The 280,002-nt window shown below is 43.3% G+C and overlaps 7 protein-coding genes across 11 annotated transcripts; 4 read left to right on the forward strand and 3 right to left on the reverse strand.

Moving 5' to 3' along the window:
* Positions 1-20,572: 20,572 nt before the first annotated feature.
* On the forward strand, positions 20,573-145,113 carry slit2 (slit homolog 2 (Drosophila)). 2 transcript variants are annotated; one of them, XM_066718089.1, is made up of 37 exons: positions 20,573-21,978; positions 23,314-23,385; positions 24,794-24,865; positions 28,422-28,493; positions 92,822-92,893; positions 96,759-96,830; positions 98,157-98,228; positions 99,550-99,713; positions 100,495-100,627; positions 106,005-106,076; positions 106,739-106,810; positions 107,868-107,939; positions 110,185-110,328; positions 111,379-111,542; positions 112,295-112,318; positions 115,639-115,789; positions 116,694-116,768; positions 118,047-118,190; positions 118,825-118,968; positions 120,275-120,441; positions 120,759-120,891; positions 122,981-123,049; positions 123,721-123,792; positions 123,999-124,070; positions 124,291-124,362; positions 125,478-125,641; positions 126,527-126,651; positions 126,914-127,011; positions 129,741-129,880; positions 134,483-134,576; positions 135,395-135,532; positions 135,728-135,968; positions 137,921-138,051; positions 140,044-140,198; positions 141,086-141,377; positions 141,477-141,688; positions 143,153-145,113. In XM_066718089.1, exons 1-37 carry the CDS (start codon positions 21,803-21,805, stop codon positions 143,392-143,394), a joined length of 4,584 nt encoding a protein of 1,527 aa, XP_066574186.1. In that variant the 5' UTR covers positions 20,573-21,802; the 3' UTR covers positions 143,395-145,113. The 2 variants fall into 2 exon arrangements, with proteins under 2 accessions (XP_066574186.1, XP_066574187.1); XM_066718090.1 differs by lacking the exon at positions 112,295-112,318.
* Positions 145,114-155,777: 10,664 nt separating this feature from the next.
* LOC136764230 (PACRG-like protein) lies at positions 155,778-161,533 on the forward strand. Its single transcript, XM_066718091.1, has 8 exons — positions 155,778-155,941; positions 157,518-157,676; positions 158,015-158,082; positions 158,360-158,450; positions 160,312-160,446; positions 160,563-160,670; positions 161,096-161,176; positions 161,305-161,533. Exons 2-8 carry the CDS (start codon positions 157,539-157,541, stop codon positions 161,356-161,358), a joined length of 675 nt encoding a protein of 224 aa, XP_066574188.1. The 5' UTR covers positions 155,778-155,941; positions 157,518-157,538; the 3' UTR covers positions 161,359-161,533.
* Positions 161,534-166,688: 5,155 nt separating this feature from the next.
* On the reverse strand, positions 166,689-181,927 carry LOC136764231 (probable E3 ubiquitin-protein ligase HERC6). Its single transcript, XM_066718092.1, has 23 exons — positions 181,655-181,927; positions 179,778-179,968; positions 178,273-178,349; positions 177,646-177,873; positions 177,367-177,458; positions 176,882-177,009; positions 176,485-176,642; positions 176,212-176,285; positions 175,887-175,987; positions 175,496-175,555; positions 174,365-174,470; positions 173,703-173,892; positions 172,418-172,572; positions 171,831-171,947; positions 170,645-170,749; positions 170,305-170,478; positions 169,845-169,988; positions 169,555-169,721; positions 168,912-168,978; positions 168,755-168,825; positions 168,210-168,393; positions 167,666-167,768; positions 166,689-167,458 (listed from the first exon to the last, which is right to left on the reverse strand). The coding sequence occupies exons 1-23, from the start codon at positions 181,880-181,882 to the stop codon at positions 167,247-167,249; spliced, it is 3,132 nt and encodes a 1,043-aa protein (XP_066574189.1). The 5' UTR covers positions 181,883-181,927; the 3' UTR covers positions 166,689-167,246.
* Positions 181,928-188,929: 7,002 nt separating this feature from the next.
* Positions 188,930-207,189, reverse strand: LOC136764233 (trichohyalin). Of its 3 annotated transcripts, none has more exons than XM_066718095.1 (6): positions 207,096-207,189; positions 206,610-206,808; positions 204,357-204,511; positions 201,567-201,684; positions 190,518-197,328; positions 188,930-189,937 (listed from the first exon to the last, which is right to left on the reverse strand). In XM_066718095.1, the coding sequence occupies exons 3-5, from the start codon at positions 204,467-204,469 to the stop codon at positions 190,591-190,593; spliced, it is 6,969 nt and encodes a 2,322-aa protein (XP_066574192.1). In that variant the 5' UTR covers positions 204,470-204,511; positions 206,610-206,808; positions 207,096-207,189; the 3' UTR covers positions 188,930-189,937; positions 190,518-190,590. The 3 variants fall into 3 exon arrangements, with proteins under 3 accessions (XP_066574192.1, XP_066574190.1, XP_066574191.1); XM_066718093.1 differs by having other exon boundaries at positions 190,518-197,349; XM_066718094.1 differs by having other exon boundaries at positions 190,518-197,349; positions 204,357-204,514.
* Positions 207,190-209,981: 2,792 nt separating this feature from the next.
* Positions 209,982-228,253, forward strand: ppm1kb (protein phosphatase, Mg2+/Mn2+ dependent 1Kb). Of its 2 annotated transcripts, XM_066718097.1 has the most exons (7): positions 209,982-210,094; positions 212,017-212,552; positions 213,371-213,471; positions 219,448-219,613; positions 220,029-220,173; positions 224,477-224,611; positions 225,038-228,253. In XM_066718097.1, exons 2-7 carry the CDS (start codon positions 212,116-212,118, stop codon positions 225,167-225,169), a joined length of 1,116 nt encoding a protein of 371 aa, XP_066574194.1. In that variant the 5' UTR covers positions 209,982-210,094; positions 212,017-212,115; the 3' UTR covers positions 225,170-228,253. The 2 variants fall into 2 exon arrangements, with proteins under 2 accessions (XP_066574194.1, XP_066574195.1); XM_066718098.1 differs by lacking the exon at positions 209,982-210,094 and having other exon boundaries at positions 212,291-212,379.
* Positions 228,254-235,728: 7,475 nt separating this feature from the next.
* On the forward strand, positions 235,729-254,791 carry abcg2a (ATP-binding cassette, sub-family G (WHITE), member 2a). Its single transcript, XM_066718100.1, has 16 exons — positions 235,729-235,818; positions 237,782-238,005; positions 243,102-243,161; positions 243,479-243,593; positions 243,967-244,119; positions 245,095-245,252; positions 245,873-246,024; positions 246,769-246,870; positions 247,135-247,385; positions 250,073-250,155; positions 250,546-250,635; positions 250,940-251,064; positions 251,257-251,411; positions 251,765-251,854; positions 252,074-252,183; positions 254,389-254,791. Exons 2-16 carry the CDS (start codon positions 237,797-237,799, stop codon positions 254,534-254,536), a joined length of 2,001 nt encoding a protein of 666 aa, XP_066574197.1. The 5' UTR covers positions 235,729-235,818; positions 237,782-237,796; the 3' UTR covers positions 254,537-254,791.
* A 438-nt stretch (positions 254,792-255,229) lies between these two features.
* pkd2 (polycystic kidney disease 2) lies at positions 255,230-269,586 on the reverse strand. Its single transcript, XM_066718099.1, has 15 exons — positions 268,718-269,586; positions 267,819-267,932; positions 265,646-265,779; positions 264,991-265,241; positions 264,605-264,829; positions 264,149-264,377; positions 263,858-264,028; positions 263,429-263,610; positions 262,034-262,154; positions 261,469-261,567; positions 261,065-261,186; positions 260,647-260,764; positions 259,950-260,113; positions 259,647-259,794; positions 255,230-259,528 (listed from the first exon to the last, which is right to left on the reverse strand). The coding sequence occupies exons 1-15, from the start codon at positions 269,181-269,183 to the stop codon at positions 259,301-259,303; spliced, it is 2,772 nt and encodes a 923-aa protein (XP_066574196.1). The 5' UTR covers positions 269,184-269,586; the 3' UTR covers positions 255,230-259,300.
* Between the last annotated feature and the right edge of the window lie 10,416 nt (positions 269,587-280,002).

Genomic DNA, 280,002 nt, shown 5'->3' on the forward strand with positions numbered 1-280,002 from the left:
TTTTAAACCCTTTTTGCAGAGCCGAAGACCTCATTGTTTGTTGCAGGAGCGGCGTCCCACTCGATTGTCTTCCATCTCCAAGCGAGACTTTGAAAGGTGAAGAACAATCCACTTAGTTCTCATTTGATGTTCTAATACATTCTTCGATGCAAATGAGGGCCGTCTCTGTGGAGGGAAAAGCCCTTTAAGATGTTAATGAGCGGAACTATTATGCCTCTTCTAGAAGACCACATTCAATACCAATATATAAAAGTGTGATGTACAGCAGTGGCTATAAATGAGCAAACTGTCTTTATATTCACGTCACGGGACCGATGTTTGTGGCGGAGGAGAGAGCTCTGTCATGTGTCAGCCATTTGTCTGTGATGGCCCTAACAAAGCTGAAGGACACTCATGACAACGACAAGCAAACCAAACCAAACCAAAACCTGAAGCACTTTATTTTATTCTCCCTCAGTCATTTCTGCACACATTGTGTGAAATGGAAACATGTCAATAAACACTAGCATTGTCTGTATGTCACGATTTGAGTCTCCCTTGAATGGACATCTTTTTTGGACATCTTAATCCATATCAGAACAAAGACTGGTTTTATACTGTTCATACATATAACAAAACACATATCACTGCCACAGGGAGACACGTTATCATCTGTTTAGCAGCTCTTAACATAAGAACATAAGAAGGTGTCCAATCGAGAGGAGCCCATTCGCCCCATCGTGCTCGTTTGGTGTCCATTAATAACTAAGTGATCAAGGATCCTATCCAGTCTGTTTTTGAATGTTCCCAAATTGTCTCTTCAGCCACATCGCTGGGGAGTTTGTTCAGATTGTGACGCCTCTCTGTGTGAAGAAGTGTCTCCTGTTTTCTGTCTTGAATGCCTTGAAGCCCAATTTCCATTTGTGTCCCAGGTGCGTGTGTCCCTGCTGATCTGGAAAAGCTCCTCTTGATTGGATGATGTAGCTAAAAACTGACCCAAGGAATATGCAAATTCAGAGTTCAGGCCCGGCATCATTATTTATTCATAATTATCTTTGACTCATCTAGCCTTCTGTTGCTAACGCACTATTTCAAACCTCTGGAAACCTAAGTCACACCTACTTAACATAAAATACTGCGTGGCACAGCAGCCCCTTCTGCCTGCCCACCCAATTAGAGACATAAAAACACAACTTACTTCACTGAGAAACCTGAGCTTGTCCCAATGTTTCACGTAGGATTTATCTCTTTAATATTTTATGTTTCTCAGGTGGGTCTTTTCCAGGATTTAGTGGCACTTCCGAAACGATGACGATGGTACGTTTTAATTGGGTTACAGTCCCTGGTGATCTTACGGACTTCATTGAATCGGAGATGTGTATGGTCCTAGCTTGACATTTTAGTGAGGTGAGGCTGAGACTTGGCCTTAAAAGGAGCCAGATTGGGCAGAAAAACAAGAATGCTCATCATTGTGCCACTCAGACTCTTGACTTAGACTCACCAGTATGTTAAAATCCATGCAGTCTGCCTTGTGTCCTCTCTCTTGCAACCCTTTTTGCTGAGCTGTGTAATCAGATAACCCATGATTAATCAAGCAGCACTCCTTTAATGTCACGACCTCGAATCACTGACCTTGATGTTCGATACTGGAATGTTAATGGGGCTTATCTGATCTGAGATCTGTTGAACGTGCAATTCATGTCCGAGGCAATCCGCATTTCAGTGACCGCACAGAACTACAAGACAATCACAAGTGTGGTGTTGTGAAAACATTTGAAAGATTATATAACACATTCAATCGCTCAGGCCAAGAAACCTGTCATGGGAGTATTTTGTTTATCTCAAAATTGTTTATCATATTTTTCCTGATTATGTTGTGAGAAACATTCCAAGTTTTTCTGAAATCCCATACGGAACAAATAAATGTTTTTAATATGGTAAAAATTTGTGATCCTTATGTTATGTTATGTGTCATATGCCAAAATTGCCTCCTTCTTGTATATTTAAAATAAATTAGACAGTTACATATATATTGTGTTGTGTAATACATATATTTATTTTATATGTTGTAAATGTAGAAATTAACCGCATCATATAATTTCAATTTATATAATAAATATATGGATTACAGGCTAAACTATAGTTAAAATACATCCCATATACTTAAAATGTCCAAAAAAGGTGCCAATCGTGACATATGAATAAGGATCCCAAATTTCTACTACATATATATACACTCACCTAAAGGATTATTAGGAACACCTGTTCAATTTCTCATTAATGCAATTTTCTAATCAACCAATCACATGGCAGTTGCTTCAATGCATTTAGGGGTGTGGTCCTGGTCAAGACAATCTCCTGAACTCCAAACTGAATGTCTGAATGGGAAAGAAAGGTGATTTAAGCAATTTTGAGCGTGGCATGGTTGTTGGTGCCAGACGGGCCGGTCTGAGTATTTCACAATCTGCTCAGTTACTGGGATTTTCACGCACAACCATTTCTAGGGTTTACAAAGAATGGTGTGAAAAGGAAAAAACATCCAGTATGCAGCAGTCCTGTGGGCGAAAATGCCTTGTTGATGCTAGAGGTCAGAGGAGAATGGGCCGACTGATTCAAGCTGATAGAAGAGCAACTTTGACTGAAATAACCACTCGTTACAACCGAGGTATGCAGCAAAGCATTTGTGAAGCCACAACACGTACAACCTTGAGGCGGATGGGCTACAACAGCAGAAGACCCCACTGGGTACCACTCATCTCCACTACAAATAGGAAAAAGAGGCTACAATTTGCACAAGCTCACCAAAATTGGACAGTTGAAGACTGGAAAAATGTTGCCTGGTCTGATGAGTCTCGATTTCTGTTGAGACATTCAGATGGTAGAGTCAGAATTTGGCGTAAACAGAATGAGAACATGGATCCATCATGCCTTGTTACCACTGTGCAGGCTGGTGGTGGTGGTGTAATGGTGTGGGGGATGTTTTCTTGGCACACTTTAGGCCCCTTAGTGCCAACTGGGCATCGTTTAAATGCCACGGCCTACCTCAGCATTGTTTCTGACCATGTCCATCCCTTTATGACCACCATGTACCCATCCTCTGATGGCTACTTCCAGCAGGATAATGCACCATGTCATAAAGGTCGAATCATTTCAAATTGGTTTCTTGAACATGACAATGAGTTCACTGTACTAAACTGGCCCCCACAATCACCAGATCTCAACCCAATAGAGCATCTTTGGGATGTGGTGGAACGGGAGCTTCGTGCCCTGGATGTGCATCCCACAAATCTCCATCAACTGCAAGATGCTATCCTATCAATATGGGCCAACATTTCTAAAGAATGCTTTCAGCACCTTGTTGAATCAATGCCACGTAGAATTAAGGCAGTTCTGAAGGCGAAAGGGGGTCAAACACAATATTAGTATGGTGTTCCTAATAATCCTTTAGGTGAGTGTATATATATATATATATATATATATATATATTTTCTATATATATATAGTTTCCTTCCATGAACACGTTTTCTGGTGGTTGAGTCATGAGATGAGTGACTTCCTGGTTGATTTGGCCGTTTGTTCTTGGAGAGATTTTGATGGTGGTCTCCATTTGTAGATGATAAGTCTGTCTGTGGGTTTACGAGCATCAATAACTGCTTTTCTGAGGTCGCCAGGGATTTATTTTGATCGTATCATGCCGTGTCTCTACACACCTGCGTGACGAAGATCAAACTCACAAGGTTTCTTTATATAGGGTGGGGCGTCCCACTCACCCCTGAAGATCTACCTAATTATTTAAACACCTGATTCTAATTATCCCCTTTAATTGAGTTGATAAAACCAGGGTTCACTTATTTTTCCACATACCCTGACTTGTGTTTTTCTAATTCATACATAATTTTGTTTCTACAGATATGGAATTGGTTAATAAAAACCCTATTCAATATTTTAGAAAAGACTGGTGTTGATTCAAGATGGCTATGATGGTAAAACGATCTAGTTTCTGTCATTATCATGACTTTAACAACACGTTAAAGGGGTAGGGAACAGGGAGATGCAGCCACTGGCACTCCATCCCACCAGTAGGTGGCGTTACAGTATATATAGTTCAACTAAACTGAGTGGCCCCTTTATTAGGTAAACCGACCTCCCCCTTTTGCCCTCAGAACCGCCTGAATTCTTCGAACAAGAATGCTGGCCCATAGTTTTTCAAATGGTCTGGCGGTGGATCTCTACTCCGAATATCTCATCATCTCATCCCACAGATTCTCGAGTGCATTGAGATGTGGAGACTGGGCCACTGCAGTGAGCTGAATTCACTGACCTGTTCCCAGAACCATTCCTGGACATCTCTAGTCTCATGGCACGAGGTATTATCTTTGTGAAAACATCCATTAGCAGATGGACACGCTGCTGCCATGAAAAGATGCACCTGATTGGCATCGATGTTCAGATATCCTGTGGCACTCAAACGTTGCTCCACTTGCATCAAGGGGCCCAATGTGAGCCACGAAAAACACACCACCCGCCTGCAGTGTTGGCACCCGGCATATCCGAGTCTTTAATATCTTTTGTCTTGCCCCTTCTCCCCTGGAATTGCACACACACACATACAATCCCTACCTGCTTTAAATCGCATAGCCTGATAAAGTGTCCTGAAATTTAATAGCTTTCTGATGCGCATGCAGAGAGGTACTAGGCGAGGCTGAGAGAGTGAGGGAGGGAGGGAGAGAGAGATGCTGTGTGTGTGTGTGTGTTGGGGAGGGGGTTGGAATGGTTGAAATTCCTTACAAACAAGCTTTTCAGCATTTAGCGAGTTGCTGCTGCTATCCTTGTGAACCGAGGAATTGGGTGGGAGTCTCTGCTGAACTGTCCAGGGCTTTTGATGTGGTTCATCACAGTGTGACGCAGCTCCAGGGCGGGGCTTGAATTCCACTTGCCTGGCAGATGTTTGTTGTATTTACAAATAAAATACATTTTCATCCGTCTCTCTTCCAAGACATCCGTTGTAGATTACCAAGCTCTCATTGAGAGGTCTATCATAATATCAGAATAGATCATTTTACCTAGAAGACAAACCTGTCTTTGAGCGAGAGTTGTTCTCCTCTGGTTTGTGAAGTAAGAAAGCTCAGCTGTTAAAGTTATTTAGTCCGTCAACTGTATTTCCCTTTTTTAAGATTAACAAAGCAAATAACAGAGTAAATCAACTGCAAAGTTCTGGGAGACATATTCTATCAGTCCTTCATCTACCATGTTATTACATTCAAATGTGGTATTTTTAACTGTAATATATGTTGTGACCTTGTGATGGTCTGACATTTTTAACATCTGGAATAAAGCAATATATATATTTTTAATTTATGATAATACTATGTCCACTGGTAGCTTATATACATTACTTATCTTTATCTTTACATTATTTATCTTTGTCATTTGTAGACTGGTGGGAGGAAACAGTAATGTTTAGTTCGATAAAATGTTGCTTTCTTTCTTTTTCTGTCTAATTAAAATACCAGGTTATATTAAGGTTTGCAAGTTTTAAAATAATACACACTCATGTATTCTCTACCCACTTACAAAAAACATTAAAATATATCTGTTTTTTCTTTTCTTTAAATAAACCCTGGCAGAAATCTGGGAGGCCATGTGACCGGGCGTTTATACTAAATTGATTAATTACTGAATTTATGAATATCCAAATCCCCTTTGTTTTTGGCTTTTTATTCATGCAAGAAACATGGTGGCGTTTTCCCTCTGTGCTGCATTAATGCACACGGAGAACAGTGGGATAAGTGTCCGAGCTTTCCTGACAAGATCATCTCCTGAGACTGGACTGACAGTGAAGGGACTGCAGCCGGGTGCCGTATTGCGTATTAAGCACTGATCTCTCACAACAGGACATCTCTGTGCATTTAAATTAATTTCTGAGGGAATTTGGCTGATGTTGCAAAAGATGGATGGATGTGTGGCTTTGTAATGACAAGCCTTTCAGACATCTCTTACAGATATTATTAGTCATCACAGATATAATGTTTGTGTTTAATCCCTTCACATCTCTGTTTCTTGGTATTTACTGATCTATTGATCTACTTACTGTACTTTCCTATCTGTAATATATGTATGTATGCATGTGTGTGTTAAGGAAAGTACTGATGCTAGCTGTTTTCATTAATGTATTTATTTTTTAAGACAACAAATGGACAACAAAAGTATTACTATTTAATTTAGACTTCCAACTACAAACTCTACCAGCATTAAGACGGCAATTAACTCTCATGCGTTACTGTTTCACCAAAAATATGAGTTCTTAAAATGAAACTGTTTAGCGTTTGTGTTTTTTCTAACAGAAGTCTTAGCGGTGTAATTGAAACCTCATTTATTACACAGCCTTCCATTATTCTCCTCATTTATTAACGTATGTTTTGATTTATTTGGGCCTTTCAAAACAATGTGCCCGAAGTTGCACAAGTGAGATCAGCTTCATGAATTGTAAACACGCCTTTGTCCTCTAGACATTCATGTGAAACCGCTTTGAAAAGGAAAATCATGCAGAGCTTTTCGAGGCAATGCTTCTATGACACACGGAGGCATGAAGCATCTTTGCCTCGCTTTATAAAGTCGCTTTAGGATTCTGTAGGTTGCTGTCCTTTCAGCAGCGCACGAGGAAGTGCAGCATCACTGAGCATTGTGTTCATATAGATATTGCAAGCAGATTGCCATGTGATATTAAACTGTATCTCTCTTCCCTCCATGTCAGCTACAGTCACTTGGATCCTGCCTGCCATCTGCCCCAACATACCACTGCATATTGTTCTGGGCTCTGTTTCCAAGCCAAGCTCCCAGATCCATGGTTACTGGCCTCCACGGTGTGCCATCTGTTTCACTACCAACACGCTTCACATTTTAATATCACCGCATTATTTTAGACTGCATTTCAGATTTCAGTTCCCCCCAAACTTGGTATTTAGTTTCGCGTGGTTGTATTGCTTCCAGTGACCCCAAAATACAAGTTTTCCAGGGTTGCAGACCCCCAAGGGTTTACTGTGTGGTGCCCCGTTGCATAAGACGACTTCAGCGACCCTTTCAGTGCTTCTGGAGTTTGAGGGAGTATCACGCAGTGCCCTGACCTGCTGATGTCACTCTCCGTGCAGAGTGGAAAGCTCAGATACCCACTAATTAAGTTATTCACAAGTTAAGTGCTTTTATGCAGCCGGTAACCGGACACCGCTGGGATCAACCCGAGCGATGATTCAATGGAGGCATCTAATTATGGGGTGAATACGGATTTAGATGTAGCTGTGTTTCCCCCTGACTTCTGGTTAGAGTGAGAGTCCACACTATACTCTGAAAATAAGGCCAGGGTCGTGTTTCTGTTGCAGTCACTCGGACACGTGCAATAAACCCGATTTCGTAGTCTCATTCAGAAGCTTTTCAGATCGCTTAAGCCCTGGTGTCACACCACCTATCAGAGGGGATGACACTGCACTCATTAAACAGTGTAATTAGTAATATTTAAATGATTCCTTCCTCGCTCATTATTTCCTTATTCCTCATTCTGATGTTGTATCGCAGCTCTCCACAAGATTCGAGGCCGTGTGCCTCTCAGGTATGAAGTGAGAACGGCCATTTCTCAGCGCACTCACAGACACAGGGGGTTAAAAAGCAGACACATGTTTCTCGTTGGGTTTTCTCGGGATGCCAGGCCATTTTAGGAGCGGCTCAAGTGCAGACCACTTCAGAAATAATGCCCATTCACATTTCACACTGGGGGACGCTGTGTGAATGATGAAAAAGGATGTGCTCTGAATGCCTGTCACAACTACCGTTTATTTTTTTTCTTCTGGTGGGAAAAAGGGGATAACCTGAACTTTTAACACTCTCCCGAGAGGAGCGAGCACAGAAAGCATTTGAATTCTCCTCTAATGTAATTAAAAACGTCCAGATGCTCGAAAAAACTCTCTCCTCTCACAATCACATTCTGTCTCCCGTGTTTATATTGGATTGCGAAATTGATTTCTTTAATTTGCGCCAGGATACATATTCAGCCAGGGCTTTCTTTTGAGACGGTGGTTCTGCATAGATGCAGACCGAAGCCAATAGCACCATTTCTGATCATGCTAACATCATCCCGGCCTGGACCTCCGTGAATCGGTGAGCCCACTTAGACGAAGCTTGGCGGACCAGCTGCCTCGGCCCGGTATGCTACAAATCCATTGCACAAAAAAAAACAACAACGTTCATTTAACAACCTCCACTTCCTCCGTTTTCGCTTTCTTTTCTTCCAGCCTTTTCCTCCTCGGAGTTAAGATGACAGAACATGTTGGCCGTGAGCGTTTTCTTGTGCCGATAATGGTTTTGTGTGGGGATGCCTAAATCCTTTTGTAAGAGGGCTGGGACCCCTTAGGAGACCTCAATTAACCTTTTGGCACCGGACAGCCATCACAGGCACACCGCCGGGCCCTCGGACGTGGAGGGAATCAGCACTCCAAGCGGAATGTGTAATTTATTTTCTGTATATACAAAAAAAACACAACTCGCATCTTATTTTTTTCTTCTTTCCTTCCTTTTTTTTTACTGTACGGTGGTTTCTAAAGAGAAAAGTCAGAAATAGCATTCCATAAAGGGGAAAGAGAAAAAAATTACGACACAATAATGCGCAAAGCCTCTTTTTCAAGTGCAGCGCTGATTGGAAGCTTATTTCTCAATTCGCTGCAGGGCTCACAAACAATTAGGAATACCATTCATTCCTTTTCATACATCTAACTGGACAAAACCCTCCTTTTTTCATAATAATAATAATAAAAAAAACCTATTAAAGAAACCACTAGACCCAGGAAAAAAAAGGGCTTTTTAAAATCAGAAGTGCACACTGAAGGGATGGAAAGTTTTCTTTTAACCCAAATAATGCCCCAGGCCAATTTAATTGGGCCTATCCTTGCCTGTGAAGTGCCTGAACTGATTTAATTGAGCAATGTTTCCACAGGCTCTGGGACTTGCCTGCTGAATGGCGCGTACCGGGCGCTCTGAGTGGCTCGCTCAGTGGGGGCTTGGTTTTGGACGTCCTACGGTGAGCTTTACTGTTGGGGATTTGCCTTACCATTCAGTTGATCATGAAGAAAAGCACAAAGCGCTGTGTGGCGACTCGGCTAATGTGCACATGTTGGCCTAGATTAAATCAAACTTTGCCCGCAGATCAATAATTGCAGACTCGTACCCGGTCGTGGTTTTATTCACCGTCCAAAAACACCTTCTGTTGCTTAGGTATAAAAAAATACAGGTCAAAGTTTGGATTTGGACTCTAGGCAAAGCCAACAAAAACTTCTCAAAATGGACCAGATAAGAAGTCGGTTAGAGAAGAAATTTTTATAAGCCTGGTTTATGAAACTGAATCACTCCAGGTCTGAAGGGAATGTCCTACTGAGAGACTGAGGAACTGAACCTTTTCACCCTGGAACAGGGGAGACTATGTGGGGACTTGATCCAAGTCTTCAAAATCATCAAGACATAAAACAGGAGACACTTCTTCACACAGAGAGGCGTCACAATCTGAACAAACTCCCCAGCGATGTGGCTGAAGAGACAATTTGGGAACTTTCAAAAACAGACTGGATAGGATCCTTGATCACTTAGTTATTAATGGACACCAAACGAGCACGATGGGGCGAATGGCCTCCTCTCGTTTGGACACTCTTATTCCTTTTGATATTTTTAAAAGTGTAGAAAGTTTGATTGATGATACATTTCGTATAAACCCGTTAAAGCAGTCAACTAGGCGACCGGTTGAGGATTTAGAAACTCTGTTCAGTCCCACACATCGCTGTATGGTTTGCCGTCATATCGATTTGCAAATTATTAGCCATGAACGCTTCCTTAATTTATTATGGAAATCTTTTCCAATGTGTCCCTCTTGGCCACCTCACTCAATCACAATCGATTTAGCACAGTATTGCATCTTAGAGAATGACTAAATGAAGAACTATAATGAATTCAGTGGAAACTTGTCAAAATTTTATTTAGGCGCACGCCAATACATCAGCCTGGATTGATATTACTATTATTCCAGTTTCTGTATAATTCTGCTGTGGGGTAAACATACAAATGAAGGGAAATGAACACATTGGGTTATGGATTTAAGTATATTAGCGCTGCTTTGACCCACCGTTGTAAGATGAAACCATTGGTGGGTCTGCTCTTGTGGACTCGTGTTGGAGAAGACCATCGTGTGTAATGTGTTGTGTAGGAAATTAGTGAAGCAACTGTGACCTGGAGCCTTTTACTGCTTCTCTAAGATCGATACAATGAGTGAGAGCATTATTGATTATTATCACATGGCTCTCTGTCTTATTACACTTCAACATTTCCTCACACTTCAGTGCCTCACTTAAAAGCACTTTAAAGATCTAAATACTCTTCTTTCTTTGGTTAATGGTTTCGAGTTGGCTTCCAAATTGTTTGAAAGCTGGAGAACTGTAGCCGATGTGATGAATCACCTTCCGCTCTGTACCGTTGTGAGTTTTACACTGATCTTCACCGGAGCACAATCTGTGTCCCGGGAAAAGAGGAAGGGAAATTAGGACCCAGTGAGACCGAGGCCTACAAATCGTTTGGAAGCTCGATTTGTTGTTCCCAAGGCAGAGGTATATTTATAAATAATGGGAAAATGCACTCCAGCACAGGGTATGTTACAAAAGTGACGTGGAATATGAAAACAAATTAGGAGAATCAGACAAAAAGTAATTGTATGTGTATTCGTATTTTTCCTTTTGTTTATATTTTTGGTAGTTTTCCTATTCATTCATTTGCGTGTCTGTGTGTGTGTTGGTCTTGCACAACACATTCAGCCTTGTATAAATGGCATCCTTCAGAAGTATTTGAAGTGAAATGGCTGTTCCCCAGGCTGATGACATTGTGTTCCTTTGTATTGTTGAAAGCATTTTCCAGTTTTACAATTGTTGGAGCAAAATATAAATCTTGCATCTTTCAAAGATCTGAATGTATTAATATATATGGCACAGATCTAAAACGTTAACAACAATATCCCCTCTTTGCTATAGTGGTCTATTATCTGTGACTCCCAGCATGCATTGCAATTCTAATTCTCACATTTCCACCATATCCACCAGAGCATATTTTTTGAATATATTTCAGAACCAGTGGAGATGTTATAGTAGTTTTACACCTCGCATGAGACCGTTGTAACAGGTAAACAACAAGATTGGACGCTTATTTGAAATGGGGAACCTGACAAACTGTAGAGTGGGAGATAAATGAGTTACCATATATTTAATATAATTATGGTGCAGATCTATAATACTCAGCAAACATGATAGAGATTTTTGAGAAAAGTCAATAATGTGTGCCGTTGTTGTTGAGCCGACATAGAAATAATGGTAGCTATGCAAACAAAAGTGCCCATGGTGGGAAACAGCAAACATCTGCAAGAGAAGACTGATTACTTCAGAGGCTTATAAATTCTTGACCAATATTCATTCTGCTACTGATTACAGTTCCATATCACACATACCACCACCATTTCTAAAGAGAAGAAAAGCTGATGTAAAGGGGGGAAATGTGAAAGTTTTTAATCAACCTTTTCTCAGCAGAGAATTCCTTACAAAAGGAAAAAGTATTGTTCCCTTCTTCTGTATCTCATCTGATCCACAGGGAGGTGGCTTGTGGATGTGAGATGAGCTTCTTCCAACATTATCATGACCCCAAACACACAGCCAGAGAAAATGTTAACTACTTGAGGGAAATGAACCTTTTCACCCTGGAACAGAGGAGACTACGTGGGGACTTGATCCAAATCTTCAACATCATGAAAGGCATTGACCACATCAAACCAGAGGAGCTTTTCCAGATCAGCAGGGACACACGCACCCGGGGACACAAATGGAAATTGGGCTTCAAGGCATTCAAGACAGAAAACAGGAGACACTTCTTCACACAGAGAGGCGTCACAATCTGAACAAACTCCCCAGCGATGTGGCTGAAGAGACAATTTGGGAACATTCAAAAATCAATCAATCAATCAATTTGAATTTGTATAGCGCCCTTCGCAGGGTAGCCACAGAGCGCTTTACAGATTGGTAAACATACAACAAACGTACAGCAAAATAAAATACATAAATATAATAAAATAAAATATAGACCTGTAAACATTTTACATGATCTACAATAAAGTGAGTGAACATTTAAGTAAATAAACCATTTAGGCACGGAGGAGAGAAAAACAACTCCTATGGGTGGCATGTAGGAGAAAATGAATCTCTGGGGGTCCACGGCTTAGGGCCTAAGAATAGACTGGATAGGATCCTTGGATCACTTAGTTATTAATGGACACCAAACGAGCAAATGGGGCGAATGGCCTCCTCTCGATTGGACACTTTCTTATGTTCTTATGTATTAATTGAGGCAGAAGAGCAAGAAGTTTGGAAATCGATACCCCGCCTCACCTTCGCCCCACTGCTGTGTTACGTGACAAGGACAGTGAAACAGGAGATATCAAAGAGCAAACAAGCTCTTTGAGATGATTAGGCCTCAATGGGCAACAAAGACGGAGATAATCAATCGTGTGACAGAATCCCCACAATGTACCTCCTAATCTATTAGTGTCGTACTGCAAAAATGAAAAACCCCGGTCGTCTCTGTCCTCTTCACAATAAGCAGACAGAGGTATCAGTTTTGACCAGAGACGAATGCTATCCTGGTGCACGAAGAACACAGATGGACACAGAAACTTCAAGCTGAGTTCCCGTTTCCAAAGCTCAACAGGTCTTTTATTTACAGTGAGGGAAAAAAGTATTTGATCCCCTGCTGATTTTGTACGTTTGCCCACTGACAAAGAAATGATCAGTCTATAATTTTAATGGTAGGTGTATTTTAACAGTGAGAGACAGAATAACAAAAAAAAAAATCCAGAAAAACACATTTCAAAAAAGATATAAATTGATTTGCATGTTAATGAGGGAAATAAGTATTTGACCCCTTCGACTTAGTACTTGGTGGCAAAACCCTTGTTGGCAATCACAGAGGTCAGACGTTTCTTGTAGTTGGCCACCAGGTTTGCACACATCTCAGGAGGGATTTTGTCCCACTCCTCTTTGCAGATCCTCTCCAAGTCATTAAGGTTTCGAGGCTGACGTTTGGCAACTCGAACCTTCAGCTCCCTCCACAGATTTTCTATGGGATTAAGGTCTGGAGACTGGCTAGGCCACTCCAGGACCTTAATGTGCTTCTTCTTGAGCCACTCCTTTGTTGCCTTGGCTGTGTGTTTTGGGTCATTGTCATGCTGGAATACCCATCCACGACCCATTTTCAATGCCCTGGCTGAGGGAAGGAGGTTCTCACCCAAGATTTGACGGTACATGGCCCCGTCCATCGTCCCTTTGATGCGGTGCAGTTGTCCTGTCCCCTTAGCAGAAAAACACCCCCAAAGCATAATGTTTCCACCTCCATGTTTGACGGTGGGGATGCTGTTCTTGGGGTCATTTCTCCTCCTCCAAACACGGCGAGTTGAGTTGATGCCAAAGAGCTCAATTTTGGTCTCATCTGACCACAACACTTTCACCCAGTTCTCCTCTGAATCATTCAGATGTTCATTGGCAAACTTCAGACGGGCCTGTACATGTGCTTTCTTGAGCAGGGGGACCTTGCGGGCGCTGCAGGATTTCAGTCCTTCATGGCGTTGTGTGTTACCAATTGTTTTCTTGGTGACTATGGTCCCAGCTGCCTTGAGATCATTAACAAGATCCTCCCGTGTAGTTCTGGGCTGATTCCTCACCGTTCTCACGATCATTGAAACTCCACGAGGTGAGATCTTGCATGGAGCCCCAGACCGAGGGAGACTGACAGTTATTTTGTGTTTCTTCCATTTGTGAATAATCGCACCAACTGTTGTCACCTTCTCACCAAGCTGCTTGGCGATGGTCTTGTAGCCCATTCCAGCCTTGTGTAGGTCTACAATCTTGTCCCTGACATCCTTGGACAGCTCTTTGGTCTTGGCCATGGTGGAGAGTTTGGAATCTGATTGATTGATTGCTTCTGTGGACAGGTGTCTTTTATACAGGTAACGAGCTGAGATTAGGAGCAGTCCCTTTAAGAGAGTGCTCCTAATCTCAGCTCGTTACCTGTATAAAAGACACCTGGGAGCCAGAAATCTTGCTGATTGATAGGGGATCAAATACTTATTTCACTCATTAACATGCAAATCAATGTATAACTTTTTTGAAATGCGTTTTTCAGGATTTTTTTGTTGTTATTCTGTCTCTCACTGTTAAAATACACCTACCATTAAAATTATAGACTGATCATTTCTTTGTCAGAGGGCAAACGTACAAAATCAGCAGGGGATCAAATACTTTTTTCCCTCACTGTACATTCGATAGTGAGATTACGGGCAAAATTCCTCCTAAATAAAAACACATTGGTTCCCATGTGGTCACTTGGGGAGCGATGGAGTGCCAAGATAAGCTTCAAAACTCTAGTTTTCCCCGGGACTTGAAAGTACAATATGGATTCCAGTCCTGCAGAGTAACTCCACAAAGGGCACACACACAAACACTGTTCTCTATCTAGGGCATCTCGGCTGGTCACGCTTTAATCTGCCAGAGATGTGTATTTATTTATTTGTTTATTTACTCAAATGTGTGTATGCCATTTGTATGACTTTGGTATATAATGTTATCCACCCTCAGCAGTAGTAGAGACACATGAAAACAGTGATAGATACCAGATTGTAAATGTTTTGTGGCCCTGGGGCAAGCTTTCCGTCCAAGTGGATGTAGGTATAGACAAGAATAAATGTTGTGTGTGTTTTATTTTATTTGAATGCGCTTAATCATTATTTTGGAGAACTAGCAAGTTTATTTAGGGTTATTTACACTCCCCCACCCCTGTCCACACACACACAAGCTCCCACACAAAACACAACGAGACGTGGTGATTACAACACAAGGCTCTGTGAAAAACAACAACAAACACAACATCGTTAAATATGTCTCAAGAACAAGTATGTTCAGGTTTTTAGTTGGAAGTTGCCGTTCCTGTTAAGTGCCCTGTTTACACACACAGCAGTGGGTGGTAGGCCACTCCACAACACACATGCTACATAGGAAATTAGTCTTTTATATCGGACATCTTGATTAAATCCTACACACTTTTTATTAGCATCTCCGAGATGATCTTCGGTATTAAGAATCTATTTTTAGGCAGTTAATGAGTCGCAATCCAGTTTTTAAGAGACATAAACTTTTATTTTAGTACTGCAAGTCGGTGTTGAAAATGTGTGACGGTATAGATTTAGACGGCAGTATTTTATCGAGTAATGAGTTAGTGGCTTGGCTATACCCTACACATCATCTAACCAAGGGAAGATTGTGTGGCAGTATGTATGTCTAAGCTGTTATGGCAATGCTATGCAGTTTTCTCAGTGGCTATCCTTGCCACGTTGTATTCGGGATATCCATTCTGAGCTTCTTTACTTTGCAAACCAAAACGAAGTCAGCAACGACAACGACAACAGCCACAACAACAAAAACAGATTTATTTTAGCGTCAGGTCTGTAGAACTTGATATGCAACACTTCTCCTTGACTGTTTTAGGGATGTAAGGTGCTTTTCTATTCATCCTGCCGGAGCTTAAACCTTAAAGACACAATTATGTGCCAAGTTGTCCTTCTCGGAGACCAGATCCTCGCTGCCAGTCTGGTGTAATTGTTTAGCTCATGAGGAGCTATGAGGAGATCACGTCTAATATTTAATATTCAAAACACCCCGTGGGCACTAAAATCGCAGACACCTCAAGCCACACTGTCTCGGTTCCAAAAATAATAGCCCATTTGATGATGATGCTAAACCATATGAACATCAAACATGTTTTAACAGACGCAACGCGTTGTTTGTGAGACACCATTAATTGCGTGTAATTGCTGTATTTCCTCAGCATCGCCTTGGCAGTGTGTTACACGCTTGAAACAAAACCAGGCAAGTATGACACATTTATTTACAACAAGGAGATAGTGGTTAATCAGAGCTGAAAAACAACACAAGGCCAAAATGCTGTGAAGCTTTGGCAACTGTGTGGATCGAAAGTTTGGGAATTCAGCTTTAATCAGCGGAAGATCGAGATTCAACTCGTCTTAATTGTGTTTTGTTTTGTTTTAATGTTTCTCTGTATCCAAAATCAGAATCCCAGCCTCCAATGCTGGACACAAGCATGGTCTTCAAAAGGAGTCAGGATTTAAAATGCATCATGGTTTGTCCTTAAACATGCTCAACATCATTCACAGCCTTGGACAGGAGTTTACGAAAAGATTTACATGAGATTTTAGACATGACTTTGATTTACGAAACAGATTCCCGCGTTTCCATGTATTCATTATTCCTCTTGTCTGTGACATTGTGTGTGTCTGTCAGATTGGGACGGCAGACTCCTTCAGGCTGGGAAACCTCCCTAGAGTTTCTGTCAAGAGGATCTTTTTTCTCACGGAGTCTGCGGTGGGTTTAATAAATGTGAATTGATAAATACCTCGCAGGAATGCGCAGGGAGGGGTACAACAGACCCTGATTAAAGTTTTATAGGTAAGATACATAATGTGGCTGAGAATATGAAAAATATCCACCGGATCACGATTTTAATCTCCCCAAATGTGGAAAATCCAACCCACACAATACCGCACTGACAAACACAATGGGATAGAAAATAATAGTGTAGGAGGGATTACTTTATGAAGTGGCAAACATTACTCCACCTGTGTAGCATTGGATTATGTGTGTTTTCTGTTGAATACACTTTTTTTCCATCCCCAGTGAAGAAAAACAGTCATGCCCGATACTGGACTCTCCAACAGACACACCCCGAACAAAACAACACAACATCACCCCCGACACAGCTTTGCAGTTGCTTGGAAATACGTGGTGGAAATATTACTCATTTGGAAAACAAAACAAAACAACGAAACGGTCTCATTTTCCATGTTTATGTGGAGGATGGGACACTACATCTTGTGAGAAAAAAAACTGCAAATACAGTAACACAAAAAGTGCAGAATTGAGAACAAGGGCAGTAATGTTCAGACTGTACAATGCACTAGTTAGAGCTCATCTGGATACTGTGGACAGTTCTGGGCTCCACACTTCAAGAAAGATATCGCTGCTCTAGAGGCAGTTCAGAGGAGAGCAACCAGACTTATTCCAGGTCTGAAGGGAAAGTCCTACTGGGAGACTGAGGGAACTGAACCTTTTCACCCTGGAACAGAGGAGACTACGTGGGGACTTGATCCAAGTCTTCAAAATCATGAAAGGCATCGACCACATCAAACCAGAGGAGCTTTTCCAGATCAGCAGGGACACACGCACCCGGGGACACAAATGGAAATTGGGCTTCAAGGCATTCAAGACAGAAAACAGGAGACACTTCTTCACACAGAGAGGCGTCACAATCTGAACAAACTCCCCAGCGATGTGGCTGAAGAGACAATTTGGGAACATTCACAAACAGACTGGATAGGATCCTTGATCACTTAGTTATTAATGGACACCAAACGAGCACGATGGGGCGAATGGCCTCCTCTCGATTGGACACTTTCTTATGTTCTTATGTTCTTAAAAGAGACGTGCTTTCCTTCTCAAAGGGATGCAGATATCTCTTAATCGCAGTGAGACACCAGGTCTTCATGTAGACGGACATCATTCAAGAAAGGTCTCGAGGATGTGACTCTCCGCGTCATCTGGTTCTCGTTCCAACAGAAGCTCTCAATGACTCAACCTGTTTAATGATCTCCTCAGGCGCAGCTGATAACTGAAAATACAGATGCTTAGTCAGGAGATTTTCCAATCTGGGGAGAGGTGTTACATTCATCCAGCTAATTGGTTAATTAAACCAGTTAAGGAGCTGGGAACTGGACTGGAACGAGAACCAGCAGACCCTCCAGGACTAGAGTCTGACTACGAGGTTTAGACAGCAAGAAAGAGAGTTGTATGGGAAATAAATAGTGTGTTGAGTGTTGAGCCATAACTAAGACACCTAAAAAGGATATTTAATATGCAACATTTTCTGTCTAATCATGCTATTGTTAAAGCCGCTGCTAATAAAGATAACACTAGAGTCCTATTCTCTTTTGAGGACAAGTGTAATCATTTTCAAAACGGATTGCAGCAAATGAGTTCAAGGAAATGGTACAGCGCCCCCACCCCCTGCGAAATGCTGCTCTTCTGTTATTATAACTTCTTTCCAACGCGCCGAAGATGGAGACTCTGACTGTGGCTTGCGGTTTGCCATTAACCTATCTCTCCTTTTTAATATGCTCCTCCTGGCTGGTGTCCCTTTCCAATTCCAAGCACTGCTGCTTCTTCTGTTGATTTAGGATTAAACATTTACACCAAATATGAAACATCTCCAGGCAGCCTCTTAATGCAATATTGATTCGTAGCTTACAGTGAATTCAGAAATGTATGAAAGCCCAAACCTTATTTTATCTCGGGTCATTACCAGACGTATTGCCGAGAAGACTGGAGGACGAAGCCCACACCTCGCTCTCCTGCTGTGGAAGCGTCCGAGCTGAGAAGACAACCCAAGGCCGGGGAATAGGGGTTTGGTGTTTAATGGCACGATGAGGATTTTCTAGTCCTATCTACTCAGCGACAGGAGGAGCTCCGCCAGGGCAGTGGTACTCCTGGGGCTGAGTGAAAGGATAAGGGATGTGGCGACGCACGCACTTATTTTTCTACGCGTCCCTCTGCAGCCCACGTTCGTGACTCCTTCATTTCCATCTTCGGGTCAGACCGTTACCCTGGCCAGTCGAGTCATTAGTACAGTGATGTTCAGCCCTGCTTATCGGGAGCCCAGTCCTCCAGGGTCTCCAAGCAGCGTCTGCAGATCACATTAACCTCGGCTAAACCACCGAGTAGGGGGTACGACTTGTTTCCGTTGAGTGAATAATGATTAACACATTAAGAGCTCAGGCACAGAAACCCTAAAAAGGTCATCAGCCTCGAAGGACCAGAGTGTTCACACTTATTCTAAGAGCGTGGCAGCATCTGTAGGTGACCAGCTTCAGTAATAAACCAGGACATCTTGTGTCCAATATTTGCTTTTTAAGAAAAGAAAAGGACGTCTGTTGAAATTGCAATATTGTTTCAATATTTTCCCCCTAAAAAAAAAGCAATCATTTTCTGTAGGGAAAGAAAAAAAGCACCACTAAAAACAACAGGAAATGTAGGAATATCAGATCAATCCTTTTTTAATTGCAGCTGATGTCGATCTAGAATTAAGAAAACAAAGCTCTGATCGCAGCCCAGATTTTCATGGAATGTTAATTTTAATTGTCAAACATGTTTCTCTCTGATGAAAAAGTATTTTTTGTGTTTGTTAACATTATTTGTGAATTCACTAAAGTGTGCCAATATATTCAAGTGATTGATTTTTACTGCATAGCTCTTCTCTCTCCACATTGCTACGTCATGTTCTGGCGGAGAGCTTTAGCCCTGCCCTGGAGAGCCGTACTGAGTTATTCGTCCCCTCTCTCTCTTTCTCTCTCTCTCTCTATCTCGCTGTATCATTCTTTGGACTCGCTGCAACTCTAACGCATAACGGGGGTCATTAGTGCAAGATGTATCTGTGCCTCAGGACGTTTAACTCTTTTTGTAATAAGCTATGAACAAAGAGCTGCTATGAGGACAATTGAGCGCATATTACACAAACAAGTCACTGTGCAGAAATAACTCCCCCTACACTTACGAAATCCCCCCAAACATTTTAGTCTGTCTGTTTTACATAACAAAACAATTAGAAAAATACAGATTACAATCCGGGGGCATTGTATTACTTTAATTGGAAACAACAACAAAAACAATAAAATGTAATTTAAAATGTATGGATTTTTGTTTCTTCTGATAGAAAACAAAAACAATGAATGCTATCATTTAATGTGAGTTCACGGTTTTTGAAAAGTTACTAAGATAGAGTACAGAAACAATTTCAATATTTACAATAATATAAAATACCAAAACAATAATATATTGCAGTGTATCAAACGCATGCTTTCATTCCAGATAATAGGACGAAATGCAGTCGAGTGGTGGTCGATGCACTTTCCTGTGTCGTCTTTACTTCAGACAGTTTGTGTGTGTGACAGTGTGTCTGTATGCGAGTGTGTGTGTTAGTTTGTGTGTGTGTGTGTGTATGTGAGAGAGTGTGTTACAGTTTGTGTGTGTGTGTGTGTGTTAGAGAGTGTGTGTGTGAGAGAGTGTGTGTTACAGTTTGTGTATTCAGTCGTGAACTACACATTGTATTTGTTTGATTTGTTTTTTTAATAAATACCTGCATGTCTAACGCTTGCCATTGCAGAACTGATTAGCTTCCATAAAAGAAGTACATCGGGATATGAAAGAATGAAGGGAGCTCAAAGGGATGTGCGTAATCCCGTCATATAACCATGCACCTCTGTGAGTGTCTGTGCAAGTAAGTTTAAAGCCCATATCCAGCAGCAGAGCCCGGGCAGGCAGTAGGCAGGGCCTCGGCTGGGATTTGGGGGGGTTGGTAGGCGGGGACAGCGGCTGCTATAAAGCGCAAAAGCACGTTGCTCTCGGGTTGGTTTAGTGAGTTGGTGCGTCTCCTGCGCCAGTGCCAAACAGCCTCAATCCACCCATGTGGGAAACGGGAATCGGATGCATTGCAAACCACGTTCATTTCTGCACCTGATCCACGCGTGAGAAGCGCACACACAGACACACACACTGCCGCCAGTACAGAAGAGGAATTACAAATACATACATTGATCTACATGCATAGGTAACACAGTTCACACTCCCACCGTGTGCTTGGCTTACCTGGATTCCGTCTCCATGCACGGATTGGTTCTGGATGCGTGCGTGTGTGTTTTTTCCCATCTCCAAACAGAAATCGGGATTGGATTAATGCAATATATCGATATTGACATTTGAAGGGGTTCGTTGGTGGGAGAATAAGGGGCATCTGCAGCTGTGCCCTGTTGCCATCAGGTGTCGGTGCTGGAGAGGAGTGACCGGAGCACAGGCAGCATTGCGCCCTGGCCGGGAGAGCTGGGACCCGGTCTCTGTCCACACCGCCCTCGGGGGGCACCGCTGGAGGACACGGACGGCGTTTGGGGCTCCTGGGAGTGGCGAATGACACGTCCTGCACTGCCGACTCGCCAGTGACCCGGTGATGGATGTGTGAAGTGGAATCAATACCGTACTTTTTTTTCTTTCTCCCCCCCCATCCCCACCCCCTGTCCTGTATGCATTGCGCGCAGATCCGTCTCGGACCGTTTGGGAAACCCATGCACTTTACAAATATTAAACACTTAACACTTTGACCCGGACAGCGCAGGCCACGGGAGGGCAGGACGACTGTTTTCCTTCACATCTAGTGGGGTTAACTTTTCATTCTCTCTTTCTGTTTTTTTGGTCTTTTGTGGTGACCTAACTGCTGCAGAATCAGAGATCCGATCCATCAGAGACCTGCGCCTCAGCTGTCTGGAGAGAGAGTTTCTTTCAAGGGAGCTGCCATCGGTGCGCATTCAGAAAGCGACTTCACATCTCTACAGCAAGCAAAGCAGTACTTCATAATAATACTACTACTACTCATTCATATCATTATAACATTCTCTTCTTCACATTTGCGATCAGGATCACGGGTGGATTTGCACAGATTTGATGTCCGTCTCTGTGCATCTCTTCGCGGCGCATTTCTGACATTGGACGTTTACTGGGGTGCGCGTCGTGCATGTGTGGGGAGAAGACGCCGCACAGTTGCAGACCTCAGCAGTGTCCTCGCTTGAGCTCTTCCCATCGCTGCCCCGGTGAAGATGCGCGTTTTTCGGACCCTGCTCTTGGCGTCGGGGCTCTTGCTGCTGCTCGTCCTCCGGGCGGCGGAGCCCCAGCCCTGCCCGGCTCCGTGCTCCTGCTCCGGGACCACGGTGGACTGCCACGGGCAGGGGCTGCGCAGCGTGCCGCGGAACATCCCCAGGAGCGCCGAGAGACTGTGAGTAGCGGCGGCATGCCTGCATCTCGACACATACAGCATGCGTACATACATATCTATACACCCAGCGTGCGTGCGTACATATACATACATGGGTACACGCAGCATTCTGGAATACACAGCAATATACATCCGTACATACAGCCTGTGTGAGCGAAGCGATGCGAACAGACGCCGCAAAGTTCCCGCACTGCGTGGCCGGGTTTGCAACTTGTGCGCCGCGCACTCGCAGCAGATGCGCAGGGACTGACTGACCTGCGCTGTCCGCACCGCCGCAGCGGCCGTGCCGGGCCTGGACAATAGAAATGCGCGGAAAGTGCCCCCTTTCAATCACTGTATTGCGCAATTGGAGGATAAATCATGTGCAAAACACTTCAAATCGCATAGTAAGCGGTGCTGACATCCCGATAATAATAATAATAATAATAATAATAATAATAATAATAATAATAATATGATTGGTAGTACAACTAACATATTCAAATAATTTAATTGCTGAATGGAAATAATACAGATATAACCCATTATACACAATTCGCCCAAAAAAGCACCGATTAACTCATGTTATATATGAATACAAACATAATTTAGCTTTTAATTGGCATATTTACCTATATGTGGTTCATATAAATCCACAAGTAGAACTGGGCAATTTGTCATTTTGTTTCCATCTGTTGTGTAGTTTAGTCAAAGCAACAATGGATATAATAATAAGTATGTAGCACTATACCACACAGATATTATTATTGTGTTAGTGTGTCATTGTGCTCATGGATGAGTAACGTGCATGTGGCGCCTATTCTTGTGAGAAAGTCACAGCACACTCTTACAATCCCACTAAACGTTTTCAAAGTCACTCACTCCTGCCTGCATCAACCCCCTGTGAAATCACATCGCCAGTGTCTGACAGATCTGGTAGTGGAATTGAAATGATTCAAATTCAGGTTGTGATTTTGCAGTAACAGTGAGCATCCTGAACTTGTCAAAGCCCTCAGCATACTGCAGATCTGTTTCTACGGTACATGCACTGACTATAGCCAGGCCATGAGAGAATTATACACAATAACTGATGATTTCTGCCCTACTATTCGTATTTTTTTAATGGTTATTAAGTTTCTCTAAATGCTTAGTGTTACTGCTCTGGTTCAAGTTGTGATTGAAGTGGAAAAAAATGTTAGATATGAACTGTTGTTTGTGTTCTTCTTGCTATTATCATTTATAGACATGTACTCTTGCCATGAAAACACACATTTGAATCATTTGGTTATGATCAGTATGATATTCTCTCTCTCTCTCTCTCTCTCTCTCTCTCTCTCTCTCTTTCTTATTTTTCAGGGACTTGAATGCAAATAATCTCACAAAAATTACAAAGTCTGACTTCGCCGGGTTGAGGCATCTCAGAGTCCTGTAAGTTTCCTGCGTTTTTACTTTTCTTGGCCAATAACCTGAGAGCGGTGGATGAAAAGTGTAAATTGTTTACCCAAGCCTCCCATGCGACACGGCGATCGATGCTTGCACCCCGGTGTCTGTTTAGTATCACAGTCAAGGTGTCTGGGAATATGTGCGCAGTGCCACAGCGGCAGGAAGAGACCAGGAGAGAGAGAAAGAACAGAAAATGTGGTTTCCCACACAAACTGGGGGAAAGGGTGAACTCGGCAGTATAGTCTGTTGAGGCTAGATGAATCCTGAGCTGACTTCTATATTGAAAAGGTAAAATAAATCATATAAAGCAATGAAAATGAAGATGAGGCTTTTATAGAGAGAGAGAAGGAGTCTTGGAAGAAGGAGGAACGTGAATTACATAAGAACAGGTTTCTGTTTGTGAGTAATAGATTTGATTCTAATATAACCACTGCTGGAATAAATATTGATTATAACACTCAAAACATATATTGGCCTATGACACACGACACAGACATGGTTATTACATAGAACGGGCAGGCGATACAGGTTCAATACATTCTTCTTCTTGATATTTGTATTCCTGAGAATATTACTAGCTGAGCAGGGCAGGTGCCATACATTTGCAGAACATCAGGTGCTTTTATTACTGAGTAAAGTTACAGGGGGAATAGGTAGTTGTGTAGTGCAGGACTGAACCCCAGGAATCAGGACAGGTTACTGGACTGCGTGGGCCTCAATTAATGCGTTTCAAACTAAGGACAAGCGTAAAGCGTTTTCCTTATTCTGTAGTATAAAGCTGAAGTGTTGTTTACTCAGGGAAAACGTCTGTACTGATGAACTGGTGGAGGAAAGATAAAAATGGTAGAATTACTGTGTTCGATCTATTGTTATTATTATGGTGTAAAGCTGAATGTTATAGCAAAATAAATGTGATGAGGGCTGCCGACAATGCAAATATTCACATTAAACATTAATCACAAACATTTAAATCATGGTACTAATGTAATCATATACCAAAAGAGCAGAAACGAGTGAAGTGACTTTCATGCTTGAACACAGCAGTGGAATAGAGTGCCATCCTGGCCCCTGGATTGCTCCCCAGTGCCGCTGGGGCCACAGGTTTCTGAAGATTTACCAGTGTTTTCTTGGGTGGGGAGGAGAGGAGAGGCTGCTTATTTAATTCCTCTCTGCCTTTTGTGGGGGTTGTATGAGTAGAGTGTAGGCAATTGAAAATATAATATCAGACCAGGTCAGACACTGTCATGCTCATTCAGTTATTTGATAAAATGTGTGTGTGTGTGTGTGTGTGTGTGTGAGGGGGTTCTCAGCATTTCAAACATGCCGTAATACGAGGTGTTCAGAAGAATCCAGTTCTGCTGTTTTGACCGACCTGCATTTCCTGCTTTTCCAGACAACTCATGGAAAATAAGATTAGCACCATCGAGAGGGGAGCGTTCCAGGACTTAAAGGAGCTGGAGAGACTGTGAGTACGGTGGGGGGGTCGTTCTCTTGTTTGTTTTAAATGCCTCTCAGCCCTCTGCGAGCGTTACACACACCTCTGCTGCTACTGCTGCTGCCAGGACTGCGGCCATGAGAAGAATCAATAAAGCTCGGCTATCACTTAAAGCCGCTACAGCAGTAAAACTGATGGCACTTCTCTAATGAACCATAAAGTCTGACTTTCACCAGGAAGCGTCAGAAGTTGACAGGGTTTTTTTTTGTCAGGCTGTTAAAGTGTCGTTTGCTGTCACTGGGTTTACCAGTTTGTCATTTATTGAAAGACATAAATATAACCGGGGCTTTTCTTAATTTCGTAATTTGATGGCCAATTACAGTGATGTATATATTTCCACTACCACCCCAAAAAAAGAAAGTTTTAATTTCAATTGAAGTCCAAATAAACCTTTTATTTTTCATCTGCAGAGCCTGCGATTATGGTTACAGAAAGGCATTCTTATTATAAAGATTACTGTTGCTCATGTTTAGTCTACCGAGATTAGGAGACTCACAGTTCACGTGTATCTGTGTTTGTTGGTTTGTTGTTTTGTTCCTTTGTCTTGCACAATTTAGTTTTGTTTTTTTCCACCAAGGAGCAGTTTTTGTCGGGGGGGGGGACCTCAGCTGTTGTCCCAGAGCAAACATTTCATATTTCCTCGCAAATAAGCTGTGAAAATTCTTTTTGTTTGCAATTGTCAAGTCCATTTGATGTCGAGACATTGTTGCCTGACAGCCAATTCATCTCCAGGGAACAAGGAGTTCTAGCAGAATTTCTTTGGAGGGGGGGAACTTGAGCTAAACTTTCTTTCAAGTGTCTTTCTGTGCCCCTGCTTTTCTGAAATGCGCTTTTTAAATATAAGAGAAGGCACACAGAAAAGAGAGTGCATTCATTTCACCCTTTTAAACATCCACTCCGAGGGGTAGATGTGACAAGCAGTGCAGCCTTTTTCTTTGCTTAAATAATTTATTATAATGACGTGTAAGCAGCAACTTACTTACTCCGTCTTAGCAGCTGTTTCTTTTTGTTACGCCGGTGTCCAACAACACACCGCAAGCAAATCCCTTTTACTTTCAGAGGAGGGGAACAATCAAACCGTGACATGCAGTCATTTCACAACGAGCCGTAATTAAAAGATTATATTCTTTTTCATGTATACATTTTGAAAGCTTTTTCTTCCTAAGCTCTTTCACAGGCATATAACCCGACCTCTCTCGGTTGCTGTGTGAGTCGCACAAGCGCCGGCTCGTTTGCACGCTGTCCTGCACAAACCGGGCCGGCGTTGTGGGGAGGGGGCGCACAAAAGACCCAGCTGGGGGACTCGTATATTATTACACACAATTGCAAGCTTAAGAGAAGTGTGATCGATTTGGTACGCCTGGATCTGCGCTATTTCCCCTCTCTTTCTAATTGCACGATCAAACCCCAATGTGAGATGCCCTGCGATGGTCCCGTGTCTTGAAAGCACCCGGTTGCTTTCTGAAGGCCGTGTCTAATGCGGTCAGGTGTGGGCCCGGCCAGCCAGGGCTGGACGGGGAATAACATGCTCTTCACTTTTAATTAAGTCGGGCCCCCGGCTAATCCAGCTTTGCTCTGGAAAATTCTCTGTACCCCCCAAAGAAAGGCCGGGAAAATAAGCAAACAACACTAATTACACAGACTGGAAAATAGGCAATATACCGTTCATATATATACTCAAAACTTCCAGGGAGATGTTTTTCGTCAGACCCCTGGGTTTCTATTGCCGTCTTATGCAAATCCCGTTTCCTTTTAATTAAAATACGTTCCCCAAACGTCTTGATCATTTGGCGTTTGATGTGGGCGAAGCATGAGTCTGATGGAAAGCAGGGTTTTGTGGTGCATGTTATATATGCGCTCGGAGAGACTCTGTTGACAGGATATATATATATATATATATATATATATATATATATATATATGTATATATATATATATATATATATGTATATATATATATATATATATATGTATATGTATATATATATATATATACGTGTTTATGAGTTGTTTGAGGCTGGGTCTTCTATAGACGTCCTTCATGGAATAATGTTTTGAATGCAAACGTATAATATTAAGAATGTATTTTAAATAATACATTTAAATAATATTCTAGATTTGCAGTATTCACACTTTAATAATAATCCAGTGATCATACGTGGGTTTGGTGCAAAACAGAAAACAGATTAAGCCTATTTGCTCTTAATGAAAGAGTCCCACTGTGCCCTGCTAAATGACTTATGACCTAATGAAAGCCTTTGCCAGCCCAGAGCTAGATTCTTATTCTGGCCCCTTGCACATTTGTTTGTTTGTTATTGTCCTATTATTCATGTCAAGGTGTCTCTATTTTATGAGTCATGTCAGTTTCCATTAGGCTTCTGGTGCAAAAGAGGAATTGGATTGGAAAACAGATCAGTGTGTTATAATTCAATAGGTCGCACACAGTACAGATTGACTTCAGTTGGCTTTTTCCTGGCCATTTTTGCCGTTGCTGTTTTGCTGCCCAGCTGGTCTGAGATAAGGCTGCTGTTCGGAGCAAAGAGAGAGACCGAGGGGTAGAGAGAGAGAGAGAGGAAAATAAAGGCTTTGATAAGGTTAAGGATCCTCAACATGTGGCCCGGCTTGTTCCCCTGCATTACTCCATCACCGCAAGAACCTTAATTATTGAATCGGCGGTTTCTCAGACGAATTAAATATTGAAGCGGCCTGAAGTAACAGGGTCTGACAGCAGGCTGAAGTGGAAGAGCCTCTCGGTGTGTGTGGGGCTGGTAATATGTTAATATGTACGAGTTTACAGAGAGCTGAGCACCTAATCAAGAATAAGTCATTTAACAAAGATACTGTAGCCTGTTATTGCCCACAAGCTTGTTTCTTCTTTTCAGTGTGTTTCTTTGTAATCGCACAAGCAAAATAAACACGCTGAGAGATAACAGGTCTTTTGTAGAGAGTGCTGTGATTGCATCTTTCTCAACTGCAATTATCCTGTTCTGTTTTTTTCCCCCCCTCTTTTTATCTTTTTTTTAACTTTTGTTTCTACCACGTTTATCTCCAACAGAATGTGCTTTTATCAAGTGAGAAAAGACAAGGCTTTGACTCTTATCCCTCCGGGTTGTAAATTGTGTTCTGACCTAAACATTTAATCTTTTTTTTCTTCTTTTCTTTTAATGACTTTTAAAGTAAATTGCAAAGCAGAGGTCTGTTTGCACTGTAAAGACCTTTTTACAATTGCTGTCACTAGATTGCTGTTTGTTTTTCCCACATCTGTTTTTTTTTCTCCACCCATCCTTTGTGACAGTGTTTGCTAGATGCTGGCTTCTCACTTTCACGCTGAGAAGAACTTTACATTGCCCTGATGGACTGTCCAAAGTCACACGATCTTGCCCCACATTATAATTGCAATATTTAAATATGATATTAAAGAGAAAGAATGAAATCCCTTCTCGACTGTATTTCCTTGTATCGATTGTCTTGTTTGAATAGTGAGTGTTGTTTAATTGTTGTTTTCTCCCCTCTCTTTCATTCCCAGGCGCCTGAATAGGAATAATCTGCAAGTGTTGCCAGAGTTACTTTTCCTGGGAACGCTGAAGCTTTACAGACTGTGAGTTCACACACCTTCTGTTGTTTAATGCTGCTGGTGTAACTGCTCGACTGTTTCAGGAGATAGGTTTCTACGCATTGTGTTTTGGTGGGGCGACACCAAGCAGGCAGGTATATAATTATACATTTTTAGCTCGTCTTAGAAGAGCCCATATTTGAGTCTAATTGCTTCCTTCGCAAATATCCCCGGCAGGTATGATTTCCATTCCTGCGAACCAGGAGGATACAGCCGTAATCCGCTTTGGGTCTTTCTTGTGTGTGTGGTGAGGACCATAAATCAAACATATTAATTGCATTACGTCGAGATGTCCTGAAGCGGTCTTGAAGATTGAGGCTGAATAGTGAAAGTGGATTTCTGTCTGGGTTCACTCGCAGTGTTGAGAAAAGACCCGAAAGAATGCAGCGAGTTCGGCGGCGTTTCTGGGTTTTCGAATCGAGCATTTTTCTCAGGCGCCGTCACAGCTTGGCCCGAGGACAGGCTTTTGGGAACAAGAAGAGAAAATAATCTCTGTAAATAAAGAAAAAAGGTTTGAAGCCTTATTAGGGTAACACAGAGCCTTTTTATTTTTATTTTGCCGAGTGTGGTTGAACAGTATTTGAAGATGTCTCCCAAAACACATGGTTAGGTTTGCATAAATCAAAAACTGGGAGAGTGTGTGGGATGTTAACAGACAAACAACAACAAAAAACATCTCTGGTTTCAAGCCATCTTCAAAAGTTAGTGCTGTAGCAGATATAAGACTGTGGTGGCAAATCTGCAGCACTTGATATAATTTTTCTTGCTTGATACCGTGTTTTCTCTGCTGTTGACTAAGAGTAAACAAATATGGAAATGATGTCCAAGGCCTTCAGAAAACACAATGTTGATCTGCAAGCTTTGATTCATTACAATTGAGTGTGTATTTTAAATGCTTTTAAAATACACCCAGACGTCAGCGTTCTGATGAATTTATGCTGAGGCAGAAAAATGATATCATCTTTGTTAAATGGTGTATATTAATAGATTTAATTACTGTTTGAAGTGTTTTGTTGTGTGGCAAAACAAGTCCTTCTGCTGTCCGTTGACTGTGATACAGTTAGAATCTGACTGCTGGTGTTTGGCCCGTGTGCCGGTGGTTTAAGGTGAAAGAAAAGTCCAAATGAAACCACATCTGATAAGTTAACAGCGGTCGAGGAAAACAGATGCTTGATTGACGGAGCGGAGCTTTTCAAACCGGGAGCCTTGAACGTGGGCGGACTGTTTCTGAGACAGAAATCTTTATTTAGCTTGACACGAGCGTTCATCTGCAAACCCAGTGCATCCTGATGTGTTTTCTCCTTGCGATGATAACCGTCTGAATATGTTACCTGAATGTCACCGGCGAAGCAGCGGAGAAATCAAAAGAGGAGAGACTGTGTTGCTTTCAGCTCCCGCTGTGCAGCTTCTTCTCAAAGGCATTATTAGAGAAGTTTATTTCGACATCATCAGTGTCATAAATTAACATTCTCCTTTAACACCCTTCATATTAATATGTGTGTAAACAGCTGGATTTCCTGCTTGGTGCCAAAAAAGTTGACCAAGTACTCACAGATATTAGACATGTTGTTTTGATGAATATACACTGAATACAATCCTCTGTTTGTTTGAATAAATAAGGTGTTGCCTAAGCAATTTAAATGGACTGTGGAGCACAATTTTAGATTTTTCTTTCTGTAAATGCAGTGTTTACTCAATGTCAGTAGATGGCAGGATTATTTGATAACACTACTAGTCATTTTCTCAGTTTTATTTTGGTACTTGTAGATGTGAGTAGCCTCTTTGAAGCAGGCAAGTGTCGTTCGGTTAAAGCAAATATTTCCAACATCTAATTTGTTTTGACTTCTAACGTTGTTGAACTTTTCTGATACAGATTAATTTAATGAATGTGGATTTTCATCTGCCCGAATTCAAATTCACTTAACAGACTGTTTTCTTTATTTTATAAATAATACGCTTATTAAACTTCATTATAAGGGATATTTACAGTGTGCAGTTCACAGTACGTCCCTGTTCCGGTTTCGTTCACAGGGCACAGGTTTTATCCAGTGTTCAAATGGCCCCCATTTTGGTTACTTTGTGTGAGTATTTATAGACTTACTGCACTGAATTCGGACGCTTTGGAGTTTGTGATTTGTTTCTGTCGATGTGACACTGAAAATGGAAACCACACACAAACTATAGAAAAATATTGTTATTATTATTATGGGACTGTTTTATTTCAGTTTTTTGTGACTTTATTAAGTGGGAGCAACACTGTTTTGAGCTGTAAAAAATTGCCACCACCTTAAGCAGTAGCTGTTCCTCCGTCGGTCAGGGATGTGATAACAGAGTAGTCACATGAGGTGCCATGACCCTGATATCGAGCCGAGCTCAACGCTCTCGCTAATTTGATTGCGGCGCTGACAGCAGGTGTGTCAGCCTCGCTCTGAACGGCAGGCCGGTGTTCGAGTGATGCACCATATCGGCCAAATTGCACTGAATTCACTTATTGGCCGGTCAGCTTAATGGGTTTTGATGAGATTATTTCTTTTTTGCTTCAGGGGTGTTGTTTATCTAATTATAAAAGTACACATCTGTATGAGAGCAGCATATGCTTCAGCCGTGGATGTTTATATATAAATATATAATTTACATAATGGGGAACTCGTATAACATGAGATCATCTATAACATTATAAGTCTCCTAACGTGTAAATTTAAGTGTCTGGTAATACAAGGACAATTATTTGCATCTGATCTTCTCAAAGATCTTCTGATTGGATGTGACTGGTCGAACGCCCTCTCCCCTCGGCCGACTGCTCCAGTTTCTTTTCGGAGCGGCTGGCAGATTGTGGCACGCCACACAGGTCAGAAATAGGAGTCTGTCCACAGCTGTGCCTGTTGGAGACGGAGTGGAGTTTAAATAGCGTCGCTATAGTCGGTCCATTAATGGAACAACACATACATAAATAAAACGCAACGACTCTTTATAAAGGATTGGGAGGAGTTGAGAAAATGATCGGCTCTTGTTGAGGAAGGACGAGCCATTAGTACCGTCTGGAGCTGTGCCGGACAGTTGTTTTTGTCGTTTTTTGTGCGACCTGTATGTATAGAAGTCATCTTGCTTTGAGTTCATTTTCTATCTTGTGATTCAAATAAAATATCATAAAATGCATTGTATACACTTAAGCATGTTGTCCCTGATTCCTGTAAAATGTGTGTGAAGGCCTTAAAACAGGACTTCAAAACCGCACTCAACACCTCTTGTCACGATTGTGTCACGACTCTCAACCCCTGCAAGTGCTTTTGCCTGCAGGCCTTCTCTGATGATGTTTTGATCATTCTTTCACCCAGTGGTAAAGAGTACAGTGCATTTAACACGGACCAGTATCCAAGTTAGCACAATAAACACGCCACACCGTACACAAGTGCAGGGGGCCGACAACGCGCATCACACACGACACGCGGGGGAACAAAGATACGGCAGCAAAAGGCCCAAAAGAAGCACTAAAGCGCCACCTGTGAATGGTGTGGGGGATTTCCCGCGCTGACCCGGATGCTGGTGCGTGTGAACCTGCCCTGGTCCTGCCACACTGGCCGGACCCCCGGACAGAGAGAAAGAAAGGGAAGAGAGCACAGCGGACAGCCTGCCGTGTGCCTGTCTGACGGCAGTGGATTTTGACTGCTTCATTTGGGCGTGGGGGTCACCGGTCTGCCGGTCTGTGGCCGGAGACACTCGTGGACAGGGCGGGACAAAGGCTGAGTGTCTGGTTATGCACGTCCCCACGTAGAAAGAATGAGAGCCAAACCAAACTGATGCAAAATAAAGAAATAAACAGAATACAAAAGTTAAGCGAGCGGGGAACGGGGAGGGGGGAGGAGCAGGAGAGACATCCAACCTCACTTTTTTTTTTTTTTATAAATCTGACGGCAAATCCGTGGGTAAAACTCTATTTGGCGGTTGACAGCAGACGTCTGGCGCGAGTCCCTTGGAGTCGGAGCCGAAACAAGAACGCTACACGGGGAGTCTCCGGCAGACATTCCTCCTGAATTAATTTCTGCCAGCCAGGACTAAAGTGGGGGGCACCGAATGTGTCAGATGCCATAGTTCTCTTCTTCAGTGTGCTCTTGGCCCCCGTGGCCCCTGCCACATTAAACCCAACAATGGCTACACAGGAATTGCAGGTTGCGGTTGCTACGGTTACCGGTGTCTTGTCACTTTGGCATCATTACTCATCCTGTGAGCGTCCCTGACGGCTGCCGATGCTTTTCGGGGGACTGGGAACAGAGGCTTTTTTTTGTATTTATTTTTTATTCCAAGGCACAACCGGGCGTGAAAGCAATTCTAAATGACTGTCATACGTGTGTGTGCGTGTGCGTGTGTGTGTGTGTGTATGTGTGCATGTGCGTGTGTTATTTATTGACTCCTAGTGCCCGGGGACGGGTCCTTACCGTAGTGCGAGTGAACGCAGCCTGCTTTCTGAATTCCCCGCTTTAATTAAAGTTTGGCTTCTTGCTGATCTCATCCTCTCCCTGACGATAATAAGAGCGCTCCTCCAGTGAGACGGGGAGACCCGTGAACTCGGGGGTGAGTTTGCTTTGCCGCTTTGACATTTACGATATCTCTAAATCTCCCCCTGCCCTGACTCGCAGATAATGACTCAAGGTTTTTTTTTTTAAGTCGGCCTCGTCGCAGCGTATGTCGAGCTTAATCTCTTCAATAAATTACCTCAACTTTAACTACTGTTGATTCTGGCGGAAAGTGAAATGTGTACTTTTATTCAGAGGACTGAGGACAAGTCTATGGTTGGGGATAATCTGTGTGGTAGGACACCGGAGAGGGGAACGACAGGCCTTCTGTAAATAACATCACAGAAGACCTTTCTGCGTCGGGTGAACCAACTGAAGCGGAAGGTGCAAAGTTTCAGCTGAATATTGTTCATGGGGGCAACTGCGACGTGGATGAATCGGCATAAAGTGTGGATTTTTAGGATGGAAGCATTGGTCTGAATTAGTCAGGTTCCCGATTCCAGTGCCATCTGTCGTTCCCATTTCAAATTAGATATGTTTTCGTTTTAGTCTGGCTGTGTGTTTAGGGTCAGTAACTCCACCTGACCTTCCTGATGATAAACAAGACCACGAGGAAGGGAATTAGATCCTTCTTTTTAAAAATACGCCTTTTATTTTAATCACATGCCCTGTGTATGTCCAGCTCTTGTGTTACAGTAAGCGCTACAAAACGTTCTGACAATCTCCCCCTCTTGTTTTTCTCGTCTTTCTGTTGATTGAGCTGTGTACAGAACCGCCGCCCCTTTGCGCTCTTTCGATCGGTCTAGTTTACTGCCCACTCCAGGCATTATTGACGCTCTTCTCAGTTGAACAAAGGTTTTCGAGTTGTAACTCTCCCCGTCTCGTCAGCCCTTTGAAGTGGCAGCGTTTCCTTTGGCACGGTCAGATGCACTGTGGAATCAAAACAAGCAGCCGGTTGAATGCTGCTCGGGCAAAGAATCAGCCTTGAACTTTCCAACAGTCGAGCTGGTCCATCTGTCTCTCACGCGGTGCCTTATTCCAGCGGCCTTGGCCGTGTTTGCACAGCTACCAGTCTTTTGGTGTTTGTTGACTGCACGTCACCCTCCTTGGTGCACAACGTTGATGTGGTTTTATTTGTTATTCCTTCTGTCATCCGCTCAGCCTTCCCCGTGAAGGGTAATTTGCGAAAGTTATTATCTTCTCTGCTGATCTCTATCCCCGGGACCACAGTGACTGCCTTTATTGGCTCGTCGCACAATCCCTGGTTTAAATGAACTGGGGTCTCGGCGTCTGACTCGTTCCACATGTTTCTGCCGTGTCAGGAAGTTGAGGTTCAGCTGCAGTATTCTGCCTGGGAAGGGAATAGCGGCGAAACTTAAAAACTGCTATATTTCTCATTTTAAAGTGCATAGCAAGCTTTCCGATAAGCTAACAGCAAATGTGTGGTTTTCCCAGCTTAGTGGGATTTCCGTAGGCATTACAAGGGTCCCCGTAATCTGACCACCAGTGAATGCTCTGTCTGGGCTGTGCTTCAGTCTCTCTCTAAATCGCCACACTGTGCGTTCACTTGGTGTTTGCTTTCAAATTGTGCAGATCTGTAGAAAACATAAGCATTAGTAGGAAAAAAGTGATGTATGTGGGAAACATTTAATTCATTTCAATTCAATTAAGCACTAATTGTGGTATCTTTCAACACATACAGCAGAGGCGTACCAGAAGCCAGCTTTGCCTTATCTGTTGTGCATTTTTTTTTGGATGCTGTTTCCCACATTCCTGCATTCCTGAGGCCGGGCAGCTTTTCTTTGCCAGCCCTGTCAGAGTCCCGTTCCCCCCCCCCCCACGGCTCTTGAATCGCTCAGATTGCGGCAACGCGGCCGTCGTCAACAGGAAGTGGTAAACACGGGGACTGTCGGCCGCTGGGGCTCGGAGCTGACAGCTGGCTGACAGTCGGCACAGCTCCGGCAGCAACAGTAGGAGCTGCCCCTAATCCAGGTGGTTTTCATTAGGTCTTTTAGGCTTCAATAAAGGAACGGAGAGAGAGAAGGGGATGGTGATAGGAGGAGAGAGTGAGGGAGAGTTGGAGAAGGGGGAGAATGGGGGAGAGAGAGAGAGAGAGAGAGAGAGAGGACGTGCATTTAAGGTCTGCTTAGTCTCTCTGCACACATGGAAAACAAAACCTTAATTTCCTGTTAAACCGCAGGAAGTGAGATTCATTTGGTTCCGTTTTCCATTAAAATACAATATGATGCCGTTCCTACGACAGTCGATTCAGCTACTGTTCAATTTATTGTATTTATCTTCTGACCACATGCGTACAAGAAAAGTCCCTTCTGCGCGTTTGCAGGTTGTCACTCGCACCCACCCCCTTCAGCTCCGTTACTGAACGCACGTGTTGAAACCACGGCCTCAATACAAATTCCCCAAGAGTGAATAATGCGTCGGCTGTAAACGGATCCCATGTTTATTGTAGTCATCTGACAGGCGGGAATGCGATGTGAAACGTGAAGCTCCTCAGACGCGTTCGGGGCTTTCGCTCGGTTGCCCCAGGCGGACGTGGGTTCGCCTCGCACCCTTTGTGTGCAGTCTGCCAGGTGAATCACCGCAAGCTCGGTGGCATCTGTTCTGTGTTGTGTGTTTGTTTTTGTTTCTGTGCGTGTTGGTTTTGGATGATACTTGACATTGCACTTAAGAGACAATCCCCACCGATAGATCTGAAACAGAAACTGCTTGACCGTGTGTTTTTGGCGTACCCGGATCCGATCCCATCCCGTACCCAGATGGTCTACTATAGACAGAGTTATTGATACTTGGAGGGATTCCCATTTGGCCCAGAGTGGCTCTTTAGTCTTGGCTCTGTGTTTTCATTTGCTGCGGCATTTCATTGCTAATCTCGTTCGCACGGACCGTGTGCATGATATTTGGTTAGAGACGAAATCGCATCTCCGCAAAATTTACCGTCACAATCCTCTTCCAGTCAAATTATGTACTTCTCCGCAAAGGACTGTCACTTCAGATTGGATGATTCGTGCCTGTCTATTCCCAGGGAGACAAAAAAGGTGTAATTAGATTGACTTGTCGATACAGAAACATAGACACACGCCGCAAAATCACTGTCGTCGTCCTTGAAAAGCACAAACTCGCGCACACAACAGTGACATCTCTTAATTGAATTCGTCGCTGGTTTGAATCCACTCATTATTTCAAAAATGTAATGTATCCCTACTAACCATATCAAATATCGACAAAAACTACCAATAAGCAAAACAGTTTCATTAGTTAGTTCAGCTGTAAATAGACATCAGATGGATTTTGCTTTACATTTTTTAATTGGGTGAAGTGTGATTTTTGTGGTTTTGCGTGTTTGTGGACGAAATCAGCGAGCTGCGGTGTAAACCAGTCGTTGAGTGTTGAGTTGTGTAAGCAGAGGGCACGGTAACAATCGTGTTCCTGCGTGCGTCTCTTCTTGTCCGTGTCCTTTAAGGTCACCTGGAATGAATGAAAGGTTTCTGTGAGGCAGTTGGCTGATGATTGATAGCATGCCACTGCAGGCTATTTCTGAGCAGGGACAATTTTGAGACCGGCTCTTGTATCTGGGACTTGATTAACTGCCCTATTGTTGTCAGCTCTCTACAAAATTAGAGAATGGATTTTGGTTTTGTCTTAATTGCATCCACCACCCCCCCGACACACACACACACACACATCTGTGGCGTGAGTTATTGATCTGACAGTGTCACAGCTGATTTTTCTTCTCAGCATCATATGTACTCTTAATAAGACCGAGGCACAAGGGCAGTCTGTGAGTGCTGCCGTTTCGTCTCGGTTATTTTTGACCCCAGAGGAGCAGATGAGTGTCAGGGCTGAAGCCTGGGTTTAATCACTGCTGGAAGAGAAAATGCATAAAAATAGGCCCCCAGTGGGATGTATGGATCGAGGGGTTGTGCGTCTCAACGAGTGTGAAAACATGAAAAGGGATATTTCCTCTGAACCGCGGCTCTGCGTCTGGTTTATTTCAAGTGTGACCCGACTGGACGATGCAAGGTTTTTAAATACGGACGTCCGCCTGCGTTTTCTCTGACAGGTTGTCCTGTGGGAAACCTAAACTCTTATACACACATTCTCATTCTTTATCTCTCTCTCACTCTTTCATGCTCTTTCACAATTGCATGCTTTCACACTCATGCTTTCACACTGTTTCACACTCTCACTCTTTCACACTTTCTCACTCTCACACTCATGCTTTCATGCTCTTTCACATTCTCTCTCATATTCTCTTTCACTCTCAGGCTTTCACACTGTTTCACTCTCACGATTTCACACTCTCACTCTTTCACACTTACGATTTTATACTCTTTCAGTCTTTCACACTTTCTCTCTAATTGTTTTTCTCACTCTCTCACGCCTCCACACTTTCACTCTTTCACACTTTATCACTCTAATTCTTTCTCACTCTTTCACACTCATGCTTTCTCACTTTCACAACTTTCTCTCATTCTCTTTGTCACTCTCACTTTTATTCTCACACTCACAATTTCACACTCTTTTTCACTTTCTCTCTCTCTCATGGAGATATTGTCAATCATTTGTAAGGAAAAGGTCCAGGAACTATCACCTTACAGAACATTTCAGGAGTAAAACGTCTGCATGGGTGTGTTAATGGATGTCACCCATCTTAATTAGAAGACAAAGAGAAGGAGGGAATACATTAAAACAATTAAATAAAAGCAAATACCTAAACCACACAATGAAGGAAATTTTTCTCTTCCTGGTAAAAGATTAAAAACCTGGAGGATTTAAAGAGAAGACAGACAGCAGAAACGTTGATTGCTTCCTCTCCTGCGGTTCCAATTGATTGAGGAGAGGCGAAAAAAAAAAAAAGCGCCTTAATTCAAGTTGTTTGTCCTGAGTCTTAAAGCATCACATTTTTCTCCTCTCAGAGCTGGAATTCACTGTAAGGGGGTGGGAACAGGCGCGGGGGGAAGTCATGGCAGGACGACAATTGTTTCTAATCCCCCACAAAGTGCTGCCGAAATTTCGTTTGCTCTTTATTGGCCTGAGTGTTACCTAGGTCACTGGGCGATGGGAAAATGGGACGAGGAGTGGAGTAGGCCCTGATCTTTGTTTTCTGTCTAGATGCTTAACCTTGGTCATGACAAGCGGCCTTACAGAGCGTTGTGGGAACTGCACTGGAGATTTTAGTAATGGGGAACCCCCCTTCCCGTTCCCCCAACATTTACAATACTGTCTATTATTAAACGAGCGAGACGAGAGCCTTGCAGTCTTATTGCAGAAATAATCATTTAATTAACACAGAGAGGAAACACACACGAGCTAATAAGAGTGTTTATTGTTTGTTTCCCAGCAGCCACTGCGACGCACACTTTTTTTTTTGGTGTTGCTTTTAAACGAAGTCTTACTCACACACTGGAGACGTTGTTGTACTTTCTGTAGTGATTATAGTAGCAGAAGCAGAAGCAGAGCTGGAATATTTGGGCATAGGGAAAGGAAATGAAGTCAATATCTGTGTATTTATGTAAATGTTTTATTAAACTGACATTAAGGATCATGTTTACACTGGAGGATTATAGATTGTGTCCCCCTGATGCTCAGCTAGTTGGTAAAATGTGTGTGTGTCTGTGTGTGTGTGATTGCGTTTAACTCCTCTCCTGGTGTAGAAAGGTCTTCAAAGGTATGCATGGGAACTTTAAATTGAAGTGGCAGCTGAGGTGAGAGCAGTTTCTAAAAGTCTCGGAAAAGCAGCGGAGAAGGTTAGATAGAGCGATAACCGCTTTTAAACGAGATTTGCACCTCCATTTGAACATTGGCTCCGTAGCTCTTGGTTGTGTTTATCACAGAATTAAACATTTATTTGAATATTAAAAATATATTAAAAATAAAGGAATCCAAAGAGACAGACTGATCAAGTGAGAAACAAGCCATAAACCTTGAAATAGATATTTGAGTCATTGAGTTTCAGAAATTGCCTCTTTAATAACCGCTATTAAGCGTGTTTTTCTTTTCTCCCCTCCAGCGTAAGTGTCGCTTTCTGTTGTGTGAGCCAGCGGTTTACTCAGACATTGGAATGCTTGGGTCTGGATGAGATTTAACATATCCATATATAACCTTTGCAACTATTTTGGCAGTCATTTGTTATAGATATAAATTAAATATTTCCCATTGCCTTTCTTAAACAAACAAACTACAGTTGCTGATTATACTAGAAACCGGTTGCTTTATTCATTTGTATACATTTTATTGCTGTTCTGCACATGTTCAAGCGCACAACAGTCTGTCTTTGCCTCTTACAAACCTTTTAAACTTTGCGTTGAGTTGTTGCCCCAACAGACAAGGGCAACGGAAGAGGGAAGAGTCATTTTAGTGACCCACTGGAGTCGTCGTGTATCAAGAAAGGAATCAAGGCAACCGTTTCCCCCGCTGTGTTGGCATTATCCTGTTTCTGTTGTTCACCTGATACACGACAAGATATTCTGCGGACACTGAGCTGGCTTTCGCTCCATATAGTATCTCAGTAGCTTAATATCACTTAATACGAACGACCACAACCACAAACTATCGAGGTGTCTGTTCTGGGAGGAGAAATACGAGGAGGGAGCTACGTTTCGTTGTGGGGGGATCTCACCGTTTGTAACCCCCCTGCCCTGACGCGACGAATGTTTTTGAAGCGGGCATGTCAGATTGCATCAGGCGTGGGGGTGTTACGGGCTGCCCTGAACTCCAGGAGCCGAACGCTGGGGTCCCTTAACCCCACAAGGTGCCCCGCTGACTGCTAATGCCAAGAGACAAGGGCTTCCTCTTGAAGTGGATGGCCCAGTGCGGCAGGGGAGGAATCTGGCAGCATTGATGTGTGTGTCCACCCGGCCGGGGCGGGTTCATTTCGTGAATCCTTTACTCTGAGGCAGAGGAGAAGTAAATTGCTTATATATATATATATATGAAACAAAAGACACATAATTCAACTGACTGAGTCGGCTCTTCCACAAAAGAAGACAATGCCTGGCGCTGATGCAAAACACGTGGGAAGATCCTATTAGCTCTTCAAATGAAGGTGAGCAGCTGGACATATACATAGAAAACTCAACTTTGAATTGCTTTTATTGATTTTAATTAGTGTATTGATTTGAATAGATCCGCGTTGTGGAAGGAAGGGTCCTCGTTGTATCGTTTCTTTTTTAGGACGTGTTACCTGACTGGCTCGCATTATGTTTATTTTATGCTTCTTCTGCTTTGTAATAGAGAGAGAGAAAGAGAGAGAGAGAGAGAGAGAGAGATCTATATTTGACAAGTTCTAGTTCCCTTTGTTTCATTTTTAATACTGTGAAACTCTAGAAAACAAAAAAAACACAACGTGATCTTTATTTCAATGTCTCCTCTTTAAAACAAAACAAACTGAAAACCAAAATACCCAACAAGAAAACAAAACCCTTAATGAATTACAGGGCGCTCTATTAATACAATTTATACAATCCTTACGTGCAATAAAGTCTGTTCTTTTTCCAGTGCGGCATCTTGTCTGGTGCCGTTGTGTGCTTTCAGAACGTGTAAAACCCCAACGCCGAAGACGTTGCGATTCATGGCAATGTGCCGGCTTGGGCCTCTTTTAACCGCCGGCCAGAGGCAGCCAGGCCTGGTCTAAATCAAGGGCTGCCAAACAGGCTGACAAGGGGTGACAGTAGCATCAGACAAATAAGCTGCGCTATAATTAAGAACACGTTAAAAAGCACCAAATGGGGAAATTCTCCGTGCGACTGTTGTTTTTCAAGCTGGACGCGATGCTGCCAAACACGGCAAATACTTCCAACGCCTTGGCACAGCTGCGTCTAACAGCACAACCTGTGAATTCAAATCGACACCCAGCAGAGCAAGAACTGCCCCACAGAAGTCACCAACTTGAACCAGATAGACCTTTTACAATATTACAGTTTTGCATTTGCGGTTTGTTTTCTGGCCTCGGCCTGGATTTTAGAGGTTGTTCCAGACATTTTTGGAAACTTGCGAGGAGTGGGGGAGTGGGGATCAATACAGTCTCATCACAGAAGTCTCGAGCTAGGTGTTAAGACCTGTGATTGCAGACGGCGGGGCGGGTGAGATCCAAACACAGGCGCTGTTTGTAGAGATGCTGTGTGCAGTGACTTCTGATTGACGGTGCAAACAGGCCAGTGGCCCCACGCTGGGATCAACAAAGACATAGCCTATCATGCACACCTCAGGAAGTGGCGAAAATCCATTTTTTATTAAAAGCTTGTTTAAGTCGGGGCTTTAGAACATGCTTTTTAATTAGTGGATGAAAAGTGTCACTGTCTGGGCTGTTTTTTCCTTCACTATGTATTGCTGACTTCCTGCCTTCCCCGAGCTCGGTCAATTTGTAGAGGCAGAGGAAATACAAAAATCTTTCATTTATTTGTCTGCTTGTTTTCCCCAAGGAGGATAGCTTCATTCAGGGTTTTTTTTCCCTTATTTTCTCTCTCCACAGCTTTGTCAATTTCCTGCTGGTGTTCGCAGAGGTTTTAAAATGAAATCATTAATGCGCTTTTAAAACTGGCTGTTTTTTTAGATCGTGCTGGCACTGGCTATAGGTAATGTACACTTAAAAATCTTTTAAAACCTGGACGCATTTTGACAGCTGTTTGGGGGATTATGTCCATGATGCGCTACACCGTTTTAAATCTTAAAATGATCCTTTGAAAGCGTAGAAATCCTTTTAAAACAATTACAGGCTCTGTGTTAAGTCCTTCCAAACAATACGTCAACCTAAACGCTACATGAATTAAACACACTGTAATGCAAAGGCCTAAATGCTTTATTACACAAACAAACAAAAACACTCTGGCCCCGACCGCTCGCGAATTGAAAACCCCTCAATCTCTTTGAATTCATCATTCGACAGAAAGCAAGAGGTCTGTGGAGAATTGTTTCATATGATAGATTACCTTTAATAAAAATACAGAATTTCTGTGTCCCCAACATGGGCCACAACCTTGCGTTTAAGAGTATGTTTGCCTGATTTTATTGGCCAGTCTTTTATACCCTGGGAAATGCCATTTTAAAGTCAGGTGTTCATTAGAATTGAGTTCAACGAATACAAGAGTTGATCAGAAACGCCCTGTGGATAAGACAGTTAACTGATTTAAGTAGAAAACGAGTCCAGATGAAAAACATCTCCTGGTCTAAGTTGTTGAATTCAAAGCTACTTATATAATTTTTTTTAAATAGTCACTATGAACGTATTTTGATAGTTATTGTTCATTTAATCGGATAGGTCCTTTATTTTAAGTGTTTTATTTGTATGGCTTCCCACCATTTTGTGAATTGTAAAGCTTCTCATAAGACTGTGCTTTAAGACGCGAGGAGGGAGAGATAGAAAGCCTAAACTCTCTGACAGTCCCTCCGATCCATCCAGTTCGGCCTCCACGCTGCGAGCATTGATCATATCGTGAATGCAAATCTAATCAACTTCTTGTGGAATTGCATATTCACCCTCGAAGCGGCGATCCAGATAGCCATGGGACATGCGCGGCGATATTTTGATTGTTAAGCAGATCGGGAGGTGCTCCTGCTGCGAGTGGGAGGAAGGCGAGTTCGACCGAGGTGAGGAAGTCGAGCGGTCTTCTCCAGCTGAGAGAAGTTCTCTACGTAGAGAGAAGTTATAAAGCTGCTCATCGGAGTGCGCTTCGAGTGCCAGCACATCAAAGCATCTCGCTCACATTGCCTCATAAATAATAGACTGTTTGTGGCGTTTGATGTCGGGTGATCTTTCTTTGTAGAGAGGAAGCATCTGATATGTGTATAGTTAGGTGGAACAATGAAATTGATCTCTGATGGGTGTCTCTTTTGTTCCGCCGTCTGCAAATCCGGGATATTTTTTTTCATTTTTTATGTTTTTCTCCTTGACTGTGTCCCCTTGAGACCAGGGTCGGAGGTCAGGAGCAACGTGTCGGGGAATCTATAGATCTGGATGATGAAAATGTCAGGCGTAAGAGGGTAGATGATGGGGAAGGGAGACGAATACAGCCCTGACCTTTTCTCTGTGTTAGTCGTAACGTATCGCAACACACCGCTGCGGTGTAACTCTTCCAGACACCGTGTTCAGCATCACTGACTAATTTGGAGAGATTTTCCATTGCTTGCTGGGGTGGTCTTCACAATCCGAGTCACTAACATTCCTGCTCGAGGAACTGAAATGTTAACTGAGGAATTTGAAGAATGGGAACAATATGTTTTGGCAATATGATGTGGTACTTTATATTTAGACCAAACAACAACCACCACCAAAAAGCTAAATTTAAGCTTTATTAGTATTGAAGGATCAGCCGTTGATCTGACTATAGATGTTTGTTTTGCTTTATAAACAATGGCTTGTCAATGAATGTGAATACTTTATTTTTGGACATTTCGGTAGCGCTGACACCCACGAGCTGAAAGAGCACGTGGACACGAGATCGAGGGATGTTTTTGTAGCCTGAACAGTGGTGGCTCTGGTCAGCGGTGTTTGTTTGAAAAGCTGCAGCACCTTGGGCAAATCTGGGAGAAGATCCGATGGGCTCTGGGCTTAATCCTTTGTGTGTGCAGGGAGCGTCTGTAGTCTGCAGGGGATCAGCCGTATGCAGATCTGTCCAAACACGGCAACGCTCGAGCAAGAGACGCAGCCGGAGCACCGGGCCCAAAAAACAGGAGTTCACTGACGTTTCTGTATCTGATAAGATAACCGAAGGTTGGGGAGAAGAGAAGAAATCCAGAGGAAGTGTAGTGCAGTGCGAAGCTTAGAAGCCACATTTAAACTGATTGTGGCGCACCACAAATTTACATTGTGGGCCGTGAATTGTTGAAACAAACTACATATTGAGTTCTTGGCACAGTAACCTGACCATTAGTGTTAACACCATTTTTCCTTTTTCTTTAAAAAAAAAAAAAGGTTGTTGTACTTGTATCTGAATCATTACTTATATTTACGTAAAGGGTTCTCAGCGGGATCTGAGGGGCGAAGAGGGGATTAAAAGATCGAAATCCTTGCTTGTTTCGGGGAATGGGTCTGAGCTTTTCCGATCGTTCCCAGAGCGTCCGGGAACGTGCAAGATTGAACTGATCTCTAGAGGAGGTGGGTCGTCACATTCAAAGCACAAATGAGGCCCCCCCCCAGGCGAGCTACAGATGGCACTCAGCCCTCGCTCGGAGACAGTCTGTCTGTATGTCAGAAAATGTCTTGCAAAGATACCTCAGGTGATTTAAAACAGGTTCTCTGGCAGAGACAAGTGTGATTATGCAGCCGTGAAATATAACCCAAACGGGTCTGCTGCTCGGTTTAGTTGGGGCTCTGGTGAGGAGGAGAGCGGTGTATGGAATACAGATGAAAAACCGGAGGGAGACGACGTCTGAGAGCAGATTTGGGGTCTCTATCCAGATAGTGGGGTGACCTCAGCACTGATGTTCATCAGGAGAGTGAGACTTGGGCGGATCCAACGCCTGAAGATCACGGGTCTCTGTGGAACGTCACCTCGGGCACATTCTTTAAGGAGCATGTTTAGTTGCTGCTGCACAGTATTTGTTGCTCTGTATCCTTTGCCTGGGAATCCCCAGCGACCCAAGAATGTTTAGCTAGAATTACAGAAAACTACATGTTACAATAATAATAAAGAAAACTAATTTCGAAGCTATTTCAATCCGTGACAATATTTCCAGTGCAGTTAAGACAGTGGTTTGGCCCACATGCCGAAAACAACAAATACACTTGCCAGAAAGAATTTCCCTCAAGAAAGGATAACATACAAGAGTGCGATGTTTTCTTCCAGAATTGAAAAACAAAACACAAGCCTGTAACTACGAACAGATTCCCTGCACAGATGCCCTCTCCGTTGGGCAGAGATGTGTCTGTATCCCATGAGTGGAAAGAATAAACGCACAACGTACAGACGAGATATGGCACAAGTCTGTCGAGAATCGGTCATTTCACTGCCGAATCAAATGACCGGCTTCTTTGCTAATGGGAAAAATGGTATTTCCACGCTGAATTTATAGACCAAAGCCAAAACGGTTAACTGAAGCGGTAAGGAAATCAAATGGAGCGAGGGATTGTTGTGTTCCAGTTTACACATTTCTGATGAGACCAGAAGACGAAATAAATAAAGCGAGCGCTGAAGCTTTTACACTGCCGCTACACATCTCCTTTCTTCTTGGTAAACCCACTCGCCGACGGCTTTGAAAGCGATTGTCTTGTGTCTGTTAATTTACCGCCCACTTCGTGGGCACAATAGACAGGCCGCTGTGGCATTGTGCATCGCGTAGTCAACAGGTAATTAGCGTCAACAATCTTTTGTGCGTTCAGTTCAGCATTCCTTCTGCCGTTAATGTTCCTCACACCGACTCCCAGCCCAAGTTCAACGAGGTGTTAGACTGGCCAGCAATCGTCACATTTATCGATCCATCATCTAAAATCAATTCTGAGATCTTAATGCATTTTTATGATGTTTGTCTTCCTTCCATGGTGGCTAGTTCGGCCCTAAAGGCTTATTACAGCCATGAAATACTTATTTTCACACGCACGACAGGTGTTACCAATATAGATCTGTATTTTTCGAGGGGTTTGGGTTTCGAGGCCATTTCCTGTTTCCTCCGATGGAAGCCGACGCTGGAAGAGAGAGGCCACACTGTTTACAATGTGCTGCTGGAGTAATAAAACCTGTCAACTCTGACAAGACGTTTAGTTAATTTGGGAACTAAAGCCCCTGCCTCTTTGTACTCGATTATGCAGATTTGGATTACAGATCGTAGGGCCTGTTTTTTGGGGGGGACGCGCTGAGAAGAGGTTGACCTTAGTTTAGGAACACAGATTTGTGGATCAGCAAACAGTCCATCTCGCCTGCTGGAGACTTTCAGACACGGGGGGGAATGCGGTTGAAAGACATTTAATGTGTGCGTTTCTGTACTGGTGTGTTTATTTCCTTTTTAATATAGTGATCGTTTCATTTCAGCGGCAACCCCCCCGGCACTTGTAATTAACTAATTGTCAGTTCTCTTGAAGTAGCTCATCAGTGTGAATTTCTTGTGTGAAAGGGTGGGATTTTGTGTGTGTTTTAAGTCTAGACACATTAATGTATCTTTCACACACTTGTTCGGAAACGCACTACTTCTCCTTATCTGAAGTGTTGGAGGCAGACAAAGGTCCATAGCTTTGTGCGGTTGCCTTATATTATATGATATATCTGTCCTGTTTTGGCCAGCCTCTGGGGACTCACTCTCGGTCCCGGTCTAATAATCCGAGCAGCAACTGCATCGGCGCCGCTCCTCCTAAAAATGACGCGGTAGTTGTTTCTGGCGATAGCCCGGCTGACATATTTATTAACATTTCACTGATAAATTGCTAATAGCTATGTCTGCTTAGCGGGGCTGTCACCTCGATAGGTGATGATTAATGTACTTGTCAAGCCGGCGCAGACCATTCATTTAGAGGATTTGGGATTCTTAGGTGACGATGGCTATTTTTGTCAGCTGTAAAGCCACCTAGATTCGGTCTCTGCGTCTCGGCTGCGGTGCCGGGCGGCAGACTTCGGAAATGACAGGTACAGATTGCATCGGCTCTGGTTATAATTGTTGTGTAGGGTGGGGTGGGTGAGGAGCTAGGGGGCTGGGGAGTGAATCCATCTGCAGGTAATAAGGATTGCCGGTTTTCAGAATCATCAACCGCATCAAGTCATTTTTCGCATCCCCCTCTGAGTTAAGCCGAACAGATACTGGTGAATCGAGGTCCAGCCAACAACATTAGGAGATATGATTTCCCCCCGACGGCCGAAGAGTTTGAAACACCTCAGGACTATTAAACAACAAACAAACACAACAACAAAGGAAGGACCATCCTTTAACCATTAAGCAATGTTTTAATTTGCCCGTATCCATCCCATCCGAGCAGTGACCTCAGCCGACTGGCTCCCAGGAGAGTGATATTTATGAATTTATGCTTTGGCGCAGGAGCCGACCTTCAGAAGTTCACTTGTGTTTTGTTTTCCGATGCGATGATCTTCATAATCGGGGAGGCTCTGGCAACACTGACTGTAACCACATGATGGGAGAGAAGGGCCTCCGGCACATAGAGAGACCGTAGACGACTATTTATGACCTGTTTGGTGATGCTCTCCAGGCCGCCGCTGTGCGAGACAGGCATCGCAAGTATTTCAGTAGGGAAGGGAACTATACATCTTCGCCAATCTGCCTGGAGGTCTCGTTGTTGCTGATGAGGATCGAAACATCTGGATCGGCGGGGCGTTTTAGATTCCACTCCGGGTGAATGCGTGGACATGTTAAACCAGACCAGAACACAACTGTGCTCACAATATGTGGACATTTTGATCCAAACAAGAGGGGAAGTATGTTCGGTCACTCTATTTTGAGCGTGCTCTGTGTGAAAGAGACCACGACCAAAACAAACTTGAAACACACACACGCTGGTAGGGAACGCAGAGGAGTCCGATCCCAGATGCCACACAGACTGTTGTGGCTTCTCCCCCCCCCACCCCTTGTGTTTTCTCTGTTTCAAAATCATTCTCCGCAGATCATATTCCCTGGCGTCGGGGTCGGAGCTTGTGGGAACCGGTTGCATGCGATGACATTTCACTGCGTATGAATCACAGCTTACATGGGAGTCAGCAGCAAAGTCATGTATATTTAAATTATATTATGTATTATTGTGACTGCATTTCTCATACTAGGACTGTTGTGGATTTGTGATTTAATCTTGGGTTATTAATACATCCAAAACCGTCTTTTCACACAACAGTGCTTTTAAAGCGTAGTTCATATGTCCTGCGTGATCCTAATAGCTATTACAGTAATCCGAGGCTTTGTTAAATTAATCTGTGGTGTAAGATAAACACTGTTTGGCATTATGCTTCAATGTCTCCAAGGTTAAACACGCCGAGGTCTGGTGGCTTTGTCGATCCGTTCCTGCTTTAGAAGTCACTGGGTATTGTGCAACGGCGATGAGGTCATAGGGAAATTAGCGTACTTCTCAGAAAGGCCACAAATGCTAATCTATAGTGTGCACGACGATATTAAACAACTGCAGAGAGCCCCAAAGCCTCCGAGTTTAATTCGTGCTACTCCTGCCCGGGCTTAGACACTTCATTTTGAAGGGAGAGCAATTTGTGGGAGACTCTGTGTGTGTCGGAGGCAAAGCTCTGTCCTCGGAGCTTAGCTGGAAAATGAAATCTCACAGTAATTAAAGAGAACACAACACACAGTGAAGAAAGAGAATGCAACACACACACACACACACACAATGTCCCCATGAACTCAAGTAACTCGAGGTTATGTGCTGGTGCTGTCTGTGTGTCCTGCCCGTCTCGTGATGAGCTCTTGGGGAAGAATGTTTGTCCATTTTGAAGAGAGAGAGTATTTATTTTTTTTGTCTCGTTTTGCTGATTGGCGGCGCAAATTAGACACAGCCCGTATGAAAAGCCGGCAGTGTTTGCCTTGTTCTCACATCAGAAGAATTTTTCCTTTTGTGCATTTTATTCCTTCTTTCAAAAGGCTTAAAATGAAATCTTTGTTTCTGCAATAAAGCCCCAGTGTAGGCTTACATTGTTGAGCCCCTCAGTAGATGCAATGTAATCCGCTTTCGGTAATGTGAATTTTTAAACAATCTTCGGTCTTTGCCTTTAACTCTTCTTTGCCGAGGCGAGCCAGCCGAGGGGGAGCTCTCCTGAGCAGCCCGGTCTCGAGGAATATCACAGTTACCAAAAAAGAGGTTATTAAACCCAAAGCGGAGTGCACTGCGGTGTCGTCAGGTACGAGTCGGCATTGCAAGGCCGCGGCTCTTTCCCTTCACTCCACCGTTTCATCCGGGATGTTTCTCACTAAGACTAGAGCTCGGGTGACACTCTGAGACAGGGCAGGGTTAAAAGGTGCTCATGAACGGAAATAAATGAACCTGCCCATGAGAGTGCTGGTTCTCAATTACTGTGCGCTGCAAACCAGTCATGCTGTTTGCTATTCCTTTTGATCAATACTTCTGATCTGATTGGGTGCAGACTTTGCCAGCCAGCATTTACATGGGATCTGTTATTAATGACTATTGAAAACGACAAACCCAGCCAAATAAATAAGAAAGATTTAATCCCTATTTGAGAAGTGTCCCGATGAACATGGAGCTATATGGTCATAATTAAGAAACATAAGACAGTGTACAATCGAGAAGAGGCCATTTGCCCCATCATGCTCGTTTGGTGTCCATTAATTACTAAGTGATCAAGGATCCTATCCAGTCTGTTTTTGAATGTTCCCAAATTGTCTCTTCAGCCACATCGCTGGGGAGTTTGTTCAGATTGTGACGCCTCTCTGTGTGAAGAAGTGTCTCCTGTTTTCTGTCTTGAATGCCTTGAAGCCCAATTTCCATTTGTGTCCCCGGATGCGTGTATCCCTGCTGATCTGGAAAAGCTCCTCTGGTTTGATGTGGTCGATGCCTTTCATGATTTTGAAGATTTGGATCAAGTCCCCACGTAGTCTCCTCTGTTCCAGGTGAAAAGGTTCAGGTCCCTCAGTCTCTCAGTAGGACTTTCCCTTCAGACCTGGAATAAGTCTGGTTGCTCTCCTCTGAACTGCCTCTAGAGCAGCGATGTCTTTCTTGAAGTGTGGAGCCCAGAGCTGTCCACAGTATCCAGATGAGCTCTAACTAGTGCATTGTACAGTCTTAATTTTTGATTAATTAATTGGACAGCAAAAACAGAGCTAAAGAGCTGTTGGTTTCCCCCTCTAAGCAGGAAGGTGATTTTTTTATGTTATGTACCGACCATAATTTCTGGTGCAATGCAATCATTTATCTGCTGATTCGTGATCTGTTTATTGAACAGTCTTGCAAAGCTTGATCTAAATGTAGCTATTAGTTTAGCACCTGCCTAAAACTGTCCACCCACCAGACAGACGGACACAGAAGCTCGACTAAACTATGATTGTCTTCCTCTATCCAGGGATATGCAGGTCCCCAGAGTTGCAGGCCCCCAAAGGTACCGCGGCACCTTTTTAACACGGTTAAAATTAGCGTATGTCAATGCACATCCGAACATTGAACAGCACATAACAACACAGGTGCATGTGAAATTACACATTATTTCCTTCGCCTTCAGCGCACACATTTGTTGACAACATATTTCACATTTTTCCAGATTGCTTCCCTGATTCAGCGGGAATTATCCGAGCACAGCCACTCCTGAGAAAGGGCAACCCCACTTTCCTTTAAAACAAGTATTTGGTCTGTATTTTGTCATGTAATCATGATTGTGAGTAAAGCTGAACTGAAGCAGAAGTTCACCACAGATTCCTCCGCTAACTGGGCGAGATTTTTCATCTTGATAACATCTCTCCCAGCCAGGGAGCCGTTCCTCGGGATTTATATTGCTGCTGTGGGAGGCCCGACCTCACTTAATTAAAGCTTTGTTCTCCGTGCGGCTTCCTTTTTCTTTTCTTTAAGGTATTCCATATAATGTTAACACTTCAGAGCTAATTTACAGTATGAAATTACATGTTTGGAATCATCCGTACAGCGGTGGAGAGTTTTCTTGGGGGGTGTAGGCAGTGTTTAGACAACAAGATGGCCCTGGGGAGTAAAAGTTCAGTTTCCTCACAAAGAGAGAGAGAAGTAGGGCTGCATTCCTGTCACATGAGGAGGGATGCTCCAGGCAGTGGGGTAGCCGTGCTTTTTTTCATACCTACCCTTCGTAATTATCTCATCGGTTTCTCCTGGAGTCCTCTCTGACAGCTACGTGGTGAAGGACCTCGGCGTACGACTCGGTGGTCCTCTTTCTGTCTGAAAATGGGATCGATAGTGCTCATTGTTTGGGAAATGCCTTGGTGCCGAGTTTAGTTATTGTAGATGGTCCAGGGCTTAAAAAAGAAAGCAAAACCTTAAAAGTGAATCTGCAATGTATATATAAGCTGTTGCTGTTCTCCGTCTTCATTACTTTCTTGGACGGCTTAAACAAGTCAAACCATAAGAGACAAGAGGTTTTAATTGTTAGGTTTGGAGAACAGTTATTGCTTTCCTATGGGGGTGGGGGGTAAACTCGCAAGGCGGCGGCAGCAGGAATGCCGAATATTTCATCACATCGGCACCTGGAGAGAAAGCCGGGATCGTAACCACAAAACATTACCCTCTCGACACGCCTGCCTGTTGAAACAAAACCGCAGAGTTAATGTGTGTGCGCTTCTTAGTTTGTTTTAGCGAGGGTCAGGGGGTTAATAGTAAGGCAGGTAGGGGATTGTCCCTTTAAGAATGAACTACTGTGAGTACGGGCCTGCTTTCTCAAAGAACAAAGACACTATTGCTTTTTGTTTTGTTTCTGAGAGGCTACCTTACTCTTACTTTTTTTCTGTCCGCCCCTTCGGCCCCCTTAACTAATGACTGGTGCCGAACGTGGCGAGGAATAATCCTACAGAGCATTCATAAATTACGGTACGCTGTACACCACCGTGCTTTTCCAGAGAGCAGAGAGCCAGTGCGCCACATGTGAGGACAGCTAGTTGTGCTGAACGAGCAATTCTCCGTCCGCTGGTGAAAGTCCTGTGTGTGGCGCTGCTCCCATATCCAGACACACTCGACTTGAAAAGCAGGGGGAGTCTTATTTGTTTGACATACTAATAGCAATAAAGGAAATTACTGCAGCAAGGTCTGTCCACTAAATGAACAGGGTTAATATAGTCCCCTGTCATGGCAGCAATTAAGATATTAGGTTTAAGGTCTGGGTTAATTAGCATACAGAGATAAAGAGGAAAAGGAGGCGCTGGGTCTCTCTTCGCACGGTGTGGCCTGTAACTTCTCAGGATGGTGTCTGCGTTCAGATTGTCAGCCTTTTAAAGTGCTTCACAGGCCCTGCCCTTTCTCTTCTTCCTCCCAAGTTAACATCTGTAACAGTCACTTCTTTTCCACCCACAAAACAACTAAACCAAAAGGAAAGCCCAACAACAATGAAGACTGCTTTTGAAACCCGTAATTGGGTCCCTCCCTAATGACACGTTTGAAGGCGGTGCCGTTAAGTGGTGCCCCTCCAGAGCACATTCTTGAGAGAGAGAGTAGATCGAGGCGACGAGACACAGTAAGAATGAAACCAAGTTATTTAGGCAGGGATTAAATACAATTCAAGATAAGTAAATAAATAGATGAAAACAAAACTAAAGAAACCTGGCTACTGAGTTTTGCAGTTGTTTGTGAAGTCCAGTGTTTGCTAATGTTAATTTTATTTCCGTTTGTAACTCCTGCTCTCCGGTTACCTACTAGTGAAAGCTTGGGATCTTTTGGCTTGTCCATATCTGCCTCTCTGTGTGTCGCCCTGCGTGTCCCTCTCTGCATGTCCCTCTGTGTGCCTCTGTCTCCCTCTGCGTGTCCCTCTGTGTTTTCCTCTGTGTGCCCCTCTCTCTCTCACGTGTCCTTCTGTGTGCCTCTCTCTTGCGTGTCCCTCTGTGTGCCTCTTTCTTGCGTGTCCCTCTGTGTGTCCCTCTGTGTGCCTCTCTCTTGCGTGTCCCTCTGTGTGCCTCTTTCTTGCGTGTCCCTCTGTGTGTCCCTCTGTGTGCCCCTCTCTCTCGCGTGTCCCTCCTGCACCCACATACTGTGTCCGCGTTCGTAACAGACGGACCCGGGCAGCTGCTGCCACGAGTTTGCTCGGCCGCATCTGCTTTCGACGCCGTCTCTGCTGCTGCCTTCGTCCTGCCATCTGCGTGACATTTGACATCTTCGACAAAAATAATGGGCTCCTGTAAGTGGCTCACCAGATATCAAGACCCATTAACCAATCAGCATTCATCTCCTTTCCCCCCTGCCGTTGATCGAAAGGAAAAACCACAATCGCCCTAATGAGCGAATTAAGATGGGAGAACACAGTCCGTTAGGGACAGAATAATACATCTGTCATTGTTGTTGCTGTTCGCCAGACATTTTTTCGGCTCTTGTTAATAAAAGTAGTAAAAGGAGTTAATGCTCCACCTCCCTTGAGATCCAAAGTCCCAAGAGTGACATGACTGAATTATTAAATAAATAAACGTTGTGCTAAACATCTATTATTCTTTCAAATCAATTTCGTTCATTTTTCTTTCTCTACTTTTAAAATTCTGAACCATGTTGTGCATTACATGAGAATGTCATTGATTTTAGTTTTTAATAAGAGCTTTACTTACGGAGTGTGTGGGGGGGGGCTTCTGATATACGAGAGCATTAGATCAAAGTAAGAATGTGCTGCCTTAACCGTATTTTATAATGCGTCTGATGTTGTGTACGGTTTGATTTAAAGTCCCTCTGGAGAGGCACGTCAAACCCTGCAGAACTGCAGAGGAAGCAAAACGGCTCTTGGAAAAATCTGTTCCCTCCATGTGGAGGGCGATGCCGAACAGCCACCCAGCGTGCGCCCGCCGTCGCCGAAGACTGATGCAGTGTCTCATGCTGTTGATCTTCAGTCGGAGTTGCACGACAAGTCGGCTTCTCTCAATCGTAACATCGCTTGAGACGCCTGCGCTAAACGACTTCATAAAGGATAGTGGCGCTCTCCCCAGCTGTCATCCAAGCAATTCACATCTTTCAGGGCTCGAAAACACATACTTTTGTCATCTGTTAACAGGCGTTTTCATAATATCCCGACAGAATATCCCCCTTTAACGATTATTTCATAGCCTGCCGAATTTAGCACTTATCCTAATCCCTAAAAACACATGACGTTGGGCAATTGGAAACGCGGTAAGTCCTTTTTCTAAACAGCTGACGATGAAAGAGACGGTTGAATCATGGACTTATGGTTCGATGCCACAGTGTGACACTGTAGGAAAAGAGGGGAAAACAACAAAAGTCATGTTACACGACTTTTTTTAAACATAAGTTGCTGCACCACAGTTTATCAGTCTTTGAAATGCCTTGAAACAAACAAGTCTGCATAAAAGATACACAAGCCCCTGTCTTGTGCATCAAAGCAGCATCAAAGCTCTGTGTTCCTGTCCTCAGCCTTTGACCCCCAAAGATTCTGTGTTTAGATTTAGTGTGTCGGGGAGGAGACCACAACCGAAGATCTGCACCTGTGTGAAATCAGGCAAAAGCTGTTGCAGGTGTCCGTTTGAAGCCCTGTGGAAGGGTGTTAAAATCCGACACCCTTCACCCCGTCGCCGACGTTGCATTGACTTACAGCCCGTGATGTCGGAGCTTATGTGCTTTTCGGCTTATCGCTCGGTCTACAACACCCTCGCTGACCTGAACTGCGTAGGTATGCTCTCTCCCTCTCTCTTTCCTTCTCCTCCTCTGGCTCGGGGGGGAAGTTAATGAGGTTCTCCGCCCCCTTTATCTCCTGGTCGTCCATACTGAAGTGGTTCACAGCTGGTCCACAAACACATCTCCGCAGGTGCGCCGGCTTGGCAAATTCCACGGCTGCGAGAATCAGGCTTGCAATCCTGCTGCAGCTGAGGATGATAAATGGGAAGAATGCGTTTTTGTGTTGTATTAGACGCACACACACACACACACACACACCCTGGGAATGCCAGTAACTCAGAGATCACTGAGTCATAGATAAGTGCAGATCTGATTGTAAGTTTTAAAAACTAAACAAAAATGGATAAAGCTTAATCTCTTTTATGAAATGTAATGAGCTTATTTAAAGCTGCTGTCTCGATGCAGCCAGGTCTGTAGTGCATAAAATCCCTGCTCTGTTTTGTGTCGATTGCTCCCTATACATTACAGCCGCTGTTAGTGCGACAGATTTTGGTGAATTTTTTTGGTGATCTTATGCCAACTCGTGTTCCACATTTCTTAATCAAAGGCTTAAAACACACACACACACACACACAGAAACAGGCAGTATTGCTATTTCCCACTGCCGTTGTCTAAGTGCATCGGTGGAAGTGTTACAGACAGAGCTGCTCCGCTAATTGCCCCTGACAAATTGAGTCACGACATCTAACACACACACACACACACTTCACTGGGTAAGAATGATCTCCCGGGCCAGGACTGCGGTTTCCCTCCGGTTCTCACACAACACGAGGGGTCCGGGGACCGCCGGCAGCAGGTGTGAAGTTTATTCCCTTCCCTCTGGCCTTATCGCCTCGGCCATTAGGGTCTGGCTTTGACGCCCAGCTGTTGTGTGTTTTATTAGTCCGCTTTGAACGCGGCTTCTGTGCAGCGTTGCCTCGTGAGGTCATCTTGAAGTAAGGCACTTAAAAGCTGGCTCTTTTTACTATTTTCGCACCCAGAATAATAGGCTAATGACTGTGTTCGCCACAACACGGGCCTTTCCGCTGCGTAAACGATCCGCTAATAGGAGCCGGCGCTGTGAAGTGTCAGGACTAACGAGCCCACTGGAAAGAGGGGGCAATGTGCTTCTAATGGACACACTGTCTTTTACCCTTGTTAAGTTGGCGCTGCTGCTGTAGCTCAGCCTCGTTTCTTCACTGTCTGATACAAGACCAACTGACTTTTCCACCATTTTGGTTCTCGGCATGCGTTGTCAAGTCCCGTTTGTTTCAAGAGCAATGTTATCGCAGATTAAAAAGCTAATCGCTGCTCTCATGACACCCCAGAGTCCCCTTCTCGCCCCGTTATGTGGGAGTTTAATGTTCTCCCTTCCTGCAATGCCGTTAATTAAAAGTCATCTAATTCACTTTATAAAAAAGTGTGGAGGGGGGTTGGGGTTAGAAAAATGTCAAAGAGTGTAATTAAATCATTCATCATATTTTGAATCGCAATGCGCTCCTGCCACCGATTCTTCACACCCGTCGGTCTCCGCAGTGCGTGACGAGGGACTCCCAGGGAAAGCGCACTTCACCGTCTGCGGAAAAAATGAAGTGAAGGCCCTTTTCGCCCTCAGCTGTGTGTTCAAAGCAGAGCCACTAAAACTGGAGCGATTATGTCATGGTTTCTGTGCAGAACAAGTGTCTGGAGAAGTGCATGCTGGGAGGGTAGGCATCACTTCCGTTGTCTAGGAACCGGGCACATGAGTGAAAAGTGGACTCAAGAGAAGACACACACACACACGCACAAGCACGCGCACACACACACATACACACGATGATGAAATTCATTCAGCGCAACCACATCACAGTCTGTTTCTACCAATGGTTAAGTGGAAAGAAGGAAAAAGGTGATCTCTTTCTCTCTAGGGCCTTCTGCAGGACTGTCTATTAAATTAAACTGCCATGCAAGCAGACTGTCGACCTAGTAATCTGAAAATGCACTCCGTCTCCGGCGAAAGCAAGCTGTTGGAAATGTAACACTGCTCCCTAGCATGGCTGTCAGTAAACGAACGAAAGAGCCAGGCTGTCATCAAACCTTGTGCTCCACAATATTCTGACTGTTGAGCTGCGGCACCCTAGAAATGACACGCAACTGAACAAGATGTCCGATTGTCCACTCTCACCCGCATTTCGAAAGCACGGGATGCGTTCAGTTTGAGCTGAGTGGGGGATTCTAACTGTTCCTGAAATTATAAATGGAATTGTAACGTTACGATATATTCTTTCTCTCTTCTTCTCCTCCCACTGATCAGTGATTGATGAATGTGTTGCTGCATGACGGTGGATAATGTTTACCCATCTGGATGGTTTAATTTTAGCTCATAGTCATGTATCTCCTGGCCAGCCCGCTGCATTGGCGCTCGTCCTCATTTCCTGAAATGAAAACCCCCGAGGAATCCGGCACCCTTCGCGCAGATCCGATCGGACACCCCGCATCTTTCCCCAGACTGAGTTCTTGGGAGGGTTTCTGCATTTGTCGTTGTTTTCGTTGCACACTTCATCTTACGTGTCTTTATCATTGTGAGTAAAGCACCGCACTGTTGCTGTCGCTGAGATTCGTTTAGTGTTGAGATTAGTTAAACTCAAGGAACACATAAGGGAAATACTAAGGGGAAATTTAACTTAAGGCTACCTTTGCAACCGATCCTAGTATTTGGAATATAAATAGAATATCATTATTTTCTGTAAGGGAGTAAATCAAACAAAGTGGCACAATCCAGGCTCGGGTTCACTGAAATAAGTCACTGAAAGGTCAAAGGATGACAGCTTAAGTACCTGGCGTGTGTGTTTGTGTGTTTATACATATCTATATACACTCACCTAAAGGATTATTAGGAACACCTGTTCAATTTCTCATTAATGCAATTATCTAACTAACCAATCACATGGCAGTTGCTTCAATGCATTTAGGGGTGTGGTCCTGGTCAAGACAATCTCCTGAACTCCAAACTGAATGTCTGAATGGGAAAGAAAGGTGATTTAAGCAATTTTGAGCGTGGCATGGTTGTTGGTGCCAGACGGGCCGGTCTGAGTATTTCACAATCTGCTCAGTTACTGGGATTTTCACGCACAACCATTTCTAGGGTTTACAAAGAATGGTGTGAAAAGGGAAAAACATCCAGTATGCGGCAGTCCTGTGGGCGAAAATGCCTTGTTGATGCTAGAGGTCAGAGGAGAATGGGCCGACTGATTCAAGCTGATAGAAGAGCAACTTTGACTGAAATAACCACTCGTTACAACCGAGGTATGCAGCAAAGCATTTGTGAAGCCACAACACGTACAACCTTGAGGCGGATGGGCTACAACAGCAGAAGACCACACCGGGTACCACTCATCTCCACTACAAATAGGAAAAAGAGGCTACAATTTGCACAAGCTCACCAAAATTGGACAGCTGAAGACTGGAAAAATGTTGCCTGGTCTGATGAGTCTCGATTTCTGTTGAGACATTCAGATGGTAGAGTCAGAATTTGGTGTAAACAGAATGAGAACATGGATCCATCATGCCTTGTTACCACTGTGCAGGCTGGTGGTGGAGGTGTAATGGTGTGGGGGATGTTTTCTTGGCACACTTTAGGCCCCTTAGTGCCAATTGGGCATCGTTTAAATGCCACGGCCTACCTGAGCATTGTTTCTGACCATGTCCATCCCTTTATGACCACCATGTACCCATCCTCTGATGGCTACTTCCAGCAGGATAATGCACCATGTCACAAAGGTCGAATCATTTCAAATTGGTTTCTTGAACATGACAATGAGTTCACTGTACTAAACTGGCCCCCACAGTCACCAGATCTCAACCCAATAGAGCATCTTTGGGATGTGGTGGAACAGGAACTTCGTGCCCTGGATGTGCATCCCACAAATCTCCATCAACTACAAGATGCTATCCTATCAATATGGGCCAACATTTCTAAAGAATGCTTTCAGCACCTTGTTGAATCAATGCCACGTAGAATTAAGGCAGTTCTGAAGGCGAAAGGGGGTCAAACACAGTATTAGTATGGTGTTCCTAATAATCCTTTAGGTGAGTGTATATCTGTCTCTCTGCATATCTATCTATATACATACATATATACGTCTATATACTTCCTTCTTACCTCACTACCAGATTTGTGGAGTGCTTGGGATATTGTTGCTGTGATTTTTTGGGAGCGTTCTTTCTTATTCCTGCAGATCCGTCCATAGAGAAACCCTGGCAGCACCCTGCTGTATTTTCGGATGGCGGCGGTCGATATCTCCCACATGTGTCCAGACCCCCTCGTGTGCGCGTTATCTCGGATGATTCAAAGCGGGGTTGGTAAAACGATAACACAAAGAACATCCTTATTAGTGCCGAACTGGAGTTAAATTTAGTGATGCAATACTGTGGCATTAGCAGCCTAATAATAATAACAATACTAAAAAGAGGCTTGTGTTTGCGTGTGTGTGTGCGTGTGTGTGTGTGTGTGCGCAGTTGACAAAGCGACTGTGTGTGAAAACAGTTGGATCAATGTCCTTCCTGCTGTTTCACCAGGGGTCTCAGGCAAATGAGTTTATTTGTAATAATTATGCCTGTCAGCAGACGTGAAGCAGAGGTTAAACCAACATGTTTTCCCTCAAGAAATGTTTTATTTAACGTGTCACTCAGAGATCCGACTGTTTTTTTTTCACCTCGATGTGAAGAATGTAACGTTGCACAAAGCACTGACGTACGCAGTGTGTCTTGGTGTGGAGAGACAGTGGGAGATTTATACATCCAGCACTGCGTCTGAAAAGGGACCATATGTGTCCTGTGACTGCTTGAGATGATTCCTGGCCCACCAATGTCATCCCACCTGTACATAGAAAGCACCTGCTGTGTGGAGATTCTGTGATTTAAGGTTTGAGCTGCAAAATCAGTAACAATATACAACCATATATAAGAACATAAGACAGTGTCCAATCGAGAGGAGCCCATCCGCCTCATCGTGCTCGTTTGGTGTCCATTAATAACTAAGTGATCAAGGATCCTATCCAGTCTGTTTTTGAATGTTCCCAAATTGTCTCTTCAGCCACATCGCTGGGGAGTTTGTTCAGATTGTGACGCCTCTCTGTGTGAAGAAGTGTCTCCTGTTTTCTGTCTTGAATGCCTTGAAGCCCAATTTCCATTTGTGTCCCCGGGTGCATGTGTCCCTGCTGATCTGGAAAAGCTCCTCTGGTTTGATGTGCTCGACGCCTTTCATGATTTTGAAGACTTGGATCAAGTCCCCACGTAGTCTCCTCTGTTCCAGGGTGAAAAGGTTCAGGTCCCTCAGTCTCTCAGTAGGACTTTCCCTTCAGACCTGGAATAAGTCTGGTTGCTCTCCTCTGAACTGCCTCTAGAGCAGCGATATCTTTCTTGAAGTGTGGAGCCCAGAAATGTCCACAGTATCCAGATGAGCTCTAACTAGTGCATTGTACAGTCTGAACATCACTGCCCTTGTTCTCAATTCTACACTTTTGACAATATACCCTAACATCCTGTTTGCCTTTTTAATTGCTTCCCCACATTGTTTGGATGGGGAGAGTCCATATAGACTCCTAGGTCTTTCTCATGCGTTAATTCCTCCTGGCTCAATGGGTTCTCACCCTCCTGTGTCCTTAGCGATATTTTAAGCACGTTTGGTGAAAATCTCACAGTCGTGTGGGTGTGAGAGCTGTTATGGCTGTTTTCGTAGGCAGGTTTCTCGCAGAGGATGATCGAGCTGTTTGTTGTGTCTGTAAACCTCCGCCTGCCAGACAGTATTTTTAGTCCCGACTTTGGCGTGTGAATTGTTTACATGTTGGAATTGTTTTCCCGTCTTGCACAAGGCTAGTGAGTGACGTTTCTCTCTTCCCAATGCGTGTTTCGTGGGCACTTATATCAACCGCTACCTCGCCAGTAGTCCGCCTCTCTGGTTGTCCCACTGTATTGTGCATTTAATAAAGGCCAAGATAAACAACCATTGGATCGGAGGTGCTTAACCGGTAAAATCTTTGGCACACTGCTTTAAACACGATGATGGATGTTGTTTAGGGTGTCTTGCAGTGACATTAAACTTCTTCCCTATTAAAGGCTTATTCCTGGAACATTCTGTGTCCTGGTAATCCTTCAAGATTAATGTTTCCTTTTGTAAATTGTTACATTTATTTACATCAAAAAATCTAACTGGAAAAAAAACAGTAACACAGCAATGTAACTGCACTTGTTTTGTGTCTCAAGTTGTGTCTTTGCACAAGCCTATTTTGGATTATATTATATTGCGCGTTCCATTTATTAAATATGTATTTGGCCGAGTTCTTACTCAGCAGAATTTCAGAAATATCGACCGTAAGATACACTGACTAAGCAAAGCAATAAAGACAAATGCGTTCATCATTCTGCCAAATTACAGAGAGATTATAAAGTGGATATTTAAGCACAACACGTGAACTAAAAGGTGTTACAAATGAGGGCTTCCTTCATAATAGTCCCTCGTGTATTCAGTCTTAATGGTGTCACAGACAAGTGCGGTGTATCTGCTTTGTAAGACACTTGTGCACGCTTCCCCTCATTGTATTGGTGTCTTAAACCATGGAGAAGCTCATAAGACCTCAATGGCAGGCAGAAATGTGAGGAATGCGGTGCATGTAAATGTGTGGGAGCCTTTTGTCTGACGGGAGGACGCTTTCTCTCGCTGGAGGACTGTGCGTCTTCCGAGTCCACATTGGGGACGTGCGCGTTGGCAGAGAAAGTGTCTTTAAAAGCATTGGTCTGCTGGAAAACCTCACTGCTGGAGAGCCGGCATTTCCAAATACTCGAGCTGCTGTATTTCTAAGATGTAGGGGATAAGAGGGGTGGGGGAGAAAGTCACAGCTATTTGAATAATTGTTGATTTCAAATCCGTGTGTTGATGCAGTCCAGTGCGTCGGGAGAATTACTCCCAATGTGGGTAAAGAGTTCTCCAAATGCACCATCCCAAGACCCCATATGTTTATAATTGCCCAACCATGCAGCTACTGGGCACGTTCACAAAGTGCCTGCTTACATAAGATCCTCCACAGCATGCTTTCTTTGTGTCCCGTCCCCCCCACTTTAACATCCATGCCCAGCGGGTAAAAAAAAAGAGAGAGAGAGTCCAGACAAATATTTGTCTTCTGTGTTAGCCATTGTCCTTCCTTTCCTTCTAAGTAATTTGTGGTCGGTGGGACCCAGCAGGAAGTCCCAGCCCCCCCGAGACAGTTGTGACATTTGAGCAAACCTTGCCGGGTTAACGGCGCTGTGGTGATCACTCAGTGGAAGCCCCTGACACAACCTGACAGTGCTGATCTGGGACTGAGGGCCCGGGGCGCCGAGAGAGCATGTGTGGAAGCAACAACCTCCCTTCTGAGTGACGACGGGGTTAACTTTAATCCTATCTTCTTTGATCGGGTTTTTCATTTGCATATTTCTTTATTTCATGTCTATTTACATTGGTGGAGGTTCTCTGAAAGAAAGGAGAGGTTGCGCTACATGTGTGCTTCATGCGATTGTTTCATGTGCTTTTGTGTGTCGGTGCTCTGCACATGAGCACACTGTTTGATGAATGCTAATGGACCCTTTTTTTAAGTAGTGGGTGACCTTTCTGCTCGGATAGTCACAGCTTGATGTCCGCAGGCTGCCTGTATTTATTAAATAACGTTTACAAACAACGTAAATGGTGAAAGTCTGGAAGCGTGCGTGTATCGATTTACACCTGTTTATTTTTGTGTTAATAACAAAGCTGTTTTCAATGACAGCACACCCTATGTAATTTCTCATTAAAAAAGCTGCTGGTTCTCTTCATTCTTTTAAATTAATTTGTCCCTTCCATCAGAATCCAATACTGTCTCATGTTTCTGTGCCTCTGTGATTTAATTTCCAAAATTTTTCCTGTAGCGCCTTGCTATAGAAAGTGACAAGAGAAAATGGGATTACGGGACATTGCACTTTCACTGCAGATGCCACAGACCGCTTCTGTTGCGTCAGGACTGCGCTTCTCTCCGGTCATCAACTCACTCGTGCTCGAACGCTTGATTAACCTCCTCCTTAACCACCTGCCCAATTTACTGAACTGAAAGGGAGGCCGAGTATCGTAAATTGATCTGGGTGCGGCCGATCTGCTTTCACTGTGGAGCGAACGCGTGGGCAGTAGTTGTGTAGTGTGTAGCTGCTTTCCTGCACGTTTTATTTGCCTATTGACAGTATTTCAGGCGGTCCAGAGGTTAAATTGCAGCCCTGACTCTAAAGATGCACTGTGCATAAAAAATTACTTATTGTACATCCAGTGTTGATTGTTTTGTGAGTGATTCTGCAGGTCAGATGCTTCTTTAAGTGGATTAATCCCCCAGGGCTTCTGGGAAAGGCAGTGCCCTTGAAAGTGGCCATTTTGTGCCCCACACACCCTATTGCATTGCGTAGGTCAGAGCATTAATACGCACGGACAATAACGAGAGAATGAGAACCTGTCTTCAGTGTGATTCAGCAGAAGCAGGAGACTCCTTCACTCTGCACACGTACACTTCTGACCCCCAGAAAACCTTTACTTGTCAGCTCCTCTCTGCAGCTATTAATGTCGTTGTCTCTTTCTGTCGTTCGGGTCTTCAGGCTATAGCCAAGTGTTATAGAGGGCCGTCTAAAGTATGGATTTGTGTTTTTCTGCCGCCTTCACCTCCTGCAAAATCCATAGACCTCTCGAATGAACACCCTCATTCTCAAGTCATCATCTTTTGCATGTCTCTGGCTTGCGATGGGTCTGTTGAAAGCTGCGATCTTTCATCTCTTTTTTCATTCTTGTGCAAAGGCAGTCAGCTTGCCGATTCCACAGTCATTTTTCTATGAAGAAGGCTGGTATCTCATTGCGTCCATGTTGAAGGTGTTTGTCAGTGTGGGAACAACTGTCGTGAGGCCGGGTGTCTTTCAGAAAGACTCCAGATTTTCCTCGGACTTTAACAACCAAGCACACGAAAACAAAATACAAATGACGACAAAGTTTTAGAGAGTGGAAACTGAAAGTCTCCCGGCAGGCTAGTTTCACCTAGTTTCGACTTCAACACTTGTGCTTCCTTCAGAAACAAATGCATTTTATTTCCAGCCATGTTTGCATGATTGTCTTGAGTGGGTTTTGTGATTCTCCGAACTTCTGAGATTCTTAGTGACCGTCCGAGTGGAGCGCGGCTTGTTTGACAGGTGCAGAGAGAGGATTGATGTTTGTTTTGGAGACTGAAGCGGTCTTCTTGGCTGCCTGTGTTGACTTCCAGAACATTGGGAAAAAAAAAAAAACGTCTACAGCAGCATTCGATCCTGGCAGATCCAGATATTGAGTAAAAGTCACTGCCTTGGCAGTTCTGGACTAAATCATTGCTTCCAGGACGTAGCTGGGTGGAATAAAAGGCGACGGACAGCAAAGTCTCAGGGTTTGCCTGCATAGATGAATATATTAGCTGGAAAGCGAGAGACAATAAAATCGATGTGGTTCATTTTCCCCATTCCAGCGTTTTTGCTCTTGTATAGATTTATTAAAAACACACTTCGTTCATTCATTTATTCACCCGCTCCCTCACTCCAAAGAGTCGAGAGGTAGGAGTTTTAACTGTGCTAAAGCGACTTCTGTGTATTTAAAAAGCCTCCTGGAAACTGCACATCTTTGTTTCTCTGTGCGACGATTAGTATTGATACATAGTATGGAACAAAGAGGCTCACACACCGAGAAGATGTTTTGATACGGCTGCTTCCAAACAAAGCCGATCCCCCGGCGAACCCGCGCTCGACCGCCTCCGCTGCATATCTGTTTGACATCTTCATTTCTCTGCCGATGCGCTTCATTTTCATGCATTTTTCAACGGATTCCTCTCTCATCTCCAGGGTAAAATATCCAGTTTTTTGTAACAGCAATTTAATCCGTGACTCTTAAACTGACAGAGAGCAGGCGTGCACTGATCGGCAGCTCGGCGAAAGTGCCAAAGAAACTGCCAAATCTGTTGGCTAAATTCTTGAGGTTTGGGGTAACGCAGCACTTGAGTTTCTCTGTCAATGACACTGGCAGCTTTTTCAACATCTTCCATCACCACAAGTTGCTCACATGCTGGTGGCTTGCACATTGTTATAAATCCTAGTCTGCAGGTCCTGCATCACCCATCTTTAAATAACCTGAGTGGAATGCTGGATTACTTCCCAATTTAAAGGTAAAGCGACACAAAACAAACTACTACAGTGGGATGGAGTGCAAGGCTTGAACGTCAGATAAAAAACACAAATGAAAATGCAAAGAACTCCTCAGAGAGCCCTCGTGCACAGGGCTGTTTCCTCAGAAAGCGTGCATTTACTCAGTACAGTCTTCCAGTCCTGAAGATTTTCCCTTTCTCTACCATTGGCAATATCCCTACCATGTCAAAACCCTGAAGGCGGTTCACTAGGTAATGAATTCTCTCCATTGAACAATTCGCCCCAGTCTAAGACGGACTGAAAACCCTTGTTGAGTCCTGTGTGTGTGTGTGTGTGAGTGTTAAGTATTGTATAGATATATGTTTTTAAGATAATGTTTCTATGTGAATGTCAGATTCTTGGCTGTAGAAAGTATTTCACTCACTGTTAAGAATTTTCTTCTGCTATATAAGTAACATTTAATTTATTATAACTGATGTATGTCCATCTTGAACAGATTACAAAAAACACAAACACCAAAGCTATTTCCAACATGAGAGGCTCAGGGATGATGAATTGGTATCCGTCGACAAGACGTTTAGTGGTGAAGGGGCACAACATTTATTTCATGGGATTGCGAGCCAGCAAGGCTTTCAATACGCGCTTCCTTCCTTTGAAATCAGAGTGATTTAGGATAAATATTGTGCTTTGTACTGTAGCGAATGTCTTTCAGGCCCTTAGAATAAAATGACCGCAGAACCAAGAAGGCCCAGTTCAGGCAATGAGGGGTCTTTTTGTATATTAAGAGCACCAAACAACAAATCTTGTGTTCTAACCGGCATTTGGTCGTGTGTTTATCCAAGAAACCATAAGGAAAGTTGTCCCCAAATATCAGCTCTGTGAATAGAGTCCATGTTCTGGGTCTCTTCACACTCTGGAGCCGGTTTGGTATTCATTGCTTTTTAAAATATGTAATGATTTTCTCCATCCCCTTGAAGAGGATGCGTTTGATGCGGTTTTATTATTTGTAGGCAGCCCCTTCCTTACCTTGGTAAGTACTGTGTATTCCTGGCTTGGCACTAATCAGATTGATTGATTAATTGATTTTGTAGTCATGCACGTTTGACTGGAGTGCAGTCTGTGTCTTTGCTCTCATTGTGTTTGTTGCGTTTGTGTTGTGGCCGTTCCAATGAAGAAAAGTTCATACTGCAGACTTTGTGATTCTAGATATATGTTTTTTTCTGCTATGCCAACTGCATACATCCATTCCAGATTCACGTAAACAATGGCAAACTTATTGCGTAGAGATCATCACAGGTTCAATTGCCACACTTCAAAAGCACCCCAGAGCTTTGAATGGTCATGTCTGATAAGGACAGAGTGTGGTGAGATGGACAGAGTCAAGAGTTTGTCCTGGTAAGGTCAAGAGTGTTAACATCTCATTTAATGTGTCACCGTATTGGCGAGCTGAATGGAATCAAACTGGCAAAGAGACCAAAGGAAGAGAGAGCGGGAGAGAGTCGGTGTGGGGGGAGGCCGGGCAGTAGCCAGTATCTCGTGTCAGGCGAGAGTGGAAAGCACTTCACACGTAGTCCGAAGGGCCAAGAAAATCCATCAGCTCAATAACAGGATATTAAACTATTTGACACGGCGCTTTTAATAGACTAATTAAAATAGATACGGGTTTCCACCCACTGAGAGTATCGCTGGAATATGATCCGGCTAGAGCAGGCCTTTAACTCTACAATTGATAGATATGGATGGAGGAAAGACTTGTATTGCGTAGTTGTGTGTGTTTATACATGTATATAGACACACACATGCAGACACACACACACAGCATCAGGCTTTCCTCACTTTGTAGACGAAATAATAAGACCCAGAGACGTGTGCTTTGTCCCTGGGAGCCGCGGTACAGTGTTGGCCTTGTTTTCCCCTCAGCGTGACCCCGTTTGAGGGAAGAGGATAAAAAAACAGCGGCTCCCCCTTCATCTGATGCAAACTGACAATTATGCCGATATGACAGGGAAAACGCAGAGATGTGGAGAATGCCATGGGAGGGGGGGCACGTCTCTCATTGTGGTGCACTGCGAATGCACAATTGACCCAGGGGCCACCAGGGGCCCACCGAGAGGCTACCACTTGAGCCAATTTCGCATAATCCTGGTCCGATTCCTCTCAGTCCGTCTCTGGGTGCCAAACACTGCAGAGATTCCCCCCAAATCCACACAAGCTTTTTCAACTGCCGGTTTTAGCCGTGGCTGATGTCCAGGACTCGTATTAATAGCATGAGACGGAGGGAGGAGGAGGAGAGCAGAAAGAAAGAAAGATGTTTGACATTCATTCCGTCAAACGGGAAAATGATGAAAACGTTATTGTGACTGGAAGAAAGTGTTTGCTTCTGCTGTCTGAGGATATACACGGTAGAGAAGCAATATTTACACTGATGGCACAAGAAGATAAATGTTTTGCGGTTGTTTCTCTCCTGACAGAAGCAGGTGCTGAGAGAGGAATCCCAGCACGGATGGCTTTTGGAGATGCAACAGGGCGGTTTTATGGTGGAAGCGGTTTGGCAGCGGATTGAATGCAGAAGGAATGTGTGATTCAGAAGCCGCGTGCATTGAATAATACCCACGTTTGTTATAAATCACGCCAGCCATCGATGCATGGTCCAGGAATGACGCGGAGATGAATGGCACCTTTGGGTGGGCTGTCCACCCTGAATAACGGATGTCTGAGATCCGCGGCGTCTGTAGTGATTTTGATGGCTTGGCACAGTTGTAGGGACAGCGTGTTTCCGTCTGCGAGACAGTTCAAAAACATTAAATATTACCTTGGCTCTGGGTGTAATTTATTGCTATGTGAATTATTTATTGTATTAAAATATTACTTCCTGACTGGAGGGGATTCATTTGGCGGGGTGGGGGGTCCCGGAGACCTAGTTTCAGCATGTGAGGTTGGAGAGGAAGGGTGGCAACTGTTAAAACTAGCTGCTTCCAAAATCCCTGATGGGCAACTGGTGATTGGGGGAGCCTTTGTATTATTTCTATTAAATCACCAGTAACCAGCTATTATCCATACTGGTTTGGGAGAAATCAATGGTGGCCAACACACTAAACCCTTGTGTTTTTGGTATTCTGGACTTGCAGAGCGAAATAGTTTAACCCCTTGTGCATGTCTGCATATGTTTGAAGACTGGAGTGGTGTAAGGAAACCTCCAGTTTCTCAGATCCTGCTTCGGGAATACGATCTCCAGCAGACGACCAACCTCGGCGCTGGTACCTCGTGCTGGTAGCTGAAGTGCAGTGTTTTGTAAGGTGTGTGTCACGCAGGAATTTCCCGGTTGACATTTTGATTTAAATAAGTGTTGACACGGTTGGCACAGTGTCTGCACCTATCCGAGACACACAATCACAATTAAATGACTCATCTCGGTTTTGGTCTCCGTGCCCTCGATCCTCAGAGGAACAATAGGCGCAGTGTCTGAGGTGGAGTTGTGTAAGTCAGGAAAACCCGCAGATTCAGGACCACCAAGAACACTCAGAGACGGGCAACTTCCTGGGTCCCATTACAAACACACGGATATGGAATTCAGTTACCTTGGCTTTATTTCTTACCCCCCGAAGCTATCTTTCTGAACATGATTGTAAAGATGACCCAAAAAGGTACAGATCGCTCTGTATACTGGTGGGGACAGTGAAATGACAGAGAGATTTGTGTAGTCTTTAACGTAAGACTTTAGAGGAAGATTACCAAACCTTGCTGCAAATCTTGAAGGGCACTTGACGATGAAATGAGGCATTTATAATATCGCATGGCCTCTGAGAAATGACTTCATGGGAATCAATAGAGCTGAACTGAATATTGTCCAACAGTACCTGAAGTGTGTGTGTGCGGTGGGGGGAGTTAACAATGCTGTAGCTAATTATCAGAGTCGTAGAACTATTGATCACTTACGATGTTGCGCAATTGCGTTTGCAGTGATTGATACGCGATTCCTGTGTCCCGAAGCCCTGAAGCGCCGCATTCGCACAACAGGGAAGCTCGGGCCCCTGCGTTCCTGTGACGCATCCACAGAAACCTCCAGTCTGGACGTCTCCCACTGAGATCGCAGTGTAGATCTTTTCAATGCGTCTCGCCTTTCAGAAACCGTATAAGTATGTCGTTGGTATATATTCATAATTGGTTCGGCTCTGTGAAGTACCTGTTTCCCCCAGGGCCCTGTGCTAGGTGGCAGAAGAGCTTGGGGCGATTCCTCCCCTCGGTGGCTCAATAGATCATCCTCATCTGCAGACATTTGCACCGTCAGTGCCGATCTGCAGGTGAATCGGAAAACATATTGCAATTGCTTTATGCCCCCTATTGTTTGAGAGAGAACTACTCTGACAAGATGATTGCTCTGGGACAAAGGCATATTAGGATCCTGATCTCCCATCCTGGGCAGCATATATTTCTCGTTAGGATCAAATGTAAGCAATAAGAAAGGAAATAAGTTTGGGTTCTTACAATAACTGGGATTTTGTGGTTTTAAATATGTGGTTTATTGGTTTTTATTCTACTGGTGCTGTTCTATGGAGCGTCAATAAAACCCTTACCAATTTCCTGGAAAATATATAAACTATTTAAGTGTCGCTGGGATTAACAGTTCCCCCCCAAATAAATAAATAAGCAATACAATTGATTAAAATGGAAGAGTTCAGTGCAACCCAGGAGTTCACAAACGCAACAGCGAACACCTTCTCCTCCGACACACCAATTCCCACCGGAGCCGGTGATGTCAGCATAATGCATTTCTATTAACCGGGCATGTTACAAGCAATTAATGTCTGCTGGTGGTTTTAATGCAGCCGCGGTTGAGCCGAACTGAGTTCAGCATATGATCTGTCACTCGGCTTATCTCATCTCCTTCAGGGAATACTGTTTTTTTTTTTTAAATGCACACAAAAGCAAGCAGCCTTGAATCCCGGGGTTGAAAGTAATGTTTTGTACTGCTTATGGACTCTTAGGAATCCATCTGCGTGGCTTAGGATGGGCCCTACAGAGCGAGAGATGGAGAAAGGGATGGAGGGAGGCGGGGGGGAGGATATTTAACAGTAGGGGGGCACAGTTTTTTTTCTTCGCACGCCGCCCTGCTATTGCGTCTGTCGGCCGGCTTGTGCAGGGCTGCTTCTCAGATGTTGTGCGGCCCATTATCCATCAAAGCCCATTATCTGTGCGTAAACTGAGCTGGCTGGTGGATTTCTTATTCCCCATAAGCGTGTTATTTGTAAACCGTGCCGACGTCATGCTGACAGAGTTACAGTTTATGGGGGTGTTTGTCTCTTTTCTTTTCCTCTTTTTGTGGTCCAGAGACTGGTGAAAGCCGGGCGTTCGTAAACAAGCCCCGCATTCATTGATTTCACCAACAATACAACTGCACTGGAATTAGTAAACCGTCCCCCTCGAGACGCTTTCCATCACATCCGGCTTGGCGACATCCGCGAAGCAGCGGGCGTCTTTTGTCTTGGCGCAGCACCCCTCCCTATTCCTCTCGATCGCATTGATCTGGGGGTGGGGGGGGCAGAGTGTGCCACTGTGCGTGTGGACTTGTTGTCGTCCTCTTCCTTGTTTTTGTGTCCGCTGTTGAAAAGCCTTTTTCTAGCTCCTCTGTTTTGCACACGACTGCCATGACAATCTAATAATGCTCTGCTTTTTCTTCCTTCAGAAATGATTCCATTAGGAGCCAAACAAAGCATTTCTATTGTCTCTCCTGACTCTCAACATACACTCAACATTTTGCAGCCAGAAGACATGTTACGAAACTGCTTTTAAGGCCTGGGTTTGTGCACCCATTTCCCAGGCCTGCCTATTGTCTGATTCATCCCTGTGACCTGGTGGTTCGGGGCCCAGGGATAAAGCAGCGAGGCATTGTGGCTGATCGGCCCCCAGGAGCACCTTTCACTTTGATCATCTGAGTGCCATTAAAAAGCAACAATCATTTTTTTCCGTCTCTTACACTCCTGCTTCAAGCAGATGCGGAGACCTGCCTCAGACCGATAGAGGCCGGTGAGGATGAGATCTGAGAGGTGGGCACGTGCCTTTCATTGGTTTGCCCTACTCCCACAGGTTCCCACATAATATATAGTTGCATACCCGTCGAGTGCAGGTTTTCTGAAGACCCCCATCTTGCGTTTCGTAGACGGGAACATGCAGGAAGTGGCCGATACGGGAACTGGTCTGGTCTCTTGCAGTCATCCTGTTCCGGGTGGGTTTCAGGTGTGAAGGTGTCCTAGTCTGATGGGTTCATAGTGGAAGATGGGCTAATTGCGCATCATCCAGAAAAAACTATGATCTGTCTCTGTGTCTCTCTGCCTGCCATCTGTCTGTCCAAGTATATGAGAGATACAGATAGACCCATCAACTCAGGTGGAGCAGCTGGTTATTTGAATTTCATAGTAGAGGATCCTTAGTTGATGTCAAATTGGATCTGGTGAAGTCCTGCAGTGCGAACCCACAGACGCTGCTCTCTGTGGCATCTCTCATACCTCCTGCTGTGTAATCTACACTCCTCTGAATCTGCACCATCCTTCCCTGTCTGATCTTACGGGCATCAGAGCAATAGGAATAGCCTTTGCTTACTATCAGAACTCAAAATGGGGGGCGTGGATGTAAAGTAAAAAGCTGCAATTTTTACCCTTTTACTGGGGGTTACTAGCTGAAGAGAAGCGAGGTCAGACAGATCTTTTTACTCGGCAGGGCGGCCCTTCCTGGACTTTGTCCCTGTGAGCCCTTCGCATTGTTCCCAGGCTGCCCTGTACGTCACAATCCGCTTCCCTCTGCTGCTGCTCCACTCCTGCAGCTCTCGATGTTGACACCGTGAAGCCCAATGTGCCGGGCCAGGGATTCATTTTGTGCGTCTGTGTTTAATCCGCGGAAGAGGACTCTCTCTTTGGGTACACAGCTGTCCACCCGGCCGTAGCCTTGAGACAAGCAGGGCCTTGTTCACCTGCGTCCACAGGCCCTGCGCTCTCCCTCCGGACAGGTGCGGCTTTCACGATGATCTCCAGAGAGGCTGCGCTTCAAGGCACATCCTTTTCATCAGCAAGACTGGGACCCGCGGCTGAAAGGATCCACTCTCAATGGTCGCCCACTCTTTGGCACCGCTTGAAATCGGTGCCTGTTGTTCCCCTCAAGTCCACTGAACTCGGCAAACCCACGTCCGCGTCCCCACAGGAGCGCCTATGTGTGCCTACCATCAGGATTACGAATCTGCTGCCGCATTGTGCCAACGCTGCAATTATCTTAACTAGCTTACCATAATTACCCTTCAGCTGCACTCGCCGAGACTCTTCATCAGAGCCCTTTCGAGAATTAAAGTGCGGCGTAATGCGATAGTGTTCCTCATCGTTAGTGTACTGTAAATTGACTCTTGCCCCGGTGCTGAACCGCTGAACGTTAACCCCCTGAGCTGCCGTGGGTGAATTCAACGTCTCTCAGAAGCACTCTGTCCTTCACTGTTTCAACTTTACTGAAAGAGAAGGAGAAGAAATGGGTTCGCTGCTGGACTGATGAAACCAAAATGTGATGGTTTTTTTTATTAGGTGCAAGAGAAATCAGTAAAAGCGTTCGGAAGCGTTTGGTCACTACGGTTTGATCGGACGCAGATGTGTTGCAAGTTAAATATTGCGTATCTGAGGAAGATAAAAAAAACAAAGTAATGAAAAAAGAAAGGTCGGGGATCTCTGCTCGGCAGGGATTTTTTACTTCTTGACAGTTGACTGTGGTATCTCAGGAGAATAGCAATAAACGTCACCTGTGTGAACTGAAAAAATGTTTATAACGAGAAACCGGTCATGTTCTTGCGCAAACAGGGATCCCGCAGAAAAACAATAATAAAGTAAAGGTTGTGTGTTTGATCTTTATAATCTCTTCCTGCTGGATTGTGTCTCTGTAAACATAACTACTGGAACTGAGTGGAAATGAAATCCAGAGTGCGTCGCTCGAAGCTAATGGTGGTTTACTGTACAAATCATTCCTCTTTTTATGGGAAGTCTTGAACCAATCCATATAACTCGGACCTGGGGTGCGTGTTACTCACAGTAATGTGCCTTAAAGTATTTAAAGAGCTTACAGTTTGGCATCCTTTATTTCACGTATTTATTGCCCTGGCCACAAGAGGCTTGACAACCAGAATAAACAGTTATTGTTTTGAGTGTTTATATGGCTGTGCAGCTAAGTGAAAACATGGGCTGTTGTGTGTTCTCGGTCTATACAGGCCTCGTTGCGTTGATCTTTTTTGATCTTCGGAGCTCATTTATGGTTTTCCGATCACAGTGCGTCTTTCTGCAGTGTATTGCGAGCGAAGCCGAGCGTGATCCGCCGCCAGGAGAATGGCAGCTCTTGTCGTCCGAGCAGCGTGACCGTCCGCGTGAAGTTGCATTCATCATCAGATGGGCTGTGTAATTAAGACGCCCTGTCCCACTGCAGTTCAGACCTGGAGCACAACAATCGCCTTGTACTGTCGGTTCTGTTTCTTTTCATCGCTTTCTCTCCCTTTCTGTGTCTTTCATTTTATTGACGTTTGTCTTTGTGTGTCAATTAATTAAGTATTGTGGGTATTCTTTTTCTTGTATTTATTTGAATTAATTTGTGTACATATTCACTACTTTGCTTATTCTCTTGGGAACGTATCTGTGCCCCCTGTATGTGTTTCCCCTTTGTCTGACCAGTGCAAATGAGCACTGTGCTGAGAAGATGTGTCAGCTCTGTCTTCGAGCTGTTTACCGTACTTTACCGTACAGCATTGCCAATTGTCCTACAGTTAGTTTGGTTGATTGTGGGGAGCAGATTGTGCATTAGCCTCTCGCCAGCTTTCCTGACAAACTCTTGTTCCACGACCGCAAAAACCTGTATGAAGCTCTCCACTTGAGACCCATTGTTGCCTTGCATGTGAATTATCCGTGACTGAGCTTCAGGATGTGGAAAATATACAGAAGGACATATAACCTCAAACCTCTTTTGAAACCCAAGGCAGTGACATCACAGGCAATACGAAAGTCCTACAAACTTGAAATACACCATCGTTTGAACGCTTGATCTATTCTTGGGGGGGAAGACGACAACACTTGTGCGTGTCTTGTTTTATTGCCCCTCCACTTGTTCCGCCACCTTGTAATTTCACTGCGACGATCCGGTGCGAAATTCGGTTTATTTTCAGATGATAGAAATAGATGCACGTGTCTGCGGAAGGGGCTGCGTTCTGTCTCTGTGTTTACATTGGCCCAGGCGCCATTCCCTCTCCCCAACCCCACGCTGGCGTTGTTATCTACTGGCAGGAATGTGTCCCGTGTCCGTCAGGGAGGAGAAAATTGGATCTGGGTCATTCCTCCCATGATTTATTTAAATTCTGCTTTTTTCGCTTTGCTGCTGAAATTATATGATATGGAAATGGGTCCAATGCAGGGGGAATGGGAATGAAAACATTTAATCTAAAAAAAAAAAAACTGTTATAGTTGAAATTGGGTGGGGGGAGCAATTATTATCGTGTGTTTGGTTTTTTTGTGCTCCTATCAGTGTCACATTATGAATGCAGTTGCAGGTACAGAGTCAGTGACACGATGTGAAAGACGCTTCAAATGCTCGAAGAATAGTCCTTTTGTAAATCAGCTCTCCTGCTGTCACTGCGCTACAGTTCGCAGTTGGCAACCCCGATCGTCAAAATAATATTTTCCTTTTAGTGTTGCTTCTACTCTTTACCTTCTGGCAAGCTGGCTGGGTATAATTAACGTGCCGAGGGAGGGGAAAGTGGAAAGTGACTGTCAGTGTCAGGAATGAGATTTGGTTTATTTATTTATTTTCTTTGGCAGACGCAAATAGGCCGTCATTGTTCCTCGAGTGGGGAAGACAGCGCGATGCGAGGGTGGGGCCGCGACTCACAGCGTGCAAAAAGTCAGAACGGCAAGAATGCAGGAGGAAAGAGGAGACACTTTAAAAAACAAAGGGTGGCCTTAATCGTTTTTAATCCCCCCGCATGCCACTGCAAGTCCGCGAACGCCCGCGGTCGAACAGTTCCCAGCGCGTCCCGGTTCAGGCCGCTGCAATGCTGAGTTTCGGGCCGAGGTGATGTCAGTTAAACCCGTTCTCTTCAACAGACTCTTCTCTCGATGCTGTGGTGTCTCTGAAGTTGCCTCATCGGTGAAAAAAAAACATTTAAAGGAAACTAAAACACCCCCTGGAGTTCAAGTAGGTTTAACAAAACACAGATGAAATGCAGAACATGTGTGATCATAGGTAAGGCAGTTTAATCGCAACGATTGTAATCCAGACAATAAAACCGCTCTGTACTGCATTTAATAAGTGCTTACTGGTACAAGGGTCTTGAAGGCCAATAAATTATATAAGGAAATCCATGTCTGGAGCATGAAATTTCAACTGGCAGCTTGTCTGTAACTCTTCACACAATCCATTAACCAGAAACTGCACTCGCCCGGCTTCCAAGCAGCAGAATGAGGTTTAGTCAGTGTTATACTTCTTCCTTTTTGTATGGGGTGGGGGGGTCTTTGAATCTTCTCAGATATTAATGGACGTCTGGCATTTCCTACAGATTAGTTTAATTAGTTTTGCACCTCCTAAATTGTCCCTATCGAATTCTTGGCGATTACTAACATTGTAACCCCAGACTCGGTCCTGATATATATATTTTTTTACGTTCTTTTTTTCTGTTGTGAAACCATCTGACGCTCTTTCATTCGCTTCGTTTAGTTGCGCAGCGATGGCGACAGGTGACAACTCGGGGGTGCATACCTCAGCATTGAAGTCACTGCAGTGACCCGCAACAACAAGAAGGGAAGTCAAGAAATGGTGAACAATCGTGTGCCTTTCAGGGGCTTTGCGCGGCAGTTGTGCCAACACTTGCCCCAGAGCATTAATGTGTGCGTCTCAATCTGTCTAATAAGTATGTACTTCATCACCCAGCGTTGTTTTATTGCCTCGCCTCATGGCCACGAATTACCCAAAGCATGTGCACACTCTGTGGTATTTATCCCACGACGTAAGCGGCTACGGCTCTTGTTTTGTGTACCCCCCCTTTAGCACATGCAAGGTTGTGAGTGGCTTTACAAAGTACAATTTGAGAGAGAGAGAGAGAGGGGGGAAACACAGAGCAGTATTTCTCAATCATCGCGGGCCTAATGCCGTGGCTGTGGCTGCTTATTACATCCTCCTTCAATCAGTTCCCCAATTAGTTCCAGTCTGTTTTAAATTTCTCGGCCCTTCAGTCTGCTGGATTCTCAGTCACGGAGCCGGCGCGGCCACTGACAGGTTTCTGCCCCCCCGCCCCAGTTCATATAAGTGCACAGAAGCTGGATGTGTGGAGTGGGGGGGGGTGGAGGTGTCGGCTCCTTTTAAATGCCTGCAAGGAGCTCCTTTAACCCTTTCATTTGGAATTCCTCGTTTAGTTTTTTTTGGTTTGTTTGCGTTTGAGTTCTCGGGGCGAGATGCGGTGCCCGAACCCGACTAGTCTCTCCTGCTACACCGTGTACCTTGAGTGTGCTGAACCGCAGGCAGCGGAGCACCCCCCGCCAACAGCCCCACCTCTCCTGACTCACCGCCCCCATCCAGTGTCAGTCAACCTCTGAGAGGGTCACGGCCACCTAATCAAGAGGCCTCATCTCCTACCTGTCCTAGATTTCAAGCTCCAGTGGCCCGGCTGTGCCGGGCGTCACAGGAAGCCTGGCTTTGCCATTTAGCCCCGACTGCCACACCTCCCTGCTCTTTGATCTCCTCTACAGATGATTGATAGAGATGGGGATCCAAGATGTGGAGAGTCCAGATCAGACCCTTATAGCCCTGGCTTCCCTCCATTTATAACTCCAGCTAGGAACACGTTCACTGTCAAACAGCAGGGTTTTCCAGTATTAGAACATAAGAAAGTGTCCAAGCGAGAGGAGGCCATTCACCCCATCGTGCTCGTTTGGTGTCCATTAATAACTAAGTGATCAAGGATCCTATCCAGTCTGTTTCTGAATGTTCCCAAATTGTCTCTTCAGCCACATCGCTGGGGAGTTTGTTCAGATTGTGACGCCTCTCTGTGTGAAGAAGTGTCTCCTGTTTTCTGTCTTGAATGCCTTGAAGCCCAATTTCCATTTGTGTCCCCGGGTCCGTGTGTCCCTGCTGATCTGGAAAAGCTCCTCTGGTTTGATGTGGTTGATGCCTTTCATGATTTTGAAGACTTGAATCAAGTCCCCACGTAGTCTCCTCTGTTCCAGGTGAAAAGGTTCAGTCCCTCAGTCTCTCAGTAGGACATTCCGATATTAATATGTATTGTTTTTCTTTTCTTTCACCCATCTTGGACTTTTAATAGATTTTTCACATTTAAACCAGCTGATTTAAAGTATTTATTAAAGTGCTTACTTCCCTGATGCCTGTGACACACAACTTGGCTCAAACAGCACTGTAAACTACACTGTAAAAGATGATAACAGTAGCGTGGCTCAGTGTGGTTCAACAGACAGGCAGCACAATGACACTACAGTGCCCAGATGCCGGCAAAAGTAGGTGAACTATTTAAACGGCGCAAACCGAGTAAAACCAAGAGTTTTTTTCCTTTTTTTTTGGGACGCAATTAAAATTATCTGAATTTTCTGCCACAGCTTTGGAGGAAGACCATGAATGCTGCCCATGTGGAAGAGCGCACCATTGAAGCCACGAACACAACAGCGCAGTGTCCTCGTCTGAGATGCCCTTGTTTTCCGCGGCTGCGCTGACAGCAGGGGCCGGCGACGGGCTGTGGCCCAGATTAGAGACGCCATTACGAGTTCCCCGTCAGGTCCCCTCTGCCCATCGCTCGGTGGAAACCAGCTGCAGGAGAACAAGAGCTCCGGATACACACAGTTTGCATCTGAAGTGAAAAGCAATACCTCTTGCAGAGCATCAATCAAGCATTTAACAGTGGATACGAAATGATTGACTGTTGTTCTCTTTTCCAAGGCTTTTAAAAGGTCCAAACTCAGGAGCTGGAATGTTGTGGAGATATCTTATCAGAGAAATGTATTTGACCAGCGATTTCGGGCAATAGCTCTCGCCCGTTTCGTGTTTAAAACTCTCACGGTAGAAAAGAATGTGTGGGCCGCTTTGGTTTGTTTAGTTTTAGTGAAGAGCCAGTGTTTTAGAGGCAGACTGTGACCTTCACTGAAGTCCTGTTTTCACATCCGTGTTTCTCCTAAGCTTCGACCGGGAGTTTATCTCACGAACACGTCTGTGTCACCCGTCACCGCGAGTTTTCAACATTGCGTCTCCGCCGGGTAATTAAAATGCTGTATGTTTGACTGGCTGCTGCCCAAGTAACTGTAGTTGCAAAACATTGTATGCTTTCATGTCATTACTTTCCACTTCAGCGCTCTCAGGAATGCCGTGCAGCGCTGGCACTTATCTCGGCACTTCATTTTCCTTTCTTCTCTCATATTGTCTGGCCCTATTAACTAAGTATGCGATTTCTTTTCGGTTTGCGGTTTTTTAAAAAGCGCCCGAAAACAAACAAACAGCCGCCGCGGAACATGGGCAACACAAAATGACGGCACACAAAGACGTCTGTCATCCTTCATTTGCGATACTGTTGCTCCGTAACTTGCTGGGACCCTGGCTGCGTGGCCGCGGGGCGGGGTTGATTTAGTGGCGTGGCAGGTGTTTTCTTTCCGACGGGCATGCGGCAGATTGGAAAACAAGGGGGCAGACATGTTTTTTTGTTTTTTTCCCCCTTCCCCATTTAATAAAAATGAATAGGGCGAGGATATTTCAGACCACCGTGGTTACAGTGCTGGCTACAACACAAACACATTGTGTGTCACTGCCTGTGTTATACAGATATGTGTGGGAGAAGCATGACCTTAAAGCCTGTTTCTCAAACGGGTTCCCTCAGGAAAATACCAGTCATTTTTTATTCATGTAGTCACTGTCAAATAACTTTTTTCCAGTTTCTTTCCCCTATGTATCTCTGTAAGAGGTATAGGTATGCAGAGTATATATGTTCCTCAATGTAAAGAGATTACTTTGCTGTGGTTGGGGGGCGGGGGGTTAGTGTGGTCAAACGTATATTGAATGGAACTGACAGATGGCTACAGACAGCTGGGAAGTCCACAAGTGCCTGTGACTCGAGTCTTAGCAATAGTGAAAGAAAACATTCACAAGCTTTCAACTATTTGAAAAGGAATATTTAAGTTTGCCTCCGACTGGCAGGAGGAATTCGGAGCTGGCAAACAGAGAGGAGGAGAGACTTCAAACATCTTGAAGGGCTTTTGAGAGAGAGAGAGCCATCCTGTTCCACTCTTGGTATATTTGCTCCTTTGTTACAATGCGCCATGTGTGACACTTTCAATATGCTTTGGGGATGTTTGGGTGCGAGGCCGGGGAAATGCCGTAACCTAGCACTGGGCCCTGGAGTTTTTTTTTTCCTCTAACACTTTACAATTGTTGTGACCCTGGTTAAGCCATTGAAACAACGTCTTCCCGTGGAAAGGTTATCTAAATGGATGTTGAAACTCAGAGCGGTTTGTCATGTTAATGGTCTTCGGCACTTCGATACATGTGTGCCTCTTTTCAACGCCGTCTTGTGGCCATTACTCCCCCCCCACCTTTTCTCTATCTGCTCTCATCCTACAGAGGGGCTTATGTGCCTGATTTCAAAGGGAGAGGACACTCCGAGGGGGAAGTAGGGATATAGGAAGTGTTTGGCATGTACATGATAAAACTGACACACACACACACTGCGGAAAGCAAACGGGGCATTTCACGTCGCAAGAAAACTTAAACCTGCAGGGCATATCTGTAATCCAATATCCCAAAGCTGCCGAAACTGTTTTTGGAGGGCTAATTGAATAATGTTCGAGCCTAACAGGTTTAATTGAGTTATGTGCTCTGTTTATTGTCTGGGATAACTTCCATTTGGTGATGTTTGGACCAGAGAGCTGAGCTGGCGTGGCTGAAATGGCCAACTTTCACTCTGTCGCTCCAGTTCACACAGGTCCGTCGAAGTCACTGAAGAGGCTGGCTCGTGGTTTCAATTGTACAGAATTTTAGGTTAGATTGGTATAAGAACCGGAATTAATGAGTTACATGAAAGCAGAACTATTTAAAAGTCCAGTACGGTTTAACCCCATGTGGAAAAAGGGACTTGCTTTGAACGTGGAACTCTCCCCTGCAACGTGGATTTAAATACACACCTCATGAATACAAATGTTTAATGCACTTTATCACTCTCTTTATTATTATTATTTTAATTATAATTATAGTCTTGATCTTTGGGAACGCCGATGGCCAAAAGCAATGTGAACCATCCCTCTCTCCACTCAGTGAAGCTCGTCGTGCGTTCCGGTCTATGTCAGGGTTTTTGCAATACCTGTTTCGCACACCGTCACTCAGCAAGCGTCGAGTTGCTCGGGAAGCTTGCAGTCCTGGCCTGCCTGGCATTTAGAGACGTGGCCCCAGCGAGTGTTTATAGACGTGCGATAAAAAACAATGACACATTTCTGAAGCATGAAAATTACCAGGGGAAAAAAACGGTGGCTGTGTAAACCTCTTCTGACATAAATACTTCATAAGGATTGTGATGGTTTCTTGTTAGAGGTAATGTCTTTTTTTTTTTCCAGTTCAGTCTAACTCAGTCCATAAATTCGTTGTAATTAGCCACAAAAGAGCCGTTTTAAAGGACTTTTGGGGGGAATGAAGTATCCATTAGAGGAGGCAAAGTGTTGTTGTAAACTACTTGAGCTGTAAAGCATCCCCGCCCCCCTACATAAATCTCGCACGTCTGTTTCTTCACTGACAGCCGAGCCAAGCCCACTCGCGCTCTCTCCAGCTGACGTGCCAGTGTGTCCGTCAAACTGTAAAAGGTTCGACTGCAGGATCAAGGCGAGGACTCGGCCCTACGGTGAGTGGGGAAGGATCCAGCGGCGTTTAATAGGACTAACAGATGGCAAATTTATTGCACAGATTTAGGCTATCAAAATAATACAGGTTGCCGGTCCGCAGGGGGTGGGATGGTGGGTTCTCTCTCAGGAGGGTCTTTGGAGAGACTTTTCAGTGGACGTGTGCAATGTGAGATATACTCTGTGTTCATAAGCGGCCAGAAAGTCCTGTCATGAGTAGGCAGGTAAAAAATCTAATAAATAAGATGGTTTCGGTATAGAATCTACTTGATCTCAGTGGCTGTGTTTTTGGGGAATTATTTTAATTCTAAGAAATGGACTCATCAGTTCATTTATTGTTCGGAATAAGTGTGTGTCTTGTTCTGTGTGTTTTTGTTTTTTTCTCCATTGTATACAATGCCAAAGACACTTAATGTCACAAACATTAAATGAAATCCATGCTTCTTCGAAACAAAGAGGGCATTGTCTCCAGTAAAACGTGACACCCATAACAAACAACAGGGCACCGTTGGTTCCTCCTCGCTTATCAGGTTGCTAGTCGCTTATTGATCCAAAGTTTTAATTAAGTTGGGTCTTGAAGGATCCTTTCAGTCTGCGTTGTGAGGTGGAATGGGCTTGTCTGACTGATTATAGGACTCCCATTGTGAGGATCGTTTTAGGAACGGAAATAAAATGTCAGACGTGTCTTCTGTTTGGCTGTTCTGTTTGTTGTTGGTTTTTAAATACAAAAGCAGTGAAATGTCCAAAAGACTTGACAGCCCAAAGACAAAACCAACACACTTGTCACTTGTTTTGCATCCCCTGATAAAACGCTTGCTTTAATAAAATGATCACCCTTCCTTCTTTTCTCTCTCTGAAAAGTGCAGCCCCCTCAAACACGACTGACCCCCAGCATGCTCTTCCCCGGCCGTTTTGTCCACGTCAGTTTCGATCACAGAGGAACGCAGAAGTAAGAAACATAAGAAAGTGTCCAATCGAGAGGAGGCCATTCGCCCATCGTGCTCGTTTCGTGTCCATTAATAACTAAGTGATCAAGGATCCTATCCAGTCTGTTGTTGAATGTTCCCAAATTGTCTCTTCAGACACATCGCTGGGGAGTTTGTTCAGATTGTGACGCCTCTGTGTGTGAAGAAGTGTCTCCTGTTTTCTGTCTTGAATGCCTTGAAGCCCAATTTCCATTTGTGTCCCGGGTGCGTGTGTCCCTGCTGATCTGGAAAAGCTCCTCTGGTTTGATGCGGTCGATGCCTTTCATGATTTTGAAAACCTGAATCAGGTTCATTACAGCGTTATTGGAAATGTAAAGTGCGAAAGAGCTGTTACTCAGCCTCTTCACACTTTACATTTCTAGTTCCAGTTTAACGTTTAGCCCAACAGACGAAACCACGTTGACAGCAGTGTGTGCTCTTAATAGAGGCCTCGTACCTCCCTCCTGGATTAGAGAGAATAAAATGCATCCAGTTTGTAAAATGATCCGTTCGACTCGCAGTGTGTAATCCAGTGTCCAGTAGATCCCAGACTTACCTATATACTCCAAAAATGTCTTTGTCAAAAGTAGACACATATCAGCATCTACTAAAGATTCTCCCAAAATGCTCTCTGTTCTAATGCAGGATAAAGGACTGACACTCTGGTCAAAACGCTACTCACTGCCCATTTAGTAAGTTCAAGGAATATATTGTTAATTAAACCGTGCTTAGTTCATTTTGGACTTGGCTGAACTTGGTTTAACGCCATGGATGATATACAGACTGTAAAGTTTCAACCTGATTGACACGTGTCGAGATGGGATGTGTTGTGTTGACACCATTGATTGTGAAGGAGTGGAACGATTACACACAGACACACACTCGGCTCTTATCTTTACACGCTGGGCAGCTTTCCCCACACGACACACCGTTTCCAGTGAAGGGTGTGAATATTTTGAGTCCGCCGCTCTGTCAAGACTGCGCTCCGGGGGATCTGCGAACTGAAGCGCCGGTCTGCGCCGCTGCGTTTCCTGTCTCTGTGCCTGAGCTTTGTGGGAGAGGATTTGAGCGCAATGCAGGCGATGAGAACCAAAGCCTCCTCTGGGTTTCCCTCTGCCGCGTCGTAGTGTTAATGGATTGATACGCCGTTCACCTCGCGGAGAAGCGTCTGTAGCCTGGAGTCTCGTTCTGTGTCACGGCCTAACATTCTCCTTTTCTTTGCACATTCCTAGGTCCCACTACTAGTTGGCATTTGTAGCCCTCTGTATTCAGTTATGTTTGTCTATTTATCTATGCATTAATAGTATTAGACATTGACAGGTAATAAGTAAACAAACCAGAAAGAATAATTAACTGGCCAAAGCAATTAAAATATATTTGCTTTGTTTTTTGTTTATGGTGATTTCCAGACGCCCTGCATGGTGCAAACACAACGTATTGCTAATTACCTTTAAGATGTTTGATGCAGAGCAGGCTTGTATTAATCACAGTAGAACAGAAATTAGTTTCCTGTGTTTTTATCCTCCAGTAGTATCTTACAGATAGAAACGTATTTGAACCAGTGATGTCAGCAAAGGGCAGAGAGGCGGGGTTCACCAGAGGATCGCAGACAAACAGAGACAGAGGAAAGAAAGAGATAGAGGCTTCAAATCTGTGTAATCTTTTTCTTTTTATTCCATTAAATCCTGTATTCCCTTAAGTCTGTCTCTGTTCTGTGAGGTTTTTCCTGTGATGAAATGCACGGGACACAGTGCACTGATAGTATTGTTTCTACTTTGTGTGAGGAAATCATGATGGGATTAGGACTACAGCTCAAATTTGTATCTGTTTCTCTTTCCATGGCATGACACATTTAATGATGCTTCAATTTCATTATTTCACTTTCTTTTTGCACGTATATGCGAAAAAACAAGTACCTGTGCTCTAGTGTGTGTATTTGCATATAAAGTATCCAAACTAGACATAAAACCTTATGTTAAGGGGGCTGAAAAATCTGTTCTTTTTAGGAATAGAAATACAATTTCTCCTGTAAATTGTGCACAGAAAAAGCTGCTTGGATTTAGTTTTTTGTTTGTCTGTTTTGTTTTATTCCTAAAAGGACATTGCAAGGATCAAAGCGCTTTTAAAATCCTGGATGTCTTCTGTAATGTTATGAATGAAACTCCATCCTGTATCGGGGAGAGGTCTTGTTTATGTATCATTTAAACTAGTTAAAAACATATCCCTGTTAAAGTCACCTGTGTCAACATGTCAGATCAGGGGGTTGTGGAGAATGGCGAATGAGTGATTATACTCTTTTTATTCACATTTCTGCCAAGTGCAGGTGAGCTTGAATCTGACGATTCCTTGAAGCACATCTGATGCACTTGTTGATTGGTCTCCGATTGGGCACGAGGCAGGGAGCAGGATGGGGTGAAGAATTTGAAACCAAATCACTGTGGGCAGTTTTGTGTTTGCTGGGCCACGCCATACAGTAAACCCAGCTCTTTTCTCGGCTGCCGGGTCCCGCCAGTTCTCCACAATCCTATCTGTGCAAGCGGTGCTGGTCATAGGCAGACGCAGGTGGACTCAATTTCCAAGTCGTCTTCTCAGTGGCCGTCAAATCGCTGTAGTGGTTTGAAAAATGCATTCAGATCTGCAGGTGGACCAGAGAGAATCGTCACAATGTGCCGGAAATAAATATCCCCGATGCGAGCAATGGGAGTCGGAGGGAGGGTTATTTTTTGGTTGTTTTTTATTAAAATGTTAATTGTGAGCTACAGCAGAAAGCCACAGATTTCTGTAATGAGGAATTAAATCCCGCACAGCTGTTTGGCATTTCACTGAACACAGACTAACTGTTTGAGCAGAAATTAGATAATTAAGTGGCAAAAGCACATCTGCTGTCTCCGGTCGCCCCAAAACGGTGAAAAATCGCAAAAACATCTCGGAACTAATAGTACCCAAGTAGTTTATGCAGTTTATGTCTTGTGGAAAGAGGATTATGTGAAAGAAACTCTTTCTGTCCATTTGTATATCTATATATCAGTTACACAGGTCCGTCTGTCTGTGCCACATTTTGTTGTTTACATACATCTTCAGACAAACTATGTCTGCTTTCTGGGATTTGTTTTCCATGCCAACACCCCCCACACATCAGATAGGTGTGTCCGATCCCTCTGTAGTGTTAAAACGGATGAAAAGTGCCCGTCTGCCACTGCACAGCCAGGGAATCGGAGCAGCAGCACCTACGCAGATCTGGGGACACATCTTGATGGGATCCCAGCTCTTGTGAGGCTCTTGACTGCCCCTGAGTGGCCAGACCGGGGAGCTGGGGAATTTCACACAGCTGGCAGACGTGCATCCTGTAATGAGCCGTCTAACCCTGGGTTGTGAGCGATTACTGTACATTATACTATATGTGTAGGATGTGGGGTTAATAAGAAATAACAAATCAGGAATACAAGACTTAATTTTCCTTTTGTGTTATGTCAGTGCATGTTGTTTGGGGTCTTGGCGCTGAATGAAAGCTCCTCTGGCACATGGTTGTGGAAGGAAACCAGTCAAAGGCTCAAACAAACCCTTGGATATGACCCCACTATAATTGTGTGTTGTGTTGCGTCTTGGGTGGCTCCGGTCCTCAGGTTGGCCGGGAGTAACACCACACCGTGATGCGGTTGTCGACAGCATGTTGTCAATACGTTATGTTCCTGTGCATGCGTTTGATAAAGGAAGATCTAGTCTCCGACACAGACGAGGGGAATCGACTGCTGGAGTCAAGGAGAAAACACAGAGATGTTTTGAGTCGTTCTGTTTGTGGGCAGTACAGTCCAGACACGGTGTGTGTGTGTGTACATATAATGTGAATGTTGACATGTATATTATCACATACACCCACAGATGTGAATGTGTGTGTTTCTGTATGTGTGTGTATCTATATATATATAGAGAGAGAGACAGTGAGAGATTTATTTTTCACTTGAATCGTGAATTCTGCAGGGTTTTCGGACATGATAAGTCTACTGAAAGGGATGTGAAGGAAACCTGTGTATTGTCTGCTAAGAGTTTGAGGGAATTAGTTTCCATGGAAACCAATTAGGTGGCATTTAAACTGAAGTGAAAGAGTGTCCGTATGCACAGCAAAAAGCATTCAGTCATAAAATACTGTGCATTAACATTGAAGTCAGGTCTCTTTTTCCTTTTTGTCCTGCACAAAAGCCCGGACTGCCAGTTGGAAAAAACGATGACAGAAAAGAAACTCAAGGGAGAAAAAAAACATGCGTATAAAGAAAGATGCTCCAGGGAAGCATCGGCCATCCAAGACCAGAGCAAATATTTGTTTTGGGAAGGCAGGCTGCCCCTCCCCCCCGTGGAGGGACGGAGGGGCCGGGCTGCCCTTTCAAGGAAGTCAGATGGATTTCATGCCCTGGCCGTCCACTGCGGTTGTGGGCTTCTTTCACGGCAGCTCTTGGCTCCCTCCCCGGTGCGAGCCGAATGGGAAATGCGATTGAAGTTGAGGCGGCTCGGGACAGCGGGAGGCGGGCCTGCTCTCTGCACTGCTGAGATCCAGCTCTCTTCTCCTTCTTTTCTTATCTTCTGATGTAGGGCTGAAATCTAAAAAGACAGTGTGTGTGTGTAGCGTTTATTCTCCTCCGTCACAGTTTGTTTTTCTTCTGACTGGAGTATAGTGTAGCCTCCCTGCCTCTTTTTGTGTTTAGTTTTTCTGTATGAAAGTGCTGGTCCAGGCAGGGCTATGAAAGTCGAAGTGAAGGGCCTGTGTTACACTGTAGCCGGAGGTAGGCAAGTGGGGGGGAATCAACAGGGTAGGTCAGGGGAAGCGAGAGTCCAGTGTCTGTCTTGGTAATTGCTCGTGTAGCACTTGACTAGTCATGTGAAGCATGGTGGAGACGGTCACCAAGATACTCATCATTATCGCAGTACCCCTACCTCCCCTTTTCTCTCTTTTCTTTTCTGTTCTGTCCATTTGTGATTCTTTTTCCTCCCAATTGCACAAAGAAGTGCAACCTCGAGCGTCCCCCGGAGCCTCCTCTCTCCCGTGAATGGACTCGAGGGTCCTCCCGCCGGATCGTGCCACTCTGCGTCTCTCCGGGCCGCACAGACCGCCATTCACACATTCTTCCAACTAATAGGATTAGGGGGCGTTACAAAGGGATTTGAACAAGATAATTAGTTTACTTCTTAGCCCCTCGATGGAACAGGGCGAAATCTTTCTGAGAAAAAGAAGAGACAAAGGAGGTCAGAAAATGTGTGGGAAATGAAGCGAGGGCTTTCAGCCGCCGGCTTCATCAACACCAAACTTGTGAAAAGCCCCCGGGGGCATTAGTGCTATACCTCTGACAGCTTGACTCCCTAACACAGGCCACCAGAGGTGCGAGGAAGAGGAAGAGGAAGAGAGAGTCAGGTGGATTTCACAGTTCAGAGCCTCTGGTTCAGAGCAGGGAAAATTTTCAATCATCAGGAAGGTGGAGGGAAATAAATTAGGCACTTAAAAGTAGAAAATACATACATCATTCCATCTGAAAGGAATATTTCTTTAGACACAAATGGTGGGCAAAGATACCCCTCTCTTGTGTGATTTACACATTTTAGAGGGTCATTGTAGCAATGGTGTCATATTAAGTAACAGAAACGCACATAATAGTTTGGTGCTGCGTAAAAGTACATTGTATTTAAGGCATTCGGGTGCATCGAACACATTGTGATACACAACAACCACGATAACGATTCTACAATTCCGATAAATCCTTTCTAGGTAACTATGAATAACCCTCCTGTGCTTGCTGATCGATTATAGGCAATAACAGTGTTGAGTTGTGTTGCAGAGTTTGAATATATATAGATTTCTTGTATAATACATTCCATCGTTTACCACATTGCCTCAAAGTTACCTCAAGCTGTGATTCAGACACACGTGCAATAAGTGAAGCCTGATTGAGCCATTACCCCCATCCACCCCCGTCAGCATTCTTCAAAAATGACTCCCTTTACTTCTGGCCGAGTCATGATGAGATATTGTCCATGTGCTAGGTTTGTTGTGTAATTAGTTTTCCAGCCAATTATGTAAGAAACAGTAAGAAACCTGTAAAACACCTTTTTTTAAAGCACCATGATTTGATGTTTAATATCTGATGGGGTAATTGCTCTGCTTTGGAGAGCTCTTAGTCATTTGTAAATATACAACTACAGACTGTCCTTAGAGGGAGCTGTGTCACACTTCTGAGCATCGTGTTACAGGTTTGGAGATGTCTTTGATTAAGAGCCAAGAGTGACTGAGCTCTGTCCGAGCTGCCAGCCACGTCGCTCAAGTTCAAATATCACTTCTCTCTCTGGGTCCGGCTGAAGGAGAGAGCAGAAAGCTCTTTGTCTCTGCAGACAGTGTTGCATTGTGCGTGTGTGTGTGTGGCGCAGCTCTCACTCTGGCAGTGCAGCAGCAGGACGCACTGGGCAGTTCCTGACTAGATCTCACAGTCCTCAGACACTCCTGCGAGCCGCTGGCCTGATCAAAGCCGGCTACGGCGATTAGGAAGCACACCGTTCTGGGCCGGGCAGAATGGAGACTGTTTCCTTCGAGTTTAGTAGGAAGGAACAGCAGGAGTCGCTCTTAATGAACTGCTGGGCGTTTCACTCTGAAACAGCTTCTTCATTGAAGGGGAGGCATGGAGGTGTGGAGGTCAGGCTACAGGGGACACCTAGAGCAAGACTGAAAAGCCCAAAACGGCGGAAATTGAGTTTCTATAAAGCAGTTACAAAAAATTTAAAGAAAGCATTGCCTTTAAATGAACACGGTGTGTTTTGTCTTCTTTTTTTATGAAATATGTTCCCAATTCCAATCTTGTTTTAAATGTAAAAGCAATAAGGAATCGTCTCCTGTTCAAAATCAGTCAACATCAGTTTGGCATTTGACCATTTATCAGAAAACATGCACATGTGTTTCACTTTAGCCCATAAGCTTTTATTGAACATTGCAAATTGGAAGAAAAAAAAAACAAATGCTGCATTACAATAAAAAGGTTTCTCTTTAAAAAATAAGCATACATTGGAGCCAAAATAAGAAACAGACACAAAGTTATTGACGGTCAGTTCCTGTTTGCAATTAATCTCAATTTATTCTTGGAAACTTGCATCTGTTCTTACATTTCCAGTGTAAAAGCATCCACTATCTGTGAAGCAAGATTTTAAAAAGCTTTTAAGGTTTAAAAATACATTCTAAATGATTATTAATTGTAACAGTCTGATTCTACGGTTTGCCCATGTTTTGATTTCCTCCCACGAGAGATGGCAGCGTTATCGACGGGCCATGTGGGGACCATGTGTCAGTCTCTCCAATGAAGATCTATAACCCCGAGTATGAGTAAAATGGACCCTCTGATTAATATACATCAGCCCCGCTCGTGCTGCACTCTTTAAATCAATTCCTGGCCTATTTCTGCAGATGGTAGTTATTTTTCATGTGGAATAATGTCCTATAATACGAAATACAAACGGGTCACCAAGACAAAGTAAAATATAGCCACATGCTACAGCACAGCTGGTCTCTATTGCAGGGCATGTCGATATGTAGTGAAATGATTGCATCGGCCTCAGGAGGTGATTAATAATCAGTATTACCTTCTATTAGAAATCAAATACGCAAAGAAAAAAACATAAAGACGTCTGAAACTAAAAACTGAAACTGAAACGCAAATTTGTACGCTATATTTCGGCGTATTCCGAAAGTGTGGTTGGATGTTTAAACGCAATCAATTCTGCTCACCCTGCTCTGATGTCAAGTCACTTTCTCTTGAGGCCGTTGTCAGCTGCTGAGTTGAGAAATTCAGATTGAAAGCTGTGCTGCTTCATTGGCAGGAAAGGAAACGCAGATTTCCCTGTATTAATGCTTTGTCTTGTTAAAAACGACAGGATGAGATGATAACCGCTAATGAAAGCACTTTGGCGACGGGAGAAAATAACAACAATTGACATTTAGCCATTTGCCTCATATAAATACTCCATCTTTATTAAACCGAACAGTTCAAACTACTTGCTTTCTCAATGCACATTTATACATATATATCGTAATATATCTATATTATAACATATGGTATTCTGTAGTCATTGATATGCATTTACACTCGGACAAATGTTCATGTATCTTTTATGTGATCTGTCTGGGCAGAAAATTAAATTTGGCAGAGTAAAGTGAATCAGAGCCAGAGAAGGAAGATGCATTTTATCTATTTTTATCTATCTATTAAAATTGGAACAAAAAGCACGGAGATGTCTCAACAGCAATGCCTCTGCGTGTGCGTGTGCGTGTGCGTGCGTTGCAATTTTTTTTTTAATGAAATGCAGAATACTGGCCACATGTATCCAAATCTCTTTTAAACAGCACAGTTATTAGGGAAGGCTGAGAAATTACACATTTGTCATCGTTCTCCCTATACTGAGGCTTAATGGCTGAGCAGCCCCTATAGAGGCAGCTTATTTGACTCTGCAAGAGGATTGTTTCCCTAAAACTGACTGCGGTTCACAGGTTAAGAGCGCAGACCCCCACAGCTGTGCCCCCCGCCTCCTGTCGAGGGTCTCAGCCTTTAAAAGTGTGGCCACCTGCCTTCACTACAACTCCATTATGAGCTGAGGAACCTGGACTTTCCTTCAGAGACAATAGGAATAAAGTCACCTTTATGCCTGGTTTTATGTTGTGGATTTTTTTCCCCTGTTACCTCGTTTCCCTCTCTTTCTTTCTTTCTTTCTTTCTCCTTTCTTCTCTGGCATGTGCAGGTGGTGCCAGGGTGGTCTCGGCCATCCCAAATTGCATCTGTAGTGGCCACTTCCTTGTCTGTCAGCTCATTGTATAGAGCAGTCTCTTTTTTCGCCTTTTTTAAATGTCAGCCATGGCCCAAATTAAGCAAATGGACAAATCTTTTTCACCAACAATGGATGCAGGAGCCCAATTTGTATTTCATACAGAAATGGGAAGTTAATGGGAAGCTGTGTCGATGCATTCTGCGCTCCCATGGTCATAAGAGTGAACAAATCCCAGACGCAAAGAAAGGACACGATACGTTTGTGTGATTTTTAATATGACGATTATTACTTTAGTACTTGACAGGTAAGTATCTTATTGATTGGAAGCCAAGACTTGCATTTTACAGAGACTGCGTTGAAGATAATCAAAGCAATGGTCAATAGATTAGCTGTGATGGAGTCTGGGGGGATTGAGTTGAATATATACATATACATATTGTAAAGGACATATAATTTCACTGAAGTGCTAATGGTATAGGAAGCTATACATGACAAATCATACAGGTGACACAGGGAGAAAGACTAATATGAATTGCAGTCATTTGGAAAAGATAGTGGCTGAGATTTTCTGTTCAAAAATACTTCTAAAGGAACACCCAGTAATGGAGAATTATGGCCTAATGCGTCCGAGTTCACGGTGAGCCTGAGAGCATTGCTATCAGGGGCTAATTGAGGAGCACTTCCCCAGTTCTGGGATCAATAGGGAAATATTTCTGCTAATAAACCCCAGATGATATTGTAAACTGGGCTGTACAGGTCTGAAGCGTCTTTGATCAGAGAGGGGAATATAGATCAGATTACTATTAGGGTAATGACTCTGCGCTGGTTCAGTGTTCATATACTGGGAGGGGTCATATCTCAAAGTACAGATACCAAAAAAAAAGATAATTACACTTATTTGAAATTATTCAGTTGGATTTAAGTTTATATTTTGCCATTTTTAAATCTTTAATGCTTTCAGTTTAAAACTAAATCCTATCATTAATCTGTGGATTCTGCATATGGTCATAGTGTCATAACTTGTGTGTGTGTTGTATGTATATATTAAATTAGTGACAGGCATGCTGTACCATTTTTGTTTCTGTTTTATTTTCTATTCACTTTACTATTTTGAGAAATTAGACTTTTAATTAGAAATTTAAGGGAATACACAAGGTTCTATAGAAGGATAATGATTGCAGCCATCTTGATGATCATTGTATTGTGGTTTTAAAGAAAGCATCAAGGGAAACTGCATCTGTGTACCTTAAAACGATTTTAACAAATGCTGACTGCAGATGTCTGGCGACTGGCAAATCAAAAATAATTGGACAGATTTGGAATATCTTTAAATGCATGTAAATCGTAGTGTTCAGACAGTAAAGAGTCAATTAATTGGATGTTTCTAATGGAAATACAAAGGTATTTGAAATGGTTTGAACCCTGATCAAAGCAGTGCATTAATCAGGTATAATGTCTCATAGTAGCAAGCGTTTGTGGTTTAAATATATTTTTTTAACAAAACACACACAACTATGAATTGTCAAGAAGCACGGATTACAGAGAATGGCTTTAAATCAATCGGTATGAGTAAATTCAATTAGACAGTTCCATTTTTTTGCTTCCATCCCAGGTCTAATTGTGCTTTATATGCTTTGTCATTTCAAGTGTTTGAATTTCCTGTACTATACCAAATATCTTAAGATGACGGACAGGAAACTCTCCTGTGGATGATGGTTGTATGAATGTGAATGAGAAGTTCAAGAGCTAAATGGGGAAACATCAGACTCAATCCACATGTACATTAAAATAATATGTGTATATATGGCCGGTCGCTTTGAGCAGATTCCTCATTTTTTGATTAACAAAGAGATCCTGTCAGTGCCAATTGCATGGGCGTATATTTGCACCATGGTGAGCATAGTATTTTTTATATTAATACACCCTGAATCAGCTGTAGGGCTGGAAAAGACATTTTCAGGTTCAAGGACAGTAGTCATTGATGTTCTGCCCATTCACAGACAATGTCAAGATGAATTATAGATATATTCCCACAGTACGATCAATTCCTACTTCACATCTTCTGTGCTTTGCAGCCGGGAACGTCGCGGATCCGTACCGATCAACGTCTCTGATCAAAGCGGACAAGGTCACCAGTTGGAACCAAAACAGTCGGAAAAGAAACAATGAAAATTGCTTTCGGCAACTGTCAGAACTCTTACACTTCAAATGTTCAGCTCCTCGAATAAAATAAAACACGAGGATACTTCCTTTAAAAAAATAATTCACACAATAGAGTAATACATACATAATACAAGTGAAATGTTAATGAGGTATTCAGACTCCTGTATATATTGCCAAGTTATTCCTCCAAAATGAATAGTCCTAATGATTGCTAATGGTTCCGAGTTTTGGCAGTTCTTTACACTGATTTCCTAAGCCTATTTTTCACGGTATTCATTGGAGGTTATTGCCGTATACTGTAGCTTGTGAAACTGACAACCTAATTTTCCACTCCAGCTAATTTACTTCCTACACACTCGCTGCAGAGTTGGGACAGCTAGGACAAACACAAGTTACTGTTTAGCTATCTTCCTTTATTTTCCTGTATTAAAATATGTTGTAAACACGGAAACACTGCGTACGTTGCGTCCTTTTCATAATCATGATACAAATAAGGGAATAAGGAGTTTTATTTTACGGTCTGTCATGCAGCCATGGTACTTTACGTAATATATAGTTATTTTAAACGTTTTTATTGATGGATTTTGTCTTGTCTTGTCTTTTGCAGAGACCTGAGTGAAAACCAGATCCAGGGCATCCCAAGAAAAGCATTCAGAGGCGCGGTTGACATCAAGAATCTGTAAGTATTATTGGCGGCCTTGTTCTATTGGTCCGTTTTGTGAGAGTGATGGCTGAAACCAGACCAAACTGCAGGAAAAGCTCTTTACTATAAAGCGGTTTGAAGTCTCTCAGTTTAGTGCAGGGAAACCAAACATTGGTGTGTTAGAAATTGGCATTTTCTGTGTACTTATGTGTAACAAAATTACAAGCATTTCTGTCTTTGTGTAAAAGAACGGATTTTGGTGTATGATGTACATTATTATCTTACAGTACTTGAATGAGTGTCAGTGACTCAACTTATCTCAGAGCTCAAAAACCTCATGTCTTCAGTTGTTCCAAGATATCGTTGGCTACGGTGGTTGAGTTTGAGAATTTGGGATTATTTTGCCGCAATAAATCCGTTGACATAAGATCTTATCTGTCCCATTTTACAACATGATTATTTTCTCTTCCCTCACTCCTAACCAGTGAAGAATTGTCTGATAATAGAGAGATGATGTCAAGGTTTCAGCCTATGGATTATGCTTACATAAGATTATAAATATGTCGCATGGGAATTTGAAGAGCCCCAGTAGATTTGTGATAATGCTGGGTTTTACTGGTCTCTGTAATCTGTGAAATCTCACCTGCTGCAAAATACAAGGCAATCGATCATGTTAAGCAAGGGAATCTCCAAGAGCTCATTTGTTTTTGTAGTTTTAAGAGAAGACAAGTGAAAGCAGAATTAATGCATCTGAGAGAGGAGGGGAAACTAAATTGTGTGTGAATAAGCATGGGGCCTTTAAGAGCCGAAGCTTTGGTCTCATTCCGTTTTGCACAATTTCTCTTTATGTATCTCGTTCTCACGCTGAGGCACACAGTATTTTAAAATGTGTGTCGCTTCAAATAAAAGTGAGAGGGTAGATAAAACCAGCAGAAGGTGAGCCATCTCTCTATTTCAAGATGCAGTGAGGAGATATTTTATGGCTTGCGCATCGTTTTGCAGACCTCCGATGTATGTTACGATGGCATGGTGGGGAGAGATAAGAACTTGAACTTGCTCTGAGAGAATGGCTGTAGATTGGCCATTAAAGAGAAAAGGTGCAGCTTTTGACATAGTTTCACCGTGTTCATCAGTCCCCCTGCACTTAAAGATGGCACCGTAAAGCGATGAATAACCGATCATTTGTGTTCACTGAATTGATTCAGACAATCCAATCCAATTTTGATGATGCTAACACAAATGCACCTATAGGTAGATCCCCTCTTATATGCTTGTGTAAATATTGGTCAATCAAGGTTCCTGAGCATCAACTTTCCTCATACATTTAGACCTCGACCAAACCAACACTTTGACCCACCTACCAATCTGAAATTTGCAAAAATCAATTGAGTTTTATTTTCCTGTCAGAGACCACTTTCTGCTACTGACAAATATTTTTTATTTATTTAATACAACTCTGTAGCTTGGGTAGGTCACAGTTCAAATTTGGTCCAAGCCTTCATTGAATGCAACTGACCATTCAGACACAGAGGCTGAAAGATGTGGTTTTATTTGTTAGTTTAACAAAAGGGTAATACAGCTATGCAAAACCTGAGATCATCTTATACTCTTGTGAAGAAGTGTGGATCAGCGATGGTTTGTTGGAGTAGATAAAGCAACACCGACAGCACCGAGTAATGAGATCTGGGTGTAAAACGTGTCTCAGTGCTTCTCCCGAATTAACTCTCAGGCTGCATTAGGCAAAGTGCACCGTATCTATTTATTTATTGGTAAATGTGTCAGAGAAACCATACCTCTCTTGTATCGAGTCAGGGGAGTGGTTTCTGCCATCCCAGCCTCGCTGATGGATGGAGCGGAGGGCCAAGGAAAGTCAGAGCTGGACATATCTTGTGACAGCGCTAATAAAGAGGCCATTAACTAAATTGTTTGTGGAGTTAATCTTTCGGAGAGGCCCGTTAAGTGTGGGGTGTAACGCAAGACATGTTCAGTCGTTGCCGAAATACAGCTGCATCGAACGACCATCCTTCCGTCGGCCTCTCCCCCACCTTTTACCGGCTTCCCAGCCAATCCCACCCTTAACGAGCATCTCCCAGCCGAATGTGTACTATATATAACTCAATCTGACCTTAAACGCGGGGAGACGGAGCCGCTGGTGTCGTCTGTGGTGAATAAAGTATTAAAGCCAACACGGCTCCACACGCAAGGCGCATAGATCATTTCTAATCCGTGTAATTAAAATGTAAACTCGCTTAACCTGTGCATCTGAGGAGCATTTAACTGCGCGGAATTAAAGGCTGTGTAAGTGTGAAAATTGCATTGGCATCCCGGTGTGCTGGGCGAACCGAAACCCACTCAGCGCGGGTCCTGCACGAGGTTCAGGAGAAGAAAGAAAGATAACATTAATTAGCAGCACGGCTCGGTGTTTAGTGGTAGATGTTGCATGTTGTCATTATGCTAACGAGACGCCTTCGCTTTAATTAACGCGGGGGTCTGGGATTTAGATATAAAAAATGCCAGCTACCCTTCGTGGTTATTGCCTTAAACGAGCGCACAAATAAAAGGCAACAACTTTAATCAGGATTTAAATAAAACAGAGAGAATGAAATCTGAATCTAAAGAGATGTTTATGATAGACACAACTCTGCATGTTGTACAATTTTCCAGATGTCTCTGTTTTATATAAGGAGCTGAAATATATAAGCCAGGCCTCCGTGCACTTCTGAAAAAGGAGGATGATGGCTCATAACAAGAAGAATGGGTCATTATCAGAGCCGTAGCCGTTCACAGAGCAAATATCATGTTGGCAATAAGAGAGCTAAAGAGAAGAGATGAGTTTAGATGCGAACAAGAAGAGGGAGCGTCTCTCGAACACTCGCAGGCAGCCGGTTCCCAAGTGTGTGTGTGTCCACATATTGCAGCTCTCGGAGGTAATTATTTACACCCTCTGTGTTGGATTAAGCCGTATATGAATGAAAGAAGGGAACGCAACGCTTACAACATAATCTGAGAAGGAAAATGGCAAATATTTCACTTAATGAAAATGTCAGCAGCACACCAATTTCACAACGAAGCCTCTTGTATTATATCAATCCAGCAGAGCCGAGCTTGCGGTCTCACAGGGCACATTCTTGTCCTGTTTTTTTTCTTCTTCTCTCCTAAAAACCTGTTTTGATCCTCCCATGTTCTCTCCACTCTGTCCCAAAGTACCTGCCCCCCGTCCTGTGGCCCGGCTCGTGCCGCACACCTCTGGAATGACTGCGGTAAAAGACGATCGAGTGTAGAGATGTAAAGACACTTTGGAGCGTCTCTGCGTCTCATGCTTCTTGCAGAGGATGGCAGAATTAACATGCAGCTGCTTGCCTATGATAAATGGCTTTCGCTAGGTCACCAAGGGGATGCATGTGACATTAAGTGATTTACAGTCCTTTACCTTAATGAAATTGTTTCAGCGAGATGATGCCGAGAGCTTTTAATGGATAGCTTTTTCTTGATGTAATGAAATTGCGTTCCTGTGGCATTTAATATAAGGTGCAGTTATTATTTACTGGGGCCTCTCTCTCTCTCTCTCTCTCTCTCTCTCTCTCTCTCTCTCTCTCTCTCTCTCTCTCTCTCTCTCTCTCTCTCTCTCTCTCTGCGTCTGCTGCCGTGGTGGGCTCAGCTCAGGCACTTTGGAGGACAGAGACAGATCTCTGTGGCAGCAGTCAGGGCCAGGATGGTGTGTGACAGGGACAGGCAGCTTGAGTTTCTCTATTTATTTCCTCATATCTCTACATCTCCCAGGGAATGGCTGCCCGGCTCGGCGGGGCTGGCACAGTCCTTCGCTGCGGGGAGCTTCTGTAGCGCGTAGTGCTGCCCGGCGCCCGTCTCTCCTTCTCATTTATCCACCTAATCTGTTTAACAGGCAACTGGATTACAACCAGATCAGCTGTATCGAGGATGGAGCTTTCCGAGCCCTGCGTGACCTGGAAGTGCTGTGAGTACTGCCCCCCCCCACCTCTCTCTCCATCTCTTTCTCGGCTAAAACGACAATTCAGACTCCCCTCCAAATTCTGTGTATATTGTTCTCCACCGTCTGTTTTGTTTATATTGTAATCCCCTCAGAAGAGTGGGACTGTTATCCAGAAAGTCCTTTTGCAGTCCATTTGTATTCTGGTTCTGTTTTGTTTGGTTTAGATCTTTTCCCCCTGGAAAATATTTGAAAGGAATCAAAAATGTCGGTCTAAACAACTTTTTGTTCTTTATTTTTATTATTATTTATAGATATTAGTATAATTTCCTTCTTCCTGATCCTTTTCAAGACAGAAACAAGGAAACATTAGTCCCTGGATCTGTCAAATAAAACAATGATCGTGAACTCTGAGCTGATGTGTTGCAGTAGCTTGTGCAGCAGTTATAATTGTGACCAGCAAATACATCTCTCTGCCCTCTCTTTCTGATGCCTAGATTTGTAACCTATATCAGAGCCATGCCTACAAGTAAAAGTAGTTTCCGGCTTTACCGTGAATAGTGCAGAGGCTTAATTGGGGCTTTTTGTTCTCTTTTTATGGTTTGTTTAATCCTTTCATTCTGGATAAACTTTTTTGTGGAGGGATGAGAATATTCTATTAGCGGTGAACCCGTGCCGTTTTATTTCCTTTGTGCGAGAGAGAAGGAAGACGACTTCAGACTCTCAGCAGATTGTAATTGCCCTTTTTAAGAAAAGACTCCAACAGACTGATTTATAACAAAGAGCTAATTACCCTTAGAGCTCCTCCAGCTCGTAAAGCCGCTCCGCAGCACTGCAGCACTTACTGAATCGGGGGCGCGGGGATTGTGCCGGAGCAGCCCGGACCATGTGTTTCAAAATGAATGAACAGCAGCGTGAATTGTATAGATTAAAGTTAGCAATGGCATAATCATGCAGTACAAATGTTTCAACGCCGCAAGACTCTAGTAGCTCATTTGGCAACATTGTTGTGCTTTGTTTCTTCAATATGTAACCTCCACGAAATGCTCTCTACAACAGTTGCAATCAAATGCTAATGCTCAGCGACTTCTGTGTCCATAAACTTTGCTATCCGTGTCACTCGGCCGGTGTTGCCCTTGAAATCGACTCGTTCTTCTAAAAGGGGATCCAGACTTGATTTATTTGTCATTTGTTCAAAACCAAATCAGACAGTAGGAGACAGTGAGTGAAGGATGGGTGTTAAGGTGTGCATTTCTAGGTGCTAGATCACCTGCGCTTTGATGACCCTCTGAGGATGGCAAGAGCTCGGGACCGGGATGCAATAAAACTCTCCTGTTTCTTGTCACCCCACAGCACCCTCAACAACAACAACCTCACCCGTCTGTCCGTGGCCAGCTTCAACCACATGCCCAAACTGCGCACCTTGTGAGTATTGTTGGACAGAGTAGGAGTTCACTTTAAAATGGTCAGTTAAGAAATTTATAAAACAAAAAATAGAAATGTGTATGTGAAACTATATATATATGTATGTGTAATACAGTGATTTAACATAAGAAATGCAAGTGTGTATTGTGTGCACAATTTGAATACTACAACAATACTGCAACATCCTATGTTTTACAAATGGCACATTTTTAAAATAACACTATATATATGTGTGTGTGTGTATATATATGATATGGATATATAGATATTTAGATGGATAGATTTGTGTGTGTGTGTGTAATTAATGATATTTAAATGAAAGAATGGATTAACCGTCTCCGAATCTCAGACAATCTTGCTAATGTAGAATTAGCATTCTGAGCGAAACCCTGCGATTTAATATCCATTATGGTTATTGAGTTAAGATTGAGTGCATCAGCTGAAAGCTTCTGCAATGACATTACTCTGTCACGGAGAGTGCGGCGAGCGGAGCGTGTTATTTATAGTATTGTGCGGCCCTTTACTCTGAAAGAAAAAAGAAAAAGGAAAGAAAGAAAACCTAAAAGCCGTTCTAAAGTAATTTACCTAATTTAGTGAATAGGCTGGTCCGATATTTTATTAATAGCAGAAAGTGCTTTGGGCTTCCTTGGAAGGGAGCCATGATGTTGTAAAGGTCCCTGGCTACACAAAGACACCTTCCCGAGAGCCGGCTACTGCAGGGGCTTATTCTTTTAATCGCAGGAATTGTCCCAGCTATCGGTCCCCAGGGACGACAAACCTAATCCCTTCACTTCCCTGTGATCGCAGCAGACGTCATGGCACAATGTGAAGCGGCTGTTTTATATACTTTATATCTGGTACAGTTCAGCTGCAAATTAAAGTGGCCTTTTAAGTGGATATATAGGTGATTTCTAAAGAACCAAAAGATGTACAGACTTTGAGGAACTGATAAATTGGGGGCTTGTGGTCTCTATTGCCGACGTCCTATAGACAAAATGGAACCATTTACTCTAAAAAAGAGAAATCAAATCTCTATGTGTGTATTGTATGTATTGTATTGTATTGTATTAGCCCGAGTCATTTCTGCCAAGTTTGCAGTACCACAGAATCAACCAAGCGCGGAGAAGCGATGATGTCATTGCAGCATCACATTGTATACCTTTAGACTTTAACCAAACGTTCGGCGTTTGCGCTGCTGTTAACTAAAACACAACACGGACTCGACAAGCCAATTAAAACGCACCGACAAAATGAAAAGAGGCAAGGGGTCATAATCCCCATCTTTCGCAGCTCTGTGAGTCTTATTTATTTGCCCATGTAGCCGCCTGCACTCCAACAGCCTGTACTGCGACTGCAACGTGGCCTGGCTCTCGGATTGGCTGCGCCAGAGGCCGCGCGTGGGGCTCTACACGCAGTGCATGGCACCCTCCCACCTGAGGGGCCACAACGTAGCCGAGGTGCAGAAGAAGGAATTTGTGTGCTCAGGTAAGGAAACGCTAAGGTTGGTAATTCAGTCCAATGTGTATCCATCGGGTAGTGTTCAATCTGTGCAGGTCTGGGCTTCTCAAGAGCTTTTGTGTACCTGAGTCCATTGCTTCAGTTGAACAACTGGTTCTTGAAGGGGGTGGTAGAAGTGTGTTGCTATACGGTGTGTCTTTCCAGGTATCAGAGCCTTTGAGAAGATATTGGATCGGTGCAGGAGTTTTAGTCGGCCCTCAGGTCCAACAAAATTGTCCCTCAATAAAATGTTATGCGCTGTCATTTCAGTAGCCTCTCTCTTTTCCTTTCCTTTTAAAGTATAAAATGTGAAATATGTGTCTTGCCTTGAATGTATCAAATGCTTTCCCATCTTATTTGATACTGTCTGCTTGGATACATATCCGGAAAACCTGATTTGAAGATGTGCATTCATTCATACGTGATTTTCTTTCTCTTTCCCCCCAATTCCTGCTTTCAAGATGAGGAAGAAGGCAAGTTGACGTTGGAGTGTGTTGTTTGTGTATCTTCTATAGAAAATGGCATCCTTTTGCGTCTAGGATGTCAAAACTCGCCTCATACGTCCATCTGTGTTCCACTGTAAGAAGCAGTGCCCGACACAGTCACTTCCTAAACTCGGGGCACTGCTTCTGGATGCTTATATCGATCCTTAGAGATGAGTTAGGGTTTCATTCGACTATAACTCTGCTTCAAGGTCTGTCCGCCCGTCGAGCATTCCTCTTCGGCGGCGACTGTCTGTCTCATCGTGGTTTTCCCTCGTCCCTCGCAGGTCATCACTCCCCGCAGTCCTGCAGCGTCCTGCAGTGTCCGGACTCCTGCACCTGCAGCAACAACATCGTGGACTGTCGCGGAAAAGGCCTGACCGATATCCCGACCAACCTGCCGGAAACCATCACGGAAATGTAAGATCTTGGTGCTTCCTTTACTTCTGTTCATCTGTCCATATAACGTCCCGTTTGAACATAGGCTTGAATGGCGACGTGCCAATGAGAAAAAGCGTCTCTGGTGGAGTAGCCACTCTGGGGTGAGAGCGTATTTGCCCTGTTGGTGTGACACAATGGTGCATACTGGGAAGTATTTTGATTTGGCTTTGCGATGCTGGATCACCGTTCAGGACAAAGGTTTGGATCAGGTCAGCTAGATCAGTGACTCATTCTTTTGTGTTGTTTCTTTCTCTCAAGGATATTGAGAGAGGCTGGGCAGTTCCTGTGTCTGAAGCAGTGCCCTTTGGGAAGGTTTTTCCACTGGTGTTTGTGTGAATTTATTTACCCTCATTCATTGAACGCTTCCCAACATTAATCTACCATGGAATTGCCTCCTGGACCTGGATCTTTTCAGCTGGAGATCTGTTTTCCAAAATCCCTCTATTCAGTAGACGCGCAGTTCCATTACGGCTCAATTTAAGCGGCAAACAAGCTTATTAATTTCCTCGTTGTGTTTGTTTGCTTGCCATCATTACTGTTGCAGAGAGTTGTAATTTATGGGGATTGTCAGCTACACAGGCTTTAATTAAGGTTTTATAGAGGAAGAGGGGCAAACAAACATTTATTTCTGTCTCTTAAGATAAAATTAAACAAACGAGAGACAATTATTATAATGAGATTAGTCTCTAGTACGTTGTGGGAGCCCTGCGTTTCAATCTAACAACACAAAATAGTGCATAACTCTCACTCGGCTTCTTGATTTATTCGTTTTGAGTATTTACATGCAACCCCCACAAGAAAACGTTAATGACCAAAAAAAGTATCTTTATCTTGACATCATATGACTTGTCCTGTCAATTTTCTGGTTGGTTTCTGCAGATTTGCGCAAACCTCCAGTGACATTTATCATTATGTTCCCTGGCAGAAAGGCGCCAATCATTTCTGTCTTCAATCCAAATTGATATGTTAACGTATAGCCACAGAAAACTGGCCCTAAGTCTTTGGGAGGATATATTGTGTGATTTCAGCTCTACAATTTTATTACCGGAGGATTTTTCTGTTTTTTATTTCCAGGAAAACTTGATTTGACAGATGGGTGAAATTACCTAATTTGGCTGTGAGCAGGACAGCTTTTATATAATTCATTATCTGTCTGATTTACGTCCTCGGTGACTCTCGGGATTGTTTTGTCAGTCAGACCTCGGGATTTACAGCTACACTTGTCAAGGGGAGATGTCATCCGCAGTTCACGCATGGTAGTAATCAGAAATCAACTCTGAGCGGGGACATCTGATACGGCAGCTGTTTTAGGGCTTAGGAAGCGCGGAGAGGTGGTGAGAGGACGGGGCAGCGCAGAGTATTTCTAGAGAAGTGCAACATGTGCAGGATTAGACCTCCCCCCCAAACTCACAACCACCAGTCAATGAAGGAATGTCTTTTTTCGTAGATGGCACATAGTCTCTCTCTGTCCCTGTCTCTCTCTCTCTTTCTCTCTCTGTGTCTCTGTGTCTCGTTCTCTCTCTGTGTGTCTCTCGCCCTCTGTGTCTCTGTGTCTCTCTCTCTGTGACTCATTCTCTCTGTCTCTCTCTGTCAAATTCAAATTCAGATTCAAGGTGCTTTATTGGCATGGTCAGAAATAAGTATTGCCAAAGCAATGGTGACATAACAAACAGTTTTAAAACATATACATGTACATTTCCATACATAAATACACATATGTATGGTAAACAATTAACTGATTAATTGAAATTAATAGAATTAAACAATAATTCAGAGAAACATGAAATGAATATTGATAATAATACTTGGGTGTAGCATAGGTGTCATTGCCTGTGTCCAGGGGTGTCCCCTGTGTATGTGGACTGAGTGTCCACTGTGTCCCTCAGGCTGTGGCCGGCAGCTGAATACTGGGCTGCCAGTAATATGCAGCTGGTCTCCTCTCCCAGAAGGACTGGCACTTTCTCTGAGTCTGGCAGGTCTGGAAATCTCTTATAGAGATTTGCTATTTTGGGGAAAAATTGTGCTCGTAAATGTTCATATTTTTCACATTGTAGAATAAAGTGCAGCTCTGTTTCGACCTCTCGACGCTGGCTGTCTCTCTCTCTGTGTCTCTGTCTCTCTCTGTGTCTGTGTCTCTCTCTGTCTGTGTGTGTCTGTGTCTCTCTCTGTTTCTCCATTTGTCCTTTTCTCTCTTTCTGTCGGTCTCTTTCGCTCTCGCTGTCGGTCTCTCTGTCTCTCTCTTTCCTCACTCAGACAGCCGTTAGACAAGTAATTGTAAAGAAGTGTCAACTATCATGATGCAGGAACTGCTGCTGGCCTCTCACACTCCTCTCAGACTGTGTATGTGCCGAAACATTAACAAACAAACAAACTAATAGCTTTGGGGCCCGGGAGTTCCTTCAGTCGGATTACAATTCATTTTTCAACACCCCCCCTTCGTAATTGAAACTCGGTTGCATTCCTGTAAGCAATCGCGTTCTTGTCAAAATCCCCCTCGCCCTTTCCAGCACATTTAGGAGCACCAACTTTTGTCCTTGTTTTCTTTTTCCCCCCTGAAACACAGAGTAGTGTAATCTTGACATTTAAGACTTGATCTGAATTTACGGAGCATGTGCCGGCAGATGTCTGCAAAATTAGATCTGAAAAGCTCCCTCCGACGTGCTTGAGGAAGGACAACCTTGATACGCTTGTCAAAGGCGTTGTCTTCGGCAGGCGCATGGGGCGATAACCTGCAGTAATGAGGAGAGAGGGCTGACACTTAAAGAAAGGGAATGAAAAAAACAGCTGTTCTCCGACCTGTACTCCCGTAAGAGTGAAGGCAGCAGGGATGTCAAGGTGTCGATCATACATACAGCTACTGTGAGGGTCGGTGTTTGAAATGTCAGTCCAGAAACTGGTCAAAGGGTTGAGCACCTCAGATTTGACTGCAGTCCTGCAGTTATGAAACACAGCCAGTTGTGTTTCGAATCCCTCGGACATTACTTAAGACAAACCTTTAGCAGTATCAACCCATGCCTGACGGAGGCGAAGGGTTAAAAACATGTCTTTCTAACGGCAATGGTGATGAATTCTGCTGACAGTCAACTAGTAAGCGGCTTCAAATTGTCAATATAGATCGTTTCTGTCAAGGATGGGACACAACAATGCGGAGCAAGTGTTCGGCTTTCGTTTACCAGAGGATGTTGCAGAAATGACACAGAGACTCATCTTTCGTGCAGATATTTAAGTGTTGCAGTTCTGGAATTAGATTCTTAGTAGAACAATGTAGATAGATAGATAGAACTGAGATCTTCAACGAGAAACTGATTGGCAGAGAAACAATATCGGCAAATCTGTCTCTGACTCATTGCAATTGGCCTGGTCTTACAGCTCAACGTGTATATTGGCCATTTCCTTCTGAAAAAAGTCATAAAGACTATTTTATTTAAAAAAAAATGTCCACATTGACCGCAGCCCAGAGACGATAAGGCCGACATGACAAGATAGAGAATCCGTCAGCTTTCAATGGCCGCCCACGGCAGACTGTAGTGATAGATATTGCTGAATAGCCACTCACAGTAATGGTTGTTATTAATAAAACTCGTCCTGAATAAGAACTTGTCGTAATTCACCTCTGAGAGTCCTTGCTCTGTCCTCTTCTCCTACAAATGTACCAGATCTCCGGTCACATGATCAGCCTGGTGCATTTTCTCCTGGTACTCCTGGTGCTTTGCGTATGTTTAGTAACGTGTGCACTAAAGCCAGAGCGTTGGTGTTTATATGTTCTTAACAGTTTGTGCCAAATTTGCAAATCATGCACGGCAGTCACTTCAGTCAGTTTGCTGACTGTATAAGAACATAAGAAAGTTTACAATCGAGAGGAGCCCATCCGCCCCATCGTGCTCGTTTGGTGTCCATTAATAACTAAGTGATCCAAGGATCCTATCCAGTCTGTTTTTGAATGTTCCCAAATTGTCTCTTCAGCCACATCGCTGGGGAGTTTGTTCAGATTGTGACGCCTCTCTGTGTGAAGAAGTGTCTCCTGTTTTCTGTCTTGAATGCCTTGAAGCCCAATTTCCATTTGTGTCCCCGGGTGCGTGTGTCCCTGCTGATCTGGAAAAGCTCCTCTGGTTTGATGTGGTCGATGCCTTTCATGATTTTGAAGACTTGGATCAAGTCCCCACGTAGTCTCCTCTGTTCCAGGGTGAAAAGGTTCAGTTCCTCAGTCTCTCAGTAGGACTTTCCCTTCAGACCTGGAATAAGTCTGGTTGCTCTCCTCTGAACTGCCTCTAGAGCAGCGATATCTTTCTTGAAGTGTGGAGCCCAGAACTGCCCACAGTATCCAGATGAGCTCTAACTAGTGCGTTATAAAACCTGTCCAGTACAGTTCGTACATTTGGAAAGCCTACCAAAACTATATCTGAGACATATGCAAAAGAAGGAAGGAAGTGTTGATTAATTTGCATTTTAATTTCTTCTGCTTTGGTCTCAATGATCTCAGTTGCTTTGACTTTACCTTTCTGTTGTGTAGTTGTGGTAGTGTAATTTGTTTTTCATGAATTATATTGCTAGTACTTTGGGTTTTTTAGTTATTCACCAAGACCATATTATTATGAAGTCAAGACATTTCCTTAGAACTGCAGAATCATTTTGCGAATCACGTCAGGGTGTGGGAGACTCGACTGCCTTGACTGCTCTTTAGTATGCATTAAAAAAGCAACAACGCCACTGCACTAACAAAACAATCCTTTTGCGATTCTCAGGATTCTTCTAATATCGGGGGAAATGACGGCGCGTTTCAGGTGATAAATCCCTGTTCTAGAAAATCCTCATTAAGACCCCGCAGTCTTCCCTCTCAGGCCTTGTGGAAAAGCAGCAGTGTGGCCGAGCGTTTGAAACGATAAAGGGTTTCTGATCCTAACAATATGTTGCCATGGAACCAACTCGCAGACTTCTGTAGCCATTAAACTCCACATGAGCAGAAATCAAAGAGTCGGGTTGCTTTAATCACTGTCTCAATACACCGGTACGAACAGACACAATTAGCCAAGATTATGAGCAATAAATGTAGATATCATGCTTCTTTGTAAAATTAAAGTGAGTATTAATATAATGCAAGAGTTAATTACATCACCAGAGTTTGTAAAAGTGTGTGATCTCTGAAATTATACTCGTTTATTTATTTAACCATCAGGGGCATCTGTAGAGACTCAATTGCATGTGTTTATGGTTTACATAACAGGATTTGTCCTGTTTGGGAGACAGCTTAAAGAGTTCTATTATTTTCCAGTGTTAAAAAAAAAGATGATGTATGTTGCATGAATCGGTTCTTCAACCCAAGATGTTTGTCTCACAATCTACAACCGTCTCTCTGCAGCCGTTTGGAGCAGAACGCCATCAAAGCCATCCCCCCTGGCGCTTTCTCCTCCTACAAGAAGCTGAGACGCATGTGAGTAAGCGAAGTGCGTTTGAAACCACTCTGCGCGTTGACACCGCAGTCGGCGCAGGCCCTGCACAAGTGTGGCACAAGCTGTAGCCTGGGAGGGGTTATTTTTCATCGAATGCATGAGAATTAATCTTATTTAGAGAAAACAAAGTATAACTTGTGGTTTCCAGGCTTGAAACGGCTCCCTTTTTAAGCTGTAATGTAATATTACTGTAAAATCAATGTAGGAAAAAGGCAAAATGTGTTCTCCTTGAAATCCATATGGCATATCACTTGCTTGAAACTAGTAAGAGTGTGTGTGTGTTTTATATATCATCATCTTCAGCCTGTGTTGGATGAAGGCCTCCTTGTGATGTTTCCACTTGTTTCAATGTCTCTTTCACACCAGCCAAGCTTCAGATTTCTTAAATATAAACACCTGTTGAGCTCGTCTCTGTGTACGAACTCTGTGATTCACCCGCTGCCGTCAAATCTGTGTTTCGTAGTTTGTTATAACGATGAAACGAGGATGGTTGAGGGTTCGTGACAGGCTGTGGAGAACATGTTAGAAGAGAGGAAATTGCTTTGCGTTCCTGTCAAACTATTCAGTGTCCTGAGTTCTTGATTTGCCAGCAGGGAGGGAACGGTGCATCGAAGTATTTAATGACATCTTCCTTTTTATCTAGAGACCTGAGTAATAACCAGATTTCAGAAGTGGCTCCAGACGCTTTCCAGGGCCTTCGCTCCCTCAACTCCCTGTAAGTAGCTTTTTGAGCAAACAATTTGCATTTAGTGATATGTTTGTAGTATAATAATGTCATACATTTGTTTGCCAATTTGTTTATTTTGAGACCTAATTTTCTGTGACTTAAATAGTCGTTTATTTCGTCTTTGCTTGCTCAAACTCTAGAGGCACCTTTCCCAGGGATGTGTGTTTCACCAGAGGTCTGCTTGAAGAGCAGACAGGCGTCCCGGCGTAAATCACCCCCCACGTTTGTCAAGCGCGTGATTTGCAACGCTGGGCGATCGTGAAACAGGGCCGATCTTGTGCGCTCTTCCTCCGTGAACTACACACTCTGTCTGACAACATGACAACTTCACAGAAACACTCAGGACCCCAGAGAACCGTAACTCGCCACGCCAACCCGGATCAAACTCCGCGGCCCACTGGCTCAGCCGCCCCTCCCATGGAGAGCGGCAGGCCGCTGTCCGTCACTCAGGCACGAGTCAGGGTTATCACAACACCAGCGGTGGCGTTCCTAGTATCGTGCCAAGCTTCTGCACAATCACGGCTCTCTGACCCCCCGAGTACTCCTGTCTCCCACACGTGGGGACACCTGTTTTTTATATTTTCTCCGGCGTGTTTATTTAGCGTGTTTTCGGAGTGCCGTTCCACTTGCTGTCACTTACCAGTTATTTTCACAGTGCACCTCCGCTGAGTAGATCCTAATGAAGCGAGGGTCTGGGGGGATGGGGTTCCTCCGCTGGTATTTCCCCAGAACAGTCTCTCGGGAACACCTTTCAAAAACGGGCTTCTCTAAATATGAATACAACTGTTTATATACGCCGAGGAGCTCTTTCTGCGAGACACTGGCTATGAAATACAGCCTGTGCTGAAAGAAGGACCCCGCGTAGGAGAAATAAAAACATAATTACTAGGTTAAAAAAGAGCGAGAGAATGAAACCTTTTAAATATGAAATAAATTATTATTGCCGCCGCGTTCCGTAACTCGCAGTGAGGAATAAGTGTGCTCCTCCGCCGTGGTTTTGCTCCCCTCTCTGATAACGCATGCTTCTTCTCTGTCTCTCTTTCAGGGTGCTGTATGGGAACAAGATCACGGAGCTGCCCAAGGGCCTCTTCGAGGGACTCTTCGCCCTGCAGTTACTGTGAGCCCCCGCCGAGCACATACTGTGACGAGAGATGTTGTTTTTAAACCTCACCTAAAGCTAACGTTTCTGTTTTGGGAAATGACCGTATTGAGGGAAAAGTCCACATTTTATACCTTTGAACATCCTATACCGATAGAATATGTTACGGGTAGGTAATTAAAACCAAATCCCACTTTTTGGGTGCTTTGGTACATACCCTGCATGTCCATGCCACCATTTTTGCCACATTGGCCTATTGTAGCCATTTTGTGATGTCACTGGTTCAGTGTGATTTACACTAACAACAGATTGAGCGATCGACACAAACCGATATAGACAAAGCACCCTCTGAGAGCGGATTTTTATTTTATTTATTTTTTACTTCCAGTCCTGCTGTCGATGAGCCGAGGGCACAGTGACACCACAGGCCTGTTAATGAATTGCATTTAGAGGGATTATTGTCTATAATGACACTTACTGTTTACTGTCAACACAGGAATAGCTATAATAACATGTTGCATTAAAAACAGCTTATCTACTGTATTTTGTATAATGACAATTATCGTAATAGTCTTTATTTCATACAGCGCCGTTCATAACCAGATATCACAAAGCACTTAAAATATCAGGAAAACAGATATAAAGCAGTCGATCAATCACAGCATCGGAGCCGTCTGCTATAGAAATATACTTCAACTGTAAAAACACTAAAACATTTAACGGTTAATTAAAAGCCCATTTATTATTGAGCTAAACTATGAAAGCCACAAGGGCTATTAAAAATAATAATAATAATAAAATGATTTAGAAAGGTTTATGTTTTCTTCCTTCCCCCCGTTATTCGAAGCATGTTAATATCGCTTATGTATCACTTTACCGTTATGTACGCATGTGAGTGTTTCCTGGGCGCAAGGCGTCGAAATGTTGGCTCTTGCCCACTCCTCCCCAGGCCAGATGAAGCTGTCATATCAACCGGCCCCATCTCTGGCAGCGCGAGGGAGCGCCGCTGGATTAATATGTGTATCGGGCCGTGGCAGGAGACACGGCGGGGGCGATAATGCTGCAGAAGAGCCGCACGTGACTGAAATATAAAAGGCGTCCAGCGACGCAGCAGCCTGGCTTTGTTCGCAAGTTCGTCGTTGATCTCCGGCGAGAGTTTCTGTGGAAGTCGTTGGCTTCCGACTCGAGCCAGATGACTTGATTATGGAGGAGGAGGGAGAGAAGACGACGGGCAGCGTTTGGCGGCTGTTGGGGGGAGGTGATTCAGTCATCTTGTGGTCGGTTTTACGGCACTGGGGAGTGGGGGGATATCCTCTGTGAAATGGGTGGCGTGGGGGAGGAAGTCAATACCCCTAGCCTCCAGGATCGTTAGTTCCCCTCATTTCTTGCACGTCCCGGGCAAATCAAAATACCAGTGGCTGAGACATTAATGCCGTCTTTGTGCGAAGCCTCTGCAGGGCTTTAAATCTTTCACGAGGAGGAAGGAGCCATTGTGGCGAATCTGACTAATGACCGGAAAGGATGGTTTGCCTTTTAATCCCCCTGGCGCACAGGTGTCCCTCTACTATCCCGAGCGAATGTTCACGCCTCTCATGAGAGGGAATGTAGATGGAAATGGAATAAAACGCACCCAAATCGCCCCACAGTCATTCTTTAGCGTTGCGTCAGTGCGTCTTAGAGGTTTTGTTGGAGGTGCTCGACGGTATGGAAAGAGCGGTGTGGCAAACAGTGTTGCAGGAATGCTGTAGTAACGGCCGCAGGGGATGTAGGGTATTATTACTACAAGCACAAGTGTCATCCGTCCACGGTAATCCTGCATTCCTGAGAGAGTGTCTGATCACTAGAATCATCGCTCAACACGTAGCTGGGGCTCATCCACAGAATATCAAGATACAGCACTTATTGAACATATCATGAGAGAGGGAATCTGTTTGATTGATGTATTTGATATCATAATTATCTCTCTCTCTATTAAGTATACACCTAATGTGTTTTAATATCCACCTTTTGTATTGTTAGTTTTTGTTTTCTGTTTCTAGCTCTCTAGTAACTAAATGCGCTCTGTATTTCCCAAAGTTTGAAGTATATTTGCGATAGAAGGCTGATTTGTTAAATGTTTTCCCCCCCAGCCCGACGGCAGTGTCTAATAGACCTTGTAAGTTGCTCGGCGCTAACAGATGAGCAGTGCGCCTGGGTGTCGGCCCGGCTTTTGCTCGCACGGGCCGATTGTGTAATTCCTCACGTTTCCTTCCTTCCCTGACAGGCTCCTTAACGCGAACAAGATTAACTGCCTGCGTGTCGATGCCTTTCAAGACCTGCACAACCTCAACCTGCTCTCTCTCTACGACAACAAACTCCAGACTATCGCCAAGGGGACGTTCGCGTCTCTCCGGGCCATCCAGACCCTGTGAGTCACGCGTGTTTCCTGTCACGTGTAATCTTCCACTTTATTGTTTTAAGTGGAGAGTGTATGAGAGCAGCTTGGTGATAGGAAGGACGATCCTGTCACATCTCTTCACAGTAACAGTGTTAGGATCGGCCTCGGGTTACGCTCACAGAGATCGGATCTTAACCTACCCTCGCTGAATCAACCAGCTCAGTTTCAAATCACATCTCTTCTAGTATTTCATAATCTCAGGGTTTTATTATAATTATTTTAAGTTTACTTGGTTCAAATTGAAAAGAAAAGGTCTACCATATGCCAGTTCCTATGTGAAATCAATTTTATTGTACTTCTCTTGGGGGAAAATAAATTAAATTAACTAAATAACTAAATAAAAAGTTTGGCAAGAACTGCTCTTCCTTCATGAATTAAGCATCAGATGGTGGTCTCTCTAGTCCAGGGGAGCCCTGATGTCTCCGGGGTTTTGTTCCAACCCAGATTTTGCCTCCTTAATTGGCTAATTAATTGACTGGATTAATTGAACACTTCTCTTCAGACTCTGCAATGTTCTGTGGGTGTAATATTTTGAATCATCAAATAAAACTAAAACGTGAAAGTAAGAACATAAGAAATCGAGAGGAGCCCATTCACCCCATCGTGCTTGTTTGATGTCCATTAATGTCTGTTTTTGAATGTTCCCAAATTGTCTCTTCAGCCACATCGCTGGGGAGTTTGTTCAGATTGTGACGCCTCTCTGTGTGAAGAAGTGTCTCCTGTTTTCTGTCTTGAATGCCTTGAAGCCCAATTTCCATTTGTGTCCCCGGGTGCGTGTGTCCCTGCTGATCTGGAAAAGCTCCTCTGGTTTGATGTGGTCGATGTCTTTCATGATTTTGAAGACTTGAATCAAGTCCCCACGTAGTCTCCTCTGTTCCAGGGTGAAAAGGTTCAGGTCCCTCAGTCTCGCAGTAGGACATTCCCTTCAGACTTGGAATAAGTTGCTTGCCGGTGAACTGCCTCTATAGACGCAGACACTTCCTGCGTGTGACCATGTCTGACCCGTCTTCCTCCCTCAAGGCACTTGGCCCAGAACCCGTTTATCTGCGACTGCCATCTGAAGTGGTTGGCCGACTATCTGCACGAGAATCCCATCGAGACCAGCGGCGCTCGATGCACCAGCCCCCGCCGGCTGGCCAACAAGAGGATCGGCCAAATTAAGAGCAAGAAGTTCAGATGCTCAGGTAAAGATGGTCCTCTTTCACAGTCCCCCCCATATAATGTTCAAAATGAGAGATGTACGACAGACATGTAGATCTTTGTTTTCGCCGTGCAGGAATACTCGGTTGTTAGTCATATTTTAGACGTATGTAGAGAGTTATGAATATGTGATCAAATATAGTGTCTGCTTTCTGGGATTGTGTGTCTGCTTTCTTGCTTGCTCTTTCACTCATATTTATGTACGCCGTTACTTGATTACACACAGACAACAATAACTTAACCCTGCTTTCTTCTCTTCCGACGTCCCAAGCCCAAAGATTGAACCAAAGCAGATTTAGCGCTCGACCTTGATTAAGTCAGTCATTGGGCTGTTGTTTAAATTTCACTCTTCCTCTGTTCTTCTCTGTGTTTTGGATTGTGTAGTATTGTTGTTTTTTGTTTTCTCTTCTCATACATGCTTCAATTTCTCCCCACGTAAATCTGTAAGTGATATGACAATTGCTCTTCCTGCCACTTGTTACTGTTATTATGAGTAGTAGCTATTGTACTGTTATCATGATTATTATCATAATTGTTTTTATGTTAAGAGACTTTCATTTAGATCATGACTCATTTAGGTCTGAATTGTTATCCACTTAAAGGATTTGACTGCGCTGTAGAGTACCAGTCAGCCTGAACGTCCGTCTCTGTCCTCTGCTTTGCCAAAACTCAGCCGCCTCTTTTTTGTTTTGTTGTGTTTGTGTGTTTCCCTCTCCCTGTCTTCTCTCTCGTTTAGCCAAAGAACAATATTTCATTCCAGGTAGGTGTGCCTCTGGTACAGGCCTGCCCAGCTGCAGTTGCCCACCCTGCTCACTCCCCCACCTCACACACTGCCCCCCCACCCCGTACCCAATCTCAGTGTGTTTGTAGGTTTTAGGAATTTAATGCATGTTGTGTTTTATTTTGGGTTTTTTCAATCGCCTACTAGAGCAATTTTCATTCATGTCCTCCTGACCAGTAGACTCAATTCACCACGGTCTCGAGGGGCTCCGCATGTAGCTCTGCTTCCTCCCTGTCTTGGTGTGTGTTGACGATCTTCACCGTGTTTTTACTCACAGCAGCGTTCATGCAGATGCCAGTGAACAGTCGTATCGACCCGGGCGCTTTTGTCAGTCAGCATTAGTTGCTGTTGTCATTGCAGAGTTATGCCACACAACGTTATATTACTTTAGGCCAGTGGTTCTCAAAGTGTGGTCCCGGACCACCAGTGTTTCCAGGCCGGACCTCCAGGCGGTCCACGGGCTTATGCCAATGCAAGTTGATCCTAAAATAATGACAGAGTTGAATAATTGTGTATTACTGGTATTGAGAGATAAGCGAATGTGTTTTGTCTCCAGCAGCGGGAGGTTGGGAGCGTTGTGGAAAAGTTTGCCTTGGCTGAGTGGTCCGTGGGCCAAAACAGACTGAGAAACACTGCTTTAGATTAAAGAGAAATATGTTTTTTTCCCCTTATGCCTTAAAATTTCAAAGGAAAGAGTTTTGATGCAGTCAGTTATAAAGTTTCTTCCCATTTCCCAGTCAAAGGGTTACAGTGCACCCCCGTGGTGTCAGATAGAAAGCCTGTATGCACCGATGTGTGGCACTGATGTCTCTGCGACATTACAGCGCAAAGATAAGTGTTGAAGAAAGTGGATGCTTTCAGACTGAGGAGAGACCGCTAGGCCCATTCGGATCATTCGTTTGTAGTGCTGATAACTAGGTGATGCCCTAGAATTTCATCCAGCTGTTTCCTGAAAGATCCCAGAGAGTCCTTCCTGGTTCGTGGCTGGTTAGCCCGTTGCACACCCCCACAACCCTCGGTGTAAAGATGTAATGTGGGTAGCTGAAACACACAACAGCATAGCAGCAGATTAGTGCGACTTTTCTATGATGGTTGCCAAGTGTCAGCAGAATGTATCGGCCGTTGAACATCGCTGTTTGCGGTTCCCGATTTGATTTATGGAAGTGAAAAATCCAAACAATCGTAATTATGTGAAACATGATATCTTGGGAACATGTACCTCAGGGTGGGTAGGAATGGCGGACCGTGTTTGTGCTCAGCTCAGTCTCGTGATCTGTTGGCCTTTTTATATGCTCTGGCATCTGTATAGCTAAGCTGCTTTAGAGAAATTAGAGCGATTTTATGGACGATAAACTATTCTTGGACTCGGTGATTCTTGACTTCTACGTTTGGGGTCATATCTTGTTTGATTTTATTATTATTATTATTATTATTAATAGTATTATTACTTAATCTAAAAGTTAACCCACTGTTTCTTCAGTGTTCATCTCCAATATCCAATATCATCTTCCTTCAGACCAGAGACATTGCAACCTAAAGTAAAATACAATCACTCATTTGAGTTTTTCATTTTTTCCCCTCCATCCAAAATGTTGCTCTTTAAGATGTAGATAAGTCATGAAAGTGTTGTCAGATCCGCAGAGAAAGCTGTCTAACCTTATTGTATGTTCTGCACACTTAAGAAGGGACACTCCTGTTTAAAGAATCGTTCTGCCGAATAACGACCCCGTATTAACCCGCACTGAGTGTAAACTATTCACACGTTTGTCGTTTTTAAATGAATGTTGTGTTGTTTGCTGTGTGCTTGCTGTGTTCGGTGCTTTGCAGAGTCACTGCTAGCAGACCGCGTCTAATTTGTGTCTCATTAAACACGTCCTGAGGGAGTTTACATTGAGGGCACTGGATAATGAGACGCAAAAACCGATACCATAAAATATTCAGGGTTTCCCCCCCCGAGCCGGATCGAGGCATGTTTATCTTGGCGGGGCGAGGCGTGTCGAATAGCCTCGCCTTCGTTCAGATTCAAGAACACAAATCACTTAGAAAACCTGCTGGAACATTATGGACGCTGTTTGGATGTGCTGTGCGAGTGTCTTTATTCTCCAAACACAAAGGCATGGATTTCTCAAACAAAGCATCACAACAAACTACACTCTGGGGATGAGAATCAGTTTTCTGTTGTTGTTTTTAATTTGCTTTTTCTGGGGCTGAAACGCTCTGTCTTTCTTCCTTTTCTTTGGCTCTCTTTACTGTTTCAGGAGTTCATCATTTTGGCTGTAAGTAACACCCCCCCCACAGTAAAACCAGCTATCCCTGATTTGGTCCCTGTGATCCCACTGTTCTGTCCCTGATCTGTCACCTGACCAGTAAAAAACCTCAGTGGGGCAGGTTTTGACAAGCGCACACCGAAGCTTTTCTTATTTGGGGGTCGTCTTAAAAAGCCAACGTTTGTACCTTTAATAACAGTCATATAAAAACCTCCCAAGTCCTAACTCTGGCTTCTCTTGACCACAAACAACTGCTGCAATTTTCGGGCCACTCACTGCTTAACCCGCCTACCTTGTCCGAATGGCTGCCGCCTCCCTTGTTGTCTGTCTGTCCTGCTCCTTCTCCCGCCTCCCCCACCACCCCACGCATTCTTTGGCCTAGTGGAGGAAATTCAGCAGGGTTTTCCTTTGTGCTTGATCTAACCATGTGGTTGCGAGGTATGAGTAAAACATGGTTCTTTCAAGCACCATGGAGCGTCTTGCACTCTTCTTCAGCATGGCGAGCCGCAAGAGACAGCCTCTCTGTGTCCAGGCCCTCTATAGACGGGCCTAGATGAGCCCGAGCATCATTTTGCACCTTCTATAATGTAGAACAATATAGCCTTATTTCTCAATGTCAAAGGCAAACCCACGATGCAAGTTAAATATTTCAAATCGAAGGTGGCTCAAATTACAGGGTACGGGGGTAGAGAGAACTAAACCACCAAGATTTTAACCAGGAAAAGGCTTCTCGCTAATGCTGCCGACTCATTGAAACTGCAAACTGTCCTGTTTATTCCACTTCCTCTGTCCTCTGACCCAGCTCAAGGCCTGTGCAAACTGTCACAGGTCTTCAAAACGCGTCTTCCTCTGTCTTGTATTGACATCTGAACACCGAATGCCCTGTCCTCTCTCCCGCCCTGTCGCTCCCACCCCCCGGTCTCATGATCTCCCAGCCTCCTCTTCCTCCCCACTGCCGAGCGCCTGCCCCAGTCGCTTTTTGCTGGTTTTCTCGCGGGGTTGTGGGTAACGTCTGCGTCTGATCTTCTGCAGGCACGGAGGACTACCGGTCCAAGCTGGGTGGCGATTGCTTTGCGGACCTGGCCTGTCCCGAGAAGTGCCGCTGCGAGGGGACCACGGTGGACTGCTCCAATCAGAAGCTCACCAAGATCCCAGATCACATCCCCCAGTACACAGCCGAGCTGTAAGTGCGCGCAGACGGGAGATTGGATTTCACACACATACACAAACACACACACATGTTGCTGCATTTGTTAGCAGGCCAGCTGTGCAGAAGCATGGGTATTCAGGTGTATATAAAGGACAGGCATGGGTGATCTTCATAGCATCGGAGTGCGCTGAATAACGCACCAGGGGCTGAGCATTGCATAAACAATGTCAGGTTAACCTTAATTGAAAGCCAATTGGAGGGAAGGCACATCCGATTCATTTGTTGGGAGGCCCTGCTCTCTTGCCAATGCTGTTTTAACCTTGAGTTTGTAGTGTGAACCGAGTCAGAGCTGTGCAAGACCCGGCGTTTGTGTTTAAATTACGAGGCATGATAATGTGGTGAAAACGCAGGGAAAGTGACCTTGTTCTATTTTTATTCCCCCACTTCAGATTCCTCTTTTGAAAGGTTTGTCGCTAGTGAAAAAATGCTTTTCCCTTTTAGTGCATTCTGTAAGATGTATTTGCTTTAAACAAATTGATTCCCTCTCCTATTAGGGAAAATAATTCTTATCGTATAGAGGTAATTGAATAACTGTACAGCCGGGCGCAGCTTCGCAACCTAAAAATCGACATTGAATTCATTTCAAAACCAAACTTTCTTCTCCCCCAAGGTTTTCCCAAACAGATTGGATAAGGCAGCCCGTGAAAAATGTTGCCATGGAAATAACCTTCAGGTTACAAGCATGTTTATTGTTAAAAACCTGAAATTTCTCTAAAATTGCTGAAATGTTTGTCACTACAGGCATTTTCTATTTGTTGGGTTCGGACCTATAGACGCATCAATTTCATATGAATGCGCAAGAGCAGACTTCCTTGAAAGGCAGGTGGAATGAATTTGTGATTGATTGAACTTCTCCTCTCTCTCTTTCCCCTTCCAGGCGGCTCAACAACAACGAGTTCACGGTCCTCGAAGCGACGGGGATATTCAAAAAACTGCCCCAGCTCCGCAAAATGTAAGCCTCCTCTCAGGAAGAGTCTTCCATAAGTGTTTGCTGTTTTGTCCCTTTCCAACACACACGCACGCACACACACACGGACGCTGGTCTAAGTGTTCTCCTTTCTCTCTCCTCCTGTCCTGCCGTTTTGTTACTTTATTAGTCGGACAGTATGCGAGCGCCATGCTGTACCGTGTAATCAATTCAGCGCTCTGTGACAGAGCGCCGGGCCGAGGCGGTGAGGCAGAGCGAAACTGGCAGCTCTCTCCACAGTGAGTTCTCCCTCAGCCCGGGCGGACAGCTCCAGCGTCGAGACCGCTGTGGTATTGTGCCGGCACAGCAGGGCATCCACTGAGTCAGACATTTCAAAAGCAGTTTTTTTGGTAATCTCCTGTAACTTCTCTTTTCCCCCAAAACCCAGACTCCTCCAGTAGCCAATACCCACAAAAACAACCGCAAACGCCAACAGTACGGTCCTCAACATGGGCAGTTTAGAGAGAGATGTCCTCCATGTGTCCAATCCCAGAGTCTCAGACGTTCACCTCTCAGTGTTATAATAAGAACATAACCCCATCGTGCTCGTTTGGTGTCCATTAATAACTAAGTGATCAAGGATCCTATCCAGTCTGTTTCTGAATGTTCCCAAATTGTCTCTTCAGCCACATCGCTGGGGAGTTTGTTCAGATTGTGACGCCTCTCTGTGTGAAGAAGTGTCTCCTGTTTTCTGTCTCGAATGCCTTGAAGCCCAATTTCCATTTGTGTCCCCGGGTGCATGTGTCCCTGCTGATCTGGAAAAGCTCCTCTGGTTTGATGTGGTCGATGCCTTTCATAATTTTGAAGACTTGAATCAAGTCCCCATGTAGTCTCCTCTGTTCCAGGGCGAAAAGGTTCAGGTCCCTCAGTCTCTCAGTAGGACTTTCCCTTCAGACCTGGAATAAGTCTGGTTGCTCTCCTCTGAACTGCCTCTAGAGCAGCGATATCTTTCTTGAAGTGTGGAGCCCAGAACTGTACACGGGAGCCGGTCAAAAGGCCTTCATGTCCTCATTATGTCTGTGGGCTGGTCAGCAGATGAGGGAGTAACATGGTCACCTTAACTAGTAATGAAAACACATCAGAAGTGGCCCCTTTGGAACTAGAAGCTTGTATCAGGATGTCTCTGTCACGGTACACAATTTTTTACTGTACGACTCACTTGAATGGTTTAGATCTACTGTAAAATCTAGGCCAGGCCATCCACACATTGTTGTTGCTGTTGTTGTTCATCTCATGTTTGTTGAATTCTTCCCTTTCTCTCAGAAACCTGAGCAATAACAAGATCACCGACATCGAGGAGGGGGCTTTCGAAGGGGCGGCCGGCGTCAACGAGCTTATCCTGACGAGCAACCGTTTGGAAAACATTCACTCCCGGATGCTGAAGGGACTCAACGGCCTGCGCACGCTGTGAGTAGGAGCCCGGCCGGTGCATTTTTGGTGCAGCGATGCATCAGTTTGTGTTTCTCCCAACGTTATTTGGTAAGCTGTGAAAACAGGGCGTGTGGAAGTTGTTCCCCTCGCCTGGGTCCACCCCGATACTGTGCAATTAGAGTGAGTCCAGGAGATTGGTTTGTGCTTCATTGGGGGTGACCACGGAAATGTCACTGTGATAAATCAGAAGAGGGCTGACCGCTAGGAAGCCGATTCATACATGAGATAAGGTCAAAGTGTGCATATTTTCGTCGCACTGACTTAACACGTTAATATCATTAAAACTACAGGAGGGAATGCTTGTGTGAAATACTTTTTTCCTTTTTAATTATCATGATGGCAACTCTAAATATCACTACCTCTGAGCCGCACACTAATCCCCCCCGTTGTTTCAATAGGATGTGGGGACTGATGGATTACCCACATGGCCACAGTGCTCAAGAACCGCGTTCATCAGATTAGGTCTGGAAGCTGAGAATTGAAAGAAGGAAAGGAGGAAATATCATTAGGCTTCTCTCATCTGGAGAAAAAATAAAATGCATAGAATGGCACACAGACCCCTCTCGTCTCGGGCTCAAGTCTGAATCAATTTCGTCTCCCTCTTCCGCAGGATGCTGAGGAGCAATCGGATCAACTGCGTGGGAAACAGCAGCTTCACTGGCCTGAGCTCGGTGCGGCTTCTCTCCCTCTACGACAACCAGGTCACCTCCATGGCCCCCGGCGCCTTCGACACCCTGCACTCACTGTCCACTCTGTAAGTGTGATTGTAACCAGCATTCAGCAGCGAAATGGGCCGACAGCGCATGACCCGATCGCACCAGCTTCTAGGCTTGGCTCCAATCATGGTGGTCCAATCAGAATGTAGTGTCTGTTACAGTTTAACCTGTTTTAAATACTCTTGTATATACTATTGGACTGGGATATTAGTGGGGAATGAGATTGACATCATACGAATAATTAAAATGTTAGATCTAGTTTTCTGTATTTTCTGTTCAGCTGGTACTGAGGAGAGATTCATATATTTGTGTTTGTGTGCATATGTGTACCTGTGTATGTTTATGTGTGTATATATATACACACACACACACACACACACACACCTTGCTTGTAATCAAAATCAGCTGTCAGATCAGATGGGTGCAAAATAGATTGAAATCCACAGAACGACAGCTGAATTAAATCACTGTCTTTATGGAAAATCCAATAATAAAATGTAATCTGCTATTCATCTGAATATGAAATGACTTTATTGTGTGTACACTAGAGCCCGACAGCTTGTCAGAGTCCCTGACTGTTTCAATTAGCCGCAGATTACCTCGGCCCCGATTCAGCTTCACAAATAGAATTTCCTGTTCGACAGCCTTGACCTAATCTCTCGGCTTGTAACGCTTTGAAATGATTTTCGTGTGTGCAATTTAACAGCAAAATAGACCAGCTATAAATGCCTTCCATCAGAGTGGAGGAGGGAAAAAAATGATAAATTAATTTAGTGAGCAGAGTGGCTCAGGGACGAGTGGACGGGGGCTGAGAGGTGGATTGTTTGGCTTGGCAGCTACTCGGGCTGCGTGCTTGATTAGGGAAAGGGCTGCAATTTTATCCAGGGGGGTGATCAGGGATTTTGAGACTGCGACTCCAATGGCGACGGTTTCCGCTTATAGATTCATACGGTGCACTTGCAAGCCATTTCTAATTCTTCTAAATCAAAATCCAATTGGGTACGAGTTTGTGGTTTGCTATTTTAAGGTAGGGCAGAAGTTTGAGGACATTAGTGTTACTGTTAAACGCATTAACGAGACAACTACAGAACCGCACTCTATCTGTACGGATATTTTAGGTGTATCTATGTATCCGCCACCTCATGCCATAGAGGCGCGTGACAGTGTTTTCTGCTGGCAAGTTCTGTTACGTTTATGAACGAGGAAACATTGCAGCTGAGACTTCTGAGAGTGATGGCTGGCGTGAGAGGAGACATTCTAGCAGGGCAAGATTATGTGTTAACCCAGTTCGGACCGTTTGAAGCACACCGATGATCCTACTGCTCTCTCCTCCTCTACTGACAGGAATCTCCTCGCCAATCCCTTCAACTGTAACTGCCACCTGGCCTGGCTGGGCGAGTGGCTGAGGAAGAAGAGGATTGTCACGGGGAATCCCAGGTGCCAGAACCCCTACTTCCTGAAGGAGATCCCCATCCAGGACGTGGCCATCCAGGACTTCACCTGCGATGACGGTAGCTGTCCCGCCTGCTCGTCTTCAGTGCGTGCACGTGTTTTGTGTCATGGGAGTGATGTAGCCCGTTCCCCTTCCTGGTTCCTGATGTCATTGTGTAATCGTTACGGGTGGCACTGTGTATATCGCCGCTTTTGATATACAACAGAATGGTTCAGAATTCAGGCATGAATTAATTACTCGGTGGTTTTCAGCTTTTTTTCTCTTCATATGTGGCCAAAGTCACAATCTCTCTCTCTCTCTCTCATGGTAATTGCTTTCTTTTACTACTGACACACATTACATGAAAAATAAACACACAATGATCTCGTCCCCCAGGCAATGACGAGAACAGCTGTTCCCCGCTGGCCCGCTGCCCCGCCGAGTGCACCTGCCTGGACACTGTGGTGCGCTGCAGCAACAAGGGGCTCAAAGCGCTGCCCAGGGGGCTGCCCAAGGAAGTGACCGAGCTGTAAGTCGTTCTCATTGGGGCACCTTGGGGTACTGGATGGGCACAACAGAGTGGCACTTTAAAAAGCCCCCAATCACCCCAGAGCAGGGGTCTCAAACTCAATCCATGGAGGGCCGTGTGCATGCTGGTTTTCATTCCGAGTCCTCAATGACTTAATTGATCTAATTGTTTAATTCGCTACATACATTTAAGCACATATCCAGGCCGAGGATATTTTATAAGATATATCTTATACCATGAATCAAATGCACTTTTAGACCATGAACTGTAAAATACCTTGCAATACATTGTTTAAATATATCAAATTGAATAATTAATTAGACAAATGAAGTAATTGAGGACTCGGTTGGAACGAAAACCAGCATAATCTGGTTATCAGACACCGATAATCTGTCCCAGAGAGTCTAGTGATCTTCTGAGCAGACGATCCTCACTACTCCATGGGTGTGATAGGGATTACAGACTGAGGCTTATATTTATACATGTGTGTTTATGAGTATGTCAAAAAGTTTGTGTGTGTGTGTGTCATTCATCTGTACTGCTGAGAGACTCCACCTAACTCCCTTTTGTGTTTTATTGCCTTTTTCAATAGTACACGGCTAGTAGGAACAATACAGCTTTTCCCACGTGTTTCTCTGGAACAAAGGCGAGAGTCATGATTAGTCAAAGGCGTTTGAGGTGTTCAAGTACATCGTGGGTAGCAGGCATTTGCTTTCATACTAAACCATTCTGAATATCAGAGTACAACGGGAAAACCCAAAATGTAGAAATCTGTTTTGCCAGAGCTGGATGAAATTGGAAACTTCAGAAGATTTGGTCGCAGCACTTTTTCTTTTTCCTATTTTCTTCTTAACCCTACACAGGATCTCAGTGAAACCTTAATATAAGCTTAATAAAAGCGACTTCTAAAGGGAGAACTAAGTTTTCATTAGGTTGTAGATTAATTTCCAACAAAGGGTTGCGTCATCCCTGCTGACCTACCACGGTGTATTTAAACTGTTTAAATTAAATTGTTCATTATGCCTCTGAATACAGATTGCATCAGTCAGCTGCAGTTTTCAATCATCGTATTTCACAGAGGAAGTCGTTATAAGAGATTCTGACGGGTATTATAAAAATGATTTGTGGAGGCCCTGATTGCATGACGTGAATGTTTAATCTGTGTGAGGTGCATGATTATTTTGTTGTCCATGAAGCAGATTTCCTTTAATTTCAGCGGCTCTGCCGCCATATAAGGCTTATTTTTTCCCTGTGAAACATATCTCCATTTATTTGTTCTCATTTTACCGTGTTTTAAAGGCAGAACAAAACCTGTGCAATTGTGCAACGCTTACGTAAACTGTAATATAAAAATCCGTAACTACGTGTTTACAAAGCTTGTAAACCAAATTCACAATGCATTTGTATACGTTGTAAAGAAATTGCCTTAAAGCACACGGTACAATACAGCTTTCCACATCTTTCTCAGAAGTAATTGAATATAATCCTCAAGGGCTTCTTCGTTCAATCATAGTTTGGGTGAATAAATAAGACCTCAGAAATGGAGCATACGAAGCTGAGTTCACAGTCGACTGAATCCAGACCAAGAACTACAAACTCTCTGCTTCCTTTTCAATCCATTCGCTTTACTGTAATTGATTCTCGGATGGGAAAAGCAGATGTGAACGCCGAGTAAACGCCTCTCGTTCAGCGTGGCCATGGGATGAAAAGTCTAATTATACCACGGAAACCAGCATCACCCTCGGACATCTTTACACCTGACACCCACACATTCGCAGTTTTAACCGCATTGTTTCTTGTGTGTTTTTGAAATGAAACCTGTAAATGTCCTGGCATGTTGTTTCTGTTTTACACATTCAGATACTTCTGAGGAGACCGGTGGAAAATGAGAAATGCACACACAAGTGCTGGAGTGATATCTGTTCGGTTCCCCCGATGTGATTAGCTCGGCTTTGGAGGTCCGCGCGATGCTGTTTATTTTGGTTCCAAAACAACGTTGTAATTTCTAGCTCTGGGGAAGGGTTTTATTATTGTTTTTCAAGATGAAAATAACCTGATGTTTCTCTTATTTCTTTTTTTCCCTGTATAGGTATCTGGATGGAAACCAGTTCACCCAGGTCCCAAGGGAACTCTCTAATTATAAGCACTTAACTCTCATGTAGGTGGATCACTCTGTGAAGTGTTTTATTAGTTTAGTTACATTTAAAAATGATTAATGAAACTAATGCCGCTCCGCACTGGAAACCCCTATGGGGGTGGGGTGGGTTTAAAACTAATTTTGATTCGCAACAAGAGTGGGTGGCTTTCATTAAAATGAACGAGGACAAAACAATCGCATAATTAGAGGTTATATGACAGGTCCCCCCCCCCGAGTTTTCATTCAGTCTTTCACACTATCTGCACTGTTTTTGTGTTGTGTTTTGGTTGAGAGGGTAATTGTTGAGCTCTGTGCAGTAGCTGTGCGAGGATTTTCAACACATTTTCATACCATATGCCTTATTGTTTCAGTTTAATGACTCAACACTTTGATGTCATATAATGTGTGACAGAGCAGTATTTATAGACCCTGATCGTCCACTGAAATACCTGTCCTGAGTCATGTACGTTTATTCGTAAATTCTAAACAAAACCAGCTGCATAGCGTAGATGCCAAGTTTATATTTCAAGTGGGTTTCCTACTGTGTTATAAACAGGGTGCTAACCTGTGTCATTGCTGAGAGAAGGACGGCACTAGTTTCGATCTAAAATCTTTTTCCCATGATTGGGGGTCTGTTCCATATGTAATTTATTTTTTTGTGATTTACGTTTTATTTGTTCTTTGTATTTCAGCGACTTAAGTAACAACCAGATCAGCACTCTGTCCAACCAGAGTTTCAGCAACATGACTGAGCTGCTGACACTGTGAGTCTGGCTCTCCTCTCTCCTCTGCCTTTGTGCCCCAAATCGATCGATCAGGTCGGCTACTTCAGGCGCAGATGTCCTTGCTAAAGCCTGCGTGTAATCCAACACCATTAAAACACAAAACGACATTGTTTGCATGGCTGGAAGTCGCACGTGTTTGCGAAACTGCAAACGCCTCCGTGATTTGTTATTTGTTTCCTTTCCAGAATCTTAAGCTACAACCGACTACGGTGCATACCAGTCAAGGCTTTCGATGGGCTTAAGTCTCTACGGCTGTTGTAAGTATACAATGTGCTTTGGGTTGTGTGGGCTTTGTGTATCTGTGGATTATATACTTCATGTAGCTGTGGATCTGTGCATCTTCATCAGAACAGACACCAGTTGTCTGCCATTGTGTCAGGATTGAAACCTTGCCCTACTGTCAGTCCTGCACCCGTGTGACACATGTATCTGTATGTGTATGTGTATGTGTATATCAATAATGCTGTGATTTCGCAGGTCCCTGCACGGCAACGACATCGCCAATATACCAGAGGGGGCTTTCCACGATCTCTCCTCGCTGTCACATCTGTGAGTCTGCTGTGCTTTCAAGGGTCTGAGATGGAGGGGGTGGGAGCAGCGATGTTTTCACAGCTGGGATGGATGTAATTTTCTAAAATTGGTGGTCTTGGCTCAAGGCACACTTCTTAAAACTCGTTCAGCTAGACAGACTGTAGATACTGACTGAGGCTCTTCCACATCTGCCTCTCCTTCCTGAAAGTTAAATGCGATCGACAGCTGGGAAGGAAGGATTGTGACATGAAGGAGTTTCACCTTGTTGCTGGTGGCCGTCTCCATGTCTAGTGTGATCCCTGTTTGTGCCACATCCTTGTGTAGTAGTGACAGGAAAAATTGTTTTAACAGGAAGAAAGTGCTGAGAACGCAGAATCAGCAAAGAGACTCGTACGATTCTGATTTTAATTCATACGGGCTGAATCGCCCCCCGGCAAGATGCGTATCCGCTCAGTCACAGGCTGGCAGGGTTGTGTGCCACTAGGTCCTTACAGAAACCCCTCCACTCCAGTCTTAAGAGGGTTTTAATTGCATGGAGCCCATTAAAATGTATATTGGATTAAAGCCTGAGATTCATTTGATTAAAAAAGAAAAAAAACTGCCACAAGACCGGGCTTATCCTAAAAATAGATCTGCTTTTAACAGTCTAGATTACAGGGACTTTCTAGATCAGCGGCTCCCACAGAAAGGGACTGTATTGATCTTTGGGCAACTGTCATGTGGGCCGTTATTGTCACGAATGTTCATGCCGTCTTATTGTGCAGAGTTTTTTGGGGTTTTTGCAGATTCACCGTCAGCCCCATCGCCGGGCTACCTGTGCAGATCCTGCCCTGCTTGTATCCGAGTAGGGGGCTCCAGGGGAGAGGACAGGAACCCGATCTCCCCGTGTAATCGCCATGTAATTAATTTATATGGAACGCTGGTACTCGTATCTCATCTCGAAAGCAGATAAATCATCGACACCAGCCGCGTCCCCAGGGGGCTCCGCGCCTGTGAAACGGCGTATGCTTCAAAACAAAGAACCAATTCACTGCAAATTAATTAATGTGGGTTGCCATGGAGCGTCTCCCAAACAGCGTCTATGCGGAGCCCGGAGTGATTTTGTGGTTTGTTGTTGTTTGTTTCTCTCACAGGGCCCTCGGTGCCAACCCGCTATACTGTGACTGCAACATGCAGTGGCTGTCTGAGTGGGTCAAGTCGGGCTATAAGGAGCCGGGCATCGCTCGCTGCGCCGGACCCGGAGAAATGACGGACAAACTGCTGCTCACCACGCCCTCCAAGAAGTTCACCTGCCAAGGTACCGGTGGCTCGGGTCCCAGTGTCATTACAGGGAGGCGTGCAATGGATTAGCATTTTCATTTCCGTGTTTCTTTATATATAGATTATCTTTGAGGGATTTGTTGTTGAGCGTTTTCTTTTCTATGTGGACGGATGTCAGAAAAAGCCTCTCAGAGTTTAGTTTCTGTAGTTCAGCTTTTGTGTGCCGCCATTTTAGATTCCATGAAAACATGATTTACAACAGGATATTTTTCATGACGGTTTGATATTTGATACTTTTCTTTTTACTCTTTTCTTTTTCCTTACTCACTCACACACGTCTACAAATATTTCAAAATTACAAAAAGCAAAACATAAGTGGAAACTATACTTCTACACCAAAGTAAGTCATCATTTCCCAAATTTTGATACCAGTCACACCTTTAGTTTGCTTTCAATCATCCAGATCAACAAACTTTAAATTACAAACTCAGGAATGTATTTGTTTAGTTTTTCTTCTTGTCGGGCTTATTTATAGAAACAGGGGGAAGGAAAAACACTCAGTCATTTCTTGCTGGACATCATTAATACTTTTGTTTTTGACTTTGGATAATTCATCACCTTTAGATGTCCCGGGACCGTGTGGTTTTCTGGTGACAGGTAGGCCGTGAAGTGCTTTGTTAGTCGTCCGAACCTGTCCAACCACTCGCCCACCCTTCTTTCCTGAGGTTGACCCTTGACCTGACACCGAGCCACGAGGGGCTCATTGTAACCCTGTCATGCTGTTCTGTCATTGACCTGTCTCTGCTTGGACCTCTTATCCTGACCCTTATTTTGACCTCACACTGTGAAACCATTAGATAATACATTCGAAATGTTTAAAAAACAATAATAATTCTGTGTCGGCTTCTGTTTCCTGTTCCAGGCCCTGTGGATGTCAGCATCCTTGCCAAGTGTAACCCGTGTCTGTCGAACCCATGCAAAAATGACGGCACATGCAACAATGACCCGGTCGACTTCTACAGATGCACCTGCCCGTACGGCTTTAAGGTCCGTGGCCCTTATTTTGCATTTATTAAATGTATTTTTTTAACTTTACAGTCTTATAAGAAAGTGTCCAATCGAGAGGAGGGCATTCGCCCCATCGTGCTCGTTTGGTGTCCATTAATAACTAAGTGATCAAGGATCCTATCCAGTCTGTTTTTGAATGTTCCCAAATTGTCTCTTCAGCCACATCGCTGGGGAGTTCTTCTTCTTCTATTGTTTGTGTATTAGAATAATTCTCATCACTTCTATTTATTCCTATTCTTAGGGACAGGACTGCGACGTTCCCATCCATGCCTGCATTAGCAACCCCTGCGGCAACGGAGGCACGTGTCATTTGAAAGAGGGGGAGAAAGATGGGTTTTGGTAAGTCAGAAACAATACACACACCATGCCTGGGATCTGAGGGGAACAGCCCGTGGTCTTGTCTGGCAGGGACTCCCCAAGTGTGCATTGTAAAACCGTACAATTGTGTATGATGTGTTTGAGGGCAGATGGACTAAATATCCTCGGATGGCGGACTGTGGTGAGTGCAGCGGACATAAAGGGGCTGAAATAAAGAAACACACACATCAAATATTGTCTATTACAAATCAGCACTGGGGCAATTGTGTCTGATCGTCAGTTAGCCGATGTGTTTGAATGAATATTTCATACCGCTGCTGCTCCGTTCGGACTGCATATAAACCCACAGTCCAGCGGCAAAACAGCCCTATTAAGAATTTATTAAATTTTCATACAGAATTGAGTCGTTTTTCCACAGAATCTGCTTTTCCCACGGAGACGGCGGTTTCATTTTTCATGGTGCCATTTATTGTTCTCCGCCACCGGTCTCCTGGAACGATCCCATTGTGCGTGTGAACATTGTTTATTGTTGCTCTCGATGAGGCCCGTTGTGTACCGCAGTCTGGGACGGGAAGGAGTCGGCGTAGCTAAGCCAAGCAAATAACCCTCCGTATCTGACCTGAATCCACCGAGCCTCTGGAGAGAGTGACAGCAGAGGGATGAGTCTAGGCGCCATATTAATTTGCTGGGCGTGTCGGTCCATTTCGGGAGGGTGACGACCCTGTCTTGTTGCTCGGAGCTGAACGAGTGTGGCGGGCAGGAGGCCACACATGTATCTCTTTGTGGAAAATATGGATACGGGAGACTTTAAAGCATGTCTGCAGCCACTAGAAATAGGTTTGCCCTCCTGTCAAATGTTGATACACACTGGAAAGAGGTGAATATATATCTGGCCCATAGATATAGGGCAGAGATTTCAATTTGTGGTCTGCGGCAGGGTTTGTTAAAGACCACGAGAAAGCAGTAGTCGTTTCGTGTCTAGTTTTGATAGGAGATGTGTGTCAACGGACTCGCAATTAGGTTGTTGCTTATAAAAGTATTGTGGCTGTTTTAACATTTTGTACCCTAGGAAGTCAGCCTTTTCAGTAACTTAAAACTTGATTTGATACGTAACAACGCTTTTGAGTTTTCCGATATGAAAGACACCACTGCGTATAAATATTCCAGCTTTAATACGGTGCTGAACGTACCTGTTCTTTGCTGGAGTTGTCTGAAATTTGTTGGGAGACTTTTGAGACAATGCATACATAAACAGAGACTGATCAGCGGCTATGCTTTCTTACGGGAAACGAGAAAAGGGTGTCAAACGACGACACAGACACGTCCGCAGCACTTACAGACAAGAGGGCGCTGCTCTGCTCACACATTGAATCTGGGAATTAAAAATGTATTTTCCGTTTGTCGCACGCCGGCACGCTGAGAGCACTTTAAAGTGGGAATTAGTTAATCAGAGAATAAAATCGCCCCAGCTGCACTCCATGAATAATAAAACACCATTAAATTAACTTCATCGTTCCACAGGAGAATGGCAATCTTTCCATCAGGCTTAATAAGGTGGCGCGTGAAATGGGAACGGCTTTACTCCAGCACTTCATTAAGGAATTATCAAGACCTCTTACCTAAACTTTTCATCTTCAGATTAATCAGTTTTCCTCTCCCGCCTGTGAAATATTAATTGGCTCCGCTTAGCAGGTAATGAGAAACGGTGTACACCCAGCGGCGTTTCTGTTAAGCACGTATTATTGTCCAGATATTGCGGAGATACAGGTGCGATAGTGTCTGATTCAGATTTTGAATTTGCCTGCACTGGCTCCCAGATGGATTGTAACTCCGGCTTCAAAAAGATGATCTGGAGATTCTTTTTATAACTACTAAGAAATAGGATGAAAAATATCTAAGGCACCGTTATTCATTCGTGCCAAGTTTCCACCAGGGATGTGTACCACTCAAGAGACAGATATTCACTTTGAGGAAGTAATCCCTTGGTAAGACTCAAGTATATAAACTGACCTGCGTTTATTTACTTCTGGGTCTAGATAAATAAGCCATTTATCTGCGGGAAACATTTCCTGGCTTGATAGTTGAATTGCACACAGAGTACAGAATGTTTTCTCTCCAAAAGGCATTTAATTTGACTGATTGTAGACATAAACTGAAACAGCCATCTGTAATGTGCGTAGCTCTGGGAACCAATGGTTTAGAACATAAGAGTTTACAATCGAGAGGAGGCCATTTGACCCATCACGCCCGTTTGTTGTCCATTAATAACTAAGTGATCCAAGGATCCTATCCAGTCTGTTTTTGAATGTTCCCAAATTGTCTCTTCTACCACATCGCTGGGGAGTTTGTTCAGATTGTGACGCCTCACTGTGTGAAGAAGTGTCTCCTGTTTTCTGTCTCGAATGCCTTGAAGCCCAATTTCCATTTGTGTCCCCGGGTGCATGTGTCCCTGCTGATCTGGAAAAGCTCCTCTGGTTTGATGTGCTCGATGTCCTTCATGATTTTGAAGACTTGGATCAAGTCCCCACGTAGTCTCCTCTGTTCCAGGGTGAAAAGGTTCAGGTCCTCAGTCTCTCAGTAGGACATTCCCTTCAGACCTGGAATAAGTCTGGTTGCTCTCCTCTGAACTGCCTCTAGAGCAGCGATATCTTTCTTGAAGTGTGGAGCCCAGAACTGTCCACAGTATCCAGATGAGCTCTAACTAGTGCATTGTACAGTCTGAACATCACTGCCCTTGTTTGCGGCTGCAGGTGCGTGTGCGCGGACGGGTTTGAGGGCGAGGCGTGCGAGATCAACATCGACGACTGCGAGGACAATGACTGCGAGAACAACTCCACCTGCATCGACGGCATCAACAACTACACCTGTCTGTGCCCCCCCGAATACACAGGTAAGCCCACCGAGAACATGCCACTGAGTTCACAAACACAGGATTCGAGATGTCTCCTAAACAAACAAATTTCTTTTGTTGTCTTTCTTTTTCTGCATGAAAACATGTCCAGACGGTCTTTAAGATTGGACTAGGGGACAGTATGTCTAGTGTGTGATCCATTATTGTGCTGACATTCACCTAAATATATTCCCTTCACACTTGTTAGTACATGCTTATAAAATCTGCATTCTAAATACGAACTGAATTAATGTATTTTTAAATCCACACCTCAGTAGGACAACATTGTTCTTGGATCACGCTGTGTTCCCAAAGTCGTAACCACAAACTGCTACTTGTGTTTTTGTGTGAATTAGCAGCTCCTCCCAAGACAACGCCCAAGGGGTAGAGAGCGAGTTTAAAGGGAGGCCATTAATGAGCAGATCAATAATAATAACAAATAGGATAATTGCCCTGTCATGGTAACCGGATCAAAAGACGAGCTTTCTTTACTGTTTTGTCTCTGAAACGGGTGAAATTGGGCATCATCCTCTCCAAGCACAGCTGCATAAGAAGGGTGAACACAGAGCCTTGGGAATTCCACTCCGGCATCACCAAAACATTCTGTAGAAGTTCTTAAAATGGTGAAAGAGGAAATCTTAATTGTTGACCTAAGTTGGGGGTTTGCGGACGGCCTGTACTGTACTGTCTATTGGGTTTAGAGTCCAGTGATTCACGTCAGCAGAAAAGTGGAATGACATTGACTCGCAGGGCATGGATAAATTCAGCAGCGTTCGCATTAACCCGTGGGTTAGACTGTGTAATGAGGTGGCAGATCTTCTGCCCCTGTCAGGGCCAGTTAATTGCCCCGACCTTGACCCCACGCTGCACGTTTACCGATCGCAGTGCTGACGGCAGCGGTGCAATCTCCACACCAGTCTCCTGTAGAGGTCCTCTGTGCCAAGGTTACAGTTTATATCTCAGAGTGCAAATCGGGCCAGGACTGTTGAAATATAAAGCTGGCATGATATGAGACAATCAAGAACAGTTTCATGATCTAGACAGCTCTGCCATTGTGTAATTTACATTATTATTAATATTAGTTCATGCATTGGCTTAACTTGTAGATTAACTGCTGTAAACAGCTTCTTACTGCAGATAAGGATCTTTTAGTTGTATTAACCTCAATAAATATATAATAAATCATAATCATAAATACACGATATAATATGAAACTGCTTCCTTGTATGATTTTCATTGATGTATTTATTGCTAATCTGAAAGCTAACTTTGTATACGATTGTCTTGCTTTTGACTTTCAAAGGACATTTTGCAAGTTTGCAAGATTATGCTGAAACAAGTGGAGTGTTAGTCCTGCTGTAAGCGTTGTGTATTAGGTGAACCAATTTCAATTGTGCCATTAAAAACTGGAATATTATAACATGTTGTTCATTAGCCTCTGGGGTGCCTTCAGTCAACGCCTGGAAAATGACCGAGTTTAGGTCACCTTGTTGACTGATTTCACACTCAATTTGCTGTGTTTGAAACTGCAGCGTGTTTCTTACAGGAAGGGTTTTCTTTGCCCCTGAATTTCTAAAGGCCGTCATCCTTGCTCAGTATCTGTGACAGATTTCTCTAATCTGATCACATCAGTGTCGTTCTAGGCAGAGAACAGGGCTCTGTCAGTTGTATTTGCATATGGTGGCATCTGACCAGGCTTTTTGCAATATAGTTTTTTGTTTGTCTGTTTGTTGTTGTCGTTGTTGTTGCAGTAACAGTCAAGTGTCCGCTTTGCTTTTCTGTGCCTGCGTTCAACGCAGATCTCGTACCGCTCTGCTGTTGCTACACCTTCATGTTTAAACTTAAAAGAAAAAAAAGTTTCTCTTCTGTCTTTGCCGCTGCAAGCTGCTACTTTGAATGAGGTGGAGAGAGGTTAGTAGCCGCTGTTTCTTGATCTTCGCTGTACCGTGGTTGTGTTCACAACAGACAAGACAGCCCAGTGGGCGTCTCATTCTAGACCACCTTGACACGTTCATTTGGTTCAGTGGTCCAAAATCATTTGATAACATTTAAGAAAGGACAAAAACAGGGCAGAATGATTTGTTCATGTTACCCACATGTTAACTAAATATTTAATTTGTAGAGATTTGATAACTAGCACAGGTCATACACAACCTGTCAAGGCGATATTCAACGGTGGAAAAGTGACAGTTCTGTTATAAGCACAGCCACGGTTTTCCCTTCTTCCACGCTCCATCCCTGCTTTTTTTTTAGCTGCATGCTTATCAGAGTCCACCATAGGCATTGTCCAGAATATGACCTGTCCCGAATCGCTGCTCGCTGGCCTGTGTCAGAGCTGCTCTGAAAGTGTTTGCGGTGCACAAACGTCACGGTGGGGAAACTTGAGCTGCATGCATGACTCCAGCCACATCAATATAGAGAACACGCCTCATACATGAGTATTGAAATATGTAGTTGTGTGTGGGAGTGTGTGTTGGGGGCTATAGACTCAATCGCTGTGACAGTGCGCCCCTCGATCGCTGGAAAGGCATCATCATTAAACATGATCACATATATCCGTATTCTACATTTCAATTTAAAACCGAATGTATACTAATAAAACACACAATGAAAGGATATATAGAAGCTAAACCTCCATATCCTGCCACTCAGTCTACAGTTCTCTCTGCCCTCTCACAACCGGGTCTCTGTGCCTCGCACCTGTCAGCGTTCCCTGGCAGACTCGGGCCTGGATAAATTATTCATATGAGTGAGTTTTGAATGACAAGTCGGAAGGATAAATCCTCCATGCAGGATCCTGAAACGGAGACCCAGGGGAGCGGTGTCACTGGGAAGCTTAGAGTCGATCTTCAAACCATACAGCCACCCCTGACCAGAATGCACAACAAGCCCTGCCGCCCCGAGACCCTCGGCTCTGTGTGCACCTCGCTGGGAGTCGCGATTATTTATTTTCCACTCGCTTCTTAGCATGAGTAAAAACACATTTCGCCTCATAAGCATTCATGCGGCTGTGCGCAGTGACCTTGGATATTGTGCAGGCGTTCGTCCGCGCTCAGCGTTTGTGAAACTTGTGAGCAATCTGCCAGCACCGTGTCAGGAGAAATCATGAAGTACCGCATCCTTATATCCTTATAGCAGTGGGTTATAATGTCAGAGCCTGCAGGATTGCTGCTATGCAATGAGATGTCTTAACCCCCCCCCAAAAAAGAGAATGAGGAAGAAAAACAATGAATAAGATCATTCCAGGCCCCTGAGACGTGATTTGAGATCAGTTTACATTCGTGCTAAAACGAATATGAATGTGTTTATAGGAAACGTAGAAACTGTACGAATTTGGGAGATTTATGCCCAGTCGGCACAACTGTGAAACCAGAAAGAGTTTGAACAGGAGGTTGTGAATCATGTGCAGCGATCTGCAAATACTTCCTGAATGAAAACAGAAACCTCGAGCATGCAGGTTACGTATCACCTCATTTTTTGTATTTCGTTTTTTTACAAGTAAAGCTTTTATCTGTTTAAAGACTTTATTGTGAGCGCTGAAAGAAGAACTGTAAAGTACTGGATAAATCGGCAAGTTTTGCTATCACAGTTCTTGCATGCTATGAAATTATTTTTAATCCGCAACAGATACATACAGATCTACGGCGATCAAAGACGAGCCGCTCATTCTGATACAGAGGAAACTGTCTCGGGAGCTTCCATTAGACATCGACACGTGAACAGATTTAGGACAATTATGGAGAACAAATAACACTGTGCTTATTCCACTCCTTAAAAGTAACCTGTTCAGCCGCAGTTTTTGCAGGTTTAGTGGTCCTGAATTCATCCTTGAAATCAATTGAGCAGGAGAGAAGCCACACAAAATTATGCACCCACAGTCCCCAATCATTTACCAGTGGCAGAATATTGGTCAGCTGCGTGCCGGTGCAGGTCTTTTTGTTCGCCCCCCTGCGCCGGCACATGGCGAGCCCAGGAGCCATTCATCACGGCCATCCCCTCGGGCACCGCGGAGTGTGACTGGTATTAAAGATTCATAATTTAGTGCCTTGTATGTAATTTCACAAAATCTTTTATTGATTTATGGTGTCCAGAGACAAGCATCTGGCATCTCTCAGAAAGCAACTGTGCGAAGACAGAGTCCTTTGAGTTTGAATTCTGAGTCTTGGAATGGAAAGTCATTTCAGGCTCTCCAGGGCATTGTATGACTGTTTAGGGGAAAAAAATAGAGAGAGAGAGAAAAGATGGTTTTCTGTGCAGTGTAATTTGTTTGAAAAGAGTTCAATGGCAGAGGGAGGATAAATAATTGAATACACCAGCACAGCAGGAAACTCAGTCTTGGCACCGCTGCCCAAAAGTCGTCAGCTCAGAAATATAAATTGAAAATGCATCCTCTTGATTTCATCAAGGCCTCCGTGACACAGTTCATCAGCGACCCGGCGAAACTTCACCGCTGAGAGATATTGACGTGGCTGGATGTTGGCATGGTGGTGGTTGGGCGGTAGGGAGTGTGATTGTTGCTTTAATCGGAAATGGAAGGCGGTGCCCGGCAGACGTGCGGATCTGGCTCAGAAATGCAACGTGATGTTTTGGCTTTTCTTGCAGGTGAGCTGTGCGAGGAGAAGCTGGACTTCTGTGCCCCCGACGTCAATCCCTGTCAGCATGACTCCAAGTGCATCTTGACAGCCAAGGGATACAAGTGAGTGTGAAGAAGGATGGATAATGATAACTTCCATGTACTCCTTAAAAAAGGGATGGAGGGTTAGGTAACAGCCAGAAAGGAAACCTACAGCTTATTTGTGTAATATTCCCCCTTGTACCATTTTTTTGCTCTTTCCTCTTCACCTCAGAAAAAGCAGATGCCTTTTGTTTTCATGCTGTAAATCACCGCGTCGGAGAAGCTGTTAGTGAAGCTTTACAGTCCGTTGCTGCTGTTGCAAGATTTATTTTACTTGGTTTACTGGGAGAGGGGTTTTGGTTTTTCTCTTCTCGCCGACAGTTTGTCACTGTACACCTTGGCCAGGTTTTGTGACTTCAGCAAAGGCACAGGGAGGAAAAATGTAATGTCTCGTTTCTATGGATTGCTTATCTCAAAATAAATCAGCCTCTGTTTAATATATCCAATCGATCCCTTCACGGGGGGTATTATAATGAGCTGTTTTAATTAAAGACCGCATGCTCAGCTGAAACGCTGTTAAGTACGGTCCATGAAGATACCCATGTCCTTGGATTAAATTATCCTGGATGTGTAACATTCAACATTCAGCAGAGAGCTTCTCAAAAAAACAATAATAATCCGGTATTGATTCATGACTTGTTCTGTTTTCTTGATGATTTTGTTGTCCTTCGTGGGATGTGTGTAGTGTCCTATCACGTTAGGACTCTGGTTTGTAAAGCACCTTGTGAGTTAGAAAGGTTGAGTAATTCTGGGGGTAAAACATAGCCACTTGTTGTGTCTGCGGTACCTTTCTGGAAGTTTCCTCAGATCCTTTCTAACCCCGCTGTGACTCGTTCCAGATGTGAATGCACGCCTGGCTACGTGGGGGAGCACTGCGACGTTGACTTTGACGACTGCCAGGAAAACAAGTGCAAGAATGGAGCCCAGTGTATCGATGCGGTGAACGGCTATACCTGCGTGTGTTCCGAAGGCTACAGGTCAGTCGAAATGGTTTCTGACCTAGAATTGGCTTCACCTGCTGTTACTCAACAATCATAATGACAACAAAAACAACCATTATAATGCACTTCAGCATTTCAACTCATCCTTTAAACGCATCCTAACAGACACCAATGCACTGAATGTCTGCAGAGTTTTTTTATTACAATCGTGCGTTTCCTCCTCCCGGACAGCGGCCTGTTCTGCGAGTTCTCCCCGCCCATGGTCCTGCCCCGCACCAGCCCGTGCGACAACTACGAGTGCCAGAACGGGGCGCAGTGCTTCGTGAGGGACACGGACCCCGAGTGCCAGTGTCTGCAGGGCTACCAGGGGGAGAAGTGTGAGAAGCTGGTTAGCCTGAACTTCGTGGACAAAACATCCTTCCTGCAAGTCCCTTCCTCCCTGATTGATTCACAGGCCAACATCTCCTTGCAGGTACGGAAAACAGAAGGATGAAAATAGATTGTGCCTCCTCTGCGTGTCTCCTGAAACTCTCACCTTCTTCCTTTTTTATTGTGATTCAGGTCAATATCATGTTGCGATAACAACCTGGTCTGTCTGGGCTCTTCCTGTCTCTCCTTGTCACTCCCAGCATGCCTTGCTCCGCTCTTGTTTGTGTTGTCTTCAGTTTGTGTTGGTTGTGCTCTCAGTGACTAGGTTTTGTGTCTATTCCACCCGTTGACACCAGAAGCACATGTTGCTTGAGTGCTTCTCTTCTGAGCCTCTAAAACTCCTCGCCCTTCAACAGTTAATCTCCCAAAAGCCCCCCGGTTTGTTCTGGCACAACTTTTTCAGTTCCAGACATCTGGCTCCCAGCTGATGACCCTCGCACACAATTCACTTGACCTCTCCTAGAGAACATTTACCTTAGTCTCCTTGGGAGGAGAGGACTAAACATGGCTGGAGTTGAGAACACGGAAGAAAAGGATGAAATCCCCATTGTGTGCCCCCTGCCTCTCACCATACAATACTCCGTGACTGCAGAGCCAAACAATTGCAATCGCAATCTTTTCATGTCTAGGGGCTTGTCGTTCTCACACACCCCTCGCGCCGGCCCTGTGTCTGAGGTTGTGTGTCAGGCACCTCTATTGGAAAATTGCAGGTTAGGATGAAGTGTGTAATTCAGAGGAAGATCTGGAACGGCACCTGTAAATGCTTTCGCCATCTTCTGTCTTCCTCCTCGGCTGCGTAGGGGGTTTTGCGACGCCTCCTCTTGTCGGGGGATGTGATGAGCTCGTAGTGCGATGCGTCCCACATGCCGACTGTCGCTGCCAGCTTCACATGTGTAAAAGCACCCCAGAGCCCTCGTGCAGATGGTGAACGCCACGGGCAAATAAACACGCTTTGGTCCGGTTAGAGGGCTTTCCTACTGAGAGCTGTCCCGGGTACTGACCTGCTACTCCAGGATTGTCTTGCACTTTTAATCGAACGACAGCAGCAGATTGATTGTCCTTTTGTTGGATTTATGTTCCAACCGTAGCTCTGATCAATTACTTAATTAACCAGATTATTTTATCAAGTAGTCATACATAACATCGCCTTTTTTATTTTTTGATTCAAGGTGGCACAGCCTTCATTTGCAGTCCTTAGAGCTATATTAAATTCATCCAGCTAATCATCTTGATTGGACCAATCAAGTCACTGCGAGATCATCTGGAACAAAAGCTAGAAGGTGTAGCATTCCTCCAGGGTTTGCGTCTGAGACCAGCTGATCCAGTCTTTAGTGCAGAAGTTATTCAGAACGGTCAACGTGAAGATTGGAGGCCAGAGAAGTCAGGGGAACGTTGTACAATGCGATAAGGGGCTCTACGGAGGCAGGTAACTTCTACAATGCTGATTTCAGATCAGACCCTCACATCTTGAACAAGAACGTAGAGAGGGGTCCGGAGGTCATCATAGGCCCATTCCCAGGCTGAAGGGCAAGAGAAGAGTCTCGCATTGTGCTGCCCGAGGGGGCAACCCGTCTGGGGTCTTCACAATGTGGGAAGGCATGAACGTGTTTATTGTCCCGGACTCGTGATCATCCTGAGGAATTCGGAGCCCCAGGTGGGAATGTAGTGAAACTGCAGACGTGAGCAGACGTGTTTAGTTTTCTATTGTTTTGTCTGTTTAGTGTAAAAGGCTGTTAGCACTGGGGGGCGAATAGTCTGTGTGCCAGTAAATGCAATCCAGAAGTATTTTTTTATCAGATTGACTGAGGTGCTGCTGAAAATTGCTACAGCTTTAAGACTTGAGGGAGATGGGTTTTTTGTTGGGGGTTATGTGTATAAAACCCTGAGAAGTCACACATTCATTTATTACACTGTTAAATTCAGTTTGGGGAGTTTGCAATTAGAGAGAGGCTCAACACTGATACTGTGTTTCTGTTCCCCTCTGTTGATGAACAGATCGCCACGGACGAAGACAGTGGGATCCTGCTGTACAAAGGGGACAAGGACCACATCGCGGTCGAGCTGCACCGGGGGCGGCTACGCGTCAGCTACGACACAGGGTCCTACCCGCCCTCTGCCATTTATAGGTAATGCGTCTGTACAAGCGGGCAGCTACGACTTTCTCACTGCGGCTGTGCTGTCATTTTATCTTTTCCTCACTCAATCGCCTGCTCACCTGTGTTATAAGAGCAGGACTAATCTGTACTGTGTTTTAATTTGGGATCAATTGGGGTTGTTGTGCTATAAGTCGTAAGCAACACAGAAGCACAATGTTCGCATCGGTGCAGTGAAGATGGCAGCCCCGAACAGCATCATTAAAACCCTCACTGCGTCGGCAGTTGTCTTCACACATTTTATTTGTTGCTGCTCAAAAGGAAAATGTATAAAAATGTTTACCTCCCCTGGAGATGCTCCATCTGCCGCGAATCATAAATATCAAACGCCGAAGCGCGGACGGCTGTTCGTGTTCAAACCGCAAAGCCTTGAAGAACAGAGTGTGCGATTAATTATGTATCAGATGTCAGGGGTCGTTTGTTTAAAAGGAGAGGTACATAGAGGTTTACATGGATAAGGAAAATTGTAGAGTGATAGATCATTATTTTTTTTGCAAATTTTGATATGCACCTTTAAATGATTATTCCAGTTCCAAAGTCTCCAAGTCTAAATTCAGTTAAAGGTATAATTGAATGGCCTTTCGTTCATCTGTATTGATGTCATAATAAAGCAATGTTGACAGTATTAGGACAGTGCCTCACAGAGAGAACAGAAAGACTCAATTTGCTTGGATGTGAAGTCAAAAAGGGACACAATTTATTAACCTAATTAATAGTCAGCACTGTGGAGTAATGTTTAGGGCTCTGGACTCATGTGGGTTCTAATCCTGGGTGGGGCAGTGCTGTTGTCCCCTTGAGCAAGGTACTTCACTTAGATTGCTCCAGTAAAATGTCCAGCTGTATAAATGGGTACAAATGTAAGTCACCCTGGATAAGAGTGTCTGCTAAATGACAAAAATAATAATTTATATACAAGACCATCAGCAAACATAGCATGTCTGTGTAATATCCTTGGAGACCCACAGGGTTATTGTGAAGAATTCAAAGATCAAGAACACAATCCTGGCCGAGAACAACAAACGTGGCTCTCGTGCGCAGGTTGAAACCCCTATAAAACGAGAGACTTCCTCTGATGTTTTAGACGCCATGAGTTCAAAATGCAATGTAATCGTATTTAATGACGCTCCTGAATGAATGCTCTCTGAAGTCTGTCCCTGGCACTCCACGAGGAGAGGCTTCACCCTGAGACGGATCTCACAATGTGCAATTCATCACAGAGCAGATTCACTGCTGACGGGCGAATCTCTAATCCCGAGTACAGATTCATGCTCTTTCTTCACAGAATCCCTTATGAGACGGGCCTGTGAGAGAGTAATTGAATTGCAGTTGCAGCCCAGGAGAGGAAGGCAATACTGTGTCATTCTAGAGAAAACAAATCTCTGCGATGTTGATTTATTTATTTATTTTTCCTAGAGACCGAAGTGATTCGAGCTCCTGGGAGGAAATTCCTGATTTCCAGCCAGAGTTTCTCCTCTGCTCTTTTTGTCAGGGGCTGGTTTTCCATATTTTGTCTTTGAGTTGCCACTTTCAGGCCGTCGTGGAGTTTGTGTTGTTGTTTTTTGGTCCTCAGTTTGCAGGAAAGAAAGCAAATTTATTTGTACACAAACCCCCTCCCTCAAACATAAAAAACGAACACAAATCGACTTTCATCTTGTATTGGAGAGACTGTCAGGTTTCTATAAAATTAAAGTAACTGAACTCTCAGACCGCCTCACACTGTTGACCGACACGCCACACGCACATCCCAGCTCCACACATTGAGAGGCTTTTTGTTTCATAGGATTTTTTTTTTTAAATGAATGATTAGCTCCCTGTCTAAGCCTTACAACTCTGGGTAACTTTATAGTCCTCCACCCCAGCCTGCAAGATAATGTATAATCTTGGGCAGACGTGTGTGTTATGGAAGCCTGTAATACTATTTTCCTTTCTATTCTCATACTGAAGTTTGTCTGCTTGCATTCGCAGCGCAGAGACGATCAACGACGGGAACTTCCACGTGGTGGAGCTGGTGGCCTTCGAGCAGTCTCTCTCCCTGTCCATCGACGGGGGCAGCCCCAAGACCATCAGCACGCTGGCCAGGCAGTCCACTCTGAGCGTCGACTCCCCGCTCTACATCGGAGGTGAGGCCGCATTCCAGTATAAATACAGTTGTCGTCTATGAGAGCAATGGAGTGGCAGTGCAAAGTTCACACAAGACTTAACTCCTAAGACCCTTCATTAGTTTACCTTATAAGTGGTGGATGGAGGCACACAATGAGCTTTAACAAGTTAAGCGTGGATACTGGGTCCTACTAATTACCACAAAGTACCCAAACAGTTACCACAAAGTACCACACATTACCCCCAAGTACTGCACATTTCCGCAAAGTACCATGAATTACCCAAAGTACCCACACAAATTACCACAAAGTAACACAAAGTGCCCAATAATTACCACAAAGATGTATTTGACACAAAGTATAATTTATGGTGCATTGTAGCATTTGTTTTGGTTACTCTGTGGTAATTTGCGGTACTTAGGGGTAATTTGCAGTTATTTGTGGTACTTTGTGGTAATTATTATTATTATTATTATTATTATTATTATTATTATTATTATTATTATTTCTTGGCAGACGCCCTTATCCAGGGCAACTTACAACATGAGTGCAAAACAAAGTGCAAAAATACAGTTCAGTAAAGGCATCAATCATTACAAATTAAATTTACATAAAACAAAGCAATTCAAAATATAATACATTTTACAACTTCCAATTTACAATTTACACAGGCAAGTACAGTAAGTGAGGTCCTACATCCTGGACGGTAAAAGTACGCAAGAAGCATAATAAAACTGTGAAGTGCTATCTAACGGGGGTTAAAAGGACTAATATTATAAGTACTGTCTGAAAAGATTAGTAGGAGTGGGATGCCTCTAAAGGTGGTGGCAGCTCTGAAGCCGTGTTTAGGACTCAATAGCTCCCAGGATGCGAAGCGCCCCTATTGACTCCCCTGCCTCTCACTCCAGGGATGCCGGTGAAGAGCAGCGTGGCGGCGCTGCGCCAGGGCCCGGGGCAGAACGGCACCAGCTTCCACGGCTGCATCCGCAACCTGTACATCAACAACCAGCTGCAGGACTTCAGCCGCTTCCAGCTGCAGACGGGCATCCTGCCGGGGTGTGAGCCGTGCCAGAAGAAGGTGTGCGGTGCCCACGGGAGCTGCCTGGCCACGGGGCAGTCCACCTTCAGCTGCGAGTGCGAGGGCGGCTGGACGGGGGCGCTGTGCGACCAGCAGACCAACGACCCCTGCCAGGGCAACAAGTGAGTCTGGGACAGATCATGCACAATTCAAGCACAACCCCGGCAGTTAGTTCCCAGCTGGCCGGCACAGACCTTTTACCTCTTCCCATCTCTCTCCAGGTGCATCCGCGGGACCTGCCTGCCCATCAACGCCTTCTCGTACAGCTGCAAGTGCCAGAGCGGCTTCGGGGGCGTCCTGTGCGACGAAGAGGAGGACCTCTTCAATCCCTGCCAGTCCCTCAAGTGCAAGCATGGCAAGTGCCGGCTGTCGGGCCTGGGCAAGCCGTACTGCGAGTGCAACAGCGGCTACACGGGAGACAGCTGTGACAGAGGTGAGACCCCCAGCATTGCCAGCTGTGTTCTTGCACTCGTTTCCTGTGACATCGAGGAGTAAGACGTGTGTGTGTGTGTGTGTTAGAGTACATACACTGACAGCCAAAATGATGTGGTGACCTGTAAACGTTACTGAAATCCAACTTTTTCTTAAACCATTGTCGTGTGCAATCTGTTATAAAATCTGTTGAAACTGCAGCTACATTTAAATGGAATTGCACTGTAGTTACACACATTAACCTATTGTCTGGGGAGTTACCAGAGAAAGGAGATAAGATATATAAGGATGATTTATCCGTAGCTTCCTTTCAGAGTCAAGGGTATTTTATGAAGGAAAACTGGACGAACACAGCCTAACGCCGACATACACAGAAAAACTGGTAGCTATGCAAAAAAGAGGCTGGATCAAAATCTTTTCCTATACAGTTGTCCTTGCAGAAGCTTTTAAAATGAACCCAACTGCAACTCAAAATCGTTGTGTACATTGGGCAGTTTATTTGGTTTATTCCTTTCCTGGTGGCATTTTTGGTGTCTGACCTCAGTGTATTATTGGAGGATTAGCTTTTTGCGTAAGTCTCTGATCGTTTGTTCTGACTGTCCTCCGCTGTGAAGTGAAATCCAGTTTTCTGACCCTCTCTGTTTCTGACCTCTCAGCCGCCACTGACCACACCCAGACCCCCGTGCGGGTCAGACAGGTGAGACCGACTCACAAAAGGATAAAGGGTCTTGCCTCTCGCTTATCCTTTTCCTCCTCATGCGATCTGTTTCATCCTGTGTTTGTGGCGATAATCATTCGAAGTCATACGTGTTTGAGCATTAAGGACATATTATTGTTTTTGTTTGTGTATTTATATGTATATATATGATTGTGTGTGTGTGTGTATGTATTGGTGAACCTCATAGACAAACCCCGCCCACTTTTGTTTTCCTCCTGTGTATTCTTGTACTTGTGATCACAGTGTTGTAAACTCATACATAAATATTAATATTTATATTTCCAAGTATATCTGTAAACAAAGTCTTAATAGCCAATTGTGATACAAACTGTTCTAAAGGTTGCCTCCCATATAGCATCTTTGGTGACCCATATGGAATAAAATATAGATATTTGAATAAACGGTATTCAATCGATGATCCTTATACTTTTCACAAGCTACAATTGGCCCCGCTTTTGTACATTTAAAATAGAATATATTTAAAATCAATCCCATATACTTTGAATACATTAAAAAGGAGGCACTTTTGGCAAATGACAAAAGGAGATAAGGATCACACTTTAAAGATTGTGTGAGCAGCATCCTGGCACTACAGTCCTAGCATGCTATTGGTGTTGTATTCCCCATTGTTTATCCTTTTCTTGTCCCAGAGGTATTGGAGTTGGATAAACCTCATCAGCAAGTAAAGAATAACGATCATTATCTTTTCTCTCCCACTCTCTTTCTGTCTGTCTCTCACGCTCGCAGAAATCTTTTGTCGAGGGGAACGGGTCCGAGATAACTACCAGAAGCAGCAGGGGTACGCCGCGTGCCAGACTACCAAAAAAGTCTCGCGGTTAGAGTGTCGAGGCAGCTGCGACAGCGGACAGTGCTGTGGGCCGCTGAGGAGCAAGAGGCGGAAATACACGTTCGAGTGCACGGATGGCTCTTCGTTCGTGGAGGAAGTGGAAAAAGTTGTCAAGTGTGGCTGTACAAAATGTCCTTTGTAATTTTTATTTTATTTTTTGGTTACATGTCCCTTTTTGTAAGGAAAAACAAAACAACATCAACAACAAACAACAAAAGTACCTTCTGACCGTGCTGGACTAATTAATGCTTCCATAGTGGAAATGTTGAATTATATTGTAAAATACAGAACAGACTTATTTTTTATTATCGAGAGGAGAGGAAAAAAAGAAAGAAAAAAAAAAAGCAGTCGACTATATTCTTTATTTGCTATTTCTCCGGGAGGTTGGACCGTTTTCCTTTTCTTTCCGATTTTTTTCTTTTTTCAAGAACTGACGGCTTGTTTATCGCAGGTGAAGAAATTAAGAAAATTGGCAGGTCACTTTTTTTTTCCTTTCCTTTCTATTTCAGTTTTTTATGATTTTAGAATTTTACATGTCACGTGACTTTGGTTACTGTACAATGACGAACAGATTCACTTTTTTTTTTTTTTTTAATTGTGGCATACGGATTCGGATTCCGAGAGCGACTGGACGCGCAGAGAGACGTCAGATGATGGTGGTTTCACAAAACACCTTCTACCTTCTCGACAAGAAAATGGCCGTGAGATCTGCGGAGGACTGTGCCGGAGAAATCTTGCGTTGAGATGCAGAATCCTCAGTCTCTGAAAGCCCTGATCTGTTGTTGGCCACAAACTGCCAGATAACAGCTTGGTGTAAATGAACATCAAATACAACTTTAATGTTACCTGCACATATCAATGCTACAATAGTGGAACCCTTCGATATTTAGCGAGCCTCATTTCCAGTATTAATATTTTGTAATTTAAATGTTAAAGGGGTGGGGTGGGGGGGGTGCGTGGGTAATTAAGTCTAGATTAATAATGTACGGTTAGTAATTTGGTTAAAACGAAACGTCTTGTCCGTATTCTTTTCTGACTGTTGGCGCAGTATTCAAAAATATCACTGACAAGTATTTATTGCATCGGAAGTACCTTTACTTATTCACTAGACCTTCCCTTATACTACAGTTTGAGCCTTTTAATATATATTAATTTATATTTGTCCTGATATTTTTGTATTAAAAATAAATAAAATTAATCAGGATCGGTTGGGATAGATTAACTAACATAGCATGTCCCGTTTAGATGAAATTATTATTTTCTCTTTAGCGCTATATTTGACCACTGATATTGTTGGATTTTCCTGAAAAGTTACATTTTAACCTTTACGGTGTTAAATGCAACAAAACATTGTATATTTTTGTCAAATCTCCTGAGAATTTGTACTGTGCCAGAAATAAAGGTCTTTATACTAGAATATAATTGAAATAGAGAACTTTTTCCCTACATATTTTACAAAGATTAAATGGTGTTTAGAAAAATTATCCTAGGAAAAAGAATAGATTTCTTTTTACGAACATGTTTTTCCTCGGAGTTCCTTACCTTTTTAACAAATTATGCTAAGAAAACTGTGACTTTTTTCTAAATAAAACTACTTTGTTATCCCCATGTTTCCAATGTTAACATGTTGCTGCTAAATTTGTAATGTAGATTTGGATGATAATATGTATGGTAGTGGATTGTGCTCTCCCTTCATTAAAAAAAGGGCACTCTATATAACAAAGATTTTGTTTTCTTGACTTTTTTATGAAAAAAAACAGGCAAACTAGGTGTCCATGTTCAATGCATTGTGTTGTGTCTCACCTGGACTAATATCAGTCTTGTCACTGATGTTTGTAAATTAAACAGGATATTTACTTCAGTGCCATCTCTCCGTTGTGTCTTTGCTTTGAGATAAACGATATCAAAAGCCCTTGACGCTGCATGATATTCAGAAAGAAACCCCAGCTTCCTGTCCACTCGTATTGTGAAGAGAAAAAAATTGTCTTTTTTCACAGCAAAATGTCATGGCTTAAAAACAGTCACATGATTACGCAGGAAGATACCTGTTTGGTGTGTCCGTAGGTACTTAATGATTTGGTAGCAGATGGGAGATCACCCCCAGCTCAGTTTGAATGCCGACGCTGAGAGACTGTTCGAATGGGGAATCCCCGTTCTTTGCTTCTTTGTACTCCTGAAGTTAACGTTGAAGTATTCCAATATGTGGGTCTCGTTGGTATTGGATTCCTCAAAATGGGAATGTTAACCACAGGCAACCATATTGACGATGTTTTCCCAGCAGCCCTTGCTTAGCAGTCAAAGCAGTGCTGCTGTGAAATGTAACAGGTGGGCTTTCTTGAGTCATGCCTTCGTTCTTGCTTCCCTACCATACCGGCCAGATGTGTGGCGTGCTTGGGATATTGTCGTCACATGTACATTGAGACCAGCCTTGATCATAAAACACCGCAGCTCTTGCAAAGTGTCCATTGGCCTCTTGGTGCCTCTCTGATCGTCTCCTTCTTGCTCAGTCATCCAGTTTGGAGGGACGGCCTGATCTAAGCAGGGTTTGGTGGTGCCACACACCTCCCACTTCTTAATAATGATCCAAGGGATATTCAACCTTTCATATCTGTTTATACCCATCCCTTGATGTGTGCCTTTCAACAGCTCTGTCCTGGAGTTCATTTGAAAGATCCTTGGTGCTCATGGTCGAGTCCTTGCTTTGACATGCACAACCCAGCAGAGGGAACCTACAGGAACTGCTGAATGTATCATAAAATCATGTGAATCACAATAATTTTACAATTTAGTGCAACCACTTAACTTGGTGATTGGTTGCACCTGAGCTGATTTAGGATTGTTATTACAAGGGTGGGGTGGGGGTGGTGGACACGTATCTAACCAAGCTATTTCAGGTTTTTATTTTGAATGTATTTTCTACAAAGTTCTAGAATGTTCTTCACTTGGAAGTTGTGGGTCAGGATTTATTGTTTAATTAGGTGTGCTAAATACACCATTGAATCAATTTATTTTAGATTTTGCAACAGGTCATTGAGAACAATCACAGTCCTCACCAGACATGGTCTGAAGAACCAAAAGTACTCGTCCTCCTAAGGAAATCACACAATGTCACTCATCACAGCAAAAATAAGTCCCTATTATTCAGCTTCGGTTAGCAGACTGGGAAACCCAAGATCCTCAGCCTCGTTAGGAGGACTCAGCTGTAACAGAAGGAGGAAAAACATTGGCCCTAATGTATTGGAAAGACCCTTTTTAGGACAGAGTAAAAATGAAGCTCCTGTGTATGTAATTACATGTATTCGTTAGTGCTTGTATTGTTATTGAAGGTGATGACATATTAGCTTCACGCACCCAGTGGGAGATGACCATCGATACGGTGAATGACACTCAGACTTTACTTTCTGGTCGACCGACAGAACAGGAAACACCAGGATGCAATCGGCGTGAGAAGATGATGGTCAAACACTCACTCATGGGTAAAATCAGCTGTTTTAATACAAATGCATACATTTTGTTTTGTTTTTTGCAAGTTATATTGAGTGAGAACATGCATTGTAATTATGTCACTGCAACTACAATACTCAATCACTAATAGACTGGTCTCCCATGAGCAAATCCCGTTGAATTTGGCCTTTGCCAGAAAAGAATCTGGGTTCATACTCACCCACATTCACACACGGGAGCAAAGCGATTTTATAGTGTAAACGGAGACTGCAGAGAATATCTGTTCAAGTAGAGCCACAGAACACACGTCCCTTCAGAGAAAAGACCTGGTACAGCCTTTATAGGAGGATAACGAGATCTGATAGAGGTGGGTGGGGGGACCACCGGGGAGAGAAATTAGCAGATTAAGACAAACACATTTCAGGCTGTGGGGTCATTTTATTAGCAGATTCAACCAACACTTACACCCAAATAGCATTGTTAACTGTGTGCGGTGTACTGGGGGCAAGGATGGTTGTGATGCATCAGAGCCTAAAACCACAAGAGGGGTTTTAAAGCTCAACCTAAATTAGACCGAATTCCAGGGAGGAGTGGTACCATTGTTTGTCTAATTACACAATGCAATCACTGACTTCTGAATCAAGCGGGTTTAGTTACAGAGGAGCTGGTTGTGCTCAGTGCAATACGCCCCGTTTGTGTCACTTCACACACTACACTGCTGTTGCGTTTCCCTTCGCCGGGGGTTAAATATTACAAGAGTGACTCCAATACAGCGGTTTGATTTCCATCCTCTGTTTAATTTGGACTTTGTTTCAGTGGTTGTTGATTGTTTGTTCTTGTAACACTTCTTATCAGCTACAAATGCCATTGTAGGAACTGCAGTTTGAATCACAAAAAACATTTAAGACCTCAGCTGTAAAAGACCTTAAACCAAAATGTATTCATTTATGTATAATATTGTGTAGGTCCCCCTTTTACTGCTAAAACAGCCCTGACCCGTCAAGGCATGGACTCCACTAGACCTCTGAAGGTGTGCTGTGGTATCTGGTACCAAGACGTTGGCAGCAGATCCTTTAAGTCCTGTAAGTTGCGAGGTGGGGTTTCCATGGATCAGACTTGTTTGTCCTGCACATCCCACAGATGCTCGATTGGATTGTTATCTGGGGATTTTGGAGGCCAAGTCAACACCTTGAACTCGTGATTCATCAGACCAGGCCACCTTCTTGCATTGCTCCATGGTCCAGTTCTGATGCTCACGTGCCCATTGTAGGCACTTTCGGCAGTGGACAGGGGTCAGCATGGGCACCCTGACTGGTCTGTGGCTACGCAGCCCCATACGCAACAAACTACGATGCACTGTGTGTTCTGACACCTTTCTATCAGAACCAGCATTCACTTTTTCAGCAATTGGAGCTACAGTAGCTCGTCTGTTGGATTGGACCACACGGGCCAGCCTTCGCTCCCCACGTGCATCAGTGAGCCTTGGCCGCCCATGACCCTGTCGCCGGTTCTCCGCTTTTCCTTCCTGGGACCACTTTTGATAGGTACTGACCACTGCAGACTGGGAACACCCCACAAGAGCTGCAGTTTTGGAGATGCTCTGACCCAGTCGTCTAGTCATCAAAATTTGGCCCTTGTCAAAGTCGCTCAGATCCTTACACTGCCCATTTTTCCTGCTTCTAACACATCAACTTCGAGGACAAAATGTTCACTTGCTGCTTAATATATCCCACCCACTGACAGGTGGCATGATAACGAGATTATCAGTGTTATTCACTTCACCTGTTAGTGGTCATAATGTTATGGCTGATCGGTGTGTATACACTCACCTAAAGGATTATTAGGAACACCTGTTCAATTTGTCATTAATGCAATTATCTAACCAACCAATCACATGGCAGTTGCTTCAATGCATTTAGGGGTGTGGTCCTGGTCAAGACAATCTCCTGAACTCCAAACTGAATGTCTGAATGGGAAAGAAAGGTGATTTAAGCAATTTTGAGCGTGGCATGGTTGTTGGTGCCAGACGGGCCGGTCTGAGTATTTCACAATCTGCTCAGTTACTGGGATTTTCACGCACAACCATTTCTAGGGTTTACAAAGAATGGTGTGAAAAGGGAAAAACATCCAGTATGCGGCAGTCCTGTGGGCGAAAATGCCTTGTTGATGCTAGAGGTCAGAGGAGAATGGGCCGACTGATTCAAGCTGATAGAAGAGCAACTTTGACTGAAATAACCACTCGTTACAACCGAGGTATGCAGCAAAGCATTTGTGAAGCCACAACACGTACAACCTTGAGGCGGATGGGCTACAACAGCAGAAGACCCCACCGGGTACCATTCATCTCCACTACAAATAGGAAAAAGAGGCTACAATTTGCACAAGCTCACCAAAATTGGACAGCTGAAGACTGGAAAAATGTTGCCTGGTCTGATGAGTCTCGATTTCTGTTGAGACATTCAGATGGTAGAGTCAGAATTTGGCGTAAACAGAATGAGAACATGGATCCATCATGCCTTGTTACCACTGTGCAGGCTGGTGGTGGTGGTGTAATGGTGTGGGGGATGTTTTCTTGGCACACTTTAGGCCCCTTCGTGCCAACTGGGCATCGTTTAAATGCCACGGCCTACCTGAGCATTGTTTCTGACCATGTCCATCCCTTTATGACCACCATGTACCCATCCTCTGATGGCTACTTCCAGCAGGATAATGCACCATGTCACAGAGGTCCAATCATTTCAAATTGGTTTCTTGAACATGACAATGAGTTCACTGTACTAAACTGGCCCCCACAGTCACCAGATCTCAACCCAATAGAGCATCTTTGGGATGTGGTGGAACGGGAGCTTCGTGCCCTGGATGTGCATCCCACAAATCTCCATCAACTGCAAGATGCTATCTTATCAATATGGGCCAACATTTCTAAAGAATGCTTTCAGCACCTTGTTGAATCAATGCCACGTAGAATTAAGGCAGTTCTGAAGGCGAAAGGGGGTCAAACACAGTATTAGTATGGTGTTCCTAATAATCCTTTAGGTGAGTGTGTATATATATATATATATATATATATATGAGGAGATTTGATTTGCAGTGCATGGGATTTTTTGCAGGAAAACAAAACATCTCTCTGGTTTTCCTCTGCTTTTCTTTTATGACCAAATAAGATGACCTCCTCAACTGTACTCAGTAAAATACCAGAGCCCTTATATATACTAAACTTATTACATACAGTGTACATTATTAAACATGTAAAACTGCTATCCACATATGTTTTTTTCTTAACCTCCAGGCTGTTTGGGATTCAGCGACACTTATTTCATGTTCAAGAATATGACAATAAAAAAAAGTAGTTCAGGTTTTGTTTTATTTTTCTGTGTGTGTGGGTTGTTTGCACATCATGTGGCAGAACGACTATTCACCCGTTTCAACACGCACCACTCAACAACTCTCACACGTCAGCTCCACTGTGCGCCGTGATCTCGACTCACCTGCGTAAAATCTGTACATGTAGCACGACCCCCTCTCCCTGTATCGTCTGCAGAGCGCTGTAATGGTCATTTATTGGGGAAAAGGTGACTGTTCAGGTCTGTCTGCACACTTCTAACATACATGCTTGTGTTTTTTCCCATACAAAAACGTTTGAATTCCTCTTTAAACTTTGAACAATACTTTATGAAATAATGTGAACAAGCTGCGCTGGTCTCCAAACTCTTTTACACGGGCAGTGAAAGATTTCCTTTGCTGCCTTCTTGCGACTTGGAAAAAAAATTCTGGAAATCTGCAAGTAATATAGCAGCTTATTTATGGTTTGAAGTAAAAGCAGTGACATGAACCCCACTAACTGTTAACCCGCTGCTTTAAATAGGGCTGCTGGAATTTAAACTTGTCCTTGAAAAAGAAAAGAGAGAGAGAGAGAGAGAGAGAAACGTGCCCCCCTGATTGGACGCAGCTATCTCATGCAGTTTGCTCTATCTTTGATCTGCGTTGTGAAGACTCCGACAGACCAGAGTGGTTTCATGCATAGCAAATACGACACGCCGAGTCTCTTCATGCTTAATTGATTACAAAGATTCAGGGCGAAAGTAGCAGATCAAAGGCTGGCCTAATGGTTTTATGTTCCTCTGGGGGACTGAGGGTTCAGCTTCTGACAAGCTCGACCTCAAGGCAGAACACGGGGCGCAGTGTGTCGGTCTGAGCTGGGAAATGGGGATATTTTATTCCCAAACACGCACATGCTGTAGCCACAATCCACCCCCTCCACTCACCCCAGGGTAGTTTGAGATCAGCACCTCCCAAAACTGGAACATTGTGCACTTTTTTCACCGTGGACACAGATTGTGCTTTAACTACAGCTACCTATACAACAGCACGGCCCACAATACAGAAACAGTGTGCCAGTACAAATGGTTTAAAGGGGAATAAAAAAGGCTACACTGTCTTCTCTGTTTACCCTGGAGCAGAGGAGACTATGTTGGGACTTGATCCAAGTCTCTAAAATCAGGAAAGGCATCGACCACATCAAACCAGAGGAGCTTTTCCAGATCAGCAGGGACACACGCACCCGGGGACACAAATGGAAATTGGGCTTAAAGGTATTCAAGACAGAAAACAGGAGACACTTCTTCACACAGAGAGGCGTCACAATCTGAACAAACTCCCCAGCGATGTGGCTGAAGAGACAATTTGGGAACATTCAAAAAAGACTGGATAGGATCCTTGATCACTTAGTTATTAATGGACACCAAACAAGCACGATGGGGCGAATGGCCTCCTCTCGACTGGACACTGTCTTATGTTTCTTATGCCTTCTACTAAATACTAAATTATAACTACTGTTATTTAACCTAAATAAACATTGTTTCAAAGGAAACATCGAACGTATTATAAGTCAGAAATGTTGTCTTGCTCCTGACATTGACTTTTGAAATAAAGCAACATTGGCTTTATTGGCGTTTCTTCGTCACTTCTCTGTAAGGAAAACGTCGGGTTTGTTAACTGACACTGCCATCTAGTGGGCGTGTCGGGAAGCTACGTCACAATGAAAGGTGGCTGCCCGAAATTCAGAATTCCTTAAATATGCAAATACGAGCTCAATAAGAAAAAGACAGGTCTTATAATACTGTCCACCCCACGACAGGCCACTGTGTTTAATCCACTGTCCACTACTGTCACTGTGTTTATACCACTGTCCACCCCACTGTCACTGTGTTTAATCCACTGTCCACTACTGTCACTGTGTTTAATCCACTGTCCACTACTGTCACTGTGTTTAATCCACTGTCCACTACTGTCACTGTGTTTAATCCACTGTCCACCACTGTCACTGTGTTTAATCCACTGTCCACTACTGTCACTGTGTTTATACCACTGTCCACCCCACTGTCACTGTGTTTAATCCACTGTCCACTACTGTCACTGTGTTTAATCCACTGTCCACCCCACTGTCACTGTGTTTAATCCACTGTCCACTACTGTCACTGTGTTTAATCCACTGTCCACCCCACTGTCACTGTGTTTAATCCACTGTCCACTACTGTCACTGTGTTTATACCACTGTCCACTACTGTCACTGTGTTTAATCCACTGTCCACTACTGTCACTGTGTTTATACCACTGTCCACCCCACTGTCACTGTGTTTAATCCACTGTCCACTACTGTCACTGTGTTTAATCCACTGTCCACTACTGTCACTGTGTTTATACCACTGTCCACCCCACTGTCACTGTGTTTAATCCACTGTCCACCACTGTCACTGTGTTTAATCCACTGTCCACTACTGTCACTGTGTTTAATCCACTGTCCACTACTGTCACTGTGTTTATACCACTTTCCACCCCACTGTCACTGTGTTTATACCACTGTCCACCCCACTGTCACTGTGTTTAATCCACTGTCCACTACTGTCAGTGTGTTTAATCCACTGTCCACTACTGTCACTGTGTTTAATCCACTGTCCACCACTGTCACTGTGTTTAATCCACTGTCCACTACTGTCACTGTGTTTAATCCACTGTCCACTACTGTCGCTGTGTTTAATCCACTGTCCACCCCACTGTCACTGTGTTTATACCACTGTCCACCCCACTGTCACTGTGTTTAATCCACTGTCCACTACTGTCACTGTGTTTAATCCACTGTCCACCACTGTCACTGTGTTTATACCACTGTCCACCCCACTGTCACTGTGTTTAATCCACTGTCCACTACTGTCAGTGTGTTTAATCCACTGTCCACTACTGTCACTGTGTTTAATCCACTGTCCACCACTGTCACTGTGTTTATACCACTGTCCACCCCACTGTCACTGTGTTTAATCCACTGTCCACTACTGTCAGTGTGTTTAATCCACTGTCCACTACTGTCACTGTGTTTAATCCACTGTCCACTACTGTCATTGTGTTTAATCCACTGTCCACCACTGTCACTGTGTTTATACCACTGTCCACCCCACTGTCACTGTGTTTAATCCACTGTCCACTACTGTCAGTGTGTTTAATCCACTGTCCACTACTGTCACTGTGTTTAATCCACTGTCCACCACTGTCACTGTGTTTAATCCACTGTCCACTACTGTCACTGTGTTTAATCCACTGTCCACTACTGTCGCTGTGTTTAATCCACTGCCCACCACTGTCACTGTGTTTATACCACTGTCCACCCCACTGTCACTGTGTTTAATCCACTGTCCACTACTGTCAGTGTGTTTAATCCACTGTCCACTACTGTCACTGTGTTTAATCCACTGTCCACCACTGTCACTGTGTTTATACCACTGTCCACCCCACTGTCACTGTGTTTAATCCACTGTCCACTACTGTCAGTGTGTTTAATCCACTGTCCACTACTGTCACTGTGTTTAATCCACTGTCCACCACTGTCACTGTGTTTATACCACTGTCCACCCCACTGTCACTGTGTTTAATCCACTGTCCACTACTGTCAGTGTGTTTAATCCACTGTCCACCACTGTCACTGTGTTTATACCACTGTCCACTACTGTCACTGTGTTTAATCCACTGTCCACCACTGTCACTGTGTTTATACCACTGTCCACCCCACTGTCACTGTGTTTAATCCACTGTCCACTACTGTCACTGTGTTTAATCCACTGTCCACCACTGTCAGTGTGTTTAATCCACTGTCCACCACTGTCACTGTGTTTATACCACTGTCCACCCCACTGTCACTGTGTTTAATCCACTGTCCACTACTGTCACTGTGTTTAATCCACTGTCCACCACTGTCACTGTGTTTAATCCACTGTCCACTACTGTCAGTGTGTTTAATCCACTGTCCACTACTGTCACTGTGTTTAATCCACTGTCCACCACTGTCACTGTGTTTATACCACTGTCCACCCCACTGTCACTGTGTTTAATCCACTGTCCATCACTGTCACTGTGTTTAATCCACTGTCCACTACTGTCACTGTGTTTATACCACTGTCCACCCCACTGTCACTGTGTTTAATCCACTGTCCACCACTGTCACTGTGTTTATACCACTGTCCACCCCACTGTCACTGTGTTTAATCCACTGTCCACTACTGTCACTGTGTTTAATCCACTGTCCACCACTGTCACTGTGTTTATACCACTGTCCACCCCACTGTCACTGTGTTTAATCCACTGTCCACTACTGTCACTGTGTTTAATCCACTGTCCACTACTGTCACTGTGTTTAATCCACTGTCCACTACTGTCACTGTGTTTAATCCACTGTCCACCACTGTCACTGTGTTTAATCCACTGTCCACTACTGTCACTGTGTTTATACCACTGTCCACCCCACTGTCACTGTGTTTAATCCACTGTCCACCACTGTCACTGTGTTTATACCACTGTCCACCCCACTGTCACTGTGTTTAATCCACTGTCCACCACTGTCACTGTGTTTATACCACTGTCCACCCCACTGTCACTGTGTTTAATCCACTGTCCACTACTGTCACTGTGTTTAATCCACTGTCCACCACTGTCACTGTGTTTATACCACTGTCCACCCCACTGTCACTGTGTTTAATCCACTGTCCACTACTGTCACTGTGTTTAATCCACTGTCCACCACTGTCACTGTGTTTATACCACTGTCCACCCCACTGTCACTGTGTTTAATCCACTGTCCACTACTGTCACTGTGTTTAATCCACTGTCCACTACTGTCACTGTGTTTAATCCACTGTCCACCACTGTCACTGTGTTTAATCCACTGTCCACTACTGTCACTGTGTTTATACCACTGTCCACCCCACTGTCACTGTGTTTAATCCACTGTCCACTACTGTCACTGTGTTTAATCCACTGTCCACCAGTGTCAGTTTGACACATCAGCCTTGTAATTAATATCAATTTAAAATTCCTTTATTATGAAAGTGAAATGCGTATTAATTAAGAAAGCTCATTTGGAGATTTACAAAGAGATTTAGACAAGGAAAATGAATAGCACCATTACAAAATATGTAATTATTTTAACTAATCCAAAACATATTAAATACTATACGGTTCAATTAAGTATAGCCATTATCTCAGGCAAATTACGCACCCTGAGGTGAAGCTCAGCTGCCCGCAGTGAGTCTTAATTGGCAGCAGTGCTATTGATTCGTCTCTTTTCTTCCCAATTCAAGTATTCATGTCTAATTCTGACTGACGTTTAATTAGTCTCCACAATAATAAAGCTGATGACCACGGAATCAGTCAGATGCAATATAGTAGTGATTTGGACAGAGAAATATATAATAAAAATAAATAAATAAGCATGTTTATAAGTGGACAACATAATGTAGTTTTAATTTCACTGTTTCTAGCAGTTTATTTAATTGTGTAAATACAAAGAATAGCCTGTTCAATCATACGTTATAGCCTATTATATATTAAGTATGTTATTTGTTATTAGCTTAATTACATGGTACAGTTATGGCACTAATTAACCTTATTATTTATTTCTGCCTGGACCTGTGTATTAACTCTGAAATGTGCTCTATGTAATACATTAGTAAATACATGATACTCCACACAAACACATCTTGCGCCTGCGCACAGGTGCTGGGCAGGCGAACGGCAGCGCTTGTTCTGGTCTCGACGGGCTTCCGTAGCGCGGAGCAGCGCTGCATGGCGACGGCTGTGTTGTGCGGCTCGGCGCTCAGGATTGTGGGGCTCCGGGGACCATCGGCCGGACCGGTGGTTTGTGTTTGTTTACTCGCAAGCACGTCAGGACGTCATCAGTGTGACCCCGCTGCCAGCGCAAGGTACGTGTTAAGGATGTCTTTAATGACGTGTGCACCGTGCAGCTATAGTGTGTGTGTTTCACTTCATACATGCATCATATACTGCGTGTGCTTCACTTCATACATGCATCATATACTGCGTGTGCTTCACTTCATACATGCATCATATACTGCGTGTTTCACTTCATACATGCATCATATACTGCGTGTTTCACTTCATACATGCATCATATACTGCGTGTGCTTCACTTCATACATGCATCATATACTGCGTGTGCTTCACTTCATACATGCATCATATACTGCGTGTGTTTCACTTCATACATGCATCATATACTGCGTGTGTTTCACTTCATACATGCATCATATACTGCGTGTGCTTCACTTCATACATGCATCATATACTGCGTGTTTCACTTCATACATGCATCATATACTGCGTGTGCTTCACTTCATACATGCATCATATACTGCGTGTGCTTCACTTCATACATGCATCATATACTGCGTGTGCTTCACTTCATACATGCATCATATACTGCGTGTGTTTCACTTCATACATGCATCATATACTGCGTGTGCTTCACTTCATACATGCATCATATACTGCGTGTGCTTCACTTCATACATGCATCATATACTGCGTGTGCTTCACTTCATACATGCATCATATACTGCGTGTGCTTCACTTCATACATGCATCATATACTGCGTGTGTTTCACTTCATACATGCATCATATACTGCGTGTGCTTCACTTCATACATGCATCATATACTGCGTGTGTTTCACTTCATACATGCATCATATACTGCGTGTGTTTCACTTCATACATGCATCATATACTGCGTGTGCTTCACTTCATACATGCATCATATACTGCGTGTGCTTCACTTCATACATGCATCATATACTGCGTGTGCTTCACTTCATACATGCATCATATACTGCGTGTGTTTCACTTCATACATGCATCATATACTGCGTGTGCTTCACTTCATACATGCATCATATACTGCGTGTGTTTCACTTCATACATGCATGCATTATACTATATACTGGAACCGTTGTGCAGCTCTACTAGGCTGCAGTGCTGCCTATCAGAAGTGACTACAACGACTTGTGAAAATACAGTTGTGCGAATGGAGTTGCTGTGTGCGCTATAATAAGCACAGGGCTGAGTTTGTCACTGTTGTGTTTGATGTGTTGATTGGAGCTGGTCATCAAAGACATTGTTTTAAACCCTCAATCAAATACCTCTGACCCAAAACACACAACCTTCATACAACAACAACAACGACTAATCATTAAAGCAGCCCCCAGAAAGGAGTGCAAACCAATGGTTGCTTCATAAACTAAATTAAATTGACAACATGAAACCATCAACAATATGAAGAAAATGATGAAAGTCATTCGTCACGCATGTTTACAAGCAGAAGACACAGACTGACATGCTCTCAGGCGCAGATAACAGTCAGCACACTGAAGACTTGGGCTTTAAACTCATACATCCTGATTTCCACTCACTCAGCATTTGACCAATAATGCCATTGTGTATACTGTTCACACTACACACCTCTCCCTGTGTGGTTTGACAGTTTGGGATCCTCGGCGTGGGAATGTCAGCTCCCCCCCGCAGGAAGCCCGGGCCCCCGGACCAGAGATCCAGATCTGCACCTCTGACCTGCGCCCCCCCATCTCTCACCAGGATCCGCGCCAAGCCCAGCGACCAGCTGAACCCCAGGACCGTGGACCCTGTAAGGGCTGGACTGAATGAACACGCAGAGCAGTGCTAGTATTGTTGGCTAGATCTGTACTGTATGTGCGCAAGGGGTCCAATTGAGTGCGTGCCTAAGGTCAAAGGTCAGAGAATATCAATAATTAGCTTGTAATTGACCTGTTAATTAACATACTGGCGAGACCCCTTGTATTTTATTATCATTACTATGATTAAAGATAGTGAATCAGATGTGCAGACTGCAATCTTATCATGCATGCAACAAATTAATCTTAACAAATCAAGTCTCAAGAACATACGACTTACACCGATATTGCAGTTTAAATTCTCTCACTCGAACTATCTTTTTTCCGACAGTTCAGCAGCACAGGCAAGTGCCCGTCTGCCTTCTCCGCCATCTACTCCAAGGGAGACATCCCCTGCAGGTACGGTTATTGTCGGCTTCAGCGGTTACTCCTGCGTCTCGTGTCACATAGTGTTGCTTTTTTAACCCTGGTGTTGTGTTTCGCTGTCTGAGTGTCTGATACTAGGTAACCAAACTCGAGGCACTTTACAGACACTTTCGTAATTCTGCTTTTAAATTTGAATTCTGGCACGAAGACGCATCGACTCGGGAGTCTTGCCTTTGCCTTGCAGTGCAGCTGTGTGCCTCTGGTTTTGTGTGGTTTTGTATTGTTTGTGTGTTTACTGTCGTTTGTCTAGGTTAGTCCATGGATCCGTCAGACACAAGCTGCAGTGGGACTCTCCCCCAGAAACCCTCCAGTTTGACCCTCTGCTCGTGACCCTCGCAGAGGTAAAAGCCGCCGGCTCATCCGCTTATCAGTCATTGTTTTGTGTTCTGTCTTTCATACTACGCACTGTCTCACCTTACGTGCTGCAAGGAGTGAGCAGTTCAGTGTGTCGTGCGCCTTCGTCCAGGAACAGCGTCTACTCGCAATTTTAAATCTGGGCTCGGACAGATTGTGCTGTTGAGATACTGCGTTCGTGCTCTGCTCACTGCCAAGGTTCTTTTTGTTCTTAATACACATTATTTCCCTGATTAAGCATTTCTTGTCTTGGCGAATGCTGGGTCTGGCGTTTCTGCATTCAGTGGAAGATCGGATCTCAGTGTGTGTGTAAATATCGCGCTGCTGCTGCTGAAAATGGAGATCATCTCGAATCCAGGATGTCTTTTGAAGAGTTGATATTGAATATAGAGAGGTTCACAAACTGAGTGAGCCGAGTCGGGGGTCAGTCAGTACATTGAGAACTCGGCCTACGTGTTAAATAATGCACTTTCAACTGTGGACGACTGAGAGGAACAAATTATTTAGAAAGAATGAGCTTTCTGAGAATGAAAATTGCATTTCTCTACTCTGCTGTGATGTCCTAAATCAGGAGTGGGGAACCTTTTTCCTATCAAGGGCCATTCGAGTGTTCACAACTGTTTTCATGGGGCGCAACCTTAATTAATACACCTATATCAAAACATGGATACAGATGAAACTTACATTCTAATGCAAGAACAAATCGCTTTTTTCTAAACGCACACACTGCAGTCAAAACATGAATAACTATATAGCCTACAATTAGCAAAAAGCACAAAAACACCATAAAATAAGAGAGTGAAACAAGTGTAAATGTAAATATTGGAATAATGCTCAAAAGCAATATTTTATAGTTAAAAAATAACTATTGCGTTTATCAAAACATAATTGTACACTAAAGTAAACATACAACATACAGAGCTACAGTGAATAAAATCAGTTTACTCAATAAACTATTCACTATATATTTAGCCTGCTCTGGACAGTCCACACAGGACACGTTTCTGCACTTTCCCTGCATGAGATCGTCCCTCACACTGCATTTCGACAGCCTGTCCAGGTGACACTTTCACTGCATGAATATATAGCATCGCAATAAATGCTCCTCCGCTGATAATGTCCGTGAATCGTTATTTTGGTGGATGTTATTGCTCTCTGCACTTCAGTATTGATCACGTATTGATCAGTGGAGTAAAAGCACTCTGTGTCATTTGGACCTGGCGTTTCACTTGCAGTGTGTTCACAGCACTGACACAAACCCACAAATGATCTGTCATTCCCAGTATCACTGATGCCCCTGAATCAGTCATGGTCATATACACGGCATTTCCAAAACGCACTCTCTTCAATCTCCGTTTCCAATCCATGTATATTTGCGGGTAATCACTGTATCCACTCAATCTGACTACCTGTAAGAAAACACCTGTAATGCTGTACAATGCATGTGTTTCTCAAGCACATGAAAGACTGTAGACAGGTAGAGATCGCCACTTGGGAGCCAGACTGACTGTATTGTAAAGGGCAGGCAGGATTTTGCGTTATATTTTATTTATTATGTATTTTAATGACCGGTGAAAATAACCTGATTTTGGCTATTCTAGGTAAATGTGTTTATAACTTATTTATGTTCGTGTTTATGCAGTTAAAACGCAGTAGAGATGTTTATTGTGTTAAGTGTATGTCAAAAATGGACTCTTGGGCCGGAGCAAACAGCCTCGGGCCGTGTACGCCCAGGAGGCCGGACGTTCCCCACACCTGTCCTAAATAAATGAAAACCCAATCTGATCATCTATAAAGTGTGGATCTGTTGTGGAGCTTGTGATGAAAAGGTTTTGTTTTGATCCACAGGGCCTGAGAGAAACGAAGCACCCGTACACCTTCCTGTCTCGGGAAGGCTTCCGGGAGCTGCTCCTCGTCCACCGGGCCGCCGAGAAAGCCACGCCACTGCTGCCCAGGCTGGTGCCGGCGCTGAAGGCGGCTCTGGTGAGAACCGCCTGCGCCACCGTGTCTCTCGTTCCCAGACAATGAGGCACACTGTGGACAACACAGCAGGAAAACTCCATACGATTTATACAGGTTTATACTTTTTCTCCTCGAAGGCCCATTCGGACGCCGGGGTGTTTGAGAGGGGGCTGAACGGCCTGGTCCAGCTGAGTGAGGCTGTTGGTCCGGCCCTGAACGACCATCTGAAGCCCCTGCTGACCTGTGTGAGTCCTGAAGTGAAGATCATGACAAACAAACAATGTGACCTTTATATAAGAACATGAGAAAGTCCAATCGAGGCCATTTGCCCCATCGTGCTCGTTTGGTGTCCATTAATAACTGAGTGATCAAGGATCCTATCCAGTCTGTTTTTGAATGTTCCCAAATTGCCTCTTCAGCCACATCACTGGGGAGTGTATAATGTGTATATGGTGTGTTTTTATAGGAATGTGATGTTTAATTAACATTAATAATGGACTGTAGGAAGTGTTTCAAAATAACGCAAAGTGCTAATTAGCTGAAAAGAAAAGCAGATGTGCAAAACACTTGTTGACAGTCAGAGTGAGTGTGTTCTCTGTAATTTAGCTGATTATTTAATATGGGTATATGCATATTTCTGCATTTTGTTGTTTTAATGTTGTCTCTCCAGCTCTCAAGGAGACTGATGGACAAGCAGTGTAAAGAGAAGGTGATCGGCGCCCTGCAGAGACTGGAGGCGCACGGGGGGCAGGTACAGTGAAATTACTACAGCGGGGATGAGATCGCGCATGGAGGCTGTGGGTCACTCTGAGCGAGAAGACGAGCTGCAGTGTGTCGCAGTGAAGGAAACACAACTGAAGTGCTGATTTCTGTCTGCAGGGAAGTCTGGCCGTTATCAAGTCCAAGATCCCAACCTACAGCTCCGTGTGCTGAAGAGAAGAGCAGCGCAGCGGAGGTGCAGGATCGCCCTTCTGTACAGGGGGTCATTGCATCAGGCCATACGTGGAAGCTGAGCTGTTTTTATTCATTTTATGCTGTTTTATTTTAGTCTTCTTTTCTTTTTTGTTCCCCAAGTGCAGAGTTGATATAAAATAAAGTGAAAAGTGTTTCTGTGTCTATATTGTTTTGTTTTTATCAGATTAAATACAGTTAGATCCATAAATATTTGGACAGTTACACAATTGTCATCATTTTGGCTCTGTACGCTACCACAGTGGATTTGAAAGGAAACAATCAAGATGTACTTTAAGTGTAGACTTTCATCTTTAATTTGAGGGTAGATACATCCAAACTGGGTTAACGCTGTAGGGATTACACCCATTTTTGTATGTGGTCCCCCCAGTTTAAATACTTAGTTGCAAATCCTTTGCAGTCAATGACTGCCTGAAGTCTGAACCAATAGACATCACCAGATGCTGGGTTTCTTCCCTGGTGATGCTCTGCCAGGTCTGCACTGCAGCTGTCTTTAGTTCCTGCTTGTTTTTGGGGCCAACATGCTGCCCCAGGCTATAGCTAGGGGCGAGACGTCTGCCTAGATGGCGGACGAGTCGGACGAGCCATAGCCTGGAGAGGAGCCACAGCCCAGAGCGGCAGGTCTGGCTGGAGGAGAAAAAAACACTCCAGAAGCCAGGGTGGCAGGGATGTCTGGGTGGTGGCGATGGAAGGTGGGGGGTGGAAGTGGAGGCTGAAGAGCTCTCCACAAGGAAGCGCCTGCATCTTCTAGGTACACTTGTACACAGTCAGGGATTTTGTAGGCATATAGTCAGATGTATGATTAAACAATTATACCAAACAGGTGCTAATGATCATCAATTCAATATGTAGGTTGAGACACAATCATTAACTGAAACAGAAACAGCTGTGTAGGAGGAATAAAACTGGGTGAGGAACAGCCAAACTCAGCTAACAAGGTGAGGCTGCTGAAGACAGTTTACTGTCAAAAGTCCTACACCATGGCAAGACTGAGCACAGCAACAAGACACAAGGTAGTTATACTGCGTCAGCAAGGTCTCTCCCAGGCAGACATTTCAAGGCACACAGGGGTTTCCAGATGTGATGTCCAAGCTCTTTTGAAGAAGGACAAAGAAATGGGCAACGTTGAGGACCGTAGACGCAGTGGTCGGCCAAGGAAACAGATGAACAGATGCAGCAGATGAAAGACACATCATGCTTACTTCCCTTCGCAATTGGAAGATGTCCAGCAGTGCCATCAGCTCAGAAAACACCCATCTACTGTCTGGAGAAGTCTGGACAGAAGTGGCCTTCATGGAAGACTTGCAGCCAAAAAGCCATACCTCCGACGTGGCAACAAGGCCAAGCGACTCAACTATGCATGAAAACACAGGAACTGAGATGCAGAAAAATGGCAGCAGGTGCTCTGGACTGATGAGTCAAAATGTGAAATATTTGGCTGTAGCAGAAGGCAGTTTGTTAACCGAAGGGCTGGAGAGCAGTACACGGATGAGTGTCTGCAGGCAACAGTGAAGCATGGTGGAGGTTCCTTGCACGTTTGTCTACATTTAGCTATGAATAATAATATAGTATACAGTTCTCTAACTTTGGTAATGATGGACGTGTAAAAGTTATGGAGGTTCCTATCAAATTCCATGAGAAATGTATATGGGTCATTATTGATCTGCCTTATGCAAACTAGGGATAGAAATGCAAAAACTCCTTTTACTCAATGAGTTAAAAAGTCAGAGAAATAAAAATGGTGATTACTGAACATTAAAAATGAGATATGTAATAAATACTGTATTAATGACATTGATTTCATTGTTGTAGCAAAAAGAAAGGTCAGTTTGACGCGTGCAATTTCACTGAACTCCACAGGAAATACATATGGGTCATATTTGACCCACACATGAAAACTTGGGGGAAGTCATGCAAAAACTTTTTACTTAAAAAATAAGAAATTCAAAAACAAAACTATGATGTTGGAACATTAAAGACACATTATGTACAGAATTCCTGGAATATTACATGATGACAAAATGTCTCAAAGGTTATGAAATGCATCATTTGTTATCATTAGAACAATTGTTTGACCATTTATTTTACTGTAAGGGTGTTCCATAGTTTACCATAGCTTAAAACATAAGCAATCATTGAAAACAAAAATGTATAAACTGTTATTACTAGTGTCATTGGGACGGCCTATGTGTACCTGCACAATCTTTTACTGCAGTACTGCATTTACCATGGTAAAAATATGCCAAAATATAAATGTCCCCTTTTTTATTTTCAGAATTAATAACATTGGATATTTTGTTGATATATGCACTGCCAAACTACAAATGTCCCCGTTTTTCTTTTCAGAAATCTGGTCACCTTCCTGCAGCCTCCTTGGCATCCTTTGGATAAAGACGGCAAAAGCTGTGTTGCTGAAGGGTCGGAGAGTGGAACACAAACAAACCATGAAAGACACAGTTTTAGTGCAACAGTCAGTTGTTGTAGGCATAAAGGCCGCCTGGAAATGACAACATGTAGCGAGTAGTTCCCAAGCAAGCCATCGAGTACTGCTCCTGTGGGTTTAAACTTGAAAGCTTTGGGGAGAAATCATAAACGATCATCAGTGGAGTGGACTGTAGAGAAGGATCAGTCTCATGATCTGAAGGTTGTGAGTTCCCATCCACATTTTCATATTAACCTTAATCAAGAGGCCTCAGGTGAACACGGGGAAGGTGGAGCCAGACAGTATTTAAGGACACAGTGCTGAGCAGTGGCTGTGGGGAAGATGGGGTTCTGTAAATTGGCTTTTAAAATATGATGAAAACCTATTCTAGCCAATGTTTTCTGTCTTGAATGCCTTGAAGCCCAATTTCCATTTGTGTCCCCGGGTGCGTGCGAATAGTAAAATAATAGAAAAGTAAAATAATAAACCCCTTTTTTGTGTCTGTACTTTATGAGGGGCTGAAATTAAACACAAACTCAGTTATTCTGCACTATTATTATTATTATTATTATTATTATTATTATTATTATTATTATTATTATTATGGACCAATATCAAAAGCTTTTTGAAAATCTAAGTATATCATATCATATGCTTTCACATGATCTACAGCTGCAGTTGCATGTTCAAAAAATTATAATAAATTAGTAAGACATGATCTGCCTCGTCTAAACCCATGTTGACTATCTCCAAGAATATGGTTTTCATTAAGACGCTCCTCTATTTTCTATCTAATCATTTTTTACAACATTTTACAGGTGATGCAGGTGAGACTGATTGGTCTGTAATTTCCTGGCTCAGTTTTGTCCTCTTTCTTGTGGATTGGTTTGACATTTGCTGTCTTCCAGTCAGTGGGCACATCCCCTGTTCTAAGTGTCATTTGGAATATTTGAGTTAGCGGCCTATAAATAATTTCCCTCATTTCTTTAAGTACTGTTGGGAATATCCCATCTGGCCCAGGTGATTTGTTTGTTTTTAATTCTGCTCGTCCCTTTAGTACCTCCTCCTCATTTATCCTGATCTCTCTTAGGGTTTGACTGGACTGATTGTCAACCTGTGGCATGTCATCTGTTTTTTCTTTTGTAAAAACTTCTGTGAAATAATCATTTAGAACATTTGCCACATCTTGTTCATTTTCCAAGATACCTCAATTTTTGCCCTTTATCTGTTTCACCTCCTCCTTTATTGACCGCTTGCTGTTGTAATATTGAAAAAAGCTCTTTGCATTGGTTTTAGCTCCAAGAGCTTTGTTTCTTTCTATTTCCCTCTTTGCTTTCCTGATCCCTTTCTTAAGATCTCTTTGCAGCTCAACATATTCTATGTATTTTGTTTCATCTCCATCCCTTTTGTATGCGCTATACAACATTTTCTGTCTCTTGATATTTTTTGCATACCTCTATTAAACCATTTTCGCCAATGTTTTTGGTCCCCAATTTGCTACGATCTGGTACAAATTGCTCCTGAGCCTCAAGTAGTATATTCTTAAAATATACCCATCCATTTTCAACTGACTCTGTATCCATTGTGCTCCAGTCTACCTCTTCTAAGTGCCGCCTCATACCTTCAAGGTTTGCTTTTCTAAAATTGTAGACCATTGTTTTAGACTTGGTCCTTGTTTTTTGAAAGAAAGTGTTAACATACAAAGCATTATAAACACACGTATGCTGTACAATTTAATAATGCCCAGCAAGCCAAATATATGCCGTTTCTGAAGACTAGTGCTAGTTTAGTTTCTATAACAAACTACGCAACTACAGTGTTCCATAAAACACACATTACAAGAGTAACTGCCACACTACCAAAATAATTAACCTATTAACGTCAATCCAATTACTGTACCAGAAAGGCTCCCCCTTTCTTTGCAGCAACTTTCTTTCTTTCAGTTAATTATTCACCGTTACAGGAGGCTGTATATTATCACCCAAACAGTGTTTCTAATAACTCAGCGCCAAACAGCACACAACTAGGGAAACAAACGTAATATAAAGAAATTAACTAGTTCATGCCCAGACTAAACAGGTTAATGATAAAGCTAATATATTGTCAATAAGCTTTTAATAATGCAATGTTCTGGTGACCCACCAGGTAACATTTCTGAAAGAAAAAATGGCAACATCGTATTCATATTAATCTAATTATTCGTTTTAAAAAATAACTTTTGGATCAGTCCTAATATTTACAGATGTTGTCCTTTTGTTATTTTCACACTTTTCCACCTAGCGTCAGACTTTTATAATGATCCAATTATTCAGATGAATAAAAATTAAGCCGACAGCGCAGATCGCATGTCACCTGTCCTGGCTGTGGCTCCCAAGAGTGAAAAGGGTCTCTGCAGGGTCAGGCATTCATCAGCTGTGTTTTAGCGCCATCGTATGGTCATTACTAGAACATATTTACTATTAATCTCATGTTCTGTTGATATGGGTAACTATTTTTAGCTCTCCTGTGTGCCATACTGATATTCAGTATTTTAAATACCCGGGGGGTAAACGCGCAATATACTGAGGGGGGGGGGCCTTTCAGAAGATCTCAGATCACTCAGTTTCGATTGGTTTCTTTGGAAATAGGCTTGTTTTGTTCAGCCTATTTATTTGATGTTCTATCAAACACAGAGAAGTTCAGATCCAGTTATGGAAATCGTTACGGAGTTTTCCATCTGGACATGTTGAGCTCTCTACGGGTGTGTGTTACTTCTGCCAAAACCTGGATGGTCTTGTTTTGATCAGTAGACTGCCTGGTTCCAGAATATGGGGGGGTGGGGGTGGCATAAATGCAGGGGGGTATAAAACCCAACTTTTTCACATCAGAGTCCATGATTTCTCCATTTGTTTAATTGTTCTGTGCTTTAATTTCAGAGTACATTGAGACATTGAACTGCGTACATTTCTACAAAAACTGGCAAAAACTTTTGACTGGTAGTGTAGATCTAGAACTTCCAGCCGTTATCAAAAGTAGCAGAACCCTTTCAATTTCAGATTACATTTCAGATTAGATGGAAAGCCCCTAAAGAGAAATCCCATCCACCTTGCAGAAAAGCTTTGCAAAAATGCATTTATGTACCCTGATGACTTGAACAGAATTCAAAGCATGAATAGCAGTTTTCAAACACTAATGGTTTTGAAATGAAACTGCAGTGATTAGGACAGTGTGAACAACTTGCTTTCCGTCACAAAATCAAACTTGGGTGACCTGAAGGTAAAGCGTTTACATTTGCATAAGAGCCAAAGAGCTATACTTATTTAAAAATAGCTGAAATAAAAACTCTCTCAAAGAAATAGAAAATAACCACTTTGCAGGAAGTGCGACATGAGCTGGACCAAAGAGTCAGCCTTGATGCACACTGTGAAGGCCAGGCGTTGCTCGCCGCTCAGGTTTTCCAGGAGCCACTGCTGTGAGGGAGAGCCTGCAGAAGCTTGCGTCTCATCGTGTCCTCGGTGCTGTACCCAGGGAGCAGCAGCTGCAGGAAGCACACGTTCACCTCCGGCAAGTGTTCCTCCGTGGAAGACGACAACGGCATGACTGTCATCTTTAAACAATCGATCCCTAAGATGGGAATGCGGTCACTTCCTGTGAGGAACACTGGGGAGGAGAGGAGGGACAAAGCATGCAGACTTGTTACACACGTACTTCACACGCTACATAACAAAAGTGCCCGGGTTCAATTAACTCTTGACAGTGATAAATACAAGTTTAACACTGTCACCGCCCTTCAAAGACTAGTGCTTTTACTAGGAATTGATCTGTAACCAACGTTTCACAAAATACAAACATGCCATGATGACTCACCGAGGAAGCTCTTCTTCTGGGCCGTTGTCAGGTCCAGAAACACCCTCCAGAAGGTGACAATGGTAGGGTGGTCTGCATGGTACCCACCCTCATAGAGTGCGCTCTAACAAGGGAACCACAAAATCAAAACAGTCACAGAGCTTTGCAGACAACGTTAACCTTTTTCTTTGCCAAACATGCCTCAGAAAGTGCATTCACAGTATATGGACACACTTGTGTATTGAAAAATTTAGGCAAGACATTATATTACAGGGCAAATGTTTCCCTTGTTTTATCAAAGTATAATAAACAATGGTTGATTATGACACTGTAGAGAATTAATGTCTGAAATATATGTTAATAGAGAAGCTCAAAAACATTTTTCACACGCTTGGAAACTATTTTGCATTGCCATATCTGACAGTCATTTGAAACTTGTATTATAACAATGTTACTAACGCATATAATATAATTATTAAAGATCAATTAGACATTTAGAAGTATATAATGTTGTCTTGATACTGGCTCCACAAGAACACCTTGGAGGCAAGTGGTGTCTTTTCACCTGCTTGAGTTTGTGCCAGTCATAGTCTGTGGTCCCCGTCATCGCCTCCATGATCTCCTGAGGCTGGAAGAAACTCAGGATCTCGAAATCGCAGACTTTGAGAAAACCCCGTCTGAACTCCTCGAACAGGGCTCTCACGGACGTGTTGAACACATAGTCCACACAGGCGTTGACAAACTCCCTCCTTTCCGAGTGGGGAGGGAAAGAGTGATAAAGCTTACTCTCAGTGCAGAGAATCCTTTTCTCTTTTCTGTACTACTGCTCCTTGCATTACTACTTCTGCTATTACTACAGCTACTACAAATAATACACTTTTTATTATACTATCAAAACTACAAGTATTAATATTAATACAATTAATCATATGGTTTCTACTACTACTACAATACAACTGCAACTACTGCTACTAACAATATTGGTAATAGTAAACACATACTTTAGTCATATTTATCCAACACATACAAATAAATATACATTAAACAAAACAAGCTCAACCAAATTATGCATTTCAAGTAAGAAGTCACTGAATTTGCTCGCAGTGTTACCTGTTGGATTTGTTCACCCGCTTGCTTTTGCCATCGGGCACTAGATCCACCTCCATGCCATCCCAGCTCACCTGACAAAAACAAACAAAAACACTCTAAACTAAATGTCAGATAGCAGACGCAGTGTGACAGATGAACCTCAGGACACAATACGCACCGAGAAGGTGAGACTCAGGCTTTCCTCTACATCTTCACCGCTGTAGTCCAGGAGATCCTGCAGACTCCTGAAGAAGCAGAACAGGCATTTTTGATACCGTATTTTTCCGGGCAGAGAGAGACATAGAAGCACAAACTGTGTGTAAAGGGGCCCAGAAGGAGGCCTGTGTCTTGTGCCTCTGTTTAATGTCTCTGATCTTTTCTGAGGTCACTGGTTAGCAAATAAGCAAATTAATTCCTTTTTGTGTATTTGCTTCATCTGTAATGTTGTCGAATGCAACCAAACCCCAAGGAACACTGCATTTTAACACTATAACACTGTTGTTTCGTAGTTGAGTGTGAACAGTTAAACACTAAGTGTGAAATGTCAACCTGGTCATATAAAGGAAATGTGATCAGTTAGGTATATTAAATAAGGTAGAATGACAATAAGAGGACTTTTTAGGAGTGGAACTGGACACTAAATCAATGGAAACATGCATACAGTGGCCAGGTCAGTTTGACTTGGGTGTGGATTGGACTGAAGGTCTGACACTGGTTGCAAAATTACATATACGATGACTAATCAATCTCTCTCCCATCCATTTTCAATAACGGCTTCATCCAGCACAGGGTCACGCCCTTGCTCTCCCCGTGCCACTCACTTCCCCAGCACCGGCTCCAGCTCCTTCAGGTCCTCCAGGGTTGGCTTCACATCCACCAGCTTCTTAAACAGGGCCAGAGGGAAGGGGAGGCGCACCGTGTTGTAGTTGAAGACAACCAGGCCACAGAGAATCCCAAACAGGAAGTACCTCTTCTTCTCCACCGACGGCTGAAAGAGCAGTGTGGTTATTGACAACGAACGGACGGACTGATCGACCAAACCCAGCTTACAGAGGCTGAGCTTCACAGGCTCCCCCATCGCTGCCGGGTCAGACGGTCCCCGGAGGCTCACCTTGGTGGGGAACCAGATCGCTGTTGAGGATTCATTGTGCCAGAACATGCCCGACTCGAGCTGAAGCATTTCGCTGCAGATCCTGCAGAAAAATTCCCTCTGAATGCCTCTTTGATCCTGGTTCTGTTTGTCTGGGAACTGGACCTGGTAAGAAATGTGTTAGAGAAATGATTACCTTTTTGGGGCAGTAATGATTTTTCTTTGTGTGCGAGTCAGTGTTAGTTTTGGCAGCTATTTTAGATTTCGTTTTAGTCTGACTCTTTTCACTAAAATGCTTATGAGTTTTAGTCACATTTTAGTCCATGTCTTTTTTTTTACTTCATTATCACCATTATGCATTATGTCTGATGCCAGGTGTTTACCTCAATTAGTGGTTGGATGCAAAACATAAACCTATTGATTGACTAACTAACTACTAACCTGGCTCTGATATAAAACCAAGCCTGCACTGAAGTCTCACCATGAGCTGCTTCCTGAAGTCTCTGTCCTCTGCCAGGTCGATCCTCCTCAGCGCGTCTGCGGAGAGGTGAGTGCGTCTCACCTGCAGCCTGAACACCGGCAGGGGAGGGAGGTTGTGGGCCCGCCTAATTAAATTCTGTATGACCACTGGGTTGTGGAAGTCAATGTGTCCAAGCTACAACGAGAGACGAGGAGAACTTGTACTGGTTTAATATGCTTTTGAAAACTGTAAAGGAAACATCAAATGTCACTTCACAATAGATCCTATTGCTCTGGTCCTTACATCTGTCCAGGTGTGAATTACAACTCATTGAGAGCAACGTAAAAAAACGAGGCCTTACGTTTCTCAGTTGGGCATCAACATGCAGCATCTGAACCTTGGCGAGTAGATTCAGAGCAAAGGGGAACCGGCATAAAATAACTGGTGAGTGAACATCAGTCGACAGCTGAGGAGAGAGGCCAGCGTGAGTCACAGAGTTTTGGTGACATTTAAAAGGCACGAATATACATATACATGTCATATCATTTCTGTATATTATATGCATCAGATCAACTGTAGGCTAAACCTACACCTAAAGGGTCGATTGTCAACATGCTGGTTCCCAAAGCTGTAGCCAACAGTGCCGTGGCAGTTTGTTCTTCATATAGTAGATTACTACAGTATAACCAGTAGAGCCTGCCAGATTAGTTGCCTGACAGCTTTCTGCTAAACGTTAAAACTTTATATTTACTAGGGGTGTATGTTTTTTTAATCAAAATCAAAGATCGATCGAAACAAGCATTCGATTTCGACCATCGTATTTGGGATTGCGATGTAATTATTTATTTATTTACTTGGCCTCGCCAAACCAAAAGCAATTCAAATATCAGCAAAACAAAACAGCAGACTCCTAAACAAGAATAATGCAACAAATTATGTTTTTCATTCAAAATATGATGGACAGTCACAGTAGGCTACATCAATTTCTGGGAAACATTAATAGTCTGGTGTAAGTGTAGGTCTTGATTGGATATTGTGTTTCACGTCTTGTGATAAAAGTGTGTGATGAAAAATTTCAAATCAAATCGAAAATCAAATCAAATGGTGACATTATTATTGAGAGGCAAATCAAATCACAAATGTGTTGAATCGTTTCAACCCTAATATTTACTTTATATTTACTACACGTTAAACGTGTATATTTTAATGGCCGAGTAAGAACATTATCGTAATATCACTGTATTCTGTCATGATTACATACAACACAACACATTGTATGTAATGACACTAGACTGTATTGCCTGGAACTGTCCAGTGTATTCAGAGATCAAATAAATAATCTGTGTATCCCTTCGAGTTTCACAGCTGGAGTTTATTTTCAGGAGCAGAATGCCGTGTCCACCCATGACCCTCAGGTTTTCCGTCCTCCTAAAGCCCCTTGTTTGTAGTTTGCATGCTTATTCAATCCATTTTGCCTACTTTGTTTTGCCAGGGCCCTGTGTCCGCTACAGTGGACAGTGGACATTAGAATTAGAAAGAAGACTCACATCCTCCTGCTGATAGAAACGCCAGCTGAGCATGTCTACCACGATGGGAACAAAGGGCACGACTTCGTCCATGTAGAAGGCGCTCACTGGCAGAAGGAACTTCACCTGTTTGTTTGCCTGTGAAAAGCAGCTTGGGTGAATGATTTGCAATGAAGTGCATTATTTGCTGCACACAGTACATATATCCTTCAGTCAACGGCAGCATGTCTAGTTTGCTGACCTCAAAGCTAAGTTATATCTAAATCCTGAACTGGATTTTACAAATGAACTACCTCTAATAGGCTATATACAAACAAGAAATAGTCTTCCCGTATTCTGCAACATTACATATCTTTATGTGGGATGTTTAGGAATCCAAACAATAAGAATGGTTAGATCTTAGTTTCCCGCAATAAGGCAATAATTCAATATTCGGAGGACACTGGATCAGAACATTCAGGAACCATTTAAACAACATCATCACCGACGCAAATGACATTCAAGCTTCCAATGTCATTGTGTCACCATCGTATGACGTTTCAGTTGTCTTTCCTGCGTCATACTTGGCAGCATTGCCAGATCAGAGTATGTCAGCGGAGTTCACTCACCTTGAACAGCAGCTTCATGTTCTGCAGCACATCTTTCAAAAGCAAATGGTCTCTCATGGATTTTATTAACCCCTTCAGCTTACAGGAAATGACCCGTCTGAACATTTGGAGGATTTTGTTCATGTGCGACACAGGCAGCATTGTCCACCACGTCCCTGCGTCCAGGGAGTTAATTAAAAGACAAGTTAATGACAGCAGTGCGTGACTCACTCAACAAAAAGGAAGAGAGCGCTGACAGAAAGCGGTGCGTTCCTTGAGAGGACAAGACAGTGAAGCCGACAGGTGATTTCCGGTATTCACTGTTATTCATATTCAAAATCAAATATGTTGACTTGCCGGCATTCCTTAAGCAGGACTGGTTATCAGTGGACGAAGCCTGCAGAACACCTGGGTCCGGTAGCACTAAAAAGTCTGAAGTCTTAGCTTTAGTCTAAATCCTATGAAAAACTTACGATAGTTGAGCAACTAATCATAACAAAATGGGTAATTTTGGGGGAAAATGCTGACAAACCTAAAGCCTGGAATGAAATGACACAAACACAAATGCCATCAATCCCGCTGTAGTGTGCACTGTAAATGTCATTTTTAAATTTGTTTAATTTTAAATACAGTACAATCAATGATAGAAAGTCTATACTATGTTTTTATAGAAATGAGCAGGAAAACCACATCCTTTCGCAGGGTTTCTTTAAAAGCAACATTGTGCTCAGCGAGTTGTTTTTACCGCAGTATAAAAGCACTTTAAGAATAAATAAAACGCAGGGGTACATACAACTCGCTGACATCTACATTTAATAAGCATGTTGAGGGGGGCAAACATTTATTTTGTTCATTACCCTCTAGTTACCGAACTGCAAACCCAGAGACAAACCTCACTTTCCTCACATCATCTGATATAATAGTTATATTAAACATATAAATACATCACATAATAAGCATATTGTTTTGGAGTGGTGTTTAATACAAACGTAGTCCTATTTGTATAGTGACAATTATAAATAAATATTTTAATACATATTTTACCAGACTAATTTTTTTGTTTGTTTGTTTGTGCAACAGGCCTATTTATTTTTGGGCTTAAATTTAAGTCTAAGACCTTAACAATGACAACCCTGTGTCCTAACCACGTGGAGAACAACCATAAAAGGCTGCTTAGTCCAAAATGTCAGGAAACTCCAGCTTTCTGCCATTAACTACATAAACAAAGCAATTAACATACATGCATAAAATAAAAAATAAAACTCTGAAAGGACAGAACACCAGAGATCAGTGCAGCGACACGTACGGAGAATCTTGGAGGACGCGTCACTCAGATTAGCGATGGCGCTGGAGAGGGGAAGAATGAGATCAGGGATGTTCTTCTCCTCGTGAAACACGGAGATCTCCGGCAGGATGAGGAACACCTCCAGGGCTTCCACGTTCGGGGCTGGAGACTGCAGGCTTGGGATTAGTTTGTCCTTGAAGCTGGTAGTCATCTGCAACACAAATCATGACCAACATCACACAAATCAGCATGATTTTCAAAGAAGGGCAATAAGAAGTTGGTTGCAAAGCAATATCTGGAACCGCATTCAAGTCACTTGATAAACTCCACATTAACAACAAACAAACAAAAAACTATGCCTCTAATATAAATAAACTGATATGGTTTCATGAATCAGGTTTTAAATGCAACGACCAAAAGCATTCAAAACAACAGAGACGAGACAAAACGCAAGACAGGTCACCAGTATGTCTAATACAGTAGTGGATCTGATGACTAACTGGGACATTTCCAGAGATGTACTTTTTCTAATTCTGTGAGAAATCAAAGATAAATAATGCATTATTAATGCTGAGATAAAACCTATGGAAACATGGATGAGTGACAAGCCAAAGAATGCAGGTACTTTTAAAAGAAAAGCAAATATAATTCAAGGTCAAATTGAACACAATGGTTAGCTGTACCTGGGTAATAATCCAGTGTTTCTTCTGCAGTTGTCTAAACACATCCCTGGCTGCCTCAACATCAACACCAAAGTAATGAGCTCGGCCTCCATCAAGCGCTTCAGTGCTGAAGGAAGAGGACAGATCTCTGAACGTGTGACCCCACCACCAGGAAAGAAAGTATGTGACCCCTACAGAATGATCTGCATTATTCCTGCACTCACTTGACCTAAAATGTAATCTGAGCTTCATCTAAGATAAAGAGAATCTGATTAAACAAATAACACTTTTCATGTCTTTATTGATCACATTGATCCAACATTCACGGTCTGCAGTTTTTCCACTATCCAGGAAGTTGACGGGACACATCCGGACGAACCCAGAAAGTGCTTAGGTTTGACATCCGCCATTATTTAGTTTTGAATGTTACATTTTTTAAATTTGCTTACTTGATAGACTCGGTGTGGAAGAATGGTATGTATCTAACATATACACTATTAGGGCTGTCTCGAAGGGTACATTTTGACCTTCGAAGGTTCAGAACACAGTACCTAATAAAGGTTCGAAGCTTCATTGGTACTAATTTGCATAATTTATTGATGACATCACATTAGCTACTAGTGTATAGATTTGAATGAAAATCCTACTTTTTTGTGCAGTGATGTATGTATGTTTACTTTCATTTGTATTTTATTCAATATGGAATAAAATTGTTGGAAATAGCAAATTGGTGTTCAGTGTATTTTTTAATATTACAACTACTGAAAGTAGTAAATACTAAAGACATCGGAACAGTACCTTAGCATTTGGGTTACTACAATAAAAAGACTCCCTTCTACAGTTCAGAGTTTGTGTCAACATTATATATTATTATTATATACCAAAAAAAAAAAAAAAAATAATAATAATAATAATAATAATAATAATGGCTCAATTGCAATGAACTCACAGAGTTATTATGGAGCTGCATACTAAATAAACTTTGACCCACCCGCTAATAGAAAACTACAGAATTGTACTCAGTTCCGGCTTCATTTTTAGTAAGATGACACTTTCTTCTAATCATAAATGTAACCGCTATGATGTTTAGGTTTGTAGTTTGCTATTAGCGGGTGGGTCAAAGTTTAAATTTAATCCGGCCCTTGGTCTTACCTGTCACTTAAGAAACTTGCAATCAAACAGGAGGCAGACGAACATATTTCTCCAATTTCACTGTTGAGAGGAGGATAATTATTAGCACTAGTAGGAGCAGTATTAGTGAAAGTATGAACTTAAATAGAGAGTGTGGAACACTAAATTATATAGTACTAAAGTTTAGGTTTTTGTTTTGCTGACTTTTACATAACCTTAACATCTATGGATGAAACACTGGGACAGATGGGAGAGAGATCAATTCTGCCATGTCTGTAGTAAATGATTCTGTGATGGGATATTATATTTTTGTCGGGTTCTTGTTTTCAGCTGAACCAAACTCTCAAAGCAGAACGGGATACACAGTCTGACAGCTGCGTGATGCCTGTGACATGGCATACTAAGATAATACCTTTTAGCCTCTTTCCATTGTTTACTGCCAAATTCCACAGTCAGCCATTTCTGAAGAGTCTGAGTGTCGATTTTCAGGAGTCCTCCGGCGCCAGTTGGGTGCTAATGAGAGAGATCAGCTCTTGTCAAGATTCGCTGCAGGGACAGCTCTAGCATATACTCGAAAACAGCTTGAATATGAATATTTATGTAATGTTGTCGATTTGATCTATTTGCTTGCTTGTTTGTTTACTGTCGGAAACTGTAAAAATATAAATGTTAAATCCATCCTACAGCCAGTATGAGAACAGAGATAACAGAACGGCCTTGAATTTATTCATTTGTACCTTGGAAGGCCCCGTTAGAATGAAACTGGCATTGTGTCCAGTGAAAACCGTTATCTGCCTGGAGTTGAAATCACCTGAAATGACCCAAAAGGAGGAACAAAAAACAAATCCTTTGCATGAAAACTAGAAAGCACATCATCACAATTGAGCACGCAGTGAAAGAGAAAAATAAGCATCCTTTTCATTGTTGTGGTTTGTTTGCTTGTTTGTGTTACAGTTCTGATATGGTTCAAAATCTGTGTGTTTAAAGTGTTGCCATTTCCCCAGTCGTACCTTCCTCCGCAGTGTCAGCGCGTTCAGAGCTCCCGGGCAGCAGCACCGGGCTGGGCTGCAGCTGATTCGCAGTACTTCCGGTGCCCGTCTGACCCTCGGTGCTCCTGCCGAAGCCCAGCAGGAGGCCGGAGGAGGGGAGGTACACCAGGGTGTGGTTGCTAGACAGAAGACATCCACATTTATAAATAAACCCATAACAACACAGTCACATCTTTGCAATCAGATGGGTCGAAGTTTTGCTTCAATCTGGCCCTGATGCACAATGAACGGTTGTGAGGGAATGACGAAAAACAGCTATTATTGCCAAAATCGTTTTAAAGAAACCTGCAGATTTCACTTTTTTCTGAATACGGATTGATTGATTGACCGCCTGCCGGATTTATCTGTCAGAGCTGACCTGCCGCACTGCACTTGCGATGCTCTCTCTCGAATCGCCTCCACCTTCCTGGGCCTGAGCTCTCTGGCTGTGGAGTTGTGCCCCAGCTGGCCATAAGTGCCATCGCCAAACGTGTAAACGCTCCCATCCTAGACAAGAGCACAAAAACGTTTGTTTTGCTAATTAGTCAATTAAACTAAAAGCATTCTTAATAGAATAGTAAGACAATTCCTAGATTCACATGTATCCCAAATTAAATCTTACCATTAGCCAAATCATTTTTAAATGCATAATTTTTTTATATTTTTCATAAAAACATCCAAGCAATACACGCTGACAGAAGGCCATAGATCATTGCAATCTGCTGGATCTCAAGCCAAATAAATCCTGCCCTTATATCCTTGTAGCAGATATTAAACATGTATTTGATGCCGATTTAAATGAATGTGGAAAGGTGCTAAATACACATTAGTTTCAATGCAGAAAGAGAAAGGTAAACTCCCTACTTTAGCCAGTACTGCGGTATGGGCATCGCCACAGCTCACAGAAGACACCCCGAGGAGTTTCAGAGCAGCCACAGGACAGGGGTTGAACCTGCCTACAAAGCAACAACCACACTGTGATTCAATGTGGGCTTCTAAGTGAAAAAACTAATTTCAAGAGTTTGGACAACCCCTTAATTAAAAGGGTGAAGCGGGTTACAGAAATATGTGAATTAATATATAACTACTGTATTCTCTCAGACCCTAATTAGGCAGAGTCCCATGCCTCTGTTTAATAATTACCTGTCTCATCCACTCTGTTGATTCCCAGCTGCCCTGCGTTGTTGGCGCCCCAAGCGTACACCGCCCCCGAGAGTGAGATGGCGAAACTGTGCTCTGCCCCGGCACAGACCCGGGTCACTGGGGCTCCGGAGATAGACACCACCTGGGAAGGGATCAGTTTGAAAGGAACACCCTTACCCAGACCCAGCTGGCCGACGGAGTTCTTTCCCCAGGAGTAAACTGCGCCATCTGTGGGATTCAAAAACATGACTGATTTTCTATAATCCCTCTGAGAGGAGTTTTCACACAGAGAGGTTTTAGGAATTACTTCACAACAAGTTTTTCCCTGTTTGGTCACATAATCACAGTTCGGCTCTGGGTGTCTGCCTGTGTGCAGATTGCATGTTCACCCTGTGGCTGCGTGGTTTTCTTAGGGTTTTGTCTGATTTCCTCCCACATCCCAAAGACATGCTTCTTTGGTCGATTGGCCACTCTAGATTGCTACATAATCATGTGATTGTGGTGTGTGTGTGTGGCATGTGTCTGGCTCACCGTAACTCACCATGTACAGGATGAAGTATTTATTGAAAACTGGATGGATGGATAAAATCACACTGAATGAGCATTACTGGTCTGCAGGAAACTTACCCCTTGAAAGAGCCAAAGAGTGGTAATTCCCACAAGCAACCTGACAAATTTGTATTCCCCCGAGGGCTTGAATTATTCTGTTGATGGGAGGAGGAGGAGAAAGAAATGTGTTTACGTATGTTGCAGGTACGACAAGAGCCCAGTCTGCAATACTATATCTCACTGGTTCCCAACCCTGGTCTTGGAGAACACCCTACCCTGCTGGTTTATAGTCCAATCGAGCTCTCGGTTACTTAATTGAACCCTTAATTGAAATAATAATTTCCTAAATCATAACCTTTTAATTATTTTAAACATTAGGGGTTAATTTAAATATATAATTGCATAAATACCTTATTAAAGAACCAATTCTCTTATTTAAAAATGTCAAATTTAAGAAGATTGTTACTTCAATTAAGTGTTCAATTAAGGGTTCAATGAAGTGATTGAGATCTCAGTTGGGATAAAAGCCAGCAGGGTAGGGGGTCCTCCAGGAGCAGGGCTGGGAACTCCTGCTGTATACCATTCAGCATTTTACATATGCCCCAAAACAAAAAGGAAAACAAAAATCTATATGTGCAGTTGTAGTGAATCGTGTCCACACCCTGCATATGAAAACATTTTATTCAGCGATTGATTTAGTTTAAGAGAAAGCTTAATCAAACCAGTGTTTCCCAACCACTCTGCTGTGATCAAAGTTCTCTTTTTTTATTGAGACCTTTGTTTTAACTCATTTTCTCTAAACAACGGAAATAATAGTCATACAGATGAAAGTAAAAGGCATATAATTAAAACTTTGCTTTGTCATTTTTCTGCTCTTTCCTGCAGTTAATACAGATATGGCAATGAAGTAGCCTAACACCTTTATAAAACAGAGTATTTGTATCTGGTCAGCTGGATACCCATAATTAAATTGTACCATTGTCAAATGTTTTCATTTGGGTGGGAGTCAGAATCTTGGTGCATCACAAAATCTTATGTTAAATAAATGGTTCTTGAAAAGGTTGGGAATCATTGTATTAAACTACACTTAATAATCAATTCTATATTTCCAGAGCTTGCTGAACACGGATTCGTCCTATAGGGAAAGCTGTTAAATACCACCCGACTGACTGGACTCAATTAAGACAGCAGGAGTGTAAACTGCTACTCTGTTGATTTATACAATTTTTTTCTAGAAAACACTTTACAATCGTTTCATGACTCATCTGGAATATGTAACATGTTGTATATATGTTTTTATCTTAACACTTTATATTAATGTCATTATTAAATGACTGGTAAATAGTTTATAAAATGGTTAGGAACCATTCATAATTCTGTTTATAAGTGATCAATAAACCTTTATCAGATATCATTTATCAAAATAAATTAATCATAATATGCTGCTATTTTATTATAAATGATAAATCATATCTTATAAAGGTTTGTTGATCATTTATAAATGGAATTATACATATATAGTGAACTGCATTCATGTTTTTTCTTAAAGTTTGGTATATAAAATAAGATTCACATCTGCTTACCTGGGCTTCAGAAGACCTTTCTTGCAACCACCAATCCCGAGCTGCCCCTCAGAGCCTTGGCCCCAGGAGTAAACCTGACCCGACCCACAGACGGCCAGGCAGTGGTTCTGCCCACTCGCCAGTCCCACCACCCCACTCAGGGCCTCGATCGGGGCTGGAAAAGTGATTCTCTCTGCTTTAATATCCCACAGCTGAGGGAGCAAAATGGAGAGGCTGAAGAGAGTGCAAATGGTGAAGGGTACCCTGGATGGAGGCAGGCGGTTCCCGGACATAGTGCGGCTGATAAAGGCTCAGGGGCTGGCCTACGTGGTCAAGAACATCCAGGCTGCTGGCAAGAAAGTGAGTTTTATGAACCGCTTTTATTTTGCCAGCAGCCTGAGACCATTCGGCCTCTGCGCCATAGATAACACCAGGCCGCACTCGTGGGATCCCCCGCCGTTCTACAGGGTGCTCCGAGCCTTTGCGCTCGAAGTAGGCCTCCATAAAGTCGTGCTGGCCTCCTCGGATTATAAGACCATCTGTAGCCAGATGAGATCTACCCAGGAGACCAGCCGGATAGAAGATTTCCGTCGCGAAACCTGCTGGTTTATCTGGGCTAACGCTACGCACGTTTGCCTCACAAATACGCAGAAAGATGTCTCCTGGATGGCTGTGAGTCAGTGTCTCCCCACCCAAGTGTTCATGCACAGAAGGGGCCTAGCCCCTTATGACATCTGCCCCTACAAGGGTTGCCTGGGGAAGGAGACGGAGGGTCAAATCTTTAGGGATTGCCCCTCCGCCTACAGGGTCTGGCTCCTGTTTTCTCCGTTCCTCCACAAGTTTGCCGTTCCTGTGCGGGCGACCGCCCAGCAGATCTTATATGGTCCAGCCAGGGGATTAACATTTTCCACCCTGAGGTGCTGGTGGCGTGTCGTCTGCGCAGTGAAACAGGCCCTGTGGGAGGGACGGAACATCTGTCTATTCAACAAGCAGGAGCTGGACCCAATTTTCATCGCGCGGAGGGGCATGGTACTTATAAGGGACTATGTCAATCTGGAGGTCCATCAGAGGGGCAAGGAGGAAGCCTTTAAGAACTGGCAGATACAAGATCTGGGGGAGCTCAGGATCCCATGATGGGACCCACCTCCGGGGGCGGCCATCTCCCCCTGCTGGAGCCCCAGTCCCCCAGTACAAAGTGTCAAAAAGCAATAAAAACTTCCACTGTAGTAGCCTAGAACAATAAACTGCAGCCTATTGCAGACACCAGACAGACATGCTGCAAGTGCACCACCCTGTGGGGGTGAATTCCTGATCCAGTGTGAAACTGATTTGCGCTGCACAGGGACTGGACTGGGAGAACACAAATTAAAATGTGCACCGTGAAAATGTGAATATAATTAAAATAATCAAAGAGAAACATAAGCACACAATAGTGGGCTGAGACCTCTACATTCTCGCCAGCTTTCGGATAAATGTGTTGATTTACATAAACAACAAATCCCCATCACTAAATCTTTCTCCCCACCCTAGATGCGCAGGCAAGACATCCACAAGACCGAAGTCAAGCCCCGCCAGACAGCAGACACACTTTACAGGCGCATGTGAATATAGTGACAGCGTGCGTGTCAATGCACAAAACACTGCTGTGAGACCAGCTGACAGACAAAAAGGTTCCCACTATTACACGGACTCCTCCTGAAAGTTGAAACCGAAACTTTGCGGATTTGCACGAAATGAAACTAACCTGGCATGTGCAAATACAATGATACAAACTCATATTTGTAGCCCCATGATCGGTTACACATTAACACATTCAGAACAGCTGGACATGAGCACATCTGGAGTGCAGTTTATGTACCCATATCTCTCATTAACAGTAACATCTCCATCTTCCTCACCGAAGGGGCTCCTGTGTATCTGCCTCCCCAGCTGTCCTCGGCAGTTCCCCCGCAGGACAGCACGGCTCCCCCCGCCGTGAGGAACACGCTGTGCCGCTGTCCCGCCGCGATGTGCGCCACGGTGCTGCCCGGCACGCAGGCGCTTTCCGTGGGAACCGGGACCACTTTATCGGGGTCTGGCAGCTGCAGACCCAGCTGGCCACTCGCATTGTCGCCCCAGCAGTACATGTCTGATCTCCCGCGGCGGGTTATGGCAGCTTAAGTTTCAATGCATCACCTTTTATGACATTTCTCCATAGGCTCCACCTCATTTGATATCAAGTAGCAATTCAATTGAACCACAGACTAACAGATTATCACAACCAATATACGCTACTATTACACACAATCCGTCTCAATTAAAACGCATTTTATGGATGTTTAACCTAAGAAATCAGTTATGAAGTACATCCACTGTTATTTTTTGTTTTCAGTTATGAGAATCATAATATGAACAACTGATGATGATGATGATGATGATGATGATGATAACTAGAAACTGTCTGCATGTGCCAGTATGTGTGTGTACAGTAAGCAGTATGTTTCAGTGTAGTACTGTACAAGATACTACAGTATACAACAGTGTACTATAGTATATCACAAGTTATTACTATAGTATTCATTTTATTACGGTATAATACAGTGTACTATAGTATTTGTTGTACTACTGTAGTACAGTACTACAGTATACTAAAGAAAATGTTATAGGGAATGGTAAGTAAGGTATGTAGGTATGTAGGATTGATTATATGCAATAATAACAATATACAAATTGATACTAAAAGCCCTGTATATATTAATGTAATGTAGTATTATTAGTAGTAGTATAATTGGTATAAGAATGAATATAATATGGTATTATAAAGTGGAATCATATGGTAAATACTTGTGAAAAGCATGGTAAAATCTTAGTCACAGAAACATAGAAAGCATGCTATATTATAGGGAACTAAGGTATGTGGGCTTTTTCTGACCAAGTTTCGAAGCACAAGTTATTACAGGAGTCAATAATATGGAATAATAACAAGTCAAATAAAAGAACAATACTCAGGGTGTTTACACATGCAGATTAATATACATTGGTGATTAAAACATGTGTGAGTCCTTATGAACTTACTTTCAGTCACTTACACACTGGTTAATGTCTCTGTGTAAGAGACTGGGGCAGATGCGCTCAGCTGAAGTTAGAAAGCTGTCACAGAAACAAGCAGCAGCAGAGAGGAAGAGCAGGGCAGCTCAGGATCTTTAGAGGAAAACTCATCTGAAGCCTTTGAATTATTGAATTAGCTTGGGATTGTGACTCTCAAGAACAATATGTCTCCTCAGACTCAGAACTGGACATGTGAAGAGGATTCTTGGCAGGACCTTTCTCCAAGAACTTGCAGCCAGGGCAGTTAGAAATAAGTGGAGTGGATCTGGAATGAATAAATTGCAAGATCTTTTAGGAAAGGAAAGTCACAGGTGTCTTAAAGATCCTACAACACTTTTACAGACACCCGCATCATCCAGTTTATTGGTAAATGTGGGGGAAAGTATGGGGTATTTGGTATTGAGAGTGGTATAATGAGAATCTTAGCACAACATCCTCTTTCAGACACACATGCAGATTGAACTGAAGTTGCACTGTGATGCAGAGCGAGAGCCACCTTGCAGCACCTTACAGCTGATAGGACACGACTGGAAGTTTTATTTTTATCTTCTTGCTGCAGAGACCGTAGGAGTACTTTTGGATTGTTTTTTTGTTTTTGTTTTTTTTAAATCTATGGACAGTTTTAATATATATACTTTTTAATAGACTTTTCCCTAAATTTCATCTTTGATGCTGTGGGTTTAAGCTGTTAATCTGCATGGTGTTAATTGTGGCATGGTGGCAGTTGTTTTTGGTCCCAGTGGTGTAGCTGAGCTATGAAAATATCAATGAAAATGTCTGTATCTGCCAAACCACAACTACTAGCGTGTTCAAACCAACTGTCACATGAAGAGGACCAATTGTGAATGATATCACAACCTTTGTTTTACTTGTGAATCATAAGAGTCAATTGTGAAAATCTATAACATCACATATATGCAACCAAACTCCCGGAATCATTGAAAAAAATATGCATCTCCCTAACCACAGCAGATACATGATTAAAATATGGTATTATTTAAAAAAGACCCATTGTGCATGTTACACCGTCTCTGTTTCAGCGGTGAATACTAAGAATAATTTGTGACATGCCTGAAATTGCTTGATATCCCTAACCACCACTAGCAACAGTGTATCTCCGGGTGCTCCCACAGACACTAGCATTATAAAAAGAACTGGATGTGAAGAAGACCAGTTGTGAATTGTTTCAGGATGTTTTGTACCTGTGAATAGTATGGATTTACAATTAATATCAATAATACTGTTATGGTACAAAGCTTCAGTTCCCAGTGAATCAGGCTCCCCATTGAGCGCTTCCAGTAACAGATGAGGCTTTTCAACAGGAGACAGGCCCGGGAAGTAAAGTCACTGACACAATGTCTGTTCGTTTATCTTCGTTTATTGAACGTTTCACACAGCCTTTTATACATCCACAAGCAATATTTCAAAGGAGGTTCAGGGCCATCCCCAACCTGGATGATATTTTCTTGGCATATGTCCCGGGGCAGTTCTGAGACATGGGAAGCAATAATTGATAAGGTATTCTTTCTAATTGGGGAAACAATATTTCATCCAGACATGGAGGCACTGGTACCAAGGACACAGCACACACTGTACTGATAAGATCATGTTATATAGTTTTGGTTCGTTACCTAAAGAATGTCCATGGCAGTAGAAATTATCTGTATCTGCCACACAGATAAGTCTGAGCAGAGAAATCCTAATAAGAACAAGGAAACCCTTATAAGAGCAAGTTTTAACTAGTATCTTATTGGAAAGCAATTTTACCCCAACAAATACAAACACATCTCAAAGAGAGACACATTGGGAATCACTTCACAGTCTGTTATATGTATGACTAGTAATATGTTGTGAAAATACATAACATCATGTAGTAAAGACACTGCCGGGCACTAATGAACACACAGCCCTGTTCAAAGCGCCTTTTCTGCATTGATGTGCGCAGCTGCAATAGATCCATTTCAAAGCACGTTGTATAAAGTAAACAGAAAAATATGTATTTCATATTTCGATGTAATAAAATATGTATAAACGGTTTTATGTTGTAAAATATAACTCGTCAATAATTGTGCTATAGCCCTATTTTAAACACCCCCCTTCTCCCCGTCTCTCTCTATCTCTCTCTTCTAGTTAATATTATTATTATTATTATTATTATTATTATTATTGTTATTATTATTATTATTATGGAAGCTCACAGCGGATCACACTGAGATGATTATATTCATCAAAAAGGACCTGCCTCTCACCTTTCCAAAAAGCTCAGTCCTTAGAGACACACTAATGTATGAGGACTATTTCAGTCTCTCTGTTACAGCAGGCTTTGTGGTGCAGTACTGCTATTCAGTGAGTTGGACATTTAATTGAAATGTGGAGACAGTGCCAGTGTGGAGGCTGTGTTTGTTTACACAGAAAGGTTTATGTTCATTTTTGGATGTCAGAAATAGCCTCCTGTTATACATTTTATTTTATTTAATACTCAGATATCATTTATATTTTATTTTGTATCAACCAGAGTGCATCTGACAAAAAAAAAAAAACTTTCTTCAAATGCATTGCACTTTTTGATGGTAATCGTCATTTTTATGGGAGAAATTCTGCCTTATTAAGTACTTGGTATCAGTACTCAGTATCGACAAGTACCCAAATGTAAGCACTCGTACTTGTACTCAGTCTGAAAATAAGTGGTATTGGTGCATCCCTAAATATTTCTATTGGCAAACAACTGTAAATTGTAAAAAAAATATTTCAACTCTGAAACAAAGTAATGAGGCATCACTTCAGTCGAAAATGTTAATGTGTTTTTTAATTTTAACATCTGAGTGAAAATATCCTTCATCCCTCAGTGTCTTGGGCTGAAGGCAGCTTACCTCTGGAGGGGACTCTAGGAATGACAATTCATTTTCTTCATTATATATGAACAGAAATGTTAACAATGGGCCCGCATCCCCACCAGGGGCATGGTCATATGGGTGGGATGGTTTTAGAGGTCACCCTTGTATCTCCAATTTATAAACACCTGGAAGTATTTCATTCTGATCAATGGTTAATTCAGTCCTTTAGAAACTATTGGAGCAGTTACCTGCAGCCTCCAGAGAGAAACATTCCCTTGGTTGACTTGCTTAATTGATTAATAACTCACATGTGTACCCAGTGTTTAGACATCAGTGATTTAGAGTGACCTACAAGATTAAGTGGATTGGGGCTCTCCAGGACCAGGATTGGACACCCCTGTAATTATGCCATTTCCTGGACAAAATGAAAATGCAATGTCAGTAGCTATTTGTAACAGATTAGATCAACGCGGTGGGTGCGGGTAGCAGATAGGCTTTTTTATTAAGTTGTGCACAGACACGGACAGGTGAAAATAGTAAAACAAAACGATATCCTCCTCACGGGGGAGTCTTCAAACCCAAGAGGGTTCACAAAAAATAAACTAACAAAATAAACTAAGAAAAGAAAGGCAAACAAAATGACGCAAACACTGAAGACTCCAAGGCTCCCACATAGGTCGCAGGGATCTGAGATTGCCCTGGAAAACAGCATGGGATGAATAGGGCGAGGCACAGCTATGGGGAGAGCGCGGTTTCACTCTGGATCAGCGCTGCAGGGGTGTCTGGCAACCTGTTGTGAAACACCTCAACGAGATGCGGCTGCCACCACTGAGGAGAAGCAACCCAGCCCTCACAACAGCCGTGTTGGGACAGTGCAGACCTATCACACTATTGCATTTTAAAAGACTTCCCTCGCTTCATGGTGGACTTTACTCAGATCAAAGATCCTCTATCTAAACAAGGCAGTCAGCTCCTCCTGTTTAACATGGGGACATCCGTCTTACCCACATTATGGGATTGCAAGGAGTTCTGGTGGCATTTCCTCACTCTCACTAATGAAAAACCTGCCTCATGTCATATTCCAAGCTCTCTAATTTGTAAACAAATACTTTATTGAACGATGCACCTGGATTGTTTTAGAGACACTCCACCTTAACACATACGCGTTATTATTTCAATGCAATAAGCAATGTTTTCACCCGGACTGACAAGAACACTTTATCTCTGAAGTGTTGTCTCTAGTAGCAGTTTCATGAATATTCATGAGCACATCGAGCCTGAGGCCTGGTCTGGCTGCGATAGGTGGGTGACAAAGATCGGCGGCAACTCAAAACATAAGAGAGCGTGAGGGTTAATATTATTACTGTCATTTATAAGAAATGGATAATAGCAGTAATACTAATGTCTCGGAAGTGTTCAGTATTTCTTGTATCATTTATTAATTGAAATGTACAGAATATCATTCAGCAGAAAACGGAAAAGAGAGATTCTTCTTTTTATCGCTTGTGTTGCCACAATTAAATACCGAACACCTTCGTGTCATTTGTATTAAAACTTCTACTACTACTGACAATGATAATAATAATAATTACTGTTCTTATAATCTCTAGCACTCATCTTTGCTAACAAACCACGCCTAGATCCAGGGCCTTTGCCTCAGGCTTGTGTGCTCATGAATATTCATGAATGAAGCCTGCTGCTAGAGACAACACTTTGAGTTATTGACTGGTAATACATCCCACTAGAATTAGCTCTTTTGGAAGAGAACAGCTGTCTCCCGCAATGGGTTTATGGATAATTACAATCATGTTGCGCTTTATGAGATAATCAGTAACAGTTGTGGGGGGATGTGTAGTCCAATACAATAGAGAATGTAATCTTGTTCCACTGGAACCCTGAGATTTCTGACTAAATGCAGCTGCCACACCCAGAGCATGTGCGACTGCTTCATAAGACACCTTTGAAACGAAAACGAAAAACAGTTGGGGAAAAATATGTCTAAACACTAAATGCAGAAAATGTTTAACATTGCTTAATGTACTTAGTAATACATTTTTAGGGTTTGTATGTTTACAGTTAAGCGGTTATATAATGTATGTATGTATATAATAAAGTATGTACAGATATTACAAGACAATAGTTTTTACTATCATTATAACCTGCATATATGCACTTAATGTGAATATTGTTTAATGTAGAAAATGCTTAATGTGGGTTAATGTTCTTAAAACATTATTGATATGCAAACTTCATAAATTAAAAGACAGACACCTACCAGACCAGTACTTTCAAGAATAAGCATTTAAAGTAATATTAAAAACATAAGTATTCATGTCCCTATTAACATTATCCACAATTGGTTATAATACAGCAGTTATACTTTTAATATTCATAAAAATATCCAATGTTTTGTATATGGGAGCGCTAGGTGTCTTTCTTGTCATTTGTTACTTAACTACCATAATGCTTTACATGAAACTTATGCTTTTAATATTTCTTCAAACATCCAGGGCCGATTAAATCAAAACGTTGACCAACCCACTAATAGCAAACTACAAAGCTGTACATCATAGCGGTTACATTTCTGATTAGAAGAAAGTGTCATCTTACTGAAAATGAAGCCGCGACTATGTACAGTTCTGTAGTTTCTATTAGCGGGTGGGTCAAAGTTTTGATTTAATCCGGGCCCCAGTATTTTGTCGAGGGTGTCTGTCTTGTCATTTATGATGTTTGGATGTATACAGGTTGGTTTTCAGAACAGTAAGCTACGTTATGTTCCTCAACATTTACAATACAATTCACATTAAAATGTATTATATGCAGGGCTTAATGTCATTATTATATTGCTAATATTAGTAAAAAGTCTCCATATTTTATTGGTAGCATTAGGAACTGTAAACATACAAACCCTGAAAATGTATTGTTACATTAAAGCACATTAAGCAATGTTAAACTTTTTCTGCATTTAGTGTTTAGGCTTGCCCGTAAAAATATATTTTTCCCCAACTGTTTTTCGTTTTCGTTTCAAAGGTGTCTTATGAAGCAGTCGCACATGCTCTGGGTGTGGCAGCTGCATTTAGTCAGAAATCTCAGGGTTCCAGTGGAACAAGATTACATTCTCTATTGTATTGGACTACACATCCACCCCCCAACCCCAACAACTGTTATTGGTTTTCAATTAAAGCGCAACATGATTGTAATTATCCATAAACCCGTTGCGGGAGACAGCTGTTGTCTTCCAAAAGACCTAATTCTAGTGGGATGTATTGCCAGTCAACAATTCTAATGTATTTTTAAAGAAATACAAATCTACCCTGGCTACATCTCAAGCTATATCTTAAAAATGGTGTTTGTGTTAGATAATGAGTATGGAGCTGAGCAGCATGAGACTGATGACCGACCTCACTGTATACAGAAGCGAAATCTCACTGTATGCATCTCAGTATACAGTATATAGTGTATCTCAGTGTACATTATATCTCAGTGCATAGCATATCTCATTATAAATCTCAGTATATCTCAGTATATAGTGTACCTCAGTGTGTCTCAGTATACAATATATTTCATTATACAGTATATCTCAGTACATAGTATATCTCATTATACATCTCAGTATAGCTCAGTATATAGTGTATCTCAGTATGCAGTATCTCAGTATATAGTGTACATCAGTGTATCTCAGTATACAGTATCTCAGTATATAGTATATGCACTACTGGGTGAATTATGTCTCTAACGGCACCTTATAGAAAACATTGCTGGTTGAAATAACTTGTATGTGTTAAAAAAAAGCGTTTCTGATACAATCCAGGGGTATCGTGTTAAAATAGTTGTTTTTAAAAGAGAGCCTGGAAAATGAATTGAGGCAGGTTTACGGTTTGATAGAGAGGGAGAAAAGCGTCACTGGAATTCCTTGCACCTCCCACAATGCACTGCATCGCAAGGACGGAAGAAAAGGGGGAGTTAACGATCTTGTTAAATATGCAGGACTATCCATGCCAAAATTTAAGCTAAATAGACAGAGGAAAAAGAAGAGTGAAGATGCAGAGGAGGGGGTGTTAACGGCTGACTGATACTCCTCTGTGGGCTGGGCATCTGAAGGTTAAATACTCTGTGATTAATATTCCCTGTGTAACTGGACAGGGCCAAAGCTCCACTATATCTCTCCTTTCTGCTTGTGAAGACTGAAGGCTTCCTTGGTGCCCTGGGATCTGCCTGGAAGGGCCCTGGACTGTGGATCAGCCAGAAGCTTCGGAAGGCCTGAGAGAGAACAGTGAAAATCAATGACCAACACTTGAACAGGTTTGGATCAACAGTGATTTGGAAAAGAGTGTGTTCAGCTAATTTGATAGGCCACTGCCGAGACCAACATGCTCCTCTAGTTTTTACAGTTTGAGAAGGAATCACAGAAGAGGGCCCTACGTGGTTTCTTACAACTCATCCTTGATGAGAACTAAAGCCCTCAAACCGTTATATCTTAAAAGTGGGTGACCCATAAATGAGTATGGTTATCTTAGAAAAAAGCTGTTTAAGGCAGCTGGAACAGTAGACTTTTAAGAACAGGCTAATGAAAAAACATATATCAAGATCTCCAAAGTGTGTACATAGTCTGTGATGGCAATGAGAATCCTGGCTACAGCTCTGAAGCTGTGCAATTATTCATTGTTAATAATTATGATTATTATTTAGTGTGGGTCAGGTAGGCCATCAGCACGAGCAGATTACTACTTTGTAATCCAGTCCTGGGTAAACCCTGACAGAATGAATTACTCAATTCATAGATGAGAATCGTAGATGAGATTTTGAAAGTGATCCTGAGGCTTGTTCTGCAATGTCTTACCTTGTTACGTTTACAATCTCTTTTCCCTCTCTCCACTCTCCTATGTTCTCCCTGAGTCTGGTATCAATGGTGTTCATCGCCTCAAGTCCAGCTTGTTCAGCTCTTCTTGGAGAATTCTGCACTTCCTTCCCTCTTCCTCTAGCTGTGCAGTGAGGCGTTGCATCTCAGCCTGATTAGCTGTGCTCTCAGTTTGAAATATCTTATTCTCAGAGAGGAGTTTGTCACACATCGCACCCCTGGCCACAAGAGCCCTCTGCAGGATGCAAATGATGGAGCTCTCTCCATCAATGAGTAAATTCATTTCATTCACTTCCTTTAGCTGTTGTTTCAAGTCACAGAGGGTCTTCTTCCAGTCTTCATGTGTCAGCCTACTGCTCTCATCCTGTAATTGCAGTAGTGATTTGTGGTGTTGAATCTGGGCTTCATGGCTGGATCTCTCTTCATTCAGGGTATACCTGAGCTCATCCATTCTCAAAGCATTAGACTTCTGCTCGGACAGTAACTGTTGCCTTTCGTCCTCAAGCTTGCGAATGCTTGATTTGTCCTTCTCAGAGTCTTCCGTGAGAATCTGGATCTTCTTCTGCCCAGAAATCAGTTCCTCGCACCGCACTTGATCAGAAACCCGAGCCTTCTCAAGCTGGGCAGTGAGGCGTTGAATCTGGGCTTCATGGCTGGATCTCTGTTTTTCAAAGCCGTCTTTCAGCTCATCCATTCTCAAAGCATTAGACTTCTGCTCGGACAGCAACTGTTCCCTTTGGTCCTCAAGCTTGCGAATGCTTGATTTGTCCTTCTCAGAGTCTTCAGTGAGAATCTGGATCTTCTTCTGCCCAGAAATCAGTTCCTCGCACCGCACTTGATCAGAAACCCGAGCCTTCTCAAGCTGGGCAGTGAGGTGTTGAATCTGGGCTTCATGGCTGGATCTCTCTTCATTCAGGGTATACCTGACCTCATCCATTCTCAAAGCATTAGACTTCTGCTGGGACAGCAACTGTTGCCTTTCGTCCTCAAGCTTGCGAATGCTTGATTTGTCCTTCTCAGAGTCTTCAGTGAGAATCTGGATCTTCTTCTGCCCAGAAATCAATTCCTTGCACCGCACTTGATCAGAAACCCGAGCCTTCTCAAGCTGGGCAGTGAGGTGTTGAATCTGGGCTTCATGGCTGGATCTCTGTTTTTCAAAGTCGTCTTTCAGCTCAACCATTCTCAAAGCATTAGACTTCTGCTTGGACAGCAACTGTTGCCTTTTGTCCTCAAGCTTGCGAATGCTTGATTTGTCCTTCTCAGAGTCTTCAGTGAGAATCTGGATCTTCTTCTGCCCAGAAATCAATTCCTCGCACCGCACTTGATCAGAAACCCGAGCCTTCTCAAGCTGGGCTGTGAGGTGTTGAATCTGGGCTTCATGGCTGGATCTCTCTTCATTCAGGGTATACCTGACCTCATCCATTCTCAAAGCATTAGACTTCTGCTCGGACAGCAACTGTTGCCTTTCGTCCTCAAGCTTGCGAATGCTTGATTTGTCCTTCTCAGAGTCTTCAGTGAGAATCTGGATCTTCTTCTGCCCAGAAATCAATTCCTTGCACCGCACTTGATCAGAAACCCGAGCCTTCTCAAGCTGGGCAGTGAGGTGTTGAATCTGGGCTTCATGGCTGGATCTCTGTTTTTCAAAGTCGTCTTTCAGCTCAACCATTTTCAAAGCATTAGACTTCTGCTCGGACAGCAACTGTTGCCTTTTGTCCTCAAGCTTGCGAATGCTTGATTTGTCCTTCTCAGAGTCTTCAGTGAGAATCTGGATCTTCTTCTGCCCAGAAATCAATTCCTTGCACCGCACTTGATCAGAAACCCGAGCCTTCTCAAGCTGGGCAGTGAGGTGTTGAATCTGGGCTTCATGGCTGGATCTCTCTTCATTCAGGGTATACCTGAGCTCATCCATTCTCAAAGCATTAGACTTCTGCTCGGACAGCAACTGTTGCCTTTTGTCCTCAATCATGCGAATGATTGATTTGTCCTTCTCAGAGTCTTCAGTGAGAATCTGGATCTTCTTCTGCCCAGAAATCAATTCCTCGCACCGCACTTGATCAGAAACCCGAGCCTTCTCAAGCTGGGCAGTGAGGCGTTGAATCTGGGCTTGATGGCTGGATCTCTGTTTTTCAAAGCCGTCTTTCAGCTCAACCATTCTCAAAGCATTAGACTTCTGCTCGGACAGCAACTGTTCCCTTTGGTCCTCAAGCTTGCGAATGCTTGATTTGTCCTTCTCAGAGTCTTCAGTGAGAATCTGGATCTTCTTCTGCCCAGAAATCAATTCCTCGCACCGCACTTGATCAGAAACCCAAGCCTTCTCAAGCTGGGCAGTGAGGTGTTGAATCTGGGCTTCATGGCTGGATCTCTGTTTTTCAAAGTCGTCTTTCAGCTCAACCATTCTCAAAGCATTAGACTTCTGCTCGGACAGCAACTGTTGCCTTTCGTCCTCAAGCTTGCGAATGCTTGATTTGTCCTTCTCAGAGTCTTCAGTGAGAATCTGGATCTTCTTCTGCCCAGAAATCAATTCCTCGCACCGCACTTGATCAGAAACCCGAGCCTTCTCAAGCTGGGCAGTGAGGTGTTGAATCTGGGCTTCATGGCTGGATCTCTCTTCATTCAGGGTATACCTGACCTCATCCATTCTCAAAGCATTAGACTTCTGCTCGGACAGCAACTGTTGCCTTTCGTCCTCAATCATGCGAATTATTGATTTGTCCTTCTCAGAGTCTTCAGTGAGAATCTGGATCTTCTTCTGCCCAGAAATCAATTCCTCGCACCGCACTTGATCAGAAACCCGAGCCTTCTCAAGCTGGGCAGTGAGGTGTTGAATCTGGGCTTCATGGCTGGATCTCTGTTTTTCAAAGCCGTCTTTCAGCTCATCCATTCTCAAAGCATTAGACTTCTGCTCAGACAGCAACTGTTGCCTTTCGTCCTCAAGCTTGCGAATGCTTGATTTGTCCTTCTCAGAGTCTTCAGTGAGAATCTGGATCTTCTTCTGCCCAGAAATCAATTCCTCGCACCGCACTTGATCAGAAACCCGAGCCTTCTCAAGCTGGGCAGTGAGGTGTTGAATCTGGGCTTCATGGCTGGATTTCTGTTTTTCAAAGCCGTCTTTCAGCTCATCCATTCTCAAAGCATTAGACTTCTGCTCGGACAGCAACTGTTGCCTTTCGTCCTCAAGCTTGCGAATGCTTGATTTGTCCTTCTCAGAGTCTTCAGTGAGAATCTGGATCTTCTTCTGCCCAGAAATTAATTCCTTGCACCGCACTTGATCAGAAACCCGAGCCTTCTCAAGCTGGGCAGTGAGGTGTTGAATCTGGGCTTCATGGCTGGATCTCTCTTCATTCAGGGTATACCTGAGCTCATCCATTCTCAAAGCATTAGACTTCTGCTCGGACAGCAACTGTTGCCTTTCGTCCTCAAGCTTGCAAATGCTTGATTTGTCCTTCTCAGAGTCTTCAGTGAGAATCTGGATCTTCTTCTGCCCAGAAATCAGTTCCTCGCACCGCACTTGATCAGAAACCCGAGCCTTCTCAAGCTGGGCAGTGAGGTGTTGAATCTGGGCTTGATTGCTGGATCTCTGTTTTTCAAAGCCGTCTTTTAGCTCATCCATTCTCAAAGCATTAGACTTCTGCTCAGACAGCAACTGTTGCCTTTCGTCCTCAAGCTTGCGAATGCTTGATTTGTCCTTCTCAGAGTCTTCAGTGAGAATCTGGATCTTCTTCTGCCCAGAAATCAATTCCTCGCACCGCACTTGATCAGAAACCCGAGCCTTCTCAAGCTGGGCAGTGAGGTGTTGAATCTGGGCTTCATGGCTGGATCTCTCTTCATTCAGGGTATACCTGACCTCATCCATTCTCAAAGCATTAGACTTCTGCTGGGACAGCAACTGTTGCCTTTCGTCCTCAAGCTTGCGAATGCTTGATTTGTCCTTCTCAGAGTCTTCAGTGAGAATCTGGATCTTCTTCTGCCCAGAAATCAATTCCTCGCACCGCACTTGATCAGAAACCCGAGCCTTCTCAAGCTGGGCAGTGAGGTGTTGAATCTGGGCTTCATGGCTGGATTTCTGTTTTTCAAAGCCGTCTTTCAGCTCATCCATTCTCAAAGCATTAGACTTCTGCTCGGACAGTAACTGTTGCCTTTCGTCCTCAAGCTTGCGAATGCTTGATTTGTCCTTCTCAGAGTCTTCAGTGAGAATCTGGATCTTCTTCTGCCCAGAAATTAATTCCTTGCACCGCACTTGATCAGAAACCCGAGCCTTCTCAAGCTGGGCAGTGAGGTGTTGAATCTGGGCTTCATGGCTGGATCTCTCTTCATTCAGGGTATACCTGAGCTCATCCATTCTCAAAGCATTAGACTTCTGCTCGGACAGCAACTGTTGCCTTTCGTCCTCAAGCTTGCAAATGCTTGATTTGTCCTTCTCAGAGTCTTCAGTGAGAATCTGGATCTTCTTCTGCCCAGAAATCAGTTCCTCGCACCGCACTTGATCAGAAACCCGAGCCTTCTCAAGCTGGGCAGTGAGGTGTTGAATCTGGGCTTGATTGCTGGATCTCTGTTTTTCAAAGCCGTCTTTTAGCTCATCCATTCTCAAAGCATTAGACTTCTGCTCAGACAGCAACTGTTGCCTTTCGTCCTCAAGCTTGCGAATGCTTGATTTGTCCTTCTCAGAGTCTTTAGTGAGAATCTGGATCTTCTTCAGCCCAGAAATCAGTTCCTCGCACCGCACTTGATCAGAAACCCGAGCCTTCTCAAGCTGGGCAGTGAGGTGTTGAATCTGGGCTTCATGGCTGGATCTCTGTTTTTCAAAGCCGTCTTTCAGCTCATCCATTCTCAAAGCATTAGACTTCTGCTCGGACAGCAATTGTTGCCTTTCGTCCTCAAGCTTGCGAATGCTTGATTTGTCCTTCTCAGAGTCTTCCGTGAGAATCTGGATCTTCTTCTGCCCAGAAATCAATTCCTTGCACCGCACTTGATCAGAAACCCGAGCCTTCTCAAGCTGGGCAGTGAGGTGTTGAATCTGGGCTTCATGGCTGGATCTCTGTTTTTCAAAGCCGTCTTTCAGCTCATCCATTCTCAAAGCATTAGACTTCTGCTCGGACAGCAACTGTTGCCTTTCGTCCTCAATCATGCGAATGATTGATTTGTCCTTCTCAGAGTCTTCAGTGAGAATCTGGATCTTCTTCTGCCCAGAAATCAATTCCTCGCACCGCACTTGATCAGAAACCCGAGCCTTCTCAAGCTGGGCAGTGAGGTGTTGAATCTGGGCTTCATGGCTGGATCTCTGTTTTTCAAAGCCGTCTTTCAGCTCATCCATTCTCAAAGCATTAGACTTCTGCTCGGACAGCAATTGTTGCCTTTCGTCCTCAAGCTTGCGAATGCTTGATTTGTCCTTCTCAGAGTCTTCCGTGAGAATCTGGATCTTCTTCTGCCCAGAAATCAATTCCTTGCACCGCACTTGATCAGAAACCCGAGCCTTCTCAAGCTGGGCAGTGAGGTGTTGAATCTGGGCTTCATGGCTGGATCTCTGTTTTTCAAAGCCGTCTTTTAGCTCATCCATTCTCAAAGCATTAGACTTCTGCTCAGACAGCAATTGTTGCCTTTCGTCCTCAAGCTTGCGAATGATTGATTTGTCCTTCTCAGAGTCTTCAGTGAGAATCTGGATCTTCTTCTGCCCAGAAATCAGTTCCTCGCACCGCACTTGATCAGAAACCCGAGCCTTCTCAAGCTGGGCAGTGAGGTGTTGAATCTGGGCTTGATTGCTGGATCTCTGTTTTTCAAAGCCGTCTTTTAGCTCATCCATTCTCAAAGCATTAGACTTCTGCTCAGACAGCAACTGTTGCCTTTCGTCCTCAAGCTTGCGAATGCTTGATTTGTCCTTCTCAGAGTCTTTAGTGAGAATCTGGATCTTCTTCTGCCCAGAAATCAGTTCCTCGCACCGCACTTGATCAGAAACCCGAGCCTTCTCAAGCAGGGCAGTGAGGTGTTGAATCTGGGCTTGATGGCTGGATCTCTGTTTTTCAAAGCCGTCTTTCAGCTCATCCATTCTCAAAGCATTAGACTTCTGCTCAGACAGCAACTGTTGCCTTTCGTCCTCAAGCTTGCGAATGCTTGATTTGTCCTTCTCAGAGTCTTCAGTGAGAATCTGGATCTTCTTCTGCCCAGAAATCAGTTCCTCGCACCGCACTTGATCAGAAACCCGAGCCTTCTCAAGCTGGGCAGTGAGGTGTTGAATCTGGGCTTCATGGCTGGATCTCTGTTTTTCAAAGTCGTCTTTCAGCTCATCCATTCTCAAAGCATTAGACTTCTGCTCAGACAGCAATTGTTGCCTTTCATCCTCAAGCTTGCGAATGATTGATTTGTCCTTCTCAGAGTCTTCAGTGAGAATCTGGATCTTCTTCTGCCCAGAAATCAGTTCCTCGCACCGCACTTGATCAGAAACCCGAGCCTTCTCAAGCTGGGCAGTGAGGTGTTGAATCTGGGCTTCATGGCTGGATCTCTGTTTTTCAAAGCCGTCTTTCAGCTCATCCATTCTCAAAGCATTAGACTTCTGCTCGGACAGCAACTGTTGCCTTTCGTCCTGAAGCTTGCGAATGCTTGATTTGTCCTTCTCGGAGTCTTCAGTGAGAATTTGGATCTTCTTCTGCCCTGCCTCCAGAGTGAGGCTGAGCTGATTCACCTTCCCAAGGTTTGTCCTATGCATAAGGAGTAGCTCTTGCACATATTCTTGAAGTGAGGCATTGGATTTCTTCTGCTCCTCTTGATCTGCTCGGAGTCGCTCAATCTCATCGTGATGTTTCTTTTTTTTAGAAAGGAGTGCCTGTGGAGGCGAGGGGTGTGTAAAATGATGTATGCCTAAATCTATGCTTTAACACTGCTAGATCAATGGGATTTGGCAATTTTATCTTAGTCTAGATCAGGGGTTTTCAAACTGGTCCTGGAGTACCCCCTGCCCTGCTGGTTTTTGTTCCAACCTAGGTCTAAATTACCTAATTGAATGCTATATTACTTTGTTAGGTCAATTAAGAATTCAATTAAGTACTTACGACCTAGGGTGGAACAAAAACCAGCAGGGCAGGGGGTACTCCAGGACCGGTTTGAAAACCCCTGGTCTAGATATACACTTTGACGGTTTAAAGAAGTATATTCATTATCAGTCAGGACCTTTGTTGACTGACAGACTAGTGTAATGTGGGAACAACAGACAGACCTAGTTTGCAAGCAATTGTGTACAGTACATTTACAATACAATACATTATACTTCACGACATGTTTGTCCATAAAGTTCTAACGCAGTGCTGCCCAAACATGATACTGGAGAGAGTGTATCCAGTAACTTTTGTCAATCACCCTTAACTGCTAATTTCAACAGACTGTTACCACATGGAAGTGTTTGATCAATTAAGCAATTATCTTATTAAATTAGGGTAATTCTGGTAATTGAAGGTATTTGTCTTTCTTCACTTCCTGCAGCTCATGGTCTTTCTCCCGAGCTTGAAGTCTCTGAACAGTTATACAGTATATATTAGGGGTGTAACGATTTGATTCTAGTTTGAAAATCGAAAATTATTAGGTTCGATTTCGAACTGCGAAATGTAAAAGGAGTTAGCGACTCTGTGTTTAAGTGACTGCGCGTCATTGATTGTGGCCAGCTGTTACCACCTCCACCATATCCATGCAACTGATCGTATACGGTTAATGTAAAGGAGTTGGTATTAAACTAATTGAACTCACAAAACTGTTAAAAGCAAATATACCACTCAATACCTGCATGTCTATTATTTATTTAACTTCGGAAGAGTCGTTACTTTTAATAAGCTAGTTTTTGTATGCAGTCATTGATTAAATAGATCCGTGCTAACTTGCTACTACCCCCGCACCCTCCATGTCTTTGCCATATTCGCTTCTCTAGAAAATACAATGGCTGCTTCAGGACCAGGAGGTGAAACTATTGAGCTTGAAATGCTCCCTGATCCTTTGAAATCTGCAGTATGGCAACATTTTGCATTCCCAAAGAGTTATGAGAACAATGTTCCTGTCGTTGAACTACAGTTTGCAGTGTTTGCTACACGCGGGTGTCATACTCCGCCTCTGGTAAACGCATCAAATGTGGCAGGTCATATGCGGAGGCATCACAAAGAAATTCATATAAGTGGAAAGAAAACATTCACTCAACCTACTATCCCAGCTACATTTAGAGCCAAACTACCAATAAAGTCTACTTGTGCCAAAGAAATAACAAATGCAATAGCGAAGTTTATGGCAATGGATCTGCAGCCTTTTTCGGTGGTGGAAAACACTGGGTGTAGTGCATTTCCAAATATATGCCAAGGTGTAAATAGTTATATGAAAATAGGCAACAAGTGCTGGACATAGTTGCCACCAATTTAAACAAATTTACATTGCTATTGTAAGTGTTCTATTTTTGAGAGTTGTTCATGCTTGAGTGTTAATTTAAATGTTCTATTTTATTTTTTAATTTTTACATTGTATTTACAGAAGTTGTTTTAATAAAAAGCAAGTATTTTCATTCATAAAACAGGGCCAATAGTCTTAACAGCAGTGTAATCAGCACTGAAAAAAAGTAGATACTTGAAAATCGAGTCGAATCGTGACCTAAACATCTAATTGATGTGGAGAATCGTTATACCCCTAGTGTGTGTATATATATATATATATATATATATATATATATATATATATATATACAGATACAGGACAAATCTATTCTTGGGGAATGTAACCTTAATAGACACTGGCAAAAAAGTTAACCAAAGTTGCCTTCCTATGGAGCATAATGTAATCAATTTACACAACTTAAAGGAAAGATTCCTTATAATACAAATATATAGATTTACACATACATATATAACCTCAAAACACTTGAACGAGAATCAGGTATATTTTTTCTATCGTGTAAGTCACCTCCAAATGCTGCTCAAAGAAGCCCAACCACAAAAAGGGGGATATCTAGCAGATGTCACAAGTGACTGATAACAGGCCTATAGTCTGGATTTACATGTACATATGTAACCTGAAAACACTTGCCGCCAAGATTAAAGTATATTATATGCAGAGAATTTATGCAGTATGTCTTGTCAGTCACCCTAAATCACTCATTTCAACATACTGGGACCACATGGAAGTGATTGGTCAATTAAGCAATTAACTTGTCCAATTAAGGGAATTCTGGTTATTGAGGGCTTAAAAGGGCAGGTCATTTTATTCATGCCAAATCTCTACATGACTTTATTTCACAAATCACCTGCTTAATTGATTACATTGAAATGGTTTCAAGTGTTAAGACATTGACAATTAAAGGTTACCTATAAAACCTGTTGGAGAGGGGCCCTTGAGGATTCTGTTTGGGCAACACTGTTCTAATGCATGTATAATTTAATAGCTTGTTATTTTTTTTTGGGGGGGAACCTTGTCAGTTCTTCAGGTTAGTGTTTGTTTTGTGTTACAGTTCCAAACAGTGGCTTCTAGTGACCAAAATCATGATGTAATTGTGGTGTTCCAACTGTCTTCCAGATCCTTTTTGATAAAAGATGATGTAGCTCAGGGGTGTCAAACTCTACAAAGGTGGTGTATCATTGAGTAGTTAGACCCGCAACAGCTTGTGAATGAGGAAATTCTGTGTGAAAACTACAATCCCCATCAGCCATTGTGAGTGTCATTGGCGCGAGGTAGGGTGAGCTACTGTCTGAACTCCTGTTCTTTCAGTAATCTGCAATGAACTCAACTCAAAATGTCCAAGAAAAAAAAAATCGACAAGGAAAGAAGAGTGTTTCAGGAAAGGTTGGAGTGGGAATATCTGTTTGTGGAGCAGTTTAAAACCTGCATGCCTCGTTTGTAAGGAGAGTTTGGCCGTGATGAAATAATTCAATAAATGGCGGCACTACGAGACTAAACAGAGAACTCTTAAGCAGTTGCATTTGAGATCTGAATGTATTCAATTGTTAATAATTGCATGTGTTTTTATTCTAGCGAGCATCAATCACTGTTTTCACTATTGGGTTGTTTCTATTATTGGTTTTGTTTTTTTAGTTATTTGCACTATTTCGTTCACTGTTCTTCTGTATTTGGTTTCACATATGGTTATATTTTACGATCTTGTATTGTGATTAGATTGTTCTGTTTAAACTCCTATTTTCGATTTATTCTTTTGGTTTGATTAAGATTGCTGCTCGCTGCGCAATTACCAAAGGAGAACTTGCATAATCTTAACAAGACCTTTGGAGATTGATGCAGTGTGAAAGTTGTTTTTAATTGATACAGTCCTGCATCAATGACACACTGAAGGCGAAGTTCAGTTCTGTTGACGCTGCAGTTTTAGCCCTTATTACAGTGCCGGTACCACAGACCCACCTGCGCGCTGCACAAGTCCTCAGTGTTTAAAGCGCAGACCTGTGCGGACAGCTGTCACTGATGAAGCTCAACACATCCCCAAGACATCACAACGACATCTACACTCCGTACCGAAGATCGCTTCAGCACAAGACATTACACCGGACATTGACAAAATAGTCTCACGAAAAAGGTGTCAGGTCTCTTGAACAAATGAACCCCCTCAGAGCAGGAATTAGGTCAGATCTGTGTTTTGAATAATCGTAAATGTAAACAAAAAAAAAGTATAATTCTAACTATTTAAATTTAGAGTTTTTCCAATTTCTTTCAATAAACAGTGAATTATAAATAGGGACGAGCAAATATTTATGCGGCCCTCGAATGAAACTTGAAATGATCATATGGCCCTTGGTGTAAAACTGAGTTTGACACCCCTGATGTAGCTGCTAACCGGTACCTCTTTAGTCTTTACATGTAGATTTGTGAATTTTATGGTCATGCATATGTGTGCTTATACAAACGTTTACAAGCCTGTGTTAGTTTGATGTTGTGCCAAGTGGGCTGCAGTGAAATTGGGGGGAATTCAGATCCTGCTAAGGGCCCCTAAAAGGCTAGAAATGGCCCTACTCTTCCTACATCAGATCCATAATCATTTTGTGCTCCCCAAAGCACTAACAGCCTGGGTACCTCTGTTTCCTGTCTGCTCACATCCAAACTCTCAGTCAGGCTGCTTGCTTCTTGTTCAAGAACATCCATGTCTTTCTTCACTTTCTGCAGTTCATGGTCTTTCTCACAAACTTGAAGTCTGTGAAGAGTTATACAGTAGATTTACTTTTTTCACCATATCTGCTACACATTACAGATACAGGACAAATCTATTCTTGGGGAATGTAACCTTAATAGTCACAGGCAAAAAAGTTAACAATTTTATCTTTTTCAGTTGCCTTCCTATGGAGCATAATGTAATCAATTTACACTGAAAGGAAAGAATCCTTATATGGACTACAGTCTGGATTTACACGTACATATGTAACCTGAAAACACCTGCAGCCAAGATTAAAGCATATTTTATCCAAAGAATTTATCCAGTATGTTTTGTCACTCGCCTTATATCGCTAATTTCAACATACTGAGACCACATGGAAATTATTGACCAATTAAGCAATTAACTTGTTCAATTAAGGACATTCTGGTAATTGAGGGCTTAAAAGGGTAGGTAATTTTCTTCATGCCAAATCTCTACATGACTTTATTTCAAAACCTGTTGGAGAGGTTTACACATACATATACACTCACCTAAAGGATTATTAGGAACACCTGTTCAATTTCTCATTAATTCAATTATCTAACCAACCAATCACATGGCAGTTGCTTCAATGCATTTAGGGGTGTGGTCCTGGTCAAGACAATCTCCTGAACTCCAAACTGAATGTCTGAATGGGAAAGAAAGGTGATTTAAGCAATTTTGAGCGTGGCATGGTTGTTGGTGCCAGACGGGCCGGTCTGAGTATTTCACAATCTGCTCAGTTACTGGGATTTTCACGCACAACCATTTCTAGGGTTTACAAAGAATGGTGTGAAAAGGGAAAAACATCCAGTATGCGGCAGTCCTGTGGGCGAAAATGCCTTGTTGATGCTAGAGGTCAGAGGAGAATGGGCCGACTGATTCAAGCTGATAGAAGAGCAACTTTGACTGAAATAACCACTCGTTACAACCGAGGTATGCAGCAAAGCATTTGTGAAGCCACAACACGTACAACCTTGAGGCGGATGGGCTACAACAGCAGAAGACCCCACCGGGTACCACTCATCTCCACTACAAATAGGAAAAAGAGGCTACAATTTGCACAAGCTCACCAAAATTGGACAGTTGAAGACTGGAAAAATGTTGCCTGGTCTGATGAGTCTCGATTTCTGTTGAGACATTCAGATGGTAGAGTCAGAATTTGGCGTAAACAGAATGAGAACATGGATCCATCATGCCTTGTTACCACTGTGCAGGCTGGTGGTGGTGGTGTAATGGTGTGGGGGATGTTTTCTTGGCACACTTTAGGCCCCTTAGTGCCAATTGGGCATCGTTTAAATGCCACGGCCTACCTGAGCATTGTTTCTGACCATGTCCATCCCTTTATGACCACCATGTACCCATCCTCTGATGGCTACTTCCAGCAGGATAATGCACCATGTCACAAAGGTCGAATCATTTCAAATTGGTTTCTTGAACATGACAATGAGTTCACTGTACTAAACTGGCCCCCACAGTCACCAGATCTCAACCCAATAGAGCATCTTTGGGATGTGGTGGAACGGGAGCTTCGTGCCCTGGATGTGCATCCCACAAATCTCCATCAACTGCAAGATGCTATCCTATCAATATGGGCCAACATTTCTAAAGAATGCTTTCAGCACCTTGTTGAATCAATGCCATGTAGAATTAAGGCAGTTCTGAAGGCGAAAGGGGGTCAAACACAGTATTAGTATGGTGTTCCTAATAATCCTTTAGGTGAGTGTATAACCTCAAAACACTTAAATGAGAATAAAGTATATTTTTTTCTATTGTAAGTCACCTCCAAATGCTGCTCAAAGAAGCCCAACCACAAAAAAGGGGGATATCTAGCAGCAGTGACAAGTGACTGATAACAGGTTTCATATCCGTAAATAAGTGCAAATGTCAAAGAAAAGCAAAATAAGCACAAAACAGCAGGAAAAAAGCAAAAAGCAAAAAACAGCAGGACAGTGAAAATGGTCATCTAAGCCAGAGGTTCCCAAACTGTGGGCTAAGAGTTGAACGGGTAAAAAGTCACAAGAAATCCATGAGGGCAGAGCTGCAGTTTTGGAGATGCTCTGACCCAGTTGTCTAGCCATCACAATTTGGCCCTTGTCAAAGTCGCTCAGATCCTTACGCTGCCCATTTTTCCTGCTTCCAACACATCAACTTTGAGGACAAAATGTTCACTTGCTGCCTAATATATCCCACCCACTGACAGGTGCCATGATAACGAGATTATCAGTGTTATTCACTTCACCTGTCAGTGCTCATAATGTTATGGCTGATCAGTGTATATATTTATTAAATAACTAGTAAAATTGTATGAAATGGAAAGATAGCATTACTGTATCTTCTGTAACTATGTTGATTCAGGCTCATCCGTACTAGATGGAGTAAGAATAGGTCAATGCAGAGAGATTCCAATGTGAATGGCCAAATAAAATTGTGAAAAGTGAAATGCAAACAAGTTTTAATGTATGTTCAGCCTTGGTAAACGTTAGGGCTTTAAAAAAAAATCCGGTAATATAAATATGAGCGTGTGGGACATGGGCGGGGACGCGAGCTGTTACCCAAATGTTTTTGGGGGGCGCCACCCAGAAAGTTTGGGAACCACTGATCTAATCTGTGGAGTCATTGCTCATCAGTTACAATTGGCTAATACTTTATCACAGTGCAACATTACTATTAAATATGTCTTTCACCCTAACCTCATTTGTTCCAGTTTCTGTTCCATGTGGGCCTTCTCCCAGGCTGTCACTGCAGTCCCCTGGGGCCCACAGGCCTCGAACACAAGGTCCACAAGCCGCTTCTCCGGTGGCATTGCCCATCTTATTGTTATATTGCGTTTGCCAGACAGAGGTTCCTGCTAAAACAAAGCAAAGGCAAAATTAGGAAAAATACTTACAGGCATTTAAGTGGGCTTCTGGACATTAAAACACTCACCAATCCAATTCTTTAATGGGTTAGAAAGATTTGAAAGACGGTGGATAGCTCCAGAACAATATATCTTAAGATACTATATCCCCTACGCTCCGATAATACAAGCTTCATATTATTACTCTGGGAATACCAAGACTAAGTTGTACACAAGAAAATGTTTTACTACAGCCAGCAAACTTATTAAATTTTCTGCATATATTAGGCATTCTTTTATATACAGAGGTATATTAAAATAAAGTTAAAACCTGGTTTGTCTAAGTTGGAAATGTCCAAGTGTAACAATATGTGCTCTGGGGTGCCAGGTAGGTGTAGACAATCCTACCATTAAAAACGCTGAACGCTGACCAGTAACCTGCCTACTTGAATATAAATATTCTGTTAATAGGACTCCAAGACAAGTCTGCAATTGCCCATATAAGCAATATTATTAATGCAACTAAGGCCTGATTGTCCCACACTTAAAGCAGAGATATGCACACTAATTGTAAATCATTTCCATTGCGGTCAGCAACACAGCAACACATTCAAACAGTAATCAGATAGCTATAGTTCTTTAGTGTATCCATTCAGCAAAAATAAAACTGCATAGGAAAAGAACCACATAACACGCAGACAAAACCGTACATTCCCTCGTATCTGTCTATAGTTTGTGACATTACAGTTTCCTTATTTTATCTATGGTCACACCAGCAGATTCATACTCATAAATAACTCAGACGGGAGCTAATATTCAGTGCAAGCTAAACCACCAAATAGTACTCAAGTATGGTTTAATATTAGTAATTACTGTAACCATGATCACAAAACATTGTGGTAATGAAACAAACAAAAAAGGCATACAAACACCTAGCAGGTACTAGCAGAGATAGGATATGAATTACCATTGTTCTTAGAAGGCTATACACGTCTTTTGTGTTTTTGCCGCTGGAGTCATTCACATGATCGAGGAACTGCTTTTGAGTGATCAGTTCATGTAAATCAAGTTTAGCGTGAACAAAGCATTCGGTCAAGTCTTTGAGTAAGGCTACAAGCACAGAGAAATTTAAACAAGTCCAATCTAACCCCTGCTCTTGGAGTTCAGGTTTGAACTGGTCTAAGAGATGAGGACAATGGAAGGAGGGTCTGTGGAAGGTGGTGATTAGGTCATGGCACGTCTCTGTCCTATATGGCAATGAGCTGGTTCCTAATAATTAGGGTACCACCCAAAATGAGGAGAGATGCTGATTGGGTCAGGGCCAGTAGTATACAGAGTGATCGACTTCATGCACAATTAGGTATTCATGATGAAGACCTTCCTATCCTCTCTGCTCCACTGTAGAGGGGCTGTGTCTTGTTATCCCCCAGTAGGTTCAGGTAAACAAGCTTATTTGTACTACTGTAAATGCTGGTATTTCCTTAACTGTCTAATGCAATTGTTACAATTAATTATATATTTGTATCCTAGAATCAGTAATGTTAAAGTTACGTTGATCTGTGATTATTTTAAAATGTAACTAACAAAAAGATTATCAATATTTCCCTATACCATATACATATGTAATATTGGTGTGTATCTGTTATTAGTTTTTTCTGGAGTCATTCCCAGTTTTCCCCCGTATACGTATAAGCGATATGTAGTCCCTCCCACACCACTCATCAGAATAGTCTTTCTCTGCTTCTTCAATGTCATGGCAGCACTGTGGAGTAGTGGTTGGGGCTCTGGACTCATAACTGGAAGGTTGTGTACTCAAATCTGAGGTGGGGCAGTGCTGTTGTACCCTTGAGCAAGATACTTCACTTAGATTGCTCCCGTAAAATGCCCAGCTGTATAAATGGCCACAAATGTAAGTCGCTCTGGATAAGGGCGTCTGCTAAATGACGGTAATGTAATGAGTGAGGAAAAAAGAATCCAGCATCTCACAATATTTTGGCAATTAAATGGAGTTGCCGTGCCTACTGGGGAGGCCTGAGTAATTCTCCTTCTCTGTTATTAGCCTTACTGAACCCCTAACTAGCCATGTTGCTTTTGTTTATTTACTCACATGACATGTCTTCCTCAGACCCAGTCCTGATGTAATACACGCTGCTCCTTGTCTCCACCTCTTTGTATGCCCTGGGACCGTGCGCTCTGGGACCCTGCACCCAGGGGCTGTTCTCCCAGGGGCTCTGCCTTCAAGTAGAGATTGAATAATCCATTCTTTCGTTGTTGGCAATATTCCTGCATTGGAGGTCACTGGAAGGCTAAATTGTCACATACAAAAAAGATATCAGTCACATGAACATTATCCTCCCACACCATTCATTTGAAGACAGACTAGTACATTTTGGTATGATTTTATTTATCTACATTTAGGACTGTGACAGGACCAAATGTCAATATACACATGTCTTATAGAAATAGAACAATGTTTCTCAGTTGTCTCATACTGGTACCATACATGTTCTATGGGTATTATTGTTTTATTTAAATAAATTGAATAAATAATACATTAAAAGCCATACAGTTATTGGAGAATAAAGAGCCTTACCATCTCTTTGGGTGTCCAGGCAGAGAGTGTTAATTCAACAATTACCTGGGCTATAACGACTCTCCCGTTGTGACGTCATCACACCTGGTTACCAAGGCCCATCCCTCGCCGGCGCATGCGCTGTATTAATACTTGCGGCAATCCCACCCGTCAGCACTTCGAGTGGCTTTCCGTACCTCGGCTCGGTTCCGGCTTGGTTCAGGGTCGGGTTTGATGTTATGTAAGCTTATTGTCCTCTGTTTTAATTCGTTGTAGATACTTAAATTGAACATAATAATGCACGGTTTATATATATATATATATATATATATATAGGGTGAAAGGTAGCCCCCCAAAATAATACATTGCGGTTCTCTCAGGGGCGGAGCACGTCCCTGGGCCCCCCCAACCCCAAATCATATAGACTCCACCCCACAAAAAGCATTACTATCGCTGTATATTGAATCAAGCTTGTCTGTATGTGCAAAAAATAAAACATTTACAGATCAGAAACCATGCCATATTGTATGCTGTATTTTCAGCACCATGAACAGGGAATGTTGCTGTAGCATCCGACCTTCAGCACTGCAGAGCACATGTACCAATTGAACAGATGCCACGGAACCACGATACACAACATGCATAAGCCTATTTGAGCGCTGCATTTTTAAGCTGACCCGTGCTGTGAGAAGTAGCGTGTTAGTGGGGCATTTGCGAGTAAAATACTATTGTGCGAGTGTGAAGTGCAGTTTGGGCGCACAGTGCGAAAACAGTATTTGAGTACATTGACGTGGTCATGATAATACCGATGTTTTACACTGGTGGTAGTTACGGTATCAAATGTGGGAACTGTAGTTGGGTGTGGACTGTCGCAATTAACGAGGCGGCACAATGGCGTCGTGCCGCAGTGTCGCAGCGGCTCCTTGGCTGGATGTCCGATCAGAGCTGGCGTAGCGCCTCGTCATTAAACACACTTACACATGCAATAATGCTCCGCCCGTTTCTTTACATTAGTATTATACATTGTATTTATTTACAGTAGTGCAGTATTCACAGACACAACAAAACCAGCAAGAAAACAAGCAGCTAGCTTAGCCAATAAAGGAGAGCAAGCAATACAAGATCTGAAGAGATTATTTTAAGACAATCAAAAGGTGATTTTTAAGACACGTCTTTAAATGTGTAGGGCGCTGCTCAGAGCCTGTGGAAGTGCGTTGTCAGCCGGGGCGCATTGCACTGTATGATCAAACTAGTGCCACACACTGAATTCAAAATATAAATGCATATCATAAACGGGAAAACAGATGGAAAACGTGTAGTGAGTTTGTTTGTGAGTTTGCAGCGGCGCTGCTGTGTGCGTGTATTTACACAGGGACGTGCATTTTCTTTCCCCTGCCCTTTTTACCCCCAAGTGCCCTATATGACCCGACTGCCACCACACGAGGCTCCACTGTACAGCACTGTATTTAAATGTATTGTTGCATTTGTTTTTCATTTTAGCATTCAATATGAAGCATTTATGATGATGTGCCACTAATTGTTTTTAGTGTCCCCCTACATTTTGGACTCGGCCCCTAAGGAAAAAAGTAATCGTAGAGCCCTGGTTTTGGGTCACCAGACTTGTATTTTTAATTGTTATACTAAGTTTTAGCTAGGCTACACTAGCTAGCTACTGGCATGCACGCAGCAGACTAACTATAGACTGGACACATGACACACGTCAATCACATTCAGCATTTATTTTTATTTTCAAAAAAAAAGTTATCACATTACATTTTTGTGGACAAATTGCTGAATTTGCTTCCATCGAGACAGTATGGATTAGAAAGTAATTTCGTTAGTAAGAAGAACAAAAGATTATTGCAGCTCCTTTTTTTAATATTAAATAGGAAACAATGTCTTGCAGACATGGGACCTCAAGGCGGCAAAGACAAGCTGCCGCAGAAGCAGTGCCACCTCAATCAAAACACACAGGCTGCCTATCATCATCATTACAGTGGTTGTGTTGTGCTATCATCATTGTTAAAGGCAACTACATTTTTAGTTTTAGGAAACAGTAAAGTCTGCAGCAACCCCCCCCCAGAGGGTACTCTACTACTTATAATGTCATGACATAAATAATGATGAAATCGTAATGTGACTGGCGTCTATGACATCCTTTCAAAACAGTTATCCAAACCCAGCACCGCAGAGCCAGCGTGGGAGAAACGCTCTTAACGTTCATTGGTCCCTCAGCCGACCAATCGGAGCGGGCGTGCGGGTACAACGCCCACCGCCCACAGCGAGCCCGGCCGAGACAGCACGGGCATCTGCTGACCCTGTGCCACATCTGTGCAAATACTACGTCCCTTTATTGCTCGGGGTTTGATTTAATGCATGCATTTGATGGTGTGCATTTAGTTGTATCACGCCATACGTCACTTTCAGTATTTGTACTTTAGAAGATGTAGGCCTATACGTGGAGTGAAACGTACAGTAGAATATATCATACCAGTAATTAACAATACACTGTTTTTAATGCTTTCCATTTGTTCAGCTGCACTGACCTCGCAATTACACTGTGTTTCCCTGCCACTCGTAGGCGCACGTCTCACGCAGGTACCCATTGTGTATCGGTATTAATCTACTCTCCAGCAACTAAACGCGCCCTTCTCCTCACCCACCCCCACTTGACAGGCTTTTCTGCCGCCAGGTGGGCGGGCGGTCGCTTCTCGTCCTGTCATTGGCTCATCCGTCCCCAGCGCCGACGAACGGGGTTATCTGATTGGCCCTACCCCCTGACAATCTCCCTGCATTGCATATCTAGGCTGAAGAAAACAGCGTAGCAGCTCATTGGCCAGCTGCGCAAGACTGCGTGCCGTGATTGGTGGAGGAGCGCATCAATTGGCACACGCCCCGCCCCCGGCACTCACAACACAGACCCCACCGGCGGCGGCGGCAGAGACTGCGCGTACCTGAGCCCTGCGCTTCCCGCAGAGCAGCACTCCGCACACCGAGGGACCCGCCCAGTCCGGCCCGAGGTAAGAGCCGTCTTCTGCGATATACGGGCTCTGTTTTCGGGGATTTGCTGGCTTTTGTATGTGAGGCTGTAGCCGGGCGTCAGTGTTGCGTCAGCGCCGTAGCCCGAGGCACGTCAGGGTCCGTGTGCGGCGCAGGTCGTTCACAAACCCGCGGCAACGTCATTGACCTGGATTGGCTGACCGGACCGGGTCGGTTGAAGACCCCCCGTAATGATGTCCCCCCGGGCACCGGCCTGGCCATCCCCTGTAGTTACCCCGATCCGGTGCGAGAGCCGAAAGACCCCGCCGTGACGCGACGAGCGGTGCCCCGCGGGCTGTTGTTGACGTGCCTTGGCTTTGGCTGTAAAGTGCGGCTGATGTGGCGGCGCTCGGCAGGGACGCTGCCCTTCCGTTCGTGTGCGATTCACCGCTTCGGAAATGCGGATTATGGGAGGTTTAGATGGAGGTGATCACATCCAGTCTGCTACCCCGCCCCCCAGCTATGTGAGCTGTTTATAGTATAGACTGTATTCATAATAATAACGATATATTTGATGGTATGCTGACACAATGTCCCTTTAAGCAAATATCCTTTATGCATAATCCTATTTAAGCTTGTGCATCATAACTATAAACTACAGTCATATGATGTGTAGATGATCCATGGTTACACATGTACATATGTTACAAAACCAGAGGGATTTAAAGCTATGACGCGTTTTGATTGCCGAATTCCTGTGCTGCCGTGACGTAGACAAAGCGAACGTGGTATTTTTTGTGGTGACGTCAGGAGGACCACCGTTTAAAATGTGCACATGTTCATCTTTCTGAGAGTTTCCTGGGACGTGACCAAGCGCAGTGTTTATAGATCATGCCATTGTTGTGTGAGCAGCAGTGTCCATCAGAGGAAACCACAGCAATACGTGTGTTATGTCTTAGTCATCAGAAAGTGAAAATAAATAAATAAATAAAAATATGCTTTTGTGTATCAACGTGAACCACGTTGGGGGCGAGGATTTGTAATGCCCCCGTTTGCCCTCGGTCCTGGGCAGTGCCAGGTGAGTGTCTGGCAGGAGTCCCGGCACTGATGGAAAATGCCCGTGTGTGTAGACTACAGTCTGCAGTGCATTTGTTTACACACTTTACAATAATGGGCACCACTTCTTAATGCGTTAAAGTGTGAATCCCACAGGAGTCGCCTATGAATGCCTCATGCACTTCCACTGAGTTGTGATGTTGGTCACCTGTATAAGCCTGTAAACCCCAAACCTGGTCTGTCACCTGAACCCTAACCTTGTTATGCATGTGATGAGCCTATTCGTCTGAGTTCTGTGGTTAGTGTGTTATTCCTGTGGTATTCATACATCAGTTGATTCAAGAATTGTTGCCCAAAGTGTGACCGTTTACTTGGATTTAGGATAATGGAAGTTATATCAGTTTAACTCTGTGGTGCCCAAACTTTGAAGGACAATTTCCAGGTTAGACACAAGCAGGAGGGGCAAACTAATTTCCAGCCCACTGAACTAACGTGGGGTAAGGCCTGTATATTTGGCAGCGTGTTGAGGCGTGTTTCATTCCAAGTCTTGTGATTTTGTGACTGTGCTCCACTTTTGTTCTCGCCTTGCTGTCCATTTTAAATCCACACAGAGGAGTCCCTCACACCCCCGCAACACAACAGCCTGCTATCAGGGAGAGTCAATTTTCAACTTTGGGCTAAAAACTCATTTAAAATCTTTCAAAATCAGAATTGAAGAAAATATTATTTTTGTAATATGATTAAAATCTAGTAATTTAAAGGATTATTTAAAATGTTTTATTCATAGGTTATGTCATACCCTTCTATGGTCCAAAACGAGAGTGGCCTGGCGGTCAAATATTGGCCATAGTTTGGGCATCCCTGTTAACTCAACATGGCAGTTTAGGCTCCCTCTTTTTTGTTTCAGCACATCCTTGCCTGTGTGAGGCAAAGCGTGCCAGCTTTGTTCGAGACAGGAATCCAGGTTTCAACAGTCAGCTGGTCCACCCGGGAAGCCGAGTGAGTTATGTTACCGTCTTCATTCTTTTACCTGATCCGGTCCGGTGGGTTTCAAGTGCGCAGACGGGCCCTCCTGGTTTCCAAAAAAGCGCTGCAAGAGGACAGACGTCTCTTCCACTGCGTGTCCACCACCAAGCTCAGCAACTCAAGGTTTGACCCGGACGGGAGTGGGCGGCCGACCACATGGGATGCCTTCGGGATCTGGGATAACCGCATTGATGAGCCCATCTTGCTGCCGCCAAGCATCAAGTATGGCAAACCCATTCCAAAGGTCAGTCTGTCCAAAGTGGGCTGTGCCTCACAGATTGGCAAGCGCAAAGAGAACGAGGATCGCTTCAAGGCCTCGCAGTTGACCGACAACATCCTGTACTTCGCTGTGTACGACGGACATGGTGGCCCAGCGGCGGCAGACTTCTGTCACAAGTATATGGAGAAATACATCAAGTATGTAGTTTCCGAACTCGGCAGTAAAGTTGGGGGATGTGTATTCTTGTCTTAATTCTTTTATTTTTCTATTCTGTATTCATTTGTTACTACATTTAATAGTTTTTTCTCTGTTGCACTGAAAGGGATGTGTCTGTTCACTAATTTAGATTAATATGTGTATTTGTCTTTAAAAATGTCCTGCATATAACACTAGCCATCCTTTTTCAAACCTGCCAAGTCTGTCCATCATTTGTCAGTATTTGGAGGTTCATGCACGTCTTTGCCACACTTGGACAGTTAAGAAAGCAGGCTTGGACACGTACTCACGCTAGAATGAAGTGCCAGGAACACTGGTCATTCCACACTGTGTATGCAATAGATTTCACTATATGACTGCAAAGGAAGGCTCTGAACATGAATAGACAGAGCGTTTTCATTTGGTCTCTCTTCCTACTCTGCTTTGGGTGGCTGCTGGAGGCGGGTGTGAAAAGAAAAGGTCTTGTTATACACAGTGTTACATAATTCAGTGCATGTAAATTGCACCACACTCCTCTGTTCTGCGGTGCCTACCGAGATTCTCTCCTGAGCCTTCCTTCTAGTTGGCGTGTGGAGAATGCACTGTGTAATTAAGTCACTTTTTTTTTTAGACATCCTTCAAGCAGTCTATAAGCTTGGCCCTAAATGCATATTTTCTTTAGCTGCTGTCATGTGGATGTAGGCTGGAGGACAGTTTTGCAGTTCTAGTTAAAAATGGGAGGCTCAGACTGATGAGGTACCCCTTGAATAGGCTTGGCTCCTTACCTGTTGTCGGGGCTAAATTCCTTCTGTCATTTCAGGGATCTAGTGACTGAGGACGAGAACCTGGAGCGCGTTTTGACTGAAGCGTTCCTTGAAATTGACAAGGCTCTGGGCAGACACATACACTTCTCCGCTGATGGTAGGTACAATACCAAGCACGCCTCCAGTCTCAATAGATGAAGTGTACAGGGCTTGCATAGATGACAAGAAGTACAAGTTGTCTGATAGCTTATTACCATTTCTTTTTGCAACGTCAGAAGATGTTAGTGTAGATCCTTTTCACTTTAGTTGGTGAAATGATTAGGGCCTGCTCTCTACAAACCACAATCGCGTCATAGCTTTTATATCCTGATTCAGCTTGACATCTGTTTACTGCAGAACTGTGGTCAAAGATAATAAACGTTCTCTGAAACTAGAAATCATTTGCTCACGCTCACACTTCAATTTATTTAACTCGTCAACTGAGAAACTTTCAATTATTGTGTAACCTGAAGTGTCGGGTAATCCGAGCCCTTTTCAGTTTGGGTCACGTAGGAGTTTGATTGCCATGTTCTTTTTTAAAACCTCATTTTACTTATTTCGTAAACTCCTTTCAAATGTGTTTCTATGAAATGTATCTTATATTTACCTTTTCTGCACCTTGAATGGAATATAAATGTGGCAAATTGCTGACTATAAAATCACTTGACAACCAAATTATTTTGTGCCATTCGGAAAAACATTGAAAATTGAGCTCTGCATCCCTAGTGAAAATAAACAAATCCATGCATGAACGTGGGCAATTGTTTGCTGCAGCACAAACAGGTTTTGTCAGTCCCGCTGTGTAAATGAAGCCTGCTCTTCCTCCAGCAGAGAAGCAATTTCTGTAATTAACAGGAGTAGGAGCAGGAGAATGAAGGCTTTGCAGGAAGTCTCTTCCTTTCTTGCTGGCTAAATCGTAATGGATAGGTGATTTAAGTCCAGATACATCAACAAATGAATAACAAATAAAAACAAAGGTTATTCCAGGTAAAATGTGACTGCCTCATCAGCAATGCCTGAGATGTGGGGGGAGAATTTGTTTATGCCAATTGCAAACGTTTATAACAAATAAAAAAAATATTAAATACAGCTCAGAAATGCTGCTGCAGGTGCCATAGGCACCCTGACTAAAATTCCCCTAATTCCGAGCCAAGAAGTTCGTTGATCTGGTATGTTTGCATTTTTTTTAAATGTCTTTTGCAAGATATCACAGTGCTCCCAGATGGCTGCACGATAAGTGGCTTTTAATACAGCAATTTGCAGATTCAGGGTTCTGTGGTGATGTGTGTCATTTGAAATCACAACTTTCATGACACGACAGTAAATTAGACTTTCCTACAAGTATGCCGTACATATGCCTTTTTTTGGTTACGTTCCGTACAGGAGCTGTGTGTGTTAATCTATTTGCTATTTGTTTTCATATTTATCCTCGCAAACATTTTATCTCAGTTACGAAACGCTACAAGGGAAAGGTGCATGAAGTCCTTGCACTGTAATACATAATCTACATTCAGAAGCTCATTGACAGGGAGAAGCCATGATTGAGATTCGTTTTCTCCTGCTTGGTTATACATTAGGATAAAAATGAGAATAAAAAGCATTTCAAATTAAAATCTGTCCCAAATCTAAATTATTATTATAGTTGTTTAATAAATGCCATACAGAGACGTTTTCACTCCTCTTGATCAATTAGAAATGTGTTTTTTGTCACTGCTGATAGAATGTATCCCTGGTCCTTGCAATTTTGGCTTCACAAACCAACCTCCTTGTCTGTTTTGCAGTTTGATAATCTTAATGGCAACTGCAGTGGCAGAGAAGGGTTGACCCTAGGATTGCCAGCTAAGGAAATGCATTGAAATTCCACAGTGTGTGTCGGGGTGTCATGTTAAATGACAGACGCTTCCTTTGCTTGTACACGCACGATAATATGATCGCATGCATGTCCTAAGTGTCTCTTTGAAACCAATTCGTATTCATTATTTAGTTGACCGTGTTAAGTCAGGTTTTTTACCTACCAGTACACTAGCACATTTTACACTCGTAGAGGAATTTGCATTTGACCGATTCTTTCATTTACACTGCATTCTTTGTTCAGGTTAGCTTCTAGTTTCAGGTTTCAGGAAAGTCAAGGACTCTTATTTAAAAAAAAAAAAAAAAAAAAAAAGGCTACACAGAAAATGAAGGTGTGGGAGGTTCTTGCTTATATCCCCCCCCACTGTTAAAAAAACACTGCCTCTTTGATTATTCCCTGTGCTTTGCAAGGTCTGTACTGCAGTAGATGGGAATGAATCCAGGAACTCACATTAAGAGTTTTTAATGGCTAGAACTTATGTTTTGTTTTTTTCAATTTACCAAAAGTTAATTTGGATTAGAATTGGGTGGGGTGGGTAGTGGTCGTCCAGATGGTCTTCCTTCACATCCCAGGTGCTCTCTGTATGGCTGGCAACCCTAGTGCTCAACCTTTTTGGCTGCTACTTTTTTTTTTTTTGAACCCCCCCATTTCTTTATGACTATTTCCTAAAGCCAAATCGAATAAATAAAATGTAATGTTTGGCCGAGATCGGTGCGTGAAAATTTCCTATTTGCCTCTGTGTGCGTGTTATTTGTAGCAGAGCTTCAGACCAGCTAACATTGTCTAGCGCGGGAGGCCCCGGACACTTTTGTGGTGGGCTTCTATGGAGGGAGAACTGCTTAATTTTGTCCCAGGTGAAGGAGTCCAGCGGTTCCTTGTCTGGACTACTGGAAGGTTCCTCCTCTTTTCTCTCTCTCTTTCTCTCTCTCTCTCTCTCACTCACACACACACACATGCATTTAGTAGACATGATACATGCAGTAGTGACTGCCCAGTGATTTAAAATCTTTAGAAATAAAATAGTTTAGCCTATGTATATGTATAGAATCAACCATGTGATTGATCTTGCTGTTGTAGCTATGTTCTTGTTCTTGTCATAGAAACTGCCTCTTGCCGCTTTGAAGTTTCCACCCGTTTCTGTTTGGAAAGTCTGGGTGACTGATCCTCGTCACGCTCCAGCTGAAGAGCATAACTAGTCATCTTGGAAACTATTACGAAGCAGTGAATGAGGCCCCTTGTCACCCGATCTGAGCTGGAAACAGATTTCATGCGCGCTTTTGTTTATTCAGAGCCGCTGCAGGACTCGAGGAGTACGGTTAATACGAGGAAGGCACGTTGAGGCTGTAGGTCTTGTGCAGACAGATGTAATGTTTCTCACTTAGAGGCCCTCAAATCCGGCTGCTAGGTAGATCATGTACAGTGTTCCCAACCCCTTTAGTCCTGAAATGTTCAACTATCTCCCTAATTCTGTACAAATCATTCCTAAATTGGTGCCTTTGTAACTGTAACTTCAACTGAGGGGGAGGTGGCCTTGGCTTGCTCAAGTACATCAGGTCAGGTCACCATTGGCAAGAAGCAGAGATTAAACCGATACCGAGTACTGAGCTTCATGGAACTGGTGACCGATGTAACCGACCTTAACACAACGTCAAAGTTAAAAACGCAATTTGTGAACGTTGTCAGCTTGTTAATCCAGAGACGTGCGCTGTGTGCTTTCCAGGAAGTTTGAGCTCTGCCGTGACCTAGAATTTCAACGTTACAACGGTTTCTCTGGAACCCTTTTGTATGTACTGAGCTTCATTGAAACAGAAACCGCATTTTTCTAGCGTTCCATGGCACATCTCTGTAAATGATTTAGATGGTGGCTGTTCCTACTGTATGCATTGAGGCATGTGACATAACAGACGAAATGTGGGTTAAATAAATCTTAGTCTTTCCTCAAGGCATGAATGAAAGGACAAAAACAAACAACTTTAGGAGCAGGCCGGAACTAGCAACAGGAAGTTTCTATGACACTACTCAAGGACAAAAGCTTTTCTTTTTTTTTTGTGTGGAATAATTCCATAATTCTGATGTCTTTAAGAGGCCAGTTAACCCCTGGCTGATAGACATCCCTGCCCCCACCCCCATCCTTTCTCTCCAGCTCCTCGTCTTACCATCTTTTTCCTCTGCAAGAGCAGGCTCTTCTATTGTGGATGTTAGGACTGAGAAGCGAGTCGCATCTCCCTGTGCTCATGTCTGAGGAAAAGCTCACTTTAGATCAGTGATATCCTCATGTAGGGTCTCTAAACCATTGTTCAACCCTGCTTAAGGTCATCCACTGATGTTGGTTTCTGTATCGGCCCAGCTCTGTTACCCAATTGAAAGCTTAATTGATCCGTTAATTTGACTTGTGGAATCTTCTGAAAAGTTTGATAATTCAGTGTCATTTTACATTCCTCCAAATTTTTTAAACTTAAAAAGCTCATGTTTGCCAAATTATGATTTCAGGTCAGGATTTCAGTAACTGAGCGCTGAGCTGGAATAGAAAAGAGCAGGAAAGTGGGGCCCCAGGGCTGCATTAGACCTGGGAGAAGGGCTGAAATGGGTTCAGTCAGACAGAAGTAAATCCAAAGTGCTGTGGCAGGCAATGACCAGATGTCACTGCTCGTGATGTTATGAATGGCTCATGAGTTTCACATTACTCCTGTGGCCCACTTCACTGCAATCACTTCAGCACAATTAACTTGATATTTTAAGCAAATACCGAGCCCATGTTATATCATGGGCTTGTCTGCAGTTGCATCTCTCAGCAGTAGGTTATGACTGACTTCACTGTTCAATAGTGTTATATCTAGAACAGCTTTGTTTTACAATGTTTGTTTTGTTCTTCTAGCAGTAGTGCCAGTTACGGTTAATAGGCAAGGCACGTCGAGAATTATTTGATTGAGCGGTTTAATGACAAATACAAAATAAATGAAGAAGCCAGGCTCCCAGAAACGATAGCCTGAAGCCGAGTGGTCCCCGTTCTCATTGTGTCAGATGGTAACTACAGAACGTTCGTGTACAGTCATGAAGACCTGTCCTTCTCCTCCTAGATATAGATTAATTACATTCAGTCTTTATCAAGGCTTTTGCAGTGTAAAACAAGTACACATTGAGGATGAAAGGTCTGAACGTTTACCACAAAGAAACAAATCCCAAAGTTACTCGTGTCTGTATGTTGTAGATCTTTCTGCCTGCAACACAAACCAGACTCCCCCCGCTGCCTCACAGAGAATCAGTGTCTCCTCCAAAAACTGTTGTTCCATTCCAAGTGAATAAACGACAGAAAACAAAAACAAATGGCACAGTGTCAATCTGGCCACAGACGGGAGACCTTGCTGTGTAGTTCAGCGCATCTAAAGACAACGAGCTCCCTGACATTGCAATAGAGCTGCCTGCTCTTCAGTGAACATTGTAGCAATCTTTCATTTCTGACCTATTTTGCTTTTAAATATCTTTATTTTTTACAACAGGGTTAAAATCTTTACAGTTAGATGGTGTCTAGTTCTGTGTACATGGCCAACACAACTGAAGTTGAAGTAAGCGTTAGAAAATTACAACATAAAATTAACAAATACCTCTGTGAAACGACTATTTCTAGATTCTACTGGTATTGGCCATTTAGTTAAAAATTAAACTATAGAAAGGCACCTGAATTCTCCAGAGCTGTTGGTCTCTAAAGTAAAAGTGGTGGCAGATTTGTCTAGATGTTTCACAGGCTGAACTGATACAAGATGTGCCTTAAAAGGAACTTGTTATGTAGATCAAAGTATAGCAGTTTCAGGGAGGACAGAAGTACAATACATCAAAAGCGACCATCTTGTCAATCAGACTGTTCTTCTCACCAGTACTTTACAGTACTATGGTTTTAATAGTCGCATTGATACCCTGTTGTAAATAGAAATAAAGACATTAATAAACCTCTCCTTTTCAAACTCAGACTCCCTGCAGAGTAGAGTGCATGCTTTCTGTTGTAGTTCTTTTCTTTCATTCAAACCCATCCCATATCTCTGTCACACGTTCTGGGTTTGGATTTGGTGGGGAATGTTATTTTACTTTTGGTACTGGATGGGCAAAAGGCTGTGTAGTAGCTGTAGGAGTTAGCAGTTGACTTGGGCTGAGGGGTGGGGGGGCTGTGTTTGTGCAATGCTGGCCGCCTCTGTGGGGCGTGAGGGGGGGAACCTGGCTTGACCGGCACTGCGTCTGTGGTGCTTGTAGCGACCCTGCTGAGCGCCGGCACCACTGCCACCGTGGCCCTGCTGAGAGACGGCATCGAGCTGGTGGTGGCCAGTGTGGGCGACAGCCGGGCCCTGCTGTGCCGCAAGGGGAAGGCCTACAAGTTGACAGTGGACCACACGCCCGAGAGGAAGGACGAGAAGGACAGGTGCGTACCGTGCCTGCATGGGCTGATCCGAAGCAGGCTTGTATTCGTCTGTATGTGCAGCGAGTCGGGCAGCAGTCAGTCGACGTGTGTGGTTTTCTTCTGTGTGTGTAAATGTATTTCATTTTATGTATGAATTCATGATTTTATAGTTAAATTTTTCTGGAGGACTGCTTTGTTGAGAACCATAGACAGGCTTGATCTTGGCTAGTAGGCTGGGGGTAAAGGCATAAGTTTTGACCCTCCTGCTCAGTACAAACCTGGGCTCAGTGGAAGCTTTTGTTTTTATCATTGGTTCTTTCCTTCCCTCAGCACTGTTAATTTCTTCAACCACAGATATAGCCGGGAGACGTCCGCTAACGTCCGCCAAACGGTGTACTTTTACTGGTTTGTACTAATATAATCTTCTGTCGTTTAGGATCAAAAAGAGTGGGGGCTTCGTGGCCTGGAACAGCCTGGGTCAGCCCCACGTGAACGGCAGGCTGGCCATGACGCGCAGCATCGGTGACTTCGACCTGAAGCGCACGGGCGTGATCGCCGAGCCCGAGACCAAGACTGTTACCGTGAGTCTGAGTTGTGCTGGTGTTTGGGTGACTCTAAGAGCTGGTAGGGGTCTTGTCCAGGGGAGAAATTTAGTGTGTGTGTGTGTATATATATGTATGTATGTATGTGTGTGTGTGTGTGTATATATATATGTGTGTATATATATATGTGTGTATATATATATGTGTGTATATATATATATGTGTGTATATATATCTGTGTGTATATATACACTCACCTAAAGGATTATTAGGAACACCTGTTCAATTTCTCATTAATGCAATTATCTAACCAACCAATCACATGGCAGTTGCTTCAGTGCATTTAGGGGTGTGGTCCTGGTCAAGACAATCTCCTAAACTCCAAACTGAATGTCTGAATGGGAAAGAAAGGTGATTTAAGCAATTTTGAACGTGGCATGGTTGTTGGTGCCAGACGGGCCGGTCTGAGTATTTCACAATCTGCTCAGTTACTGGGATTTTCACGCACAACCATTTCTAGGGTTTACAAAGAATGGTGTGAAAAGGGAAAAACATCCAGTATGCGGCAGTCCTGTGGGCGAAAATGCCTTGTTGATGCTAGAGGTCAGAGGAGAATGGGCCGACTGATTCAAGCTGATAGAAGAGCAACTTTGACTGAAATAACCACTCGTTACAACCGCGGTATGCAGCAAAGCATTTGTGAAGCCACAACACGTACAACCTTGAGGTGGATGGGCTACAACAGCAGAAGACCCCACCGGGTACCACTCATCTCCACTACAAATAGGAAAAAGAGGCTACAATTTGCACAAGCTCACCAAAATTGGACAGTTGAAGACTGGAAAAATGTTGCCTGGTCTGATGAGTCTCGATTTCTGTTGAGACATTCAGATGGTAGAGTCAGAATTTGGCGTAAACAGAATGAGAACATGGATCCATCATGCCTAGTTACCACTGTGCAGGCTGGTGGTGGTGGTGTAATGGTGTGGGGGATGTTTTCTTGGAACACTTTAGGCCCCTTAGTGCCAATTGGGCATCGTTTAAATGCCACGGCCTACCTGAGCATTGTTTCTGACCATGTCCATCCCTTTATGACCACCATGTACCCATCCTCTGATGGCTACTTCCAGCAGGATAATGCACCATGTCACAAAGGTCGAATCATTTCAAATTGGTTTCTTGAACATGACAATGAGTTCACTGTACTAAACTGGCCCCCACAGTCACCAGATCTCAACCCAATAGAGCATCTTTGGGATGTGGTGTAACGGGAGCTTCGTGCCCTGGATGTGCATCCCACAAATCTCCATCAACTGCAAGATGCTATCCTATCAATATGGGCCAACATTTCTAAAGAATGCTTTCAGCACCTTGTTGAATCAATGCCACGTAGAATTAAGGCAGTTCTGAAGGCGAAAGGGGGTCAAACACAGTATTAGTATGGTGTTCCTAATAATCCTTTAGGTGAGTGTATATGTGTGTGTGTATGTGTATGTGTATATATATATATATATATATATATATATATATATATATATATATATATACATATGTGTGTGTGTGTATATGTATGTGTGGCAGTGGGGGGGTATTCTCTTCATATTTCGAATTACAAGACACGGTGCTTGGGAAGCCAAATCAAATGACATACAATCAAAACCTAACTCTTATCTGAGTCTATGGAATTTGAAGTTCCCCAAAGTGATTTGTTCACAATGGGGATTTGTCGCCTAATCCCAGTGGGTCCAGGGTTTGTAAGGTTGCAATCCAAGTGCCCGAAAGTTACTCGGTCTCTTCCTGACACTGAAATCTGAGAGCTGACACTGGGCTGAAGGTCACGGGAGGAGCTGGCTTTGTTACAGACCGTCACAGCGGGGGAATTGGAGTCGTGTGATTAGCCGGGAGTGTTGGTCGCTGTACTGAAAGGTCAGCTGCACAGTATTCCACACCAAGGGGACATGTATCCCATTAGAAGAAAGTGTCCAGTTGAGAGGAGGCCATTTGCCCCATCATGCTTGTTTGGTGTCCATTAATAACTAAGTGATCCGAGGATCCTATCCAGTTTTTGAATGTTCCCAAACTTTCATCTTCAACCACATCGCTGGGAGTTTGTTCAGATTGTGACGCCTCTCTGTGTGAAGAAGCGTCTCCTGTTTTATGTCTTGAATGCCTTGAAGCCCAATTTCCATTTGTGTCCCCGGATGTGTGTGTCCCTGCTGATCTGGAAAAGCTCCTCTGGTTTGATGTGCTCGATGCCTTTCATGATTTTGAAGACTTGGATCAAGTCCCCACGTAGTCTCCTCTGTTCCAGGGTGAAAAGGTTCAGTTCCTCAGTCTCTCAGTAGGACATTCCCTTCAGACCTGGAATAAGTCTGGTTGCTCTCCTCTGAACTGCCTCTAGAGCAGCGATATCTTTCTTGAAGTGTGGAGCCCAGAACTGTCCACAGTATCCAGATGAGCTCTAACTAGTGCATTGTACAGTCTGAACATCACTGCCCTTGTTCCCAATTCTACACTTTTGACAATATACCCTAGCATTGTGTTTGCCTTTCTTATTGCTTCCCCACATTGTTTGGATGGAGAAAGTGAGGAGTCCACGTAGACTCCTAGGTCTTTCTCATGCATTACTTCATCTAGTTCTGTTCCTCCCATAGTGTAATTATAGTGAACATTTTTGTTATTGCCTTTTTTATTGCTTCCCCCAACAAATTAGTTTATTAGCAGCATGGAGTGAAATCCACGTACAGAAACTGTGACTGCTTACAGTTAATATCCGAGTGTATTGTAAACTTGCCAAACAGATTTCACAGGACCGGTGCAGTGCCGTGACTAGTTAAAAATAAACTGAAGGATGATAATCGGAGCGGTAACGGCTGATTTTATTAATATTTTATGAACAACTGGATGGCGTTTCAGGCTGTTGTCCTGTGAATGGTTTGCAGGTCTGTTGTATAACAGCCCCGCAGAGACCGTCAGTATGAAGGTGAACACAATTTAGTTAACGTGTGCCCCCCCACCCCCCAAACATAAAAAAGCGGGGCTCAGCCCCCCCTGGAATTGTGATGAGTTACGTAATCATTCAAGGAAGACAATGGAACAAACACCCCCTCCCCCTTACCGGAGAAAACTAATTATTTTATCTGACAGAAGTCGTAGTGGTTTCGGCTTAGTAACTCAGCCCCCCCCCACCGGGAATTTCAAAACTCGGCACCTATGAATACAGCAGATGTGGGTTTGCCTCTAAAACATTAAGGACTGGTTTAATAAATGCATCCATAAGTCCATACACGCCATGACTGAGACGTGCACACTTTAGTTCAATTATAACCTGCTATATTGTAGCTGGTGAAACGTGTGTATTTTGTTTCAACTGTAACTTATCCTGGTTAAGGACATCTGCTAAGTAAATTATAAATAATACGGCAAAAAGTGTCGTTTGCAGTTACAAATCTGTTGTAAGAGTAATAAGTTAAGTGAGTCAAGTTGTGCCATTTAAAATACATATCTACTAGCACATATCTCGATTACAATAATAATAAATAGCAAATATTTTATTGTTGCACATGGAAGAATTTTCTTACAGTAACATAATGCGTGTCTGGATATAATGTTGTCTAAATACGTTTAGCTCTTCTTAATAACTCTTAACAGAAATGTGTATTTATTACGCGGCCTCCAATCATGTAAACCATAAAGAATAAAATAGACACTTAAGTCCTTTCCACATCAGGCTCTATCGCTCGTAGTGTTGTTCTCTGTCTTTGTTTTTAAAATGAAACAAACCAGACCCGCAATCGCTCTGCTCCTCCACAACAAAAGAACTTCCACATGGCCGGGTTTCACAGACAGCTCTGGCGCGGCGCTGAGCAGGGGTCGAGGCGCCAGTGTGTCAGTGTATGTTCCTGTCCACAGGCAGACAGTCACTCCCCCGCACGCTGCTGCTGCGTCACAGAGGTGAACTGGACTGCTGTACCGAATTATCGAAAATGTATCTAAACGTCTTCATATAGTTATCGATAGAAGTAATTATTGATATCGATTTATTGCCCAGCCCTAGGCCCTAATACTGATCCCTGTGGAACTCCACTAACAACCTCAATCTAGTTAGAAGCAACTCCTCTAATCGACACCCTCTGTTTCCTGTACATCAACCAGTTCATAATCCAGCCCACGGTGTTCCTCTCTTCCCACATCAGCGAGAGGAGGATACAGGGTAAAGTGGTGCCGTCCAGATGGAGAAGGAAATGAATGAAAGTGAGAGAGCTGCAGTGAGGATACTGTGGGCGTGCTAGGTCCTGCTCCAAACTGTTATTTATTTATTCCCTTTTTCTTGCCTTTTCAGCTGCATCACGCTCATGACACATTCCTGGCCCTGACCACAGACGGCATCAACTTCATCATGAACAGCCAGGAGATCTGTGACGTCATCAACCAGTGCCACGACCCATGGGAGGCGGCCGAGGTGATCTCCGAGCAGGTGAGTGGGAGGCGCGGCGATTCGTGAAGCCAGCGAAAGCACTGGGTTGCTGTTTACATCGTGGGCCCACATTTCCCCATAGTTCAGATTTTTTTTTTTTAGTTCCAAATATTTCCCAACATAATAATGTTGCCTTACGATAAGTGATTTTGCATTTGTTTTAAAATACAATATCAAACCCAACGATATTTCGATGTACCATTTGTAATTCAGTAATCTGAGAGAATTGGTCAGGAGTCTGAAGACTTTTTCAAGGCACTGTATTTACTGGTCCTGATGAAGTGGTTGTAGAGTTCCTGCAACCTGAACCAAATTTTTCAGGTAATAGGTGATGCGTAAAAACCCACTGGTTTGAGGGATGTAGGGAAATGCTTCTGCGATCATCCGGTTTCTCATGCGTGACTCCTCCCCCCCCCCCCCCCGCAGGCCCTTCAGTACGGCTCAGAGGACAACAGCACCATCATCGTGGTCCCGTTCGGCGCCTGGGGGAAGCAGAAGAGCTCAGACGTCAGCTTTTCCTTCAGCCGGAGCTTCGTCTCCAGCGGGAGATGGGCGTAGAGGTGCGATGCGGCCTCTAGGCCATTGTGCAATAGAGTCTGTATGCAGCACACTGCCGCTGTGAAGCGGGGAGCTTTAAACCATTCATTTATTTATTTCCTAAAATGACCTAATAGAGGCTACCAAACCAGGACCCCCCCCCTACTGTAGGGCATCATTCTGAATGAAGGAGTGAGGGATGAGTACTAGCCTATACTGAAGGCATGATCAAAGGGAACAATCTTTTTCTCCATGGCACTTGATATCTCAGTGAAAATAATGCAAGCTGCCTAGAAAACCTAATGAAATCCATCTGGGAAAGGAGGAATAATTTTGCTGAAAGCTCGGCTTCCTACAAACGCTGCCCCAGTATTTATGGTCTACGTGTCCCGTCACATCCTTTTCAATGTGATGTCGCACCTTTTCACCATCTCCAGTTTGTACACCAGCAAGACGACCCCAAATTGTCGCACTCCCAGCCACCTGTTAGAGGGCAGATATTTCGCAGCACTCGGACCGTCTTTTGCCTGGGTCTGTTGCGGTAAAAGGTGAAGATGTGTCCACAGTGGTAACGGAGGTGAAACTCCATGGCATATGATAGAAATATTTTCGTTGGAGATTAATGTTATTTCCCATCAGCTAATGGGTTGTGAACCATGTTCTCCTTTCCCAGAAGGGTTTCCGTTAGCTTTTCAGGTTGCCTCATAACTTTGGACAGTCAGTCTTTCTTGAGTGTATGTGTAAGTGTTTGTGTGTGCGGAAGTGGTTGTTGTTTTTTGCAAATAAGCTGAGTATCATTGCCCACTAAGACATGGCATACGAGTTATATAAATGTACCTCCTTGTTTATGAACACTGAAGTAGTGCAGAAACCACGCCAGAGTAGAGAAGTGTATTCACTTTTATAGATCAGCCTCTTTTACCTCATTGGCAGCAGAAAAAGGTCAGAGAGCTGACGCACTGGGTGTGGAGGTGCGTCGTGACAGATAAGGGGGTTCATATTGTGTCTGAGTGGCTCTGACAGAGCTGGCAAATTAACGATTGCATTTAAACCCACAAAACAAGGCACAAGCTTGTGAATCACAGATGTGAAGTATATTTGAAACTGGCGGTGTTTCATGAGGAGGAAAAGGGGAGCATTGGCAGTGAAGGCTTTGGCGGGAGAGAAGGTGTATGTTTCATAGGACACGCCAGATGTGCGTTTCGAATTGTCTGCGCTGGAGATTGATCGCAGAAACTGACTGTACAGTCCTGATGCTCCAAAGTGCTTTGCACACAGATCTTTCGTATTTGTATAATATGAACTGTATATATATTAATATTTATACATTTTGTCACCAGGCAAAACAATGCTGCTGTTTTAGTACAATATATTTGTATATATGTGGTCCTTGTAAATGTCTCTCTCTGGGTGGGGAGAACACAACTCACACAACGCTTCAGTTCCTAACCGCTGCCAGCTGTGTGGCTCGAGTCTCTTTAACACGGTGTGTTTGAAATTATTTTGTAATCGCAGAATGCTCCACAGCGGCTTATGATGTCTAGTTTTAACACAATTTTAAGCTACATATTGTGAATCCCAGAACAACAGTACTTCATCAATAGATGGATATTCTGGACACTCATTTTGAACAATGGGTTTGAGTGTTTATTAGGTATGTTTGGATTGCTTAATCCCAGGCTACAAATGCTCCCACACCTGATTTTGTATTTATTTTAAAAAAGGGATGTTTAAACCATAACACTTGAAACATTCGAAAATGTGTTGGTGTAGTTTTTAAATGGAAAAGCGCACAGACTTAACAAGACTCAAGTCGTTTGCTTCCCAGTGCTTAGACACCTCTCGCAAAACTGACTCCGGTGCAGTTTATTAATTGTTAATTATGAAACTGCTAAACCGATTTCTTCTGTCCGGGTAATGTTCAGTCGGCTGAGGTCTTGGAATCGGTCAAACACTAGCAAATCAACCATCAGCTTTATTTCATAGTGAATTAATTATTTTAGAAAGCGTCGCATTTATTTATTTTTAAATGTGGACTTTTTAATTATTAAGTGTTTGTTTCCTGGTCAACAACTGTTTAGTTTGACAGCTTGAACTTAGTAAATGCACTTTGAGCTGGTTTCTCAAACCTAGATTAGAGTCCTAGTCTGGGATTACCCTACCTAAAATAACATTGCGAGAGTTTAAGAATAATGCTAAGCGGGGTTTGTGAATCCAGCCCATAAAATCACCAGCTATTGAACGCCACTGGATGTTGACGTGATGTCAGTGCTGTGTGGTTTCCAGAGTAAGCAAGTGTTGCTGCTAGAATTGGGGTCTGTTTACAGATCACAAACCTGGCGTGTTTATCTGACCTTCCCCTGGAACTCACCTGGTCTAAAATCATTGACGTCTTTGGCCATTCTTATCTACACAGTATTGACAGCCAGCCAGTGTGCTGAGAAAACAACATACAGTGCAGGAAAAGATGTGCAAGTAATAGGAAAAAGCTTTAATCTGGTCAGTTGTTAAAACAAATTAATAAAAAAATAAAAAAAAAGTGAATTTTCCAACACAATGTGATTCTGGGAAATGGGAAATCATACAGGAAGTCAAACTGAGTTGAAGTTGATTTCCATTAAACAATGCACCAATGCACAAAGCACAAAAGTAGAAATTGGACTACTGTTTTAATGTTAATATAATGTTTGTTTTTACCCCCACCAGACAATTTCAAAAATAATTCTACAAAAGAGTGTACTAATGTGCACTAAAATTGCTTGTTGGGTTTTACATTTTGGAGTATTCTACCATCTTTGTTGCCATGCATAACCATGTAAAGTACCAGGCAAGGCATGTTTGGGCCTTTTACCAGGACTAGATAATTCTACTCTGAGGTCACTGTCAGCTTTACAGCGTGCGATGGTGTTACGTGTTATTCTGTAAACCTTGTGGAGGCATTATGGCAGTTTGCTCCTGTCTTGCTAACTGGACACTGGCGCGATGACACAATCTGTGAAGACACTCCCTAAAACATGGAAGAATTGTGTAAATATTGTGTTACAAAAGAGAAGATGTATGTTTGGACTAAGGTTTCTCAAAATAAAAATTTAACAAATTAAAAAATATTGTGGTCTTTCAATTCCAACAACCATTAGTTTCTAAGCACATCCACTATGTACAATTTTACCTCAACCTTTTTGTTGCATTACTTTATATAATGTGTGTTTTCCGTGCTCTTTTTGGGTGCGCCACCACCTTGAAGCTGTGCCCGTGAGGCCAGATTGCCATGTCTGCACACCGCTCGTATACCTAAGAGGAATGTGTAAGAGTCTGGGTATTTACAGGAGGAATATAACTAGATATTCAATCGAATGCTTCAGTGTTCCTGTCCATGGCACTCCTGACATGTCATTTACGTGGATACAGACTTCCTTGAGGACCACTACTCTGAGAGAAGGCCTCAATGCTGGGAAACAAATACAGTAGTGGTCTTTGCAGCAGAGCTACCCAGCCAGGCAACCTTTCAGCATGACTGGGTGTCAGTTGGTCTGATTTTTAACCTGCAGTGGCCTCTTCAGCTGCAGGATTTATTTTCACTCCTTTCTGCATCACGTAAAGTGGAAGACTCGCAAGCACACACCCAGCAGGGAGCGACGAAGGAGAGACGCAGGAAAGTCGGCAGGGCCTGTGGGAGGAGCGGAAGCGGACCGTGCACCGGTGCCACAGCGATCGCATCCCAGCGTGCTTCCTGTACGGTGGACGAACGGTTCTACTCTGTTGGTTTCCTCTCTAAAGCACCATCTCAATGGTTTTCCCATCGCAAGGCCTCCATAAACACGGGCCTGGTAACTGGCTAATTTGACCCCAGAGGCTGTGTTAATGCGTGAAAAATAATATCACTTCTCCATTTGTCCTTCCAGTACCTGCACGGCAGCTTCATTTACCCCAGCAGGAGAATATTCCCATAAGCAATGGGCTTATAGCATGTACCACTGACAGATTTGTTATTTTAAATCTGCTGTAGGTCACCACTTCTGTTTCACAAGTGTACTTGGTCTAAAAATACCTATAGAGTGTTTCAGACATTGAAGAGGTGTGTCTGACTTTGGTTGGTCAGGTCACCATTTTCCAATCAGGACTCTTATACAGGGACCTTCCCCATCTCGTTTTCTGCAACACAACACACTCCACTGACTTCATGAAAAGCTCCTTCACTCAGTTACAGTGTGTCTTATGCTCTCTGTGCAGCTTAAAGCAGGGACTGGTTCATATTTTAATCAATAGGATCGACTCTCTCTAGTGTACATAATTAATAGTTTGCATTTAGTTATACTTAAAACTCTTATCAGGGATGCATAACCTAATGGGGGATTGTCTATAATATATAATACCCATTATACATACAGATGAGTGACAAATTAAAACCTGAATAAATGAGTGGAGGAACATAACGAATGCACATGCCTCCAAAGAGGTGTGCTGCATGATACAGTTAAGCAATTATCATCCTATCATGCTCTGTGGCATGTATGCAAATGCTGAGCAGGCCAGTTGACCTCGATTTTGGATCAAGATGGCAAGAGGAAAGGATCTAAGTGACTTTGAAAGAGAGGTCATTATTGGGGAAGCATAGGCACTGGTCTCCAGAGATGTGGAAAAACTGGTAAAGTAGCTCGTCTACCACAACACTAGCTTGCGGTTTCTTCAGAAAGTGTGCAAATTTAGAAAAAGTTGTCATCTTACTTATTGTGGTTTGCTCTACCAGGACAGTGAAGGGGCAGTGAGAGGAGGCAATTGAGTTTAAATCGTTAGCTAACAAAAATTGTTAATCACTCGTAGATACTCTCCCACATTTAGCAGGGTTTTAGAATACATGGATAATATCAGTTCTCCCAAAACTGGGGCATGTATTACTAAGTATTAATTTAAGGGTCTCTATTAATATAGAGATAAGACATACGTTTTTTATGTTGTGTAGCTGAGATTAGGCTGAAAGGAAACGCATGCTGTTTGTTTACATTGCATCTCTCCTGGCGTTTGCAATCCAGTGTTCATGGGGATGGTTGTCCAATGGAAAGTACGTTACTGTGGCTGTCATAAGCCTTGGAGATCTTGTATTTTTTTACCCAATCACAGGCCGTGACTTTACGAATATCTAGCCAATCAAAAGGACCTTCTCAAAGTCCTGGAACTCTCAGATGATAAAGCAGAGAGCTGTGATCAGAGCACAGAGAGAGAAACAGACTTTTACATCGTAGGCTCTGTTATGCTGTGGGGGGCATTTTCCTGGCATGGTTTGGGTCCACTTGTCCCCTTAGAGCAGTGGTTTTCAAACCGGTCCTGGAGTACCCCTGCTGGTTTTTGTTCCAAGGTTTTAATTGCTTAATTGAATCCTTAATTGACCTAACAATGCAATTAATTAAGTAATTAAGACCTAGGTTGGAACACAAACCAGTAGGGCAGGGGGTACTCCAGGACCCGTTTGAAAACCTGTTGTTAAAAGACTAAATCAAGCCAGATTCATATGTTTTTCCTTTTTTAAATGTTAAATTTGTAATGTATTAGAAGACAAATGTAATTGATATTCAGATGTGTCAATTGTGACTGGTTATTTGTGCCTTATTTGGCTATTGTTTACAGGTCCAGTTCAACACACCTGAAATTCCTTCATTTTAATTAACAAGACAATCAATTCCCACCAAGTGCCTAAAGTGTAAATGTAGGGGTGGAACAGTTAGAGATTCTACTGTGATTCTTCTGTAATACAACACCTTATATATTAGCACCACCTAGTGGGTAACGGAGGCCATCGGACAGAGACCTTTACTCGTAGCAATCACTTGGTTTAATATGACAACCTCCAAAAAGCCTTGTGTGTGTGTGTGTGGCAGTGTAAACCTATTATTCATTTTACATACCTTTCAAAAATACCACCCATTTAACAGGCAACAGGGTTTCATTTCAGACTGTCCATAGAAATGGTATCAATTTCACTTCAGCAGAAAGAGGACCATACTTACACACTATATAATGCTACATACATACATCAATCTAGCTTTAACAATATCGATTTGAATTTGAATCCGCAATTTCTTAAATCTGCAGTAATCTAACGGAATTGATGGTTGTTTATTATTACTACTAATAAAAATAACAATATAATAAATAATAATATTAATATCAGCGAATGCAGGAATCTCAAGCTGCACAAACGCCCTGCACAAGATCTACAAAAATGTCAGTAGAAGTGTGTATGTTGAAACTGTACAGATCATCTCTGCAATACTGAATACAGTTCAGGTCTGCACCGCGGTTTCCACATAACATGTTTGTGACATGGGTTTTCATCAAAACAGTTTCTTAAGCTGCTCTTGTGAACAGAGTTTCATGAAACCCCATGCTGTAGTGTAGTGCAGGCCTACACACCATGGTCTTAATGCACATGGATGATTTTATACACTAGATGGCGCAAAAGGATATATATTGAGAATTGTTGAATCCAATTAATGAAAAAATGCAATGTGTCAGGGGTCTACTGGGGCAAGGAATACAGATTCACTTCTCTCTTTAGAGGCAGAATTCTGCCATTGAGAAGAAAGTCATGTCTTAACCAGGACAGCAACAAAATACAGAGTGTTTAATGGATCATTATTATTATTGTATTTCTTGGCGGATGCCTTCAGCAAGGGCAACTCACAGGTTACACAATATTGAATGCTCTTTCTGACTTTTTTTTTAGGTAACAATATACGTACTAATATACTAGGAATGCTAAAATATTAAACAGTAGGCCTAAATCCTCAACCGCAAAAAGACACAGAGACTCTCCAAAAAATGTACAATAGTCAAATGGTATATGTATGAAAAAACACCAGCTTCCAAACACTTTTACATCTGAAACATTTGTAATGAGAGAAAAAAAAAAATATATATATATATATATATATATATATATACACACAAACCCACAGCCAAACAGAACAATGATGAAAAAATCTAAAGAGTAATTTAAACTCCACATAAAATAAATGAATGAATTACCATGTAACTAAATCCAAAAATAAAAACCAGACAAAACACTATTTGATCCCCTGCTGATTTTGTGCGTTTGCCCACTGACAAAGAAATGATCAGTCTATAATTTTAATGGTAGGTGTATTTTAACAGTGAGAAACAGAATAACAACAAAAAAATCCAGAAAAACGCATTTCAAAAAAGTTATAAATTGATTTGCATGTTAATGAGGGAAATAAGTATTTGATCCCCTATCAATCAGCAAGATTTCTGGCTCCCAGGTGTCTTTTATACAGGTAACGAGCTGAGATTAGGAACACACTCTTAAAGGGAATTGCTCCTAATCTCAGCTCGTTACCTGTATAAAAGACACCTGTCCACAGAAGCAATCAATCAATCAGATTCCAAACTCTCCACCATGGCCAAGACCAAAGAGCTGTCCAAGGATGTCAGGGACAAGATTGTAGACCTACACAAGGCTGGAATGGGCTACAAGACCATCGCCAAGCAGCTTGGTGAGAAGGTGACAACAGTTGGTGCGATTATTCGCAAATGGAAGAAACACAAAATAACTGTCAGTCTCCCTCGGTCTGGGGCTCCATGCAAGATCTCACCTCGTGGAGTTTCAATGATCATGAGAACGGTGAGGAATCAGCCCAAAACTACACAGGAGGATCTTGTTAATGATCTCAAGGCAGCTGGGACCATAGTCACCAAGAAAACAATTGGTAACACACTACGCCAGGACTGAAATCCTGCAGCGCCCGCAAGGTCCCACTGCTCAAGAAAGCACATGTACAGGCCTGTCTGAAGTTTGCCAATGAACATCTGAATGATTCAGAGGAGAACTGGGTGAAAGTGTTGTGGTCAGATGAGACCAAAATCAAGCTCTTTGGCATCAACTCAACTCGCCGTGTTTGGAGGAGGAGGAATGACCCCAAGAACACCATCCCCACCGTCAAACATGGAGGTGGAAACATTATGCTTTGGGGGTGTTTTTCTGCTAAGGGGACAGGACAACTGCACCGCATCAAAGGGACGATGGACGGGGCCATGTTCCGTCAAATCTTGGGTGAGAACCTCCTTCCCTCAGCCAGGGCATTGAAAATGGGTCGTGGATGGGTAAAATCCCTCCTGAGATGTGTGCAAACCTGGTGGCCAACTACAAGAAACGTCTGACCTCTGTGATTGCCAACAAGGGTTTTGCCACCAAGTACTAAGTCGAAGGGGTCAAATACTTATTTCCCTCATTAACATGCAAATCAATTTATAACTTTTTTGAAATGCGTTTTTCTGGATTTTTTTGTTGTTATTCTGTCTCTCACTGTTAAAATACACCTACCATTAAAATTATAGACTGATCATTTCTTTGTCAGTGGGCAAACGTACAAAATCAGCAGGGGATCAAATGTATAATGAAAGAGATTTTTCCAGCCATTTGAAAGGAAGGGATAGAAAAAATGTTGAATGCATAGTGTCTGTATTGATAAATCAACCTGCTAAGAAGTACAACTTTTAACCCGCTGATCAACTCCACGTCACCAGGAAACCCGTCATCACTACCTTTATTTGACCAGGTTGACTACAGTACAGGAGGTAAAGTCGTCAATCCTCTTTACTACCAGAGTGGTCCTCCTTCACTCTGGAGCAATTCATCCCATTAGGTTTGGAAGCCAAGAGCAAGGGAAAAAAATAATCTCCTCAATCATGGACTATCACTATCAAGCCAAAAACAGCAGTCAGTGTATTGCCACATAGGGTGATGTAAAAACGTTAACAGGAGATGTGGAGGAGATGCTTAATTCCATGAAATGTCGTCCTGTGGTGGCGATCCCTGGCCCTGCAGAGCCGCAGTCAGTCCTGTAGGTTTTGTAGGTCTATTACCACCCCCACCTGCAGGAATTAAGGCTTAAGTGGATTGGTTTAGCTCATACATGGTTCAAATAATTGGCAATGGAGGTGGATCAAAAACCAGAGGATGCTGTGGCCCCTCCTGGACCCCCCACCCGCACCACGGTGCATCTCCGGCCTCCTTCAGCTGACTGGAGACAGCCTGGCCCCTCTACGACCCGTCCCGGCTCCTCTCCGTGTTGTATTGTGCTTTTCAGAAGAAAAGCAAAATTAGAAAAACAAAATAATATATGAATATATGTACCTTACCTTAATGTTTTTCTTCTGACACTGATGTGTTGAGCTTTGATGAGCTTTGTGTTATTGGGATGGGGCTACATGTTGCCTTGAGCTCCTCTTCAGCTTGGAATAACTCATACTCGTGAGTAATGTGAGGCCAACAATATCCATACCTGCCTTATGCGGTACACTGTCCGTAATCTTCAGCTTTCTCAGACTGTGTACATGGTGTTTTTTGTTTTGCTTACAATGTGCTTCACTGTACTTGTGCTGTATACGGGTATTGATACTGCAGGATGCCCAGAAATGTGCAACGTGTTATTATTGACATGGTTTCTGTATTATTTACATGGCTGCCTCTAATCCAGCGACAAACACACGGCAGTCTAAGGGGTGTGCTGGTTAATAATCAACCTTGTTATATCACATTTTTCATAACAGCTTGTGCTGGAGTTATGAAATGTTTTATATGCTGTAGGCTATAGGCATATAAGTTGTCTTTTATAACAGTCTGTTGGTGGGGTAAAGAACAGTAGCTGTGTTTGTATGTAACTAAATACGAACCTGAATATCGGGGCTGGCAAAGGAAACTTGACCAGCAATTTCTGCTCGTCACATTCACTGTCATCTGCACAATGCACAACCCCCACACCCCCATCAACCGTATGCCTTCAGTGACTTTCAATTATTTGGATATGAATGCAAAAGAGTTTATATACACCCCCCCAGAGCATGACCATTCAAATCACATTTCTCATTTAATGACCTAAACACACAATGATCTAACAACACAAACTTGTTAACAAACCTGCGGACTCGTCCTTGGCCCATATATACCACCTCATTTTGCCACTACACTACCACTGTTGCTACCATCTCTCATTTCTCAGTTGAGACCTTTGATGCTCATTTCATGCTTGATCTTGGGTCAGTTGTGCTCAAACAGAGCAGCGGCTTTCTATGGGACCCAGCGGACAGGACAGTGCATCCCATGGGACTGTGCTGTGAGACGGCCCTGTTGAACATGCATTTCACACTTTTAACAGTGAGCTTACATGTGCGAGTCTGTTGCAATCTTCGCCTTTCTGTCGGAAACACATACGCGTTATGAGAAGGAAATGCATTCAAACGGCAACATAAATACGATTTTAAACTGCTCTATTTTTCTTTCAATATGTAAAAAATATTGCATTTATACCACAGTATAAATGAAATATTTTAGATGCCGTTAAACTGCAGTATTTGTATTCTTATCAAATATTGCAGGATAAATGCAATATTTTGGTTGTAAGGTTATACTGCGCTTATTTATACTCCATTAGTGCAGTAAGGGCCACTCACTGTATTTTGTATACTCTTTGGTACTTGATTAATTACTATGATGACGGTGATAGTTATCAATGCAAGTGTCACCAAATGAACAATACTCATTGTCACAAGACGCAGGGCGTCTGCGCAGGTGGGACGCCTGCCCGTCTGACGGCGCGTATAAAGGCGCAGCGCGGCGCTCCTGCGCTGCGGCTGCAAGACCTGCGACCGGCACGGTGAGTCTGCGTGCGCTTTCACTGCTGTTGTCATTGTTTTATTCAGTTTTTACATTTACTCTTCCTTATGTCGTTTACATTTTAAACCCAAACCGCACTTTGACGGAGCAATCCAGTCTTGTTTTAAGTAAGAGTGAAGAATAATGCACGCTTGTATATGAGGGGTGTTCTGCCGAGAAGAAGCCGTTATTAAAGGGAGGCATACACTATCAAACATAAAAGTAATGAGATAATCAAGGAAACCCACATTGCCCACATGTTGCAATCATGACAAATGCGATGTTGGTTGCTGGGTATCAGAAAATCTCGTACTGGTCCGCGTCTATCAAGATGAAGCTTCAATCGCCTACTGACACATTCATCGTTTCTTTTGTCGTTTAATTCTGAGGTCCTTCTGGTGCATTTCACCTGTATGGAGACTGAAGGATACATAAGTGTTGATGAGAAATATTGTCTTCATTACTACTGCAATAATAATCATATTTTGTACTACCTCACTAGAATTGTACTCCATGGATTATAAACAGTGATCTTTAACCTCAGTGTTAATCTTATTTAACTTCACACACTCTGTTTTTAGAAATATGGCATTTTTTGTTCTTGGCGAGATTCATTGTTAACAGGAATACCTAAATCGGCCAAAATCAACAGGTCGCACTTTAGCCTCATAACAGTTTCCCAGCTCGATATCTCTCCCTGGCCCTGGGGTGAAGGTATTAAGTTTCATTTTCCTGCTGAATGTAAAAACTGTGATAATGTATGGTGCTCTTTAACATACAGAATATCTCTTGGTGTGATGAGTCCTGAAGGCACTTATATTGGTATATATAGGTATATTGTCCTTAAAATGCCTATTGTTGGAGATCTGCATGTCTGCTGCTGCCTTTTGTTTAATCCCCAGCCCCTTGCGATTGAATTGGTAACTCATTAACATAACATTAAATAGTATCTCCCATGGAACACATTTAAATCGAATGATTATTTTCAGCCATCATCTATTAAATACATATATGGATTAAGAAAGTAGAGAGAGAGATCCAGCTGGATTAAACAAGAAGACCATCCCGTCTCCGGTCTTCGATAAAAGCCACCTCTGGATGTGAATAATAATGAAAATCATTATAAATAATACATACTGTAGCTTATATTTGTAAGTTTGCACTGATGTAAAATCACTTCAGTTTCTTAAGGCAGGTGTTCTTTCCCATATCAGTTTATGGAGGACAGATGCTAAAATAATGTTGTTCAGCTTAAGAAGGAACTGAAGGCTATACGACAAGGGCAATCAGTTTGGCAATGCATCAGGGAAAACACATTTGTATTTTTTCTGATCATTTGGCAGCAGAGTTTCAACTGCAAAATGATTCTCCTCTATCTGAACGCAGTGAGGGGCTGTGGACAAACCCTGTTCAGATAAACGGCCCTGCTCTTGGTCTGGTCCTGCCCAGGCTCAGTTTTGTCAATGAAATGAATGAAGGACTTGATACATGACTCCATGCTTATGATATAAAGATTCAAATTCTCCTCGCAGAGTGTAGGTAGGGACTGTGTTAGTCCACAGAGCTGTGGTCTGTCACTCAGAGGTGGCAGCTGCCAAGACATTTACTCAGATAAATGCGCTTCAAGCAGAAGGAGCTTGCCTGGATTTCTGCACAATAGGGGCCACTCTGCTCTTAAGAGGGACTCGGGATTGGGGGCCCCAGGACAGGAGTTGTATTAACCTGGTTTTAGGGGTTAGGGTACGAAATATTGCAGGACTGTGCCATGCTTTTCTGCACCCTTCTTTTTATTTCTTGATCTTATTAATGCCCTTAGTTTTTTGTGTATATATGTAGGTATATTTATGTATGTGTATTTACTCATGCATATATAGGTATTTATCTATTTCTGTATTTATTGATTTGTTCATTCATTTGTAATATGTATTTTGGATACGATTAACCGATGGGTTTCTTTCCCGAAGCGCTGACCAAAGACAATGACCGGCAAGGCTCATCACACCTCGATCAACATGACGGAGGAGGTCAGCACCAATGGCAACTCTGTGAGGACGTTTCCCACGCAGGACAACAAGGCCCCTCAAGGTTCCACAGTCAGCTTCCATAACATTCACTACAAGCTGGATCTCAAAACCGGGCCCCTGTGCCGAAGGAAGACCAGCACCAAAGAGATCTTGAACGACCTGAAGTAAGTGCGCTTCTTGCTGTAGCCAAAACCCACTGCTGCCGTACCAACGCATTTCAGGATCACACTGACATCGAGAGCCATGCACTGTGTGTTTGGGATTAAAACTGTACCAAATTCAGTGTCAGGAGGTTCATGGCCCAGTATTATTCACCTATAGTGGATTTCAAATACTCCACAAATGTATGGCAAAATATAACAGAGTCCTACCCTTCCTTCTTCCCTTCTTTCCCCCCGTGTCTAGCGTTTCCAAAACCATGAGAAATTTCCAGGCCCGGGTTTTTGGAGTTTAAAATGTATAAATGTATGGATCACTTTACCGATGGCACTTCTCTATCTCTTTCTCTCTCTCTCTCTCTCTCAAATGCGATTATACAGCGCTTTGAGCACAGCGTGCGTGCCACGGTATCTTGCAGGCGCACGCCTCACCCTGTCACACACTGTTAGACATGTAAAACTTATTAGTTAAAACTCCTGAAATTGGTCTCCTTATTTTATTAATTAAACTAGAACCCCTGGCCATATCAACAAGGTCATACTAAATAAGTAGAACATAAGATCAAAAGAGAGTGTCCAGTCGAGAGGAGCCCATTCGCCCCATCGTGCTCGTTTGGTGTCCATTAATAACTAAGTGATCAAGGATCCTATCCAGTCTGTTTCTGAATGTTCCCAAATTGTCTCTTCAGCCACATCGCTGGGGAGTTTGTTCAGATTGTGACGCCTCTCTGTGTGAAGAAGTGTCTCCTGTTTTCTGTCTTGAATGCCTTGAAGCCCAATTTCCATTTGTGTCCCCGGGTGCGTGTGAATAGTAAAATAATAGAAAAGTAAAATAATAAACCCCTTTTTTGTGTCTGTACTTTATGAGGGGCTGAAATTAAACACAAACTCAGTTATTCTGCACTATTATTATTATTATTATTATTATTATTATTATTGATTAATTCACATAGTTATTATGTATTGATCATTTGTATGAACTGAACCGACCTTGTAGAGCCCCCAGCTGTTTGCAATACCTCGTTTGGATACTTTTTGCATTGGGCTGATTGGACGTTTACTTCTTGTAGGAAGTAGAACCAAACCGAGCTTGGATCGGAACATTTTTTGTGAACTCCTCGTGTTTTGCAATGGTGCTCAATTACATTATAGGTTTTGCCGACAGGTTACTGAATGAACATTCCCGCTTCAATCTTCTATCCGAATGAAAAATACATGAAAGTATACAAGAGCTCGCACACAAGTATGATTTTTATTTTTATTTTTATTTTATTCATCCACCCCAGTTTTAAACCTATGCCAAACCCGGGCTTGCAGGGTTGAGAAATCGTCCAGGTTGCCCGGGTTTTCGGTGCCCCGGGTCCCTGGGCTGGAAACACTACCCGTGTCGCTTTTGTGATAATCGGCTTGTGAAACCATTATGTGAAAGTTCACCCGATGAACTCTCTGTACACACCCTGCCTGACATAAGGAATTGCAGATAACACCACCTCACTCTCACACTGAACACTGCGGGAGTTCAAGGCCGGCGCCTCACCTCTAGACGTCAGTTCACTGGAATGAGATCAAAAACAAAAGAAAACAAAAACCCGGAGACAACCTAAAAATAAAAATCAGAATAATAAAAATAATAATGGACTGGCTTCCTGTCATGGGAAGGGCCCGCTGCGCTCAGCACGACTCTCGACTGGATGTAGACTGGAGATAAATACCAAAATATACAAAGTTATAAATATTCCAAAAATGTACTTTTAACACACTGACAAATATGAGCAGAGCTGGTTGTTAATCCAGTTATTAAGGAGCTGTCTGTGGAATTGGGGGCCCCACTTGACATTAATTCTGCCAACATTGTGTGAGGTTGTAGTTTGGTTGTGTTTTGGTTCTTTGCACAATAATGTTGTTTGCACAAATCACAAGTGGGTCCCTCTCTGGAGCACTACATATCAAGAGTAACTATCATTTTGCATGCATACATACAATATATTGTGTTATTTATTGGTTAGATTAGGTTCCTTTCCCCTGTTGAACTACTACACTCATTCCATTATAACCACGGCAGCACTGGGCTTTGTTTTCTTGTAACACAGTCACGTCTGAGAACAGTGACAGTACACGATCATATCTAACACATGGCTAATCCGCGGTGGCTGCCGAGCTCAGTGTCGCCTCTGGTCGGTGCCGCAGCGAGAAGCGAAGCAAGTTCGATCGTTCTTCGGAATCGTGGTCGATGTCTGTCTGAGGTGTGCCACTGTTGTACAACATCAGCTCACAATGCGGCATGACAGTTTTATCTTTTTCCTGTGATTGCGTGACCCGTGTGATTTACAACACACATGCTAGGGCAAAGGTAGCATCCAGTTAAAAAGGCAAGGCTGTGTTTGTAGTGTCTGACAGGTGGTGGACATGGAGACTGAAAAACTGAACCAAATTCACTTCTCTACAGTGTGTTCTCTGAGCCTTGTGTGTTTATTATGATGAGGGGGGACATTTCTTGTAATACAACTTTAACCACCAACATGTACATTGAAGTAGGAGGCGGAGAGCAGAAAATGTAATGTCATAATTGCATAATCCTTTTGATATCGAGCCTGTGGGGTTGTGTTTCCACAGTGTTTACAAAATCAGCAGATGCACTGATCTCTCCCTCTGTTTCCTTCTCACAGTAGAGTAGAGTCCATTGTATCCAAGTTATAAAACCATTCGAGTTGTCTAATAATTAACATGAGCCAGGATTCCCCAGACTCTAACCTCTTACATCATGTGGATATTATAGTGTTGGTGTTATGTACTCCGTATGCAGGAGATACTGAACTGATGGCGCCATTACAATCCTAAATGACTATGTTAAAATAATAAATAAATAAATACAAATTGGAGCAAAACTATTTTAATTTTGTTTGGTAAAACACATAATTTAAAAATAATGACAATCCTGTCACTGATCAATTGTCCTTAATATTTTCCACACAAGTTAAAGGAAGCCTTAAATATCTCCTGCCCACTTGCACCATAACTCCTCCGTTTGCTAAAATCCATGATCTGTTTCAAACTGAAAAGGTGTCAGAACAGGGTGTTATCAAGCCACCTGCTAATGGAGTTTAGCATCACTTGAAAGCCTGACCCCTGACTCCTATTAAGGTGATGCCTCTGTAGGGTGAACCGTGCTGGTGGCAATCACATCAGGTCTTGCAAAGCTGTTGACCAAGGTGGCCAGATTTGAACGTCAGATTTCCATTTCTTGACCCCAATAATAACTCAGAGGTTAAAAGCAGAATGTATTGGCCTCCCAAGTCTCTTCCTGGGACCGTGCCCGTGATCTGTCAAGGCCACAGAACAAAGTCACATGTTGTATATGGACACTGTTTAAAGCACGTGTTGTGCATGGATCCTTGGATCACTCAGTTATTAATGGTCGTCCATAGAACACAATGGGTCAAATGGCCTCCTCTCGTTTTTGTAAACTTTCTTATGTTCTTATGTTCTTATTTAACATATGTGTTTTAAAATGGCTGTACACCGGAACAAATGCAACATATATGGTGGATTATTGATATTTATTTCTTAGCAGGCACGCCTATCCAGGGAGACTTAGAGCTGACACAAAATATACACATTTCACAACACGTAATACAATGCATGTTGGGTTGTATATGATCAGTGTGCAGGTATCACGTCGTTACCTATCCATTCTCAAATTACGAAGCCGTCCATAATCCGTATTTCAAGTGTTGAGTTCACATATAAGAATTGTATATATTTTTTCCATGCCCCCCGACTCCAAGGAAAATGGTGAAATATGGAAAATAACCTCCACATTACATAACTGTCAAAAAAACAGCAATACAGAACATTCCTTGTTGCATGAATACTCTGTGAGAGATTTACAGAAACCAGTCACCAATTAAACCAACTCTTATTATCCTGCTGAGCAAAAAAAGTGTTTTTATTTAAGTGATACTTTGCATATTCTGTGTGGTTCTGAGAAACAATAGGCAATGGGAATGACTCTGTATTCCAGGAGTATTAAATGCACTTGACATTTCCCAGGAACAAATAAATGATTTCACACAGCTTTTCAGATTTTTTTTTCCCATAGTGTTAATTATATGATATTAAGCATGGTTTCTTGGTTATAATCTCTTCTGATAAAACTATTGCACCAGCTGCCAGAGGAGAGAATTTTAAAAGTCACGTGAGAAACGCAGAATCCCTTATTCATAAAATTCAGGCACGGTTATAACCTGCTGTGCGTAGGGTTTGTTTATTTATTTGTTTGTTTGTATATTATTTTGTCATTATTGTTTTAAAACCCCAAACTGAACACTCAAAGCTGCACAGTATAAGTGCACTGAACGATAATTAATAGTCCAAGACGGTAAATTAATCCTGGTCATTAAACCAGAAATGCTGGCATTTTTGGGGGCTTTAGTGTTTTAGCAGTTAAACGAGGTCAGGGGATATATGTACTTATAAAATTCATTCCTAAGTTCATTATCACTAATCTTATTATCTTTATACAACTGCATATTCACAGCTATAAATCTCTCAATGACTTTTCTAAGAAAAGAAAATTGGTTTTTCAGTGGCCACTTTTTCTTTTGTTTTTATCTGTACCTTTTATGTAGTGTATATCTTATTTTGTGTCATTTAGTTTTTTTGAGGTTATTGTGTTTTACCAATAGGAGTTATAGTGTTTTTTTGTATTATGCTTACTACCACTTCAGTATGAGTTTAGGTGAGGCTTTCAGCACCCAAAATAAAAAGAGGATTGTGTCGATCCATTAACATGTAAGGCAAGCAAACAGCTTTGGTCAGAAGGTTTGTGTCCTTCTCTCACAGCTTAAAGGAACTGTATCTTTTCAGTCTAGGCCAGAGACGATTATGACTTGATTCAGGTCCTCAAACACCCGACGGCTATTGAGCAAAGACTGACTTCAAGATCAATAAAGCTACAATAGACACAGGGACACAAATGCAAATGGAGTTAAAGACGTTCAGAACAGAGAACTGGAGACACTTCTTCATACAGGATTCTGCTCACACTGATAAAACTCAACCCTGCTTGACATAATTAACAATTTTTTTGGCTTCTCCTACAGTGGGATCATGAGGCCGGGCCTTAATGCTATTTTAGGTGCTACTGGGAGCGGCAAGTCTTCGTAAGTATCTTTCCTTGTGTACATTTGTCAGGTGTTGCAGTGCTGTATCTATTTAATTCAGGGGCATGAAACTCAGTGGGGTTGGCAGTAGTAGGATGTAATAGTAGCAGAAGGCCAGAGGTCAGAGTCTATTGAGGTGGCAACTCCGACACACATGAGAAATGCAGTAGGGTTGTGCAATTAGCACGGCACTAAATATTCTGTGAATATGGTATCTTGCGTTTGTGCTGTAGGGGTGGCATTGTGCAGAGCTGACACCGTGCTGGGTGTCTGTAGGAAGGGAGGTGTGTGTGTTGAGTGTTGGTTGGCTTTGGAAGGTTCCTGGACGTGTTGGCTGCAAGGAAAGATCCCTCTGGGCTCTCGGGTGAAGTGCTGATCGACGGGGCCCCACAGCCGCCCAACTTCAAGTGCATTTCCGGCTACGTTGTTCAGGTGAGTGCACCGTGAACAAACCTTTTTCCATTTCACTGTTTAAAATGTATAGAGACAGGTTGGAGAAGGTTATTTATCATATGACAGAAAACCGTTTTTTATGTTTCAAGTAGTAGGAGGTGGCGAATGACATTAAATTAAATTGAAAAGTATTTTAATGAGAAATTCGCAGGCAGGTCGAGCTTTTCATTTGGTCTAGGCCAAGGACTGAAATGAACAGAGAGAACGCTTATAAGTCAGGCTTTTAGTAGCAGCACATTCAAGGAGTCTAATCTGAGCCCATAACCCTTCAGTTATAAGTCCATGGCCCTAACCACTCGCCCACTCTGCTGTACCTGCATATAACCACGCTATGGTCTGCCTTCATCCACAGGACGATGTGGTGATGGGAACACTGACCGTCAGGGAGAATTTCCAGTTCTCTGCGGCCCTGCGGCTGCCGAGCTCAGTGAGCGAGAAGGAGAAGCAGCACAAAGTGAACCAGGTCATTAAGGAGCTGGGCTTGACCAAAGTGGCAGACTCCAGGGTAAGGAATACGATCCTGCGAAGCCCCTTTCACACGAGCACAGCAACACATTCTTCCTTCTCCCCCAACCCGGGTCTTGATTGCCATTAGTGTGAAAGCACCTCACACAGGTAGGGAATGAGTCGACCCGGGTCAAAAGCATCCCACCTCAGGAGATGGGCCAGCCAGCCAGCACTGACCTGGGAAGGGCAAGAGTAAGGCATGATGGGTACAGGTGAGCGAGGCATGGAATGCGATCATAGGTTGTATTGGTCTCCTTCAATTATCAAACCCGGAGTAGCTTGAATACGCCTGGGTAATTCTGATGACTTCAGATTAATGATTGAGTCGATCCAGTCATTAATGATTTGGATATAACAAATAAACAGGGTGGTTCTGCAGGTCCAAGGTTGGCCAGCCGGGCTATAAGACTACAATGCACTACACCGCAGTATATAATGGATACTAATTATAATACTGCAGTGTCAGTGCCAATCCTTCTGGATACACCGCAGTGTGTGGTTTGAAATGTAAGCTGTACCCTCTATTCCAGAAAGCTTTCTCTCGTAGTCCCATTCTAAACGCTTTTCTGTAGTATACTATGATCAACACTCAGTACAGTGTTGGAAAGCAGGGTGAACATCGAGAGATGTAGGAACCCACGATACAAACCAGCTGAGAATGATGGCAAAGCACATTCATGGTACCAGCCAATTGCGAATTGTCATTGTGTTTTAGGAAATGGCCAAATACACGGTGTGTAGGTTCTTTAATGTTTGGTTCTCAATTAGCCCGATCATCGTATGTAAAATGGTGTAAGTGTTAATCATGATCTATAGAAAATGACCCCCGGAATAAAACGTGCACCCCAAGCTACAGTACACTGCCCCTGGTACAGCCAAACTCTCGTGCAGAGTGACTGTGCTAAACCTCTAGAATCTCATTGTCTTTTTACCTTATTATCTTGTCTCGTCTGTCCGCCGTGTCGCTGCGCAGGTGGGGAATCAGATGATCCGCGGCATCTCGGGCGGAGAGCGCAAGAGGACCAACATCGGCATGGAGCTGATCATTGACCCACCCGTGCTGTTTCTGGATGAGCCGACGACTGGACTGGACGCCAGCACTGCCAACTCTGTGCTGCTGCTGCTCAAGAGGTACCCAGTGGGAAGTCACTGAATTAGCGGGTTGAGTCTGAGGATTGCCAGCCATGGCCGCTGTCATTGTCAACATTGTTGTTTTCTTAGCAATACAGCGATTGAAACTGTAGGTGAAATCATTAATTCATTCTTGTTTCTGTGCCTCCAAAATGGAGAGCTTCTTGCAGCCTAATAGTACAGAAAGTACATCTTTTAAAGTTATCATTATTATAGTTTATTTTCTCAGATTTATATAATGTAATGTTTCAGTGAAATGAGAAGTGCAATACTGTAATGCAGCCTGATGTTCCCAGCATAATGTAATATCATCAGAGGAAGTGAAGTGTGAGCTGGGGCCTCATTCTACAAAGTTGGCCAAAGATTTAGATCAGTACATCTGTTTATCACAGTTACTATAAGACTCATCTCATATACTTGCTCACTAAATTAATTGCACACCCCATCTTAATCTCAATTTGAAACACTGTGCAATGTGACAAATGGAGTTAAAATGTTTTATGGTTTGACAACATTGGAAAGTCATGGCAATCTTGTAATTTAACTTGATGTGATGTCATCTGTCTTGATACGCTATATGATGTAATGATCAAGAACAAGTTTTGCGCTGCCTTCCACAGGATGTCCAGTCATGGCCGAAACATCATCCTGTCCATCCATCAGCCCAGGTATTCAATTTACCGGCTGTTTGACAGTCTGACTCTGCTGGTCAGCGGGAAGCTGGTGTACCACGGCCCGGCTCAGAGCGCCCTGGACTACTTTGCCAACATCGGTAAGCTCAGCTGTTGCTTTGGTGCCTGCAGCATGGAGAATGTCATACTTTTTGAGTTGTCTGATTGATCATTGGATAGGGAAGGCTGGCTGATAGCAGAACTGTCAATATGTAATTGGACACAAAACCAAATCTTGTTGTGAGCGATTTGAACAGCCCTTCCTTCACATGAAAAGACATCTTTGTTTTCCTGTTTATTTGTGGTGAAAACCCAGGCCTGCTCTTCTTCACTGGCTTGGTTTTAGAAGGACTGGCAGTGCTGCAGAGTTTGAGACATGTTTTATTGTATGGATCAAAGGGAATCGCTCTCATAGTCTCATTCTCACTCAATCTAGAGGCCTCATTTTAGATTACCAAAATTGTTCAAGGTTTTGCTTCTGCAATGGGAACTTTGTGTTCATGAGTCTGTTACGGTGACATCAGTCTGCTAGACCTGGAGGAGTTCAAATCCCCAAATCCCCCCTTTTGTAATGTCGCTCTGTTGAGGCTGTGTGGATCAGGCGCTCAGAGGTGTGCCGGAGACGGCAGTTTTCCATGTTGGTACGGTGAGGTAGTCTGGTCTGGTTTGTAAAGTTCAATGCGTATATTTGCCTCTCCCTTTAACTTCTAAAACACAACTCAGAGTTCCCTCCTGCCTTCCTGCGCACTGATTTTTGTTTCCAGGAGCTCTTCAAATAAATATGGTAATTATATCCTATGCATGTGCACTTAATTCCTGTGGCTTTGTGTTACAATCTAACACAGGGTATGTCTGTGAGCCACACAACAACCCAGCTGACTTCTTTTTGGACATCATCAACGGAAACTCCATCGCAGTGGCGCTGGCCAAGATACAGAATTCTGAAGGTATGGATCTAAAAGATCTGTACCGCTTTCCCTTTCCTGAGAGCAATTCCTAATTAATTGATTGATTATCTTAGACACTAAAGGCAAGTCCTAGCTGGCAGACTGCAATGTTGGCGTGGTGGGTTACGATTCACACTTGCCACACTGTAGATACGGTGGACAAGAGAGGAGTTATTTAGCCAATTGAACTGTATTTGGTCTTGACTTGGCCTAGGCCATTATGCCTGTGTACATCTAGCTCTTTCATCCTCTGTTTCCTGCAAGACTTCGACATTGAGGAGCACAACACGTCGTCACAGAGCATTGAAGATCGCTTGGCGGAGGAGTACAGGAACTCGCAGTACTGCAGGGACACTAAAGCCGACCTGGACAAGATCCTGCAAGGAAAGCAGTACATCACCAAGCCTAAGTCCAGAACAATCACCTACGCCAATTCATTCTTTCACCAGCTGAAGTGGGTGTCAAAGCGAACCTTCAAAAACCTGATGCTCAATCCCCAAACCTCTGTGGCGCAGGTAATGGTTGCATGACTTGATACTTGTTAGTTTCACAGCTGTAACATTATTTGGAGATCTGATCACATACCTGTAATGTCCAAATATCTGGGATCCTTTAAAAAACAATTGATTTTCATTGCCTTAGCTACTGGTAAAACAAACCCTGAAAGGTTCTGTCTGACCACACAGAGTTTCTCTCTTCACAAAAGAGGCACACAGGGGATGTGGAGAGTTGGAGGCTCAGGTGCACCGTTTTCAATTGTTAAATATACCTCTTCACAGATCATTCACATAATCTGTTTGTGTATAAAGTCTTACAGCTGTCATTGAAGCAGAGTTGACTTAAGTTGATACCAACATGACTATTGTTTAATTTATTATTTGATTAGACCGGATTATACATATTGGTTTTTTTCTTTACTTTCATTATAACAATGTAATTGTGCACATCCTATATACCATACATGATGTACAATCCCATGGTATGCATAGAGAAAGCAATATGTAAAACCATTATAACATACATAGCTCAATAGTTGGCAAGGAAGCCATTTTCAGTCATCTCCTAGTTTTTGATGGCCAATGGATAAATATCCATATTTACTGTGATCGCTAGCTTACAAATTAATAATTACACCTTTATCCGTCACTTTAATTTAATTGAAACATACACTCCTCCTTTAAAGGAATTCAGAAAAGATTCACACCATCATTCATTCCCCCCAACTGCCCTAGATCTGACGTAGCACCGGCGGAACAATTTTGCATCCAGACCACAATGTCAGCGATCACTCGCTTCTGTAGGGACATCCTAGCTCGAGGAATCTGGAGATCTGAATTCGGCTTTCACCAAGACAGTGTGACTTTAGGTATCGCTGTAACGGTGTTGGGAGCAGCTTTGGCATAAACCGAATGCATGATTTGGACTCTTAACATCTAAAAATCATGATACTGTTAAGCATTTTTTACATCAGCTATGTATCTTAGCTTTGCTTTTAAACCTCCAGCATTTTAGAGCGGATTACTGCGTTGCACTAAATGCTTTAAACATGTTTAGTAGCCTGCCTCTGCGATTTCACTAACCCCCATCAGACATTATTGGGATAAAAGCCGATACATTTGTGATTCCAGCACTAAAGACCTTATGACAGGAATTACCCATGTAAGTGACTTACAGTAATCTGAAATTTAATTGCAGTCTTTTTTTATTCAGTTTTTTTCACAAATCCACTTTGCTCTGCGAGACTTCAGAGGCTCATTAGTGGCATATTGCAATAAAAAAGGCCATTGATGGCACTCACTTTAAGAGTTATTAGCTGCTAATCGGCCCCAAATAATTCTTGATAATCCTGAGTTTAGTTAAGCAGCTTTTGTGACTGTTTTGACCCTGGAGTCGCCTCTTTCAGCAGGATTTCAAATGATATCATATCTCCAGGAGATTGTAGACACCTAAAGCCCACAGCACCCTTGTAGGACATCACATGATCGCAGTGTGACCCCCCTCCCCTCCACTGCCCCACTGGACTTCCACCTGAGGAAATCTGAGCAATTGCACACCGACCTCTTGACCTCATTAAATTAGCCTTTCACCCTGGGAACCAAGTCAGATTTTTTTGTTTTTTTCCCCTCTGTCTAGCCTAGGTCTGTTAAGTGTTCAAATAAAGCCAGCATTGTTTTCTGCCTAAACATTAGTGTTATTGGAAAACAGACCCATTAAGTCATTAATTAAAATACACACATACAACAAACAGGCTGTTCATCAACACTTTGATCTGATTCTCATAAGGAACAGGTGCCACCGTAGACAAATGAAATAAATCCAGATTCTGGTTCTCGCTTTCAGTGCACAGAATACGCTTGTCCTAGACAACATCAGGATGAGACGCAAACTGGGCTCAGTGCTGATCTGAAATTGTAGTTCTGCATGTGTACGCTCATGTACTGCATGTGTAAAACACAGAGTAGGTATCTGGTAAATAGAAACTCTGCTTTGGAAAGATCGCACAAATCTGGGTAGGTTCCACTATGAAAGGTCACAGCTGGCCAACTTGGAGAGGCACAATAACTCCTGAAGATTGCTTGATGTATTGTAACTTAACGTTGTGGCAACATTGTAATAAAGTAAACCGACCAACATGCCGTGGTGCTGATCCAGATTTCTGGCGGCAGGGGATATGATCAAACTACATTTATAGAACTAATAATAATAATAATAATTTCAGAGACTGAAATATTGACAAATGATTAAAAAATACAGAGAGTGGAAAGTTTACATTAAATGGAAAAAATAAAAAACTGAACAGAATACACTGCAGTGTTGTCGATATCCATTGTAATGCCAAAGATGTGCAGATAGCGTTACGGTGCAACAATCGGAGAACGTTTCCACATTTTTCTGCTCACGTCATATTTCTCTGACTACTCTTTAAAGCAGCAGCGATTCAGGATTATTTATTTCTTCTCATATACAGCACTTCAAAGTTTAATCTGGCCCTGCAGAACAAGGAGATTAGTTTACATGAACCCCATGCGATTCTTAGATCGCGTTCACCCCTTGATGTGATTGAAGTCTGTCAGCCACAGTTAGAAACTGACACTGTCTCACATGTCGGCCTTGTTTCTCTCTGATGTTTCAGGACTTGTTCGAATGGACATGATGGAGATAGTCTGATGTGAAGTCTCTGTCATTGTCGTCTTTTCATTAGATTGGCGTTACCATTTTCCTGGCCCTGATTGTGGGGGCAATATTCTTTGGAATAAAAAATGATCAAAGTGGGATACAGAACAGGTGAGAGCACGAGTTTTTGCCAGCCAATGGCGTTACATACAGACGTATATGATCATATAAGGAAGTGTGGCATGGTGATTCGTTACACATTTCTGCACTGCTAAAAATATAATGAGGAATGGTCGATATTCTGGGCTGAATAAACCAGAACATTGCTCCTGGGACCCGGGTTCAGTTTTGGCCTGCAAACCCAAGCTCAGTACTGGTGTAGGTCCAGGTGATTCATAAAGGACACTTCTAGTGGAAAATGTAGTGATAATGTATGTCAATTTATGTCATCATCATGTCCCATTCATACCATTATGTAATGATGTGGATGTCTTGGGTGCCATTTCACACACCAGCAGGTCTCCAGAGGTTTTCTACAATAAATGTCTCTTGCTTTTGCAGAATGGGAGCGCTGTTCTTCATTGTGACGAACCAGTGCTTCAGCTCCGTCTCTTCCGCAGAGCTTTTCATTACGGAGAACAAACTCTTCGTGTGAGTAGAACAGACACAGCTTTGCAAAGATCACGAGGCGATTCTGTCGACGCTATTACAAGACCTGTGGTGGCCTTCGAATTGAACCATACACTTCACAATCGAGCCAGAATGCTCCGTGGTCCCCCGGCTCACTTCATCACATGACATCCCAAGAGAAGACACCATTTCCTCTCTGTAGATGCCTCTCTCCCCACTAAGCCACAGAACTCTTGGCTAACTCCAAAAGTAATAGTCGGTGCCACCTGTTTGAATACACTGTGAGATTATACACGACTGACCACTTTAAATGCATCTTTCCCAGGCACGAATACATCAGCGGCTACTACAGGCTGTCTGTGTATTTCCTCTCAAAGATGATGGCCGACATCTTCACCTTAAGGACAATTCCCGCCATCCTCTTCAGCTGCATCGCCTACTTTATGCTAGGTAAGCTCAGGCTGGAAGTGGTTCCACATGTGGCCCAGCGGTCCCTTTTGACCATTTCTGGACCTCCATACAAGTAATGAACTAATTCAAGTAAAATAAAAAATGAAATGAATGCTAGTCTTCATTCAAAGCAATATCGGGCGTTACAGGTGTAATAACCTCTCTGTTGTTAACGTTTCTTTATCCATTTAGGGCTGAAGCACACAGTATCTGCCTTCTTCATATTCACCCTGACCGTGACTCTGGTGTCCTACACTGCCACGGCCATGACCCTCGCCATATCTGCCGGCCAGAGTGTGGTCGCCGTGGCCAATATCTTCATGACCATTAGCTTTGTATTCATGATGGTGAGTTACAAACCAGAAAGAAGGTGACACTGAATAAATATATGCTGAATAAATGCTTAATTCATATGCATAACCCTTGTGGCCTACAGTTAACAAAACAATGTTTACTTCGGTAATTTGGAAGAACAAGTGTATAAAACACAAGTGTACTTAACTTACTGTTTCATACGGGTAATTATAAACTAGACATCATGTTTTACTTCAGTTATAATTACACTGGAAATGTAACCCACCTCTCCAAAACTCATGGATAGATGTAAAACAGATTTTCTTCCCCGTGGAGTGATCATTTGTTTTCAAGTAGGACAGGCACTTATACGTACCGATTAACCATGTGATTCTACTCTTGCCAGATCTTCTCGGGCCTCCTTGTCAACCTGCCCAGTATTATGGACTGGCTGGCCTGGTTTAAATACCTGAGCATCCCCCGCTATGGCCTAGCAGTAAGTACAAACCGATCCATTTCTTCCTGTTTAGCGTGAACGTTTTGTTGTAAGTGCTCCATGTTTTGTGGATAAGCCAGCGCTCCTGTGTCTCAGACACAAACAGTACTTTTAACCACGGCTCCCATTCACGAAATGGATTATTACAAGTCAATAATAGTGACCCTGCTCCAGACCTTATAATTCAGCCCCTTTTCTTTTTTTTTTTTTTTTAAACAGGCTCTGCAAGTGAATGAATTCGTTGGGCTCAATTTCTGTAACGACACCCTCGGCCCTGCCAGGAACTCTGGTGCGTTCGTCAACTGTACCTTCCCCTCTCTAGGACTGCAGTAAGTACAATGGTGTGGGATACTGTTGTAGCGTAAGGTACACTTATAAATTTCAATTAAAGAAGTGAATTTATAGTATCACCTTATCACGAATCCTGGAATCTTGTAGAACTCAATTTCTGTAATAATTGGACACAGACACCAATTCCAAAGATATAAATTGTCAAATTTATTCAAAACAAAGACTAAATGTAGCACTACACTAATTATACAAAAGGGAAAAACTAATTAAAATTCAACTCTAGATCAACAAATCAAAGACAAATCACTTCCGTGACCAAATCAAAGACCATGGGATCGCATATGATAACACACAAATCGTTAAACAAAAAAGGTTATAAACACATTGACTACAATACCGGTTAGTAAGACGAAGGTGAGTCTCTCGTTAGTATAATTAGTCAGACATTAAATAACTACGCAGGTTAGTATTTATGTCAGGTAACTTCTTGTTATATATATATCAGTCTCATTTACGTTTAGGTGCCGAGAAAGATCCTATCATTACTTGTTACCACAATTTCTCTTAACTGATTATTATTCAATGATTAAGGATAGGCAGGGCCACCTATAATCTGGTGTCTATTAACTTGTGTCAATTTCAGACTAAACAGTTAAACAGGAATGAGAAGATATTTCTCGGCGTTGACAGATTTTATTTCTAAAATTATCAACAAAACAGTTTAATGCAGCACACATTTATATTTAAGAAAACTAAATGATATTACACATTCTAGAGTTATGAATCACAGATTAACATTTCTAATTGATTTCTCAAATGTAATGAATCATGAACTCCAAACTGTTAAACTTATCTGAACTTCGTCGCAGAGAGGCCTCTCTGGCTTCGGGCTCAGATAACAGCACACGGCACGAGGTCCGTGTGGTTTGAACAAAGGCCGTCCGGTTCGGCTTTGTCCAAAAACTTCCACTCAGTCGATGCACCTGGAAGTTGGGGTTTCGCGAAAGTAGAGTCGTTTCCAAACAGATTTTCCATTGGTTTGAAGGCTCCAAGGTTGTGCACAAAATCTTCTTTGTAAGCAGGGTTCCACCGTAGTTACTTGAAGACAAAGTCTTTGAGGAAAGCAGGGCCCTGTTCGTTCCAAGGGTCAAGTTTCTTAAGACTCAAATAGCTATTTAAATGACTGACACTTTCGTATACAGTCGACTTAGTCAATTGTCCAGCTGTAAAACTCCACTGATCAGGTGGGCACAGGCGGGCAGCGCAGTCTGTAAAGTTATTTATTTAATAAAGTCCTTTAAAAGAATTCTTCGTACGGCTCAATCTCCTTCTCCCAGTTTAACTCTTCTGTTGCCGGCAAAGACTTGGTTGGTTTCTGGTTCCGGTTCGGGCAACAGAGCTACAGGTTGAGCTGTGGCAGCGAGTTTCTGGTTCAGGTGAGAGAGAGAGAGAGAGAGAGAGAGAGAGAAAGACTGTCCGCTGTTCCTTATAGTCTGTCAGATCAATAGGTGATTGGTTCTTGAGTTCTTGAGATTGGATTTCGGTTTCAGCCCCCAGTGTCCTATTGGAGGGGGGCTTGATTTATGACTGATGTCAATCCATGCCATCTTTTGGAAATGCCGGTTGGCCCGGGTTCGTAGCTCTATGTCGGGATTTCGGCTCTCATCCACTTCAAAGAGTTTTTATCACCTACAGGCCCCTTTCTCCAGACATCTCATAGCAGAATTCCAAACTATTTGGCCTCTTCTCGGTGCCATCGTCCCCAAAACTGTCACTTTGATGCAAACCAGTTCCAAGCTGATGAGCTAAGGAAATCTGATAACTTTGGGGGGGGAGAGGTCTTCTTTAGATCAGTGCTTCAGCTCAGAGCCCAAATGCTCTTATCCAAATACACCCAACATAACGCTACACTGTAGTAGCTGGATGTGCGAAATCTCAGTTCAAGCTGCACATTTTAAATCCCATTTTCTAGAAGTAAAATGCCTACCAAAGACAGCCCATCTGCATCCGTTTCATAGGTGTAGCCTTTCAAAATCCTTGCATTGGAAAGCTAGGGTAGTTTATCTTGAACTGTGGTATAGGAGATGGGAGAATGACTGGATAAAGAAAAATAAAAGGATCACAAACTTTCTCCCTCTTGTATGTTGGCTGCGTGGTCACTCCGCGTCTGTCCTTCATGCACACGTTTGACTTCCAGCCGTGGCTCAGAACACATGGCAATATAACGGCGGCTCTCATTTCAGATGCACTGGGGAAGAATTCCTGGAGAAGCAAGGCATCAAATACAGCAGCTGGGCATTGTGGGAGAACCACGTGGCCCTGGCGGTGATGACTGTGATTTTCCTGGCAATAGCCTATTTAAAGCTGCGCTTCATGAGGAAGTTCACATAGGCACGAGTCCATTTCCCGTAAACCAAGAGCCGCGCCGTCTCCATTAACCGTTGAACTTGGCTGTGAGTTTAAAGCCGAAGAGCGCAGCACGTGGTAGTTAGAACAATCGCCACAAGGATATGGCAACACTGAGCAGATTCCTCAAATGACTTATTTAAAGAAAGAAATAAAGAAACGGGTTCCTAATCTAATTCAAACAGTTGTCTTTGAATATTTGTGTTCATAGCTGAATAAAGCTGTTAAATTCTGTTTGAAGACTGAATTTCCATGAATCGTTTTATCTGTAATACACTACACATTTTCTTTAGTTATTTAAAATAAATACATTTTTCATAGTTTCTTAGGTGATTTTGAAACCAAACAATCCTCCAAAATGTCTCTCAGCACTCGGTGAACTGCATCACCCAGATGCCTCGAGACAATCAGGTGACACACGTGTCCGATAAACTACAAGGTCCGTCTCCCCCCTTGTGCCCTGTTGGTGGCGTCCCCAGGCAGAATAGATTTAGTGTCCGAAGAATGTTTCAGATGTTTCTTCTCTTGAAGAGACTGAGGCATTCGGTCCCGATCAGATTTATTGAACTTCAACCCATTTTCCCATCAATGTTTCGGTAAGTCTGCTCATTGTCTCGGCACATTTCAGGACGGCGCATAATTGTCCAGGATGAAATGAGAATAAAACACACCGGTAACTTTAATGTTGAACATTCTTTATTAGGTATGTGCAAATTAAGCTATACCTCTGTGAAGAGCAGGGACATAAGAGAAATAGTCAAAATCCTTCATTTTTTTAACTTCATATAAAATGTGTTCATTTTCAACATGTAGGCATAAATGTAACATACTTTTGAAAAGCATTTAATATTTATGATCATTAAAACGAAAAAAAAAAAACATCTTTACAAAAGACTATAATACAATCATACTGAAAGATACAGAATATAAATGCCGACTCAAACGCACATGGATAACCCATGAAATCAGATGCACTTCAAGATGAAGTTTGTTATCAGTTATAATATTACAGGCATATGGATTATATGTCTATAAGGAATACTTTAAATGTACGAGTAACAGGGTGGTGCAGGTCGGGAAACAGAACTGACCACTACACTTACTATGCAAGCAAAAGAAACAGAAAAGCAGAGCTCAGCTTTAAAATGCCAGTTATCTGCGCCGCTCATTTGAAGAAGAGGAGACTCGACTTCTATTGAGGTGGAATTCCTGGAGTACAATTTTCATATTTTGGTTAATACTGTATTCATTTAACGATTCTGCTTTATTTTGTCAATGTAAGTTGTATTTGTATTCAATCATTAACCCATAACTATTTAAAACTGTAAGCAGTCATCATTACTACCTTCAATAAAATATGAAAGCACCAAAGGCCAATGAAAAAATAACACTGGGTTTTACTGGTGTGGATTAACCGTACCAGAAGACTTTTTAAACCACGCAAAATCAGACTGCCTTGTAGAGTACATTTCAGTCATGGGGGGTTGAAACTGTGCTTCTTTCTTTTCTCATGTGCACGGTTTATGTTCTGTACAGTGCCTCGCGAAAGTCTACAACCCCCTTTTCAAACTTTTCACCTTTTGTTGCCTTATTTTTTTTCATGCATCTACACATCCTACCCCATAACTTCCAAGTGAAAGTAGAAAGTTGTAGAAAATGAATTACAAATAAAAACTGAAACCGCTTGGTTGGATAACTCTCCAGCCCTCTTATAATTGCAATCCTCAGTGAGCTCAGGTGTGACTCATCACCTTCCAATCACACACCAAGTGGCCTCCACCTGTATTAAACTGAAGTGAAGAACATGATTTCTCAATAGATTCAGCAGTTCCTGTAGGTTCCCTCTGTTGGACAGTGCATTTCAAAGCAAAGACTCAACCATGAGCACCAAGGTATGCCCGATCAAGGCAAAGATCAGGGGATGGGTATAAAAATATCATAGACTTTGAATATGCCTTGAAGCCGGTCAACACCATTATTCATAAGTGGAAGGTGTATGTCACCACCAAACCCTGCCTAGATCAGGCCGTCCATCCAAACTGGATGACCGAGCAAGAAGGAGACGATCAAGAGGCCAATGGACACTTGCAAGAGCTGCAAGCTTTTATGGCAAAGTGTGCGGTGACAACAATATCCAAAGCTCTCCACAAATCTGGCCTGTATGGTAAGGTGGCAAGAATTAAGTCATTACCCAAAGCCCACCATTGCACCCTATTTAAAATAGATTTAAAAAATATATATATATTTTTTTTTTTTATTGGATACAAACCGAACACATCGCATCACCCAAAGAACACATCCCTACTGGGCAGCATCACGCTATGGGGATGTTTCTCATCGGCAGGGACTGAAGCACTTGAATGGAGCAAAGTACAGAAGCGTTCTTGAGGAAAACCTGCCGCCCTCTGTAAGAAAGCTGAAACTGGTTCAATGACAACGACCCGAAGCACACAGCCAAAGCTACACTGGAGTGGCTAAGGAACAAAAAGGTAAATGTGCTCAAGTGGCCCAGTCAGAGCTCCAACCTAAATACAATTGCCAAATTTAGGTTTGCAAAGTTGGTAGAGACCTATCCCCAAGAAGAGTCACAGCTGCAATTACTGCCAAAGGTGCTCCCACCAAGTATTAACTCAGGGGGGTTGGAGACTTGTCCAATTATTATTTCAAGTTTGTATTTGTATATACATTTTCACAATACATATTTTACCCCCTTATCAGTGTGAAGTTTGGTGTGTAGATAAGTGGAAAACAATCCTCATTTAAAAACATGAAAAAGTTCAAGGAGGTTTAGACTTTCTATAGGCACTGTGTCTATGCCCCTGTGTGTGGATGTGGGTATGCACTCATATAATACGTTATACATGTACACTCACGTATCTAAACACGTCTGCATACCACAACACACTCAGGCATGCTGTCTTATGGAGTTGATTGCTGGGCTTTGCAATAAGTCTCAAATGAAAAACAGGAACTTGAATGTTAGCAAAGGCAAAGGCAAAGGCATTCGTACACAGCCTTTAGATGTCAAGTAAAATAATGGGGGTCTCAAGTATAAAGGCACTGAAATGTCATGATGCGTTTGGCACTGTCCAGACATTATTCCTGCCGTGCAAAGTCTCTCTCTGCAAATCTCTCTGGTTTACACCGGCTGAAATATTGTTTTATAAAAACTGAACCACCTCTGTGAGAGACACAGGATCAATCCAATTACAGTGGGTACCTGCTGAAAACGCTGTGCAGCGAGTCTGTGCGCTTTGGTTCCTTAACACAGCAATACAGCAAGATGTATTTAAGGCACAGAAAGGCAAGTGTAACACTTTTTAGGTCACATGTATGAATATGCTGGTTAATTTCAGGCTTAAGGCATGAAACCTTTATGTTTACAAAGGAATGCATTCTCCAGGGATATTGTGAATATTGCATGATATATTGTTCCCTTAAAGGACCACAGAAATCAAGCATTAACAAACCCACTGCTTCAGTCAGCTGTGCTCAGCGTCATGTACACATGTAGCTCACCGAGTAGGAGCTCGTACCGGGACGTAACCCCTCGTAGAGCATCCAAACCCCCCATCAGAGAGCGGGCTCTTGGTTGCGTTGTGCAGAGCGGGGCGCTGAGAGCGGTGCTCGAGACCGCAGTTCAAACACTACACATATATTCGTTAATACGCGTTAACTAACTGGCCTTATAAAATAATTATGAAGGAAAAAAAATGTCATTGTAATTAAGAGGACACCCCCCAGAACTGTTTGAGTGTGTCCAAGTAACTGACCTTGTCAATAGATCTCCCCAGCCTCTACTTTCAACATGAGGTTGAGTTTTGTCTTTTTAAAGTGAATGTAAAATGGATGCGGTATTTATTTGCAAGCCTCTAAGACGGACACACTGCAGTACAGAAGACTTTGGACACATCTCCTAAAAAGACCTACTGTCATTAATCCGAGCTTTACTATAGCAAATCAAGAGGACTGTTCTTACTTAATGGGGCTTTCCAAATGATTCTAATTAATGAATTTATGTATAAGTTATTTTTCCTGTCATGATGCGAGAACAGAAACGTAACTGTGCAGGAGCTGAATTCTGCCGAGGCTGTGTGTTTCTGTGCCTCTGTGTGCGTGTGTTTCTGTGCTGTGTGCGTGTGTGTTTCTGTGCCTCTGTGTGCGTGTGTGTGTGTGTTTCTGTGCCTCTGTGTGCGTGTGTGTGTTTCTGTGCCTCTGTGTGCATGTGTGTTTCTGTGCCTCTGTGTGCGTGTGTGTTTCTGTGCCTCTGTGTGCGTGTGTGTGTGTGTTTCTGTGCCTCTGTGTGCGTGTGTGTTTCTGTGCCTCTGTGTGCGTGTGTGTGTGTGTTTCTGTGCCTCTGTGTGCGTGTGTGTGTTTCTGTGCTTCTATGTGTGTGTGTGTTTCTGTGCCTCTGTGTGCGTGTGTGTGTGTTTCTGTGCTTCTATGTGTGTGTTTGTGTGTGTGTGTGTTTCTGTGCCTCTGTGTGCATGTGTGTTTCTGTGCTTCTATGTGTGTGTTTGTGTGTGTGTGTGTGTTTCTGTGCCTCTGTGTGTGTGTGTGTTTCTGTGCTTCTATGTGTGCGTTTGTGTGTGTGTGTGTTTCTGTGCCTCTGTGTGTGTGTGTTTCTGTGCCTCTGTGTTTGTGTGTGCGTGTGTGTTTCTGTGTTTGTGTGTACGTGTGTGTTTCTGTGTGTGTGTGCGTGTGTGTGAGTTTCTGTGTGCGTGTGTGTTTCTGTGTGCGAGGGCAGGCTCACACAGACCCTCCGGAGTGCCCCCCGGACTCCCCTCCCTCGGTGGACTGCGAGGACGAGGGCCGCGAGCTGCGGTGACGAGGCGCCGCACCCCCCCCCAGCGGCGTGCCCAGGCGGTGGCTCGCCTGCGAGGCCCCGTCGTCGGACTCCCAGCGCTCCAGCTCCTCGCGCACCAGCCTCTCCATCTGCTCCCGGTGCACGTCGCTGTCCCGGCCCAGGCGCTCGTCCTGCCGGAGAAAGCACAGCCCGTCACCGCTGCGCGCCCGGCGGCTAAGCCCTCCCCCTCCGCACATCCCGGAAGAGCCGCACGACACCCGGCGCCTGCGTCATCGGACCGTCGCTCACCTCCGTAACCCCATCCAGGAGCCGACCCAGCACGTCCCGTCTCTTCAGCTTGGCTCTCTCCATCGCTTCCAGCTTCACGATCACAGCGTCGATTTTGGACACGATGCTCCCGATCGAGTGCTCCATGCGGTCAACGCGTCGGACCAAGCTGTGGGGGATGAGGGAAGGAAAGCATCTGGACATTAGACACAACAGATGTCTTTAGATATCTCAAGAGTTGTACTGAGGAAGAGGAGGTCACAGATCATTCTCCAGCATCTGACTGAATGGCATGTTAGTTTGGGGGGGGAGCAGATTACGTACACCTGGAACTCCTCATAGGACACGCCCCCCGAGCTGCTGCCCCGGCGGCGGGAGCTGTGTCCGCTGTCCTCGTCATCGTCTTCCTCGTCGTCGTCCAAGCTGCGGGGGAAGCTGCGGCTGCTGGTGGGGCGCGGGAGAGAGCTGCGGTCCAGCTCCAGGTCCTCCTGCAGGGGGAGAGAGGCAGCGAGTGGTCACTCCCACACCACAACACACTGTACACTCTCAGTGCACACTCCCACATGACACACTCGCACTGCACACTCCCACACCACAACACACTGTACACTCGCACTGCACACTCCTACAACATGACACACTGTACACTCTCAGTGCACACTCCCACACGACACACTCGCACTGCACACTCCTACACCACAATACACTGTACACTCTCAGTGCACACTCCCACACCACAATGCACACTCACTGCACACTCCCTCACTCCCACACCACAACACACTGTACACTCTCAGTGCACACTCCCACACACTCTCACCCCGCCGCACACTGCACACTAACTGCACACTCCCTGGAAGGAAGCAGGAAAACAGGAAACAGAAAGCAGGCAGGCCGTGACTTCCCTCCACTGTTAGCGGATGTTTCTGATCCACTAGAAAACTCCACTGAGGATGAATGATTGCTCTATAAAATCGGTGGTGAAATTATCTGGCAGTCATGCCCGGCGCAGGCCACTCACTCTCTCTTTCTCCAGGTCGTCTCTCATCTGCTGGTGCTCATGCTCCGTCAGCTCCTGATCGCCATCCTGATCGTACTTGGCGAAGATGGCTTCGATCTCCGCGTCGGTGTGCCCCTTCCTGGAAAAGCACATTGTCAAGTCGTTAGTCGGTCTGAACACTGGATGAACCTGCCCTGTGCTTTCAAAAACCCTTCGCTAAATCAATCTTGCATCACACCTCAGAAAAATATCAACATACTTCACTATGGGGGCTGAGGGGAAAAAGATTTAGAGAGATTTGTAAATGGGGGATCCGGATTTACGGCAGAAAGGTTCACTTTACCGCAGGGACTCATGCATTCCTGTGCTATTCGATTCTGAAAACTAGGGGGACGGGTTGTGACAGTTGGGGACTCACAGTCCCAGTCACAGTAGTCACCCTTTGAGATCCTGCCGCAGCTCCTCAAAGTTCAGCTTTCCCCCGGCCTGGCGCAGGCTCTCGGAGATATCATCCACAGCAGTCTTTTTCAGCCGCAGTTTCACCATGGCCTTGTTGTATCCCTATTGAAAGGATTCACCATTACTGCTTTTACTGCAATAAAAGCATTCCTCTGCCACCTAGACATAGTTGTATCAAATCAAGATTAAATTGTAACCTAAAAACAATGTGCAAGTTTTCAGAATGACTTGTTAAATTCTGCTGATGGTTCAATTCGCCGTGGAATATACAGAAGAAATAACATCTTTACACAACATCACAGTGCTGTTTCAGCAGGTTCATACAACAAATGAAATGAAAGCAAATTGCATTTTACTTTTTAAAACCCTCTGTTGCGCCCGTACCTTCTTTATGAGGTCAGTGAGTTCCATTTCAGACTTCTGTTGCGCCATGTCGGCTTTAACCTCCGCGTAGGTGTCATTTATGATCGCCAAGAACATGTTCTGTGCGAGTGTGAGAAGAGGCTCATCAATTATGGTTTACAAGGCTGAAGTTATTACGAACTCCTAGGCTGCATTACAACCGAGATCGATCAAATTAAGTAAACATGATAGAAAGGAAACCTCAGTTTCTAGAAACTACACAATTTTCAGAACAGGCAGAAATACAAGTGATATAGATTTCCTTGGGTGTCAAACTACACTAAAAAAATAATGAAAAAAAAAAAAAAATATATATATATATATATATATATATATATATATATATATATATATATATATAAAAAAAAATTAAAACAGCTGATAAAATACATATTTCAGATGGTATAATTTTTTTAGGATAATAACCCAAAAAGGTGGATTTCCACGACTGAAGAAAATGAGATGCTTAACTTTTTCCCTTATATAGTGTTTATCTGTGTATATTTACAGATGGCACATACTGCATACACTGGACAGTGCAGCTTACCAGCAGAATGAAGAAGATGAAGAACACGAAGGTTGTGAAGTAAACAGGCCCCAAGATCCTGTTGGCTTCTTCAATTTCAGCAAAATCAAAATCACCCAGAATAATGCGGAACTGTGTAAAACTGGATCAGGAAAGAAAAAGACAGATATATATATTTTTTTGTCCCATAAGACAGACAAGGAGAAATAAACCATATAATTGAACTTATTACTTGGATAAGAAGTCAAATCACCAGATAATCCTAGGTCTTTATCAGATGCTATTTGAACGGTACATACAACGCAAGCTGGATAATGGCCCACGAGTACTAGAATTACAACCTGTCTGGTTATGAGTGAGATCTGCGTGTCTCCCCCGGCTGCCACCATTGTGCTAGTCGTGCAAAAACAGTCTGGCGACAGAGGAATTGTGAAGAGGACAGGCGTTACAAGCAGTACGCCAAGCTGAGTAACAGTCACATACCCCCAGTTGTGTGGTGTGCTTATGGAGTCAGCAAATATGAGATCTGAAAAAACTGTACACAAATACCTTGCTAAACAAAGTAGATTAATGCCATGATGTCACTTCGTTATCAAAAGCTTCATACCAGAATACAAAAATCTCATAGGAGGCATAGGGGTGCAATCCAGGACTTGGGAGGGGGACAGTAGAAAAATATACTTAGAGCTCATCTGGATACTGTGGACAGTTCTGGGCTCCACACTTCAAGAAAGATATCGCTGCTCTAGAGGCAGTTCAGAGGAGAGCAACCAGACTTATTCCAGGTCTGAAGGGAATGTCCTACTGAGAGACTGAGGGACCTGAACCTTTTCACCCTGGAACAGAGGAGACTACGTGGGGACTTGATCCAAGTCTTCAAAATCATGAAAGGCATCGACCACATCAAACCAGAGGAGCTTTTCCAGATCAGCAGGGACACACGCACCCGGGGACACAAATGGAAATTGGGCTTCAAGGCATTCAAGACAGAAAACAGGAGACACTTCTTCACACAGAGAGGCGTCACAATCTGAACAAATTCCCCAGCGATGTGGCTGAAGAGGCAATTTGGGAACATTCAAAAACAGACTGGATAGGATCCTTGATCACTTAGTTATTAATGGACACCAAACAAGCACGATGGGGTGAATGGCCTCCTCTCGTTTGTAACTTTCTTATGTTCTTATAACACATTTGCGCTACCAAAGCACAATGGTATGAGGATCTTGAGCAATTAGAAAGGGAGAGAGGAGACTGGCAAAGGGCACCGCTGATTGGACCAGCTGAGAGAGACCCAGTCAGCATCTGACTCTGTAATAAAGGAGCTTCCCTCCCAGAGGATTAATTTAACCGAGGCATTACAATACTCTGATTACTGTTCTACCGGCACGGACCCGACCTGAGGGAGACACTCACATGCAGGCCTGGAACGTGCTGAAATCGTTCACCTGGGTCCCAAACACCAGGTAGGCGAGCTGGGCGTAGGCCAGGAATATGATGAAGAACATGATGGCGAACCCAGTGATGTCCTTGGCGCAGCGAGACATGGTGGATGATAACTGACTCATGGTCTTGTTGAAGTTGATGAATTTAAACAGCTGTGGGAGGGAGGGGGGAAGACAGCATGTTCATAAAGGTTACAAAGGGTACAAATGCAGCGTTTTCCAGCATCTGAAGAAACAGGAATTCACCTTTTAATAAAAACCCTAATTAAACATTAGAGAAATTAATTATTTATTATGTGTAGATGATAATTCAATTTTGCTTCATTATCACCCAAAGAACCCCCCTGCAATTTAATTTAATCAGAACTGTGCTTCACTATAGAAAAAGAAAAAGGAGTACCTTAACCCAGGAGAAAAACACAATCACTGCCACCATGTTGTTGAACTGAACTTGCATGTAGGCGAGGGGTTGAAAGTTCGGGAATATATTCTGGTTTTCCAAGAGATACTTCAGCAGGTTGTTCACCGTTGCCGTTTGGTAGATATTAAGGAGAATGGCAGCGACAGACAGCTGTGGGGGAACAAACAGAACCCACATCAGGTGATCAGGGAAAAGGCTTCAAACCTGTGAGGGCGGCAATTTAAAAACAATTCCGACACAAGCCCGGCGCCGCCCGCACGGTCCGCTCACCGCAATGATCAGGACGTCCAGGCAGTTCCACAGGCTCCGGAAGTAGCACAGTCTGTGGATGCGGATCTCCAGGGCCTCCTCCACCACATAGTAGAGGATGAAGAGGCAGAAGGCGATCTCGCAGGCGGCGATGAAGTAGTCCAGGTTGGAGACGTACCGGATCAGTTTCACCGTCTCAAAGTGCCACGACGTCACGGTTCCTCCGGTGGCTGGGAATTCCACCACCAACCTGCAGCCAATCAGCCAAACAAACCACGCGTCAGAAAAACAAAAAACAGCAACAACAACAGGGTACGTTCCTTTTCTTTTGTTCCACACACATCATCATCATCATGATACTGTTTAATCAAAAACTATTTTCTCCAGCCAGCGAAAGTCCACACCAGCACAGTACGATACGGTACGAGTCGCACTGTTTTTAACTGCCCAGCCTCCGGACGTGGTGTTTCCGAGTACCTGACGATGCAGAAGAGGTTGATGTTGGCGTTGTACACGGAGAAGTCGATGAACACCGCCCTAGTCCCTCGGTCCAGCCACAGGTTGTCCTTCAGAGAGTGGATCTGTGCGGCCGACTCCTCGCGAGTTCGGGAGAGGTCCAGGTGGTACCCTCCCCCACTGTAGGTGGCGATCAGCCCCCAGTAACTGCTTCCATTCAGGTCCTTTTCTGTTGTGTACATCCATCTACACGGAAGGAATTCACAGGAATTCAATAAGATATTTATTTACCCGTTAATTAATGTTCAGTAACCAGATTAAACCTAATTTGGTGGTGAACGATTAATACAAGTAACTCCCAGATCAGCTCAGTGTGAAAGCTGTAGTGGATTTGTTTTTCTACGTACGCAGTCCCGTTCTTGAGGCCGAAGGGGGCGCTGTCCTCGTTGCCGGCAGAGTACATGCTGTAACACTCGCTGATGTCGTCCCGGAGGTCTTCGTGGACGGTGCAGGACCCGTTCCGCACTTTCAGCTGCCGCAGGCGAGGCACCCCGAGCAGCAGGTTCTCGTGGTATATCAAGCTCTGGTTGTCGGGCAGAGATTTGTTGTTGTACCAGACGTCCCAGTACAGCCCGTTGAGAAGCGGTCCTTCTGTGAACTGGAAAGGGAAAGGCACACAGTGAGGCCGGGGAACACCGTTTGATAGTTGGTCACTGATGAGAAGGTGCAGTATGTGTTTGTTGCGGTTACTGTAACACGCTGATAGTTTATCTTCTGATGCAAAACGGTTGCAATAAAGCCCCCTAATATTTTAGTTTTCTATTTTCTGAAAGATTATATTGCAAAAAATAAAAAACGGAAATTCTCAGGCTCGGCTAAACACACCAACTTGCGTCACTGGGATGCAAAATACCAGTGCATTTAAAAAAATATTTATGTGATTACATCTAGAGTTTTTTCCCTAAACTAGTGTACGAACCAAGAAACCCAGAAGGGGTCAACTAGGAAAAAAACACAAGGCATTGTACGCAACAGAAACAGAAGTGCAGGTACAGTTCATACCTTCCAGAAGTCATCCATGCTGGCCAAGCCTCTGAAAGTCGTCTGCTCTGCACGAGAGACCGGTGTGTCCAGGAACAGCTGCGACATCACCTTGGTGTAATAGTACATATTGGAGCTCACCATACCGTACGTCACTGCAAAACATTTTGAGAAACATGACATGAGAGCATGGCAGACAGGGCAACACCCTGCACTACTACCAGGGTAAGGATCAATTCCAATTCAATTCTGGGATAGAAATTGGGAAATTAATTTAAAGAGTTAAGGACTAGTCTGAATTGAGATTAAATGAAGGGGAATTCTCCCTCCAAACTGAGTGTAACCAACACTTTATTTAAAACCACTTTCAGGATAACAATGTGCTAACTGCATCTGTAACAATGCAGTGCAATGTAACACCTACACTTACAAATCATACACAGAGAGGGCTGTTTCCACAGACCCAGATCAGCACTAGTTTTAAACAACCCCATGTTATTTTAGGGAGGGTAATCCCAGACTAGAGCTAATCTAGGTGTGTGAGACAAGATGAAAAAGTAGAACTGATAAACCAGGGCACAAATCCAGTTTCAGTTAATTATTCTCTATCACAGAAATCATTATTATAGAAAAACTGTGGGTTTTTCCAGTTTGGCTTACGATCTGAAACAAAACTGCCTAGGCTTCAGATTCTGAATTTTAAAACAAATCCTACTTTTCACTTTGTTTAATGACTTGGCAACAGCCAGCTGGAGCTCACTGTAGCTAAGACCAAACTCACTGAGGCAGCTAACTAATTTGTTAATATTTTAGACAAACTTCCAAAGCAAAGAGAATGGTAACACTGAGTGGAGAAAGATACACACTTTGTTGAGTACAGCTCATAGCACACACCATACCCTCAATGTGATTAACAACAGGGCATATACAAATGCATCAGAAACAAGTAGTTTCTCTATTATTTAGGTATATAGAAAGGATTTTTTTCTCCAGTAAGGACAGCTCTCAACTTCAAAATAAAGGTTTTGCTTCATGGGAGAAATGGCAAGGAGACTATTTGTTCGGAAAATTATATGAGAAAGAGAGAGATTAATTTGGTATTTATTCAAGTCTTTCCAGGCATACAGTGAAAGTGCTCTGCGGAGACTCAGTAATGTACTGCTGGCTCTTAAAGCTGCTGATCCAGTCAGTCAGGAAATACTTTTCCAGTCCACTCCAAAACCCTCTTTTTGGCATTAATGACTAGTCTTTCTGAATACGTCATCGGGCTCAGAATGGTAACAGTCAAGCTGCTTTAAAGTAAAGTCATAAAATGTGGTAATCTACCAGTCTGCTAAATCTTTTATTTTATAAAGTCTGCCAGCTCCTCTGCAGAATCAATTTGCTAAACCTTAATTTTTCCCCAAATCTGACAGCGTTACTGAGCAGGTAAGGGGGTGGGAGGCACAGTAAAATTGCACTTGATGTGAAATCTCCTACACTACCTGTCAAAAGTTTTAGAACACCAACATTTTTCAGTTTTTCATTGAAATGTACACAGTGTAATGTCTCAATGTAGTCTTTCTACAATGGAAATCAAATATTGTTCGGAAAGTTCTTCCCAACACTATTGCAGAAGTTCCCACAAATGTGTTGCTTTTTCTTTCACCCTTCTGTCCAGTTCATCCCTTGTTTCGGGTCATTATCTTGCTGTAGGATGAACCCCTGACCAACTAGGGGTACACCAGAGGGTATTGCATGGCGCTGCACAATGCTGTGGGAGCCGTTTTGGTTCAGGGTGCCACTCACTCTTTGCATGTCCAGTTTCTCAGTGCCTTTTGATGGTGTAGGAAACTGTACTTAAAAAATGTGCTTAAATTTCAATAAAAACTGGAAAAATGGGGGTGTTCTAAAGCTTGTGACCTGTAGTGTATGTTTCCTGAAGCGTTCCCCAGTACGGAGTTACAGAGCCGTTTCAGACAGGGTGACACTTGCTTGTCACATTGAGCTAGGACATGTTACGCTAAAACATCGCTTTGCTACTTCAACAAGTCCTCTCTCATGTTGGTTTGAGTCGTGGATTGTATGGTCAGGTGTTTGCCTTAACAGGTGACAACAGTCTGTGCAGATGGGGAAACAAGTACCTTGTCCCTTTGCTGCAATACATACGTACATAAGTAAATACGTCAGTAAGATGTCAGATTGGTGCACTTACAGATGCACAAGATGACGAGAAAAGCGATGTAGGTCACCAGTTCCCGCAGGACGTTCTTCAGGTATCTCTCTCGGCTGGTATCACGGTCCTCCATTAGCCGCGTTCCCCAGAGCACTGCGGGGCAAATGACCATCACCATCCATTTCAAACAACAGAAAACAGTGTCAAAAGAAAAAGCACGGTAGCCCACATGAGAAAGATGACGCAGAAGAGGAGGCCCAACAGCTCATCTGGAGAACCCCAGAGGGTCAGTTTCCACTGCACAGCTGGGCAGATATAAGAGTCCTGCCTGCCATAACATCTTGCATAAAGAAGACCACCCTACAGTTTATGATGGCAACTCCCAAGCGCAATGTTTGCCATGGCACATTGGTTTTCCTTCTGGCACGAACAGGTGTGCCACAGACCTTTTAAGAAGTCATACATCGTCCAAATGATGCTTTTGTATTACATCAACAATTACAATGATGTATTGTATGCTATGGAATTTAGGAAAAAAAGAGAAATATTTTAAAAGAACAATTGCAACAAGATTTGGTTTATGAGTCTACGTTTTTCTGTTTTTGTTGGCATCAAGTTGCACAATCACTACACTAGTGGTTACAGCACAGACATCATAAAGGACATCCACTTCAATGTATATTTAACGACTTGCATTTCAAGAATCTTAACTATACAGCACTAATACGTCCTGTTATTTGAAACTAAGATACTGCTTTTCTTCTGAATAACAGCTCACAACAATAAATACTGTCCCTCAGACTAGGGCCTCCCGTCAGCATGCACGCCCAGCTTGTCCCGTTACTGAAGAGGAAGCCTGGTGGCCAGCTACTGTCTCAACCCCTGACTTCCACAGCCGCCGAGCCGCCGAGCCGCTCCCCCGCTCCGACACCACGCACCTCGGACTTTCTCCAGCACCCGCTTCCCGCAGCCCCGGTGCTCGGGTCGCTCCTGGTCCCGCTGCTGCAGGACCTGCACGGTCGGGGTCGGGTACACCCCCCTCTGCATCCGAGCGCCGCTGCCGCCGCTGTAGCTCCCCAGGCCGCTGCTGCTGCTGCTGCTGCCGCTGGACACCGTGGACACGGAGCGCCGGCCGGGGCTCGCAGGCGGCCAGTCCGACTCCAGCATCTCCTCCTCCGGCTCGAAGCCCGGGTTGTCGCGGCTCCACGCCTGCCGCGAACAGGAGGAGGCCGGCGAGGGCGTGCCCCCCATGGAGCCCCCGAGGCCCGGGTCGTGGTGCCGGATCCGCTCCATCTCGATGCCTTCGTTGGGGTCCAGCCGAGCGCCCGGGGAGGAGCCGGAGGGGCCGACCGCAAACCGGCCCGGCGCTGCCCGCCTCTGCGCCCTCACGCCGCCGGAGCTCATCGCGGCTTCCGACGCGCCAGACAGCGCATGTATTGACTCTTTATTGCGTGTTTACTTGGTTAATAACCGTACGCGCACAACACTTAAAATGTCCCCGAGCAGCAAACGCAAGGGCTGGGGAAACTGTTGCCGAAATCCCCGTCCCTGTGCTGGCAGTTCCGGAGGAGAGCGTCTACTGTGCCGATCCGCGGAGCCCAAAGCAGCGCTGAACCGTCTTACAGATGCGGACAAACGCAGCTCCCAGCCCGCCTCGACGGGTTCAACACCGCGCTGCCTGAGCACAGCGGCCCCGCAGACACCGCGCCTCCCGGCCCGTGAGCGTCGCCGCCGCTGATGCTCCAAACGCCGCTAGTCGCGCCCCGCTTCGCCCCGGCCCGCCATCTTGTCCTGTTTCCCCAAATCTCAGCATCTCGTCCGCTGGAGTCGGGTTACAGTGGGACAATGCGTGACATCAGCGCAGATTCCCGCAGAGCAGCGCGGCTCCACCAATGGGATCGGTGGGATTCTGCAGATCTGCGCAGACATGCGGACATCTGCGCTGCAAGAAACTTGGTTAAAAGGCAGTTCCAATTCCATAGATCCATACTCTTTCTGTCATCAGATATACAACCTATTAAAACACAACTGCCATGTCTGTATGGGAAATGCAGGACTTACATTACCTTTTATACGTTTTATAACTTTTATATATGTTGTGCAATATAGGTAAAAGTAAAAACAAATAAACTCAGCTGGATACTTTTCCAATGTGCATGCAATTACCTGCGTTTCAAACTCGTAAGATACTGCACAATATAACAAAACCATACGTTTGTCATCAGCAGGCCAAACCCAGGGCATTTTTCTACGCTCAGGATTGTCTTTTTAAAACTTAAAAACTTGTTTTATAAGTCATACTTTAGTTACATAATCCGTTTTCCACAACAGTTAGGGTAAAGGTTTTTTATATATATGATTTTTAGGTAATGAAGGTTTTCTCCTATGAAATGAGACTCTTATAGCATGGATCACTTGACTGTTCAGAAGTGGGGCTTCGAAATAAGACACCAGGAACGAATTCATGTATCAGCCCATTAGCAGGTGTGAAAAGTGCGGTTCGGGCCCAGGAGGAGCAGCTTTGGCTGTTACTGAGCCCTATTGATGCATGTTTGGCCCTGGAGCTCTCCAAACCGGCCCGTGTCGCACCTGAGGGCCAGCCAGGGCCAATCATTGCGCGCATTCGTGTTGCGCAGATCCCGCAGAGCTGCAGAAGTGCACCGATCCCATTGGTGGAGCCCGGCAAAACTGTGGTAACTTTCACTAACCAAATGCTTACAGCTAGGCTAGATTATTTATATGAAAACAGACGAGAAGGAATAGAGTGTAATGTTCAATAAGACGTTGAAAGTGTCTAGTTCACAATATGGGTTGTAAATCAAGTACAATATGGGTTTCATAACCCAGACAGACGCGTTGGTGGTTGTATGCCTTTGAAGAAGCTGAGTAAGTGCATATTTTCTGTAATATGTGTTTCTACAATTTCCTGTGTAGTCGTCATATTCCTCTTGAAAGAGATGTAACCGTGTAAAAAATTAAAAGCTTTTGTGTTCCACAGCAGTGTATCTTGAATCTGTATTTTTTTTATAGTATAAGACACTTGCATCGGATCAGCATTTCTCTTTCTTGCATATACTGCACCCTTATACTACGCTTACAACTATGCTACTTCTAAATAATAATACATGCATAAGTAAAACAAACAACCAGGATAATGATATAAGAGGAATAATGCAAAAACAGATGAAATGATACTGTATTATATCCAGTTGGCACTGTGTGCTCATTAGAAAACAGCAACTATAGAAATGCTTGTTTAAGGACATGGCTATGATTTCTGAATATGCTTTATAGGTGAATTAAATTATCAGTTATATGAAATAATCAGTGTGATATTAAAACAGGCTTTCATACTGTTTTCGTGTACGACCGAATATGATTTACAACATCTTATCGCTTGGTGGCGCTGCGACACAAATCCTGAATATTGTGAATAACAGCTGTGTGAACCGTTAGAAGATAAAAACACTGCTTTGATCCGAACAGTTATCTTGGACATGAGTTATTACATGTCGGGTTTTGTTATTTGTCACAAGGATATTTGTTTATAGCGAAGTAATAACCGTGCATATTCTGTTGCAGTGTTACACTTTAACTCACCTCCAAAGATTAATGCATTGGGAAATCATACCCACCTCACACACACGTTCAAATAGTGGGGAGGTGGGCGAAATAGGATCCAGACTATATAAAATAAGTTACAATAAACAATAAATCATTCTATGGTTTAATTAATGTAATGATTTGTGAAATTTCCCTGCATGACAGCTACAATACAATACAGCTTCATCCCCAGTGTTTGTCTTTTTATTTGACTTAATTTTGTATGTATGTTAAGCTGGTTCACCTGATCCACAGTTACCAAATCACTTCTACTAATTCTGTAATCCTAATGTCACTGCATACAGCAGCCAGTTTCTGCACACATGCTGTCTTTTGGTTGAATGGGAATTCCATCACACCTGGCTAGCCGCTCAGTCCTGTGCAGACCTTCAGGGGTGCGGTGTGCTGCCTGCGATCGCTGTGGGATCGGGGACGGGTCCTGGGGCGGGCAGGGAGCTCCCAGGTGTGTGTGTAGTGTTCATCCTCCTGGCCTGTACGCAGCAGCAGCTCCTGCCCGAGGGGCCACTGGGTCCCCTGGTGTGCCATCCATCCTGAGCTGCTCATGGCCTAATTGCGTTGAACTCATTATTTGCTTAATTGCGACGCTCTAACCCACCTCACCGGGATCTCCCGTGGCCGAGCTGAGCAGGGCCGTCATCTGGGGCACAGAGCCGCTTGCCAAGAGTGGCTGTGTTTGTTGGTGGATCGCTAGACGTGTGGTTTCTTGTGCTTGTATTTCTGTAGGAACTTGTTCTAATGCAATGTGTTTGCATGCTATTTTGAAAAAAAAAAAAAATATATATATATATTTGTATGTAGAGTGGCCGAATCTCAGGTTGCCTGCATCATGGCAAGAGAGTGATTCTGGGGCTGCCCTCCCTCAGCCTGCTGAGAAAAGTCTCTTTTTACAGGGAGTTCCCTGGCATGTTGTGAGCAGGGGGAGACACAAAGAGACAGAGACAGAGAAACACAGAGAGGCAGGGAGAAGGAGAGGCAGAGGTTAGGCAGGACTCTGACACATTGAGTGTCAAAGTACGGGATCTGAGAAATCGCTGCCTCCATCTCTGCCAGGGTACACAAAGGCTTTAGAAGAAAAAGGAATCTAATCTGCAGTTTGTTTGTTTGTTTATTAAGTGTCAGGTGAAATAATAAGTTATTGATTTGTATTTTCTGGTATTCTCTGAGCCCTCTGGTCCCTCCATTGCTTCCTTTATAATATCCAGCCCTTACTGGACATCGAATAGTGTAGTGCAATACAGTGCATTACAGCACAATGCTGTATCACATAGTACACTACATTAGGGCAACAGACTAGGCAGTAAATACTGACATCTATATATAAATAAAAAATAAGTTTAACAAGCATGATGCTGAAATTTGTAGTAACTTTGCAATAAGCTGGATGCCTATTGGCTGTCCTCTACAACTCTGCTACAACTCTTTTCAGTCCTGTATGACACTTGATCCCATATGACACTTTGTTGTCTGGTATGACACCATAGTTATAAAACAAGGTACAAACATGGTAAAATGAAGTGCACCATGGTAAACCATGGTAAAGTGTTGTATGGCGTAATGTGGTAAAAACACAGTAAAAGTGTAGAATGATGAACTGTGGTATTGACATGGTAAAGTGTAGTGTGGTGTACCGTGGAATAAATACAGTACAGTGTGGAGTGGTGCAATTAAAGTTCTCTTCCTCTGCTTAAACTTCCATGACCAGCAGTGTGTATTGATATTCATCTGCAAATATACACATTTATTAACTGCAAATGTCTTTATTTCAAAATGTTAAGATATAAAGTACATCTGTCTGTTCTCTACAAAGTAATTCTTACTCTACACTCCATCTGCTGCTACAGCACTGGCCCGTGTGCATCACATTACAACAGCAGCATCGTGCCTGGAAAACGACACAGGTTCAATGTTTTCTGGCGAGGTGTATGTCTGAGAGCGCCCATTCCCAAAGCAGAAGCCGACACACCCAAACACTGGCTGGCAAACATGTACACACAGGCCAGTGTTGCAGTGATGAAATAATAAGTAGGTACAGTGTATGGGCCAAAGATGTCGTCAACTACGACTCACTCCTGTCCCCGACGACACACTCCTGTCCCTGACGACACACTCCTGTCCCCTATAACACACTCCTGTCCCCTACGACACAAAGGACCGCTACACTGCCACATTGTAATGTACGTTCACCAATATTATAAAACTATATACTGTAATATCACTGGCTCTCATGTACTTATAGTACACTTATACTAACTTACACATTATCAAGGAAACTGCACTTTACCATATTTTTACCATGGTACACCACACTACACTTTACCATATTTGACCATATTGACCATGTTTTAATTATGGAACACCAGACTACACATTATTGTGTCATACCAGACCAAATGACATCACCTACCTGCTATTATACTACTGCCACACTGACGCATATTACTACTCTTAACCAAATCATTATTCTGCTCAGAATAATCTACACAATATTGCAAAAACAATAACAGATGGTTAATGTCACTGTAACGTGTCCTGCGGTTCGGTTTTGTTCTTGGCAATACACTGTACCCCAGTAACGGGTGTGGCAGTTTGTTCGTGCATGAATTATTGAGGTCCAGAATGTATTCAACTACATGTGGTTTTCAAATTAAGGCTTTCCTCATCTAAAGACAATTTAACTAACCTGTGGTTTAACTGTAGTGAGAGGGCACCTGAATCTGTCTCTTTGGACATGCAAAGAGGAGGTTACCTTCACAAGGTACAGCAAATGTAAAAATAGATCTGGTATCAATTTCATCATGAGGGTAATACTTTACACTCCCCTTTAATAGCAAACATAATAATAATAATAACAACTCCAGTAACCATAAAACTCAAAACACTAATTATTTTAAACCCCTTGGAGAAGTTCCACCTGGAGTGTGCTCCTAGTTAATTAATTAGCCAACACATGGACTGGAGGAGAGAAAGTAAAGTAAAACAACCCAATGCATAACCTGGACGCATCACCAATGTCTGAATCAAATGGTGGCCCATCAACAGAGGTTTGACATACGTCACATACCTGGCACCGCCCTGACACCCACTGTGTCCCGAGAAACCAGGAAATGAAGAAGGGGAATCCAAAGTATTTGTGCAAATATCGTCTCTAATTTCCAAGTCCAGTTCTCACAGGCTTTCTGGTGTTACTATGACATCATCGCGTCATGCAAAACATAACAACGTGGTGTTAAGGCCCATGAGAAACTGTGCAAGTTATATTTATTCTTGAGTTTTAAGGCCAAAAAGTAAAATTAGGATACCAGTTTCTAGGGAAAAGATGTATCACCTCAGGCTATATTTATATGATATAATTAACTGATAGCATGTTACTGCAGCGAGTTGCTTAAATACAGTTCGTTGAGCGGCACCGCATCAAACTGTTGGGAGAAGAGGGCGTTTGTCCTGTTTTCTTCAACCTACAACTGATTTGTAGCTGGTATTCTATATAACTGATTTAAAATAAAACATTTAAACATAGTAACATTAAAAACCAAGCTTTCTATTTTGATCTTTTATTAATTACTTTTTTAAATTTTTATTTTCCAAGGTAGATGCACTGTAATGAAGGAAGCTGGAGTCATGTGGCTGAGACACACCTTGATCTTACAGACGTGACTCGACTCTGTCAGAGCCCCACTAATCCCTCCTGTGCAACTGGGTGCTCAGAAGTTTACAATAACTAAGACCTTTACAAGAAGTATTCCCACAAGGGCTGTTTAAATTCTTGCTGCCCAGCCACAGGACAATACAAGGGGGGATCACTGAACTGTAACGTCAATCTCATCAGTAAAGTCGGCTATCATTGAAGATTGCACATGAGGAAGCGTTAAACTACAATGTTGGCAGACACTCCATTAATGGGAATTCTGCCTCACCGATCAATGCATAGGAGATCACTGTAGCTCACGCTGATGTCATATAACATGTGTCCACTTCCAATAAAATGTATTATTTTTTTAATGTTGCAAATAAAACTCATTCAGCGATGCTGTACCCAAGAACCATACAATATTTATTCAATTAATTGTTAATACATACATTCATGATATATACACAGAAAGATAGATAAATATGGATAGGCTAAATGTTCCGAATGCAGAAAGAATGAATGAAGGAAAAGGCACAGAAAATGTTATTTGAAATCTATTCATTGGTATTGAATAAAGTTTATTGTACATCACCTGCTGAGTTTAGTTACTGCAGTTTCTGTGTTTGTACTCTGGGATTCGGGTTTTAAATGAAACCACCTTCTCAACGGCTGGGTTTTGGGTGAACCTTTAATAGAGATGCACAGAAAAACAACAGTCATTGTCTTCGCAAGTTTGCTAGGCCTTGGTGCGTTCCCTGGAGGCACAATTTGACTGTGTTGATTTAAGAACAGTATAAGCCCAGTGATTTTACAATAGACAGTTGTTGGCACTGACTGACATTGGCTAGAATAGGTTTTCATCATCTTTTAAAAGCCAGTTTGGTTTAGAGCCTTCACAGTGTTGACAGTCCCATGAATGGAATTAATACAAGCGATATCGCCTTGCTGTAAACTCCTGCAGAAAGTACTGTTATGTTCTAGCAATCTTTTAAAAATTATTACCGGTGTAAAGCACCTTTTGTGAATGTAGGGTCTTATATGAAATCATAACTTGTTGATATGGGGCAGGTTTTGACGACGACGATTATTATTATTGCAAAAAGCAAGAACAGTTGTACTGCTAAGACAATTGTACTATTGAAAAAGCCACCACAGAAACATATTCCTTACAATAAATAAGTTGTAGACTGGACAGATGCTTTTTTGTCTTTCCAAAATAAAAAACTTAAGTAGCTAACAGAATAGGCTATACTAGACTATAGTCTTTTTACAAAAATATATATTTATGTTGTTGCAGCTTTTGTTTTTTCTGAGCAGCCAAAGACATATAGACTAACAACTCACTTCGGTGTTGCTGAGTTACACAAAATTAGATCATGGCAAGATGATCTATTATTTTTACCAAGGGGACGGCCGCCCGCCCCAGGCGAAAGCAGACACCGACAGCATCACTCATCCCCATGGCAGCAAGCACCGAAATACAAACACCAGGTGAGACTCGGAGGCTGGAGGGACGATGACGTCACCTCAACTTTGCTGTGATAAATAACATACAATCAAGAGGCCGACTGAAACAGTACCCATTTTCCAAACACGCTGGGTGTGACTCACCTGGGGGGTGTAGGGCTTTGGAAAAGAAACGTTATCCCAAATAAAAACAGAAAACAGAAAGATACCGTTATGTCGTCTGTGCTATATGATGGAGCAGGAAATAATAAACAATACAACTTTTGACAGGTACATAGAGATCCCATCCTTTGTCTTTTAGTTTTTAGTAATACATAAATAAGAAGTTAGTGTTTATTCTCCCTTACATTATGTTATCAAGTATTTAGAAGGTATGGCAGTGGTCGGATATGGTTGGATAGGAGATGCTCCACCTGTGTGGTAACAGTGTTGTAGAAAATGGCAATACTGAACTCAAGGAGCCAGCAGGGAAAATGGTACTGTAAACACACACATAATAAACATAAACAATACAGATCTGTTTTTCTAGTCTGACTTGGGTGATGCTTTATATTACCATTTAAAAAGAAAGAAACGCGTTAAGATATTATGTACCTTATATCCCTATGGCCAGTCAGACATGAGACAACACTATCATTAAGACACTGTATGGTATTGCCAGGTGTACAAACATTTGAAAGGGGATTAAAGTAAAAGAAAATCAATCAACCAACCAACCAACCAACCAGCCAAACCAATATATCGCAATAACACTGATGTGTTTTTACCAAGCAGCTTTGAAACTTGATGGGCAGTAGCCTGGCGTATGAGATAAACGATACTATCTTTAGAATGGGCATGTTTTGGCATTTCATCTTGAAAGTAGAAAAAAATGTTGAAAATCTCCAGTGTGGCGCAAAGACAACAGAGACGATCGTCTGAGAGAGGAGTGCGTCAGACTGCTCCTCACCTCACGGTTTGATATCTGTGGGCTTTTCTCTTTCTTCTTCTGCTCAGACTCCCACAAAAACCTCCAGGATTACCCATTGCTAGATAAACTAATTATAGGGCGGCACAGGCCTTACAACCCGTCTGCATGGCTCTCTTTTAAAAACATCCAGATTGTCTCTGGGAATCTCACTGTTCTAACTATGGACCTCCACTCGACTGCAGCTGTGTTGTGCACTCTGCTGTTGTGGCAGATGACTTGTGCTTCTCCAACAGGCAAGTGAAATGGAAATCCAATGTGTGGTGGTTTAAGTGTCTTCATAATAATAATAATAATAATAATAATAATAATAATAATAATAATAATAATAATAATAAAGTGTTAGACCTTCTGAAAGCTTCTGATTTTTTTTGATTATTTATCATTTTCTTTGGATAGCAAAGCTGTAAGATTATTTGTAAAACGCAGGGATGATTTTAGAGTCAGGAACTGTTGACTGTACAGCTGTCTTGGTATTTCTCTCAAATTCAATACATGTTTGTACAGATAGGCGCTTTGGACATCAGATATAGGCATTTTCAGACTTCTGGAAGTTAAGTGCTGGCTGTCAAAACAAATTAATTCAAATCCTCATTGGCATTGTTATTAACAGCTTAAGAAATCTTTATGTGAACACTGTAAGCAAAGGAGATACAGTTTTCTGCAGGTAATATATAATGGAAAGACCTGTTCATCGGTTGTTCTTTCAGCAAACAGCTCACGGTTTGTATTCTCATTCTTATGCAATTTGTTTTTTTCTATGGCAAAACACAACACCTGAAATGTATCTGCAGTAAGGAAGTAGTTGTTGCATCACAGAGAGATATTTTTCAAAGTATCTTAGTTAAATTCCTTCTCATTTCAGGGCCACATCCATTATGAAAGAGTTTTGGGATGAGCTAAAGTGTAAAATTAAACCATCATGTCTTTTTCCCTGCTGTGCTGTACTTAAAGCACAGGTGTACAAAAGTCAAGCTTTGTGGAACCAAGCCATTTGTAAGATTCAGTCATACTGTCGTTTTTCAGGGTGAAGCAGCATCACAAATATAATTTTCTCCCATCATAACATATTGGACTCAACTTGCCACAGTGATGCATCAGGTGTCTAATAAGGTGTTGGGAGGCGAGGTTCTGTGGTGCCACTGGGCAGACCATAAATGCACGCTGTGGACTTTGTCATATGGACTATGACTGTTTTTGTTTACTTGTTTTTTCCCAGCTACAACTGGAGAGACATCCTTCAAAGATCAAGGGCAGAGCGTCGGCAGAAACCACAATGATGTCAATGTGCAAGAGCAGGGGAACATACAGCAGAAGTGCAAACGCAGTGAGTAACAATTGAAATGAACGTCTCTTGTGTTTTAAATTTTAGATGGTAAGCCAAAAATGTAAAATTTACTTAGATTCTGTGTTATTATGGTAGTTTTTCTGACCAGTTTAAAAATTCTGAATTTTTTCCTTTGTAGGAAGTGACAGGTGTGTATTCTCATGACACAGAAGGGTATTTGCTTTGCTTTTGTATGTTTAAGGAGTGTTGAACCTCTTGACATCAGTGCTAATTTCCACTCTTGGTTTGCCATTCATCAGATTTTGTGTCATTCTCAACAAAGGCTTACAATACGATGGCATTAATTAAGTATTATGGCAACATTTATCTATGTAATTAACCATTAACTAATGAACTAGGGCTGTGACACATCCAGCCCTGTCGGTGAATTCTTCCAGTTACAGAAAAAGGTCCCCTGGAATCAACTTTCTCAACATATCAAACATAGTACCAGTTTAATCCTATTTTCCGTACCAATAACAATTCAAATTTGTACTTAATTTACAAGTAATACTTTAAAACATTCGGGATGTCAATAGATTTGATTGTTGTTTTCTTTTCCTGTCTGGTTCACATGAGCCAGTCAAAATCCAACCCTGACATGGGGATTGAACGCGTTATAGATGTGAGATCATTTCTAGTATTAGAGTCTGACTGATTTAGTACCACACGTTGTGAAAGAACAAGAGAAACAACCTGCTTAACCACAGGAACTAAAGCGAATCCACACCCCGACCATATGAAACCCTTCTGCCTCATTCCTGCTTCTGCAACTGGTCCCTCAGTCTACAGCTGATTTTGCCACTGGTGTCATTCATCTTTGATCTCCTGACAGGTCTTCAGAAGCGCAGTGGAGACAATTATGACACCTGGCTGACCGGATACGAGCCCCCTGGGATAGACCAAGTGCCAACAGGACCACCCTGTCAGATTTTTCCCATTACTGTCGAGCCCCCATCAGTGGCAACCACAATGCCCACCACCACCACGCAGCCAACAACTCCTCGAAGAGCTACAGCCTTGGTGCCCTCTGGAAACGGACCGCAAAACCCCTATAGTGGATATGTCTTTTTTTCGCACTACCCAGGGGCTGCTGGACCAGTATTGTACTGGTATGATGCCACCAATGGTTTAGTGCCAGTGAAGGGACCTGTGCCAGGAAATGGGTTCAATCCCACCTTCGGAAGGGTATTGTTGTTTCCAGGAAACA

This window comes from Amia ocellicauda, chromosome 12 (assembly GCF_036373705.1).
Source record: "Amia ocellicauda isolate fAmiCal2 chromosome 12, fAmiCal2.hap1, whole genome shotgun sequence".
NCBI lineage: Eukaryota > Metazoa > Chordata > Actinopteri > Amiiformes > Amiidae > Amia > Amia ocellicauda.

Excerpts from the sequence above, each read along its gene's own strand:
- LOC136764230 (XM_066718091.1), top strand. The coding sequence starts at position 157,539 with ATGTCAGCTCCCCCCCGCAGGAAGCCCGGGCCCCCGGACCAGAGATCC. Across the intron at positions 160,671-161,095 it reads TGAAGCCCCTGCTGACCTGT|CTCTCAAGGAGACTGATGGA; the intron begins GTGAGTCCTGAA and ends TTGTCTCTCCAG. Across the intron at positions 161,177-161,304 it reads TGGAGGCGCACGGGGGGCAG|GGAAGTCTGGCCGTTATCAA; the intron begins GTACAGTGAAAT and ends TTCTGTCTGCAG.
- LOC136764231 (XM_066718092.1), bottom strand. The coding sequence starts at position 181,882 with ATGTACTGCTGGGGCGACAATGCGAGTGGCCAGCTGGGTCTGCAGCTG. Across the intron at positions 179,969-181,654 it reads GATACACAGGAGCCCCTTCG|CTGTGGGATATTAAAGCAGA; the intron begins GTGAGGAAGATG and ends TTGCTCCCTCAG. Across the intron at positions 167,459-167,665 it reads CCAGAAGAAGAGCTTCCTCG|TGTTCCTCACAGGAAGTGAC; the intron begins GTGAGTCATCAT and ends TCTCCTCCCCAG.
- slit2 (XM_066718089.1), top strand. The coding sequence starts at position 21,803 with ATGCGCGTTTTTCGGACCCTGCTCTTGGCGTCGGGGCTCTTGCTGCTG. Across the intron at positions 115,790-116,693 it reads CCCCAGTACACAGCCGAGCT|GCGGCTCAACAACAACGAGT; the intron begins GTAAGTGCGCGC and ends TTCCCCTTCCAG. Across the intron at positions 123,793-123,998 it reads ATGACTGAGCTGCTGACACT|AATCTTAAGCTACAACCGAC; the intron begins GTGAGTCTGGCT and ends TTTCCTTTCCAG.
- ppm1kb (XM_066718097.1), top strand. The coding sequence starts at position 212,116 with ATGTTACCGTCTTCATTCTTTTACCTGATCCGGTCCGGTGGGTTTCAA. Across the intron at positions 219,614-220,028 it reads AGGAAGGACGAGAAGGACAG|GATCAAAAAGAGTGGGGGCT; the intron begins GTGCGTACCGTG and ends TCTGTCGTTTAG. Across the intron at positions 220,174-224,476 it reads CCGAGACCAAGACTGTTACC|CTGCATCACGCTCATGACAC; the intron begins GTGAGTCTGAGT and ends TTGCCTTTTCAG.
- abcg2a (XM_066718100.1), top strand. The coding sequence starts at position 237,797 with ATGACCGGCAAGGCTCATCACACCTCGATCAACATGACGGAGGAGGTC. Across the intron at positions 244,120-245,094 it reads CCAAAGTGGCAGACTCCAGG|GTGGGGAATCAGATGATCCG; the intron begins GTAAGGAATACG and ends GTCGCTGCGCAG. Across the intron at positions 247,386-250,072 it reads CCCAAACCTCTGTGGCGCAG|ATTGGCGTTACCATTTTCCT; the intron begins GTAATGGTTGCA and ends TCTTTTCATTAG.
- pkd2 (XM_066718099.1), bottom strand. The coding sequence starts at position 269,183 with ATGAGCTCCGGCGGCGTGAGGGCGCAGAGGCGGGCAGCGCCGGGCCGG. Across the intron at positions 260,114-260,646 it reads ACGACCTGGAGAAAGAGAGA|GAGGACCTGGAGCTGGACCG; the intron begins GTGAGTGGCCTG and ends CTCCCCCTGCAG. Across the intron at positions 259,795-259,949 it reads TCCTATGAGGAGTTCCAGGT|CTTGGTCCGACGCGTTGACC; the intron begins GTACGTAATCTG and ends CATCCCCCACAG.
- LOC136764233 (XM_066718093.1), bottom strand. The coding sequence starts at position 204,469 with ATGCCACCGGAGAAGCGGCTTGTGGACCTTGTGTTCGAGGCCTGTGGG. Across the intron at positions 201,685-204,356 it reads CAGAAACTGGAACAAATGAG|ACTTCAAGTTTGTGAGAAAG; the intron begins GTTAGGGTGAAA and ends AACTCTTCACAG. Across the intron at positions 197,350-201,566 it reads TGAGCAGACAGGAAACAGAG|GCACTCCTTTCTAAAAAAAA; the intron begins GTACCCAGGCTG and ends TCGCCTCCACAG.